The 288,358-nt window shown below is 41.8% G+C and overlaps 11 protein-coding genes and 2 long non-coding RNA genes across 29 annotated transcripts; 5 read left to right on the forward strand and 8 right to left on the reverse strand.

Annotated features, from left to right (window-relative positions):
- The first annotated feature begins 517 nt into the window (after positions 1–517).
- LOC133466985 (adhesion G-protein coupled receptor G2-like) lies at positions 518–20,620 on the forward strand. 2 transcript variants are annotated; one of them, XM_061751315.1, is made up of 31 exons: positions 518–612; positions 3,064–3,159; positions 3,818–3,876; positions 4,812–4,877; positions 6,223–6,293; positions 6,361–6,929; positions 7,039–7,060; positions 7,147–7,184; positions 7,305–7,429; positions 7,530–7,611; positions 7,730–7,761; positions 8,013–8,057; positions 8,154–8,221; positions 8,315–8,352; positions 8,428–8,467; positions 8,559–8,593; positions 8,671–8,798; positions 9,938–10,070; positions 10,148–10,528; positions 10,822–10,978; positions 11,588–11,752; positions 13,094–13,216; positions 13,472–13,517; positions 13,593–13,696; positions 14,408–14,532; positions 15,534–15,905; positions 16,626–16,909; positions 18,073–18,174; positions 18,305–18,427; positions 18,549–18,675; positions 19,231–20,620. In XM_061751315.1, coding segments are annotated over exons 1-31 (3,837 nt in total). In that variant the 5' UTR covers positions 518–532; the 3' UTR covers positions 19,232–20,620. The 2 variants fall into 2 exon arrangements, with proteins under 2 accessions (XP_061607299.1, XP_061607300.1); XM_061751316.1 differs by lacking the exons at positions 518–612; positions 3,064–3,159; positions 6,223–6,293.
- sms (spermine synthase) lies at positions 19,142–36,283 on the reverse strand. Of its 5 annotated transcripts, XR_009785103.1 has the most exons (13): positions 36,090–36,281; positions 33,393–33,492; positions 26,357–26,477; positions 26,102–26,189; positions 25,473–25,537; positions 25,213–25,388; positions 24,978–25,134; positions 24,071–24,158; positions 23,712–23,826; positions 23,556–23,635; positions 23,094–23,209; positions 22,725–22,851; positions 21,781–21,933 (listed from the first exon to the last, which is right to left on the reverse strand). XR_009785103.1 is itself a non-coding variant. In XM_061751317.1 (12 exons), exons 1-12 carry the CDS (start codon positions 36,156–36,158, stop codon positions 22,821–22,823), a joined length of 1,206 nt encoding a protein of 401 aa, XP_061607301.1. In that variant the 5' UTR covers positions 36,159–36,281; the 3' UTR covers positions 21,781–22,820. The 5 variants fall into 5 exon arrangements, 4 of the variants coding, with proteins under 4 accessions (XP_061607303.1, XP_061607301.1, XP_061607302.1 ...); XM_061751317.1 differs by having other exon boundaries at positions 21,781–22,851; XM_061751318.1 differs by lacking the exon at positions 33,393–33,492 and having other exon boundaries at positions 21,781–22,851; positions 36,090–36,274.
- Positions 36,284–39,037: 2,754 nt separating this feature from the next.
- Positions 39,038–45,274, reverse strand: LOC133467089 (uncharacterized). The gene is made up of 5 exons (XM_061751567.1): positions 45,076–45,274; positions 43,521–43,779; positions 42,352–42,385; positions 41,991–42,162; positions 39,038–40,727 (listed from the first exon to the last, which is right to left on the reverse strand). The coding sequence occupies exons 1-5, from the start codon at positions 45,116–45,118 to the stop codon at positions 40,381–40,383; spliced, it is 855 nt and encodes a 284-aa protein (XP_061607551.1). The 5' UTR covers positions 45,119–45,274; the 3' UTR covers positions 39,038–40,380.
- Positions 45,275–46,347: 1,073 nt separating this feature from the next.
- On the reverse strand, positions 46,348–97,737 carry LOC133467090 (ryanodine receptor 1-like). 2 transcript variants are annotated; one of them, XM_061751568.1, is made up of 106 exons: positions 97,578–97,737; positions 93,382–93,501; positions 93,179–93,277; positions 93,068–93,088; positions 92,905–92,979; positions 92,712–92,790; positions 92,001–92,113; positions 91,826–91,925; positions 91,651–91,747; positions 91,507–91,581; positions 91,262–91,418; positions 91,014–91,178; positions 90,806–90,927; positions 90,540–90,726; positions 90,325–90,460; positions 90,135–90,230; positions 89,860–89,978; positions 89,617–89,750; positions 89,285–89,526; positions 89,002–89,194; positions 88,700–88,916; positions 88,390–88,494; positions 88,196–88,299; positions 88,037–88,120; positions 87,777–87,936; positions 87,522–87,669; positions 87,184–87,389; positions 86,944–87,118; positions 85,859–86,067; positions 85,403–85,761; positions 85,192–85,321; positions 84,950–85,110; positions 84,713–84,875; positions 84,550–84,636; positions 84,237–84,463; positions 83,627–84,065; positions 82,976–83,554; positions 82,691–82,891; positions 81,318–81,429; positions 81,074–81,217; positions 80,597–80,870; positions 80,405–80,519; positions 80,200–80,332; positions 79,989–80,083; positions 79,789–79,924; positions 79,523–79,709; positions 79,335–79,446; positions 79,130–79,250; positions 78,699–78,868; positions 78,397–78,617; positions 78,228–78,318; positions 77,422–77,562; positions 77,193–77,356; positions 77,021–77,099; positions 76,650–76,739; positions 76,433–76,573; positions 76,280–76,357; positions 76,124–76,199; positions 75,900–76,023; positions 75,463–75,578; positions 75,301–75,368; positions 75,085–75,206; positions 74,890–74,939; positions 74,750–74,810; positions 74,539–74,665; positions 74,076–74,187; positions 73,910–73,991; positions 73,707–73,837; positions 73,287–73,607; positions 72,825–73,065; positions 72,340–72,427; positions 68,854–68,946; positions 65,145–65,315; positions 64,988–65,047; positions 64,767–64,901; positions 64,568–64,680; positions 63,292–63,388; positions 63,101–63,210; positions 62,972–63,023; positions 62,789–62,881; positions 60,648–60,747; positions 60,479–60,558; positions 60,326–60,402; positions 60,168–60,241; positions 58,780–58,797; positions 57,272–57,352; positions 57,096–57,184; positions 56,876–57,004; positions 56,677–56,781; positions 53,866–53,947; positions 52,474–53,792; positions 52,299–52,381; positions 51,820–51,979; positions 51,303–51,389; positions 50,814–51,083; positions 50,600–50,730; positions 50,431–50,473; positions 50,223–50,356; positions 50,080–50,140; positions 49,502–49,648; positions 48,978–49,112; positions 47,706–47,862; positions 47,442–47,506; positions 47,251–47,351; positions 47,015–47,066; positions 46,348–46,902 (listed from the first exon to the last, which is right to left on the reverse strand). In XM_061751568.1, exons 1-106 carry the CDS (start codon positions 97,623–97,625, stop codon positions 46,807–46,809), a joined length of 15,255 nt encoding a protein of 5,084 aa, XP_061607552.1. In that variant the 5' UTR covers positions 97,626–97,737; the 3' UTR covers positions 46,348–46,806. The 2 variants fall into 2 exon arrangements, with proteins under 2 accessions (XP_061607552.1, XP_061607553.1); XM_061751569.1 differs by lacking the exon at positions 58,780–58,797 and having other exon boundaries at positions 62,807–62,881.
- Positions 97,738–103,775: 6,038 nt separating this feature from the next.
- Positions 103,776–113,907, forward strand: nfrkb (nuclear factor related to kappaB binding protein). Its single transcript, XM_061752012.1, has 26 exons — positions 103,776–103,856; positions 104,169–104,317; positions 104,389–104,590; positions 104,672–104,799; positions 104,877–105,048; positions 105,231–105,335; positions 106,432–106,502; positions 106,584–106,665; positions 106,741–106,933; positions 107,007–107,118; positions 107,212–107,338; positions 107,502–107,579; positions 107,661–107,737; positions 107,819–107,865; positions 107,951–108,011; positions 108,101–108,275; positions 108,356–108,462; positions 108,556–108,679; positions 108,979–109,058; positions 109,163–109,359; positions 109,429–109,699; positions 110,477–110,656; positions 111,078–111,803; positions 112,787–112,893; positions 112,983–113,118; positions 113,523–113,907. The coding sequence occupies exons 2-26, from the start codon at positions 104,192–104,194 to the stop codon at positions 113,661–113,663; spliced, it is 3,825 nt and encodes a 1,274-aa protein (XP_061607996.1). The 5' UTR covers positions 103,776–103,856; positions 104,169–104,191; the 3' UTR covers positions 113,664–113,907.
- On the reverse strand, positions 113,904–121,617 carry tmem45b (transmembrane protein 45B). Of its 2 annotated transcripts, none has more exons than XM_061752019.1 (6): positions 121,467–121,617; positions 119,318–119,515; positions 119,035–119,247; positions 118,771–118,955; positions 115,773–115,915; positions 113,904–114,828 (listed from the first exon to the last, which is right to left on the reverse strand). In XM_061752019.1, exons 2-6 carry the CDS (start codon positions 119,505–119,507, stop codon positions 114,717–114,719), a joined length of 843 nt encoding a protein of 280 aa, XP_061608003.1. In that variant the 5' UTR covers positions 119,508–119,515; positions 121,467–121,617; the 3' UTR covers positions 113,904–114,716. The 2 variants fall into 2 exon arrangements, with proteins under 2 accessions (XP_061608003.1, XP_061608004.1); XM_061752020.1 differs by lacking the exon at positions 121,467–121,617 and adding an exon at positions 121,166–121,398.
- A 135-nt stretch (positions 121,618–121,752) lies between these two features.
- gng8 (guanine nucleotide binding protein (G protein), gamma 8) lies at positions 121,753–141,409 on the reverse strand. Of its 3 annotated transcripts, XM_061752028.1 has the most exons (6): positions 141,276–141,409; positions 139,220–139,446; positions 139,076–139,146; positions 137,074–137,206; positions 128,901–129,000; positions 121,753–122,580 (listed from the first exon to the last, which is right to left on the reverse strand). In XM_061752028.1, exons 4-6 carry the CDS (start codon positions 137,187–137,189, stop codon positions 122,452–122,454), a joined length of 345 nt encoding a protein of 114 aa, XP_061608012.1. In that variant the 5' UTR covers positions 137,190–137,206; positions 139,076–139,146; positions 139,220–139,446; positions 141,276–141,409; the 3' UTR covers positions 121,753–122,451. The 3 variants fall into 3 exon arrangements, with proteins under 3 accessions (XP_061608012.1, XP_061608013.1, XP_061608011.1); XM_061752029.1 differs by lacking the exons at positions 139,076–139,146; positions 139,220–139,446; positions 141,276–141,409 and adding an exon at positions 136,868–136,951 and having other exon boundaries at positions 137,074–137,202; XM_061752027.1 differs by lacking the exons at positions 137,074–137,206; positions 139,076–139,146; positions 139,220–139,446; positions 141,276–141,409 and adding an exon at positions 129,639–130,896.
- On the forward strand, positions 123,146–126,378 carry LOC133467309 (uncharacterized). Its single transcript, XR_009785188.1, has 2 exons — positions 123,146–124,929; positions 125,010–126,378. It is a non-coding gene; the product is annotated as an uncharacterized LOC133467309 (long non-coding RNA).
- On the forward strand, positions 137,411–154,200 carry LOC133467301 (bromodomain-containing protein 8-like). 2 transcript variants are annotated; one of them, XM_061752013.1, is made up of 16 exons: positions 137,411–137,533; positions 138,602–138,682; positions 138,837–138,901; positions 139,019–139,157; positions 139,259–139,441; positions 139,540–139,621; positions 141,287–141,421; positions 142,065–142,225; positions 143,213–143,630; positions 144,627–144,673; positions 144,771–145,057; positions 145,224–145,316; positions 150,612–150,680; positions 150,918–151,200; positions 151,492–151,536; positions 153,469–154,200. In XM_061752013.1, the coding sequence occupies exons 2-16, from the start codon at positions 138,665–138,667 to the stop codon at positions 153,526–153,528; spliced, it is 2,085 nt and encodes a 694-aa protein (XP_061607997.1). In that variant the 5' UTR covers positions 137,411–137,533; positions 138,602–138,664; the 3' UTR covers positions 153,529–154,200. The 2 variants fall into 2 exon arrangements, with proteins under 2 accessions (XP_061607997.1, XP_061607998.1); XM_061752014.1 differs by lacking the exons at positions 137,411–137,533; positions 138,837–138,901 and having other exon boundaries at positions 138,599–138,682; positions 139,015–139,157.
- A 1,765-nt stretch (positions 154,201–155,965) lies between these two features.
- Positions 155,966–169,520, reverse strand: dnajc18 (DnaJ (Hsp40) homolog, subfamily C, member 18). The gene is made up of 8 exons (XM_061752017.1): positions 169,034–169,520; positions 161,883–162,051; positions 161,653–161,798; positions 159,761–159,961; positions 159,535–159,647; positions 157,393–157,502; positions 157,151–157,323; positions 155,966–157,068 (listed from the first exon to the last, which is right to left on the reverse strand). Exons 1-8 carry the CDS (start codon positions 169,158–169,160, stop codon positions 156,944–156,946), a joined length of 1,164 nt encoding a protein of 387 aa, XP_061608001.1. The 5' UTR covers positions 169,161–169,520; the 3' UTR covers positions 155,966–156,943.
- A 1,682-nt stretch (positions 169,521–171,202) lies between these two features.
- On the reverse strand, positions 171,203–222,749 carry LOC133467303 (protein phosphatase 3 catalytic subunit alpha-like). Of its 2 annotated transcripts, XM_061752015.1 has the most exons (14): positions 222,372–222,747; positions 214,500–214,700; positions 204,433–204,557; positions 204,207–204,318; positions 203,817–203,962; positions 203,593–203,732; positions 184,636–184,713; positions 184,431–184,525; positions 182,085–182,210; positions 181,885–181,962; positions 179,985–180,069; positions 179,180–179,277; positions 176,424–176,474; positions 171,203–173,907 (listed from the first exon to the last, which is right to left on the reverse strand). In XM_061752015.1, exons 1-14 carry the CDS (start codon positions 222,424–222,426, stop codon positions 173,729–173,731), a joined length of 1,569 nt encoding a protein of 522 aa, XP_061607999.1. In that variant the 5' UTR covers positions 222,427–222,747; the 3' UTR covers positions 171,203–173,728. The 2 variants fall into 2 exon arrangements, with proteins under 2 accessions (XP_061607999.1, XP_061608000.1); XM_061752016.1 differs by lacking the exon at positions 176,424–176,474 and having other exon boundaries at positions 222,372–222,749.
- A 7,277-nt stretch (positions 222,750–230,026) lies between these two features.
- On the forward strand, positions 230,027–262,335 carry cxxc5a (CXXC finger protein 5a). Of its 6 annotated transcripts, none has more exons than XM_061752025.1 (3): positions 230,027–230,690; positions 236,983–237,981; positions 261,361–262,335. In XM_061752025.1, exons 2-3 carry the CDS (start codon positions 237,179–237,181, stop codon positions 261,365–261,367), a joined length of 810 nt encoding a protein of 269 aa, XP_061608009.1. In that variant the 5' UTR covers positions 230,027–230,690; positions 236,983–237,178; the 3' UTR covers positions 261,368–262,335. The 6 variants fall into 6 exon arrangements, with proteins under 6 accessions (XP_061608009.1, XP_061608005.1, XP_061608006.1 ...); XM_061752021.1 differs by lacking the exon at positions 261,361–262,335 and adding an exon at positions 243,215–247,287 and having other exon boundaries at positions 236,983–237,973; XM_061752022.1 differs by lacking the exon at positions 261,361–262,335 and adding an exon at positions 243,215–247,287 and having other exon boundaries at positions 230,027–230,473; positions 236,983–237,973.
- On the reverse strand, positions 238,208–248,671 carry LOC133467310 (uncharacterized). The gene is made up of 3 exons (XR_009785189.1): positions 248,247–248,671; positions 244,972–245,043; positions 238,208–239,089 (listed from the first exon to the last, which is right to left on the reverse strand). It is a non-coding gene; the product is annotated as an uncharacterized LOC133467310 (long non-coding RNA).
- Positions 262,336–288,358: the final 26,023 nt, after the last annotated feature.

A 288,358-nucleotide genomic window follows, 5' to 3' on the forward strand; every position in this document is an offset into this window, starting at 1 on the left:
CTCATGATGACAACTGAAAAAAAATGCCCATTTCCTGTATGTTTTTGAACACCAGAAACTTGTGGTTTTAGGCCGACACAAGACACAACGCATTCATCACCAAATCACTCCTGTAGCCGATAACATCAAACAATTCTCTTAAGAAAGGCTACGGATGGGGAATTGGGGAATAGCTTCCATCCATCCATTTACTGCCACTTAAGCAGGGACGCCTAGACCTCCCTCTCCCCAGCCACCTCTCACAGGGGTGGGACATGCCCGGAACACCTCACCGGGGAGGCGTCCGGGGGACATCCTAACCATGCAGATGCCCGAGCCATCAGGCTCCTCTCGATGAAGAGGGGCAGCGGATCGACTCTGACCGAACTTCTCGCCCGATCTCTAAGGGAGAGCCCGGACACCCTGCGGAGGAAACTAATTTGGGCTGCTTGTATTTGCAATCGTGTTCTTTCGGTCACGATCTTATGCAATAGCTTGCTTCTTTGAATTGTTTTCGTCATTGTAATTAATGCTCGCTGATTCACGTTCATTCATGTTGCTGCTGTCCCTGTTTTTTTTTTCGCTATATAAATCCCCCAGATCTGAAGCAATCAGTCAATCAACATCTCAAAGGTGGGTGACTTTAACTTTTTTTTTTTTTGGTAAAAGTAAAAACCGTTAAAAAAATAAACACTGATGTAAAGTGCAGATACATGAATCTACTTACGGGAACAAAGTACTGGTATGGGGAGATATATGTCTCAAAATTATTTGCACGTGTTTTTAGAATCATCTTTTATTGTCATGAACATGCATGCATGCACACGAAATTTGTTCTCTGCATTTAACCCATCACAGTGAACACATACACATGTTAGTGGAACACACTGGAGGGGGCAGCTGAAGCGCCCGGGGAGCATTTCGGGGTATCAGTGTCTTGCTCAAGGACACCACAGCCATGAGTCCGGGGGATGTTGGCGGATGGTCCAGTCGGGGTTTTGAACCTAGGTCCCCCACGGTGGCAGGCGATGATCTTAACCATTGGGCCACGGCTGCCCAAATGCACAAATATCTCCGCGATTTACTCGTATTTTTTTAAATGTTGTGTGTTCATTTATGATGACTTATCATTTGTAAATATTAAATTTTGCTTGTGAATTGTTGAAAGTGCATTTGTGGATCAGCGGGCACGCGCATTTAGCAGTTTCAAGTTGAAAAACAAAATCACACGTGTAGGAAGGCCCTCCCTCCCTCCGCTAGGCGGCAGTGTTGCTGTCTCCTTTGAATATAAATGTTTGAGAGCGAGCCACTGTTATTATTTATTATATTATTTATTTATTATACGTGTAAATCGCGGATATGTTTGTGGATTTGAAAAACACGTGCAAATAATTTTGAGACATATCTCTCCCCATAGTCGTAAACCGAGGACTCCCTTCAGCGTAACTGCGTTGTTGTTACATTGTTCATCCACTAGGTGGAACTAAAACCCTGCCTCCATGAAGTCACAATCACAACACACTTATTTGAGGTCTTTATCACAGGTGCCACCAAATGAAAGCATGAAACCTGTCAGACCACGAGTTGGTGGCGTTAGCATGTGTATTAGCGGTTGAATGATTTTAGTCATTCTCACGTGTTTCCTGCTCATTTGCTGTAGAGTTTCATAAATATAAACAGACAAATACGGGATAGAAAACAATTATATGAGTGATTAGATTTGGGGTAGGTGACTTTTTTTCTTTTTACTTTTTTTTTCTTAGCAAGTGGCTTGTAGTTTTGTAACACTAATAATACCCCAATCTTTTAAATTATAATGATGATGATTATTATTATTAATTTTACATACCGCTTATCCTCAGTAGGTCACGCATTATTATTATTATTACTATTATTATTATTATTATTTTGAAGCATTTGGATGAGCTGGATGTATTGAACACCTTTCAAAGTAAACCTTTACCTGCAATGATTTTTTTCTCCCCCCAAAAATATGGTTAGATAAAATGTATTTATTATTTTTTTAATGTATCATTATCATTAATTATGATTTAAATTAATTAATAATAATAATCTTATTGGTAAAGGCATCAGTCAAGGGAACACCACGCCCCCCCGATCCCCATTTTTGCACCATCTGAGTTTAAATTTGAATGAAGACATTTACACAAATTTTCCTGGAGATGTTTAATTTTTTATCACTGATTTTTGGGAAATGTTGAATTTTTGACGTCAAATTTCTTAAAACAGAATTATTATTATTTATTTTTTTGATGGTTTGTTTTTGATGCTAAAAGATAAATCACTGTTAGAAATTCAAATTCAAACTCAGATGGCACCGATATATACTCACATGACAATGGTTTAAAGTCCGAAGCTTTGTACGACTTTTTAAATGCATATTTTCCCCCAAAATTATAGGGAAATCCAAACTCAGGGGAATTCAACATTTAGAGGTTCGGCTGTTGCTTAAATAAGACACCTGGTTATTAAGTAGTTCAAACAAATCAACTTAAAATAAGTTATCAAATTAAGGATATAAAATAGTGTAGTTTTTTATTTTTTTTTAAAGATGGTAAAACTGTATGCTGGGTTAAGTTGCTAGAGGTATATGGAAGCAAAAGTGTTAAAAATCTTGATTAACAGGAGTCCAACTCCTACAAAAACAGGGACACAACATGGCTACATAACGATTCTGACGCCTCTATTTTACCTCTGTTTTGTTACCCTGGAAATAAGCATGTGTCACATTTTCCATTGTAAGTCTACTGGCAGGGCTACTTAGCAAGGACACACCCTGAAACTCAACACAATAGAAAATTATTCTTCCAAGGAAAGTATGTGGTGTAAAGTGTTGTTTTCCCCCCATATCTAAATCAAAATTGCATTAAACTTTCCTTCCTTGGGTGTGGAATAAAAACATTAGTGCTTCAGTGAGCTGCCATTTTTGTGAGGTCGACCTTTTCATGTTGATGTCTTTGGGGGTGTGCCACATTGTGACAGTGTGACAGACTGGATGTGAACCTGCTAACAACAAAGCACATGGATGTTAGAATCTAGTGACTTGGGTTTTTCCTTCCGCAGCTTAGGATATGACGTTGAGGGGGCTCTGCGAAATGTGGATCACATCATGAAATCCTCCGGAGGATCTGGGACAAACCTAGATATAAACACACAAAGGTAACACAATTTATCTTTTAGACTTACATGGCCACCATTAGTTTGTCTTCATAGTATGTGCCAGTGCTTGATTTCAGGTATACAGTTAAACATTTCTCATACAACCTGAGGAATTGTGGGTCTTATTTTAGCTAAATTTGTAGTGAGAGATACATGTCTACATAGTACATCGGAAATACCGGCACTTTACATGGTCTCACAAACTTGGTAGCCGGTCAATTTTAAGTGCGTGGCTGATTTTTCGTTCATGTTTGTTATAATATTTTGTTGATGTTGTGGCAATATATGTATTATTTTGGTAAGTTTGGGTCCCTGAAAGGAACCACATTTTAAATGTTGCTCTTAAGTTGAAAAGGTTTGGAAAACCCTGGTGTCAAGTGTATCTTTGTCATTTTACAATGTAGCCAAAGGTGTTCCGTGTGAAATTTGCACTTGAGAGTTTGACTTCTTTCTTCCTCCTATTGTGAATTGACTAAAACAATTGGAAGATAAAGAGATTACAGATATATTACATATTACACATATCATCCTTCAGCGTGTGATAAAAAGACTTCAATGCCTCCTCATATTATTTGTTTTTTATGCAGGCAAAAATTGCAAATGAGGGTGCAAATGTCATTGAATATGTATTCATATATTTTGTTACTTTATGTTCTAGAGTGAAAAAGCCATGTTTACAAATACCAAAGGTCCTTAACCTGCTCCTTCTACTCACAGGTAAAGTCACAGCCACACAAAATAATAACAAAAAATGCCTAATGAGAAGCGAGTTTAATCAAAATAATACAAATTATTATTAGAGCCACACTGATAAATACATTTTCCAAGAATAAGATTACAACTTTTTTTTTTTCCTGTAATACTGTTTTATGACTTGAGTCTCATCATTTTTATTTTATTTTTTTTGTCTTTGTGACCCAAATAATCCTTTGTATTAGGTTGACTGAACTTTTTGCAGTTCTATTTTTAAGCGACGGGCCTCATACTTGATTGGACGTCATCCATCACTTGTCATGTTATATACACATTAAAACATTCCACTCTATTTTTTTAGGAAACCCGTTGTTGCAGTCAGAATACCGTCTGTGTGCAATGATAATACGAAGTCCACAATACCGGAGATTCTTTGCAAACATGGAGAATCTGACTAAGAGGGGAAAAATTGACCTCAGACATCAGAACTTTTCAAGTAGTTTTTGATACATAAAAGTGCTGTTAGTTTTAGGGATTAAGATTACATTCTAAACATATGAGTAATCCCCTATATGGATCCATTATACTCAATATAATTATTAATTGTAGTTGTGTAGAACATTACTGTCTCATATTGATAGCTCTTTTGTTTTATTTATCATGTTTTATCTCTCGCTGAAGTATTTGGACAATGACCATTGAAAAGTAGCTTTCTAAGTCACCTCTTTGAGTCAGTTGAACAAATACTTTTAAGACCCTAAAAAGGAGGTACTCTGCATAAAGTGGCCATAATTACAGCAAAATGAGACAATATATTTTTGTGGAACCTCCTAAATTGAAGCCCAGATTTCAATCACATTTCGATCTGCCCTGTAACTCTGTCTATATTCAAAATCCCATTTTACATTGTTTAGTTAGTCCATACTACTAAATGATAACTGCTTCTGTTTCCTAATCAGGTCTTGCTTCCGGTAACGAGACCTCAACTGCGACACCGCCTCATGTGACAAGCGCTCCGACTTTAGGTAAGCTTGCACACTTGCATTCTGCAAGAGTGGTATAACCTGTAGTCAGGTGTCGATGGATGATGCCTCCAGGTGTATATGTGTATATATGAAGTGTCACTAATGGTGTAGTGGTACATTTGCCTGACCTTCATGTGGGCAGTGGGGGTTTAATTCCTGAACAGGATAAGCAGTTTTGAGAATGAATTAACAAATGTATAAGTGCTGGTCATTTATTTATTTTTGTAATGAATGAATGTCAAATATGCAAATTCACAGCACGTCATCCTTTTCCATGTAAGCCTATCTCCTGCATCCTCCTCTTGAACACCAACTGCCTTCATGTCTTCCCTCACGACATCCATCAACCTCTTTGGTCTTCCTCTCGCTCTCTTGCCTGGCAGCTCCATCCTCATCGTCCTTCTGCCAATATACTGACTCTCTCTTGTCTGGACGTGTCCAAACCATCGAAGTCTGCTCTCTCTAACTTTGTCTCCAAAACATAGAACCTTGGCTGTCCCTCTGATGAGCTCATTTCTAATTTTATCCAACCTGGTCACTCCGAGAGCGAACCTCAACATCTTCATTTCCGCCACCTCCAGCTCTGCTTCCTGTTGTCTCTTCACTGCCACGGTCTCTAATCCGTACATCATGGCTGGCCTCACCACTGTTTTATAAACTTCTAGCCTTACTGCCTTTCCACCTGGTCTCCTGGACACACAATATATCAACCTTTCTTCTAATCATCATGTCAACCAACTCCCGAGATTTTCGTGTCATAGTCCCAACATTCAAAGTCCCCACATTCAGTTCTAGGCTCTGTGTTTTCCTCTTCTCTTTCTGCCGAAGAACCTGCTTTCCACCTCTTCTTCGTCTTCGACCCACAGTAGCTGAATTTCCACCGGCGCCCTGCAGGTTGACGGCGCCGGTGGCGGACGTTGTTAACCCGGGCCCCGACCAATCCGATATGGAATTCTTTGGATGAACGCTCATATTTGTTTGGCAAAGTTTTAAGCCGGATGCCCTTCCTGACTCAACCCTTTGCATTTATCCGGGCTTGGGACCGGCCTACAGTTTGCACTGGCTTGTGCCCCCAATAGGGCTGCATTAAAAATTTCAAAAATGTATCAATAATAGGCAATAATAAATTCTTCTAGATAAAAATACAAGTAACGAGCGGAATGAAGCTCAACGGAATGAAGTAAAAGTAGCGTTTCTTCTCAGCTAAAACACTCAAGTAAAAGTAAAAAGTAAGTCGCATTAAAAATACTCTGACCAGTACTATTCATCCAAAAAGTTACTTGACTCAGTGTAGCGGCTTAAATGTAGCTCACCCACGACCACAACAGCCTTCTCTCCATTGCAGCATTCTACATTTTGGACATCGCTGTTGATGTGACTGGGCCTGTGAAGAATGAATCAGAAATTACTTCCTGGGTATGTTTGGAATCTGATTTCTCGCAAAAAAAACTATGACTATGAATTTTTACGTTCTGCTTCTCAGCTCCAGGAGGTGTTCCAAAACAGTCTGGGGAGCTGTGTTTCTTCGCAAACCGAAAACCCAACCGCTTTACCCGCTCAGTTGCAAACTGTATCTGCAAACACTTCAGTCGGGACAACAACTGCCGCAACGACAAACGGGACTCAAAGCAACGTCACGACCACAGCTATGTTACAAAGCAACAACACAACTGCAGCCACAACTACACTGCAAAACAGTACAACTACAGCCACAACTGCATTACAAAACAACACTGCTGCAGCTACAAGCACTTTACAAAACAATAATACTACTACAGTAACCACAACATTACAAAACAACAACACTACCATGACTACTACAACATTACAAATCTCAAATACAGCTACAGCAGTACAAACCTTTGGCACGACTGGAGCTATAAGAAATATGCAAATTTCAGACACAAATGCAGTTATTACCATTAAAGGTACACCCAATGATGCAGGCAGCAACAGAGCAAAGATCACAACCAACGACGCAGCCAAAACGGCAGAAAAAAAGATTCCTAGCTCGAACAATGCACGTTTCATTCGACAAGCCATCCTTAGCAGGTATCATTTCCTTTTATTTGTTGTTATTTTAATTTCTTCAACATTTGTCTTTCCGAGGAATCTCAGTAGTAACAATTTTGAAAATCTTATTGCTATTATTCTTTTTCAGCAAATCAAGTGACTTATTTCAGGTATGCAAGATTACACTCTGTAATATAGTCATTTGCCGGATCATATCAATGTGCATTGATTTATCACACTGATTGATTTATAACAGGGAATGGAAGTTTCCTGTGCGAAGAAGACTGAAATCAGGTTGGTGTGATTGAGCTGCAACTAAAATTAATTTTATTTTAAATCATTTTATTTATTTTAAAGCTATAAAAGTTTAGTTCTCTGTTTGCTATGAACAAGAAATGTATTCTTATTGATCAGAAAGACCAACTGCTTTGTGATCTTGGCGCTGAGGCAGAGTGTGGCGCCTTGTTGTATCCTGCAAACACTCTGCAATCAAAATTCCTCTGACATCCATACACGGGGGAAAAGAGCCAATCGTTTGAGTGAGTGCTATATATTCTTACAAAAAAAATTATATGCCAGTTTTTTGTTGTTGTTTTGTATGTTTGTTTTTTAATCATCTTTTTTTGTTCTCATAAATAGATCCCCTAAACAATAACTGCAGCAGTGATCATTTGGAGGAAAACATCTGTATTTATACACAAAATTCAACCAATTCAAAATGGTAAGCTGTTTATTTGCAGTGCTGGGATTTTCACTTAGTTCCTTTCATCATTTGTAAGAGCACTACGCATTTTCGGTCAAAGACATAAAATAGGAATTTTGTCAATTTCATTTGACAGTAAAGCGTTTGGGGCGCTTCCGTGTGGTGCAGGTGAGCATCAACACGTCGCCGATCATCATACAATAATGTAATAATTTGACAGTCCACTTTTCAAATAAATATTGAAAGTCTGCATTGTGAACTAAACACACAGCATAAAACATCAATATTGCTGTATATTTAATATCCTAAATTCAAGACTGGCACACTAAAAAAAAAAAAAATGTTAGCTACACTGTTATTAGTAAGGACCTTGAAAGTGTTCTCATCGTAGTCATGGCAACATGCTTTGATCTTTACAGGTAAAAATAAAAACTGCAGCTGCGGTGCTTACTGCAATGGGACTGGTATGTTTTAAATGTTATCGGCTAGCTACCAGATGACTATACAGTATTGGTGTTTTTTTTTTGTTTTCAACCCCACTCTGTTTTTGAACTTCTTAGATGCATATTACACTTTTGAAATTTCAATACAAGATCCTGAGATGAGCCACACCTACCCGCTGTCACTGGTAAGCTCACAAAGTATGTACGTGTGTTTACATGCAGTATATTCCTTTTGTAACTACTGTAATTGATTAGACTTTAAAATTCTATTCGAACAGATTCCCCAGCTGAACCAGAGCTGCTCTCCAACAACAAAGTAATTTGCACAAATGTACAAGAACTGCTGTTTTTGTCCACTTTGAGTCCAATCTTTGGATTTCTTTCTTTGTAGTGTCTCTTGTGCTTTGTCCTCCATTGCTTCTAAATACAAGGTAAACAACCACCAAATTACCAAATTAGAGCTTGGACTTGATTGAGTATTTTGATGTTCTGGAGTTAAACCGAGCTGTTGTTTCCACTCAGAATGCCGCCGCGGACTGTGCTCAAGCCGGAGCGATGTGAGTCTCATAAAATCATCACGTGACCTCTGCAAAAAGACAGACTGCCTTACACTTGTGACTTTTGATTCTTCTAGCGCTCAGATTTGCAGAGTGATTTTACAGTTGGCTGAAGAAGCTCCCATCTGTAACGTGTCCGCAGCCATAACGACCGTGTTTCGGTTGGAGAAGAACATAACGTTTGATGGGCGAATAACCAGAGCAGGTGTGCAATAGAACTACATAAACAATGTCAACATCAGTTTACCTTTTTCTATACATGCACTGCTCAACCTGGGCTTTAAAACATGAAAAAAAGTAATTAAATGAGGAATAAATACATTTATTTAAGCAAAATGATCTGACAATAGAACAGGAAAATTTGTCTTTGCACAATTTATTAAAACAAGTCAACATAGCAAGCCTAAAAAAACACAGATGTCTTAAAACTAGCACCTACACCTTTAGAATTATGCTATTTCTTGTTTTAAGACAAACTTTCTCATAACTAGTGTTAAAATGTCAATAATTGATTTTCAAGGAGGAAAAATGCTGTGAAGCAAGTGAAATCCTCCCACACAAAAACTGCCTAGTTAGAAGACATATCTTAGCAAACAAAGAACAAGCATATTTTACCTTGATTTGAAATATGTAATCTTGATTATATTTTGCATTGTGGCAGTGACGCCACAAAGCTTCTGACACAGCAGTTAGGCTTTTTTTTTTTTTTTTGCTCCTGCTAAAATGCAGCAATTTAAATAGTGTTAAGTAAAGCCTAAAATATGTCAATTTTATGCTAATTACAGTGCATAACTCTATGTATAAAATCATAAATACATATATACAGTGTAACCTCTGAGGTTATGTATTATATTTTAATGTACTTTACTTATATTTTGAAACTATTTATTAATGTATTAATTGTAGAGGCATGGTTTTAAAGTAACAGTTTAAAATTCTTTACTGTCATTCAAAAACAAGTTAATCACTGTTCATGGTAATACATCAAAACAATAAACCATTTATAATTTAACATTCTTAACTTAATGAATAACAAAGATTGCAAAGAATTCCCATTGCTCATGCATCCTTCTCTTCATACGTTTGTCTTCCCTCAAGTTCCGATGCGGTTAGTGGCACCAAAAAGGCAAAGATGCTCGCTGAAATCCTGTTAAATTTGAGCTTTTGACTTTTTGCAGGACATCATGCATTACATTGGAGGTTTTTGTGGAGGTCAATGTTTTATTTATTTATTCTTTTTTTTTTTTTTACCAAAGATTTTGACAGGGTCCTGTTATATTTGTGAACACAGGCTCAAGGACTTAGCTTTATATTAACCTGTCTTTCATTCTTTGAATCTCACAGCTATCTGTGGTCATCCAAATGTCAGTGGCAATTTGCTAGACTCTCAGTTCACATGGATTAACACCACCCTTGAGCATGCAGAGTTTTGCACAGTACAGGAAGGCTCTCCCCCTTTACTCTCCACCCAAACCTGGTCTGTAACTGGTCGATTGAGTTTCACAGAGCTGTCAAATGTTCACTAATCTTAAAGTGTCCATTTCCTGCTCTAAGTCAATCCGGGGAAAATGTGGTGGTGCAACTGAAGGAACAGTGTGTTCCAGCGATCTCACCCACGGCCAGCCCAAATGTGACAACCACACAACCGAACACCGCCTCCAGCAATACGACGTCATCCCCGGCGAACGCAACATCAGCATACCCGGACGTCACCACCGCCTCACCTAATGAAACAGAGATCCGAGCCAACGCTCTTCTTGAGCTGACCGCCAATGTGTCCAGACTAAACTCCAGTCTCGTGAACGAGCTTGTGTCTCACTTGGAGGATCTGTTGTCAGGCCCCAATATCAGCCTGGCTCTGGCTAATACGAGCATCCACATCGTCAGCAACCTGCTGGACGCTTCTGCCGAGACACTGGCCAGCTCCTCCAACAGGTGACTCTCATACTTTATACATCCTACACTCTGAGCTTTTTAACAGTAAAATTAATAACCCTTATAACTACTATATAACAACCATTATAACACACACACACATATATATATATATATATATATATATAATTTGCATTGAATCTTTTAAAAAACAAACTGTTTTTAAAAAGGTGAAATGCAAATTTGCACAAATTAAATTTATTTGTCAGACTATAGGCATGTTTGTTGAACTTTTACCTGTATTCTGTCATCCCAAATGTAAATTAAATGTTCTCCTTTTTCTCCTTCATCAGAATTATAAGGATTGTTGATACAGTGGGCCTTAAATTGATCCTTGAACAAGAAACAGAGACTCTCTTGTCGCCAGCTTTGGCTCTGTCTGTCAAAGCAGTGGATGGTAGTGATTTTCAACAAGTCCTCTTCTCCATCTCAGACCCCAGCAATGCACAGGTATAACATTGTAGCTTTAAGACGTGTTTTCAACTATAGGACACAAAAATGTGACCACATCATTAGTAATAACTGGACTGGTGACTAATTATACACTAATAGAGATAGATTATTGACTAATAGACATGAAGTTTCTGAGTTCTCCCAGTGACACATAAATATGTCTGCAGTTCACAAGGTCAGAGCAGCACGGACAGCATATTTTGCGCACATATTTGAACAAAAAACACTGTGACATGAGCGTGCAAGTTTGGCTGTATGCTTGCTACATATGTGGCGAGACTGTTTGTTCCACTTTTAGAAACATTTAGTGAGATGGAGTGGGTCAGGTAGTTGACTTGTGACTAGTCCAGGGTGTACACCGCCTCTCACCTGTTATCAGCAGGTAGGCTCCAGTTACCCTGGGCCAGAGATGGGTAGCAATGTGCTTCAGTTGTAGTGATATTTACTTGAGTAACCTTTTGGATAAATTGTACTTGTCAGAGTAGCGTTAATGTAACGTACATTTTACTTTTACTGGAGTATTTTTGTTAAGAAGAATCACTAATTTTCACTCTGTAACACTGCGCTAAATTTTGCTTGCTACTTTTACTTTGTGTGCATTTTAAGGTCCGAGGAGATCCCAGGTTCCGAAGGAATGTGAGGAACGACGACTCCATCCCTCAGGGCTCCATCACACTGCCCGCCTCCCTCACTCAAAACCTAACCTCTGAGGAGCAGCAGATGGCCTCCAGAGTCCATTTCAACTTTTACCAGAAGAGCACTTTATTTCAGGTCCAGATGCAAGTACTATATGCAGGTGCCTCTCAACAAAATTGGAATTTTGTGGAAAGTAGACAAACGGGACTCAAAGCATGATGATTATAGCTTACAGCCAAAGAAAACCCTAAATCCATTTTCTCAAGAAATTGGCAAATAATTAAGAAACAAAATTATTTGAATAAAAAAAATAGGTAGGAACCGGCCTTCTGAAAAATAATGTAATTAATCTATGTAATATTCACTTTGTGAATTGAACAACTGTCGTGGTTGTCAAACCTTTTACACCTAGTGCAGCCTAAAACAATACTTGGCTCCCCAAGTACCACCATAATGACCAACATTAAATTACAGTAGTGTCGTAGGCCCAAGTGTATATAAAAACAAGGCAGAGGTATTGTTCCTAAAAAGTATCTTTAATATTATTTTAAACCACTGTAACATTATGTACAAATTGAAGATTAACACTGCACTGAAATACTTTTCTAATTATGCAATTAAGATGTACTATTGCATAAAAGTGTATTGAAAACAAACAGTTCTAAAAGATTAAATGCAAATGTATTGTACTTAACCGTTATATATATCTGAATTGTACTTGACAAATGTACTGCAGTGGAATTTCAAAAAAGGTTTATGCCACTGCAACTACGCACAGTTTGAACATTTACTTCAGTCTTTCGTGAACCACAAGTGGAGTTCCCGCCACACTTTGAGAATCACTGAACTACTGCAATGAACAAACTTATCTACGATATTCCATTTTATTGAGACGCATCTATTGAACATCTGTTCTTGTATATTACAGACACAGAACAAACTGTTTTTGTGAGTAATTGAGAGATTCGATGAATAGACAGGGTGATTGAAAAAGTAACTCCCTATTTTGAATTACTTGTATTTTAAAATAGGGAGTTACTTTTAGGTTAATTGACAACTCTAAATTGCCCGTAGGTGTGAATGTGAGTGCGAATGGTTGTTTGTTTGTATGTGCCCTGCGATTGGCTGGCAACCAGTTCAGGGTGTACCCCACCTCCTGCCCGATGACAGCTGGGATAGGCTCCAGCACGCCCGCGACCCTAGTGAGGAGAAGCGGCTCAGAAAATGGATGGATGGATGGAGTTACTTTTCAATCACCCTGTACAATTTGATGAGGATGTTTTCAATAACTGTACAACTGGATAGAACGAAACATTTCATGAGTATTTCATTCAATTTTAAATTGATAGGGACAATATATGAGTGTTGTGAGGAAATTAATCAATTTGAATATTGTGCTATTCATACTGATTTATTTCTGCTCGGCATTCATGAAAGTGGACATGTTTTGAGGAAACGTGTCTTTTGTCCATGCAGGACAGATCCTTAGGAACACGTCGACTTAACAGCGGGATCATTGGAGCGAGTTTGGCAAATTTGACAACCACAGGACTGCAGGATGAAGTTATGATTCGACTCAGGAACCTGGAACCAGTTCCTGTGAGTGTCTTTTTTTTAATTACATTTTTTTTTTTTTGAAAGAAATGTCCTTTTTGTAGTTGCTATAGTATTTCTACATTCACTACTTTGAGGCAGCACAATTGGAAACCATGTCGAGCTGCTCCAAAATTGATACCATAGCTCTGGAAATCAAAGACAGATGATGAACCCAGACAAGTTCCGTTTATCACTCTCATAACTGTAGCTCTCACTGGAACTCACTTAAGTTTATGTTGTACCTTCGCTAAACTACAGGCTAATTATGTGGCTACATGCGTCTTCTGGGACTTCACATTAAATGGTGAGTTCTCCTTCATGATATCCATTAGTATAAATAGAATTTAATGTATGAATGGAATTATTCTTCCACTGGCAGACAGATCGGGTGGCTGGAACAAAAACGGCTGTTATGTTCAAAACAGCACAGACAACTTGACAGTTTGTGGCTGCAACCATCTGACCGCCTTTTCGATCCTGCTGGTAAGCTTTTGTTCTTCTTCTCGTGCTCTTTACTTGAACAATGTAATAATGTCAATTCATTTGAACCACAAAAAAGGCAGAACATCTTGACTTGCAATCTTCTATTCTCCAGCAATGACGAGAACTAACCTTAGCGCCTCCCCCAAGTACAGAGCTCTTCGAACAACAAAGATGTCACACTTCCTTGACATTGTTCAAGGGGTGCAAATTCACCATACAAAGGGCAAAGATTTACTGTAAATTTTGTGATGCCGATAGAAAACCATTTCACATAGCATTTTTGGGGGGCACTTTGCCGCCCTCCCAGAAATGCCGCACATATTGCACATAAATCACCACTGTGTGCATATAATGACGTTATTGGGGAACACTTGTATTAGCACAGCTCAATATAATAAAGTGCAATACTACAGTGTTTTTTTTTGCTGTTCAAAGTGGACCTCACACAACTCACTATGAGCCCCGTGTTACATGGAAACTTTTTTTGTGAGTGTCATAAAAGTAGATGAACTCAGTTTGAAAACATTTTATTTGTATTGTTTTTTATAATTATTTTAATTACTGCCATCTATTGGTTCAAATTAATTGGACCATGTCAATGAGAACTGCATTATTATTGTATAAGCCTTTATATATATATATATATATGTATATATATAACTGAATCTCATTTGAGTGTTTAGGTGTACCTAACATTGTCTCCTCATCCAGGACCTCGCCAGGGAGCCTCTAACCAGTCGAGTGCAAGCCACTATTTTGACCTTCATCACATATATTGGCTGCGGGATCTCTGCCATTTTCCTGGCATTGACACTCCTCACATACTTGGCCTTTGGGTGAGCACTGGGTGTCACAGCACATCACGTGGTGGGCCATCTGGTGACCTACAATTAGAACCTGAATTCTAATATTTGTTCCATGAAATTGTATTAATTGATCCTCAATGGTTAGATTTTTTCCCATCCAATCAGATTTCAGCCTTTATGTGCTGCCATGTCTATCTGTAATCTGCCCTGCAGGGCCTTCAGATCAGTTGTGTCGGCCCATGTAATTTAAACTATATTAGCAATGGAACTGTTACTTTAAGCCCATTTCTGCCATAAAAATAATAATAATAATAATAATAAAAAAATACAATGAATATATACATAAATAAATAATAAATGTTTGTTTTTACTTGGCAGGAAGCCAATTCCTGCAATATTGTTGTTGTTGTTGCTTGTACTCTTACATGGCAGAGCTTGTTTCCACCAGTGATTTTTTTTTTTTTTTTAACACTGTGCCTAGTGTTGTGCTTGACACAAGAGCTTCCAAAGGCAAGCACCGTTTGAAACGCTGACTCTAATAGTCAGCTTTCTGAAGGCTTGGTGTATTTCTATGAGAAAATGTAGTAAAATTACGTGACTTGGGTTTTTATAGCTGTGATAGCCGATCCACATGGTGGCATGCACCATGTGGGTGCCCTACCGGTCTCTGCATGATGCCACTACATACTGTAAGCTTTGTCTTGTCCCTTGGCGTTATTTTGGTGCAAGACAATGAAGAACATTGTCAGTATAATACTATTATTGTTATTATTATTATTATTTTTTTTTTACTTTTCCTGAATGTTCAGTTTCTGCCATGTAGTAAAAACAATACTGTTGGAAACTAGCTTCCTAAAACAAAACAAAAAAATGATATATGATAGATATATATAGATGTGTGTATGTATATATATATATATATATATATATTATTATTTTTTTTTTTACTGGCAGGAATGGGTTCTTGTGCTCAGCGACTAGTCAACCCCATGCATACTATTCATATTTTGTATTTTCTGAAACAATTGCAGCAAACTGCGCAAGGACAGCCCATCCAAAATCCTGATCCAGCTGTGTGTGGCTCTCCTGCTGCTCAACCTGATCTTCCTGGTGGACGCTTGGTTGGCTCTGTACCCGGACGCCGTGGGCCTCTGCATCTCCACCGCCTGGTTCCTCCACTACTTCCTGCTGGCCGCCTTCACCTGGATGGGCCTGGAGGCGGTGCACATGTACCTGGGCCTCATCAAGGTGTTCAACTCGTACGTCCCGTATTATATGCTCAGGTTCTCGCTGGCGGGCTGGGGCGTCCCCATGATTGTGGTCATCATTGTCATAGCCGTCGACAAAAACAACTATGGCCTGGTGTCCTACGGGAGGTTTTCCGATGGCACAACTGACGACTTGTGAGTCTTTTACCTGCGTACTGGAATATGGGTCATTTTTATATAATTTGATCAATAACAGTAAAGAGGTACCATAGTTCTGACACTTTCACAAATTCATACATATTCATTCATATCTCAGAAATAAAATTTATTTTGCTTTTGCTGCTATTGTGTAAATGCAAAATGGCTGCCTTATGCTGGCACTTCAGCTCACAGATCTCTCTGGTGAATTGCAACAACTTAACTAGTCTCCAGTGGCATTAACGATAAAGACAGCTTGAGTGACAAAGAAGGACTGTTTTAAAAAAAAAAAAAAAAAAAACTTTGAAGATACTAAGTTGCAGTTGTGTTACTTTTTATGGAAAAGGCATATAGTAAACAATCTGAGAAAAATCCTATACATTCAAAAATGGAATTAGCATATTCAGAAAACATGTTGCAAATCGTAAAACTTCATTTCAGACACCTAAACAAAAAGACATTTAGGCATTAAAAGTATATAGAAATATTATTTGAAATTATTTTTTTCCCTTAGAAATTTTTATGAACAAACAACTGCCAATAAGTCAAATACTCATATCAGTAAAATTTATTGATTTCCAAAAGGAAATTTAGTGGGCCACGTCTTTACTGTTATTGATCAAATTATAAGAAAATGACTTATATTACTCTACACGCACATGCTAATATCCCACAATGCATCACCAATTAAAACAAAACTCCAAACGTCTGCTCCAGCTGTTGGCTGAAAAACGACATTGCCTTCTTCGTGGCGGTGGTGGCCTACTTCTGCGTCATCTTCCTGTTCAACTTCATCATGTTCGTCGTGGTGCTGGTCCAGCTCCATAAGATCAAGCGGCAGAACCCGCACAACTCACAGCACCGCTCCACGGGACAGAATGTGCGCAGCGTCGTGGGCATTACAATCCTGCTCGGCCTCACCTGGGGCTTTGCCTTTTTTGCCTGGGGGCCCCTCAACCTGCCATTCATGTACCTCTTTGCCATCTGTAACGCCTTCCAAGGTGAGACTCGGATCGTCACCCCGATACTGAGAGCATTTCTATTTACCAAAATAAAAATATAAAATGACTGGTGTTTGGATAAGAGATAGACATTTCATTCAATTCGGACTGCAATATTTTTTATGTCTTGTATCTACCGTGGTGCCTTGAGATATGAGTTGAATTCATTCTGTGACCAGGCTCGTAACTCAAATCACTTGTATCTCTAATGAGCTTTCCCCATTGAAATTAATGGAAATGCCATTAACCTGTTTCAGCTCCAAAAACATTTTGTAATATGCTTTTTAAATTATTATAATTATTATTATTATATAAAGCACTTTTCCAGAAACTCAAAGATGCTTAACAGTACAGGGTTAAAAACAGTTCAACAAAATACAGATATTAAAAAAAAAACATGCACAAAATATAAAGTAGAATTTAAACAAAAGCCATTTGTGATTTGGTGAGAGGGTTGAACAGGGACAGATTAATGCAGTCACGGATGTGTTTTGGAGTGTGTTCCAGAGGGAGGGGGCAGCTCTGGAGAAAGCTCTGTCACCCCAGGTTTATGAGAAAAATAGCTCTCTAAAATATTGTATTTTACTTTATAAAAACATAATGACATAATTAAATAGAATTCAAAATAACTTTTTGTCACTGCATCAATTGAATGGGCATTGGGCTGATGTGCCCCTTTTGCCACCTAAGGGCAGTATAAGACAGACAGATGGAATTCCTGTCCATGAGAGTCTGTAGCCTTTCAGCTCCTCGCAGAGGAGAAAGAATATGACCGAGTACTGCTATATTGAATGTGTGTTGCTGTATCGTTCGTGTTCAAATATCAGTTGGGTTACATATGTGTTTTCCATTATGTGTTAGGATTAAGCTAACAGACTAAAGGCGGTTGTTTTAAATACACGTGTAATTCTTCAAGTTTTATGTTTGACAGTAAGCCAACTGGGAGTGGCATTAAATGGCTTGAAGTCTCCTCTTTGAAGAACTGGTCCCTATTTGCCAAAGTGCTGCTTATTTTGAAGGAGTTCACTGCCACCATATAGCGCTCGTATCTCAAATTTGTTTGTCTCAAGGTGCGACTGTCTTGGTGAAAGTAGCTTGTGTCAGTGAGGGGAAACTCAAACTGATATTATGCATCCACATTATTACACACCTCTTTGCTGCAGGTTTCTTCATATTCGTGTTCCACTGTGCGATGAAGGATGTGGTGAGGAGGCAGTGGCAGACATACCTCTGCTTTGGAAAAATTAGGCTGGCTGAGAACTCAGGTGATACATTTTCACTTTTCCCAAGTTGTTCACCTGGTTACTTTCAAATAATTTTAGAATAGTGAGAAGGCGCACAACAAAAACAAGATGCTCATTATGGTTCAGCTAACTGGGTTTGTCTTTTTTGCAGAATGGAGTAGCACGGCAATCCAGAAGAGAGCTACGTCCCTTTCCTCGTCGTCGTCACAGTCCAACAACTCGTCCAGTTCGTCGTCTTTCCTCAGTCACAACTTGTGCCTGACTCACGGCATAGGTCAGCTAATAGAGGTTGCCATAGTAACCAATAACATTCTCTCCCCCCATAGTGGTGCTGGATTTACTTGCTCAGCCCATCAATGGTTATTTTGTGTAATGACTGTGATGTTTTGTTTCAGGAAATCCATTAGAAGACAGAATCATCACCGGTGACGAAGAACCCAGCCTGGATGTCGTCCTCAACGACCTCAACAGGGAGCATAGAAACCATCAGACACCCTCACGCACACATCCACATTATACTTAGTAAGCAATAGCCATGTTGATTTTATAGCATTTTCAATGGGCACCTTAAAAATCTCCATTAATATAGCTTATTTTTGTATCCAATTTTCTACATTCATGCTTATCAGAATCCCTGCCGGACTCTTTGTTCCTTCTGTGTCTGAGATACAAATCGATAAATATATGTGATGCTTTATTCTCTAAATCCTCAAGAGTATTAACCAAACCACCGAGGCGTCATGAATGTTTGGATCAAACACTTGGACCTTTCAGCAGGCCGAATAATGAGATATCATAAATTCTATTTTGTTCATTCATGAAGAGAGGGTATTTGTTCAAGAGGGCTTAAAATAAGTTTCAATCTTATAAGCTAATGCAATGCAAAATTACCCTTGTCATTATCTTTATAATGGCATTTTATGGCCAGTGTATGATACAAATGTATTAATTTCTTTCAACAAAAAAAAAACACTTTGAGCCAAGTGAATCCAACAATGACTATTTAATCATTTGGCTTCAACTGTTTGAACTAACCAGTTTTAAAATTTGACTGAACCATGCTGGTATCTTTGTCAGACTTCCATCACAACCAGATGTAGCGGACATGCGCTCCGCAAATCGAGGTGCCACAGAGACTCGCAACCACTTGAGAACCCCACTTCTCCACGCTGCCCTGCTGTGAGACAGCGACTAGGACAGTGCCTGGTGTACGTCAAGTGGACCTTAACCTAATTAGCAGCTTCCCATCAAATCTTGATTCCAGTCTTCAAAAGACTGCCTCCCGGACCAAATGTTTGGGGGAGACCATGTGGTTAATATTCGAACCTGCTCATGAGGGGCCACCCGTGGACGCGCCTCTGTTTGTTAACAGCAGATAAAATGTCTTTTGATATCTTGCAAACTCTATAGAAACATTCCAAATGTATGCCTTGCTGTCTGTGTCACTATTCTCAGTTCGACAGGTCCTCTGCAAGATTTTGAAAGCTGTTCATGATTTGAAATCAAACAGTACGAAATGTTGTATTGAACAATAAACAACCCATCTGCCACGACCAAAGTTTAAACAATGATTCTATGCGTGAGAGTACAAAGTTGGGAGTGTTTTAGATTATGATTTTAAACCAATTTACTCCAATTTGTAGACAAGATTCAGGCTGATGGGTGTGGTCTTCTCCAAGTCGGCAATTCCTCTTCCTACACCCTGCCTCTGGGGTATTTAACTATGAATTCACACTTTCCTCCGTGAGTTGAGTCTAGTCTTGTTCCTCCTCTCCTCGTACCTTGCTGGCAGCTCGCCAGCTGGTTGGCCTCAGGCCAACTCCCTCCCCCTTCTTTTTTCTTCTTTGTCCTCGGGCGCCTCCGGGAGCCACCACGTGCGCGAACGCCCGCTGCAACCAAGCCGGCGGCGTTTTCGATCGAAGAAGCCGGCCATGCGGCTCAGATCGCTTTCCCTAGCGACGATCGGTGGGAGGGGCCTCAGCAAGCAACTACCGGCATCCCGTACGCCTCTGAGGGCCAGAGCTCGGCCCGCCACCAGTTCCACCAGCAGGAAAGTTATGAGCGGCGGTACCCCAAACGGGACAACAACTTTCCTTCCCCATTTCTTTTTATTTTGTGCATCTTGTTTTTCTTCAACCAAACCTGCTTCATTTCTGCCTGAGGGCCGGAGGAAGACCACCCCGAAAGACCAGCTGATCTGCGCTCGTGAGTCGACACTGCAATCTTTACTATGATGTACAACATCAGTGCCTAATAATTTTGGAGAAATTACTAGCTTCACACGAAATCCCAACTTTGTCTTCTCTCGCTCTGACTCAACGCAGTAAACGGTCACTTATTTTAGCCCAGCGACCACACACGATGTCCTCGTTTCCATTTCCGTACGCCTCATTTTCTTTCTTTTACCCTTAGTGTTATTTTCCTTTTTGTAGTTGTAGCTGTGTGTTTCATTAAATATAAAATTCAACTCTTGGTCGTATTTGGTGTGTGTTCTGAGTTTGCGTAAAACTCTGTAATCTAGGATTCAAAATGTCATAGAGTGTAGCAACCTTCAGAGTATGAGACTGATTAAAAAGGTTTGTCGTCATTTCTCCTAAAGTTTATACTTGTAAAAAGTGCCGTGGTGCCCTTTTCCGAGACATTATTTTGATTTTAACAATTTAATTTAAAATTACGATAAAGCAGAAGTAACGCAAGCGTCGCTCCCGGCTTATTACTGTCTACTAAATTAATTCAATTCTTATTTGACATCTATACACTACACAGATCGCAAAAGCCACTGGCGGCTTGTTTTTACTTTCTCAGATGTTACTTTTAAATCCTTGAGGCATTCATATTATGCAAGATTCACATGCTTTTTAGAATATAGAAAGGATTATTATTTTTTTTTTTTCCCCATTCTGTTTCACTAATGGCATTTGCACTGAGAAAAATAGTGCATCGGCGAAAGCCACTTTAATTTCTAAAGGTTACAAAGTAAATAGTATGGAACAATCTTATTTCAGGGAGAGAGAGAGAGAGAGAGAATAAATAAATGCCACCGAGTCCCACAGGGTCGCTTGAAAACGTGCTACGCAAGCTACATTCACTGTCTTTCACATCTGATATACACAGACTGGCCACAACATTACAACCACCTGTGTAATCGAATGAGATCCACTGCAAGATCTGTATCGACAAGTGTATCAATACGAAGATAATGCTCTTTGATTGAAACCATTAGTTATTAACTGAACAATGTGTTTATTATTGTGCTTAGGAGCGTAATACTGCGATCTTATAGTTTGGTTATGTCGTATACAAAATATTAAAAACATATTCCAGTATGATGCAGTGCAGTTCTACACTACAGCAAACTACAACCATCCATCTAGTCTTCAATGACCCTAACGTATGTTTTTGGAATGTGGGAGGAAGCCGGAGTACGTGAAGAAAACCCATGCAAGTAGTGGGAATATGCAAACTGCACTGAAGCAGACATACTCGCCGTGCTGCCTCAAAATACAAACATACTGTCTCAGTATGAAAACTGAACATTTCATTATTATCGTTGTAAAGGCAGACTTCTTGATACAACTCATATTGGCCTTTTTATATTGTGTAAGTGGTCAATAATGTTGTGGCTGGTCAGTGTTACACTTTATTATATCAGAAGAAACGAACATTGCTAATAAAACATGACATAAAATAGCACAAAGGTGGAATTAAAGTAGTGGATTTTTTCCGCCCACCCCCTTTCGACATTGGAATCGTTATCAGGCGTAATGCCAAGAAATCGACCTGGAGGGGAAAGCAAAAAAAACAAAAAACAAAAAAAAAAGAATCAAATGACCATGTAACAAAAAACAGCTTAAAAGTAATTCAGTTGATATCTTAACCCCATAAGGGGACAAACCAACAAACAATAAAACAAGCAACTGTGCAGCTGTTCTATCAGTAACATTGTCACATTGTCAGTGTATCAGCTCACAGTTTAAACCTCCAAAGAGAACGTTTAGAAGAGTGCATACTTATTAATATTAATGGGTCTTCCAAGGTTTATTCATTCATCTTCCGTTCCGCTTATCCTTACTAGAGTCGTGGGCCTACTGGAGTTTATTTTCGGCCGAGAGGCCGAACTGGTCGCCAGCCAATCGCAAGGTACATGTAAACAAACAACCATTCGCACTCACATTCACACCTACGGGCAATTTAGAGTCTTCAATTAACCTACCCCGGTCCTCAGAACTGCGAGGCCGATGTGCTAACCAGTCGTCCACCGTGCCGCCCCAAGTAAGGTTTATATAAAATCAAATAAAATTTATTAAAAAAAATAAAAATAAAAAAAAAGACTCATTGGCTTGCAGCAAACAATACTTAAAACCCAACTATAAAAGTAAAAGGAGAAATGTGTAAAGAAGGGGAAGTAAGCTGCATCAACAAACCACTGGTGTGTTTGAGCGGCATGATGCAACTGCAGTATAAACTGACTGAGCATAATCGCAATGTGCGTGTTGAAGATTTGGAACCATGATGACTTTTCATTGAGTGTTCCATAACAGTGAGAGTGTTCATGCTCAGTCCGAACATACCTAGAGAGCTATACAGCAGAGAAGAAAGCCTGTTCACATTCCAGCAGCTGAAGGGGAAAGGAGAAAAAGCGGAGAAAAAAATAAAAGAGAAAGTTGTCACTTCTTCCACACAGTGTAGAAAACCCAGCTGACACACACAGTTAAGGAAGGTACAGCATTTTACATGCTAAGATAATGTGACGGTTGAGCATTCACATTATGATTACAATAAAACGGCTCATAGGAAATTAGTAATTTGTATTCAATATTCGCGTCAGGGTTTGGGTTCACATGTCAAAGTTACTGCAGAAATCTCCTTAAGCTAGTTTTATCTCAAACACGCTTGCTGCTTTGGCTCATTAATACTTGCAAATTGTCATGGAAGGATACAGTTCCATGTAGGAGGGCACGCAAACCACTTTTTTGGAGAACTCCACAGGACAGGAGAGTCTTCCCAGCTGCTCCTCATACTGACTCAGAGCCTCTGTCAGATTTGCACTGTTGCCCTGATGACCGACAACACAGAGAGACAGATAAAACATGTCACAAAATATTAGAGTACAGTACTTGTTTTTTTTTTTTTTTACCTGAATTAGCTGAGTGAACAACGCACACGTATGGTATGCTACATGCTAAATATGCAGGTTATGGACATAACACAATGACAAACACGTATTGTTTTAAAAATTTCATTTTTTTCCAGCAACAACATCAAAGGTGAAATTATAGCCATCTGTATCCCTTCTGTGCGGGAACAGTTTTGCTGTGCAAAGGGCTGCTCACAACTTCTAAGGGTCAAATATAAATGGTATCTCAACATTTAAAATGGTTTTCTATCAATGCAATGCTCACCTGGGTGAAATATTTCCCCTTAGGATGCAGAATTTTTATCGACAGGTCCATAATGAGACGAAGGAACTCCCATGTTGAGTCTGCAACAATAACATCACTTTTCACGTTGGCTGAACAGTCATTTATGGACAATATTTATGATCCAAACTTGCAAACCTTCTTCTGGTTCTGTGGATATTGGGACTGCAGTGAGATCGTTAATGATGTAGTCAAACAGTCTTTCCTCTTGGACGTACTTCTTGAGCACAGGTACACAGTCTTCCACTAGAATCTGCCCCACATCACCCACTTTACCTTTATTCGAATGTTGACACTTCTGATAAGAGCAAGAGTCAAACTATACACGACAGTGGCATCCTTTGTGCACCATAGTGTTGACTACTATTTGTAACAAAGCTATGTTTTGAAAGAGTTTAGAGATGTGTTTGTGTGTATGTAAACAGTGACTGACCAGCTACTAAAAATGTAAACAACATGTCTTTGTGACAGTACTTTAATATTGTTTCAATACTCACTTGGTAACTGTCCCCCTTCAGGTTGTCCAGCACATTGCCACACGTCTTCCTCATGTACTTTTTGCACCCGTCAATCACCTTCTGATCAATGTACTGAAGCTTGTCAAGGAGCAAATGTCAATCACACACACACAAAAAAAACAATGTTGATTTGAAAATCTTTCGACCTATATTCAAATTGAATAGACTACAAAGAGAAGCTATTTAATGCTCAAATTGATGAATGTTATTGTTCCCCCCTGAATATTCTCTCATTTTGAATTTGAGGCCTGCAACATGTTCCAAAAAAGATGGGACAGGGGGAACAAAAATGAGAAATGCTTAAATAAATAAACACCTGTTTGGAACATTCCACAGGGGTACAGGTGAATTGGAAACAGGTGATTGTCATGATTGGGCATAAAAGAAGCCTCCCCAAAAGCCTCAGTTGTTCATAAGCAAGGATGGGGCGAGGTCGTGGCAGTAGCAGCTTGCTTACACAAGTGAATTTGCTTGTGTTTTACTTTTTCTTTTTTAACCATTTGTTCAATAAGTGATTGTGCACTGGTGGCTGTTGTGTAAGCCAATTGTGCTTTGTAATAAACACATTGGACTTTGTTATCCTCTTTTTAAGAGCGACATGATCCAACTTTGGACATCTTTTATGCACTCCTTCCTCCTGGCTCGCCACCACTGGGCCAACTTATTTTGACACCGAGTGGTGTGCGAGTAAAATAACACTAGTCCATGTGGAAAAATGATCAAATTATACCAGTTATTCGATGAATTGTTTCAGCCCTATTTGATAGAAATCTTGTATTGGATCCTACTGAATAGTGCAGATGGATCTAATGTTGTGGTGAGTCGGTGAATGCAGCGTCGAAAGTGTTTCCAATTTATTTCAGACACACTGGTTCAAGTTAAGGATATCTCCACCATGGTGATCATCTTTGGCTTTAGTTTGACAGCCTGAGCGAGGATTCCTCCGTCACCTCCTCCTAAAATCAGCACCTCCTTGTCAGCGTAGTCCTCCTTTCCGCTGCCCATAATAGCTTCCGTGTAGGGCAAGTCGCTCTCAGCCAGGTCTGCATGGTTAAGTCGTTTTCGAAAAATTACAATTCACACACAACATTCAATTCTGTCAGGGGACTATCCACACTTACTGATATCTCCGTTGAGGACCAGCATGTTCCCAAACTGCTGTGAGTGCAATATTTTAATATTTTGGTATGGCGAGTCTTCGTCGTACAACACGCAGTCTATGTCATACTCTGTCAGCCTTCCATCAGTGGTGGGCCAGTAGCGGTCCACTTTTGCCCCTCGGACGAGTGGCGGCAGTCTGGCAACAACAATAACACGGAATCATCACGTATGCAGCATGCAGCCTCAAGGTGATGCAACAAATTGGAGTCAATTGGCATACCTCTTAATGCGTGTTATCTTGCCACTTAAGAGTACCTTTAGTTTCTTCTCCAGTATATTTAAAAGCTGAAGAAATACAAGTTGTATAACATGAACAAGGTCTCTGGTCTGTTTTACTGAATCATGAAAAAAATGTGACCTACATTCTGTAAAATATATTTTTATTCTTTTAGAAAAATAGATATTTTTAAATGCACATGTATGAGTTTGAACACCATAAACCAGGATTCATTTCAGTTTTTACATGCTCAGAGGGCACTACTACATTTATGAAATGTTGTGATTCAATGTACATTTCTGGATAAAATTTTGTTTTTTTATAACAGTTCATCTGAGGTTTTATAAATGTTTTTTTTAGAATTTCATAGAAAGTCTGATAGTCTAACCAGCACAGCAGAACTTTACTTGATCAGTTTTTCTTGCAAAAGCTCTCCAAACATTATTATTTGTTCCCCCTAACATATGTTCTTTTTCAATTTGAATTAGTTCTCAAATGATGCATCATTTTGGTACATTAGATTATTTCTAATTGAACAAAATTGTGTTGACTTTCTAGCGACTAAGTAATACTGGCAAACAGATTTGTATGTAGTAGTATTTTTGCATGTGTATGTAGTTAAAGGCACCTACATTGTCTATTTGAGCAATGTTATCCCCTTCATAACACTGCAGGTCAATAGTGAGCAACCCATGGAAGTGCAACCGCAGAATAACAAGCCTGAGGAGTAAAGAGGTGAAAATAAATTGACATAAATCTATAAAGTGTCATTAGCTTTGCTAAATGGATCCTCCACAACAAGATCAATAAGCTACAATGTTTAATGTCACAGTCATTCAACTTTGTTTTATTAGATAAACAGTTATTGTTCATTCTTAAATATTGACCTGCCGTTCTTTCCAACAAATGTGGCGAGGTATCCACGGCCATCTGAGTCATGTACGGTCTCTGTCATTTCCTGCTCGTGGAATATGGACAGCAGGCCTGGGACCGTTGATGCAGAGTCAACTGAGAACAAGAGAGCGTACAGGGATGAAAAACTGTACTTTACACAGATTTTATCGGCCTTATCGGTATTGGCCGATAATTAGCATTTTATGCTGATCGGCTTGAATGTCACAATTCGTCGATCCAATCAATGATGTCATTGATCGGCTCCGCAAAATAAATTTAATCCGTGTCAATCCATCGTGCACAGTATATTTTAATCGAAAAGCTAGTTTATTTTTAGCCTTGTCGCATGTCTTTTGGCGTAGTCCTGTAAATATCTGACGGCCAATAAAGTTATTTAAAAAAAATAAAATAAAAAAAAAATTTTCGGCGGTGTGGAACAGACAACAAGTCTGAGACAGACAACATGTAACTACAAGACAAATTTGCTCTCTCACGATTGCACTATGTCAGACTACTGCAATAAAATCTTGTATTCCGAGACCACCGCATCCCATTCTTTCCAATCACTGGGCTTCATCGTGTCAACGCAAACGGATAAACTTGTTACCATGGCGACGACAACAATGTATCACGACGTGTGTTTGGAAGAACAAAATGGGGGAAAATGTGTGTTGGTGGTCACCGGTGCTCAGGAGAGGACGTTCGTTTAAGGCTTGCTTCAGGTATGTTCACGTACTTTTAATACGATACGGCTCGCAAACAGGCAACAAAAACTTTATGTTGCCTAGCAAGCTAGTGCTAGCACGAACGGTTGTACGTAAACATGTCGCCGTTCTGTCGAATCATGCTCTAAAGTTTCGGTGCGGGTGAAGATATTTAATTAAAAATAAAGTAACTTAATTTCAGTAAGTTAGCACCCATTATTTCTGTCATGTTGTAATGTTGGTTTGACCTGATTGATTAGAATACATGACCTGGCTAGAGCAGTGATGTCCAACCTTTATGGAGCCAAGGAACATATTTGACAATTGAAAAATCTCACAGCACACCAACAAACAAAAATGTCACAAAAAGTGGATACATTAATTACTGCATTTACTTCCTGCCATCTCATAAAAGACCATTCATTTGTGCTGTCTGTCACTATGCCTTACTGGCATAAATAGAGGAACAAAGATACATTAGTTATTGTAAATATAATTTTTGAGCAATTAAGTACACAACTATATACGGTAAATGAACAGGTCATTTAAATAGACACATTCCATCATGTTATCGGATCGGTGATCGTTTTTTTAAACTCGCTGATCGGCCCCAAAAATCCTGATCGTGTAAGTGTCACTTGTCAATTATAAAATACTCAGAATAAAGAACAAAAAGTCCCATAATTTACACAATTCTAATTTACGAAATACATTTTAAAAAGAGGTTGGTGTTGAAACACTCAATTTTACTTGACTAATGTACGTGTGGCAGTATTGTACACTAAGATTTTCTCCCTAGACATATGCCTATAGGATTTAATTGCTTGATGTGAGGTTACTCTCATTACACAACCCTTATGATTATGTTAACTCTCATTTGCACACAAATTATTTGCAGGGGCTGGGCTCTTGACTACTGTCCTGTCCCAAACAGTCTTATTTGCTACTCGTCACGTCGTCTCTTCCTCAGAGTGTAGCACTCGACCTTGTATTGATTATTTTTTTTTTTAAAATAATTTAAAAAACCTGGTGTAATGTTATTGCTGTCATTTAACGTTATTCTGTTAATGTTTTCTGTTCTTCAACATATTTTGGTGGTGTGTTGTAGGTTATGGGGGGTAATGGCGGGAGCACGTACTAGGGGAAGCCTGAGTACAATTCGGAGAAGCCTGAACTCCCCGAGATGATGATGATGGGCGGTGGCCTTGGCGATCCGATTCCCGGGAAGGTGCCCAAGCTGGTGTGTGAGGTTGAGAAGTTCAGACTAGATATAGTCGGGCTCGCCTCCACACACGGCTTGGGCTCTGGTACCAGTCCTCTTGAGAGGGGTTGGACTCTGTTCCACTCTGGAGTTGCCCACGGTGAGAGGCGCCGATCAGGTGTGGGTATACTTATTGCCCCCCGGCTCCGGGCCTGTACGTTGGGGTTCACCCCGGTGGACGAGAGGGTAGCTTCCCTCCACTTCGCGTTGGAGGCGGGGTCCTGAGTGTTATTTGTGCCTATGCACCAAACAGCAGTTTAGAGTACCCACCCTTTTTGGAGTCCTTAGAGGGGTGCTGGAGAGCGCTCCCGCTGGAGACTCCATCGTTCTGCTGGGGGACTTCAACGCTCACGTGGGCAACGACAGTAAGACCTGGAAGGGCGTGATTGGGAGGAATTTCACCCACGTCTTGGGGGAGGCGGGGGATATTGAGTCCGAGTGGACCATATTCCGCGCCTCTATTGCCGAGGCGGCTGAGGTAGTCTGTGCCTGTCGTGGCGGCAATCCCCGAACCCGTTGGTGGATACCAGCGGTGAGGGAATCCGTCAAGCTGAAGAAGAAGTCCTATCAGGCCTTTTTGGACTGTGGGACTCCTGAGGCAGCTGATGGGTACCGGCTGCCCAAGCGGAATGCGGCTTTGGTGGTCGCTGAGGCAAAAACCCGGGCGTGGGAGGAGTTCAGTGAGGCCATGGAGAACGACTTCTGTACGGCTTCGAGGAAATTCTGGTCCACCATATGGCGTCTCAGGTGGGGGAAGAAGTGCACCGTCAACAATGTGTATAGTGGGGATAGGGCGCTGCTGACCTTGACTTGGGACGTTGTGAATTGGTGGGGAGAATACTTCGAAGACCTCCTCAATTCCACCGACACGCCTTTCCATGAGGAAGCCTAGTCTGGGGTAACTGGGGCAGGCTCTCCTATCTCTGGAGATAGGAGAGCCCTCGGCAGTGTCCTCGCGGGTGCATGGTAGTTCGCCCAACCAGTCTACATGTGTTTTGTGGACTTGGAAAAGGCGTTCGACTTTGTCCCCCTATGGGGGGTGCTTCGGGAGTATGGTGTACCGAACCACCTGATACGGGCTGTTTGGTCCCTCTACGACACCGGGGTCTCCTCCCGGTGGGACATGCCCGGAACACCTCACCAGGGAGGCGCCCGGGAGGCATCCGAATCAGATGCCCCAGCCACCTCATCTGGCTCATCTCAATGCGGAGGAGCAGCGGCTCTAGTCTGAGATCCTCCCGGATGACCGAGCTTCTCACCCTATCTCTAAGGGAGAGCCCGGACACCCTGCGGAGAAAACTCATTTCGGCCGCTTGTATCCGGGATCTTGTTCTTTCGGTCACGACCCACAGCTCATGACCATAGGTGAGGGTAGGAACGAAGATTGACCGGTAAATTGAGAGCTTCGCCTTTCGGCTTAGCTCTTTCTTTACCACAACGGACCGATACAAAGTCCGCATCACTGCAGACGCTGCACCGATCCGCCTGTCGATCTCCCGTTCCATTCTTCCCTCACTCGTGAACAAGACCCCAAGATACTTGAATTCCTCCACTTGGGGCAGGATCTCATCCCCGACCTGGAGATGGCATGCCACCCTTTTCCGACTGAGGACCATGATCTCAGATTTGGAGGTGCTGATTCTCATTCCAGCCGCTTCACACTCGGCTGCAAACTACTCCAATGAGAGTTGGAGGTCACGGCTTGATGAAGCCAACAGAACCACATCATCTGCAAAAAGCAGAGATGCAATACTGACGCCACCAAACCGGACCCCCTCTACGCCTCGCCTGCGCCTAGAAATTCTGTCCATAAAAGTTATGAACAGAATCGGCGACAAAGGGCAGCCTTGGCGGAGTCCAACCCTCACCGGGAGCGAGTCCGACTTACTGCCGGATATGCGGACCAAACTCTGACTCCGGTCGTACAGGGACCGAACAGCTCGTATCAGGGGGTTTGGTACCCCATACTCCCGAAGCACTCTCCACAGGACTCCCCGAGGGACACGGTCGAACGCCTTCTCTAAGCCCACAAAACACATGTAGACTGGTTGGGCGAACTCCCATGCACCCTCGAGGACCCTGCCGAGGGTGTAGAGCTGGTCCACTGTTCCACGGCCAGGACGAAAACCACACTGCTCCTCCTGAATCTGAGATTCGACTTCCCGACGGACCCTCCTCTCCAGCACCCCTGAATAGACCTTACCAGGGAGGCTGAGCAGTGTGATCCCCCTGTAGTTGGAACACACCCTCCGGTCCCCCTTCTTAAAAAGGGGGACCACCACCCCAGTCTGCCAATCCAGAGGCACTGTCCCCGATGTCCACGCGATGTTGCAGAGGCGTGTCAACCAGGACAGTTCCACAACATCCAGAGCCTTTAGGAACTCCGGGCGAACCTCATCCACCCCCGGGGCCCTGCCACCGAGGAGCTTTTTAACTACCTCGGTGCCCTCAAACCCAGAGATAGGAAAGCCCGCCTCAGAGAACCCACACTCTGCTTCCCCATGGGAAGGCGTGTCGGTGGAATTGAGGAGGTCTTCGAAGTATTCTCCCCACCGACTCACAACGTCCCGAGTCGAGGTCAGCAGCGCCCCATCCCCACTATACACAGTGTTGGTGGTGCACTGCTTTCCTCTCCTGAGACGTCGGATGGTGGACCAGAATTTCCTCGAAGCCGTCCGGAAGTCTTTCTCCATGGCCTCACCGAACTCCTCCCATGCCCGGGTTTTTGCTTCAGCGACCACCAGAGCTGCATTCCGCTTGGCCAGCCGGTACCCATCAGCTGCCTCTGGAGTCCACAGGCCAAAAAGACCCGATAGGACTCCTTCAGCTTGACAGCATCCCTCACCGTTGGTGTCCACCAACGGGTTTGGGGATTGCCGCCACGACAGGCACCGAGCACCTTACGGCCACAGCTCCGGTCGGCCGCCTCAGCAATGGAGGCGCGGAACATGGTCCACTCGGACTCGATGTCCCCCGCCTCCCCTGGAACATGAGCAAAGTTCTGTCGGAGGTGGGAGTTGAAACTCCTTCTGACAGGGGATTCTGCCAGACGTTCCCAGCAGACCCTCACAATACATTTGGGCCTGCCACGTCGGACCGGCATCTTCCCCCACCATCGGAGCCAACTCACCACCAGGTGGTGATCAGTTGACAGCTCCGCCCCTCTCTTCACCCGAGTGTCCAAGACATGCGGCCGCAAGTCCGATGACACGACCACAAAGTCGATCATCGAACTGCGACCTAGGGTGTCCTGGTGCCAAGTGCACGTGTGGACACCCTGATGCTTGAACATGGTGTTCGTTATGGACAATCCGTGACGAGCATAGAAGTCCAATAACAGAACACCGCTCGGGTTCTGATCGGGGGGGTCGTTCCTCCCAATCGCGCCCTTCCAGATCTCACTGTCATTGCCCACGTGAGCATTGAAGTCCCCCAACAGAACAATGGAGTCCCCAGCGGGAGCGCTCTCCAGCACCCCCTCCAAGGACTCCAAAAAGGGTGGGTACTCTGAACTGCTGTTTGGTGCATAGGCAGAAACAGTCAGGACCCGTCCCCCCACCCGAAGGCGGAGGGAGGCTACCCCCTCATCCACCGGGGTGAACCCCAACATACAGGCGCCGAGCCGGGGGGCAATAAGTACACCCACACCTGCTCAGCGCCTCTCACCATGGGCAACTCCAGAGTGGAAAAGAGTCCAACCCCTCTCGAGAGGACTGGTACCAGAGCCCAAGGTGTGTGTGGAGGCGAGTCCGACTAGATCGAGTCGGAACTTCTCGACCTCACACACCAGCTCGGGCTCCTTCCCTGCCAGAGAGGTGACATTCCACGTCCCTAGAGCCAGCTTCTGTAGCCGGGGATCGGATCGCCAAGGTCCCCCCCTTCGGCCACCGCCCAGCTCACACTGCACCCGACCCCTATGGCCCCTCCTACAGGTGGTGAGCCCATGGGAAGGGGGACCCACGTTACCCTTTCGGGCTGTGCCCGGCCGGGCCCCATGGGTGCAGGCCCGGCCACCAGGCGCTCGCCTTCGAGCCCCACCACCAGGCCTGGCTGCAGTGGGGGGCCCCGGTGGCCCGCGTCCGGGCAAGGGAAAACGAAGTCCATTGTTTGTCGTCATCATTAGGGGTCTTTGAGCCGTGCTTTGTCTGGTCCCTCACCTCGGACCTGTTTGTCATGGGTGACCCTGCCAGGGGCATAAAGCCCCAGACAACTTAGCTCCTAGGATCACTGGGACACACAAACCCCTCCACCACGACAAGGTGACGGCTCAAGGAGGGGTGTCTCCAAAGTGTTCTGTACATTGACTGTCTGTTGTCGTACTAAAGCGGCTCCAACTACCGGAGACAAATTCCCTGTGTGTTTTTGGACACACTTTGCAAATAAAGATGATTCTGATTCTTATTCTGATGATGTGGTTCTGTTGGCTTCATCAGGCCGTGATCTCCAACTCTCACTGGAGCGGTTCGCAGCAGAGTGTGAAGCGGCTGGGATGAGAATCTCTAAATCTGAGACCATGGTCCTTAGTCAGAAAAGGGTGGAGTGCCCTCTCCAGGTCGGGGATGAGATCCTTCCCCAAGTGGAGGAGTTCAAATATCTTGGGGTTTTGTTCACAAGTGAGGGAAGAATGGAACGGGAGATCGACAGGCATCTGCAGTGATGCAGACTTTGTATCGGTCTGTTGTGGTGAAGAAGGAGCTAAGCCGAAAGGCGAAGCTCTCGATTTACCGGGCGATCTACATTCCTCCCCTGACCTATGGTCACGAGCTGTGGCCATAGCTCGTGACCGAAAGAACAAGATCCCGGATACAAGCGGCCGTAATGAGTTTCCTCCGCAGGGTGTCCTGGCTCTCCCTTAAAGATAAGGTGAGAAGCTCGGTCATCCGGGAGGGGCTCAGAGTAGAGCCGCTGCTCCTCCGCATTGAGAGGAGCCAGATGAGGTGGCTCGGGCATCTGTTTAGGATGCCTCTTGGACGTCTCCCTGGTGTGGTGTTCCGGGCACGTCCCACCGGGAGGAGACCCCGGGGACGACCCAGGATACGCTGGAGAGTACGTCTTTCGGCTTACCTGGGAACGCCTCGGGATCCCCTCGGAAGAGCTGCAGGAAGTGGCTGGGGAGAGGGAAGTCTGGGCTTCCCTGCTGAGGCTGCTGCCCCCGCGACCCGACCTCAGATAAGCGGAAGACAATGGATGGATGGATGGATAGGGTCTCGAAAGCATCAAATAATACTAGTAACAGCTCTTAGAATAATGCAGTGCAGTTTTACACATTGTGATATTATCACTAGCCCAGGGGTGCCCAAACTTTGTTTCCCCAAGATCTACTTTAAGCAGCCAACCTCCCGAGATCTACCTTTTTTTGGGGGGGTGCGTGGGGGCCGCGACCATATCCCCGGTTTGAGAGCGCAAAGCGCTACCAGTGAGCTACAATTCTGAGCCGCCTACACAGCTCAGCACCAATGTATGTTGATGTACCTTGCATCACCGCATGAGCCAATCTTGCCCAACACAACATAATTAACAATGTCAATTTTTTTTTCATTACCTGAGTTTACTCCGATGACTTGCACTGAAGTGAAGCAGCCAGGGATGCATAGTCAGTGTAGTATTTTTCATGCACAATCCTAAAATGCCACTCCACATTTCTGTTCTTTGGTAATGCGATGGCAGACTGGCACATGAGGCATACACATTTTGAAAATGTCATCATGAAAAAAATACTCCTCGTCCCATTTCGTATGAAAGTGCTAAGTTTTTGTCTTCTTACTTGGTCCAGGCCACCCACTCATTTTGGTACCCTTTCTTAAGTTTAAGAGAAAACACCGAGATAAAAATTGGAGGTAACTCACTGACTAGCTAGTTTTGACACACTTTGTGCCGTTGTTTGCGCATCTGCAGTTACCTTTTAGCAGCGTTGTTTGCGCATGTGCGTGACCTAAGTGTCAGAAAAATTCAGATATCATCGATTATATATGTATATCAATCAAGCAACGGGATGGATGATAGGCTGATGTCTTTTTTTTTAATGTCACGCGATGTCATGCGATCTACCAATACTACCTTCGCAGTCGACTGGTCGATCGCGATCGACGCATTGAGCACCCCTGCACTAGCAGAATAACAAAGCATTTGATTAATGTCTCAAAAAAGTGCATGATTATTTTTGACGAATAGCTTGTGGCAATCAATTTTATGATTATCTAGTTGCACATTACAGTCAACAAACCCCAGGAAAATCCATCCATCCATCCATTTTCTGAGCCGCTTCTCCTCACTAGGGTCGCGGACCTGCCGGAGCCTATCCCAGAATACTTAAAATATTTTTTTAATGTTTTTTTTTTTTTTTTAAGTAATGTTTAAAACATGTGCTGCAACTAATTATTATTTTAATAATCTTTCATTATAAATCTTTAATATATGTCGCTATATCCAATGATTTTGTTTTTATTTCTTTAAAAATTTCCATCCTTTTATAAAAAAACAAAAATAAAAAAAAAACACGACATTTTTTGAAATTGCCAGTGCAGAAAATGCACAAACATGCATTGATTATGATTCATTTACTGGTTTGATCCATGTCAGAAATTAGGTAAAAAATATTCATAATTGGTACCCCGCCTCTCGCCTGAAGATAGCTGGGATAGGCTCCAGCACGCCCGTGACCCTAGTGAGGATAAGCGGAATGAAAGATGAATGAATATTGATAATTGTTTACCAAAGTAAAAGCAGATTTGCAAATGTCTTATTTTGATTTAACACAAACATAATCACTGTATTTCATGGAGGATTACAGCAATTGGAGAATATTTAGTGCTAAGAGGCTGAAATTCCCAGGATTTGGACAATTATTAGTCGATCAAGTTTTCAGTCTAAACAATTAATGGATTATAATAATAAAAGTGAGATTAATTTGGTAATTGTTTCGTTGTCGATTAATCATTGCTCCATCTAGTTTGTCATCTTTGTCCACGATTCTCCCTGTTTGCTGCTTTATCCACTGACACTAGCATGAACATTAACCTACTTCATGGTACTTCATATAACCTTTTCGTCCAATTGATTTGTCCATTTTGTTGTTCTCCTACTGTTGCTTTGTTTGTTTGTGTTGGTCATAGTCTTGTTTATGTGTTATATCGTTAGCCTAATAGCATAATTGTCTCGTTATTTTTTTAACATTATCCGAAAACGAGAAACAGCAACAACAACAAAAACAAAGTCAACAAACAAGAATCAGTTGGCTTGAGTCAACCTTTGTAGTTTACCATGACCTGAATGACTGAGAATCGACAAAGACAAAGAATACACTTTTTTTTTTGCAAGCACATTGGTGTCTATTATTGATATTGTGACAGACACTTCTTGGGCATTTATGCGAAGATTAAAAGGGGACAATGTACGACAATGATTTATACCTACTTCCGGTAGCACTGCTGCCATGATTAGCAATGACAGAATGACAAAATATTCCATTGACATCGTTTAACAAAATTGACCAACAAATGACGCATAAATTAAAATGTGACTTTTAAAACCTTCTACTGTGCATTCACGTCCAACACTGAGCGTTGGAAAGATAAATGTCACGTCCACATGCATTTGTGTGGACGGCGTTGCAATCAAATCGCTAGAACATTTTGAAGGGCAGCGACATCGTAGCAGGTTAACGACGAGAAACTAGCCAGCTAGCTTAGCATGCAGCCCTCCACAACCACGAGCACGAGCACACTTCGGTGACCGGGACCGAGCCGCCGGCCGTCCTCTTACCTGCCGTCGAGAGGTTGAAGTCGAGAGTATAGTGTCGCAGTGCCATGTTTGGAGGCAGCCGTTATCCATTCCTGGCGTGCGAGTGCGTTTAAGTGCAGAGCCGAAGTGGGAGGGCCCTGCTGCTTGTTGCCCTGCCTCTCCAATACACTTCCACCGCTCCGACCATAGATATCGTCCGACCGGGGCAGCCGAACACAGCGTCAACGCGCCCAGAGCAGAGAGTGGTGAAATTAAGCAAGATTGTTATCCACCCTGTCTGAGGCGGTCAAACGCTCGTCGTTTGTACGCAGGACAATTGAAGTCTACTTTCAATAAACGATTTATGTCACCATAACCCGCATTTCACCCCGCCCCGCAAAAAATAAAAAGCTGAGCTTCTCCTTTGAACTTCATATTCATTGTAGTTATTTTATGCTATTAGAAATTCATATTGGTCAAACTTAAAAAACTATGATAGTGTGGACATTTTTGCCTAATGTTTGCATTTTATGAGCACATGGACCTCCACTTAGCAAGCTGACTGTGTACTGATCATATTAATATTTCACTATGACAGAGTGGACATGTTAAGCTTCACAACATCCAATTACACACAGGTAGACTTTGCAGTTTAATTATTATTATTATTAAATCATATATGTTAAAACTGTGTATGACATGACGGTAGAATATTATTAAAACGATCTTTTGAAAAATTATCCCTCTCTGACCCCATCTAAGGTTTCTAATTTAATTTGAAATATTATTTTAAAACTTGTCACAGTGTGACAAGATTAACCAATCAAAAACTGTAGAGACTGTGTCAACCATTTGCCATGCACTCAAGCTTCAGCACACAGCAACCTCTCACAAAAGAAGACTATTATGCTGTATTTCTTGGCTACATTATTTAACTCCGGTTAGCAACAAACGTTAAAAAGAAGGAATTGGATAGCTCTCAAGACAAAACAAGGGTAAACATATTCAACAGAGGTGTTCTATGCTGTCAGTGTCCAGCCACCCACCACTACTGTACCTTTACTTTAGCTTTAATATGATGAAAATTACAAAACAAGTCTAAATATTTACATTGTCACTAGCCTCTCTTTCAGCCTCCTTTGAAAGCAAACAAAATTCTGACGGCAATGTCATTGAAAACATCAGTGTTTCTTAGAGAGAGAGTTACCCATACATGAACAAACAGAGTAGTTTTAGCAAATAACTTACTGTGGACAATAAAACCATGATAAAAAAATCTGTATCATTTAACATACACTGTACTTAGCAGAGCAGTGTGTGGGACATGCCAAATTGGTCTTAAACAAAGGAAACACATTTTTAAAAGACTCATTGTACTTGGATATGTGGAAATGTATGACCACTTTTCATAAAACCTCAGAGTTTCATTATTTTGCTACATTTTCCATTTTCATGATGACTCAGTGATTCTGATGAAGACACAAAGCATGTTATTGTGATATTGGCCCTTCAGGCTCATGTGCGGTACTGCGTACAGTCTTTTGTCCTCACAAGTAAGACCATTTTGCACACTAGTAATTTTTTCCCACTACGAGTGCCACTTTTGGCCAACTAGTATGCAATTAAACCTCACTACTAAATTATTGTGCTGCAGTACTAACACTCCTAACCCCAACTAGTAGGGATGAGTCACGTACTAGTAGCCTCGGTGCACCAAAATGCCCACTTGTAGTTTTGCCTCACTAGTGACAGTTGTCCTAATAGTATGCCAGTTGTCCTACTAGTGCAATGTCATAAAGTTTTGGAAAAACATTACAAGTAAGATTCTGTAAGTAAGTAGTCACTGATGGTGTCGTGGTACATTCGGCTGACTTCAGTGCAGGCAGCACGGGTTCAGTTCCCACTTAGTGATGGTGTGAATGTGAGTATAAATGGTTGTCTGTGTCTAAATGTGACTGGTGACCAGCTCAGGATGTAGTCTGCCTTTTGCCTGAAGTCAGCTGGGATAGGCTCCACTACCCCATGACCCTGAACAGGATAAGCGGTGTTAGGAATTGATGGATTCTGTAAGTAGTATACTGCTAGTGCGCTGAATTATCTTCCCAGTGATAACAAAGAATGTACGAGTACATTAACCTTCAACTAGATATCACGGATAGTGAATAAATGCTGCTTTCCAGACATTTTTTGTATATGTGTTACATCCAGTGCCAGTATTGCCCAACCTATATTGAGGCAATTTAAAGCACATATTTTACATTAGAAAAATCTCACACCACCAAACAAAACTGTTACATCAAGTCTATGGACCTAATTGATGACGATCTTGTCAAAACTCAAGTCAATGTGAGCATGCTTGAGTTGTTCTCTTATATTAATGGTAACGTGGATACACGTTAATTGTACATTTTGCTATCGAGTGGAAGGGCATTTAATTGTTCTGCTAGTCACTCAACGTCGCTGGCGTAGCTAGCTGAACTTAGAAATTCTAGATAAAATTGATAATAAATAATTATTTTCAGCCCAATCTAGTGCAATTGGATAATTTTTCATGCCACACATGATGGTCTCTTGCGGCACAGTGGTTTGTGAGTCATTGCTGTAAACTGTAAACAGTAATTGCATCAAATCTGCCTTTACCAATATACTATACTAATGCTCACTTTGGATTGTCACTGTCTGTATTTGTTGTTGAAGTGGTGCAGAACTCAATTGCACTGTGTTGAAAGGAGTATGCACTGCTTCAATGCAGAAATCCCAAGATCTTAGAATATGGCACATTACTGCACAAAACAAGCACAATCATGAAGACATTGTTAAATTAATACCTCTCTGATTGTGTTAATATAAACTAAGACGAGTATCTTTGTAAAGGGAAACTTGTTAATGACACAGCTCTTGTAATGGATCTCAGTGAATTGTGCTACTGTACCTAAAAAAAAAAGTGTCTTTTGGTTATACAATGTATGAGGCCTTTTGCTTTCAACAAAAACTGGCAGCATGTTTCCTTTAATCAGTTTTATCCCTTTTAAAATTCACATAGATACACAAATATGATTTCTTTGAACTTAATGTACAAATTATATGAATACCACCAATGTACACATTTGGTCAAACAGTAGATGATGATAAGGTTTAGGTTGCAGTTCGGTGATAGCAATCCACGTGGGGATGGGCTCTACAAGTGTTGGAAGGAAATTACATTCACGATTATTTCTAATAACATTCACAATCACTGACAGTGCTGATGATGTTATTAAAAAAAAACAAGGTTTTGCACAAAACCCATTTTTTTGTATTGGTTGTCATGGTGACAGAAGTATGCATTTATCCTTGAAATCCAGCTTTAGGTCCATGTACACGTCTGCTCTTTGTCCTCGCTAGTAAGACGATTCAGGGCACTAGTATAATGACCATGTCTTACTGGTAACATTTTACTACTGATTCTACCTTCGACTACTGCACATTACTGCACCCAAGTAGAATGACTAGTGCGCACTAGTAGGACAACTACATGTTACGAGTGAGGCAGAACCGTGTAGTAGATGACAACTGCATGCTACGAGTACAACTAGTGACATTATAAATGTGCAAAAAGGTCAATTAGTGCAGTTTTTGCCTCATGAGTAACATGTACAGTAGTTGGTATACTAGTGCACCACAGTCATTCTACTAATGTGCTAAATTGTCTTTGTAGTAAGGACAAAGTGTGTACTAGTACATGGACCTCACGATGGATATTAAATAAATGGTTAGACAGCTTACCATACTATATGACATTTCTGCATACTAGTAACATGACTAGGGTGCACAACTGCTTGTTACTAGTGAGGCAATACTGTGGACCTCTATGTGCTACAGGTACCCCTAGTGAAGCGCTAGCTGTACTATTAGATTTTTGTGATGTCATTAGTAGTACTAGTAGCACAGTTATTAACTAGTGCACAGTTTTCCCTAACTAGTAACATGAAGTCAATGTTGTAATGTAACGGAGTACAAATACTTTGTGACTGTATTCAAGTAGTGTTTTCACATATCTGTAGTTTACTTTCTTATTTATATTTCTGGCAACTTTGACTTTTACTCCACTACATTTCCTCTGCAAAATGTATACTTTTACTCCGATATATATTCCCTAACTATGTTCGTTACTCGTTTTCTTCTAAATAAAATCTGAAGATAGTTGTGCAGCCTATAGGTAGTCTTCCACTAGCTCGCAAATACAATGACCTTAAGCTGATATGGGATAAATGCTCAAACGGCGTTCCATACAGGAGAGGAGGGGACTGTCATGGTCTTCTGTCAGCATCATCCAACAGCAAACGGCAGCATATCAAAAAGTAAAGCCGCCACAATCAAAAGCGTTAAAGTCGGCGTCTGCCATTTCAAAGTCAAAGTTGCTGAAGTGAGGGGAGGTGATGGCGGGGCTGTCTGTGTGGTACGCCCCTGCTGGACCCCCGATGTCTGAGAAGTCTGCGTTAAGAGGAAGGTCAGCTGCTTTGGCGTCCAGGCTGGAGGGCGAGCACGCGCCTAAGTAGCCCATAGCGGAGGAAGCGGCAGCCCCTCCCATCAGCAGGTACACGGCCCTCACTGCCTGAGCGTTGTTGATGGTGCCGTGACGCAGGCAGCCCGCTGAGTGGCCTCCTCCTTTGTAATATTTTGTACGTGGAGAACTCCTGCCTGTTTGACACAAGCGACATGATATGGGCATGTACTTTAAAGTCCCTGCAAAGTGAAAATAAACGTGTTGTAAATTTGACACAGTGTTGTTAACAATTCTGCCTTATTTGAATGATGAATGTGTTGAAACCAGACCCCACTCAACTATCAACTTCCATATAAGGATGCTCCTTCATCTAGCATCTTTCTTACACCTCCACATATTTACATGTTTGAGCCACATTAATATATTCGCTTAAAGTCTGCAGTGGATCGAATATATCTCACTAGGTCTTCTTGTGGCTTTTCTATGCCATGACAACAAGACACTCTAAAGCGGCCACACCAGCCCAAAGCCTGGCCGTCAAAACTTTTTTCTCGCCCTTCTCCTCGCTCTTCCGTCCTCCTCTGCGTGACGTGCAAGCACTCACAGTCGACAACGAGGCGCTCAAAGCCGGCCACACCGCTGGACTATCTGAAGGGAAGATGCATGTTAAGGGTGTAGGCATAGATAGGTGGCTAACTGCACATCGCAGTTGTGTCGGATAAACGCTGAAGAGAACGACGGCGGTCAAGTCTTACACAGTGGGGGAACAGAATAATACAAGATATTTTTTCTAGTCATGTTTACGTGGCCACTTGTTGTTCAGTTGAATTAGTGCCCCAAAGCTCAGACAAACACAATATAAGGAAACCATCGCAAACCATCTACACACATCATATCTAGGATTGAATCATCCATCCATCCATCCATCCATTTTCTGAGCCGCTTCTCCTCACGAGGGTCGCGGGCGTGCTGGAGCCTATCCCAGCTATCATCGGGCAGGAGGCGGGGTACACCCTGAACTGGATGCCAGCCAATCGCAGGGCACATACAAACAAACAACCATTCGCACTCACATTCACACCTACGGGCAATTTAGAGTTGTCAATTAACCTACCATGCATGTTTTTTTTTGGGATGTGGGAGGAAACCGGAGTGCCCGGAGAAAACCCACGCAGGCACGGGGAGAACATGCAAACTCCACACAGGCGGGGCCGGGGATTGAACCCCGCTCCTCAGAACTGTGAGGCAGACGCTCTAACCAGTGGTGCCACCGTGCCGCCAGGATTGAATCACTACACTTCAAATAAATGTGTAAAAAAAATAAATAAATAAATAAATAAATAAAATAGATGTTTCCACATATCTCCACATATCACCACTTGCTGGATCTGCTGAGGTACATTCTGCATTTTTTAAAGCTGTTCATTGGCAGATAAATACATCACAATGCATCTGACCTTTATCCTTTGGGGAACCAGTCAGAGGCCCTGGAGAAGTAGCCTCTCCATTGCTGATTGGCAGAATCGGTGTATCTTTGTCCTGGATTTGGTCCTGCACAAGGTCTTTTAGAGCGATGCAGAGCGGCGGCACTTGATGCCGCTTGCAAAGACCTAGGGGTGACGAGACACTCTATGGGAAAAGAAACAAGGTTTGGATTTCTGTCCATTGTACAGGTGTGCAAATGTGAATGTCCTCTGTCTATCCATCCATCCATTTTCTACACCGCTTGTCCTTGTTCGAGTTTCCAATAACTGAAGGCTATATATATATATATATTGTGGCTAGTAACTTAATTATTATTGTAAAGCTGTGACTCACCTGTTTCACCTTTTTCAGCACATTCAGCCATTGACTGCAAAACAAAGAAGCAATTATCTTCACACATCTCAAACATAAGTAATGGCAAGGTTCAAAATGGTAATAATGTGTAGTATAATGAGTACATTGCTAACATGATGCAGCATGACAGTACAATTTACATTCTTATTGTAAACGTTTGCCTCACAAACTTAAAACTGCAGTTCATGCACAAAGTATGTGCGAATGCTGAAAGACGTTACCAAGCTCAAATGCCACACAATGAGTCATAGAATTAAGAAATGTAAAGCAGTTTGGAACTGAGGTGGATTTTTTCGCCTGTGGTTCCGAGTCGGAGGTCACCCGGGAGAACTCCAGCTTCCGTTGGGCAGGAATGAATCAAGACTTCGAGACACTTGGCGTGTGGGCTAATTCGATTTATTGAACAAGCCTGAGTGTCATAGCAGCTGCGTACAAAGCCAGGACAACGAAAAAGCCCCCGAAAACTCCTGGATCTCAGTTTGTAAAGGTTTAATTCTCTGGGCGTGGAATTAGCTCCGCCCTGGGTGCCCCCGGGAGGTGGGCGCTCCCTCATGACCATATTTGGAGTGTTAAACTGGCCACATGGTGGCACTCTGTGTCCGTGAAATAACCACAGACTGGTTTATTTTATAAAATGCAAAACGGTCCTATTTGAAGACCGGGACGCCTGTTGTAAACCCAAGACAGGTTACTGTCTGGGAGGAGAAGGAAAACCCTAATAAATGTACAAATGGTTGAAGGAAGTCATTTGATGTAGAACTACAAAGAAAAGATGGTTGGCGTGAGTACTGATCTCAAAACACTTGGTCCTCTCAAAGGAATTCTGACTTCGGTACTATTTAAATATACTACAGAACATCAGAGTATATCAACGCAATAGCATTATTAGCATCGCTGAGTATTTAGAGTTAATACTCGTACTGTTATCGGTCTGCAAAAAAAGTGGTGTCAAACATCCCTTGCATCAATTAGTTGCAGATTTTCACCATTCGGGAATAGCGGGGCAACACTGTAATCGAATAATAATATTTAAAAGGACATTATTGTTTTTAACCCCCTATAGCGTTATTGCATATGCTGGTCACCAATCATTCACACAAGTACGGCTGACAGCAGCTTTAAGGAAACGGTGGTGGGGGCAATCAGACCTGCAGTCAGCAGGGGTGTCGGTCAGAAGGAGCAGGTATTTATTTTGGGTCAAGATGAGAGCGAAGCAGCAATCTCGGCTTCCACCGGCGGGCAGCTTTGGCAGGTCTAGGATCTCCTTGCCCTCCACAATGGCCTCACAACTGCTCTGCAGAAGGACCAGCTGGTCAGGTGCAGCTGAAGCATGGTGACACACAAGGAGGCTGCCTTCAGCTGTCAAGAGCAGGAACCTTTTCTTCCATTGCTTGAAAAGAAATCCACCTTAACAGGAGAAGTTTAAAAATACAGATCATTGTTTCCCCTCTTCAAAAGCACACTTATTGACTGTTTAAAGCCATGCTGCAGTAATTGGTGATCCCTGGCACATTAGTGTGCCGTGAGAAATTACCGAGTGTGCTGCAGAAAATGATCCAATTTCACTTAATTGGTCTGAAATTTTTTATTTACTTCAAATATAATGTATCTTTATTCATCTATCTATGCCAGCGACATATAGGGTCAGGGAGGACAATTCACTAGAAGGCAGAGGTTACAATAGAACTACTACTGTATGTACAGTATATACCTTTTTCCATACAACATAATAATAGCTTTGTGTTCAACTAAATGAGACAAGTTTTCCTACCGAGTCAGTCATTGTTTTACAGTAGATCATCATTATATGCAGTTTTTGCGACATTTTTGTTTGAGATATTTCTAATGTAAAATATGTGCCTTGGCTCAATAGAGCTTGGGAAACACTGGCATAGATGATGGGAACATGAGGAGGATTACAGCATGAACACGCTGTCAACAGATTAGAGGCAGTCAGATGTTTGGCGGATCAACGCACTGCACCAATCAGACCATAAAAATAAGCTCGTGCCTCTATCAAAATCACACCCTCACATCTGGATACACACTGCACATACAGGCAAAAACATATTGGGGAGTACTTAATGAAATAACAGAATTACAACAACCGGCTGATTAAAACATACAACTTGTACTTTTCACGCTCATCTATCTATGGTAAGACAGAACTGTGACATCTCAGTGCATTTTGTACTTCCATCCATTTTCTGTGCCGCTTATCCTCACAAGGATCGCAGGAGTGCTGGAGCCTATCCCAGCTATCTTCGGGCAGGAGGCGGGGTACACCCTGAACTGGTTGCCAGCCAATCGCAGGGCACACATAAACAAACAGCCATTCGCGCTCACATTCACACCTACGGGCAATTTAGAGTCTTCAATTAACCTAACATCCATGTTTTTGGGATGTGGGAGGAAACCGGAGTCCCCGGAGAAAACCCACGTAGGCACGGGGAGAACATGCAAACTCCACACAGGCGGGCCGGGGATTGAACCCCGCTCCTCAGAACTGTGAGGCAGAAGCTCTAACCAGTCGACCACCGCGCCGCCCACTTTGTACTTGTGCATAACAATGAAGCAACACTTTGTTGATAAGATGGGAAGAATTATGGAAGAAATATGAAAAAAAAAATCATCAAGGAGCTGCAAAACTGTCACAAATAATAGAACTGTCCCAACAATGTACAAATAAATGCTTGGACTCACCGTACATCCTGAGTGTTCCTTGTTGGATCCCGGAGACGCTCATGTTGACAAGCAGCCCTGCTCGACTGACTGACTCAAATGCAGCAAGCAGGATAGGATGGGTCGAAAGCACATGAGGCTCGATGTGAGTTTTAATGCTCTGCCTTAATCCTCGTTCAGCTGGGACGTTTCGCTTTCGCACCAGAAGAGGTTGTAATGGCACGCACAAACAGTCATATTGCGCAGGGATGTTGCCTTTAAAGACTCTTGTGATTATGGACTTACCCATTACGACAACAAATTTTAAACAATCAAACAACAGTCAATACAAGAGCTGTATCAGAAACATTTCAAATAGAGAATATGGACCAAGGGAAAAAGCACTCTTTTATGTCCCAGCATTACTCTGGCCCAATGCACAAAGCAAGGTCCATAAAGGCTCTCTTGGATTGGAGTTTGGTGTGGAAGAATCACAGACGCACTCCAATATCCTGTAGCAAGTCTTTCAAGGTGATATGAGTCCCAATATTTTTGTCACTCACTGAGAATTAATTGACCAAAACATTACAAACTACTCACACTATGATGCAGTGCGAACCAACTAAATACAACCACAAAAATAAACCTTGATCAAAGAATACCTCAAACTGAGCATTCTTGTCTTTGCAAAGGCAGATGTTTTTATTTTATCATTCATTTTGTTTCTCATTAGACATTCCAGTTATATTTAATGAAGTAGCCAGTGAGCGTGCGCTTACAGTGTAGTGATTATCCATCCATCCATCCATCCATCCATTTTCTGAGCCGCTTCTCCTCACTAGGGTCGCGGGCGTGCTGGAGCCTATCCCAGCTGTCATCGGGCAGGAGGCGGGGTACACCCTGAACTGGTTGCCAGCCAATCGCAGGGCACATCGAAACAAACAACCATTCGCACTCACAGTCATGCCTACGGGCAATTTAGAGTCTCCAATTAATGCATGTTTTTGGGATGTGGGAGGAAACCGGAGTGCCCGGAGAAAACCCACGCAGGCACGGGGAGAACATGCAAACTCCACACAGGCGGGGAGGGGGATTGAACCCCGCACCTCAGAACTGTGAGGCTGACGCTCTAACCAGTCGGCCACCGTGCCGCCTTGTAGTGATTATGTAAACACAATTCTGTTTTGGGCTAAAGCGGCTAAAATCTCTAAAGCCTCGTCAGCTCATTTCTCCTCCAAAGCTGCCTAGCAGCGAACAACCTGCTGACACATCGACTGTAACTATCAGCACGATCAGGTTGAAAACAAATACATGTAAAAAGTGCTATTTTTATTATGCTGTTACTGATTACTGTACCAGTGCAGATGAGTTGCTGATATGAAGCCACATTTGAGTACACAAAGCCAAAGGTGACAAGATCACATGACTACATTGATCACCATTTGAAAACATTAGATCAAAACAAAACTACAGAGAAAAAACATATTCAAACCAATAAATAATAGATGAACATGATGAATGGACTTGAAAAAAAATAACAATTTACCGACTGCAAATCTGATGTTCAAAATTTGGGTTCTTATTAAGGCATAATACAAATAAAATTGCTTAATTTCTTCCTTCATACACTGATGGCGGAAAAAAACATCAGGGGAGTGTCTCACATGACTGTTTTACTTGCTGTACTGTATGTTCGTCCAGTATGGCATTTCTCTGTCAAAATAATCCCAAATAATAAAAGCAGTTCTTAAAGTGTTGCATTGTTCTTCAAGACTAAGACAGCTGATCTTCATATTGTTTTCGGAAACAGTCTCCAGCGGGAAAGAAGTCCCAGCAACGCTCCTGGTACATCTTCCACACATATGACTCCTAACAGCAAATTAAAAAGAGGCAAAAAGAAGAATTACAGGAGAAAGTTGATGCCAGTCGCCAAAAAGGCTGAAAATAAAATAATACAATTTAGAAAAGGTCTAGTGCTCACCTGTCCAGTGTGCTCAGTCTCATCTTTGTTGATAAGATACATTAAGAAGAACCTGAAAGGGATTACACATTTTAAAGGTTTCCCAATTGTACATGTATGTAAATACTTGGGCCTGACCGATACAGATTTTCTTTTAGGTCGATGCTGATTCCGATATTTAGCAGAATAAAATTCTGATAACCGATTAATGGCCCAATTAATTACAAAATATACAGTATATATCTACGTATACTCACATGTAATTGGCCAGGTTGTGCTCATCCAGTGTGTGAGTCTCAAATCCATGTGGTGTTGTATCAAAGTAATCACTCCCAATGCCACATATGAAGCATTTTGTCTGTAGATAAACAACAACAAGGGTTAGTTAAGCCACATTGTACTGATAATTCGTGCTGAACTGCCAAGTCATAATAGTTCAGTAACATACTTCCATGTCTTCTTTAACCTGCTCTTGTTGATCTCTGAGCTCTCCAAATGCATCAATGATCAAACCTACAGCATATGGGCGCACAAACATTTTTCATGTAAAAAGATTACATTTTGATTGACACTGTCAAATATGAATTCACTTAATTTACCCTGCATGAATTCTGTCAAAGTGTAACTAATGTGTTTTTCTGGGAAATGTATGTGAGTTTTACAATTTATCTCCAAGCCGTTAGGGGGAGAAGTTGAACGGTGGTTTCTTTACCCTGGATGATGGCCAGCAGGATGACAATGACAAAGAAGAAGAAAGTTATGTCAAAGACCACTCGGTATAACTCATATTCGTCTCCGGCGGGATCCTCAATCTCATCCCCGATGCCTCCGCCAGCGCGCACGCCCACATACATGTGGAACAGATAGCACTGTGGAAAAATGGAAAAATGTACTTGTGACTCGGGAGCAGACGTGAGTACTGTTTATGGAGGTTAGTCCGGGCTCAACAACCAGTGATGCCATTTTGAGTAACGAGCGAAGTAACGTGTTACTTTTCCCAGGAAAGTAATTGGACTACAGTTACTTCTTCAAATCAACAAACATTACTTTTGCATAATCAATGTCTCTCACCTAACATTAATTTGTTGCTGATGTTTCGAACAAAGAGCAGTCCAGCCGTGCAGAAGCATTTAACCGAGACCTCGCTCTTTTTTCAACAAAAAGAAGAAAGCGATTGGGAAGTAATTGTTTATTACACAATGCACAGTGACGGAGCAGTACCATAAAAGTGCAAAGAAATGCACGATTTCACTGTCACCACACTATTTTCGTTATTTTCCTTAGTAAAAAGTGTATTTGATTGTTGTTACCTTTTTATTTACACATTAAGAATACAGTTTTACTGCCGTGTTAAACACGCAATGCATTGTGGGTTAATTATTCATATTCATTCATTTTTCATCATCGGTCACGGAGGTTAAGAACTGACTCACTGAAGGACTTAAAGTACTTAGCTTAAATCATATTGGCAATGAAAAGTGACAACTTTGTTTGGGAGCTGGTTTGACGCGCTGCACGGGCGACGTCACGTAGTAAAAAAAAAAAAAAAAAGGGCTTTCTTGCTCTTCGCATCAAAATTACTGTGGTGGGAGCAATAGTGTGTCACTCACTTTCACGTTTTACGCACGCACAAACGCACACACACGCACACGCATGTCAAGTCTGCACTAAGTTGCTGATTTAATGTGGCCTCAACTACACTAATATTGGTTCATGTTGATGACATCATTCTGTAACTTGTGGGGCGTACATTGCCAAGTAATGGGTACGGTTAAGCTAATGCTTTTTGTACTGTGGATAAGTGATATTACTGCCACTTGGCAGTTGCTGAAACTAACTCAAAACTTACTTTTTTCTAACTTTGTTACTTTTGAAATCAAGTAATCAGTAAAGTAACGAAGTTATTTTTAAGCTCAAGTAATCAGTAAAGTAACAAAGTTACTTTTTCAAGGTAACTGTGGCAACACTGTCAATAATGACTCACGGTCATCATGTCGTCACATTTCATATCAGGTTCATCCTCGTCTTCACTCTTGTTGTAAAACTTGCGGAAGAAGTTGAAGGCCACCACGGTGTATAAGTACACCACAACCGCCAGCAGGCCCACTGTCATCATCAACTAAAAGGACATGAGCACAGTTAGCATACCAGAGAAGAGTTGAAGTCATATTGGGACAAAGCTCTTAATAAATTAGTTGATTAACAATCAAGAGTAAAAACTTTAGTTCCCTTTTGAATCTTAATTGTAAATCTTACTGGATGGGGCAACCATCTATATTTTCCTCCATTTTCTCTTCTTGTAACTTTAATGGCCATGTGCCCTGAAACTTTTGTCCATATAATGCAAATGGAAGTTTTACAGAGCAAAGTTACAACCCACCGTTCTTAATCATGTTTTTATGGGCACGATTTTTGGACCCATTCTTGTATTGGATCATATTAGTGTGTGAAGTTGAACCTAATGATGTAGCTGACAGTTCGGAATGATGTTTTTTTTTCTTTACGTGCCTGTTTTCCATTGTGTGTCACTGAGGACAGAATGGTACGCAGGGTCTTGACACCCATGGCGATGTCCAGCAGGTGGCATGCGAAGAAGAAGTTGTTGTAGTGGCCGAGCAGGGACATAATCATGTACCAACATAGGTAAAGGAAGGTCTGAAAGACAGCCACAGTCAAAGATGAGCTTCGGGTTACGGAGACGGAAGTAATCTCTGGAATTTTAATGCACCGGCAGTTTCGCTAAAGGCAATGAAGATCCTAAAACTTGTTGAGATAGCTCAACTTGAAAACTTAATATTGAAAAAGCATGAGTATAACCCTCCAATAGCTACTTCACATATGTGTTTATCTTATTGCTCTGACTAATGGAAATAAAATCCGCGTAAAATCTTTATTGTTGTGATTGTGTGCAAGGTTTTTATACAACTTAAACTGAGCATTATTATATTTGTAAAGGCAGAACATTTAGTATTGCTTATTATGAGAGGTATTACAATACATGTTGTGGTAACTTGTAGAGCAAAAACATCATATCTACTCTGATAGCTTTTGTGGACTACAGTGAAGTACAAGTTCATTGCGCTTACGCCATCTGTGAATACAACTCCAAACTTCCATATCTGGTACTTGATGTCTATGGCAGTAGCCCTGAAAAGAGAAACACACATTTAGACCACATTTTATTACTATTTTAGCCCTCTGAAGTATCTTATTTATCTTATTTTTGTACCACGCAAATATTGCGTTGTCTGATTCCTCTTGTTTCTTTTCGTGCTGCTGACTCACATCCAAGGACGCCAAGTCGACACCCAGCAGTTCAGCGATTCTTTCTCGGCCATAAATGTCACCGTATTTATCTAAAACCTGCATGCAGATATTGGACCCGAGCAACAGGTTGAGACTTGCATTTTAACAACAAAAAAAGCAAATCAACTCACCTTCCGTTTGACAAATTTATCCCAGTAATTATTCGGGAAAGAGCTGTAGGAGGGAAAAAGGAACATGATTGATTGATTATTGATTGAAGTCATTTTAGATATACAGTACATGTGTATTCCCTCTGCATGTGTTTCTGCTGATAGACAACTGATGTGTTTTTCCACATACGGCGTATTTAGGACCAGTCGATCCCACTGGCCCTTGATGTCTTCATCTTCCGGCTGCTCTGTAATGTAGAGGCCGTCAAACTCCAGCTTTCTTGCAAGTTCTTTCTCCCGTTTGAAGATCACCAGTGGAATCTGATTTTGAAAAACAGGCAAATATTCTGATAAGGGACAGTTCCATTGCATCACATTGATGATAACAGTAAAGTTGTGCCTACTTTGAGGCAGTTGTAGCCAATGATGCAGATGAAGGAGATGACGGTGTGCAGAATGGCGATGAAGGACAGTGTGGGCTGCATGTAACCGGTGCTCTCCTCTAAATAGAAATACAGTGGCACATCTTCCTCATCCTCATCCCCGTCGCTCATTCCAGAACCGTCAGCCTCATCTCCAGAACCATCAAATAGACCGGACCCTTCAAAGAAACCGCTTCCCTCTGCCAGCCCGGAACCTTCCATGTCTTCACCCTCAGGCGGGCTGTCAGACACCTGCATCAAACAGATAATGTGAAGTATTATTATATTTCCAGTACATACACTCGCTAATCTTATTCACACAAAAATACTGCACTAGAAACACCTCTCATTATGTGGTGCAGATTTTTTGATACTACTCATCTTTTGGATGTTATTAGATTGGTTTAGCTGTGCCCAATAGTTTTAGAAAATACATAACATGAATGTTTAAATACAGTATAATCTCCACACCTTGTAGAAGAGTAGAATGAAGTTCAGTGCAAAAGCGAGGAAGAGAGCCAGAAATCGCAGGTTGTAGAAGTTTCTGGAAAGGTAGTTCTATAAATGAGAGAGAAAATATTAATTATCCATCCATCCTTTATCTACACTGTTTAGTGGGTGAGATGGAGCTAATCCCAGCTAATATTGGTCGAGAGCCGTGGTACACCCTGGACTGGTCACCAGTCAATCACAGGACACAGAGACAAATAACCACTTACAGTACATTAACACCTATGGACATGTTTTTGGGATGTGGGAGGAAAATGGAGTTACTGGAGAAAACCCATACAAGCACAGGGAAAACAATGCGAACGCGGCACAGGACGACCGGAGCCGAGAGTCAAACAAAGGACCTCAGAACTGTCAGGTAAACATGCTAACCACTCTGCACCGTGCTGCCAAATATTTATTAACATTACAATACAATAATGAATATATGTAAGATTGGAGTAATAGCAATGATGTGGGAAAATAAAAAATATTTCACCATGAATTTATTTCTCTGCGTTTCTAGCTCGGTCCAGATTTGGAATCCCCCTCCCTTCTTGGGCTTCTTTTCTTTCTTCACTGGAGATTTCTTCGGTCTATCAGCTTCCGGTTTTGCATGACTCTCAGATTCTTTTTCTGTTTTCTCTCCAGTTTCAACACTGAAAACACAAAAGGTTTGCTCTATTGCCATGCATGTTTTTATTGCTCTATTTCTGTTTGTTAATACTGTAGAGTATTTCTATATTTTGTCATTGTACAATGCATGAATATTAATGAACAAAAACACATTTTGTTTTATGTATGGGATGGGTATGCAAGATGGTGTCCAATTTGATGTTGGTCATTATAAGGATTATTTTCTTTTGGTCGAGGTTAGCAATCTATCAACAGTATTCCTTTAATATGATTTCTTTTTTTTTAGGTTAGGTTTTAAGATATGCCAAATGGACAAGGAGACAATCAAATATAACGTTGTACTCGGCCTTTTCTGGTTCCGGGGGAGTTTCTTCAGCAGGTGGTGGTTCTGGAGGCTTCTGCAAGCCATCTGCCTCTTCTGGCTGCTGTTATAGGAAAAAAAGACACAAAGTAGTCACAAACCTTTACAGTACTTACCATACATTTACAAGACTTCACCAAAAGGGAAGACAACTACCATTTTCCTCTTTGTTATAGGTGTCCCTTCAGGTGTTGGCGGCTCAACCGGGGCCTCGACCCCCATGTCACCAAGTCCACCAGGGGCATCGATACCAGGTACCCTTCCCCCTTCCTTCTCCTGGTTATCCTCCTCCTCCTCTTCCCCACTTCCAGTCTCTCCAGTGTCTGTAACCCCGCCTGTGTCTTGCTCCTCTCCCATCCCAGGTTCCCCTGGTCCATCGCCGTGCACGTCATCCTGCGTTGGATCCGGCATGCTTGCCAAAATCTCTGTTACGGTGATATTTTTAGCTCCCTCCACTAAGCCGCCTCCAAACAGGGCATGCCAGATTATCATAAAGAAGCCTTTGCACACATTGTAGAAGAAATGCAGGATGCTCATCAGAATGGTCCAGAAGAAGGTGGAGAGGGCAACAACAATCTCTTTCAAGGTCATCTTTCTCACTCGCCGATATTGCCGGCGGAGATTTCGGAAGGTGAAAATGCTGAAGAAGTTCAAAATGCTGTTTATGAAGTCTGCAAAGGCCGAGCTGGACTCGGGTGGCCCCTCCTCTCCATTAGTGTCCTCTTCCCCTGCTCCGATGGCTTCTCGTGGTCCTCCCTCAACTGCAGCTTCTTCCATCTCGTCATCCTCCTCGCCCTTTTCCTCTTCTTCCTGCTCGGAAATTTGTGAGGCAATATTCATCTCAAAGATGGTATCCTCACAGAAGTTGACAAACATCTCCATCTTCTCGGACTCGCCGCCCTCATTGACGACATCAAAGATGAACTGTCGCTTGGACTCTCGGACCTGAGGCATCTCCCACTGTCTGCGGTTGACCTCGCTGATCTCAAAGTAGATACGCTCAATCTTCCGACTGGCACCCATAATCTCAATACGGCCCAGGAAGGGGCGGAAGTAATTGAGCACGCTCTCAGCTTGTTCCAAGAAGTTCTTCAGTCGGGTGTCGTGAGGAACGTGCTCAGACAGGTTGGTGAGCAGCACGGCGATGTTGAAGCCGATGTCCTTGGCGGGTTCCTGGAAGCGACTGGCATACTCCTCGTAGTTGATCATATCGTTTTCATCGGCCTCCGAGCAAGACAAAAGGAACTGGATCTCCGAAGGGGTGTACTGCTTCTGGCTGTCCATGGCCTTCTGGAAGTCCTTCTTGGAGATAAGTCCTCGAGGGTCTGTGATGTAATCTTGGAAGGCATCGGATGACACAATGTCTTTCAGTTTGAGAAACATGTCAAAGAATTTTAGGATCATCTCCACATTGCTGGATGACTCCACTAACATGTCCACCATCTGACGGGCGATGGTGCCATTCACCACATTCCCTGAATGACACAACATAACAGTGTTACAAATACAAATTTGACAAGGCTGACTTTAAAAATCTGCACTGTTTACCCTCTAACAGCGAGAGCAACATGACCACCATGTCTTTCTGAAGGTCCAGAAGCTCCTTCAGCAGACCAATTTGACTTGAATCCTGCAACAATAAAAAGCAGGCCCGAGATTAGAAATAATGACTAAGTCACTTTGTAACGTATTAGGAGTTCAGAATTACTGAAAGAGATGCAGCCACTGGGAAGAGGGAAGTGGAAAACACAAGTATAAACTCTCAACAGTTATGATAGAAAATTATCTGACAATAAAAGTGCCCCATTGCTGAAGTAGACAAATATTTGCTGCATTCAAGTGGAGTTAATTTCAAAGAAGACACCACAATATCACAATCCAAATAAAGAGCATTTTCCATCAGGTTAATAATTAGTGAGGTGAAATTGCGACAGAATTGGTAAGCCTGTTAAATATTGAACACACGCAGAGCAAATGTCTCATTAAAATGTATATTCCAACACTAGAATATTAAAGTTCATTAAAATGTACACTGGAACAGTGGTGGTTAAAAGTCAGTCACTTTCTCAGGAAGTTTTGTAGTCACCTGCTTCTTTGTCCTAAATTGTCCAGTGTGAAAATCCATTAAGGTACTTTTTCTTTCAAATGCATCATGTATTATCTAATAATTGGCCTTATTCACATTGTTGTGTATCCATAGGAATCTTCTTACTTTTGTTCTTAGAACGTAAGAAAACTATATGCGGAGTTTCTGAGGAGTTTTTAAGCTGTACAAGGTCATTATAATTATAAAGATTTTTGTATTACCAATCTTGTAAAATTATATAATTGTAGTTTCACAGAAAATGCAACAAGCAATTATTTTGCTCAATCATGACAAATTTAAAACTGTGTTAAGAATTTCTGTGGGTTGTTCTTAAGAAAAGATACATACTATAGGTGAATGCTACATTATCTTGAAAAGTGCGTCACAGGGACTTTGTTCTTGTATTTTTTGCTCTTGAGAACATTTCAGCAATAAAAACCACGCCCTCATGACAATTTGCAGTGTGAAGACATGTCTGCCTTTAGGCATGTTCTTATCATTGTGTGAAAAAAGCTCAGTCCCATTAAAGGAGATTTATCATTTAAAAATAGTTTAAAAATTCCATAAGGAAGTGTATTGCTTTTTTTTTTTTAAAGCAGGTGTGTAAAAAACAGCCTGAGAGGTGAAACCAATGTTGAATAAATAACAAACACATGATTACATCCATAGATAAATAAAGTGGATACATACTTTACCCTGCATTGAACATGTGGAAGACAGTTTCAATAATCAATAAAAGACTTTCTTTAAACAATTAAAACATTCTTGTGCATGAACAAAAAAATTTGCCTGAAATATATTTTGAAAATATATGGTTTATAAAAACAATTGCATCAATTTACAGGTTAATTGCTAACATTATCGCTGTTATTTTAATTACTGATTCAATTTAAAGTTTGGAAAACATGTCTAAAATGCCCCCTGGTCACTGATGCAACACAGCACATCAAATACTACAATTGGAAAACACAGGAGTGCAAAGTCATCTTGTTAGGTGAGTCATGTAGATCAAATCCGGATAACATCGATAGTCTCAAAAAATATTGGGTCGGATTTAAATAGCTATATGCAATTTATCTGAAAATAAAAAGGGTGCCCCTCTTGTATTTATTTCAAATACTCAAGTTTTATTGCAATGCGGAGAGTAAAGAATTTACTTGTAATTTTTAGTGCAAATGTTTACATGTAGTCACTATCTAATTAACAGTTCAGAAAGACAGACATAGCAATAATGGAAAATGCTATTTTCAGTTTAAAGATAAAAATGTTAATATATATAAAATATTTTAGATTAAGATAACAGATAAAAAATGTTTAATATCAATCATGGCTGAGTTGTATTCAAGTGACCCATGACAGCCATGAGAGTGTGACCGTGAGCTGCATGCACAACAAGATGCTGACACTTAAACAGTTAAACGGAATCCAGCCATCATTGATTTTCTTAATTTTGCATGTGCATATACTGACTATTGATTTGAATGTTCAGTCATACAGTCATTATATCGAGCATAAGTTTGCAAGCATGTTTTCTATTTAGTCATGGCATGTCCAAAGTAATCTCTTCCCTATTAAACAACCATTAGCACACAGAAAACATGACAAATTCAGTAGGTACAAAGAGTCTACACACCCATGTTCAAATGCCAGGTTTTTGTGAGGTAAAAAAAAAAAAAAAAGACGAAGATAAAATCATTTCAAAATGTTTTCCACCATTGATTTGACCTATAACCTGTGCAACTCAACTGATTAACCAATTACATTCAAAGTCATGTTAAACGGGAGTCCGCACACACCTGCCATCATTTAAAGTGCCTCTGATTCACCTCTGATAAAGTTCCTCTCAAAATGAGAAAACATTATTCACAATAAAGTACTATTATTTACTGTACTATGACAGAGGCACTCGCAGACGCAACATTATGTACACCTGCTCAATCTAATAACATATATATAATATGAGAGCTGCATCAAAAACAATGGATTTACAATTATGAGACAATTTTGAAAGCATTAGAGACACCTCTCACCCCCCCCCCCCCCCCCACAAATAAATAAATAAATAAATATATAAATAAATAAATCATATATTAAAGGCAGAGTTTACCTCTTGTATTGGATGTCATTAGTACATGTGTACTAAAGGTTGTGGTGTGATGTGATGTGAAGGTCATAAAGACATTGTTGCTACCAAACTATAGGGCAAGTCATTCATAAAGATAACAAGGATCATTCATAATAGAGTTGATGAGACTTAAATGAGAGGCGCATACCTGAGCCAGCTTCATCATCATGTGAGCAAAGACGTGGAGAAAGCCCACAATAGCATCCCACAGCCTGCTGTGGGCCAGAGACTGCTGGTTACCCGTGCACGGGCCCTGAGGAGAGACTTACTTTACACACAGCAGGCGCAAAAGAGCAGAAAATGCAAATGTTGCTTTTTTTTTAATTTTTTTTTTTTAAGTGTTTTACCTGAATATATTCAGTCAGACTGTTAAAAATCTGTTTCGCGACTGTCATTGCTTTGGAGAAATTTTTTTTTCCTGGCTCATCGATTATATCTTTACCAGAGTAATACCAGTAGAAGTCACTGATTGATTCCTTCACAGAGAAAAGAAAGCATAATAATGACTTGTAGTGCAATATCCTGATTTTAAATACAAATCAAACTTGAACAGCTGTATTTTGAGACCTGCAGTCTGAGCAGGTAATCGACTGTACAGATGATGATGTTAATTGTTGTCGTGCTTCCTATCTGCGTCCTTAAGTAGTTCTGAAAGTCTGCAAACAGGACAGAGGTTATTTTAGAAACAACTTACAGTGCTGCAATGCACCTTTACTCTGTTAAGAAATATACTCCATGCTCACCGTTATTGTGACCCTCGCACAACAGCTGCAAGAAGCGGAAGAGGTCACAGGTGAACTCGTCATCTGCCATGACCTTCTCATCTAAATCAATGAAAAGTTTGAAAATGACACACTGACCTTAGGGCGACATGACACACCACATAGACATGAGCTGAATATCAAGTCAAGTTTATTTTAAATATCTTAAATATTCCAAGCTAGTGCACTTTTCTGGCCTACAGTCTACAGTTGAGTGTGGAGAAACATCCAAGTGGCAGCAGCATCACATGCACACAAATACATTCAGAGAAAACAGCTAAAGAACATACAGTACATATAAAGAGCATGTATACACAGAGAAGAAAATATTAACTCCTTCAGCGGTGAAGTGATCATTTGGAGCAGATTCATTAACCATGTTAAGATTATCACCCCCAAAAATGCATGGTAAATCTCAATACAGCATTTTTACTTGTATACTGGCCACTCACTGCAATACTGTACAGTATAAAGAAATGGCAAATAATACCAAATATGGTTGCTGAAAGAGGTACAGTACTCCCAGTGGTGGCTGTACTGATGTAATAAACATAATACACAGACAAACTCATAAGTACACGTAGATTTTGCTGTTAAAGGAGAGAATCACAGATAATTTTTAGGTTAGGGTGTATTGTTTTCTTTATTGGTATGTAAATCAAACTAAGAATGCTATTTGAACAAGAGAAGTGACTGAGAATGTATAAGTGAAGTTATTAGGGTCGTCAATGACATCACTACTCATGATGCAAAGAGTTCTCACAAGAACTTGGTAGGAAATTGTAGAAGAAGTTGAGTGAGAATGTTTATTTCAGGATTGCTTTCCAAATACGAGTGTCATAATTCCAATTTTTTGAAGCCCAACTGTGTTATTCACATCCCAGAAACACGGTAGACATACCATGGAAATGAAACAGAAAATAATTTTGCTACTGAATAGTATAAAATGTCAAAAATTTAACTGAACATTTTTAAGAGGTGAGGGTCAGGTCTTATGTGGCATTCAATAACAATGGCAAAGAGTAGAGTGCAGATATTGCATTATTCGTTGAAAGCATTCTTTAAAAATACCCTGTAGAAGTTTATTATTAAAAGAAAATCTTAGATCCGAAATCCAAATATACACCAGATAAAGGGTTGATTTGGTTCTATTCACTAATAAACAAATATTGACAAAAACATAGCTTCACTGACACTGACAAAAACCATGTGTATTTTCTACAATTTTTAAGATGCATTACATTTTGTACAAAATCCTACTAAATTGTCATGAGAACAAGTTCTAGGATGTAGTTAGGTGTCAGTCACAGAACAAATGCAGATTAATATCAACCTAAAAATGTATTTCCTGTTAGAATGAAAGAAGGGTGCAAACTGTAAACATGAGTGACATCCATTCAATCATCTCTGAGTAGGATGCACAGTGTTAGGGAGAGGAGAGGAAATAAAAGAGAGGAGACAGGAAGGCAAATGGACAGACGATGATTTACCCCGATCTGGGCTCAACTCTGAGGACCATGAAAGGATGGACAGGGGAGAGGTGGCAGTGATCGTGGGGATAGGGAAAGAGGATCAGTGTGTTGACAACAGTAGAGGACTGAGAGATGAGGAAGGGGAGATTAAACAACATTCCATGGCAAAGTTCACCCAGCAACAGTTTTTTTTTAAAATGAAGTCTAACAATTTGATGACAGAAGTCAATTGCAGGTGAGGACTAGTTGGGAAACTACTAGAATAAAAACCATACAGATCCAAAAATATTAAATTTATTAACACTTATCCAAGTATTAATGATATTTTCTTTTAGGTTAGGAAACAAAACATTCATTAATTAATTAGCAACATTAATACAAATTTGATGAACCGAATGCCACATAATGAACCTAATAAAGTTGTTCAAGCCTCATTTGGAATTCTATGAGTAAAGTACAACTAAATATGTGAAAAACTACTGTAAATATATGAATGCAAAATTAAATAAAAATAATGTCAATGGTATTTTTGGGCAAATAGGAATCATATTGACTAGTAAAAATAAAGCTTTATTTGTGTTTAAACAGTTTTTGTTTTATTTTGCTGCACAAACAGAATAATAAAATGTGTTTACTATATGAAAAAAGGATCAGTTAAAATAATCATGTTGTGATGTGCACGCCATCAATGTAAGATGATTATAGACTTAACCTACGGTGTAAATTTATGCGTCATATGGATTGAGTCTCAACTTAAGACGCTTGGTGGATGCTGTTTCATTTTATTTTTTTGGTGGCGCCAAGCATGTTATGTAAGTCATAATTCAGTCTCATTTGGAAACTATATGAATAAACTTCCACTCACTGTGGTGTTTGTGTGTACAGTACTTTGCTTTTTAAACACTTAAGTCATGCTTTGTTTTCAATTTCACATTCGAAGTTGTGCAGATAAAGACTTTCAGATGAATAAGTGTGGCATCCAATGATGAGCAAACACAGTATACACAGTCACTGGTCATACAATTAGGGACACGTACACCTTTCATTACTTTTGTACAAATAATGTTCAGTTTCTTTGGCAGTCACAATCAAAAGTGAACATTATTAGCTTTGTAAAGGCTTTTTGGGTAGTCTATATCAGATGTCATTAGACAGTCCAGTTTTACTTCATGTACGTATATACATAATACACTTGTGTTATTGCAACACATCTAGTAGTGCATATGTATTCATCCCTCCACTGATTGTGCACCCAAGACCATGGAGCCTACACATTATGCTTTTATAATTTTCAAAATAATATTATGATGAGACAGTATATTCAGAATGGTGATTTGCCTGCTGTACTTAATGGGGGGGGGGGGGGGGGGGGGGGGGGGGAGAATTAAGAAGAGAAACAGGCTTACTGGTGCCCTCCTCTGAGACCATGCCCAGCCCTTCTGCCTTGTTCTGCCTCTCAAAAGCATTCAGATCCAGGACACTGCGGACAATATGATCAATGTATACATACAATCTGCATACTGATGGAATGACCCCACTTGAAATTCATTAGTTTAAAACAGACCTGCATGTTTGCATCAAGGCTTGGACACTCAGAAAGAACCCAACATCCTTTTTATCCCTCAGATACTCCAGCATTTTCTGGTCAAAAGAGGGAATGAGTGACAAAAAGTGTCAATTTTTATCAATGCAAGTTTGAATGTAAGTAAGGGCTTACCCGTTGAACCTCACTATTTCCACCATTAAGAATGGAAATACCCAGTTTGAGGGTTGTAGACACCATAGGGCCTGTCTCGCCTGTAAAAAGAAAAATGGTGTGATAAAAAAATTATGAGGGAAGCCTTATTCCCTGTACGAGTGACATGAAATGGGCTGAGCAGGTCCACCTTTGCATGCGCTGATCATCTGGAGGACCATTTCTGCAGCTCCACGATTGTGAAGCCTGGACTGCTGGTAAAGGAGTCTTTGTTTCTCCATTTCTTTCTCCTGTGGCCGACAACATGATGAATATGTGCTACTTTGAAGACTTGTGATCTCAGAATGTAAATGGATAGAAGTGATACAGTAAGATACAGAATGTAACTGCATATTGTTCAGGGCAGGGCCTTCAATTACCCAAATGAATTACAGAGATAAAATATTCATTATATCCATTTATATTCTGGTTAAAACTTACATTCATACTCCTTTCACTGCAGTCCCTAATGCTTTACCTTATATATGCAACATAAACTTACCGGTTTAGCTCAAGCAGTCTTTAGACTTTATTCATGATTAAATGTGAAAATATTGGGTTAGGACTTTCTATTCAATGTATTCGTCTGACTCTTATGCACATTCTCTCACCTCACTTAGTTAGTGGTGGAGTCACAACACTACTTTGTCACGTTTGCTGGCTGGAGCAAGCGTTAGACTACAGGAAGGAGCAACGGCCCAACATTGCAGTCATGAAGCTTGCAGCTTTTGTCCAGACAGTGCGGACAAGAGCTGCAATCCCTCTGTGTCGGAGATATTTCTTTGGCATTTATCCATAATGTCCCTTTGCTGGTTTGGAATAATAAGGTCAGCTCAACTTTTTTTAAAAATAATTTAATTTCTACACTGTCAGAAATAGGGGTACAGTTGGAGTCTATTTGTGTATCTCAAGGTAGAATAAGCACCCATGGAGGCTTTTTTACATTTCCTGTGCCGAAATTGGTCACTTATACTTATTTTCTGACAGTGTAAAGTATAGCCAATTGGGACTAGAATGTCATTTATTAGTAGAAAATGGCCATTGAATTAATATCTCTGAATCAGAAGCGACATTCCTCTCTTCAGCCACATCACAAATAGGCGTGGAGCATCCCACATCCTAAAGCTCCCAACCTCCCGCACCACAACCACCCCAACCTCCCACCACCCACGTATGCCTAACCGAGCTTTTCCCTCTATGTGTCATGCTGGACACGCCTTTAGCCTCCATCATGTACCTGACTACACTCTGTGTGGTGCACGCTGATATCGCAGGTCTTGGCTATGTGCATGAATGTTTAGCTCTGTAAACGCTTCTGCACTGTAGTCTGTCAGTAGTCTATGTGAGTGGGGAAGGGGAAGACACTGATCAGCAGCATTCAGTTAAGAAAGATGGAGGTTAGAAAGGTGAGAGGGATTACATGAAGCCATGGAGAAAGACAAAAGCAAGAGAGAGAGAAGAATGGGACAGCAAAGATATTGCTAGGGAGTGTTAAATTACAATAACAATCTTTCTTAAAAAGCGCATATTTTTACCTGTGCTGATCTCGCTGCTCTGATATAAGCCTTAAAACTTGTAAATGTGTTATCATCGTTTTAAATGTCCATTACAGCTGCAAGAATAGAGTGTGGCTGAGTGTGGAAAAAAAATCTGGAAATTGGGAATGGTTGCTCAAAAGGCGATACAGTGGTATCCTTGAACAAGGTACCAAATGTACATGTATAAGGTAGTGATGGATTGGGCATTTCTGGCCCATATGTAACATGTTAAGTGAATTAGAGAACAAAAATTCTTTCTTCATAAGAGACAAGTCGGTCGAGTCTAAGATGTTTGTTCTAAGAGTAAATGGCTCCCTTGGATGGCCCTGATACTATGAAATTAAGATGAATAATTCTCATTAGTACGGTTAGACTGGTGTTCAATTTAAATAAATTTAGACTGTATCTGATTAGGCCCAAGCCAGATTTAATAGGTGCCTTAATGCAAGTGATACAATTAATGTATTTTTCTTGCTTTGCTGAGTTATTCTACAATTTCAAAAGAGAGACAAACTGATGTATAAAGTAGTCCTGCTGACACTGAGCAAACATCTGGATTGGGGCTTTGTCATTGTTTCCTAACAAAGCAAGACAAAATGAACGAGGCACAACAAACGAACAGGGACGGACAGAGACATAGCAAAGACAGAGAGATTGTGGTGGTGAAATGATGTTGTGATGATGAGACCACTCAATGCGTCGAGAGCTACCGCTCCATTGTGTTCCTGGTCCCCAGCCCCTCGCCGCCCATTACCAGTTCTGACTGTCGCACCTCAAAGGACATCTCATCCTCAGCCTCTTCCACCATTTCCTCTCCCCCTTCTTCTTCCTCGCCAATATGGCAACTCTAAAAGAACAGGAAATAATGTCCCTTTGGTCTGCCGCCATTTAAATCCTCAAACTGTCAAAATCACCAAACTCCTCAGTAAGGACTCACTTTAGCCATAATATCTGCATATGCCATATAAAGATGATCTGTGTCTAGTTTACTGAAATGAGAAGACAACATAGGACAACAAGTCTTGTATTGTTTTGATATGTTTTGATCACATTTCACAGCTGAAACCTCTTTTCTGTGAGAGCAGTGCGACTGAAATGCAGAATAAGCTGGTGGAGAGGATCCGGCTTTGATTCTTTCTCCTCCTCTTCGTCTCCTTCTTCTTGCTCCATTGCTTTCTGAAACACAAAAAGAGAAGACCGCTGAGTAAAACTACAGAAATGAAAAAAAAAGCTACATGAACATTAGTTGACACTAACAGACAAGTCATCTATCATTCTGTCTTCAAATGCATAACCCTCGGTGTGAAGCCAGTTGCGCTTGTATCCCTCAAGGAACATGTTGGAAGCTCTGTGCCTGCAATGACAAACACAAACTGTTTAATTTTAAATATTTGGGGGTGTGCTGTCTTTTTCTATCCTTTCATTATTCCTTTACCTTTTATATAAATGTTTGAAATGTGAAATGTGTGTAAAAAATAAAGTTATAAGAATACTGGACTCCAATATGAACAAATGAACCTCAATTGAAACTCAATTGAAACTAAGGGTCACAGACTTAAAAAAAAATAAAAAAAAGTCTAGACCAGGATACCTGTAACAACAAGTGACTCACAATATTACTTGAGAGAATGGGTGGTGATTCGAATTGGCAATCCAGTCCCCAAGTAAAAAAAAGAACGCCGAATAAGATTTGAGTACTACCCGTACTTAACTTTATTCTGACAAGAGCTGCAATTCTGCCACACTGTATTTATTAAAAATAATACAAATTTAAAAAATAAATCACAATTTGTTTATGACTGATGCCATTTGGACTTATTGTGCATAATTTCTACGCATATATGCCTTTGTACCCTGACTGTAGTTACAGCCCTCCACTGAGATCGCCACGTAAAGAGGTGTCCATTTGCCTAGCCCAGTGGAGCTGCATGGATATTCATGGCCACAACAGAAGCCGAAAAGAAGCCATCGCCGAGGTGGATGGCGACCGCAGCAGAATGAATGAGCCGAGCCCTACTATTAGTCATACTTATGATACCATTTTGGTAATACATTTTGACAGGATTAGCAACCAAATATGGTCAGTTCTATGCCACTATTAAATATATGCCCATTCAGGATTGACAAATCAGAGACAATGGGTTGTCCAAAGTTTCTGTATATTAAGCCTGCATTTTGCTCATTGTGCCTCAGTTTCTCTTGGGAGATACTCATGAATTTTTTCTTCTGCCTTTGAGAATAAATAATTTCTGAGCAGACCAGCTCGGACTCAGCCTCTTTTTTCTGTTGGACTTTGACATTTTTCCATCTCTGTAGAAAATATATTTTGTTATTTGAGTTACAGAGTTTGGATTAAGGTGTTGGACAGTGAGGACGGGACCCCCACTTCAAACTTCAACAATTGGAATGTTGTTGTTGTTGGCCGGTGCGGTTAGTAAATATGTTTTTTGTAATGAATCACATTAGATTGTGCAGGTGTATGTAATAATACTGTGGTGAGTGAGCATTAATCCTATTAAGCCATTATCTTTACCTCGGGATGTTGTATAGTGGTGTCATTCTGAAGCATGCAACAACAGCCCTGCGTCTCTGCTTAGACAACAATTTATGCCACACCATCTTCTTGGATTTAAATGGGTGCTCTGTCTATAGAAGAAACAAAGCGAAATAAACATGAACAAATGTTTTTCTCTCTTAAGTTAGTTTGTTAGGGCAAGAAAGAAATTGCTCACCACTTCAAGGTGGTAGAGGACGGCGGAAACCTCCTGCACTCTCTTGACAACTTTCTCTGGTGCATCAGCGTCCTCTGCCTTTCCCGCCATTTCCTTGTAGAGGGCCATCTGCCAGCGCATGGACGGATTGTCGACCTGTACATAGCACAGCAACACCAACATTTCGGAAACCTGACAGGACTTCACTAGCCTGATACATTGGAACGTGCATGGGATGAGACCTTTCCCTGCAGGTGGAGATTATTCTGCAGGAACTCTCTCACTTCTTCATCTGTATCTCTCTGTGTAAAAAAATAAAAATAAATAAAAAATAAAATAAATATACTGCATTTTTTTTAATTCAATGCTGGAAGGGTATTCTGTTGTCACATGAATTACCAAAGAGTATCGAATCTTGGCCAAGTTGATGAGCTCCTGGTCGGCAGGGGAGCACATGTTAAGGCCAATGGGGAGCATCTTCTTCAAAGCGGCCACAATGAGCGAAGTCTGCACTGAGTAGCGGTCTCCTCGTTTTTTCTTCTTGGTACGCTCCGCATCTGAGCCCCCACCCTGACACAAAGTACAAGCAAGTATTCAGAGTATCTCATAATGTGCCATAATTGACACTGCCAGGTATCAAACTTTAGAGTTGACCAACAACCCTAGTCATTATTGCGCCTACAAATTACCTTTCAAAGCGCAGCATACTGTTTATGTAATGACAGCAGAACCCTTGAAATAGCGAGAGAAACCCATGAAGGGATTAAATGTTACAATGTTGAGAAAAAAAGGATGCGTCTAAATTTGAATCAACAAGGAGAAAAAAACAAATTTCTCTGAGCTCAGAGTGCAGTAAGTAGAGGGTGTGGTGAAAGTGTGGGGGCAACGTGAGGGTCTCGCTGGCTTTGTGAAAGGGAGTGGGCATTAATGGAGTTTTAATCTGTAAAAATGGTTTGACAGACCATGCAATGAAATCTGAAAGGACAAACCATTCTTAAAATCATGAGCAAAATGACTCATGATGACACATGAAACAAAATGAGTTTAAGGTGAAGATATTATATGCTTCAGAACAAAACCCAATGAAATCAATGAATTAGTGGCAGACTGTTAATAGGACAGAGCTAGTCCCTGTGTTTACCTCCTGCACTCCTTTCCTGTTTTCATGTTCAGGCCTATTTATGAATGCTTTTCATTCATGTGAAAGGATAAAATACAAGAGTTTATTTGAGTTATGTATGTTAACTAGCAATAACAGTGTTTTTTTGTTTAGTTTTTTGCCATACAGTATACTGTAGCTAAATAACAATGGATAAGTCAAACTATCATACAGATTTGCCGACTACAATAATAAGCAGTAGCCGCAACAGAGTAAAGGAATCTTGCGAATTATATGTTTAGACCCTTAATGGTGCCCAATCATAAATGACTTTAAAAACTACAGAGCATTTGCCATTATCTTTATTTTTATGGTTGTATATACTGCATACTCTATTATGAGATTGCACAGAGGTGTTTCTAATACCTTGCCCCGCTCTTGTAGCTAATGAAGGTAATTGAACTATCTCTGAATGATGTAGTGCAGTTCTACAAAGTTCTGTACAGCCGTAATAATACATGTATTGATACCTTAATACCTCTCTGACAGTGTAAAAATAAACAAACCAATAGTGACTTTGTAAAGTCAGAATTTTTGACACAGTTATTCATGTTCATATGCATTTATGCATAACTAAGTCCTGTCCCGGTGTTACGTAAGAGTGCCTAGTATGCCTTCAGTTCTCTTTCTGGTGCAAAAGTGTTATGGGAACAGGCTGCAAAGCGTTCCAGGGAATAATTTAGACATTAAGTGTGAATTAATGTACTGGTTAAACTCATGGCCATTTGGAGCACATTCTAACATGGCAACTCCAAACCTGTATCTACTGATAGGCCTCAGTCATGTTAAGCCTCAGGTGTGTTAGTGGGTTTGCATACTTCGGGAGTTGAAAGGAAAGTAACCATGAGGCTCCATGGCATTTCCAGTGAGGAGAGAAGAAAGAGCACAGAGAAGTATGAGGGGCCATCAGGGACATAATTCAGCATTACCTCTGACACAATACTGAAATGCTCTCATACAGTAGATGCAACTGATTTTTTTTCACTCACATTAACTAGTGAAATTCTCTCACACACACTAGAGAGATCCTTTCACACATTATACTGAAACATGCTCATATAATACTTCAGTAGTGTGCATGAGAGCATTACAGTAGTGTGAGTGAGTGGTAATCCTTAATTTTGTCCCTGACGCCCCCTCATAGAGAAGGCTAACATCATCTTCTACTGACAGAAAGCTGCATTACACAAGCTATAGGTCAACCCACCCACTAGGAAAGGAAACAAGAGACATTCTACAAGACTCCAACTCGACTATAATCAACAGAGAACAAACTGACAGCATGATGGCACTGTGCTCTCACTGCCACCTTGGGCTTAGTGCAAAGTCCAGTGCCATGAGCCCAACTCTACATTTGAGTACTTTCATCAAGCGCCTCCAGACTCCCCCCCTGACACACTGGCAGGACCAGGCATGTCCCATACATGAGGGTCTGCCCTGATGTCCAGTGATCCTTCATGGCAGTAGTATTCCTGTCTTACTATCCGACAAAAAAATAGGATGGATTGTGTGTTTGTTTATTTTGACAGGATATAGATGGGGTGTAGTGGTACACTCGCCTGACTTTGGTGCGGGCAGCGTGGGTTCAGTTCCCACTCAGTGACGGTGTGAATGTGAGTGCGAATGGTTGTTCGTGTCTATATGTGCCCTGTGACTGACTGGCGACCCGTTCAGGGTGTAGTCCTCCTTTCGCCCGAAGTCAGCGCCCCGCGACCCTAACCAGGATAAGCAGTGTTGAAAATGGATGGATGGATATAGATGGTTTTAAATGAAACCAAACCTATCCTGCTCTGTGAGGGATTTTTTTTTTATCATCGTCTATTAATAAAAAATTTAAAAAGTCAGTATTTATAGCAATGACAAAATCTCAGCTGACAAAGTGCACACAGCTGTCTGTGCTGAAAAGATTTCACACCTTAAGACATGTCAGGCCATGCCCCATGGAATGTGCATGTCACTCTATATATGCATCTAAGTATACTTACACAGTATTTAGACAAAAGTATTGGAATGGGTTACTGGGCCCACAGGAAGTAAAAATGGTTGCCTCTCTGAAGTTAAAACAGCTTCCACTCTTCTAGCAAGACTTTTTACATGATGTTGGCTGGGGTCTGTGTGAATGTTATGTGCATTGTGGGCCTTTTTTTTTTAAGTCTATGGACACTGATGTTGGATCTGACTGAAGGCAAGGCTCGCCATCTCTGTTCCCAAAAGTGTTTGATGTGATTGAGATCAGGGCTCTCAATTTGTTACACACCAAACTAGTCCCACCAGGCCTTTTATGAACCTTTCTTTCACACTTTGGCAGAGTAATAGTCTAACAAAACTGGTGTAAACTAAGGGCTAAGACTAAACCCCTGAGAGATTAATTTAAAGTGTGTATCAATAGTTTTGTCGATATAGTAGAGATGTGCATGATAGTGCATATGCTATGACTCGCTGTGGATCAGATGTGCCAGTGTGCTGGGGAGGTTGATGAAAAGCTCCCCCAAGTGAGGTCCCATGCGGTCAGCACAGCGGTCGTGCAGGAACAAGGTCTAACCTCTGAGTCCCCGCCCTGGAAAACCCAGCCGCAACCCAACAGATGAGGACAAAAGGGACAGCCAAAGAGAGAACATTGTTAACATAACTGCTTTTGCTCGCAAATAGCTGTTTGAAATCAAACCTTTAGAGGTAAACAAAACAAAACAAACAAAAAAGACAGCAGGCAGCAGCAGGTTTAGCCATAGAAAATAATTATACTGTAAGAGTGATGAAACCTGGTATTTAGATGCTTCACTTGACTACAATGAAAATATAAAATTATCTGAACGTACTAAAACGCCTTCACAATGGGCTTAATTTCTTACTAACATGACTTTAACCCATGACAGATAAATAGGAGGAAAAGTTATTACACGCTTTACCAAAAATATTACACTGAACAAACTTTGCACTCCAACAACTCACCTTACTCATTTTGCTCTTGCTGTCAGCAGTGAGGAATGACATGTTATTGATCTCATTCATCACCACAAAGTTCTGCTCCTCCCGCTTGAAGTTCTGTAGTGGCATCAGAGAAACATAGATAACATATTTACATTATATAAACAGCTGGGCAGACGGGAGCATGCTGTGACAACGCCAGAGTGTGTGATTTCCGAAGACGAAAAACATGGCGGCGCCCCTTGCACAGTCTTGAAAAAAACAGCTACTACAAGATAAAATTTCCCTTTTCACAAGTCTCTTTCAACGGCAGATGATGGCTTCGTTCTTTTCTTTTTTCCTTCGGCAGCTTTGCTAGCAGCGGTAACTTACAAAGAGCCACTTGCTATCCGCACAGCTACATCAACACCAGCTCGTCTCGCCATGGAGGATCCGAGCAAACGCGTCGAGCTGCCGCTGAAGAGGAAAAAAGCTGATTCTTCCACCTCAACTGAAGATTTGCTTGATTCGACAGAGATACAGACGAGTGTCCTCTTTTCAATCAACAAGACATTGTCAATTGCACTTGATTTGCTTCGCCAGGAGATCACCGAACTCAGAAAGAGCTTTGAATTCACGCAACAACAAGTGAATGAGCTAAGATTAGATAATACTGCGCTTCGATCAAACATGATGTCAACATCAGCAGAAATACAAACTCTTAGACTGGAATATAAACTCATGAAAGAAAGTACGTTGGACATTCAGTCAAGAAGCATGCGTGACAACCTAATTTTCTCAGGCATTCCAGACAATGTTCCGGAAGACCCCGAGGTGCAGATTAAAAAGTTTATGATGTCCGCGCTCAATATACAGCAAGATACAGTCGACAAGAATACTTTTCACCGTGTCCACCGATTGGGAGGCCCTTGTCCAGGAAACCGACCACATCCCATCATTGCAAAGTTTGAACACTTTCAGAAAAAAGTGTTTGTAAAATCCAAAGGTCAGGAGCTTAGAGGGACTTCGTTTGGAATGAACGACCAGTTCTCCAAGGAGATTAATGAGAGGCGTAGAGTTTTGTACCCGTTGATGAAGGAGTTCCGCGACAAAGGCAAACGATCGTGGTTAGTTGTCAACAAGCTATATGTCGACGGCCAACTGTTTCGTAATGCCAACGTCACGCCCTGGCTCTTCTAGATAAGTACTTCTTTTGATCTGTTGTCGTTATGAATTTTCAAAAATGTATTGTATTTCGTTTCATTCTTTCCACTTTTGCTTAGATTAACAAAAACGGAATCACGCATGCCACCAGCATGAATCCTCACTCCTATCTCTCTGCTTTCCTGCTCTGCTTGCTTCCACATACACTAAACGCACAAGTCGCTCAAAACTCTTTTTGCGCAACACAAACCACCACCACACACCATATTATCCCCTTGTCACTGTTTGTTTCCTATGTTCAGTGTTTGCTCGTTACCCTTCTATGTACCCTGGCTTTGCAGTACTCAAATTTAGCATCTTTATCACCCTCTCTAAATAACATTCGTCAACACAATACCAAAAAATCTCCAGAAAACTGTCAAAAAAACAACAACAAAGAATGCATAGTACCAAATCTATTTAAAATTATGATACTGCCTCACAGTTCTGAGGACCTGGTTTGTATCCCCAGCCCCGCCTGTGTGGAGTTTGCATGTTCTCCCCGTACCTGCGTGGGTTTTCTCCGGGCACTCCGCTTTCCTCCCACATCCCAAAAACATGCATGGTAGGTTAATTGACAACTCTAAATTTCCCGTAGGTGTGAATGTGAGTGCGAATGGTTGTTTGTTTGTATGTGCCCTGCCATTGGCTGGCAACCAGTTCAGGGTGTACCCCGCCTCCTGCCCGATGATAGCTGGGATAGGCTCCAGCACTCCCGCGACCCTATTGAGGAGAAGCGGCTCAGAAAATGGATGGATAAAAATAGGTTTCAAATAAGCGTGGCAATTGCTTGACACAATACTATTGCAATATCTTTGTAAGGGCAGCTGTGGCCCAATGGTTAAGATCATCTTTTATGACTAGTCTCTGTACTAGTCATAAAAGACTATTTTTTACAACAAATAGTACAGTATCGGATCCAGAAGGCCGATATATAATTATACAGGCTACAATATTTAACAAGCTTTATACAATTGTCAATGTATACGCTCCAAATAAAGATGATCCAGCCTTTTTTCACATGCTTTTGTCACACTTGTTATACTTGTCAGCAACTTCTACAATTATTATGGGAGGTGATTTTAACCTTACGCTAAATCGCTCATATCTCAAAAATAGTAATCAGCCACAATGCTCCAATATACGAGAGCAGTATATGGATGACTTTGGTCTCGTTGACATATGGAGGCTGAAAAACCGTACAAAAAGAGAATACACATTTTTCTCGTCAGTCCACCGCTCTTTCTCAAAAATAGATTTCTTTCTTTCAAACAATTCGGCAGCTCAAAGAATTACTCCCAAAATACATCCAATCATCATCAGCGATCACGCACCAATTTCTCTCAATCTAAAAGTTGAATCAAATTTGGGACCCCACCAACATGGCGCTTCAACACGTCCCTATTGAAGGACCCAGATTTTGATTCTTTCGTGAGGGAGGAATGAGATGAGTTTCTGAAATTCAACGACTCCCCAACCATATCCCCATCTCTGTTGTGGGAAATCGGGAAAGCTGTTTTGAGAGGTCGAATCATATCATATTCTTCGTATAAGAAAAAACAAGAACAAAAATGTGAAAATGGATTTGAGGAAAAAATTAAACACTTCACAGAAGAATATGCAATTAATCCGATAGATACACTTAGAAACCAACTTCAAAAGGCAAAACATCAGTTAGACGTTATCTTATCAAAAAGAACAGATTTTCTACAACAACAGTTAAGATACATTAACTTTGAGTACAATAATAAATCGGGAAAATTCCTCGCGAAGCAACTTCAATGCAATAAAGAAAAGTCATTAATTACGTGGGAGTGCTGGAGCCTATCCCAGCTATCATCGGGCAGGAGGCGGGGTACACCCTGAACTGGTTGCCAGCCAATCGCAGGGCACATATAAACAGACAACCATTCGCACTCACATTCACACCTACGAGCAATTTAGAGTCGCCAATTAACCTACGACGCATGTTTTTGGGATGTGGGAGGAAACCGGAGTGCCCGGAGAAAACCCACGCAGGCACGGGGAGAACATGCAAACTCCACACAGGCCGAATTGAACCCCGGTCCTCAGAACTGTGAGGCAGACACTCTAACCAGCCGTCCACCATGCCGCCCGTCTGATTCTCAATAAACCTCAATTATAATACCACAGTGGAAGCTTAAAAACTCAACTGTGACACAGTAAAACTGTTCCGGCATAAAAGGGATACAGATTTTCCATTCTGCTTGACCTAACAGCCGAACAGGACAAAACAAATAAATAAATAAAATACATTATATAAACAGCTGGCGATGTCAAAAGGCCTAATTTGCGTACTGCACTCACATGAGATTTAGACCAGAATATGAAGACCTCTCCAACCATGCGGAAGAGCTCCTCAGCATCTGGGTCTGGACAGGTAAGCCACCTTGCTCTGTAACAAAGGAAGTGATTTGAAGCCTCCCCAAAGGTCATAAAGATGCTTGTCAATTTCCTTTTCTGAAAAAGACAGGGTGCAACTTAGCTCTTCACCTTCACAAACTAGTACTTTTTAAATTACTGCTTATTTTTTTAGCAGCCAATAAATGTCTTCACTCATTTCTGAAAACAAATTGGCTTTGGGTTTGGGCATGAGCCAAGACAATACCTCATAAAATTTGGCTCAGATCAGGATAGATGTAGATCCCTCGGTGAATTATGTATCTCAGTGACACTATATATACAAGGTACACTATATATGCAAGGGGTAGGTATCTACTGTATGAAGTTCCAAATTGGTATCTTTTTGCTGTGGTGGAAGTATGCACTTCACAGAGTTCCTGGGTGTGTACCTGTTGTTGTCCACATAGCGGATAAGTAGCGGGTACAGAGCATACAGGTCTCGGCAGAGGACGGCAAACTCATCCCGTATGGTTCCGTCTTCCTCGTCACCTTCTGATTTGCCCTCCATTCGCAGATGATCTTCCTCGGCCACCACCTTCGACGTACGCTTTTTCAGCTTCTCCATTGTCGGGATAAAATGGGATTTGAGCATCTCTGGTTTCGCCCTGCTCACAATGGGCTGTGAAAACACTGGGAAGGGAAGCGAGAGGGTGTCATCTCAAGGAAATATACACTCATGGGACACTTCAATTGGTACACTTATGCAACTGAAAGAAGCCAATACAGGAATGTTGTGTTTACTAAAATAATACTGCTTTTTTTATGATCATAAGTTTTGATACGGCTCATTGTGCAGTGTAAGTGGGTGAGTGTTCAATGTGGCACATCAATAGAGTTAAAAAGTGACTCACCAGCCAACCTTTTCATCCAGGAGGCCTCGTCTATTCCCAGGTTGTTGACTACAATTTTCATGATGCTGCCCAGCAACTGATTGAGGTGTTCTGATGTGACTGCAGTGCAGATCTGGCATTCCATCTCGGGGAAGTTCTCGAGTCCTCGTTCCCACCAGCGAGGCAGGTAGTTGCACAGCATGGGCAAAGTGATCTCAATCACATGAGGCATCTCTGTATAGCGAGCGCCTGACTCTGCCAAGCCCCCGATCTCCTTCAGAAGAGAATCTAGCTCTGGGATATCTGGACATAGCTCCTGAACTTCATTAGGGAGGCCCAGTACTTTTATATTCATGGGAGAAGGTGTGGGGAAAAAATACTTTCAAGTCAATTCTTTACTTTTGCTGTAAAAAAAATATGTGCACAGTTGAACAAACTCACTGGCTCTTTCTCTTGGGGTTTTTGTGGTATACACAGAGAACGCGTTAAATTCATTAAGATGAGGCTCCAAGTAGGCCACTGGCATAGCTGCTGCCAGGTGAGCCAAACACTCTCCAAGAGCTGGCCTCTGTCTGCAAATACAAACATCTAGTGTGAGAAAGGTCCTCCAAGGTCTCATTAAAAGCATGCAGTTCTGCCATTACCTCTCAACGTGTGGATTCTTGACGGTCCCGAGGGAGTAGATACTACACATGATGCGATAGCATGACATCTGCAGGTCATCCACTGTGTGCAAGAAAAAGATGCCAGTGATGTAAAATTAGAGAACCAAAGTAAAAAAAAAAAAAGCATTAATGTAAAATAACTCACACATAACATCATCTCCAAATAGATGCTGGGCAATGTGATCAAATAGGGAAGTGAGGACTGGAAGCAAGGCAATGGTGGTGTAATTAATGTTCTGGGACACGCCTTTGACTTGCTAAAACAGAAAAAGAAAATACATCATCATAGATTGAAGAGCGATAAATCTTATCTGTAAAAAAAAAAAAAAAACCTTTGCAACAGATTCAAAAACAACATACTATATGTACAAAAATATTCAGAAATATTGTCATTACACCTAGAGGAAGTTCAAATGGAAAAGTACAGGACTCATCCAACCATGACTTAATGGACCTTACTTTATGGACGAGTACAACCCCAAAGCGAGAATGACTTGGTGTGAAGAATTCGGAAATGAAGTGAACACCCAACCCACCCTCTGATTGATTAATTAATAAATTCAAACATGTGTCCTGATAGTTTTTTCATGAAATGTATTGCACAATACCTGATTGCCTTTAGAGACTTTGCCCAGTTTAAGGTTTTCCACCATCTTTTCAATATCATCAGCAGCACTCTCAAAAAATGAGCGCAACCCTGCTTTAACAATCTCTGGACCGGACTTCATAACAGTCCTAAAACAAAACAAAAAACAAAATGTAAACGAAAAGAACAACAAATAAAATCTATTGAAAGCATGCATATTATTTATACTAAACCTTGCATCCAATGACCGGGCCAGAATATGAAGGCAGTTAACAATGGCTGATGCGTCCGTACCTGCACGCAAGTACAATTCCACATTAATTGACTTTGGCATAATCACATCATGTTTTCTGGGGAAAAACAGCAAGCTTACCAAAGAGAGAAACTCTGTGTCTCACCAGAGCAGACATTTTACAGAAGATACTATGGAGGAGAAGGAAAGGAAGGAAGGAAACAAAATGAAAGGGGAGGAAAAGAAAGGACAATGCAAAAACAGGGAAAGCTGATGGAAGGTAAAAGTGTGTAGTAGTATATGAAAGAAAGGTGTCTGTTGTAGGAGAGACGTCACCTTGCAATCATCTCCTTCTCCTTATTGGATGAATGGCCACCACTACCCAGGACTTTTGCAGGCGTGGACAAAAAGTAGAGGCAGTGGTTTTTGAAATACTGGTTGATCAGAGGCATCAGGATCTGAAAGTGTGAATCTTTCACTTTTAGTAAAGCTATCAAAAAAAAGTAGGTCTTTAAATTTATGTTTACAGTTGATTATTAAGATTAATCACACCTTTGCAAAGAACTTGATTTCCTGTTCATGGGGAGACTTTTCCACTCGTCCACTGCTTACTACTGCCTCTGGAAATCACATTAAAAACATGATTAAAACATTTGTCTTATCCCCGCAGTGTGTATGTTACATAATGGTTTCTTAATTTTTATGCCCCAGTACCAAGATGAGCAATAAACTCTTGGGCAATTTCCATCCACTTCAACAGTTTCTGCAGGAAGCCATAAGCAAATCTTTTCTCAATGGAGGAAATGTCTGATTCCATATCTTTTAGGCCCCTGGAGAGAAATAAATTCAATTACATTTTCTCCACAACAGGATGTCCGGCACAGGCAAAAAAGCTTTGTTTTCATTGTTCTGTTGAAAATTATTAGATTAGTAGTTTGACCTTTTCAATCACTGTAATAAGGATTACATAAGCATGCATGCCTGTATTGCTCCCCATGTGACCAGCCTAAAGGTAATCTCCAGTGCTCTACTCATATTTGTGTTGTCTGAATAGGAATAGGTAGGTTATCTGAGGATATGTTCTGCAAGGGCAACACAAAATACTCTTTCATAATATAGATTGTATAAAATCTACATGCATGTTTTGTTACCTTGTGACAGCATATCCATTCAGCTGTAGGAACTTTAGTAATTCATGGGCTTTCTCTCGGTCTCGAGCCTTTTCTTTTGCTGTCAGGGTGTCGTATGGAACCAGAAGAGGATGCGTTCCACCTCCTGCCAAAAAAAAAAAAAAAAACAGAATCAACTGCCTTTTAAGAAAACCAAAAATACAGTAAGCACTCTCTCACACTCTGTTCAATGATAAACGTCTTACCTTTAGCTTGTAGTTCCATCTTTTTCTTTCTGCCCCAAGTGTTATGGTAATTCTCTGCCAGCTGCTCAGCCATAGACTGAAAAGAAGAAACTGCATTAATTAACCACCTGATTGGATTATACATTGATGTGAAGCTAAGATGATATTCGCTTATACCTGCAGGTCTCTTGAGAGAGCCATGTGAGTGATGTCAATGGGCTGTGGACTGTAACCATGACTTGGGTCGTAGGTTGCCTAGGAAGGGTATAATTGTACGTATGATCAATATAAAGCAAAAGTGCGACAATGTAGTATTCTCCTGCTGTGCACCTGAGCCGTCTGCGAAATCTTCCGTGACGCTGCCTTTTTCTTCTCTGACTCTTCCTCCTCTCTCGCTTTGTCTATTGTCCACTCCCAAGCTAGCATCGCTTTGACTGATTCTTTGATGGGCCAGCGGTAGATCTCCTTGTCCTGAAAGCCATGGAGCCTTTATTGTGAGAGGTAGAGACATGTAAAAGTTATGGAAATGCACATTTCACTCACTTACCTTTTCTGAGAACGTCTTGTACGGTCTAAGCATAGGATGAGTTTTTGCATTTTCATCCAGGACCTCACCATAGGACCAGTTATTCTGGATCTGGAACATAGAGAATAGACTTCACTCAAGTTCAACAATATTTTTGAATTGTCGAAAAGAACTGTTGGTTGAGAGGAGAGAAGGAAACCTTTAGTGTGAAAAATTCTGCCTTTACAAAGGTACAATTTGCCTTCTTTGGAAAAGTCTTCTTAAACAAATTATCCATCCACTCCATCCATCCCTCCACACAGAAGGGTTGGTTCCAGATTCAAACCCCAAACCTCTCCACTTTGCGAACCACTATAGTGCTGCCCTTAAGCAAATTATGATTAAAGCCTTACCTTTTCAAAGGCCCATTTATCATGTGTATATTCAGCATATTTGTTGATAAAGGCATCCAGTCTTTCAGGGATAATTGTGCTGTTTGAGACAGTCAATACATTGAGGTTTAGTTAAATTTTAGAGAGATTATTTTATAAGCCATTATGAAAAATACAACAACAACCAGCTCACTTTGTGGTCTCTACTGGTTTTGGATCAAAGTTTCCCTCCGCATCAACTGATGCCTTCTTTTCAGTCTTAGAAGAATAGCTGGCATCTACATAGTCCGGGGGAATGGCACCGGCAATGGCGCAGATGCATGGCATTGAGATTTTGAAAATCTCTGCATCAAATTTCTATAAATTACAATAAGATGTTGGTCCACTCAAACACATTGCAATTTGTTTGGTCACAGAAGTACCTTGTGTGCAAGGGATTCAAATATGCCCCAGAAAAGCTTGCGAGTCAGGTGCAGCTCTTCTTCTGATGCAACTCCAAAGTTGGCCCAGCCATTAGGGAGGCAGTAATACTTCCAGCAACGCTCGTAGTGGTTAGTTAACAGCTGCAGGACACACATAAAAACTAAATTACCCTTTACAAATTGCATGTGACTTCTGAGTGACACTAGAGACAAGCTGACATGTGTTAAAAAAAATAAATAAATAAATATATGACTTGAGGGCTTTTGCACTGGTTGATCACATCATATCATCAAAATCCTCAGATACCATGCAAATATTCTTACATAAAATATGCAAAAAAATTAACGACTTTTGATTTTTCTTAAGTCACTGATGGTGTAGTGGTACACTCGCCTGACTTTGGTGCAGGCAGCGTGGGTTCAGTTCCCATTCAGTGACGGTGTGAATGTGAGTGCGAATGGTTGTCCGTGTCTATATGTGCCCTGCGACTGACTGGCGACCAGTTCAGGGTGTAGTCCGCCTTTTGCCCGAAGTCAGCTGGGATAGGCTCCAGCGTCCCGCGACCCTAACCAGGATAAGCGGTGTTGAAAATGGATGGATGATTTTTCTTATAGAAGAAGCCACATTGGAATCAGGTTTGCGCTGAGAAAATAAATGATAATGTTCTAAAATGCCACCAAATTCTTTAGTTTTTAGGATTTTTGTGTAATTAATTCTCAGTATTTACAAAGAATCAAATGATGTCACTGTGTCAAGACTATGTGCTGAGGTTTTTTTTCCGAAAACACTTAAAAGGTACACTTACTTTGAGCGGCATTTTGGCAAACTCATTGAGAATGGGAACATCAAAAACCAGCCGTCGTAGCAGATGCTGAAGCATGGATGGACGAAGATGCCTGCAGCGAAGAACCAAAAGATATCATCAACCATCAAACAAAAAAATATAAAGCATTTTTCTGTGAGATACATCATACTTGCACAAAGCCATAAGGCATTCCTCAATGATGTCTCTTTGGGCCTTTGTGAAGGCTCGTCCGCGAGACAGCCGGTAGATTGTGTGCAACATGGAATCGATCATAATGGCTCGGTGATCACTGCCAGCAAAGAGTGGGGCGCACTTCGTGATGAGTGGTAGCACCGCAGAGCACAGGTAACGATTCAAAGCAAGGGCCATCTCGGTGGTACTGAAGGCTGCCTAGAGGACAGAAACTCTAACAGTAAATTACACGCAGTGCGCTCAACAAAGACCAAGAAGTACTGTGTCTTTAAACCTCACCGTGTCAAGAGAGGCAGCAGCCCTCATGTCAGGCAGGAAGCCCACCTCCAGCACATGGAGAAGGAAATCCTGATTATCAATACCATACACTCTGTCCAGGAACAGAACCATTGGAGCTTTGTGGTCTGGCACAAAACTAGCTGACATCTTTGGTTCTATGATGCTGTTGTCTAGATAGGAGATAAGACACATTACAAGGATGTAGTTGCCAAAAGCCACCAATGACCCTCTTATGAGTTATACATGCATTTTTAATTTAGGAAGTAGAAACTGCAATTCTCTCAAAAAATGCTAATGCTAAGAGGTGTCACTAGGCCAGAAAGCCAAATAAAGAAATAGAAAAGACTAAAAAACTGACTAATAAATTACTGCATATAACCACTTGCAAATACTGTATGTTGGCATGATGGTAGAAGAGAATATGGCTTTACCTTTTCCAAAAGAAGGAATTTGAACCGGAAGGCTGATGACTCCAACCAAATCCTCAAGAGGGACCAGAGACCTAAGGATGGCTCGAATCCTCAGAGCCTCACCCTTTCCAGCCTGGATCAGCTGCAGGACACAAAAGCTTCAGTAAAGTTTCTCTCTCCCCTTTGCCTTTCTTACCTTGTTTTATAGGTCAAGCAAACAGCTTACATGCATTTCTGGTGCACAACGTCCCAACAAGTCAATAAGTGCTGAGTAGAATGACATGACGGCGTTGCCCAGGTGCACCCTGTTCTCTTCATGCTGCTCCTCTCCTCCAAACCTACAATGATTTACACCGGAGATTATGTACATGTATTTTCTTTATTCAACATCCCTAGTGGAGAGTAGAATCTTACATGGGAAAGCGTCTGTCTTTCTTAACACTCGGACCATCCCTCGCAGGATCCTCTGATATTTTAATGGCCTCTTCAATAGCAGCCAGGAGACCATTACCACCTTCCCCTCTGAGGGCTGGACCAAAACATTCAGGCCTACGGATGAGGAGGCGCACCACTACGTTGGCATTCTCCTCCACGCTCTCTCCTGGAGAAACAAAATTGTTGGCAATTACTAAAAACTTACAGTACATACTGTAAATGAATACGCAAAATACAAAACAGACCATTAACAAATACAGCAAAACGAAGAAAATCAAGGTATTTCTCTCCACCACATGGATTCCAACCAATGTCAGGGTAGCCTTTGGAGAGCAGCATTGGACAGCTCTGTAGCCCACATCCAGCCAGATACTTCACCACCTAGAAAGACATAACTCTACTCAAGTTTTGCATCTTGTTTTTCTAAATATCGGCTGCCTTTTACCATTTCTAGGTCTTGTTCTTGCAGAGCCAATGCCAGCTCGTTGTTATCAATACAGGAGGCTGCCGCCACATCCAAGGGGGTGGAGCCCCGCATGCCTACAGAATAGCATATACGACCCAACTTCATAACAGAGGACACACACACAAACACACACTACCGTGTTAAGGCAAACTATCAAGAGACATTGTTGAATCACAGTAAATACAATCACCGAGGCCAATGCCGCTGTTCTGCAGCAGATAGCTGAGATGATCAAACATAGAGCGCTGGTTCTGACGGCTGATGCGACAGAAATAGCAAAGAAAGCGACAGCAGTTTGTCACCACTCGGGGAAATCTGATCTCCTGCGGACATGAAAAATGTTATGTGTATTTTTAATACGTGTGATTGATTTAAGTATATTTTTAAAAATGTACCTTAGAGTCTCCACCACCTAGAACATTAACCATGACCTCCATGACAGTTTCATGCATGCCCAGAGCTCTCATCAAGTTTGGGTGCTGATAGAAAACTTTGTTGCTCATAATATTCCTATGGAGGAAAGTACATGTGTGAACTATGAATTAAGGATTGGATATGGTAAAGCTTAAAAAAGAATAAAATTCCACCCAATGCTTTGAATCATGAGCCTCTCCTCTTCTGGACCCATCTGGACAATAAGCAGGGAGCGTATCTGTCCTAAGCATTCGAGCAGATCCATAGTGTCCTGAATAGAAACTGCATTGATGGTGTAGGCCTTAGGAAGGGCACGTACAAGCTCCCCCAGCCCGTCATATTGCCTGTGGAGGAGGCTGAACATCATACGAACAAGCTCCGGGTTCTGGATAAAGGACTCTTGGGCCCAATGTATCGTGGAATGGGAAATTAGTTCTTGCAATGTGCCTGGGAAGAAGTGAGACATGATAGAATCACACAATGTGGATGTGATATGTTGCTATTGTTTCACACGACTAAAAGATTGAGAAGTAAAAAATTTATATACTCTATGTAAAAGGTCTTTTGAGTATTAAGCGCTATACAATTTTGATTTATTATTATTATTATTGTTATTATTATTATTATGCGTGTAACGTGAGGAGGCTCACTTGGTTTCTTATCTTCCTCTGGCTCAGGCTCCTCCTCTACCTTCTTCTGGCGGATCTTTTTCACCCTTTCCAGTAAACGGAGCAGTCGTCCACGCACAGAATAATCCACTACTTCTTCTTCCTCCTCCTCCTCAATATGAACACCTGATATACAGTAAAAACAAAAAAACACCTGACCCCTGTAGTATTTCTTTAAATTGTTAAAAGAATGTACAGTAGGTGCGATTGATAGAACAGAACTGACCACAATGTCCCAGCAGTGTATTGTGAAACGCTTGCAGAGCCTCACGGACTTCATCTGGAACTGGGCAATCCTCATCTTCTGCACAGTTCTTGAAGTTCATGAGCATGTTGACCTACATTATGATGCAGTGCAAAGGTATATGCAACAATGGCTATAATTCATTTTCAAAGGTAAAGATTTGATTGCAGGATAATTTTGTGAAAATGTAAAGTAGGTCTTGAAGCAAAAAAAATACATATTTTTTTTGTAGCCAGGGCAGTATTATACAACTTTTAACCACAGCAATGATAATAAACATGTTAAATTAATACCTATGTAAAAGCCCAAACTCAAGTTTTTGATACTTGCATTAGATCCTATCAGATTGCGCACACATATCTAATGTTGAGGCCAATGAGTCTGTGTATAATCTCTAGATGGTAAACAGGGTTGGGAAAATGACTTTGGAAATGTATTTGCTTACAATTACAAGTTACCCTGTTGAAAATGTAAAGGTAAGGTAACTCTTTCAATTAGTTTCTCAAAGTAATATAACTAATTTCATTTGATTACATTTTGATTGTTTTTTGTTTTGTTTGTTTTGTTTTTGAACAAATGTATCAACAGGACCCTTGGATGTTTTCTCCCAAAAAAAAGTGGATTAAACCATAGAAACCTTGTCAAAATCTCAGACAAATAGATTACACCACAAGCTGGCACTTCAAGATCATATTTGGAAAAATATGTCATGTTCGGGACTATGGGAGAATGGCCCATGACCAGAGAGAGCCAATCACAAGCATTGGCTTTCGAAAGAGGATGTGATGTGAAAACAAAATCTGAGGTTTTGCGGCTATTTTTTTAAATGTAACTAAAATTGTAGTGCGGCACGGTGGCCAACTGGTTAGAGCGTCAGCCTCACAGTTCTGAGGAGCGGGATTCAATCCCCGGTCCCGCCTGTGTGGAGTTTGCATGTTCTCCCCGTGCCTGCGTGGGTTTTCTCCGGGCACTCCGGTTTCCTCCCACATCCCAAAAACATGCATAAATTGGAGACTCTAAATTGCCCGTAGGCGTGACTGTGAGTGCGAATGGTTGTTTGTTTGTATGTGCCCTGCGATTGGCTGGCAACCAGTTCAGGGTGTACCCCGCCTCCTGCCCGATGACAGCTGGGATAGGCTCCAGCACGCCCGCGACCGTAGTGAGGAGAAGCGGCTCAGAAAATGGATGGATGGATAAAATTGTAGTCATGGAACTTTCCAAAAACAAAAACAAATTTTTTTATTTAATTTGTATTTTAATTACATAATCTAAAACATAATGTAATATGTTACTCCCTAACACTGATGGTAAATGACATGACAGTTAAGTATTTTAGTACATTTATTTCCGAGTACCTGCTCTTGTGGTGGGGAGCGGAATTCACGGGTCTTGCGTGCAGTCTCTGCAGCACTCATGGTGAAGGCCAACATGAGTTCATTGTACCGCTGCCTCTGGTTGGATTGTATCTGGCTGACTAGCTTGTCTGAAAAGGCAATGATGGCTTCTACCCTGTGACGAAGTTCGCAATCACAGAAATATTGCAGTAGAGTGCACATCTGAAGAAGAAAAAAGTTGATAGTACTATTTCAATGTAGTTGGTTTACAGTAACTGCATTCATTTTTGAAGAAAAGATGAATACCTGTAATTTGACAGACTCAGGTAGTTTCATCTGGAACAGCCCTTGGTCTAAATATTCTTCTTTAGCCTCACCACTGGCCCCGCAAGATTTGATCTCTTTCTCTGTTTCTTCTGCTCCTTTCTCTCCATTTACTGGCTCAGGCTCATCAGACATATCTTGTTGTGGAATGATGGATTCTGCCACCTCCAATTCTTGTTCTTCTTCCTCCAACTCTTCCTCCTCCTCTTCTCCAAGGCCATCATCATCAAACTCCTCCTCTTCTTCTTCCAGCTCATTTTCCTGCTCCTCGTCATTCTCCACTTGAGGTGTCTGTGCTTTAGGTTCCTTCTCTTCCCTTACTTTAGCAACCTCCTCAACAGGCTCCTCTGGCTTCTTGCCACTGAAGACCGTCGGCTCAATCATCTTCAGGATGTGGGTGACATCTTCATCGTCAAACACGCCCATAATGAGGAGAGTACTGATGAGCTTCAGAATCGGAACAAAGTGGAACTCAACACTACCGCCTACAGGGTCTCTCATGGCTTGACCTCCGTCTTGGACAGCCTCAATGAGCATGGTTAGCGCTTTGGTCTTAAGCACCTAGAAATGAAGAACAATATTAATGCCATAAGAGTTGAGCTCCCAGTCTGTTGTCCCCATGTTTCATCTAACCTGTAAGGGGACTGATGGACTTAGTGTGTAGATGTCTGGATCTGTCCCAACAAATCCAGTGGATGAAAAATGGAGTTTGGGACGCAAGCATGTGGTAAGTCCAACGCCGGGTAACGCATGTGACTTGACAGAGTACAAGGTGATACCGCGTGTTTCATCTGACATCGGAACTATGAATTCCTTGTTGGTTCCCAGTCGGTTCCTCTTTGCAGACTCGAGGTGCATGCTGATGAGAAGGTCATAGAAGCCACTCCTCATTGGTCCAGGAAGGTAGGTGTTCTCTATAGCGTAGAAGAGCTGCGATTCATCCACATGGCTGCACAGAGAGTGAGCCACACGGTTGTTCCCCAGGGCGCACACTGAGCCGTACAACTTCAGAGTGTGATAGTGGAACTTCAGCAGATCCATTCGTTCTGAAAGCTCCAGAATGTCAATGCACCTAGGGGATTGGCAACAAAAAGGGTATACTGAAGGGTCATGGGATTAAGAGCTGCTATAGAAAATATCTTACTAAACAACAATCTTCAATTTAATATTTTTATTGGAACTCACTACTCGTGCAGGTGTAATGAAGTGTCCTGTACATGGAGTGTACTAGTGTGACACTGACCTGTTCTCGTCTGGAATATGGAGGGCCATCATGGTGAGTGGCTCCTGACACTGAACAAGCCAGCCCAGTCTCTCGCTAATGCGTCCTGTCTCTGGAGCCAGGAAGTGGTTGGGCATGCGGCTCCAGATAACAGGGGTTAACATTTGGACATCCAGTCTGGGAGGGCACTGGGGCACCGGGTTCTTGCGTTCACTCCGGAACATGGCGGCTGAGATGGGCATAATGTTCTGCCAAGAAAATAATAATAATAATGCATTACAGAAAAAAAAGGTTTCTAAGAAATTGAGGATGATGTTAAGACTTTGGAGCTGACCTTGAGTTTACAAAGATCAATTTGAATCATATTCTGACTAGAAGGAAGAACGAAGACTGCTGGGAATAGTTTTGTGTTGGGCTCCACCTGAAACACATGGCACTTTTAAACAAACATACATTTACACAGAAATGTATGTATAATAGACTGAATGTTGCTGAACCTGGTAGAATGTGTTGATCTCTTTTCCATTAGCAGTAAAGGTCATGAGTCCTGTGTCCAGATCAATAAGGCAGCCAATAATAAAGTCTTCCTGGCTCACTCGGGTCTGCTGCGAGCTGCTGAACTCACCTCCCCATACCATGTAACAGTTACTGCGTTTTATACTATGGTGACAAGTACAAAAAAATATGTTGAATGAAAGTATATCCATGAATGAAAAGAAATTGTGCTCACATACCTATCATGGATATTGCCTTTATCATCACCTACAGTGACTGTTACGTTCCTGACTTTGTTGAGGTCAAAATGAGGATCATACTGGTGATAGTCAGGGGTGATCCAACCCACCCACACGCAGCTTGGTTCCTGGCCCGCAAACACTCGCACGGAATAGTAGTACTGGTAAAGGAAGGAGTTCCATGTCAATTATTGGCACTCTCTTTTGAAAATTGGCCATGGATTCTAGAAATGATTTCATACTGTGGTGGTGTTCAGGATTATATCCATGTCATCCCTGTCATCTGGCACCACGTCTTCCACTAAGCGTGGCATAGTGGGAACAACAGGTGGTGGAGTTATTAAGGCAGCCTTCTTGGCCTTGAAAAGGAATCTGTAATACATAACTAGTGTAATTACTATTCATGACAAGTTGGAACCCCCCTCATATAACCTGACATGAGCCAACACAAACCCTTTTTTTTTGCTCTTCTCAGTTGAGGCGTCCTTCTCATTCTCTCCATTTTTGATGGCAGGTATCTCTTTAGGCACTGAAGGTTCTTTCTTCTCTTCCTCCTGCTCTTTGCGAGTGGCTGACTTCTTGAGTATTTCAAAGTCAGAATCCGGGTCCACTTCCACAACCTCATCTTCAGGGATGGTGAGGGTGCGAGTGAGGAGGGTGGTCCCCGCGGGGACTTTGAAAGTCTCATGGAATTCGACTGGCATGCTGAGCCTTAAGAACAGCAAATCTGTGTTGGCATTTTGGGATCCAAATGTCTTGTGGGTCACCTTGAGACAAGGAGCAGTTTCCACTGTCCCATCAACACGAGACACCTGGAATGTAGGGGGGTAGATATCGAGCGCAAATTAACCCTGCTACAAAGTATGAATAGGAATATTCAGACTAAAACTATACTATAATGCACAACACCTCTATGTGAGGATGATCAGTTGGTACAGCAATGTACTGAGGGAGGCTCTTGCTAAACCACATTGTGATGTCTCTTTTCATGTTGATAGCAAAAGGTTCGAATCCCTCCTGCAGCCCACATATGGTGAAGTAGCGGAGGCTGCTGACATTCTGACCCAAGTTGATCCGGCCCACCTGGGACAGGCCAAGACTGCATACAGGTATGAATCCTAGGGATGTTCAACATATAATGTATAAATTAAGTGTATTAAGTGCATATGAGTGTTACACAAACATACTCATACATCATATAGCTCAGGACCAGGGAACTCAAACGTTTTGGGACTTCTTACAAGGGAGAAACCTTTTCAAGGACGCCCTCATAATCGGCAACGGCAATTAAAAATAACTCCCATGTGTACCCCTATAGTAAATGCCATAGGTATTAATCATTTTTTAACGTTCTAACTTGAATAGTTACGATCTGTTTAATAGAAAAAAAAATTAATTAAATATAGATCCATCGTCACTAGCTGGAAATGCAGTGCGCATGCAGAGATGTCAGATATATGTCGCAATAATTTCAGAGCTTTTAATTGCCCCAAAGCTAAGGTAGGGGTTTCATATGTTTGTTTTATTGGTGTGCCATTCACCATATGTAGGCCTGCACTTATATATAACTGGTAGGACGTAATAAATGCAAATTATTTTGCGGACCCCTAAACTATGGCTCATGGACCCGGGGTCTAGGGACCCAAGTTTGAGAACTACTAAAATAAACAAAAGCCTAAAGAGACACCTTGTAAGTAATTAAATAACAAATCAAGTTTTGGACTGTACTTTTAGTTCTGCGCAAATGTTCATCCTTCACATAGCAAGACATTCTAGACCTTGAGGGAAGGTGCTTCTTAACAAAATCAGTCAGATATTTGTGGTGCAGAAAAAATAGAGCATCACATAGCCCTAACTATAAACCAATTAAACACCGCCAGAGATCTACTCGTTTTTTTAATTTTCACTTTCTGTATGTTAAATGGCCATTTTCCCCAATACTTATCTACATATGCTGTATACATGCCAATATCATCGCTCGTTTTTCTACTTACCTTCTCCTATATCAATGTCCTTAAAGGCCAATTCAGAGCCTGAGTCACTGATTAACATCTCTCCATTCAGTGTGAACATGATGTTCATCTCTGTGAGATCAATCATGCAACCCACCACGTCACCAGACTGCCACTGTCGACCAAATGACTCATTTCCCACATGCCATCGTTGAGCCTGAAAATAACAAGTTTATGTGGCTTTTCATTCTTCACTACTTTACAAAAGTGCTTTGCTCCCACCTTGAAGCCATTGAAGACGTAAGCCAACTCATCTGCACCAAGTTCTGTGTCGGCTCGAACGCTGGGTCGGGCCCAGCCCACCCTCATCTCGCCGACTGTCACAGCCTCAAATTCAAAGTACCACTTCCCCTGCATGACACCGTAAGACTTCTCTGCTCTGAACACTCTGATCTTATCTCCCCGAGTGCTGCCAGCTCCAGGTCCACCTATATGAGCACAAATAGAGCAGAGGTGAAAAGGAATGTTTCTACAAAACCTTTCTATGGTTTAATCCTAACATTGTTGACAGTAAATCTTGTATTTTATTATGTTCTCTTATAGACATTGTACAAACATACAGCTCTCCTGGTCAGGTGGTTCAATGTTGTAACCATAGCCAATTAGGGTTCGAACTGCTGCACAAACTGTATCTCGGTTCGTCTTTTTGGTCTTTTCATCCAGTAGGTTGTAAGGGACTAGACGAGGATTGCGCTTGTTCATAATATCCTGTTCAGGAAAACATACACAAATTGAAAAATCACATGTTGTTTTATGCTTATATGTTAAAATATTAGATATGCAAATCATTTAATGTCCTGGCTGCAGAAATGTACCTGCACAATACTATATGTCCAACCCTGGCGAACCCGGTCTCTGGCCCAGACATTGTGTCCATTTTCCGCCAGTCTCTCCACAAGAGTGTTCTGATTAGGAGTCAACTTGACATGATTGAGGTCCAGCGGAGCGGGCTTATATCCACTGCTCTGCATGTAACTGAGGAGCAGTGTTGTGTATCAAAGGTAGTCATTAGGAGCTTTTGTGGGCGAATTACAATAATCGTTTTAAAACAAAAACAAAAAAAAGAGTGACTTACGTTTTTGGAAGCTTGTTTTTTTTCAGATTCTCCTCTGCTTTCTCGTCTCCCATTCCTACATGACACCCTAGTGCCAACAGAGTCCTTTAAAAATGATTGTACATGGAGTTAGAGATGCAAATAGTTAAACATGTTTTTGTAAGGCATTTGGAAACTTACTTGAGAGTCTCTCCTGACATTGCTAAGTTATAGTTTTTCTCAGGTTCTGGCAGACTCTGGAAGTCAACCAGGCAAGGGTGCAGCTTCTTGTTGTCATCACGAAACTTGATTGATCCATTAAAATGGTAGTAGAAGGGGTATTTTAGGGAGTGTTTTATTGTATAAATAAGGTGACTTTAAGTACAGGCACTCACTGGTCCATAGGTCCACCCTTGCTCAATGCGGGTCACAGCCCATAACTCATGACTATTCTCTGCTAGCTTCTCACGAATACGCTCCAAATGGGGAGGAAGTACAATCTGGAAAGATGAAAAAATATCGAAATATGATCCAAACATCCCAATGAAGGGACAATGTCAAAATTTGCAATACAAATGAAAGTGAAAGTGTGATTTGATGCCACTTTTGGTTGCTCCATTGTGGATTTGGAAGTTTTCATGGCCCATCTGAACAATTAAAGAGTGTGAAAGGATGAAGATTGACAATGCTTTTGAAAGTCTTTACCTGTATAGTGTCCACAGGGCAAGGAGTGAAGGCTGTGTGCGACAGGGACTGTGTTGGACCCAACAGGTTACGGATACCATCAAAGTCATGCTTATACTCTTTAATGGGCTCGATCCGCAAACGATCCCTAGGCAGCACAGCCTCATAACACGGAGCGTAGCCCGGTGGTGGAAGGAACTTGAAATCACCATGACGCCCTCCAAGAAGAAATCGGAACCTTGCAATAAGGGAAGAAAATTGTTCATTTTGTCTCACATGAACAACAGTATATTTATCATATCAGAAATGACAGTGTCCAGTACTTCACGCCTGCGGAGAAGCTGACAACAGGGAAGAAGAGGCCATCTAGATTGAAGTTCTCAAACATGCCTTGGACAGGATGACCATTGATACGGAAGGAAATGCTTGGCACATTAAGGTCCAAACAGCAGCTGATAACATCATCTGCTGCCAGAATGTGCTGATTAGGTGTGGCAACATGACGTGGAACACGCCCTGCGAACGGAAGTGAGCATATGTAGAAAATAATATGCAGATTGTTTAGGAAAACAACATTGCCACAGCATCTAACAATATTTATGCTACCTGACCAGAGGTGAAGCCCATCAAAACCGTATGAGTAGAGGTCATCACCGACACCGTTGCACCCCCAGCCCTCCCCTCCACCAGGGTATGGACTGTATCCCTCAGTCAGAGCCCAGCCCACACGCAGGTGATATGGCTGAGCAGTGAGGAATGGCTCCACGTGATCCACCATGACCTCAAAATACCACTTTTTATACTGTGTGGAACCTTCGCATGTCCCTAGGAAAATGTTGGGTCTCATGCTGGAAGGAAGATCACAAAACAAGCAGCTTTTAGCCAATAGTGAATCTTCATATGAATTCTACTATGTCTGCTAACATAAAATAACCCACCTGGTGACATAATTAATAATGTTGGTTTGAAGTAAGAGGTCACGACCAGGAAGCAGGTTCTCTGTAATCAGGTTCTGGTTTGACCTTACGGCCACACCGTTGCACACACATAGAGAGCAGAGCACATCCAAGACCTAGAAAATGGAAAACCAAGAGGGATATTCAGGTGCTGCCTCACACCTTAATAACACATACAGTGTATGTATTTTCCAAGATGCTCAGCGTGCGTTACATGCTGCAGACCTTGTGATTGCGTCCATGTTTATCCAGTAAAGAGATGATGGATTTGATGTGATTCTCCTGGATGATGTTCAGCACCTCTGGGCTCTCAATAAGAACACAATACAACACCTCCAGGATACCTGTGATAAACAGATCAAAATATGACTTCCAAATCAAGAAAGTTTTAACGATTAAATAACAAAAATAAATATAATACACTCATTGTTTAGTGATTAACTTTTGTTTACTTTTCAAGATTACATAGCAAAATAACACAAACAGAGCTTCTCAAGTACCGGAAGATGCCTCCAAACGATCCAATTTACTGACCAGCCAGTCAAGGTTATCGCAGAACAGAGCACAGTTTGAACGATTACCTCGGATGAGAGAAGCTTTGGGAAGAAAAAACAGCAAATATTACGTTAACCTGCTATAAAGGTAAACAGAGGATACGTAAGTATAGGGCAAATCCATCAGTGGTCATACCTAGCAACTCGTACAGTAAATTTACTATCTCCTTCCACGACTCTGCAGCTTCTTCCCCAGCGTATTCTGAGAAGTGAGCAGCTGTGTTGTAGACATTCAATCGATCAACACAGTCCAGAACGAGGGTGATCATCCCCTGTCAAGAACAACAAAGACTAAGTGAGAACAGCTCTTAAATTAATAAGCGGTAAGGTCCCGCAGGAAGGTAGACAAACCTCCTCTTGAAAAAGGTTTTGTCTGTTCTTGAGGGAACGAAGCTTGAACTGTTTGTCCTCGTGCTCCAGCTCTTCCTCCGGTGGGCGGAAGTAAAAAATCAGGTCCTGAAGTGAGAGTACCACTGTGTCCATTGGCAGATTTGGTGGATTTGCAGATTTGTTTTTTCCATTCAGGGCATCTAGACCTCTGGGGACATATTTGGAACATTTTAAGATTATGCAGAACCAAAACATGGACACCTTAGAGAACGGTGTATGAATGCTACTTGATGAATTGGTTGAAGAGGCCTGTCGTGCTGTAAATCATTCTAGCCGCTTGAGACTCTTCAGTCTGAGAGCGTGCAACTGTAAGTGCATCATCCATGTGACCTTCTTTATGGAGAATGGCCTATGAATTTAACAAATGCAATCTTAGAATGAAATATGATAATACCCATTGATACATCCAGGGTTATTACGGTTAATCTGGAATACCTTTCTCTTCAGTGGACCTAAACGGGCAGATTTGGCATCCACAGCTGCATATGTGAGCCAGAGACCAGATGAGGCATGTTGCACAAAGCACATGGACTCTCCATACTTAATCTCTGGAATGCCCATTCCTTCAACATCCCGCTTCTGAGTGACTTCGATTTTTTCCTGGGGTTCACATAGAGTAATTCCCTCATGAAAGCTACAAGGAATCTAATCAACCACATTTTTTCCACACTTTTTTCACTTACCTTGGAAATTCTGAAGCAGAAGGCTGCCATTTTTGAATTGGCCTTCTCAGGGTCAACCAATAGAAGGCCCTTTTCCTCATCCAGGAGAAGGTACCTTCCTGTTGTGATGTGACGTATTCTGAATGACTGGCCCCATTTAATGTGACCGCCACTCCACCTAAATTTCCAAAAAGCACGTAGGAAAAGACCAAACTGTAAAGTCCCTCACAATATAAGTTTGGAACGGAGGTTTTCAGGAGACTCACGCGATGCGCAGTGGCTCAAGTCGCCACAAGGAGCGAGCATGACTGCATACAGCTCCTCCTTCATAGTGAGCAACTCTTAAAGACAGAAGAAAAACCATGTCAGGAATTTTATGCCCATATGGAAATTAAATTTGAGAGGTTCACCTGCGCTGGTCATCCCCTTGGTCAGCCGCTGGAATTGCCAAACACTCATCCATGTGACCGTGGAAAAGTCTGAGCACATACCCTCCTGTCAGAAAACCTGCAGAGGAAGAATCACAAGGTTGAGGAGAGCAAGCAGGTTCAAAGATAACAAATAAATATAAGGTGGTAAGCAGACCTTCAGCTAGTTCACAACCCGACATCACAGGGGTCATAGTCCACAACGTTTGCATGAAGGAAGCATCGACCATCAAGTCACCGCTGGCATAGGACAAATGCTGAGAAGTGGTGTAAATCAGGAATTAAATACTGCCGACAAATGAGTAGCGCAGGTTGATAAAATTTGCATTTACCAGATATCGCTCTGATGAAACACTGACAAGAATGAGGTCATCTCCCACTCTGACCTTCTCGCCTTCAGATCTTTGCTTGGAGGCTGGATGGATGGTCCACCAGCAGGCCTCTCCTGTGATATTCAAACAGACACCAAAACTAATGTTATGAAGTTATCCTGTTGGTACAACAAGTGTCTAGCTTGTCTTAAATACTATTTCACAAGTACTGACTAGAACTGGAATTCATGTTTTGTATTCATGTCCTCCCATTTAAAATGTAGATTACATTAATCCAATAAAACACATTTTAAAGAGTCAGGCTAAAATCTTATATTTCGGGCTTGTTAAGGCTCTAAATATAATAGAATTTAAATGACTGGGGTGGCAGAACTGCTTTACAGTTCTGAGAGTTAAGGTATGAGGCTCGGCTTCAGCATTTCTGTGTGGGGTTTGCATATTTGTCCAGTGACTATGAGGGTTGTTTGTCTATATCCCTCTCGCCCAAAGTCAGCTGGGATAGGCTTCAGCTCACCCGTGACTCTAAGGAGGACAATACATAAGATGGATAGATGTATAAAATTATGCTTTCATCAAAAAAGTGGACATGAAGCATAGAGATTACAATTATCTCTACAATATCAATTGTATGATTCAAATGAGGATAAGCGGCTGGATGGTTGATGGATGAACTAGGTTTGCAGTCCAATAAGTGGTGAAGTTTCCAGCCACCTGTGGAGTCCTCCTGCAAGCCCACATCAAACGCCAGCTTATCTGTGAGTGAGCGTGACGTCGTCAAACAGCTCAAGTACTTGGCAGAAGGAAGGAGAGGAAAAGAAAATTGGGAGAGTGACAAAGACAGAACGTGAGAAAAGACACCATACGTTGAGCTTTGAACAATATGCTTGAGTCTAGATGTCCTCACCATGCTCGAATGAGTGTGTTTCAAGAGGATTGCATGTCCGTATAGCAGAGTTCGATGACCCCCACCTTGTGACGACTAGAGCACAAGCAGGTAGAAGGGTGGTTAAATTGTGGCCACTTTGCCAAAAGCAGACAAGAGGAGAGAAAAATCTTACTCAACTTACCCATTTATCCAAATCAACAGCCTGTGAGTGGGAAAGACAAGAATTAATTTAAAACGTAAGAGCATGGAAAGATGCATCTATTATTAAGATTATATGGAGATGAATGGAGACCTCATCCACAGAAGTGTTGGACAGCATCTCCTGTAGCGCCCGTACAGATAAGGACTGCTCCAGTATGAAGCAGCAGATGGCCAGGTCGGGTGGGACATTCTGAAACACATAAAAATATTAAATATTATATTATATATAAATATTTTTTTCAACAGTAGAAACTATTTAAAAAATATGCAATAAGAAGCACTGATGCACACTACCTGAGCATTAGATGTAGTCTCCAGGAAACAGAGACGATTCCCAAATCCTTCGCATGAAAGGCAGAGTTTGATCTGCTCTTTCAGAATGGAGGCCGTGCACTGCAGAACCACGTGATCATCCTACAAAGACATGTTGAGTATGAAGTGAATAAAAATTTATTTGGAGTGGGTTTCAACTTGTGCAGTTTAAGGCAATAGGGGCATACTTCTAATTTATCTGGGGAGTTCTCTCAAATGTCTTTATTGCGTTATAGACTGTTAAAGACGTTATAGACGTTCCGTGGTTTCAAGATATTCTTTTGGCCCAATAAATTAACAAGGGTTATATATTGTATTAGTTTGTTATCGCTTATAACACATAAAATGTTACTGTTAGTCAAAGCCTTTATTGTTAGCGCATATTTTTGTTGCTGTCACTGGCCTTACATCTTTGGCTAAATGAACTTGGCCGCTCCCCCTATCATACTGTATAAGCCCTCTATTTCAAGCCTCTGCACCTGCTGTGCATGCGTCCTCTTTTGGAAAGCACTAGATATTTTAGATTTCACTGGAAAGAGTGTCCCACATAGCCCTGCTGCAAATAATCCAATTAGTTTGGCTTGTTTACATGACGGAATTTTCGCCCTGAATTTTTTTTCGCCAGGACGCACGCCATGGGGAAATGCTTTAAATATCATTTTGGTAACAAGACTCACAAAGACATACAGTACAGTGCCTGCTAGGTTAAATCATTATGTAAAATATTCCTTTTTTTTTATTTTTGAGTAAAGACAGACTCAAAGCTAAAAGCGATGATGGATTTTTATTTCCTATTGCCGAGTGAGTGTGTCAGTATTGTTTACTATATTTATCAATATGACTGACTGAGCAATGAGAGGTGTTTCTCAGCTGAATAATTAACTCACTTTGCATCATTCTCTATCTCATCCATCCTAATATTGGCATGTTAGACAAACTTGAAACATAAATCTAAATTCTATTTGAAGTCCAAACAGCCATCTATCATGCATCCATCCGAGTGTCCAGTATATTGTATTGCTCATGGGAAATGAGATCAGGTTTCTTAGTGTTGGGTACTCTGGCTTCCTCCCACATTCTATAAAAATGCATGTTCGTTGAAGACTAACACAGTAGCACTATTTGAATTACAAACTATCCTTGAAATGATTCACCATATTGACATAGTCGTACTGAAATAAGGTGGCACAAATGAATAAATTTACTCAGTGAATAAAGTAGACTACTTTAAGTACCATTAATATTAATGAGAAAGGCAACATTGTCTTCATGAAAGTTTAGCAAAAGGCTGATAATTCTTTAATTTACAATAACTATCAGTGTAACCAACGTGTCTACAGTTCTGGCACACCAATACACTAACAGTGCTTTTGTGCTGACATTGCAAATGCCAGATGTACGTGTTAGGTTTCTATGACGTATCTCTAAATTCATGTCTGTAAAGTTATGCTGCTGAAGGCTGACAGACAGACTGACCTACAGACATAAGGACAGCTGTTTATGCATATTATGACACTTCAGGACTGATAACTAGCTGCAAAACATAAAGTAAGCATGTTTATTTGCAACGTTTTGGAACCAGCGTGTGATATTGAACATGGCTCTAAAAACATCAGCAGCCCTATTCCCACAAGGACTGAAGTAAGCAGGTGTTGAAACGGGCCTGACTTTGAAGCTGCTAATCCTCACACAGTATATATAGACCCCAGGCAGCAACTGACGCACACTTTATGAAGCATTGTTAGCATACTTTACCTCAGTGCTGCATGACAATAGCAAATGGAACATTATTCTAATTCATCATTTTTAATTTAACAGGACTAAATATGAGATACTGCCGACAAAAGTAGACTCTTTTTGGCATGAGAGCCTGATCTGAAAAACAATCACCAAGACAATAATTGAGGTCTATAATAAATCATAGCTTTGATTAGGGATGTCCCGGACCAACTTGTTCACTTCCGATCCAATACCGACATTCCAGCCTTATGTTTTGGCCGATACCGAAATTGGTCCGATCCGATTTCAGCAATAATCGTACGTACTTTTCTTATTTTATAGTATTTAATGTTAGTAAAGGCTTAATCAAGTGATATTACTCAAACAGAGAACAATAATCAGCAACAGTAAGTAAGAGGAAAAACTGACCCATTTATTATTAACCAATGGATTACATAAAGTAACTGCTGTGCACGTCTTGACCTCTGAGGGGCAGTGTGATGCACGCAATGAGATACAATGCAGAAACAAAGAAAGTAAAAGAAGTCACAATCGAATATTGTTAATAAGAATATATGCCTGAGAGTATTATTATTGCCTGTTTGTGTGCGTTTATACAGCGTTTGTGTATCAATAATATATTTTGAGAGATATAAGTGCCGCGAAGTTTGATGCTAATCTTTGATAGCTCGTCAATGGTGTTTGTCATTCATTGTGTTAGCTTTGAGCAAGCGATTTTTGTGAACAAAAACGAAGAAAGAAATGAAGTCTCTGATGTATTTGAACATTTAATAGGTGTAATTCCTTTGTTATATGTATCTAGTTATACAGTGAACTTCAACTGAAGTGTCTATAAATGACTTAAAGCAAGCAAGATTCACTACTACTGCTTGCTACTATAGTAGCACCTTAGCAACGTGTTGTTGTGATCAACCAGTTCCAATAATGTTGGTATGTTGTGTAGAAAGTAAATTAAAACAATACAATTTGCTTTTCAAGGTGAACAGGTTAATATGAAACAGGTGAGAGTCATGATTGGGTATAAAAGGAGCATCCCAAAAGGCTCAGTTGTTCACAAGCAAGGATGAGGCAACGTTCACCACTTTGTGAAAAAGTGCGTTAGCAAAGAGTCCAACAGTTTAAGAGCAACATTTTTACATAATTGTAAAGAAAGTAGGGATTTCATCATCTACGGTCCATAATATCAACAAAAGATTCCGATAATCTGGGGAAATTTCTGCATATAAGCAGCAAGGCCGAAAACCAACATGTTTGTAACCTTCGATCCCTCAGATAGCACTGCATTAAAAACTGGCATCATTGTGTGAAGGATATTGTCAGGTGGACTCAGGAACAGTTCAAAAAGACATTGTCAGGTAACAGTTTGTCGCTACATCTACAAATGCAAGTTCAAACTCTACCATGGAAAGCAAAAGCCATACTGTCTTAACAACACCCAGACACGCCCCCAGATTCTCTGGGCCCAAGCTCATTGACAATAAGATGGACTGACACAAAGTGCAAAAGTGTGCTGTGGTCTGATGAGTCCACATTTCAAATTGTTTTTGGAAATCATGGATGTGTATGTGTTCACTGTGATGGGTTAAATCCAGAGAACAAATTTTGTGTGCATGCATGCATGTTCATGACATTAAAAGGTCTTTCTATTCTATGCCGTCCTCCGGAGACCAAAGAGGAAAAGGACTATCCGGATTGTTATCAGTGCAAAATTCAAATGCCAGTATCTGTGATCGTGTGGTGGTGTGTTAGTGCACATGGCATGGGTAACTTGCACATCTGTGAAGGCACCATTAATGCTGAAAGGTACATACAGATTTTGGAGCACCATATGCTGCCATCCAAGCAATGTATTTTTCAGGGACTTCCCTACTTATTTCAGCAAGACAATGCCGAGCCACATCAACAACATGTGTTACAACAGCATAGCTTTGCAGTAAAAGAGTGTCTGCCGCCAGTCCAGACCTGTCCCCCATTGAAAATGTGTGGCGTATTATGAAGCGCAAATTACGGAGATCCCGGATTGTTGAGCAACTGAAGTTGTGCATCAAGCAAAAATGGGAAAGAAATCCACCTACAAAGCTTCAACAGTTAGTGTCCTCAGTTCTCAAATGCTTCAGTGTTCTTAAAAGGAAAAGTGATGTAACACAGTGGTAAACATGCCTTTGGCCCAGCTTTTTTGGATCCATTTACTTTACACACACTATTTGTGTATTAATGGTTTCTTCTCATTTATAAACCAGAACAATATCAAGTATCCAAAGGGATATAAATAGATAACAATGCGGGTAAACAAAGGCAACTGTTCTTGTGTCAATCTGAGTGTCATCTATAGTACAAACACACCCAACCAAGTCAACGGAGGAGTATAATCTATAAATGGTTGTAGAAGATGTTTTTTTAAGTTATTAATCCAAGAAGAAGGAGACAGCATCACTTACTGTCCGCAAAAACTGAATCTCTTCCTCTCCATCGGCACCTTCCGCCATTCTGCTGAGGCATTAAGATCACCACCCTGACAGAGAATTGGGCTTCTCAGTTCTCCTGGTCACTTCCTAGGGAAATGTTGCTGAAGGGTTTCTGAAGGGCAAACACGGGTCCCGACCCCCTCTCTCTCGGACTATTTTATGACAGCCTAGGGGATTGACTGCTCATTCACTACTGCATCATGGAGAGGAGGAGCAACTGGCCAAGGCAGTGCTTTTAAAGTTGTTCCTTTATTTTAAAGTTTGTCTATTATTCTCATTGTTTTGAAGTACTTTGTGCAGATAAAGTGTTATAAAGGAGAGATATTGAACAATATTGTAAATGTGCTAGAATAAACAGTTGTACATTTGAATTCAGCCTGAAGAGGAGGGTATGTAACTTCATCCATCCATCCATTTTCTACACTGCTTGACCTCATTCGTGGCTGAGCTGGAGTGTATATAGCAGACTTTGGGCGAGGGGCGGCGTACACAGTGGACTCGTCCCCATTCAATCACAGGGCACAAAAAGGCAAACAACCATTCACATTCCCATATGGAAATGTTTGAGGCTTCAATTGACTTAACCGTGTTGCCGGAAAGTAACTTGTTTGTGTGAATTAGAGAAGTTATTCATTTGCATTATTATTAATTTGTGTAGTGGTACATTCGCCTGACTTTGGTGCGGGCAGCGTGGGTTCAGTCCCCACTCAGTGACGGTGTGAATGTGAGTGCTAATGGTTGTCCGTGTCTATATGTGCCCTGCGACTGACTGGCGACCAGTTCAGGGTGTAGTCCGCCTTTCGCCCGAAGTCAGCTGGGATGGGCTCCAGCGCCCCGTGACCCTAACCAGGATAAGTGGTGTTGAAAATGGATGGATGGATGGATATTATTAATTTGAAAATTATTATTATTCAGGCGGCACGGTGAACGACTGGTTAGCATGTCTGCCTCACAGTTCTGAGGACCGGGGTTCAAATCCCGGCCCCGCCTGTGTGGAGTTTGCATGTTCTCCCCGTGAGTGGGTGGGTTTTTTCCGGGTACTCCGGTTTCCTCCCACTTCCGAAAAACATGCATGGTAGGTTGATTGAAAACTCTAAATTGCCCGTAGGTGTGAATGTGAGTGCGAATGGTTGTGTGTTTATATGTGCCCTGCGATTGGCTGGCGACCAGTTCAGGGTGTACCCCGCCTCTCGCCAAACATAGCTGGGATAGGCCCGCGACCCTAGTGAGGATAAGCGGTAAAGAAAATGGATGGAATATTATTCATAAATTAATACTAAAAGGAACACCAGTCAACAGCATGTTGATTATTATTGCGAGAAATCAGTCTTCATACAAACGAATATCATTAATTATTAATTATATAATTACAGGTAATTTTAGCAAATTTGTTATTTCAGAAGTGTGTATAAACCTGGTAACTCTTTCTTCTTCTTTTGTTTTTTTTGTCTTGTTCGGCTATTAGGTCAAGCAGAATGGAAGATCTGTATCCCTTTTATGCCAGAACAGTTTTACAGTGTCACAGTGGAGTTTTTTTTTTTTTTTTTTTGGTATTATAATTGAAGTTTATTGAGAATCAGAGTCAATCAGTCGATCACAACAAAGTTTCTAGAGAGGAGAGAGAAACGAAGACAAAAGACAAAGCACTAATTGTAAACAGGATGAGAAAAGTAAGTCATTACATTATCTACAACAATGAAACATTAAATATGAGTGTTGCATGGGGCTGTAGTGCTACACCCTGTGATTGAAGGACAGGACAAGATAGAACAGGACAAGGACAGGAGAAGAAGCATGCAGGACAAGGGTCGTGAACCCAGCTGTACAACTGAAGTGTGGTGGCTATGTAAACTATAAACGTCTACGGGACGAGAATATAAATGCTTCTGAGAGCATCTTCACCACCTGTGCCTCGGTCACCCTAATTACCCCTTGCATTTAACCTCGTGTCTCATTCTTTCTTGTCGCCAGTTCGTTGTACCTTGTCGTCGCGTTCCAGCATTCCTTGTTTCCACGTCACAGACTCACAGTAAGACTAGACCCTGTTCCGATTATCGACCTCACGTTTTTGGATACTTTTGCCTTTTTTGGATTGCCTCTCTGTGTACCGAGCTCTGCCCGTATATTAAACCTCTCTTTTTGAAACTGTCCATTTTTGTTTTGGAGTCGTGGATTTTCGGGTCCTATCCTCTGTTCCGTTCATGACATTTGCATATACATGAGTTATTTGTCGCAATAAGTGAGTGGCCCCACACCCAGTGAAAGAGTCCCAGGGGTGTGTGTGTGCCTGCGGACACATGCAAGTGAATTGACACCGTTTTCCATGCACTAAGACTGACAGAAGAGTCCTGTAATTGTTGTGACGGCACCGTGGAGGCTGAGGACCCCACCCAATCATTCAAGAGGCAGGATTGGGCCCAGGGGTCCATGCAAGAGCAGCCCGGTGACGGGACACGTCCCACACCGAGGGACCCCCAGGGCGGTCCGCCGGCCCCATCAAGGTGCCGCGACAACTGGCCACCCGGCGGCTGCAGGGATCCAATGCAGGGATCCACCAGACCTGCAGCACCGACGCCGCCCCCCCCCCCCCCCCCCCCCCCCACACACACACATTCCCGCCAGCACCCACTACCCGCCCCCGAGTGTGGGAGGTGGACCCCACCCCAAACCAGGCAGGGACAAAAACCCCACAGCAGGTCCCACAGCCCGCAGGGGACCACCTGGCTCGACCATGGAAAGAGGCGACCGCAGCGGGACGCAAGGAATGGAGAGAAGAGGAGGAAGCAGACCCGAGGAGCGACAAGGGGGCACCACCGCCCCCACCAGCAGCCAGAGCAGGGGATCCAGGCGGGCGCTGTGGAGTATTAGCAATGTAAGTAATTAATATTATGAATTATTCTTTTAGTGGTGTTCTTCCTAAATAAGCATTTAATCAACTGAATAGTGAAATATGCTGGCCTCTTGGAAGCTACTTTTGGAAAGTAGGGAAGCCCAAAAGATACCACTCTGGTGGTCCTTACTCAGATAACAGCGGATGACATATGAGTAATGTAAAAGACAACTGGAAAGTTGAAATTGGCCCATGGTAGCCAGCCAGTCTACTGCATAGATTAAAACTGGGAAGACCTGCCAAAACTTGATAGTTTACGACTGTCAGCTGAACCACCAGAGAGACGCCCCGGGCCTAGCCAATGGACCAAGAGCGCCTCCAAGAGGGAGATAAATGCCATAACCACCTTGTAGTTCCAGATACCAATTAGAAACCAAGAAACTCTTAATAACTAGTTGTATTTTCTGTTAAAAGAACACCATACTATCCATCCATTTTCTAAGCCGCTTCTCCTCACTAGGGTCGCGGGCGTGCTGGAGCCTATCCCAGCTGTCATCGGGCAGGAGGCAGGGTACACCCTGAACTGGTTGCCAGCCAATCACAGGGCACATACAAACAAACAACCATTCGCACTCACAGTCACACCTACGGGCAATTTAGAGTCTCCAATTAATGCATGTTTTTGGGATGTGGGAGGAAACCGGAGTGCCCGGAGAAAACCCACGCAGGCACGGGGAGAACATGCAAACTCCACACAGACTGGGCCGGGGATTGAACCCGGGTCCTCAGAACTGTGAGGCTAACGCTCTAACCAGTCACCCACCGTGCCGCCTCAGATACTATTAAAAACTAAATATATATATGATTATATTGCATGACTGAATTATATTAAAAAATATCAATAAAGGTGGCGGCACGGTGGACGACTGGCTAGAGCGTCTGCTTCACAATTCTGAGGATCGGGGTTCAATCCCCGGCCCCGCCTGTGTGGAGTTTGCATGTTGTCCCCGTGCCTGCATGAGTTTTCTCCTGGCACTCCGGTTTCCTCCCACATCCCAAAAACATGCATGGTAGGTTAATTGACAACTCTAAATTGCCCGTAGGTGTGAATGTGAGTGAGAATGGTTGTTTGTTAGTGTGTGCCCAGCGATTGGCTGACAACCAGCTCAGGGTGTACCCCGCCTCCTGCCCGATGTTCGCTGGGGTAGGCTCCAGCACGCCTGCGATCCTTGTGAGGAGAAGCGGCTCAGAAAATGGATGGATGGATCAATAAAGGTGTTGAGACATGATAATAAACTAACAATTTGAGGTACCATGACATTGTATCTGTTGTGACACGATTAGAAACTATGCCATTTTAGGGAAACTTGGTTTGAGCCAATCAAGACCAAGGAGAGTTTTAGAATAAGGTGGGCGAGTACCAGATGGAGTGTATTTAAATGCGTGTCTTATTGGACTTGTTCAGTATTTTCGTCGTCCTCGCTAATTGCTCTGTTTGGTTGAGGCCTCGAATAAACATTCAGTGATCAGCTCAAGCTATTTGTCTTTTGGTTTCATTTCAAGTCTTAGTCTAAGTTTACTTCTTAAAACTTTGAGAGCTAAATTCAAATTCAAGTCCATTGCTTGGCCACCGTCTTCTGAGGAGAAGCAGCCTTGGGAGCAGAAGGAGAGCGGACGGAGGCCGGGGACAGCACCTCACCAGACGGGTGCCACCCTACAAAGGAAGCGACAATTCAAGACGGAATCAGAATCAGAATCAGAATCAGAATCAGAATCATCTTTATTTGCCAAGTATGTCCAAAACACACAAGGAATTTGTCTCCGGTAGTTGGAGCCGCTCTAGTACAACAGACAGTCAATTTACAGAACACTTTGGAGACATAAAGACATTGACAAAAAACAACAACAAACAACAATTGTGCAAAAAGATGCAGAGTCCTCAGTTCGAATGGCTAATAACGCAATAGTCCGGTGCAATGACCATTGTGCAAAGGGCACTGAGACTTCAAGGAGTGTATGCGGAACATGGGCGAGTCACCATCACACCACCAATACTCCCCGGGAGGTCACCCCAGTGGTTCCCCACCCCCACCCCCCACCCCAGAGATCGGGAAGGAGTGAAGAAAGTCCCGCCCCCACAGACGGGGAACCGCAAACACAGGGACAAGAGGAGAAGATCCCCACTCCATACATGTGTCCTCTCACCATGCAAACCGATCTAAAATGTGTGGGAAAATAAAAATAAATCAATAAATAGAATAATAATAAAACAAGCGGCACGGTGGCCGACTGGTTAGAGCGTCAGCCACACAGTTCTGAGGTGCGGGGTTCAATCCCCGTCCCCGCCTGTGTGGAGTTTGCATGTTCTCCCCGTGCCTGCGTGGGTTTTCTCCGGGCACTCCGGTTTCCTCCCACATCCCAAAATCATGCATTAATTGGAGACTCTAAATTGCCCGTAGGCATGACTGTGAGTGCAAATGGTTGTTAGTTTCTATGTGCCCTGCGATTGGCTGGCAACCAGTTCAGGGTGTACCCCGCCTCCTGCCCGATGACAGCTGGGATAGGCTCCAGCATGCCCGCGACCCTAGTGAGGAGAAGCGGCTCAGAAAATGGATGGATGGAATAATAAAACAACAACCTTGACAACATAGAATACAGAATTCCAAAGGCAACTAATGATTGTGCATGTTTATTAGGGAGGCCGATTATGCTTAAGTCGCCAAGTATGCACAATCTTGGGGAAAGTGGAATCCTGAAATTAAAAATGTAAAAGTTTTTGTGTAAATGAAGACCAAAAGCATTGAATTGGTGTGCATTCCCATATAGCATGAAAATAGGTGTCTGGGGTATTTTTGGTGCATTGTGCACATATATTAGATGGAGAGAAGCCCATTTTATGCAGTGTACTGAGTAAAGTGGGTTCTATCGAGCACTTTATATTGTATAAACTGTAGATTTGGTAGCTCTCAATCAGTACCCTAGAAGTTGCTTTTCAGAAAGAGCGGACCCATGACTTAGCATATACTGAAGGCTAATTAGAATGTGCTTTAACTAGGCAGACTTGTTAGTTATTAAGTAAGTAAGTAAATGAGTAATTAAGTAAGTAAGCTAGGCAATTAGTTGCATCCAGTATGAACGCAAACGCAGTTTCACATTGTTTAAAACTATTACGATAACTAAGTTGTATTTAAAAGCAATAACGAGACTAGGGTGGCGTCGTGACGCATCCCAACTGGCCGAGTTTCTACAATAACTTGTGAAATTTGTAGTACTCTACTGTAATTAGCCTCGCCGCCTCTCGAGGGGGGCAGCACATCGAGAGCTCCATTTGACGACGTTATTATTACAGCAGAAGAAGAAAACGGTACGTCATTAAAACAGTTCCCTCTGCAATATCAAAACATAGTGTGGGCTCAGGTAAGGTAAGTGCGAACTTTGTAGTGGTTTTTTTTTTGTTTTTTTTAATGTTTAGTCCAAAAAGAAAATATTGCAGCATACAGCGTAACGTAGAGTTATTGTGTACTTTGTGTTTGAAGGTTTGGTTAAATAAATTACGTCGTAACTCGGTATGCTAAGCTGTGTGCTAACAGTCATGCTACAAATAAGCACCCTTGTTTGGTGTCACGGAAAGAGCTAGTCTGTTAGGTAAGATTACAATAGCTAACCGTGCAATAGTGACGTGGTATTTATTCACGCATGGTATATTAAATCTTTTTGTGATATTTCAATAACAGTGGGGGGACAGCAGAGGGGGAGGATGGATGTCCTCACTCACATACTTACAGACCCTCTTGAGCCAAAAGAGGAGGATGATGGCCAGATCACAGAGGAGTGCATGCTGGGTAACTGCAGGGTCAGCCTCCCTGAGGAACTACTTGAAGATGTGAGCTGAACACTGCGTTGACATTGTATCGTTCAAATCTTTGATGACCTTGTTTACTGTTTTGTCATCAGCCTGAAATCTTCTTCTCTGTGGTGAGTGAAAGCACATGGACCGAAGTGCTGTCAGATTCTCAGCGGCAACACCTCAGTCAGTTTTTGCCGCAATTCCCTGACAATAACGAAGCCGAGCAGGGCAGCGCCATTGACGACCTGTTCAACAACAGAAATTTTCATTTTGGAAATCCTCTTCATCTTGCACAAAAACTATTCAGAGGTAATTTACACGCTCACTGATTAATCAACTCTCAAATTGTGACATTGCTCAGTGATGGTGTTGTTCCTGAACAAAACACAGATGGTTACTTCAACCCTGAAGTTGTCAAGTACAGACAGTTGTGTGCCAAGTCTCAGCAAAGGCGACAATTGTACTCTCTTCAGCAGTATTACCACAGGCTGCTGAAACAAATCCTCGTCTCCCGAAAGGTATATTCTGCAAGAAAAATGTTGGAAGTACAACAATTGCCAGAAATTGGTCTCAATAGTTCTTCTTGTTGTTTTAGGAGTTATTGGACTTTGCTGTTCACAATGGTCTGGACTTTCCACCAAAGAAAAAGTTACAGACAAGGAGTCACGCTGAAATACGAGAACAAAAGGTTAGAAGAAGACTGAGACGCATTTTAAAGGACGTTAAAACTGAATGTGGCGACAGTAATGCTTCATCAGATGATGATGGTCAGTGTTTTTCTTCATTTCTTACAATACTTTTTTTCCAGACATTTCCATTGTAAGATTTCCCAAACTGTCTTACGATGTTACTTAGGAAGCTTTAATAAAAAAAAAAAAAAAAAGAAGAGAAAAAAAAAGTGCCCTAAGAAAATTTACTTACCTGGATCTGTACTTTGTTATACATACAGATCTAATGTTGTGGACACCAACACCACAATCCCCCTCTTTGCCAACGTCCACTGTCTCTCTCAGAGTTGTGCCCAGTCTCTCTACCCAAGACATGAAGATCACTGGTGAGTAGTATTTTTTGTAATATGCATAATGCAGCGATCCCTGTTTATTAGGAGATGCATTACAGACCCACCCGCGATAGGTAAAAATCGGTGATATGGAGAAACCATACTGTGCATATACAGTATGTATGTGTGTGTGTGTGTATATATTACAATTTTATTTAAAAAAAACAATTATTTAATAATTTAACATTTAAAATACCCCACTTACTCACTTTAAACATGGTAAATGTATTACAACATGAAAACATTTTCAAGCATTATTTAGAAAGAACATTGACTCTCAAAGTATGGTACGCGGGCACTCTCTAATACTAAGCCAAAGTACAGTTTAGTTGTATTGCATTTAGTCTTTAACAATTGTTTGGTTTAAACAAAGGTACAATTTTTATTTAACTTTTATCTGCAATACATTTTTAACGGAAGCAATTTAGTAGTTTTTTTCCCCAGCATCTAAGTGCAGTGTTAATGTTCAAACTGTGTGTAATGTTACAATGGCTTACAGTTGTATTAAATGTACTTTTAGGAATAAAGCCTGTCCTATTTTTCGTGAACACGTGGGCTTACTACACTATTGTATTTTAATGTTGGTGAGGATGGTGGTTCGAGGAGAGCTAAGTATTATTTTAGTTGTTACCCGGTGTAAAGTTTGTGAGCCACTGATATAGAAAATACTCTATTGTATCGTTTAATGAGGTCGTTAATATCATCTTGCCTTAAGGCATCCCTTCCCATTCCAGCAACTTAGTCATCTTGACTGCCTTGTCTACTGCTTGTCTACTACTACACAACTACAAAGAACACTTTGTAGTTGTGTAGACACAACATTTGCCAAAAGGCATTTAAAGTTTCCTTCTTCAACTCCTTCACCACCTTGGCTATTGTATAATCACGGCAGTACACCTTCAGCGTGAAGTTTTTGTTAAAATCTATTCCTCACCAAGGTGGTGTGTGCCATTGCGCGTGTATAAAGCCTTGAACGCACATACGATATGAAAAATCCCCAATTGAGCGGGACCACGATAGGTGAACTGCGATATAGCAGGGGATTACTCTCCGTAGACATTATATTGAGACAAATTGTCATTTCTTTCAGAAAAAATCCAGCTTGGAGAGCAGGACTTGAAGGTCATGCTACAAAACCATCGGGAAAAGAGGAAACAACCAGTAAATGATGTTTCGATAGGATTAAAATGGATATTGTGTTAATTAATTGTATAGTACATCACTCATAATTTTCCTCCTCAGGATCATCCAGCCTTGATGACCTCTGATATCCACCTCAATGACATACTCTCCAGGGCAAATATCGGTCGCAGGTCAGCTTTACGTGAGTGAATCCGCTTCAGTGAGTAACACTAAACTGTCTCTTCTTTTACTAATACCATCTTTCTTTCTCTTCCAGCGCTTTTTGAGCTGTTGCTGCCCAAGAAAAAAATAAAAGAAGAGAGAAGGAAGAAAAAAATGAGGACAGTGAAACTAGAGTCTGAGGATCCCTGTGACACTCTTGCTTCAGATGCCCCGCCAGCCCCTGTGGCAAACATCATCAACTCCATGCCAGACACCCCGTTGACACCACTGGCCCACATCAAAGAGGAGTACGTTTGGTGCAACACTAAGAAAGCACATCTGGACACACCTTATCAATGTGCGTAACCTTGATCATGGCAGAATCCTGGAGGAGCCGCCGAGCAGCCCGGTCGTCATGGAAGAACTAGCCGTCAGCTTCTTCAGCTTGTTGGAGACCATTTTGAGGATGGAACACCTCGCCAGCACTTCACTGGTACTTCCATGTGGCCTCAAATCTGGCTTGTTAGTGTATGAGTAGAAACCCCCATGCTTTGATTGAGATGACTTCACGTTGATGTGCTCTCAGTTGGAGGAAAAAGTCCAAATGTGGCAGTTGTCTCCTGCGAGCTCACTCAACGCCTGGTTTTCTTCTGCCTCCTGCTGGTCTGACTTGGTCCTCCATGCCCTGCAGTTTCTCGCAGGAGAGAGTAAAGGTAAATAGGTGCTATAGACTACTTCTATAGCTACTAATGTATAGAAGTCCCAACCAGTACAGTTTGGTTCTGTTTTTGTCCAAATGTCAAGACCAGTATCAAAATGACTGTTTCGTACACATTTTTCCGATTCATGTTTTGTTTTTGTTTCAATGTTTTACAGAAGGTGTCATGGCGCTCCCCAGCGGCTTCCTGCCATTTGTGGAATTTGTCGATGAAATGCAGCAGTGGAAATGGATCGGTTAGAGGGATCAGTGATTGACAGTCCTAGTAGATGCCATGTTTCTTTCTAGTAATGAAAGTCAGTTTCCTTTTATTTTAGGCCCCACTCACGATGCAGAGAAGGACATAATCGCACTCTGTCAACTGTGGCTGGACTCCAAAGATTTTGCGGTTAAGGTATTACAAATCTACATGCAGACTGAGACAGATTGAAATACACGTCTGTATCGATTCCTCTAGTGTCTTTGTCACCCACAGACTGAAAGTGAAGAACTAACTGAGTTAACACCCCCCATGCCACGAGTGTAAGACGCAATCTTTACAAATCTAAAAGAAAAATGGTGTTTACTTATTGTTGTGAATTATTAAATGCTTAAATATCTTTAACAGTTCCACTGATTATGTGGTGAGACCCAGCACAGGAGATGAGAGACAACTCTTCCAAATTCAGGTTTATTTTCTTATTTGTTTTAGTGTTATTTTTGTGTTTGTTTATAAAATGCCCTCATAGCAATCATTTCCTTTTATTATGTTGACTAGGAGCAGCACAGATACAACCAACCCCACAAAGCCTTCACGTTCCGCATGCATGGCTTTGAATCGGTGGTGGGGCCCGTCAAGGGAGTGTTCGATAAGGAAATGTCCCTCAATAAAGCCCGGGAGCATACGCTGCTGCGCTCCAACCGCCCGCCATATGTCACCATCCTCTCTTTGGGTTTGAGCGTTTCCCCGTTGGTGCTTCACTTGTGTGTGCAAAGCAAACCGAAGCTTAGAGCTCCCTCTTCTTCCTATTAGTGCGGGACGCAGCAGCCAGGCTACCCAATGGAGAGGGAACTCGGGCAGAGATCTGTGAACTGCTGAAGGACTCACAGTTTCTTGCCCCCGACGTCACAAGTGCACAGGTTAAGAGGCACTTTCTCCCCTAAAAACTCTGACCACTTTTCTATTGATGACGTCTTTGTTAAAACGTAGGTTTGTACTTGTTCTTCATCTAGGTGAACACAGTCGTTAGCGGGGCTCTAGATAGACTGCACTACGAGAAGGACCCCTGTGTGAAGTATGACATCGGCCGCAAACTTTGGATTTACCTGCACCGCAGTCGCAGTCAAGAAGAGTTTGGTGAGTGACAATGTCGATGTGGAAGCTTATTTTTTTTTAATGCATTTTTGTCTAGTAGGACAAGTTTTGATTTTTGGGTTGTTGTTCTTGTCACACACACACACAAAGTATACTACATAATCTAATCAATGAGAGTCATAGAAAGACAGTAATTGGTGGGTCACGTCAGTTGTACATGCAAAATGTGAATAGTCTTAAAACAACCTGATTCAGTCACTTAATCAAAATAAAGCAATTAGACGTGCAGTGTGAATCCTGCCTTCGTTTTTGCTATAAATGTTTTTTACAATCCCATCCAGAGAGGATCCACCAGGCTCAAGCGGCTGCCGCAAAAGCAAGAAAAGCACTGCAGCAGAAGCCAAAACCTGCATCCAAACCTGTGAGACAACTATCTTGTCATATATTTTGTTACATTTGCAGTACTTTGTCATGATGCTGTGGAATTAGGACAAATGTCCTCAAATCTCTATTTTATTTCCTTAGAAATCTGGCTGCAAAGAAGGAGGCGGTAAAACAGCTGGCTTTTTGGAAGCAGGACAGGATATAGGTTCCAGTCCCATGTCACCAACACATTCTACACCTACCCCAAACACTCCTGGCACCCCAAAGTCACCCTTGCCTTGCACAGTTACTACACCAACTAAGACCACAGTGCCTGATGCAATCAAATCCAGCCCAGGGTGTGTTTCTTCTTCTTTTCACTGTTGTGTGACATACACTTCGCTTTAAGTCACCTGTTTCTCTTGCAGTGTTCTCCTGGTGTCTCCCCCATCCTTGCCCCAGCTAGGCTCCATCTTACCCCCCAATCAGGCCGGTCCAGCCACATCACAGCCCGTCACTTCCCAACACGCGGCCCGAATAGTCAGTCACCTGGCAGCAGGCTCCCTCCCTCAGGTGCGGGTTGTCTCCACCCAGCCCGGACTGGGTTCTCCATCAGGAAGTCAGCAAGCCACTTTGGTCCATCAAAACCCTCATCAAATCAGAATGCCGGTGTCTGTGGCAACCAAGAGTATCACACAGGTAAAAGGACAAATGATAGTGATGTTAAGTAGGGGTGTAACGATTCATTTTAACGATTCGATTCGTATCACAATTTGTGGTTGCCAATTCGTTTCAAGGATGATACTGGTTCATTTAGAATGAGCCGATCTGAAACGATTCATTGGTTTGAAATCGATTCAGTAACCTTTTAGCCTAAAATTCAACCAGTGTAACTGTGAAATAAATACCACTACAAGTGGTGCGTGGGCGGCTGGCGTTGGAACGGGTGGTGAGAAATGTGAAAATCCAATGGCGCCTAGGTACGTCGTTAGCGAAACAGCGAGCTACTCATTTAAAACATCTCCATCTTTGCAAAGGGTAAAGTGTTTCCACACACCATGGTGGCTTGATCATTTTTGGCTCAACGGCTTCTCATCTGCCACCATGCAGTTTTGTTGTCTGCGGGCACCGGCGAGGAGGTCACAGACAGGCAGACTTAGTTTAGTATTGTTTTACGTCTTTAAAAGTGCTAAAAACAACAACAACCTATGTATCCATCTTAAGTCTGCCGTGCTTACATCCAATGCGTTATTTCCTAGTATCAATAAATCGATTGATTACCTTTTAAAAAGATTTTAGATCAATTTATATAGTCCGAGAGGACAACTTGCCGAGCACAGACTGATACGGTTGGATTGTGGGAATATAAATTGATACATCAATGTAGTGAATGAATCGTTACACGACTAATGATAAGACTTCATGTATCTTAAAGAATGTCATTACCTCCATGTGGGTGTATTGTGTCTAAAACAGGCAGTGGTTTCTGTGCCTCTGAGGAGCCAGTCTGGTAGTCCAGTGCAGGTGCCGAACACTGTGTCGGTTTCCACGGTAACTATGACCAAACCTCAGACTGTGTCGCCTGGCAGCCCGGCCAGCATTCCGACATCATCGCCGGCTGTGCTGCAAGGAGTTGCCAACCAAAACATCAAACAGGTAAACCATGTGTCATCTTATTCTGATTGCCACATTATTTTACTGCCAAAACAGAGGACCAAACATTAATTTCAGCCCACCTACTGTTGAGAGAGATATATAATACAAGAGCTGTATCAACATTTCTGCCTTTACAAAAATAACAATGCTCAGTTTTGACTGGAATTGTCAGAGAGGTACTCTCTTGTTTGACTCACTGACTAAGGTTATTGAGAAGTATGGATCGATATATGTGCCACCAGAAACTGAATTTGAATCATGTATATATGAGTTTTAATTGCTAGATGCATAAAAAACTTTTTTTGGGGGGGGAGGCTAAATTAATGCAACAAATACGGGACTCTTGATATTTTAAATGCTTGGCAGGCCAGATTTAAAGCCCGAAGTGGACCGTAAGTTTTGTTGTATTTTCTCTGCAAAGGTGTCCATCACAGGCCAGTTAGGAGTAAAGACCCCTGGAGCAGCAGGAATTCCACTTACCGCCACAAACCTCCGTATCCAGGGTAAAGATGTCTTGCGTCTTCCATCCTCCTCCATCACCACAGACGCCAAAGGCCAGACCGTACTGCGGATCACGCCAGACATGATGGCCACGCTTACCAAATCTCCCGTGGCAACGGTCAAACTCAGTCCTGACTTTCTGGGCACAGCCAGCGCCGGTGGTAGCAAGAGCATATCGGCCACTCTCCACGTCACACCCCCTCACCCGTCTGTCTCCGCCGCTACGTCCTGCACAGGGGAGGTACCCGCCACCAAAACTGCGCCCATCACGTCCACCCTGCTGAAGGCTGCGGGAGACACGGCCATACGCCTGATGCCCACAATGGCTGTCACCGTGGCTGACCAGAAATCTCGGACCTTCTCTACCGTCAACTCCCCGGAGAAGAGCGGTACCACCATCCGTATCATGCCAGGCCTCGGGGTGATCCCGCAGAAGCAAGGTCAGACCATCACGATGACATCCACCGGCGGCAGCAAGCCCCAAGCGGTATCCACCTGTGCCAACGTCATGACCATGGCTGCCAGCATGGTGGCTGGTGCGAAGGGCATCACGGTAGCTTCCGGAGCCTCGGGTTCTCCTCTGAAGCTGGGAACAGCCACGGCAACAATGCGCCAGGTGCCTGCCCCTGTGGTCAACACACAGACGGTAAGATAATTATCTGCCATATTATATCGATCATAATATTTACAATATTTTTTTATCATCTGCCCACAAAGTTTGTAGCACAAGATAGTTGTTTATACTGTATTGGGTTATCCAATGGCTGGTAAACATGTTAAATCCTCAATGTAATCTGATGCTTTTACTGTATATGACTCAAGACTACAAATTTCTACCTTTTCTTTGTGTCTTGCCTTCGCCGAGGACTCGAGAGTCATAATATCTCGAGAAAGTAAAAGATTTAACAGTGTTACGCGTCGCATTAGACGGCATCTTGGAGCGAAAGATGCCCCTATTTAGTCAGTGGTTGCACAGCAGCAATTGTAGCATCAGCATCAAATCCATTTTGCATGAAATATGAAGTGGACACACTTAATTTGGTGTAGTGGGCCACAAAAAATTATGTGGCAGACTGAATCTGGCCCTGGGCCTTGAGTTTCACACCTTTGATCCATTGTATTGGTGGACCTAAGCAGACATCTGGCGCTAACATACCAGACTCAAAAACGAGAAATGTGTTTTTTAAGAGGTGATGTTATCCCAGACAGGTTCTGTCAGTATACCAGACTCAAAAACAAGAAATGTGTTTTTAAGATGCGATGTTATCCCAGACAGGTTCTGTCAGTATATGAGACTCGCACTTCTCGGCTTAACTGACTGCCTAACAAAAGCACCTTTACCACAGACCGTTTGTATTTACCACAGTGGATTTAAACGGTAGAGGAAGCCCTTGAGAAAAATATAACCAAAATCCTTGAAGCAATTATGGAGTGAAGCCCAAGGGCCCATTTATTAATACCTGCTTATAATTAAATTGTTTCCGGGAAGTAATTTGCTCCAGTTTCGTACAAGTTGTGAAACCTGAAACTAGCTGGTCTTAGATGTGTGTTTATTTTGATTTCTATCTAATATGTTGCCTAAACACACGGAGACAATAGCAACCATGCTCTCTTTTCCCCTTTTCATAGGCGAAGATACCTGCACGCATCACAGTTCCTCTTTCTGTCCTCAACCAACCACTGAAAGGTAAAAGTGTAGTGACCACACCAATTGTGAAGGGGAGTCTCAACACAAAGTAAGTCTCAACATATGCACTGTATCTAATATTGACCTGTTGGACTTTGAATGATGTTGTCTATTGCCCCACCTTCCTTTTGCATGTAGTATCAGCAGCCTGGGTAGGAACATCATCCTGACCACCATGCCTGCGGGCACCAAGCTGATTGCTGGGAACAAACCAGTTAGCTTTGTCACAGCACAACAGTTCCAGCAACTGCAGCAGCAAGGACAGGCCACACAGGTTTGTAGCAAGTTTCACCAGGAAGCAGACACTGTAAATATATCGTCATAGCAGCACCATGTCCAGTACATAAGGAAAGTATTCAGACACCTTTATTTTTTCCCACATTTTATGTTACAGCCTTATTCAAAATAGAATTAAATTATTACTATTTAATTTCCTCAGAATTCTACATACAACACACCATAATGACAAATTGAAAAATGTTTTCGGGGAGACTTTTGAAAAATTGAATTAAATTAAAAAAAGAACTGTGACATAAGTAGTAATAAAAAGTATTCACATCCTATCCTCAATACTTGATGTACATTGTTGGCAGCAATTACAGCCTGAAGTCATACACTGTACATCAATAGTAGCTCATTTCCTTATCCGGTGTTAACGCTCATCTTTGGCTCCTTTAGGTTCGCATCCAGACAGTTCAGGCACAGCAGCTCCAGCAGCACATGGCGGCAGCTTCTCCCAAATCGGTCTCCACGGTCGTCGTCACAACAGCGCTTTCGCCAAAATGTCCGCCCGATCTTCCACCTACACCTCCTCAGTGATCTGAGCTTGCCATCTGAAGTCCTCTGATAGTTGTTTCTGTAATATCGGCGTTTCAGTGCGTACTCTTTTCTGTGTAACTTGAAAGCACATTATTATTTAGTTATGTTTGACAATGTTAATGAAGTTTTTTAAATAACCTTCCTCAACTGCATTTCATGTGTTTCATTTTCCTTAAGAGTAAATATGTTAAATTATGCGTACAATACTGTGATATGACTCATTAAAGCTCACACCTTCACTTCATTTGCATTTACTCAATTTTAATTGGCAAGAAAAAAAAAAACTGTTAAACACCACAATGTCTTTTTTTTTTTTCACTTTCCAAAACATTCATGTTGGGTTCCTTGACGACTCTCAATCCGGGGGCAACCGACTTCCGCATTCTGCAAAACGGGTCTAAGCGCTTCCCACTGGTTTGTGTGAAAGGCAGAGGCGGCTGTGACACAGCAACCATTAGACATTTAAATGTCTACCATCTCTTTTTTCTAAGATGTCACCACAGCCACCAAAAATGACAATATTCGATTGTGTTTACATATATCATCTTGGTATAATTAATTGATATACATGTATTTAACTTTTGTCCAAAGCCACCAGTCATAAAGAAAACAACATTTCGGCAAGTTCGGCTTCAAACAATCATCATCAAACCGTATAGTCATACTTGTTAGCGTCACATACACAGGAAGTCACCTATCACGTTTTCCGGGTGTGGGCACGTGACGTTCTGCATATAGGTGAATGGTTGGTTGTCCATACGTGCAATTGACTGACGACCAGTCTAGGCTGTAACCCTGCCTCTTGTGCAAAGTCAGCTCACCCCACTCTAATAAGTACAAGTACTGTAGAAAATGGATGGAAAAGCAAATTATTCATTAATACCTTTTATTTAGGGGTGTTTTTTTTTAGCAACAGCAGCATACCCACTATCTGCATTGTGGACCAGAATAATTTTTTTTTTTTTTTTAAAAAGGTGTCAAGCTTGTGTAGTTATACAGTGCAAATATTGTATTCATTTTCAACAAAACATAAAATTTAATATTTCAAAGCCACTACTCCTCTTCTGACTCTTCGAGCAAAGCTTTCTCAGAGTTCTCAGTGGAGACTTTATTTCGCATCACCATCTCGATGTCTCGTGCTCTTCTGGAGAATCTCCTTAATGTGCTTTTGGAACAAACAAGGCAAAAAGCAGGTTACACATCCACAAGCACCCGTTATAAAGCGTGAACAGATAATACTACAGCGGAACCCTGCATACCTTTTTTTTTTCTTTTCCATTTTTTCCCCCCAATATTTTAAAATGTATCTTTTCTTTGTTCTTTTTGTTTTTTTGGGTGAATCAACCCCCCAAAAATACTTATTAGTGGTCTATCTCCACTTAACAATTTTGGCAGACTGTGACCTTTTTTTTTCCAGGTGGCAGCTGGCTCCTGCGTTGGGCCCTGTTGGTGGCTGGGGTCCCCGTGCTTTCCAGGGGTGGTGGGGGTATTGGAGGGGGGGGAGGTTTCCGGTACCTGCCCCCCTCCCTTTTGGACTATATTTATATATATATACAACCTTTATTAGTCCCACAGTTGTGAAATTTGCATCGTTTAAACAGCAATAGTGGATACAGAATATACAAAAACAGTATACAAGTACATTGAAGCCATAATTTATTAACAATCATGATTATAGAGTAATGATTATGCTGTGCTATTGAGCACTATGCAGAATTATTTTCATCCTATTACATAATATTCTGCAATAACTGTCACAGCGGTAATGTTCTTCACATACTTTTAGAAATATGGAAATTCAGAGAAATTGCTCTGGAAGTGAATTTCTATAGGTTGGCAGATTTGCAGTCATAGCCATGAATGCAATTTTACTTAAAATTGGCATAATTTATTTTGGTGTTTCAGTTTTGGTGTCCTCATTTTCAGTTTTCGGTTTCGGCCAAGAATTATTATTTTGGTGCATCGCTACTATACAGCACTTGTATTGGAATGAATTATAGTGGTCATAATGTTGCTACTGGTTGGTGCATTTATACAATTTTCTTGACCTAAGAGAAAGAATGACTTTCCTAACCAAGTTTAATTGTAAGCTTGTAAAAAGATACTCACATCCAAACAGCAGCCGAGGTGCAGGTGACGACAAAGAAAGCCACCGCCAAGTGCCAGCAGAAGCACATGGTGACAAACATGATGTTGTTATGCAAAGTCAAATCCCACTTCGGGCCGCTCGGTGGGTAAAGCACGAAACCGATCTGGAATGAGGTTCAAACACTGCTATAAACAACAACAATTTAAGGAAAGGTGTTGATAAATAACTACTGCGTATCTCCATACCCCAAAAAAATTGTAGTTCATCATTTTCTAGAAAATATGCCTAACAAGTTGAAGGAAACTTACAACCACAATTCCAATGAAGTTGGGACGTTGTGTTAATCATAAATAAAAACAGAATACAATGATTTGCAAATCATGTTCAACCTATATTTAATTGAATACACTACAAAGACAAGATTTTAGTGTTCAAACTGATAAACTTTATTATTTTTAGCAAATAATCATTAACTTAGAATTTTATTCCAAAAAAGCTGGGAAAGGTGGCAAAAAAGACTGAGAAAGTTGAGGAATGCTCAATGGCATGGGTAACTTACACATCTGTGAAGGCACCATTAATGCTGAAAGGTACATACAGGTTTTGGAGAAATATATGCTGCCATCCAAGCAACGTCTTTTTCATGGACGGCCCTACTTATTTCAGCAAGACAATGCCAAACCACATTCTGCATGTGTTACAACAGCGTGGCTTCGTAGTAAAAGAGTGCGTGTACTAGACTGGCCTGCCTGCAGTCCAGACCTGTCTCCCACTGAAAATGTGTGGCGCATTATGAAGCGTAAAATACGACAACGGAGACCCCGGATTGTTGAACAGCTGAAGCTGTACATCAAGCAAGAATGGGAAAGAATTCCACCTACAAACTTCAACAATTAGTGTCCTCAGTTCCCAAACGTTTATTGAATGTTGCTAAAAGAAAAGGTGATGTAACACAGTGCTAAACATGACCCTGTCCCAGCTTTTTTTGGAACGTGTTGCAGCCATAAAATTCTAAGTTACTGATTATTTGCTAAAAACAATAACATTTATCAGTTTGACCATTAAATAGCTTGTCTTTGTAGTGTACTCAATTAAATATAGGTTGAACATGATTTGTGAATCATTTTCTCCGAGCACTCCGGTTTCCTCCCACATCCCAAAAACATGCATGGTAGGTTAATTGAAGACTCTAGATTCCCCGTAGTTGTGAATGTGAGTGCGGATGGTTGTTTGTTTGTATGTGCCCTGCGATTGGCTGGCAACCAGTTCAGGGTGTACCCCGCCTCCTGCCCGGTGATAGCTGGGATAGGCTCCAGCACTCCCGCGACCCTTGTGAGGATAACCGGCTCAGAAAATGGATGGACAGATGTATTCTGTTATTGTTTATGTTTAGCACAACGTCCCAACTTCATTGGAATTGGGGTTGTAGAATTCAAACCAATATGTCATTTAAAACATCACATACAGTTAATTTTTTTTTTATAATGCAGACACTTTGAGCCTGGAACAAAGTCACTTGACTATTATTATTTCACATAGGAAAAATCGCTTAAAGCAACTTCAACCAGCGTCATGGAACGGATCACTTTCGACTTCCACTGTTTCACGATACAGTGTTCCCTCACCACTTCGCGCTTCACGTTTTGCGGCTTCAGTGCTTCGTGGGTTTTTCCAAAATATTCATAAAAAAATTAAAATTAAAAAAAATACAGCCATATTGCGGAAAGACACGTTGTTTCATGTTGATGCGCGCGAGAGTCGGTTTCCCTGCATTCCAAACAAAGAGATGAGTTGACTCAGAGGCTTTGTACATGCCTGTACTGTACGGGAACGCATACAAGGCGCGTGATTGGTTCCCGGCGCGACATCGACCAATGAGAGCATGAGTGGATTTATCCCGTGAGTTGATTGGCTGCGCATCATCGCAGCCTCACCCAGCATCTTCCCTTGTTGTGTCTCGCCAGTCTCATCCACGCTGTTGTGTTCACAATAACTTTTTTGGTTTAAGCGATAATTTTTTTGATTAGTTAAGCAAGCCCTTACAATGCCGCCGAAGCGCTGTGCCCCTGCGAAAGCATCCTCCGGGGCACCCAAGAGGAAGAAGATGATGATGACCATCAGCGAAAAAGTGAAACATTTAGATTAGAAGTTATGCATCTGTGGCACGCCACTGTGGCGTGAATGAATCTACAGTGCGGTACATAAAGAAAGAGGAAGCAAACATTTGCAAAACTGGTTCAATAACCTTCAATAAGGAAGCGAAACGTGTGGTAACTAAGTAATAAGAGAATTGTGAAAATGGAAGCTGCATTGACATTGTGGATTGCTGGTTGCAGGGAAAAGACAGTGAGTTTGGACACTAATATTATCAGGACAAAGGCCAAAGCTCTCTACGACCAAATCTTGCCCGATGACGACAATGAAGAGGCTGAAGAAGGTGCTGATGAACATCAAGCCAGTACTAGCGCTGCCAGGAGTGATTCGACTCCTCGAGGACGAGGCTTTTCAGCCAGCAAAGGCTGGTTCAAAAATTTTTTAAAAAGATACGGCCTCAGAAGCGTGCCTCTGTAGGGTGAGGCTTCCTCTGCTGACAACGATGCTGCTCATCGTTACGTGGAGGAAGAGTTTCCTAACCTCTCCTCCGCCACCAACACAAGCCTCTCTCAGAAGGCAATGTTGATGAATGTTAATTACTGTATAATAAATATTAATTGTATAAGGTTTTATAATTAAAGACTTAAGTAAATACGTGTGCTGTTGTAATCTTTGTCTCAAATATGTAAAGTATAAATATTGTTAACATATTTTAAACATTCTGCTACCCACATACACATCCACGAAAATTCCTAGGTAGGGGCGTGGGGGTCAAATCCTACTTCGCGGTTTTTCACCTTTCGCGGGGGGTTCTGGTCCCCATTAACCGCGAAAAACGAGGGAACACTACTTTTCAATCGAAACTGAGCATGATCAAGTTTTAATACAGTTCTTGTACTGAATCTCAGCACTTGTAAGTATTACCTGGAAGAACCACGAGCCTTGCAGTATAAACAAGCAGCCTTTCACCATCTCCAGGATAATGTGGTCTCTTATGAACACCTCCATCATGGTGCTGGCTGACCCGCTGAACACAGCCACGACGAGCAGGGAGTGGATGTGAGCGTCTAGCGGGGGGCGACTGAGCACATGGAAGTAGAACAGAAAGCCTGGGCCACATAATGTCAAAATATAACTCACTAAGAGCAAGCCAGTTGAACATAAAACATCTATCTATTCTCATCTTACCTTCCACGAAAAGCGCCAATGAGAGGGCAAGGCGGTCGACGCCAACTGGCACCAGTTTGGACACAGTGCTCACCACCAACGCTATTCCCGAGATGCCAAAAAACAGGTACATGGTGGTGTGCTGCCAGTTCATCAGCTTGACCCACGAATTGTTTTGCACGTCGTAGAGGCGAGCGTGTGGCCCGTCCACCACAAACTGCTCCACCATGATGCCTGAGACAGAACCACATCGATTAAAGTGGGTTTGCAGCGTTTCAATGATGCTTCAAGAGGAAGGACTGACCGACAAATGAAGCAAAGATTTGCAACCCTCCCTCGATGTAGTCCATTCGTTTAAAGAAAGGAGGCAAAACGGCTTTGCCTTTGGGCTGTTTTTTCCTCCAGTAGTGCTGGAGAGTATGTTTGACCGTCAGCCATAACCCAAAGAGCAAGAAGAACGAGCCAGGAATGGCGTGGCCTCCAAAGTTGGCCATGCTTAGGCCTAAAAACAGATAGAAACAGGAAACAATCACGTTGGTCGTCACTTTATGCTCTTTTCTCATTTGAGTACAGATTAAAGTGCATGCTTGATAACCTTTCATTTAATGATATTCTGATGGCTCTTCAAGATGACAAATGTCTCGAAACAAATATGGATGAGAAGCATAAACAAACACGTGTGTGTGACACGTGTGAACATGAGAGACGGTGCCAAAGAAATCAAATACAGGTGCATCTCAATACATTTAGAATGTCGTTGAAATCTTAATGTTCAATTCAAAAAGTGAAACTCATATCGATTCACTACTTCATGATTACATTTTTTTATAAATCAGAGTATTATAGTTCATAGCTAACGAAAACCCCAAATAAGAAACAATGATGGTTTAATGAAACTTTGTTATATATGAGTTTTATTTTTTGAATTGAACTACTGAAATGAATGAACTTTTCTTTCATTTGGTTTTACGTTTACATTTCTTGAAAATACAGTGCTTTTTATCTTGGAAACATACTTTTTTTTCAAAAATACAAATTAATTCAAAATATAGCAGCTTTTTCTAAGAAACAAAATACTAAGTTATAAAAACTTGAACTTTACAACTTTTTTTTTTTTTTTTAAAAGCATGATTTTTTTTAACAATATCAACTCTTTTCAAAACAAGCTTTTTTTCCCTAAAAAAAAAAAAACTTCTTTCTTGATGCTATACAACTTTATATGGAATACTAGCATATACTGTACAACACATTGACAACCATTCACCAAGTGTGAACGGTTGTGGTGGGCTACAGTCAATCCGAGCTGACTTTGGGTGAGAAGTAGTCCACCCTGGACTGGTTTGCTCAATACAAATACAGTAGAGAACAACCATTTCCACTCACATGCACAACTATGGGCAATTTAGTCTTGAATGAAAGCAACATGCATGTTTTTAGAATGTGGGAGCCAGAGTACCTGGAGAACATGCAAACTCCCCACACGAAGGCCATAGCCTGGCTTCGAACCCCAAACTCCAAACTGTCAGACAGATGTGCCAACTTCTAGATGCCTGTACGTGTGTTGCGAATGACAATAAAGATTCTGATTCCAATATTATGTTGTTGTTTTTTTAATATCACAAATACCTGCTTTTATTAGAAGCTAGGATGGAATATTTTGGAGCCGATAGTGTTTTCACATGATATACTGCGATAATCATGTACAGTATTCTTTGAGAAACGGAGATGCTGTAGCATCTATAAGGAAACGTTTAACATTTGACATTGCGTGTTGAGCAATATTAAGTGTCTGACTCTCTCAGCATTCATCTCGCAAGAAAATTGCACACAGATAAATATAAAATTAATTAAATTCGAAAATAAAAAAAACTAACAGGAAAAGTCATCAGCAAAACATTTACATTAATAGGATGAAGTAGACTAAAATAAAAAAAATTATCATGGTGAAATTTTTTATCTGTTGAGGTTCAAATAATTGATACAGATGTGCTGATTTGTAATATATATATATATATATATATATATATATATATATATATATATATATATATATATATATATATATAAACGCAACCGATTTCAGTATTTAGCAAAGGCAGACCTAAATTATGTCTCAAACATTCAGTAGATATAAAACAAATATTCTTCTCACCTCAGCGAGTCAAGGATATCCTGTTTAAGAGTCACTTATATAAAGCAGCTTCCATTCACTCACTACACTTTCAAAACTTCCACAAAAGAATACGCACGTTTCTGAAATTGTCCTTTAGTTGCTTGATTGCATGTAGTAACTACTTGGTAGAACTGTTTTTGTTAACACCTGTCTGCGTTTATGGACTGCGCGATTGTTTCGAGCGAATCCGACGAGTTTTTCCTCGCCGAATCTGCCAAACGTCACACAACACATTACAACTACATTTCTTATTACAGGACGCAAAAAGTCGCGACCATACCTTCAACTTCCGCCTGCAACCGACAAAGAAAAGTCCGTTGTTTGCTTGGAAATGTGCGAGCGTTGCCACCTGTCACCCGATGTGAAAAAGAGTGAGTGCTTGACCGTGGCCCCACCCAACCTTTGCTTTAGTTTTTTTCCCTTGTACACTTCCTCCTGCAGAGAGACGCACACCAGGGACAACTTGCCCAAATGTTGTTTTCCCAACATATTCATCTTTGCATCTCCAACTCGAATAAAAGAAAACATTTTAAAAGCAAATGAACATGAATACAATGAGTAAGAAAAAGAAAGTATGATGCCTCACAAGTGAGCACGACGTCAGGGCAAAAGCAATGATTCAACGCTTAGTGAATAATCCTCCAACAACAAAAAACACAGTCACGTTCTCTGATTTAGAATTACTTTAAAGATACTGAGATGTGCCCTGATAAAACAAATGTCTGTAATAAGCAGAAGAATAAAGAAAAATATTGTGCAGTAAAAAAATAAGGAAAGCCGCTGCCAAGATTCTAACCCAGAACCTCTGAACTGTGAGGCACCTCCCGAAACTAATGTACAATATATCGGATCAATTCCCAACACCAAGCAAATGGCAGTGAGTTATAGTACCTTGTTGCACTATACAAACAGTGGCTTGCGTGTAAGATAAGAAAATCTGGGTTATTCGCGTGCACATGCTGGAAAAAAATACAGGCAAGATGAGAAAAAGCACAGAGAAGAAGCATGGATTTAATGTACAAGCTGAAGGAGAAGTAAAAGGAAAGACAGGTACATGCATGCTTACTTAAGTGAACTTTGCACTCATTTTTGCAGTCTTTATTGCCATCATTATCATCTTCAAACATATAAAATTCTTTGGCGTCCTACACAGCAACAAAACAGACATCTAAGGCAGTTGAAAATGAAGACATTCATATTAAATGGCAATCATATGAAAAGAAATCTAAAAATACACTGCCGCTCCATAAATGTCTACACCGGGTTTACAGTATCTCACAGAATATTTTCTTCTCTCTAAAGGGGTTCTCTGAGGAAGGCACAGGGGTCACCAGGGGGTCATCTTTGGCATGAGTTTCACAATAGGCCATCAGATCTGCTGCTGCTCTGGATACCTGGGTAAAAATAAACATAAAATTAGCTGTCATAAAACTAATGTACTAATAAGGAGTTAGAAGCCGCAATGAGGAAGCCACTGGAATAAAAAAGAAAATAACAATATGGAGGGTTTTTTTAATAGTACTTTTTAGTATCTACTGTAATCACAAGTCAGGTTGAGTTTGACATTTCTCACAGTGGCCCATCTTAAAATGTCATTTCAAAATGTCTTTCTAATCATATAATATCATCAGATGTGGTTGCCTTTTTAAGACTTACAGTTAAGGTCAATAGGCCATGAAGGGAATATAGAATACTATATTCTAATATGTAATTCTAACTAGTTTGGAAGAGAATGTGTATTGGAGTATAGGGGTATTTGGCCCCATCGGGGGGTATTTGGAGACAGATGTCAAGGAAGAAAGGAACTGCGAGGAGCCACTATAAACATTGAATGCAGGAGACATCGGCAGGCGACACCTGGAGGCGGCGTCTGGAGCCAGATCAGATGGTCCGCAGAACAACGATGACGTCAGATTACGGACCAATCAGACGACAGCGATACCATACTGGCCTGTTTGAAACATTGTATAAAGTCTGGGGTAGAGTCAGATAGTTTTGGTTCGACTACTTTATCTGCTAAGGATAAGATAGGGATAGTTACGAACCCAGAGCTCTGCAAATGTATAGACTCCTCTGTCAGGAATAAATTGGTTGGTTTTTATACATTGTTGTGAACGAAGTTCTTTCACGAAAACGAACACGCTTGGAACCACGGGAGTTAGGAGATTTTAAAACACAGGTTCCTTTAAATGGTGACCCCGACATGATCCTGAAAGGACATTAGATAAAAAGACAGAGGAGCGGACAGGAATTCAGTTGAACTGCAAATCTCCCCGGTGCACCGAAATAAAAAAGGTGAGCAGAAGCCTGTTTGATAATATCACGAATTCTGCACATTGGAAATTTCGAAATTTGGGAGACTTGTGGTACAGTTGTTTTGTTGTCAATAGTTAATAAGACGTTGTGTAGTTAAAATTGCATAATTAAAAGTCAGGGTAACGGAGGACCTGACGTCAGGGTAACAAGGTACCTGACAAAACCAGGATAACAGAAAATCCTGGGATAAAGTAGGGTAACAAGGTACCTACTTGTCTCGTCGTAGACTGACTTGAAATCGGACGTGGTTTCAAATTGTAACGTTTCGGTAGACGTTGGGGATTTTGGGACCCCCAAAAACCGATTTAGAATAAGATGAGTGTGCCACCAAAACTCGGGGTTGTGAATTGGACAGTCGAGGTAATGAATGTGATATGTGTCGGATTTGTGGATTGAAAGAGAAAGGCAGAAAAAGAAACAAACAGGATTAAGAAGTGTGTGGGCAAAATGGAAAAGAAAAAGGAATGTAAGTTGTTTCACGTAACAGAGAGGTTATTCTGAAAGGAAAAGAAATGAAGGAGAAGTTGGTCACTGCAGGGTGGATGGAGAAAATGAATTTGAATAAAAAAATAGAAGAGAATGAAGAATGGAGGAGAAAAATTCATGAGATTTGTGTGGTGTCAACGGCAATGGCAGCAGTTCGGGGCGAAAAAGCGCATCAAATTGCCCCACTAAATTCGATTAGGGACCATTTAGCGGCCCCCCTGTAACTTCCCTCTATCCGGTTTTGCCGGTAGAGCGAGCCGCTAAGATAACACACCAAGACAATGGGGAAGTAAAGCTCCCATTGACACCCCCAGCCTATACTACTCTTAACCAATCTGACAAACGGCAACCTAAGCACCCACTACAAGCACCCGTATACCAAATAGTGGGTGAAGTGAATCTGTTGGGAACATCAGCAATACCTGAATTGACCCAACAGCAGCGTACTACCATGGAAGAAATAGTGACTGCTAACTGACAAGGTACAGTAGAATATCAAAATTCTAACTGCCAAACCTTGAGACAGGAGGAACCATCCCCGAGAGGAGACGAGCCTGCAGACAAAGGAGCGGGCAACATCGCCACACCAGGGGGTTCCGCCCGAATAACCGACAGACAGGTTTGGCAAACCACGTTGCAGGAAGAGTTGACTTCTAGTATTAATAAGAGAGGTTCCTGCTTGAGGGAACCGAGACATAGTGACGAGTCTGACTCTGAATTTGATGAGGATGTGGAGGGGGAGCTTCCCCCACCGCCCCCTCCGACAGACAAAGACTTGACAGCAGAAGACCAAAGAAGGCAACAAGCTAAGCTAATGACTTCTGGGGAAGCACGTAAATGGATGGAAAAGGCTTATCAGCCCCCATGCCGGGACCGAGTCAAGACGAGGTCCCAGACTGGAACCAGAATTAAGAGTCCGACGAGATATACCCCGACTCCCGGTAATTATCCTATGATCCCCAGTCAACAAGGTGGGTTAATATAGCAAGAATTGTCTTTAAAAGATCTCGAGTTTTTACAGAAACGACTGCCCGGACTGGCAGCTGGCGGTGAAATGTGGATTCAAGCGCTGAAGAGGTTGACGGACGGCATGAGCCTGGCATGTGGTGACATAGTGAGATTGATACGCGCCTGTTGCATTTCGGTTCACCAATCGGATGATATTTTGACACGGTCGGGTCTGAATAATGTCGAACCTGAAATTTTATTTGCCCCTTTTGCTCCTATAGTATTTGCTGTGTGATATTTTTATATGGGTAACTCCGAATAAAAATGTTGATTTCATAAATTACCATCATGACCAAATTCAAAGATTGGTGAATTTCACCTCCCAACTAGCGGAGGGCATCCATGAGCAACTATCGGCTACATCTCTCATGGCATTCCAAAATAGGTTGGTCCTTGATAGTATGTTAGCGGAAGAAGGGAGTGCCTGCTCTCGAATTAAAGGACATTGTTGTACAATTATCCCCAATAATACGGCGCCGAACGGAAAGATCACCAGAGCCATGAAAGGTTTGCAAGCCATGTCTGTTAAACTTAAATCAATGTCTGGAGTGGAGGACGACCCATTCTATAGCCTGCTTAATAGGATGTTTGGGAAATGGAGAGGTTTCATACTGACTTTGGCAACTACCATCATAATTGTCATGGCTGTGCTTGCTATTTGTGGATGTTGTATTATCCCTTGTCTCAGGAACCTGGTTCTCAGAATTGTCCTCAAGGCCTTTGTGGGTAAGGACCCCTACGGCCAATATCAGCTGCTGTCCCTGGATGAGGACAGGGTGGCCATGGAATCGCTCGCTCCATTGAACGATACCGGTGTATCCTGTCTTTAAATTTTTAAATTTACATTTTTTGTTTTGCTGTGCTTAGATTAGGTTAATTGAATATTGTAGTGAAAAAGGTAGTAGGTATAGGGGTTGTTGATCTTCTGATTATCAGAAGATCAACTTGGGGGATTGAAGGGAATATAGAATACTATATTCTAATATGTAATTCTAACTAGTTTGGAAGAGAATGTGTATTGGAGTATAGGGGTATTTGGCCCCATCGGGGGGTATTTGGAGACAGATGTCAAGGAAGAAAGGAACTGCGGGGAGCCACTATAAACATTGAATGCAGGAGACATCGGCAGGTGACACCTGGAGGCGACGTCTGGAGCCAGATCAGATGGTCCGCAGAACAACGATGACGTCAGATTACGGACTAATCAGACGACAGCGATTCCATACTGGCCTGTTTGAAACATTGTATAAAGTCTGAGGTAGCGTCAGATAGTTTTGGTTCGACTACTTTATCTGCTAAGGATAAGATAGGGATAGTTACGAACCCAGAGCTCTGCAAATGTATAGACTCCTCTGTCAGGAATAAATTGGTTGGTTTTTATACATTGTTGTGAACGAAGTTCTTTCACGAAAACGAACACGCTTGGAACCACGGGAGTTAGGAGATTTTAAAACACAGGTTCCTTTAGCCAACACCCTCACGAAAAAAAAAAAAGATTCATTTGAAAATTCTGGCACAAGTTAAGCTCTACAAAATTCTGTCATTTAGACCAGAGCATTCCATCTGATGGGGTTGCTGTTAATAACCGCCAAGCCCCTTTTCAAACATGTGACTGACTTAAAATTTCTCACACCAATGTAGGCACTCCAAATTACTTTTAACCATATACAGTATTTTGTCAGACAGGGGTACAGTTATTAAAATTGGTTTAATAACCTCAAGCCCCTCACCAAATAAATCAGATTGACTTGAAATTTCCCAGACAAGTCGAGCTCAAGGTGCTTGACAAAAAAATTAATATTGATCATTAAATACAATAGGTGGGAGTGCTGTTATTAAGCCCCAAATTTATAGTTAAAAGTTGGCCAAGCCCCTCATCAAACATACGTGAGTGACTTGAAATTTCTCACATTACTCCATCTTAATGTGCTCTTAAAAAGTCATCGGAACCTCATAATTTAGTTTTATTTTTACACTTAAGAGTCTAGTGTACTAGTTCCTCACCAAACAAGACTGACACATTTCTCACACAAAAGCACATGTTTAACTCATTCCGCACCATTTCATACATTGGCAGCTGACATATAATGTACAACCCCAATTCCAATGAAGTTGGGACGTTGTGTTAAACATAAATTAAAAAAGAATATAATGATTTGCAAATCATGTTCAACCTATATTTAATTGAATACACTACAAAGGCAAGATATTTAATGTTCAAACTGATTAACTTTATTGTTTTTAGCAAATAATCATTAACTTAGAATTTTATGGCTGCAACACGTTCCAAAAAAGCTGGGACAGGTGAAAAAAAGACTGAGAAAGTTGAGGAATGTTCATCAAATACCTGTTTGGAACATCCCACAACAAGTGGGTGCCATGATTGGGTATAAAAGGAGATTCCCTGAATTGCTCAGTCATTCACAAGCAAAGATGGGGCGAGGTTCACCTCTTTGTGAACAAGTGCGTGAGAAAATAGTCGAACAGTTCAAGGACAATGTTCCTCACCGTACAATTGCAAGGAATTTAGGGACTTCATCATCCACAGTCAATAATATCATCAAAAGGTTCAGAGAATCTGCAGAAATCACTGCATGTAAGCGGCAAGGCCGAAAACCAACATTGAATGCCCGTGACCGTTGATCCCTCAGGCGGCACATCAAAAACCAACATCAATTTGTAAAGAATATCACCACATGGGCTCAGGAACACTTCAGAAAATCAATGTCAGTAAATACAGTTCGGCGCTACATCCGTAAGTGCAACTTGAAACTCTACTATGCACAGCAAAAGCAAATTATAAAAAACACCCAGAAACGCCGCCAGCTTCTCTGGGCCCGAGCTCATCGAAGATGGACTGATGCAAAGTGGAAAAGTGTTCTGTGGTCCGACGAGTCCACATTTCAAATTTTTGGGGGAAATTGTGGACGTTGTGTCCTCCGGGCCAAAGAGGAAAAGAACCATCCGGACTGTTATGGACGCAAAGTTCAAAAGCCAGCATCTGTGATGGTATGTTAGTGCCCATCGTATGGGTAACTTACACATCTGTGAAGGCACCATTAATGCTGAAAGGTACATACGGGTTTTGGAGAAACATATGCTGCCATTCAAGCAACGTCTTTTTCATGGTCGCCCCTGCTTATTTCAGCAAGACAATGCCAAATCACATTCTGGACGTGTTACAACAGCGTGGCTTCGTAGTAAAAGAGTGCGGGTACTAGACTGGCCTGCCTGCAGTCCTGACCTCCCTCCCATTGAAAATGTGTGGCGCGTTATGAAGCATAAAATACGACAACAGAGACCCCGGACTGTTGAACAGCTGAACCTGTACATCAAGCAAGAATGGGAAAGAATTCCACCTACAAAGCTTCAACAATTAGTGTCCTCAGTTCCCAACGTTTATTGAATGTTGCTAAAAGAAAAGGTGATGTAACACTGTGGTAAAGATGACCCCGTCCCATCTTTTTTGGAACGTGTTGCAGCCATAAACTAAAAAACAATAAAGTAGATCAGTTTGAACATTAAATATCTTGTCTTTGTAGTGTATTCAATTAAATATAGGTTAAACATGATTTGCAAATCATTGTGTTCTGTTTTTATTTATGTTTAATACAACGTCCCAACTTCATTGGAATTGGGGTTGTACTTGCTCTTTACACGTATTCAAGACTGGTGGAAAACCATGGGCAGCATTGATCAAAGTGTCTTATCAGGACACTGCTCATTGCCAAATTGCCATAACTCTTTCCTCATTTGTCCAAGTCAGTGAGGATATTGTTATAACAAATTAGCACACCCAAAATACTGAAACCAAAGTATTTGTAGTAGGCCCATTTAAAATGTCACTACAAATGCTCTCTTTTCTACTGTCATTTTGCATAGTATCAACATAAACTACACATACCATCATCCTCTCTATGTTGACCTCGAGCTTTAATTGCTCAACCGTCTTTCGGGCATCCGCAATCTTGGCCATGTTGTTGGACATCCCGTTGCTTCTTTGCCTGCAGTAAACATGCATGAAGTGTGGCGATTTAAGACAGTGAAAATGACAACGTGTGTGTGTGTTTCAGGGACTGAGAATTGAAGGCAACTGGACCGTGAGTATTGAGACTGTTTCAATTTGCTCATTAATTCTTCGCCCTGGGTCTCAGCTGCACGTGTCGCAGTGAGAGTCTCAGAGGAGCAGGACAAGGGAGGGCAGAGCTGCTCCCCTGATGGCTGCGAGCTGAGACTGTAAATAAATCTACCATTAACATGTTTATGTTACAGAAAACTTAGCAGCTGTTTATCAATTTTATATATATATATATATATATATATATATATATATATATATATTTTTTTTTTCAAATAACACATTGTTCAGTAGACAGACATACATTGGATTTATGATCTTCCCCCCAAGTTAGACTATAACAACAATATTCTATATTTGTTAGTTTGTAAAAGCAACATTAAATTAAAATGTGTTGAATATTAATTACCTATACTTCAGTCATACTTCAGTAAATATTAGACCTCTACCCTAATATGCAGAGGTGTTGCATTTCTTTAAGCTGTTTTAAATACACTAAACTCCAGTACAAAAGGGGTCAAATTCTTCTTAGCCATAATTAAATTCATCACAAACATCACTCACCGCGACACTCCTTTGCTGAGAAGTGCTTGAGTCCTGCAACTTGCAGCATCAAATGAAGTGTGATTAATGGCAAAGCTGAGGAGGGAAACCTCAACAGGTTCCCTCCTTCCATTAATTAGCGCTGGTTGTTCCCCCAGCGTGGGCAAGGCAACATGCAGCGCTGAACCTACTGACATATGACACTGGCTGAACTAAATCTGATATTCTACCGCATTTTGTGCCTGACGTTGAGATTGTAAAAAAACCCACAAGCTTGTTTTCTTTCCCATGTTGATTAAATGTTTACATTTATACAAAAATTATTGGATTCTGAATGTAAATATCCATCCATTTTCTATAACTGCTTATCGTATTCAGAGTCATGGGGAGCTGGACCTTATCCCAGCTGGCTTCTAGCAAAAGACAGACTACACACTGGAAAAAAAAAAGTACTTTATTTCCGGTTGCACATGATTAAAATGTGGTAAACTGACGTAATTTCCCCCTCTTTTCCTCGAAAATAGTAAAATGATATATGTTAGTTTAACACATTTTAATCATGTGCAACCAATGTACATGTTTGAATTAAGTAAATTCAAAGGATTTTTTTGCAGTGTCCTTTATCAGTCAGAGCACAGATATAATGACAGATAACCATTCACAGCCACACCGTCGCTAGGTGGGAACTGAAACTACACTGCCTGATCGGAAGTCAAGTCTCCTACCAAGTACAGTGTATGCATTATTTATTAAATTGCCACATAATGGCTTTTAGCTACACTCACCGGCCACATTAGGGATACCTACACAAGTTGATGAAATATAATATAATATAATATAATATATAAATTATTTGGCTACAATATCTGTAGCAGTTTTTCCCTAAAGTTAGTTGTCAGTTATTACACAAAGCACCAGGGGGCAATGGTGTGGTATTAAATGTCAGGTGCCTCATTACCATTTGTTTCCCACTCATCATTGGACTGTCTCTGTGGAAGAGCTAAGACAGAACTGTTTCACTGGTGTCTTTCTGTGTCAAGATGAGGGCCCCAAATTATAGTTTAACATCTCCACGGTGTATTCATTTTAAGTTGACATATTTGGGATAATAGTGCCCTTCCAAATAAAGTCCTACCTAATATTCATCGGGCATCATGGTGGACGAGCATGGTCCTCGGTTTGAATCTCGGGTCTCATAGTTTGCATGTTCCCCCCATGCTTACATGAGTTTTCTCCGGGTACTGTGGCTTCGTCACGCATTCCAAAAACATGCATGTTAGGTTAGTTGAAAACTCAGAACTGTCGATAGGTGAGAACATGAGTGTGAATGGATGTAGGTTTATACTGTAGGCCCATGTGCACTGTGAGTGACTGCTGACCACTCCAGGGTATGTACTGCTTCACACCCGAAGTCTCAACTCCACACAGCAGAGGCTGAGTTGCGATACCAACACGGGACCTCTCGAATGTGAAGCAAATGTGCTAACCACTGGCCCTCCGTGCTACCATTAGTGAAAACAAGATTGCACAAATAATGTTTGAGTTAGTCAGCAAGAAATTATATTATTACAATCAGACATTGCATGTGATCAGTCATTAAAATACTAGTCACATCCCGACAAAATATGCCCCCAAGTGGCGGTTAGCGGCAGAGCAATGACATCTGAGCAATCTGATTGGATGCCTAGTAAAAGTGCTGATTTATTGGGAGATCGTCTTGTGTTTGGAGAAAACAAAATTGTACCAATAATATTGATAGATGGATATTGCCTCAATATCCCTCTGTGCCAACACTTTACTGACAAAAGATAGCAAAAAAAATGACAAAGTAGCAAACATCTAAAATTAGCACTTCAACTCATTGGGCTCTATTTTTGTAGAAAGCGCATCTGCGGCGGCGTGAAATTTGATTGGGCCACAGGCAGACAGATACTGAGTTCCGCGGAGAGATAGAAGATGCCGGTGGTAATAAGCATCTCATTCAGTATTTAATAGTATAATTATATAAAATATTTTAATAATATAATTTATTTTTTCGACACTCAAGACTGTCATTGTGCCACATTTAAAGGGATGTCGTCAGCTGTAAACACTCCCACAATGGCGCAGCCCGTCCTCTCTCAGATCTGCCAGCCTGTACTTGTCTACAAAATTCCCAGCACCGGTCTAAAATGCCCCTGGCGCAGAGCTGCTCTGCCCACTGGGCAAGATTTACGCCGTTCATAAAAATAGAGCCCATAATGTTGGGATACACTGCATAAAATCGCTCCATAATCCCATAGTCCCCAAAAGTATTCCTTGTGAAGGAAAACGGTACTGCCACCACCCTTACATTACACTTCCACAAGGCCACAGCTTTCAAGTGAGGACCAGAGTACAGTTTGTCTCTTCGACTGATATAAATAGCTAACTTGGCTTCATCCATCCATCCATGCAATTTCTGAAATGGTTATCTTCACTAAGGTCGCGGGTGTGCTGGCGCCTATCTCAGCTGACTTTCAAGTGAGAGGCGGGGTACACCCTGAACTGGTCGCCAGCCAAACGCAGGGCATATATAGATAAAAGAACCATCCACACTCACTTTCACGTTTACGGATAATTTAGAGTCTTCAATTGACCGTGCATATTTTCTGGAATGTGGCAGGAAAGCCGAGTACCCGGAGAAAACCCACACAGACTCCCAGACAAGGGAAGAACATGCAAACACCACAGGCGATGCTGGATTTCAACCCTGGTCCTCAGTAATGTGAGGCAGATGTGCTAACCAGTTGACCACCGTGTCACCCCAACTTGGTTTCCCCAATTTAAACAAATATAAGAGCTGGAACTTAAAAAGGGCAAGCCAGTGAAGGTTTTTTTTTTTTTTTTTTTTTTAATTTATTTATTTATTATTATTATTTTTTTTTTTATGAATTCTTGAAGTGGCACTGAGGACCTGGGTTCAATTCCCGGCCCCGCCTGTGTGGAGTTTGCATGTTCTCCCCGTGCCTGCGTGGGTTTTCTCCGGGCACTCCGGTTTCCTCCCAAATTGGAAAAACATGCATGCTAGGTTAATTGACAACTCTAAATTGCCCGTAGGTGTGAATGTGCGTGCGAATGGTTGTTTGTTTGTATGTGCCCTGCGATTGGCTGGCAACCAGTTCAGGGTGTACCCCGCCTCCTGCCCGATGATAGCTGGGATAGGCTCCAGCACGCCCGTGACCCTAGTGAGGAGAAGCGGCTCAGAAAATGGATGGATGGATGGATGAATTCTTGAGTCTTTTGGTGTTTATTAAGTGGTCAATATGTATTCCCATTCAGAGGTTATGTAAAGTGGCACAACCAGGTTTGGGGAGTAACGGAATACATGTACCTGCGTTAGGTATTAAGGATACAACTGCGTTAGGTATTAAGGATACAAAGAAAACAATAATTCAGTACAGTTACAGAAAAAAACAATCAGATTACAGGTACATTCATTCAAAATTACAATTATTTTTGCAGCGGCACGGTGGAGAGTGGTTAGCATATCTGCCTCACAGTTCTGAGGACCCGGGTTAAAATCCGGCCTCGCCTGTGTGGAGTTTGCATGCTCTCCCCGTGCCTGCGTGGTTTTCTCCGGGTACTCCGGTTTCCTCCCACATCCCAAAAAATGCGTGGTAGGTTAATTGAAGACTCTAAATTGCCCGTAGGTGTGAATGTGAGTGTGAATGGTTGTTTGTTTTATATGTGCCCGGCGATTGGCTGGCGACCAGTTCAGGGTGTACCCCGGCTCTCGCCCGCAGATAGCTGGGATGGGCTCCAGCAAGCCTGGGATCCTGGTGAGGAGAAGTGGTTCGGAAAATGAATGGATGGATGAATTATTTTTGGAAGATTACAATTTGAATGTGGGAAGAGAGAGGTTGGTTGTTCATTTGAGCACGCACACGCTTTTAAACTAGTGGTCTGAGCAACCTTTTCAGGAGTTAAGCAGAGCAACAAGTGGGATATATGTTCACAATGGACCTTAATGGAACGCAGTTATAGGTTTTTTTGGGCCAACAGACAAATGACACAGGCAACTGAATCTACAGTACATGTTGGGTGTTGGCTTCCCAAAAGCGGGAAGTTTAAAGCAAATTGAAGAGAATGAACGTGACTCTTTTGATTGTATATTCTCGGGAGGATTTATTCATTTTGGATAACATTTACAAAGTAAACTGGGCTCTGTCAAAGCCATCCCGACAGCTGGTGAGGCTGTGGAGGAGCTGGCATAGCCCTATGGCCACACCTTGTAAGTCAATATTTCACTATCCCATCACAGATCACCCACTGCTTTACTTATTTAAACACTGTAATGTATAACCAATATCAGCTGCTTAAATTGTCACCGGGAACAGTGTTTCGGCGGTCATTATGTCGTCATTTCAAAATTAATAGTGTGGGTACGTGCAAGTGTGTGTGTAAAGCTTGATCTTTTATTTCCATTTCACTCTTTATAACAAACGCCTAGTCATGCATGTGGAAAGGTTTTAAAACGTTGTTATGAAGCTAGTGAATCTAATTTCCATTACAGGAGGAATAAAGTATCCAACCACCATCCATCAATACGCAGCACTGTGGCCTGACAGTTCTGAGGTTTTGGATTGGAATCCCAGGTTATCTGGCTCCCTCCAGCATTCCAAAACCATGCATATTAAACAATTATTTTCATAAATGTTTTAAATTTATTATGACTTTTGTCAGATTCAAGTTATTTCTGCGACCACTGTGGGGTTTTCTTTCATTACGGGGTACCAGGAATTTTATTTTATTTTTCTTTGGTCTTTTTTGGGGCATATTCGGTATTGGAGTAATACAAAAGTAATTAAAAGTAATCACGTTTCGTTACTTAATATTATGGTACGAGGATTAGGTTACTAATTACATTTTTTAAAATAGTAACCAGTAACTATCTGGGATTTGTTTAAAAGTAACCCTCCCAACCCTGGGCAGCACATAATACGTATTTAGTTACTTTGTCGTAAGGGTTGTGGCAGTACAATATTTGTCAAGTAGCCATCAAGAAAAGGGTCGTTTTAATGGAGCTTTTAAAGTGAGTTAGCATAGCAGCCAGCTGTGTATTGTATGTATGCGCGCGCGCCACCATCATTTAGTGAGTGACCGCGGTGGTGGTGGGCGTGCACACGGCACATAGCATGTAGCTAGCTACTTTTAAATGATAAATGACGACGGTGGCTCGTACGAACATTTCGCTCAATTTCCTCCTCGTCTGACGGCTTTGTCTCTAACGTGGACCAATCGTGGTTGGAATCAACCCGGGACGGCTCGGGGACTGAAGCAAATGCAAATGCAGCATTCTGACGGAGCGAGTTGATATTGAAGTTAACGCTAGCTAAGACGCACAATACGAGGATGGGGCGCGTGAGCTAACGTCAACGGAGAAAAGCTCGGGGAGTGTTAACATGTTTTTTTAAGGTAACCCGCACGCTTGTGTTTTGTTTACGTGTTCACGTGTCACCTCGTGATAATACGAGTGGTATTAACTGGCGGGGTTTGCGTCTGGCAGGATGTGCGGCGTGTGGGGATGACAGGACGATGGCAAACGGCGTTGGAAGTGAGTAATGTCGGCGCACGGGAGATGTTGCTGTCACTTGCTGTGTGCTAGTCGAATGAGTGAGTGGCTTCGTCTTTTTTGTTTTTGTTTTGCTACCAAGTTCGGCTGCACCGACGCGCCACCTGCACGTCTCTCCAGCTGACATCTCTCACTTCAGATGGACACGCTCTGTGTGTGCGCGTGCGTGTGCGTGTGTGTTTGTGTGTGTGTGTGTGTGGGGGGGGGGGGGGGGGGGGGGGTGTTACTCAGCAGTACAAAGGGTTTGGATTGCAGATTGAGTTAGCAAGCAGGCCGGAGAATGGCAACACTTTCCTCTTTTTAATATGAATATTCAGGTTTATCATGAGCTGAGACGACTTTCCTCTTTTTTTCTTTGGTCATCTGCAGAACACAAGCTGCTTGTGATTGGCCCAACAGAAGCATGGTCAGTGAGGGAGAAGCTGTGTTTGGCCACATCGGTCATGAAGAGTGGAGACCAGAACTGGTACTTTACTGTCATTCTATGCACTTTAACCAACAGGTGTCAACCTCAAAACTAAAAATAACAATAACCAAATGCAGGAGCAACTATGTAATATGATGGGACAATTGTTAGGGGTCCCACACGGAAAATATTAGGTAACGGACAAGAAGTGTAACTGCCTCACCCTCAAGCCTCATCAAAATCAACACTGCAGCTCAGCTTCTGGCTAAATATATATATATATATATATATATATATATATATATATATATATATATATATATATAACTCATGCACTACAAATACATCTTCCAGAGATTCCCTGACTCTTCAGATGGAGCCATATATAACTCATGCACTACAAATACATCTTCCAGAGATTCCCTGACTCTTCAGATGGAGCCAAAGCAATAACAAATGCCATTATTTATTTTTATAGAATAATGATTCACACTGTTCAAACCTGTCTAAAAAGAAGACAAGCTATTAATGTTGCACTTTCCTAAAAAGAACAGATTTGAACTGTTGAATTTTCATTTTAAATGTAATTAAATCTGTTCCTCTTTATAATTACAGTATGTGGTTTCAACGTTATAACCGGGCCCCTTAAGTATGTGGTTACAGTGTTATAACCGGGCCCCTTAAGAGCAACTGTAACTACGATGTGGCTCGTGATGAAAACAAATTTCACACCCTTGCTTTTACCCCATGACTGTGCCCTCCATTGTGGTCAATATTAGACTTCAATAGTCAATACCAATAGTTAATGAATTACTGATAATGACGAAGCATCTCAAGGGTATGCATACAGCTGGCGAACATATTATATCTACAGTTAAGTGCACTGGAACAGTGCATGTTATGCAGATCAGTACACGCTGGCATGTACAAGTACAAAGGAGTATTAGGACAATTGAAAAAAACAAAAACATTAAAACAAAAATAAAAAATACAGTTGTAATTTACATGTGGTTTTAAATTTACCACAAATAAATTTCTATCAACATGAAGTCCTTTTTTAAAGAAAATAATGAAAAAAAAGTAATTTAAAATTTTTTTCAAGGGTAAAAGTTAGATATAAAGATAATAATAAATGTTGGTGTTTTCCAAGAAATAGTCACATTACAGATATGTATTTGTAGTGTTTTATGTACAACTCAATCCCTGTAAATTTACCTTATTTTTGTAACAGCACAAGTTTATTCTCCTTACCTCACGTCTATCTACCGCCTCGCCCCCAGCCACTCCACCACAAGAGATTTCTGATGTGACGTTGCATTGTAAAGCATTGAAAGCCTTACACAAAAATGCACAAAATGAAATGTTACTTGGACAAATAAAATGTGTGCTGTGCATTATGGTGCGTTTCTGTAATTATATACGATGTAGAAAGTTCTGAAAAGGTGTCTGAATCTGACCTTGGAAGAATCACATGATTGATCTTTAACTTTGCAGGGTCTCTGTCAGTCGAGCCATCAAACCATTTGCAGAACCCGGGCGACCACCTGACTGGTTCTCTCAAAAGGCAGGACATGTCCTCAATGTCCTCAACTACAGAAAAGAAAATATATACTTTTACGTACTATTCAAAATTTACTTCACTCTTCTCGTGTTTACAGCATTGCGCCTCTAAGTATTCCGAGCTACTGGAGAACACTGAAGCCCCCAAGTAAGTGTTTTAAACCAAGCATGCATTCCAGGCAAAAACAATATATGACAGCTGAACAAGGTTCCAATGTCATTGTGTGTTTGCAGGAGAAAGCGAGGCGAGAAGGGGGAGGTGGTGGAAACGGTGGGGGATGTGATAGTGCGCAGGCTGACGGCTCAGAGGATTGATGAATTAAAAGAGTTGATCAAGCAAACCCAAGAGGAGCACAGGTATAAAAATACATATTTCAACAGTATAGATATATAATAGTAGTGTAATTATACAGAACTGTACGGTCTCAGGCCACCACTGACTTGTCCTTTTAATGGTAATTTTTCTAAGCAGTCAATTTGATATAGTCCGTCGCTCCATTCTCCAGACCGCTTATCCTGTTCAGGGTCGCTGGGTGCTGAAGCCTATCCCAGCTGACTTCGGGCGAAAGGCGGACTACACCCTGAAATTGGGCCCCAGCCAGTCGCAGGGCACACATAAAGCCAGACAACCATTCAAACTGACATTCACACCGTCACTGAGTGGGAACTGAACTCACAGTGTCCGCACCGAAGTCAGGCGAATGTACCGCAGGACAGCGTAGAAAATACAGTATAGCAGGATTATGGGAAAAAAATGTAATCATTTTGACAACATTTTATAGAGGGATGGGGCATCGTCAAAGGAAGAAACTAGTGTTGAAAAATTAATGGCATTTTCAAGTTTGGAAACTTACCATAGGAGTTTACAAGAATTAATGTAGTTGAAAAGATGGTATGATGTGACTGTCTGTAACAATACATTTCTCGTTGATGCAGCTTTTGTACTGGATCCCATTAGATTGTGTGGGAATATCTAATGTTGCGTATTCACAATGGACAATGCATGCAAGTACTGTACTGAAGGGTGGGGACAAGTGCCAAAGAAGAGAACATTGAAACTGTAAACTAAACTTGAGAAATAATACGAGTAATTTAGAATTTTCTTACCATACAGAAATTTAAGGTTATGAATGAAACTTAAATGTACTCCTTGGTAATCCTAGAAGAATCCATTGCATTTTGGTGAGAATCTGGATAAAGGTGCATATATAGGTTTTTATAAAATTTTAGCATTTAAGTCTCTATGGCATCAATGGAACCATCCATTCCCCAGAATCTGAATGGTAACACCCATCTGTTCATCATTCTCCATGAACCAGGAAGTAGGTCTCAATTAAGTGATCTTAGTTGTATATGTAAATACATTGCTAAAACAACAATGGTGCCAATGACTGTATATATTTATAACGTGTTTCCAACCTGCAGGACACTGAAGAGAGAGTCGGAACTCATTCAAGCTGGTCATTTAGATTCCAAACTAGAAGAATTATGGAAGGAAATTCAGAGGTAAGATGCAACAAATTCTCCATTCACCCAGTGATACGACCATGTCTATTTTTGCCTTCATAAAGAGGATGCTCAGTTTCAAATCATGAATATATTCAAAACACTCTTGCACACATCCATTGTTAAGGGCATATAAATGTATTGTGTCGGGTAGGAAACAGAAACTGGAAGAGGAAGAAGCCGAGTTGAAAAGAAAGTGCACAGACGCTGCCTATCAGGGTATCGTCTTTACTTCAAATTATCTGTCTGTGTAACTATCTGTATAGCTATCTATTATCTGTGATTCTGCCACTGATAGAAACAAATCTTAACGCTGTTCCTCTCTCTTTCAGCCAGACAGGTAGCAAAGAACACAGCTCGGCGTGTGGCAGGTGCCACCATGCATTCACCCACGAGTTGCAACTCCACCAGCCTGGAGTTTCCATCAGGTGATCCTCTTCTGTGCTTGAATCACGATTTTTCATCTACAAAAGATGTAAGTCCAAAGAGTCTGTTGACATAACTGAAAACATTGTGGTTTGTATCACTTCATCCTACCTGATGTTTCTGACTCTTTCTCTGTCTGTCTGTCTTTAGGTTTCAGGATCTGTCAGATTAATGTCATTTGCCGACTCTTCTGGCTCTGGTAATGAGAACCCGTCACTTGTTGATGACCCCACCCAAAAGAAGCTCCTGGCCCAGAGAGGTACACCGCCCCCATCTCCACTCCTCTCTGAGCTACTGAAGAAAGGCAACATCTTGGCCACAACATCCAGATTGGTATGCTGAAATAACATATTCAAATTAAAAATGTTTAAAAATATTTGATCATTTGTACTGGAAGCAAAAAAAATGTAATGTATGTGGTTGTGTGTCAGACTGGAGAGCGTGACGTGTCCGCTGGTAATATGACTGCAGCACATGACTTGCAGCTGGCTCTGCCCTTCTCTCCAGTATCAGGTAAAATATACTTACTGGACATTTGAGTAGCACATGCACAATCTACTGTTTACTGCAGGGATGGGCAAAATTGTGTGCTCAAGGGCCACATTGGATTTTTAGAAACAGACACATGGGCCAGGTTTTTGTAAAAAAAGAGAAATTCATCCATCCATCCATTTTTTGAGCTGCTTCTCCTCACTAGGGTCGCAGGCATGCTGGAGCCTATCCCAGCTGTCATCGGGCAGGAGGCAGGGTACACCCTGAACTGGTTGCCAGCCAATCGCAGGGCACATACAAACAAACAACCATTCGCACTCACATTCATACCTACGGGCAATTTAGAGTCTCCAATTAATGCATGTTTTTGGGATGTGGGAGGAAACCGGAGTGCCCGGAGAAAACCCAGGCAGGCACGGGGTGAACATGCAAACTCCACACAGGCGGGACCTGGGATTGAACCTGGGTCCTCAGAACTGTGAGGCTGACGCTCTAACCAGTCGTCCACCGTGCCGCCAAAAAGAGAAATTGTTTATTTTAATAATAAAATAAAATTTTTAAATGTTATCTATCATCAATGTAATTATGATTAATTAACCAATTTTCTAAATTAATGATGTAAAATGATTTATTTTAACTAATATTTTTCATTGTATTGTTTATATTCATTCATTCATTCATCTTCCGTTCCGCTTATCCCCACTAGAGTTGCGGGCGTGCTGGAGCCTATCCCAGCCATCTCCGGGCGAGAGGCGGGTTACACCCTGAACTGGTCGCCAGTCAATCACAGTTATTGTTTACAATAAATCAATAATATAACACGTATACAATGAAATTATTTTAAAATAAAATGTGATTAACCAATTTTAGGAAGTAAAAACAGCTAAATTAATGCAACAAATATTACAGGACTCCTGATAATGCAAATGCTCGGTGGGCTGGATTAAATTACAGAGCAGTCCATATGTAGCCCGTAGGGCATAGTTTGCCAAACCCTGGTATACACAAGCTGTATTTTTAATAATGTTCTGCCCCACAATGTACTTCTATACCACAATACTAAAACACATTGTAAATGAATACCTCTGAGATTATGAAGGGGGTGGGTTTCATGTACAATTTGTTTTTATTATTGTGGTTTAGAAGTGCAATCATCCATCCATTTTCTGAGCTGCTTCTCCTCACTAGGGTCGCGGGCGTGCTGGAGCCTATCCCAGCTGTCATCGGGCAGGAGGCAGGGTACACCCTGAACTGGTTGCCAGCCAATCGCAGGGCACATACAAACAAACAACCATTCGCACTCACATTCACACCTACGGGCAATTTAGAGTCTCCAATTAATGCATGTTTTTTGGGATGTGGGGAAGTGCAATCAAGTATTAATAAAAATTAAGCATTCTTATCTTTTTGCTACATATGTTACTTTTGATATAGGTCTTATATTAAATCCCGAATGACAATGAACTTTGATTATTTCACCATAGTCTACTTATTATTTATATACCATTTTCAGCTTGGAGAAATTTCTTTTCACAACAAAACAATAACTGTTTTGATGCATAAAATAATTTTCTGTTTTTAAAAGCCTGTTGTTCATTTTTAGTTGTATAGTAGAAATTCTTAGAAAAAGTCCAAACTAAAGTCACTTCCACTTTTGTGTTGGTGATGCTGGTACCTCCATGACAGGTGCTCCAATGTTGTCTCGACTCCTGGAGGCGGGTCCCACCCAGTTCTCTGCCCAGTTAGGCTTTATGGTCAGCACAGACTCCCCCTCCGGCACCACGCCTGCTCCAGTGAAATCTGCCACCTCAGCATATTCAGGTCTCAAACACACACTTACACAATTTGTCATCACGTAAAATCATGAACAATGCCTTATTTATTTAGGTCTGTTCCTCCAAAATTCTTACATTTTAGTAAGTCTTTTCCTGCAAAGTTATCAAAGATGTTGTTTTAATTACATACAGTACATGTTTGTGACTGTAGTGGTCCAATTTGAAATTCTGAGATTAGGTGGGAATTTTCAGTGTGGTAATTAGTGGCAAAGACATGGATTTGTCTTTTTCTACAAGAATACGCTTTGAACACACACAAATTAATTTTCATTAAAGTAGCAGTATTAAAGGAACAACGAATGTTGCCAGATTATAAATATACTTTAAGTACTTTTTCTAGTCTGTTTATCCACTCGTTGGTCACAAATTTGTGTTCACGTCCCTGCTGCATCAAAGAGCTATAAAAGATAACCAAAATGTTAGAAACACCTGAGAGCAAACTTGCAACCACAGTAATAAGCATGTTGAATAAATATATCTAAATGGTATTCTATATATTAGACACAACTTTGTATTGGCTCTTAATAGATTCTATACCTTCATCTATCATTTTTTGTTTAAATGGGTTTCATTGCAATTCTTTAATGCGTCTCCCCCCCCCCGAACTGTGATGTGTCATTCATTTGCAGAGGTGGATGTGATTGCACCATCTGCGTCATTTGGGTGCCAGCCTCCCCCTGCAGGTGTGAAAGTTTCTGAGCTGAGTGAAGAGGATGTGACAGTTTCCTACATGGCAGATGAACTGGATCTGAAGACAGTGGGGGACATCATTGCCATCATAGAGGACAAGGTGATGATTGGGGACAACTTGTGTAGTAATCACCCATTGGACACTTGGTACACTTGCTAAGTCTAATTAGATTCACTGTATTTAAAATCATGCTTTTGGCATGCATTAGTGCAGTGTACCTATTGAAGTGTCCGATAAATGTATTTTCGTCGAGGACATTAGCGGACAAAAAGAAACCACCACAGTAAAATTAGGTTATTTTTAGAGATGTTACGATTAATCGATAACTAATCGTGCATCAAATTATTCTACAACTATTTTGATAATTGATTAATCATTTAGAGCCATTTTTTAACTTAAAATGGTCCAAATACTCTGATTTCAGCCTCTCAACAGTAAATATGTGAATTCTGTAGTCCTTCATGAAATCAGAATGATTGTATTTTGTGTTTAATCAAAATAAGACATTTGCAAACATTTGCTTTTACTTTGGAAAACATTAATCAACATTTTCTCCTATTTTTCCATGTTACAGAACAAACCAGTAACGAAATCATAATGAATTCATGGAAAAAATATTAACTTTAAGCTATTACAAAAATAGGTTTATTTGCAGCCGTAATATGAATAAGATATAATTGACATGTAGTTGAACCGGAAGCAGCCTCAACTAGTAGCCATTCGCATGAATCAGTACCCAAGAAGCAGCTCTGTTTCAAAAAACGGTAAGTAAATCACTCCCTCTTGTGTGATTTGGCTTCGTTGTTGTTTATTTGGTTTATAATCAATAAGCAATACGAAACAAACAATAATTAGTGAATAAAGTAATTGGGGGGGATTATTTTGCAATAAACTTTAATGCAAAATAAATCTTTTCGATTTGATTAATCAATAGAGTAATTGATAGAATAATAAATTCTAAAAATATGTAATCTTGACAGCCCCAGTTATTTTGCAATTTAGGTAATTTGCTACTAAACATAGGAAAGATTTCGAAGGAGAACTGTTGTGTATGATTTACAGTCAATTCTGTACCTTTTTCTACAGGCAGCAGATGCTTTGGATGCGGCTGCAGTCGAGGCTGCTCTCTTCCTGTGCGAAGAGAACGGCCACACACTTCCCGGTGCCTGGCAGGCTGAACCATTCCACACCCAAGACCCCGCGGGGGTTCCTCAGCCCTCATCTCTCCGCTGTAGCCCAACAAGGAATCAGTCAGACGAGTTGGACATTCAGGGCAAAACCTCAGCGTGCAGCAGTCAAGATAAGTGTGATGCGGCAACCACAGTGGGACTGAGTGGCCTTCCACCAACCTCCTCATGCAACTTCAGGAGTTTTGTGCACTGCCACACTGGAGCACCTGCACAGCCCGAGGCCATGACAGACACAGGAGCCGTGGGGCACCATAAAAGCCACATGTCTTTGGAAGAGAGATGGGCACAGCAAAGACCTGAAAACGCCAGTGAAGGTATGCACACGCATGTAAATGTATAATGTGTGTTTACCTGCTTCATAACGGGCAGCTACATTTTATATCAGAGCACCTGCACAATCTAATCAGATCTAATAGGTGTATCAAAAATGTAGCCTTCACAAAGATATTGCTCAGTTTTGATTGAGGCATCCATCCATTTTATTTATTATTTATTTTTATTTTATTATTGCTTTTCTAATAACTGTTGTCCTCGTTATGGTCGCGAGTTAACTGGTTGCTATCCCAGCTGACTGTGCAAGAAGCGGGGTACACCCAGGACTGGTCGGCAGTCAATTTCACATATAAACAAACAAACATTCACACTCACACCTATGGGCAATTTAGGCTTTTAAACGAACTTAAAGCTTTCACTCACACTAAAAATACTTTTCCGGGTTTTAAGCGAACGAGGGACAGAATGGCCACCACGCCACCCCAAGCCATATAAATAGAGTATATAAAGCATAAAATACTGTGTTTTACAACAATACTTAACTATTTTTATATCTAATGTGCCTGTGGATGAAAAAGCGACGCTTGTGACCAAAATGTATGCGCATGGTACGTACATCGCTGTGTACGTTAAAATGCTGAGCCTATTTTATCGCCTCTCTTCTCTTTATTCTCATCCACATTCACTCTTTAGCATCGTGTTTCTTCTTTAACTATTAATCTATCTTTTTCTTGTTTAATAAATGTGATAAAATACAATACACTGATGAATTGCATTCACTTCCACCATACAGTGCTCATATCTCAAGTTAGTGCTCATAAATCAAAGCAAAAAAAATCGTCTGACGGCACGTATCTCAAAAACTTGCAAGTCAGGTCAGTTCTGTCTCGTGGCACCACTGTATAATGTTAAATTAATACTCTAACAGTGTCAGTCAAAAATGAACATTATCTTCATAAAGGGTTTGATAAAGTGCTTTGATCTGATCTCATTAGATTGTGCAGGTGAAACTAATGAAGCGTATTTCTTCTTTGCAGAATCAGCATTAGAAGTTTTCCAAATGACAGAAAGACATGTGAAGGAGGTACACAACCGCATCAAACTTGTCATAGTACCTCCACTGTGTAATTGTACTGGAAGCAATCTTTTTGCATTCTCTCCTGCATTCTCCATTTTTGCAGGAGATAAAGGAGGAGAATGGACTAAGTGTTGATCGCAATAAAAATGCCTTAGGGACAAATATGGACAATGAGGTCAACGGGCCAGAAGAAGATGAAGAAGAAGAAGACGAGGACGAGGAAGAAGAAGATGGTGCCGAGGGGTTCTCGTCAGAGCCTGAAGGAGAGATGGAGATGGAGCGTGCAGCCAGCGAGAGCGAGGATGCGTGCAGCCTCCGCACTGCTTCGTCATCCTTTCAGCTCCACACCACGGCCGACTCCATCCCCAGCAGCCCTGCATCGTCACAGTTGTGAGTGGAAACATTTCCAGCACTCAAATGGTGGTTCTTTTTTCATTTCTGTCTTGTTACAAGTTGCACTGTGGCATGTAGAAGGTTCTGCTGGCTGGCACCTAGATGATATTGCCCTTTGAGTCATGTTTTTCATTACTTGTTCTAACATAACTTTCTTGTGTAGCTCTTTGTGCAGTGAGGACCTGGAGGCACTACAGGCTCACAAGATCTGGAAGAAGGCCATTATGTTGGTTTGGCGTGCTGCTGCCAATCACAGGTAAGACTATAGCGGGTTCATCAGAATATTTACATTACAACATGTCGTGTTGTCACGATACCAAAATTCTGACTTCGAGACATGCCTAAAATACCTCGATACTGGTACTGAAATAATACAATGGGAAAAATCTAAAACATCAGTAAAAGCAGTTGAATGGAAAAAATATATATATATACAGTGGGTACGGAAAGTATTCAGACCCCCTTAAATTTTCACTCTTTGTTATATTGCAGATATTATACTCTTTTTTTTTTTATATAGTATCCATCCATCCATTTTCTGAGCCGCTTCTCCTCACGAGGGTCGCGGGCGTGCTAGAGCCTATCCCAGCTGTCATCGGGCAGGAGGCGGGGTACACCCTGAACCGGTTGCCAGCCAATCGCAGGGCTTTTATATAGTAGCCATTTGCTAAAGTCATTTAAGTTAATTTCTTTCCACATGAATGTGCACACTGCACCACATATTGACAGAAAAAAAAAACGGAATTGTTGAAATGTTTGCATATTTATTAAAAAAGAAAAACTGAAATATCACACAGCCATAAGCATTCAGACCCTTTGCTCAGTATTTAGTAGAAGCACCCTTTTGAGCTAATATAGCCATGAGTCTTTTTGGAAATGATGCAACAAGTTTTTCACATGTGGATTTGGGGATCATCTGCCATTCCTCCTTGCAGATCCTCTCCAGTTCTGTCAGGTTGGATGTTGAACGTTGGGGGGCAGCCATTTTCAGGTCTTTCCAGAGATGCTCAATTGGGTTTAAGTCAGAGCTCTGGCTGGGCCATTCAAAAACAGTCACAGAGTTGTGCTGAAGCCACTCCTTTGGTATTTTAGCTGTGTGCTTAGGGTCATTGTCTTTTTTAAAGGTGAACCTTCGGCCCAGTCTGAGGTTCTGAGCACTCTGGAGAAGGTTTTCGTCCAGGATATCCCTGTACTTGGCCGAATTAATCTTTTCTTCGATTGCAACCAGTCTCCCTGTCCCTGCAGCTGAAAAACACACCCACAGCATGACGCTGCCACCACCATGCTTCACTGTTGGGACTGTATTGGACAGGTGATGAGCAGTGCCTGGTTTTCTCCACACATGCCACTTAGAATTAAGGCCAACAATTTTTATATTGGTCTCATCAGACCAGAGTATCTTATTTCTCACCATCTTTGAGTCCTTCAGGTGTTTTTAGCAAACTCCATGCAGGCTTTCATGTGTCTTGCACTGAGGAGAGGCTTCCGTCGGGCCACTCTGCCATAAAGCCCCGACTGGTGGAGGGCTGCAGTGATGGTTGACTTTCTAGAACTTTCTCCCATCTCCCGACTGCATCTCTGGAGCTCATCCACAGTGATCTTTGGGTTCTTCTTTACCTCTCTCACAAAGGCTCTTCACCCCCAATTGCTCAGTTTGGCCGGAAGGCCAGCTCTAGGAAGGGTTCTGATCGTCCCAAACGTGTTCCATTTCAGGATTATGGAGGCTGTGCTCTTAGGAACCTTAAGTGCAGCAGATTCTGTCTGTGAACACTTCAGGCAGTTCATTTGACCTCATGATTCTCATTTGCTCTGACATGCACTGTGAGCTGTAAGGTCTTATATAGACAGGTGCGTGGCTTTCCTAATCAAGTCCAATCAGTATAATCAAACACAGCTGGACTCCAGTGACGGTGTTTAAGGATGATCAGACGAAATGGCCAGCACCCTAGTTAAATATATGAGTGTCACTGCAAAGGGTCTGAATACTTATGGCTGTGTGATATTTCAGTTTTTCTTTTTTAATAAATAAGCAAAAATTTCAACAATCACGTTTTTTCCCCCCTGTCAATATGGGGTGCTGTGTGTACATTAATGAGGAAAAAAATGAACTTAAAGGATTTTAATAAATGGCTGCAATATAACAAAGAGTGAAAATTTCAAGGGGTCTGAAAACTTTCTGTACCCACTGTATATATACATATATGTACACGTATGAGCTAAACAGTCATGAAAAAAAGTTATTAGCTTACCCTTGTTTCTTCAATTTCTTATTCATTAAATTTCTTATTCATTTTATTGCCTGCATGGTAAAACTAAAGGTATATTACCAAGGGTTGGTTATCGAGAATCGAGAACCGTTTGGAACCGGAACTAACATTCTGGCTCTCCCAGAATCGTTCTCAGTTTCAATGCCTACAGTCCGCCAACCCCGAAGAAGTGGCAAAAACCAACAAAGAAGAACGCGCACGAAGACGTGCTTGTGCCCAACGGCAGCGGCGAACAAAAGTGTGTCTTAATTATGTCAAACAAAGTGACCAGTCACCTCAGTGCAACACTTGCATTAAGATTATATTGTGCAAAGGAGGCTTTCACGATGTGGAGAAGTCTGCCGTGCTCCCTCCCGAGCCTCAGCCTACACCGCGCGGAACTTCAGTCTGGTCAATTGGGTGAGTGAAATAATAAAATATGTCTATGCCAACATTGAGGCAGCTAACAAGTTAAACGGTGGGTTGCACTCTTGCACTGATGGTTGACGTGATAAAACAGTCACAAATCACTATTTTAACAATGCTATATTTAACTTTTAGCTGAAACAGTAATTAATGAATATTAAGTCAATTGGGTTAGTTCCACACACTGCTTTTCAGTTCATAGGTTTGATATTGATACTGGTTATAAAGAACCCCAAGTCAAATGTTCAGTTTAGTTTATGCTGCAGGCTCCTAAGAAAATGGATGTTCATAATTTGGACACCCTTTATTTAAACCATGCAAAAATTTTTTGACCCAGCCCCCTAAAAGAATTGGAATCGAGAATCGTTTAGAACCGGAATCGAAATGAGGAACCAAAATCAGGACCGGAATCGCTCAAATTCAAATGATACCCAACCCTGAATATTATTGTATTATTAAATATGATTTTGGTTATTATCAAGAAAACTATGGACAATGGCTAGATGTCAGCTCTTAAACTCTTATGAGCTATTTGCCGTGTCATCATTATATTTGTCCAAACAAATGCACCTTGAGTGTACCAGGCATTAAAAATGAATAAGAAACTGAAGAAAAAGGGTGGTCTTCCCCCATGACTATATTAATTTATTCATATTTACATATACCGTATTTTCACAACCATAAGGCGCACCGTATTAAATGGCGCAGTCTCAGTTACGGGTCCATTTCTGTATTTAACACATACATAAGGCACACCGTATTATTGGGCGCAGGCATGGTAAAACATACGCTAGCTTAAAACATACGGTAGCATGCATGCACGCCAAAACAATGTTTTTAAAAAGGCAGCGGGAGCAAAACTGAGTTCGGTTGTACTTTATTGAAGTATTTAACAATGTACTTACGTTATTTGTTGATCAATCCTCATCCACAAATCCATCAAAGTCCTCATCTGTATCCGAAATCTGGGCAAGTTCTCCATCAAACACGCCAGGTTCCCTCTTGTCATTGTCTGAGTCAGTCTCGTTGCCATGCGGCTCCTCAGAAATGATGCCGGCTTTTCCGAAAGCTCGAACAACAGTGCAAGCAGACACGTTAGCCCAAGCATCCACAATCCATTCACAAATTGTGGCGTAACTCGCCCGGCGCTGCCTCCTAGTCTTAGTAAAGCTGTGTTCGCCATCTGTCATCCATCGCTCCCACGCCGCTCGCAGCTTCACTTTGAACGCCCTGTTTACATCTATGTCCAGCGGTTGGAGTTCCTTCGTCAAGCCTCCCGGAATGATGGCAAGCTCCGAGTTATTGCACTCAGTCGAATGGTGACTGTAGAGACGCTTCTCCCGCTGTTCTTTGCTCATTAATCCATTGCTTGAGTTGGTCTTCCAACTCGGGCCACCTCGCCTTGTTTCCGCGGAAACTCAGCTTCGTCTTCTTGACTTGGCGAAGCTCGTTTTCCTGCTTCCTCCACTTGCGAACCATGATTCGTTGAGCTTGAATTCTCTCGCGGCTACTCGATTCCCATGTTCCTCCGTGTAACTGATAGCTTACAGTTTAAACTGTGCTTCGTAAGCGTGTCTCTTCATAGGTGCCATTTTCGGGGGTCCTTAGCCAAACTGATGTTGTTTTTCACAATGCACACCCCCCCCGGCACTATATACCTACTGGGCGCGTGCCTTTAGCGTCCTTTTTCATGCGCACCCTTCCCCCTTTAACGTCCGCATGCTGTCCTCAGTGCCCTCTGCCTTTCCTCTATATAAGCAGTGTGTCGGCAGGAAATGCTCCCAGTCAGTCAAGCGGAGCGCTCATCGAAGTCACAACATTTGCAGATTTTGGAACTTGGTGCACACATAAGGCGTGCCCCGTCCATTTAGGAGAAAATGTAAGACTTTTAAGTGCGCCTTATGGTTGTGAAAATACGGTACTTTGCATTACTTCTACATGAAATAAGCTTTTAGTATGTAGTATTCTCAGGGCCGCCCCTCCCTAAACACAGAACACACACTGTGCTTAGGGCCTCATCCTCCATGAGGGACCACATTTTTCTATGTCCACAATGGATGCGCATATATGCAACTGTGAGCCCGGTGGCATAGAGCACAAATTTAGCATGATGAAGGAGAGAGCCACTCATTGCTACAATTACAGCACTCAACATCTGACCAATCAAGAGGGGTACACCATGCAACTGCACCGCTGCACAGCCGGCACTTGCAGACCAACCAATATAGTTTGTTAATTGGTCTTCCCAGCTCGCACGCACACACAACGCACAAGCACAGATGCCTCCCTCCACACTTAAAAGGCATTTCTAATTTGTTGGAAGACAGGCAGTCATTGGCTGACCCATAGGCTTTTTGCGTACTGGCCTTTAAGAGACAATTGGAACGCTGTCTCGTTAAAAAAATAATAAGAATAAATAGAAAAATATATATATCAGTACTATAAAAAACGGTACCATGCCATGTCAAAATACCTCCATTTGGTATCGATACTTGGTGCAACACTATGTCCACATGTACCAGGATATTTTTAAATACTCATTCACCTAGCTTTGGGGTAAAACAAAAAGATCTATGTACAAACACAACAGAGTTGAAAAAAAAAATCTTGTCCACGTAAAAACATTTGTTGGCTCTCAAGCACATTTTAGCCAATCAGAATGCTGGCAAAGCAGCATCAGCAGACCTACATTCTGATGCCTCCATCCATAGATGCACATTATGATTTGAATCAGCTCCAGAGACAGCATGAATTAAAGTTTAAATACATAGGATCATGTCGCACATTTCAAATGACAAGGAAAAAAAATCTGTTTTTACTGATATTCTGATATTCCACACTTCACATTTCTTTCATCTCTTTTATGGGACTATTTGTAGGTATGCAAATGTCTTTCTCCAGCCAGTGACAGATGAAATTGCACCAGGATATCATAGCATTGTGCACAGGTAAGAGCGACCTCTTCATAGCACTGGAATAGTACAGTTCAACTCAGCTCACCATTGATCTGGCTTGTATTTCTACTTCGGGGTGTGTACTCTGGATTGATACATTGGCTATGTAAAAAGTTTGTACTGTTCACTCCATAATCAAGAAACTAAATATTACTGACCTGAACTGATTTGTTGAGATGGGGTTTATGTTGGTAAAATCTGTTGCTCAGCTCACATTCATTAATTCTGCAGGCCCATGGACCTGGCCACCATTAAGAAGAACATAGAGAGCGGTTTAATGCGAACCACAGCCGAGTTCCAGCGGGACATCATGCTGATGTTTCAGAATGCCGTCATGTACAACAGCCTGGATCACGACGTGTACCACATGGCTGTGGAGATGCAGCGTGACGTCCTTGAACAGATCCAGCAGTTTCTAGCGACCCAGCTCATCATGGAGACGTCCGAGTCTGGTATCAGCGCCAAGGGCCTGAGGGGCCGCGAGGGTCTACGACGGCAGGACTCCACAGACAAGGTGCAGCGCTAGAATTTGGAGAGAACAGACAAACATGGAGGTTAAAGGGATTGATTAATAACTTTTCACACTTGACCAAAATGGGATTCCATCAGCTCAAGTCAGTGGTGTGTGCATGGGCAGAAGCTGCCAAAACACTGGCATTGTCCTCAAAGATAAATTAAATTAGCCTTGCTAAACCAGCAATGTTGAAAATGGCCAATACAGCAAATGTTTTAATGTAGTTCTTCCAGTATTTGCATCATTGCTTGTCTTTTGAATCTGAATCTGATATACTTTTACTTCTCACAGGACGCGTTCTCCATGTCCTCTCCTGCTTTTCTACTGTCTCTTTTTGTAAGTACACACCTGAAAACATAAAAATACACAAAGATCCAGTTATTGAGGTCGCTGATAGCGTTGTGGTACACAGCTGACTTTCATGTAGCCAGCTTGGGATGTTTCTGCTTTGTAGCATGTGATCAACTGGCGATCAATCCAGGATGTAGTGTGACTTTCGGCCACAGCAAGGAGGACAGGCTCCAGTTTTGTGGTGACAGTGAACAGGACAAGCTTTGGAGCACACATACAACCCCAATTCCAATGAAGTTGGGACGTTGTGTTAAACATAAATAAAAACAGAATACAATGATTTGCAAATCATGTTCAACCTATATTTAATTGAATGCACTACAAAGACAAGATATTTAATGTTCAAATGTTTCTTGTTTTTAGTAAATAATCATTAACTTAGAATTTTATGGCTGCAACACGTTCCCAAAAAGCTGGGACAGGGTCATGTTTACCACTGTGTTAAATCACCTTTTCTTTTAACAACATTCAATAAACGTTTGGGAACTGAGGACACTAATTGTTGAAGCTTTGTAGGTGGAATTCTTTCCCATTCTTGCTTGATGTACAGCTTCAGCTGTTCGACAGTCTGGGGTCTCTGTTGTCGTATTTTATGCTTCATAATGCGCCACACATTTTCAATGGGAGACAGGTCTGCACTGGAGACAGGCCAGTTTAGTACCCGCACTCTTTTACTACGAAGACACACTGTTGTAACGTGCAGAATGTGGTTTGGCATTGTCTTGCTGAAATAAGCAGGGGCGTCCATGAAAAGACGTTGCTTAGATGGCAGCATATGTTTCTGCAAAACCTGTATGTACCTTTCAGCATTAATGGTGCCTTCACAGATATGTAAGTTACCCATGCCATGACAGATGCCGGCTTTTGAACTTTGTGTTCATAACAGTCCGGATGGTTCTTTTCCTCTTTGACCCAGAGCACACGACATCCACAATTTCCATAAACAATTTGAAATGTGGACTCGTCGGACCACAGAACACTTTTCCACTTTGCATCAGTCCATCTTAGATGACCTCGGGCCCAGAGAAGCCGGCGGCGTTTCTGGGTGTTGTTGATAAATGGCTTTTGCTTTGCATAGGGGAGTTTCAAGTTGCACTTACGGATGTAGCGCCGAACTGTATTTACTGACATTGGTTTTCTGAAGTGTTCCCGAGCCCATGTGGTGATATCCTTTACACATTGATGTCGGTTTTTGATACAGTGAGGGATCGAAGGTCACGGGCATTCAATGTTGGTTTTCGGCCTTGCCGCTTTTATGCAGTGATTGCTCCAGATTCTCTGAACCTTTTGATGATATTATGGACCGTAGATGATGAAATCCCTAAATTCCTTGCAATTGTACGTTGAGGAACATTGTCCTTAAACTGTCAACTATATTCTCACGTACTTGTTCACAAAGAGGCCCCATCTTTGCTTGTGAATGATTGAGCAATTCAGGGAAGCTCCTTTTATACCCAATCATGGCACTCACCTGTTCCCAATCAGCCTGTTCACCTGTGGGATGTTCCAAACAGGTGTTTGATGAGCATTCCTCAACTTTCTCAGTCTTTTTTGGAACGTGTTGCAGCCATAAAATTCCAAGTTAATGATTATTTGCTAGAAACAATAAAGTTTATCAGTTTGAACATTAAATATCTTGTCTTTGTAGTGTATTCAATTAAATATAGGTTGAACATGATTTGCAAATCATTGTATTCTGTTTTTATTTATGTTTAACACAACGTCCCAACTTCATTGGAATTGGGGTTGTAGATGGATGAATTTGGTTACTGGAAAAAGACACTTACTTGAGCTGAATCAAACATTTTGCTTTTACAAAGATAATGCCCAATTTCAGTTCAAAGGAGTCAGTCTATTAAATGGAAGTTGCTGTCGTGAAGCCATTAAATCATACAAATCCATAATTTCTGTGTACAGGATGGAGGCACCAGAGGGCGCCGCTGTGCCATCGAAGCTGACCTCAAGATGAAAAAGTGAACAAAAACAGGCGAATAATTCGAGTCTGACACTGTCATTAAGTGAAAAGTGTTAATACTTCCAAGTTTTAATTTATGAAGACACCCGCCCCTCCCCGGCTGCATGTGCAGTGTAATCCCCAACTCGCTCGCCGTATTTCAACGATCTGTAGACTGTGAGTGGGGAAGCTCCTATTTTGCAGAAATGGATTACATGTAATCCCAGATTATAAAAGGGGATTCCGAAAGAGTGGGTCAAAGCTTGTGATAGCTGCACATCACTCATAGCCTGCTCACAGGGAAGAACATCAGGTTGTATAAATGTGTCTCCCAGCCTCAAAATCAACTAATCCTACAGGCAGGCTGTGTTTGGTCCACATAAATGTGGTGGACTGGGATAAATGCACTACTACAATATACAAAAACACGTGTGAAACCAGAGGCCAAAGACTCTGATTTGCTTGACTTTTTGGTGGTGTTACCTTATGAAAAGCATTAGGGATAAAATAAACCTTTTTATTTTTTCCTCATTTCAACAAACTTTAAATGATTTTAAATGTATATTTTGTGGTTGTTTTGAACATAGCTACCTATATTTTAAGTGAAACAGTATTGTTGTAATCTCACTGTGTTTTGTGGATGTGATAATAATGGAAACTATACTTTTAAACAATAAACTCATGTTTGGCTTGTATACTACTTGTGAATTGCTTTATTGTCTGGTCTTTGCTATTTGAAGTGAAAGTGGAAATATGGCACCGATTTGTTAAAATATCTGACAATTCTTTGCCTTACTTATAATCAATTTACAAACCCCAGTTCCAATGAAGTTGGGCCAAAAACCTGAATACAATGACTTGCAACTTTTTCAACCAATATTCAATTTTATACACTACATAGACAATATATTTCATATCCGAATTAATAAACTGTTTTTTGCCAATATTCACTCATTTTAAATTTAATGCCTGCAACATGTACAATTGTGTACCACTGTGGTACATCGCCTTTCCCGTTTAACTAAACACAGTAGGTGTTTGGGAGCTGAGGACAGTAATTGTTGAAACTGTCGGTGGAATTCTTGCTAGACGTACAACTGCAGTTGCTCAACAGTCCGGGGTCTCCGTTGTCATATTTTGCACTTCATAATGTGCCAAATATTTTCAATGGGAGACAGGTCTGGACTGCTGGCAGACAAGCCTAGTACTCACACTCTTTAACTACAAAGCCATGCTGTTGAAACACATGCAGGATGTGGTTTAGCATAGTCTTGCTGAAATAAGATGGGACGTCCCTGAAAATGAGATTGCTTGGATGGCAGCATATGTTACTCCAAAATCTGTATGTACCTTTCAGCATTTATGGTGCCTTCACAGATGTGTAAATTACCCCTGCCATGTGCACTAACATAACCCCATACCATCATTGATGCTGGCTTTTGAACTTTGCACAGATAACAATTCGGATGGTCCGGAGGACACGACATCCATGATTTCCAAATACAATATTGAAATGTGTACTCATCAGACCACAGCACACTTTAGCACATTGCATCAGTCCAGCTCAGATCAGCTCAGGCCCTGTGAAGCTGGCAGTGTTTCTGGGTGTTGTTGATATAGCATTTGGTTTGCATGGTAGTTTTAACTTGCATTTGTAGACAAACTGTATTAACTGACAATGGTTTTCTGATGTGTTCCTGAGCCCAGTTTTTAACATATTGCTGCAGGAGGGATCGAAGGTCACAGGCATTCAATGTTGTTTTATGTCCAGAGATTTCTCTAGATTCTCTGCATCTTTTTATATTATGGACTGTAGATGATAAAATCCCTACATTCCTTGCAATTGTGCATTGAGAAACATTCTTAAACTGTTGGACTATTGCTCCCGTGATTGTTCACAAAGTGGTGAACCTCACCCTATCCTAACTTGTGGACAACTAAGCCTTTCACGGATGCTGTTTTTACACCCAATCATGACATTCACCTGTTTCCAATTGCCCTGTTTACCTGTGGAATGTTCCAAACAGGTTTTCTTTTTTTTTTAAGCATTCCTAGACTTTCCCAGTCTTTTGTTGCCCTTTCCAGCTTTTTTGGAATGTGTTGTGGGCATCAAATTCAAAATGAGAAATTATTTGCAAAGAAAAAAAACTATTAACGTTCATCAGTTTGAACATTGTCTTGTCTTTGTAGTGTATTCAATTGAATATAGGTTGAGAAGGATTTGCAAACCATTGTACTGTTTTTAATTTACATAACATTCCAACTGATTGGCTGGCGTCCAGTTCAGCGTGCACCCCGCCTCTCACCCGAAGATAGCTGGGATAAGCTCCAGCACGCCCGCGACTCTTGTGAGGATAAAGCGGTACAGAAAATGGATGGATAACATTCCAACTTCATTGAAATTGGGGTTTGTATAATGCATTAAGAATCAAAACCACAGAAACACAAATGAGACAGGAGTCACAAAACAATCCACTTTTAATTTTCTGGTAATTTTGTTTGAAAAATGGCTAAACCCAACTACGGCTTCACTGTATTTATGATTGTTTGTCCATAATACTGAATTGATCAATGTGGTCAGTCAATATTGACTGAAAATGTATTGCTAAAACAGTAACAAAACAATGTAACGAAATAATCCTTTACCTAGGGTGCATGCAAGACAATAGAACACTGTTAAATAATAAAAGTGCTTGAGATGAACCTGAACATGTCACAGGAAACGAAGGCGACATGGCAACGTAAATCCTGTATGTAGTGTCATGTCCACATTTTTTCCATTTTGGTTTAGAAAAGGACACCACTTCAGCCCGAGGTAATGGAACAGCTTTTGAAATACATAACAGCAATCATCTGTTGCTTTTAAACATCCATTATGATGGATCCATTATGGAAACAGTGAAGGGGGAGATATAAATTATCTGATAAAGCACAGTGTAAAAAAATTTCAGTTCCTTCTTACTGTCTGATTTGTTTTGATTTTATCTAAATAAGTAATAAATAAATAGTCCATGACTTCACAGTACAACAGTGTTGAGATTTGTCCAAAGTACGGTTATTCAAGTCATTGTAGCAAATATGTTGATGAATTAAATACACTTGGATTTTTGGCAAAGACACTGAACAATCGGGAAAATAAATAAATCAAAGTGCATGGACATAAACATAGCTTAATAAAATGACCTCAGACAGAGACCATTTCTCGAATAAAAAAGTTGAAAAGGGGCGGAGCCTCAGTGCTGCGGCCACCAAAGCAGCTGACAAGCAAACTCGTATTTACTACCAACCCGGAGGAGAGAAGGCACATTTTTTTCCAACTCTGCTGCATGATTCTTTCCAGCATGGCTCGAGTGTATATAATGTCAATAATGTCGAGTGTCAATAATCATACAAATAATAATGTACCAGAGTGGCACGCCACATTAAACAAACCGTCCTTCATTTGCTTCTCTGACGTCCGACCAGTCTGTGCAGCTTATCACAGTTGTCCAACCTCATGGACTCTGCCTTCTGCTTCAGACGATCATCTCGGTACAGCTGCCCGAGGTTCATCAAGTCTGACTCTGAGCGGGACAGAGTTTCACACATTAAGCAAGTACTTGTGGCAGAAAAACAGATCACCACCAGACAATGCTGTTGCCTTACTTTGCTGTTTCTCCTTCCAACAGCTGCTCTGCAAGTGTTCGATGTAGTCACTCTCTATAGTCTTCTCCAGCTCGTCCAGGGCATCGCCATGGTATTCCTTCTCAAAACTTTTATCCACGTAGTACGGAACACCCATGTGCTGCGTTTCCCGGGAAACCACCAGGCCCATGCTCCTGCAAACACACAGCCTGCGTGTAGTCGACGTCCACTGTGAACTGTAAATGTCTCTCCTACACACTCACGGCTTATAGAAGAGACTGTAAGGTGGGTTGGTGGCCATCATCTGAGTGAATACCGAGATGAGGATCAGCACCAGAATGGGGAGGAGCTGCAGCAGAGCTGTAAAGGTGTTCTGTGTGCACATCACATCTGTGAACAACACTGTGAGTAGGTGTTTCAACTAAATCAAATGGGGTGTTTGTTAGGATTGGGAGACATTTCATTTTTCAACACCCTAAAAATTGGTTCCAAATATTGAACTTTTCCAGCAAGCTGTTCTAAGGTGACGACATGCCCAGAAAAGTAATATTATGACATTATTTACACTGCTCACAATCTGATTGTGAATCAGATGTATATATTTCTTCTGTCACATCCTCGCTAACTTTAGGTTTTAAAAGTAACATGCTCATTTTTAAAATGTAAGGACTAGAAAGTATAGATACTTGTGTTAAAAAGAAAAAAAAAACTTTGCCACCTCTACTTTCGGCCTACGACGTATCTTGTCTCCTCTCCCTCTGTCCGTTTAGTGTCACACTTCTTCTTAGCTAACCTCCTTCTTTGTATGCTTTCCTGTACTTTGAGGTTCGACCACCAAGTCTCCTCCCCTTTTCCACCAGAAGACACACCAAGTACTCTCCTGCTTGTCTCTCTGATCACCTTGGCTGTAGTGGTCCAGTCTTCTTGAGGCTCCTCATGTCCACCAAGAGCCTGTCTCACCTCTTCTCGAAAAGCCGCACAACACTTCTTTTCTCAGCTTCCACCACATGGTTCTCTGCTCTGCCTTTGTCTTCTTAATATTCTTCACCACCACCAGTCATACACACCACCATCCTATGCTGTCTCGCTACTGTACAATCTCCCTTACCTCTACTTTACAATCAGTAAACTACTTCAGATTATATCGTCTGCGCAAGATGTAATCCACCAACATCCTTCTACCTCTGCTCTTGTAGGTCACCCTATGTTCCTGCCTCATCTAGAAGAAAGAGTTTGCTACAGCCATCTCCATCCTTTTGGCAAAGTCCACCAGCTTTTGTCCCTCCAAGTTCCTTTCCTGGATGCCAAACTTACCCATCACTTCTTCATCACCCCTGTTACCTTTACCAACATGTCCATTAAAATCTGCACCAATCATGACTCACTCTCTGTCTGGGATGCTCAGAACTACTTCGTCTAGCTCCTTCCAAGATTTTTCTTTTACCTCTAGTTCAGATCCTACCTGTGGCGCATAACCACTAATTACATTAAACATAAAACCCACAATTTAATTTCAAGTTTCAGCCTCATCACTCGATCTGGCACACTTTTCACCTCCAGGACAATCTTAACTAACTCCTCCTTTAAAATAACACGACTCAATTTCTGTTCCCATTTACACCATGGTAAAATAATTTGAACCCTGCCCCCAAGCTTCAAGCCTTGCTGCCTTTCCACCTGCTCTCCTGGACACAAAATATATGTAACTTTCTCCTAATCATCTTGTCAACCAACTCCCGAGCTTTTCCTGTCTTAGTCCCAACATTCAAAGTCCCCACTTTCAGTTGTAGGCTCTGTGCTTTCCTCTTCTCTTCCTGCCTAAGAACCCATTTTCCACCTCTCCGGTTTCAACCCACATTAGCTGAATTTCCACCGGAGAGCTTCAGGTCAACAGCGCCGGTGGCGGACCTTGTTAACCCAGGCCAGGAATGGAATCATGCATGGAATTCTTTGGATTAATGCTCATACTTGTTTGGCAAAGGTTTGAGCCGAATAACCTTCCTGACGCAACCCTCTGCATTTATCCGAGTAAAAGTATTATTAGGCATATTAGACAAATGCAGCTCAAAATTGCTGAGCTCTTTTTCCTACGCCACGTAAAGTGGGCACAACATTTTGTCAAAGTTTCAATATTTTGAGAATTTGCCAGGAAGAACGGGGTGCGAAGACTCGTTCCTAGCTTCTTGCAGCTTTAATTATTATTGTAGTTTACACTGGTCATCATACTGAGTTGCCCCTACGCGAAAACAACAGAAACAATCTGTTGCAGTGCAGTTGTACACTTGTATTGTGGACTGTGCAGGTGTGACTAATATGTCTGGCTCATGTTTTATTCTTTTAATGCACATTACAGTGAGATCACAACAAATATGTGGTATCAAAAAGCAGGTGTGAAAGTCACTGACTTGACTCGGGTTGTCCTCCGCCACATCCTCACGTCTCTCATAAGCTCGTCGTCGACGAGGCTGGTAGAACTGAGAGTAGGAGGCTCCCTGGTTGGTGTACACGTGAATGTTTCCTGAGGAAGACAATGGAACACATCTAAAACAGCCACACTCTAACCTTAGAGACAAAGATGAGAATAACAGTAATACTGTTTGTGAGGACAGTCACTATCATCGACACGCCCACCTGTGGGGAAACGTCCTCCAAAGAAAATATTGAAGAGTTCCTCGGGGGAAATGTCAGCCTCAAAGTCTCGGTGGAAGTTTCGGTAGTGGCGATGGTGAGTGGTGTGTTGGGGTGCACTCTCCGCTGCCGATTGATCGCCATACTGATCATACTGCTGCCTCTTCTCCGGATTGCTCAGCACTGCGTACGCGTTGCCTATTGCTGGGAGAACCAAAGAATGACTTCTTGTACTGTGTCTTCCTACGTGGACTCAAAGGTTAAAGCATTCTGCTTCTGAAACGAACTACACTTGTCACATTTGACTACTGTATTATCATAGGACAGTGTTGTGAAGCAACTTTTTTGGGGGGGGGATTGGTGACCGCAAACAAGAGCACTAAAAGAGCACAAAGTTGCACCAAGGCTTAAAAATGGATCACCTTTAAAATTAATTATTCACCTACAAGCTAGGATCTTTACTTGTAAGACCTTTATGTGTAAAACTGAATTTGAAAAATAAATATATTTTACACCAACTATATCTGTACATACGTCTGAACACACCGTAGTATACCACTAACCTACACTAAAACACAGTCATATTTTTATATTTGAATGAAAAAAAAACACTTCGAGGACTAAAATAAAATGCATGAAAAACATCAAGTACAGCAGTAACTGAGGGTGCCTTCTTGTGCCATGTGAAATTAGTTCATTGCGTGTTGTTGCTAACTTCAAATTGTAGTATGTCGGTAACCGAGCACCCACCCCCCAGACCCATTTAATTTTTATTGCAATAAATACTGTATGTATAATAGCATCTTGTCAGATTACATGAGATCGATTGTTTTTTCCAGTCAGTGTTGAAATGTTTAGCAGCTTTTGAGTCAAAAGAAATGCCAAACTGCAGCACTGTCCCTTTAAATTCCACCATAAAATGTCAACTTTACAGTTGCCACGTCTGCTCTGTCCATTAGTGTATGAATGTGTGCGTGTATGAGTGAATGTGAGGCTTTGCAAAGCACTTTGGACACTGTCATGGTGTACATAAAGCACGATATAAGTGCAGTCCATTTACCACAGTACAGTTGTCTACCACAACACATGGTGGTATCAGTCACAGCAATGGTAACTACAGCCACCTCATGGCACCACCGGTTTGCTTTTCTTGAGAGGGCGGGGGGGGGAGACCCTGCATAGCAAGGCAATCAAAACAGATATAATTTGCCCTTCTACATTTTCTAAATTATTTTGACCACAATGTAAAGACAACATAACATGTTGCTATACAAAAGTAATGATAATTGCTTGCTTCCTACTGAGGCTTAACGATATTTAATGGGCAAATGAGGCCACAGTGGTGCTTTGAAATAGGCGTGTACCCGACTTACGTTTTTTCGAGATAAGAGTCATCATTTGGTCAATTTTTGCTTTGACTTGCCTGCAAAATTCAAGATCTGAGCAATGTATGGGCAGTGAACTCAACTCCACAAAAAGCAGTAGTTTGGAAGATAGTGAACAATTCTGTTTATCACCACTCCCGGTTTTAGTTTACCGTTGCACTCACTGTTTTTCAGTGGATTGTTATATAAAAGTGTTTTTTCAGACAAATATTTACTTTAATTATGACTTTACTGATGCCTTAGTGATAGACTACAGCTTGATCAGATTCACACAAAAATTCGTGTTACGTCCCTGTCGTAGGAATGGAACATCTACGTCGTAAACTGAGGAACCCTGAAATTGAGGAATATGGCATTATTGTGTGCTTTGGTGATCAGGCAGTGTTTTATAATTATTATTATTTTTTTTTCAATGGCCAAGGAGCAGATGATATAAAACTGTGTACACATGGTTGTCCACATAACAAAACTATTCACATTTGCTAAAGCTACTCACTTCAAATTATCTACCTTTAAATGCATCTGTGGCTCCAGGAGCAAAGTTTTTGTCAGGGTGGAACTTGAGGGCCAGCTTTCTGTACGCCTTCTTCAGATCTTCATCGCTGGAATTCTTGGGAACACCAAGAATCTCATAGAAGTCTCTGCAATTCTTAATCCTGCAGTGGCATTGTGGATGTTCAAATACAAGCTATCAATATGGAGACATTTGTCTTTTTTTTTTGGTCAGAATCGCCATGTACCTGTGAACACCCTGGCGCTGCTCTTCTGTGTAGCTCTTCCTGCCATCGCTGCTCACGTGACTTTTCTCTGCGCTTCCAAAGTCCTCATCTCTCCAGCCTCTAGGCGGGGGCACATGGTTCGCTTCCTGAGCAGCGTTGCTTCCATTTTTAACTATGGCATCAATCAGCACTATAGAGACCAGTGTTCAGAGGAGGGAGAAAATGTAAACTGATGGCAGTGTAGCTTCTCAGTCATCCAGATCAAGCTAATCTGTAAAAGTTTAATTATGGCAACTGAAGTGTTCTTGGTTGACAGCAACAAAAATAATTGTGGGAAAGAATTTGTTTGGGTCGTATTCTTCAAGTTTTAACAGTCTACACCAGTGATGAAACTAAAAACCTGTACAATTACAGGCCTCTTCATTTGGTACACCAGCGCTATCAAATCCAGTGTTTCTCAATCTTCATCGAGCCATGCCATAAATTTTTTCATATTAAAAAAATCTCATGGCACACCACCAAACAAAAACATCACAAAAAGTATATGAAATGAAATAATGATCTCATCCCAATACTCAGTCTGTGTGTGAAATCTAGGCCTGTTTAGTTGAACACAAAGTAGTGATGCACCGAAATTTCAGCCACCAAAATATTTCAGACGAAATTAACCCAAAAGTGCATTTTCGGAACTACCAAAGTATGCATAACACGTCACATGTTGAACACTGACGGCCGGCGCACGTGAGTTGTGTACACCTCAGAGTAAAGAATAATTTACTATTAAAAAGTGAAGGAACCTTGTTTTTTATAATCACCTATTACTCTCGAGGTTCCATGCGTATTCGTTTTCGTGGAAGAACTACAATTATAACGACGTGTTAAAAGTCAACCAATTTATTCCTGACAGAGGAGTCTATACACTTTACAGAGCTCTGGGTCAGCAGCTACGCTTATCCTAGCCTCAGCAAAGACAGCACAGACTGAACAAAGCTCTCTGTTCTTGCCCCCGACTAACACAATGTTTCAAAGATGAAGTATGGAATCGCTGTCGTCTGATTGGTCCATTGTCCCATCTGACGTCATCGTTCCTCTGCAGAATGATGACCATTTGCCGCTGGCTCCAGATGCCGTCTCCAGACGCCGTCCCACAGTCTTGCATCTAATGTTTATAGTGGCTCCCCGCAGTCATTGTCTTCCTTGACATCTGGTCAATGCTGGTTCACCCTGCTGGGAGCTTTCAGGCATCACACCCCCACACCCTTATCTGATTTACATTATGCTATACTGCAATAAACATCCTTGTCTACCCTCCAAACCAGTTACACCATGAAATTCTATATTACCTTCAAAAGCAATGCCCTATAGAGCATTGCTGAATATCTAGTTGAAATGACTTATTACACACACCCTCCACTCAGGGTTTGATAATGACATAGTGCCATAAAGCAACCATAAATGTGAAATAAGCATAAATGTTAAATAACATATTCAATGAACTACTGGTAATATAAACACTAATAACAAAGATAAACATATTTTTTACAGTAATAATTAAATCGGCAGCTGCAGATCTTGGCCGTGGGGGCCCTTCCCTTCAAAGGCCTTGAGAGCAAACCTAAGGACAAGACTCCTGAGAAAATTAATAAAACACCCCCTACACCAGTCATGCTCCCAGGTGAAATCCGCTATATGGTTGATCTCCTGCTGAGAGAGAGGCTTGATCACAGTGGGGGTTATCATAGAAACCAATGCACAAGTGCCTGTCCATCCACTCCGTAGCAAGTCCCACAACAGACCATCCACCACAAATCAGACCTTTTCTTACTCAATCGGGCCGCAGCATAATAGTCAATAAAGAGTGTGAATTTACAAAACTGTGGATCCGGGTGGCTAATTGATCGGGAAAGTTTGTGATTGGGGCCTAAAGTTACCTTACCCTTATTTTGAAAGATGCAAGTCAGGGACACGGGACCATGTTGACACCATAGAGGGGAGCGCCTTTTACCTTAGTTAGAGGATACACGCGGTCCCAGCGCATGTTAAATGACCAATTTAACACCATAACACAGTATCCACACACAACACCATAAACAATCAAGCAGGTCGTCTTCCCCGTCGCAGAGGCCCCTGACAAGACCTGCAAACAAACCCTTATATAAATATATATATATTTATCAATATATATAAATCACAACTCTGCAAAAGATACTCCTGCCAAAGGAGTGGACTACATAATTCCTGTATACATACTCCAGAGAAGGGACAAGTCGACAATTGTCACCCAACATTCATATGATTCCCCAACCAATTGTTAACTTGTCTCACAAAAGTGTTAATAACATAAAAATCAGTGTTAACTCAGCACACCAACATCCTGCAATATAACAACACTATCAAGCTGCATCCTCCTGAGCGTCCTGTAAAATAATGTTATTTCAACAAATCAGTCATTCAACAGTCTGTAGACCGTATTCTCTTGTCAGTCACACTGTCCTTGGTAACTAAAGGTCTATAGTCTCTTGCACGTGATCACATCCTTCATTACTTCTGTCAGCCAGCTCAATAGTGCTCCATTTCTGCTTTTAATTAAGACGACACAAACATTAAACCCAAAACATAAACAATTAACATGACAAGTGAGACTTCACAGACAATAATATTAACCTGGACCTAGGAGTAAATGTCCTCTCACATACACCACACAGACAAAACTGAACACAGCACACTTATTGGTTGAACCATAACACCTAACCATCCCATTTTGAAGCATTAGCGTTCTTACCCAGTTTGCGGATCCACATCCATAATTGGAGAGAAACTTGTACAGCCACCTGAGGCTTCTTTAACGCAATTAATATCCGACTTCCCTTGTTCCTGTTTGGGAAAACAGTTAACTCATCTCCTGCAACCACGCAGCTTGTATTTGAAGGTTGATAGGTTTGAAATAAATATTACCACCACTACACTAGGTCTTCCTCCTCAGTAATGCGATATTTCTGCTCGAGTGAGGATTTAAAAATAGCTCAGGCTAATAATAATTCATCTTTATCACTATCCAGGTGTATAAGAAGTGGCTTGGCGAGATGTCTCTCCAACAACCACACGTTAATTCTCCCCAGGTACCTTTACAAGTCTACAGGTGTCCTTCATTGCTTTCGCTAATATACCGTAACGAACTGTTAGCCTAAATCCCCTAATTCCCAATATTGCCAAATTCTCAAATCAAGTCACCCTCTACCACGACAGACCAGGCTTCTATCCATTGCATTAATTAAACGATTCTATTGTAAATCTCCCTGGCCTTTGCAATACCATAAACTCGTAAAACTCACACACGCCCTGTCGTAAAGCTGGGACGCCTGTGTCCTGTCATAAACCATTTGGTGCCCATTCCCTGCGAATTTAGAGCTCTGGGTCTCAGAAGGACATCCCAGATTATTCTGTCTGCTATTTCCTCAATAAGCCTCAATTTGTATTTATTAATCTATATATGGTGCTTCACTATTACCCTTTTGCTCAAAAAGTAGCTCTCCGCTTGTCCACAAATTGTTGTAATCAACCTGACTTAGGAGACAGAATGCAAATAAATAAACCTCCCCAAAATTTACTTGACAGAGAGATGGAAAAATCCTCTTTGTCTTCCCTGCTCTAGTGCTGAATCTGGGGAGACAATCAAACAGATTAATCCTCATACCATATTAGCCATTCTCAAAAACATGTACTCCACACATTTCCCATGTACAGTCTCATGACGTATGTAGCATAAGTAGCAACTCAACTTGACACCTCTGGAATATCCTTCACTTTTGTGAACGAAAAGAATTGCATTCGCCACGCTGTATCAACAGTCACCACACTGTATCAACTAAATATTGTAAGGATCTCTTTAGTTGACTGGTGTACCTCGCATAATTTTCTTAATCCGGTTTGCCACAAACAGGAACTTCTATGTATATCTACTTACAAAAATTACAGACTCTCTTTATATTCGCAATTACAGTCTTCCAGCCGCTTACTTGTGTGCCACTCTGTAAAAAAACTCCAAAAATGACTCCCTCTGACACACAAGTTAACACAGCTTTCATTACTTTGCAACCTATGTCAAAGCTCCTCTTCTCGCCACAAACAAGACTAAAGTCATCGTATGTGCTAAAGTGCTTCTCACAATCCTCTATCACTTCAAGTGCTCTCTAAGCATCCATCCATTTTCTGAGCCGCTTCTCCTCACTAGCGTCACGGGCGTGCTGGAGCCTATTCCAGCTGTCATCGGGCAGGAGGCGGGGTATACCCTGAACTGGTTGCCAGCCAATCGCAGGGCACGTAGAAACAAACAACCATTCGCACTCACATTCCCACCTACGGGCAATTTAGAGTTGTCAAGTAACCTACCATGCATGTTCTTGGGATGTGGGAGGAAACCGGAGTGCCCGGAGAAAACCCACGCAGGCACAGGGAGAACATGCAAACTCCATACAGGCGGGGCCGGGGTTTGAACCCCAGTCCTCAGACCTGTGAGGCTGACGCTCTAACCAGTCGTACACCGTGCCGCCACTCTCTAAGCAATATATACCAAATCCCATTCACCATCTCAGATAGCAACTTCCACGCCATTTTTTCAAACTCCGAAGCGTTTTCTGACACCAAAAACCTCCCGGTACTGTTTTCAGGCTTTTATCCCAGGCACGTAGAGCCGCTCTGGTCCGCTCTGCTGACCCGGAAGTAGACCATCACGACGCCACTCTGCCTTGATCATATCCGCCGGGCACACGCCTTAATTTATCTATTATTTAATTTATCTTCCAGAATATCATATGCATACGTATGTATACATACAATACGTATACCTTATTTATTTAGTTAATAAATATAATTGGTACCCTTTAAAGCGCTTTATAACTATTTACATATATAGTCATGTAATTTTATTCATCAAAGTTCTAAGGTTTACTTTATAGTGTGTACACAATTTATAAAACGTATCACACAGAATATTTATACCATTCACACTTAGTCCACGTTTTTTTACAATAGAGGCCTGCGCAGGACGTTTTGTGAACCACTTGTCCGATCTGATTACTTGTGGAAACCCATGCGTCGGGATATAATGGTTAACCAGCGCTTTGACGACAGACGGCGCGTTTTCTTTTGCACAAGGATAGCCTTTGGGCCATCCAGAAAAAGTGTTGACAATCATTAATGAGTACCTTATGCCTTGGACTGGGACCACCATTGTCGGTTCAGTCCATTACCACCACATCATTCAGTGTGTTGCAATTCCCTCTTCGTTGTAGGGCCGACACTGAAATCTTGACATATATCACAAAAAACAAAACCTTACACAGAAGATCAGGGTGCCACCAAAAGCGCAGCTTGTACAGCATTGGAACATAACTCTTATGTGCCTCACAGTTCTGAGGACCTGGGTTCAAATCCGGCCTCCCCTGTGTGGAGTTTGCATGTTCTGACTGTGCCTGTGTGGGTTTTCTTCAGGTACTCCCACATTCCAGAAACATGCCTGGTAGGCTGATGATTGAAGACTCTAAATTGTCCATAAGTGTGAATGGTTATTTGTCTATGTGTGCCCTGGGATTGGCTGGCGACCAGTTCAGGGTGTACCCCGCCTCTCGCGCAGAGTTGGATGGGATAGGCTCCAGCACACCCGCAAGCCTCGTGAGGATAAGCGATACAGAAAATGGATGGATGGATGAGTTCCTTCAGTGTTTTGACTTTTGGTTTTGGGCCTTGAGTTCCTCAGTTTTGTTTTTCAGTCAAGAATTTTCATTTCGGTGCATCACTAACACAAAGCTATTATTCTATTCTATGAATGGAAACGTAGCTACACAGGTTAATTGAACTTTCTGCTGTCTAATGGAAGAGCATTTCATTCTTATGCCTATCACTATAAGTCGCTAGCAAAGATAGAGGAACAAAGACTTTATTTATCGTGAATAAAATATGTTCTGACAAATTTTATTTCTCTCGACAAACCTGATGATTTCTCATGGCACAGTGGTTGCAAAACCTATCTAATACTGTCTTTACAATGGTAATGTTTCTTTGCGACTGACACTTTCAGAAAGTCTGCAATTGAACATGTTTGTCTGAAGTGGTTTAGAACTGTAATGAAACATACCAGGTGCATCTATTCTCTTACCTTCAGAGGTGGGCAGTAGCAAAATACATTTACTCGTTACAGTTCCTTAAGCAAATTTTTGGATAAATTGTACCAGTCAGACTTTACTTTTACTAGAGTAATTTTGTTCAGAAGAAACGCTACTTTTATTTGGTTACAGTGAGCTACATTTCGCTCTATTTGATCAAGTTTGTCAGAGACACTTTTGCCTCAGGCGCTGTCAACAGCACCACACAGTAGCAAAGTTTTCAAAGTGACCCATTTGCATGAAGCCTGGAAGAAACAATGGAGGAAATAAAGGCATGAGACTCACAGTCAGAGAAGGTAAAAGAAACACCCTGGCCTCACATTCAATGCATGTTTATCTTAGACTGTGAAGAAGAACACCGATGATGTCATGCTCAGGCTCTGTATCTGCCTAAAAATGTCAACATTTCAGCCGACAAGAACTTCACTTAGAACTTCTACTGTTTCACAAGTGTAAACAAAGAAAGTTACTTTAACTCAATTCAAGACCTTTTCGAGTGGCTGAATTTGCCTTGTTATTTTATCAAGATTTATTTTATCATTGGGCAATACCTGAATTTGCCTTTCCTACCCTATATCTTTGTCTATGCACTGATTATAAAAAATAAATCAGAAGTTACTCATCAGTAACATAGTAACTGAGTACTTGTTTCCCCCCACTGAATTCTTAATTATTTGAAAGACTAATTTTACTTTGATTTGAATCATATATTTCTTAAGTAATAGTACTGATAACTGAGTATGATTTTTGGCTACCTTCATGTATCTAAATGTGAACGGTAAAATGCACGAGTCTATGCTCAATATTTGTAATGTAATACAAACAGCAGAGTGGGGTCTACACAGCACTCAAGTTCCACAGCTTAGCCACGTCTGCTAGGAAATAAAGCAGTTGCAGCTAAAGATGCACGTTAGCCCAAAATAAAACATTATCATTAGGTAACATAACAGGAGTATATTGGTCCAACATGAGCCTTGACTAGTAAGTAACAAGCGCGGCTGCTAATGTTACCTCTGGCCCGTGTGCTGGGGTAGATATTCTGAGCTTCATAGAGCAGCTGCAGCGCTCGGTCCTTCCGTCCTGACCGTAATAAAAGCTTCGCCTTCTCTATCAGCCGGTCCGCTTCGTCTTTGTCCATTTTTTCGGTAGCTTCTTATGTGCTAGAAGCGTCGCTCGCCGTCGGTGGTGCAGCCTCACCGAGCCGGTGGCACCGTACCTTGATAGCCACTTAGCCTCACCGACTGACAGCTGCGTAACGTTAGCTCGCAGGCTAACTCGCGAGCTAACTAGTTAGCTTCAAACTGGCACCGACTTGACGCTAACTGACCGGCTGGCAGCGGCGGTCGTCAACAGCCTGCGAAATCGCAAGGACGCGTGTCATGTTTTGTTGTTGTTTTTAAAATAATGGGGCGCACTTTGACAAACGCCCGAAGAAGCACTTTAATGACACTTCGCACCTGCTAAGCTTGGAGTGACAGTGGGTGAAAGGCAAGACCTTCGTGACGTCACTGTGATAGATAGATAATTTTCAAGCTCTTAAAATTATAACTTATTTTATGTACAGGTACAGTATAATTTATATATATATATATATATATATATATATATATATATATATATATATATATATATATAGTATAAAATAATCAAAAAGTATATGCTTATTTTGTCTTGTAAAATATATGGGGTGTTTTCCCACCAACCTTTTTTCTTGAATATACCTCATTCTCCCGCGACCCTGGTGAGGATAAGCGGTACGGAAAATTAATGAATATTTTATTCTCGTCTTGCTTTCGGACAGGTCTTTTCTGTACGAGATCCTAAATTGTGACACTCCCTGCCTGCAGATCTCAGGCAAGCAAATTAATATTTTAAATCTTTTGGCTTTTCGTAACTGTTATGTTAACTCTTTGTTGTATTCCTGCCCATGTTGATTGTATTTTATTGTTAAGCACATTTTTTTCCATTTTTTTTTTCAAATATATACAAGTAAATTCTTAAAAATATAGCACTTTTTTCTTGAATACTTTCAAAAATACAGAAAACAATTCAAAACATACCACCCTTTTCTAAAAAATACACTCTATTGCCAAAAGTATGCATTCACCTGTCTTGACTCAGATATGAATTTAAGTGACATCCCATTCTTAATCCATAGAGTTTAATATGACATCAGTCCACCCTCTGCAGTTATAACATCTTAAACTCTTCTGGGAAGGATTTCCACAAGGTTTAGGAGTGTGTTTATGGGAATTCATGACCATTTTTCCAGAAGCAAATTTGTGAGGTTACACACTGATGTTGGAAGAGAACGCCAGGCTCTCAGTCTCCACTCTAATTCATCCAAAGGTGTTCGATAGCATTGAGGTCAGGATTGTGCAGGCCAGTCAAATTCATCCACATCAAACTCTCTCATCTTTGTCTTTATGAACCTTGATTTGTGCACTGATGCACATTCATGCTGGAACAGGTAGGTGCCATCTCCAAACTGTTCCCACAAAGTTGGAAATGTCCAAAATATTAGCCCCTGAGCTCCAGTGAAAGAAACTCTGAATGCTTCAACAAACCAAGAGATTTTGGACAGTCAAACAGTTCAGGGATTCCCCCTTCCTATTCCAACATGTCTGTACACCAGTGCACAAAGCAAGGTGCACAAAGACATGGATGAGAGAATTTGGTATGGATGAACTTGACTGGCTTGCACAGCATCCTGCCCTCATCCCGATAGAAGACCGTTGGGTTGATTTTGAGTGGACAGTGAGCCAGGCCTTTTCATCCAGCATCAGGGTGTGACCTCACAAATATGCTCCTGGAAGAATGGGCAAAAATGTCAATAAACTCACTCCTAAACCTTGTTGAAAGAGTTGAAGCTGTAATAGCTGCAAAGGGTAGACCAACATCATATTGAACCATTTGGATTTAGAATGGGATATCTCAAAATCATTTTTGAATCAAGGCAGGTGAGCGAATACTTCTGGCAATATAGTGTATGTATAGAATTTTTACTATTTTATATAATAAAATTGCTATAGAAATCACTATATAAATAAAATTGTATGTGTGTGTAGAATTTTTGTTCAAAGTCCAAACCTGTACTTTGTTTTCATTAAATGTTTGTTCCAAGCTAGATGTAAAATCATGTCGAACGGTTACAATTTTGTAAATGAGAAGCTAAATGACTTGATTTTGTTCATGCATATTTTATTCAAGAGTAAAAAATAAAAATAAAAAAAAAGATTTGTCCCATAGGGCATGCTTACAATGTGTGTATCATTGAGGAAGTCAAATGCCAAAACATATCTCTCGAGATATATTTAAAAAAAAAAAAATGTTGCCAGATAAAATCAATTATATTTGTTTGTCAAAATATGCATGTAGACCATACAAGAACCAGAATAGGAGAAAGGAAAAGAACCATAAGTTTAAATTGTAACAATAATAGTAATATCAGCAGTAAATAGAACCAGTACAGTTTCACGTTTCAAGTGTGACACGTGATTTTCTTGGTGTCCAATTAATTTACATCTGAAAACCATGCTATCATGCTTTGGCAGCCTGAAAGTAGCTTTTCACTGAGATTATATTCATTCACACTATTAAACATGTTCTGTATATCGTACAACAGAAGAGTAAACAAGGCTTCACACCTGTGAAGGGTATCTCTGCATACAATGTCTCAATATAAAATTAAAAGCAGTGGTAATAACATAAATGAAAAAAATTGACAAAAAAAAGAAAGAAGCCTATTTATAAAATTTATAAAACAAGACAAATGAAACAACAGATTCAATTTAATCAAAATAATTCAAATTCACTATTTGAAACACGACTACAGTATCACAATTATTTCACATTACAATTAGGAACTTAACTGCATGCATTGATGCGTTCCGTACCATAGATGCTGTGTTTAAAATCACTGTTTTGTCCATCCTTGAGTCACATACAGTACCTTTACCATTAAAATAATGGAGTAGAAAATAAAAAAAAACATAAAATTAAATTCCAGACATGTGTCTGATAGCGTTTCTTAACGTTTGGACTTCCTACTTTAGTGACTTTACAAATTGTCTTTTATAACGCCATTGGATTGCGGGGGGGGTGGGGGGGGGGGGGGGGGGGGGGGGGGGGGGGGGGTTATTTAATTACAAGTGAAGTTCCACTGTCAGATTCGTCATCAAAAATAAATTAGGCCCCCCCCCCCATATAATTTAACATAAAACATTTTCTTCTGTAAATTGTAGAATTCTCATGTTGATAAAGTAGTGTGTGTAGATATTAATGCACACCTGAGTGAAAGCACACATCTCGGGCAGTTCTGGACAAGCAGGATATATAATAAAATACCAAAACCTCTTCTCTTTTTCACCTCTGTTAACCGGTCCTATAGCAACGCAGGTGTGATTGCTGAAACTTCTTCAGTGGAGGAGGATGCTCGAGTGATTTTTTTTTTTCTTCCAGAAAGTGAGGATGTGCGAGGTAATGCCATGCTTTTCCGACATGAGCACAAATAATGGTGATGTGTCTGTGAGAACGGCCTTAGTAAAAATAATTCAACCCATTTCACATTCTTAATAGATACTGTAAATACCAAGATTCGTCTCCCATCCCCCCTCTTTTCTGCCCTCAACTCCTCCGAGTTGCTAGGAGATGACTGGCGGCGAGTCATGAGGAGGTTTAATCTCACACTGCAGTGACTTTTTACCGTTTGTCTTTCAAGAAAATATCAATACAAGGTAAATAAATAAAATAATCCACTTTAACACTTGCCAGATTAGCCATTTGATTACTTGGGAATTAATTTTTTAACCCTATTGTTGGAGGACTATTATTTTTTACATTTGCAACTTTTCAAAAACGATTATACTTTATTTTATTGTTTTAGGAATACAATTTATTGTGTTGGCTTCAGACTCTGACATCGCTTCAAATAGCGCAGGTTGAATTTCGTCCAAGTAACCAAATATGGTTTGTTGCCAATAGTGTACAACCACACTGCATGATTTATAAAATGTCATTATTATGATTAGTTTTCTTAGCTGAGTAGTTGGCAAAATTCCCTGTCTCAGACTGACAGGGGTCCATTTTAAAGTAGCCAAATATGGTTTGTTGCCAGACAGTGCTAAGTGTACTGAAAACACTTTTTTTGCTTTCTTTTTTTTTTCTCAAGGTATTCTGTTTTTATACTTTCTGAACAAGATAAATATCTGCAAGCTGTGAATCTGAGTGGCTTGATATAAACATTTTGTTAAAAAAAAAATTTTTTTTTAACTCATTTGCATGGCATGAATACTGAAATTATGCCTTTTGTCAGTCATGTGTGTCACCAACACAATGTCTGATTTACAGTAGTTCAGTTTGTAAATTATGCCTTGTGTCAGTCATGTGTGTCACCAACACAATGTCTGATTTACAGTAGTTCAGTCTGTAATTGAGCAGAGGGAGGGAACAATAGGCAGACATCTTTTACCCACAATGCAGCCCCCTTGACCCCCCACCCCCAACCTTCACATTCTGTCACCAAATAAATGACCTTGTTGCTCATTTTACATTTGCTGTAGATCACCTTCTGTCTGTCTGTCTGCTGTGGTCCCGTTTGTGTTTCTGTGTTCTGAGGCCTGAATTTCGATTTGGCAATGTCTCACTGCTCGGGGGAAAATCTGCAAGGTCGCACCCCCCCCTATCACCACCACAACCAACACAGGCTCACTGGATGTTGCTGTTGTCATCCGTGCCGTTTTCCTCGGACATATTCATCTTGCCCATGGAGTGACCCACGTGGTTGACACCATCCCTGCGAGGGGGCATGCGCTCATTGATGCGGTCCAGGCCCTTGGCTTCTTCGAAACTGGTGATCTTGTGCTGGGGGGAAAAGCCACGGATGGCTGAGGAGGAGAGGAACATGACAACATAGCGGATCAGAATCACATTTGTGTATTCTGATACATCTATCATGATACATTTATTGATGTTATTTGTTGATACCCATCTATATTTAACGCTTGTGAGGCTGGATTTACACTGCAGGCCCAAATGCCCAATACCAATTTAATGCCTATTTACGTGGCCATTTCAGATGACACATCACATGAAACAACCCAAATCACAGGTACAGTAATTGCTCTTTTTTCAGGGAGGTTACTTTTCGAGAGCATAGATGGACGATATACGATTGATAGGCAATAAACGAAAATCCACAAAGTAGTGACCATATATTTTATCACTTGATATTTTAAAGCTCTATATGAAATACCAATAGAAAAAATGCATACTCAATGTAAGCTGTAGCCACCGACAGCTCGTGAATTAATGTGTTTATTGCGTGTTTGTTTTCTTACCATTTGTTCAATAAAGCGATTGAACGTGCACCAGCAGCTGTGTCTATCATTGACCACCTCTTGAGGGACTACAATTCATTCTAACTAGCGGTGGTAGGCTATATTAAATTAGTTAACGATGTTTACTTTACTTTAGACGTGCATTTGCGTAATCCAGTTCTGCTTTGCAGTAGAAATATTGTGCTCTCTCTTCTTCATTTAAGTGTGAAATGATCCCAAACTTTGGACATTGTCTTTTTCCCACTCTTTCGTCTTGGCTCACGCTTACTGCTTCATGTGTCTACAGTAACGGTCCATGTGGAAAAATGATCACCACAAAATCCTGCGATATGGTGAAAAATAGGCAATATAAAATTAGATATGTACAACTTACAAATCCGGGACACAGTGAAAGAATAAAAAGTGAAACGAGATATGACAAGGGATTACTGTACAGTAATTACCCGCATACCTGCAGTTCACTATTCATAAATTCACCTATTTGTAATTTTTCTGCTCTTTCTGAAATGCCCTAAAACGCCACAAGCTGCTACCAAAGCCTGGTCTAAATAGAAAGGTTGTACAGTAATTGGTCCACGGAAGTATGTTGACGTGATACATCTCAATTGAGGGACAAGTTTTGTATCTCAGGGACGAGCTAAATTTATCCTGCGTTGTTAGTGGAACTTACGGAGAGTCTTTGTTGCATGTGAATATACTGTACACATGCACTTCCAGTGCAAGTTTTTATTTTAAATCAAATCATCTGTAAGCCATTATCTTTAAGGGTAATATGGTAAAATGAGTAAAATTATAGTTTTGGGATGATAATTGGTTTATTTAGGGTTTAAATTATTAATATAGGCAATTATTAACATTTTTATGGGGTCAATTGCGGTTTTACGCTATTCACAGCAGGGCTCTGTCCCTATTCCCCACGATTATTTTAAAGTGTTAGAACAAAATTATCAGATTAAGAAATAAATAATACAAATATTGAATATTACATACTGTTTAGTTTAGCTGGCTTGGATCATTGATTTCAATGTAACCAACTGTAGCTGTAATTTAGATTTACAGTGCGTTTGCCGTTTGGTCAGACGCAGGTGTGTTTACGTCCTCAATTGGCTCATTTTGATGACATCAGGCACACTATGACAGCGTATAGCTGATCTGACCATTTATGCTGCACTTGCATTGGCAGATATCCAATTCATATCAGATGTTTATCCACATTCGGAAGTCGCCTGATTCAGATCACGAGATATCTGAGTTCATGTGGTGGGGCTTTCTATTCACGCTGTCAATAGTGCCACTTGGGAGAAAAAAATAAAATAAAAATACAAAATACAAAAAAAAAATCTGAATTGTGTCACTTGAACCATGCCGTGTAAAATCCAGCTCTTAGTCTGCACTCATTTACCATAACATTAGATACATCTGCACAATATAATTAGATCTTATACTAGTTAGCTCATGTATTGTGGAAAAATACAAAAAAACAAATGAAGGATTGCCTGTGCAATACAATGTGGTCGTCTGACTCTATGCATTTTTAATTATAAAGGCCGCTTTATTAGATTGCACAGGTGTACCTTTGAGTGTATATCTAAAGTATAACTGTTCTGAATGGTCTTCCATGAGACATACTGTACATACTCACACTATTTTATTCCCTATTTGCAAAGATGACGCTATCCATTTCAAACACCTTTTACAGTTAACGTAATAATAGAGATACATTTTCTACTGATGTATTTTCGTGAACAATATAGCAATATTGGACAGTCCTGGATCAGGTTGCCATGGAAACAGTCTTGTATATTTCTAAACCCTCCATGTTTTGAGTCTTTTAACTTAAACTGTTGTTACATTGAACATGTCCAAATGTTGCCTCCCAAATATGTTTTCTCATTTTCCATACAAGCACCCAATAAAAGGCAAAGTTTTAATCAAGAATGTGTGTGAAATGCTGCTTGTGTTGGTGAGAGGTGGACCAGGAAGATGAAGAGAGGAAAACCATATGCTGGGAGGAGGGAGGAAGGGAAGGAGGTTGGAGGGGGGTGGGGCTCACACAGGTTTACCTTCTCTGTCCTCATCATTCGTCTCGATGGCTTCAATGGCTTCAATGGTGGCTGGGGGAGGAGGAGGAGGGGAGCAGGTTACTCCGGATAAAGCCATGCAAATGTCAGAAAGGCAGCCCCGCTCAAAAAGGCAGCCCAATGTTAGGTCGGATGCAATTCACATGTTCAGTAGCAATGGAGCCTTGGTGGGACGCCATGCATTGACGTGGATTGGAGAGAATCAGTGTCAACTACAGGTCAAATAATTAAAATGTGGAGAGTAGCAAACAAAAAAGAGAGCATGGCAGGGACCGATCAACGTGGAAAAATAATGACCTAAATATTTCCAATCATTTTAAGTTTCAAGTTCCATTATAATCAAATCATAGCTTCACAACTCACAGATTTTAGATTCAATGTAGAAAGTCAAAAAAAGGCAATTCACTGTGAGATTTGTCGACTGTTGTATAACTTGCGGCATTCTTAAGAAACAGTCATATTTCTTTTTATTCACTTGTTTTTTGTAGTAAACACAGAGGTTACAAGGCATCCATTCATACTTGTTTAGTTCCACCATTTACATCCATCAAAGAGCCATTTGGATGGTCTCCCACAGGAAAAAACAAAATAAAATAAAAAACAAACTGAACCACAAAACCCATTTGTCATCTGAAGTGAGGATAACACTGCATATATTGTTTTTGAACCTGTATGTTGTGTATGTTTGTTGCATTTATGAAATCAATGAAGGGTACAGAGTACACAAAATGTTATTTTAGCAAGTAACAAAAAAACGTTCTTATTGCTACTGTTTTGTAAGACGCTTCTCGATGATGTTTGTTTATACTGTACATACTGTTCTGTACTGTTTTTTTCTCAATATAATTTTAATTACTGGATTTTTAAAGTCTCTAACGTGAGACTCTCAAGCATCTTCGCATAGTCTGTAAACTTTGTCGGTTGTCTGTTGGTTTAAATATTTCTGCTATAAAGGATTGCGAGCAATATACTGTATCTCCTTTCATAAAGGTTTGTCAGGAGTAACTTTTGCCAAAGGTGGGTTAAAGGTTACGTCGAGGCACCTCCTCCGAAGAATTCGAACGACCTATCCTCCTCTCACTCAGATTGGAAAGGAAAGGAAAAATCCTAGGCAAAAAGGAGAATCTGAAGAGGCCCTTTACATTCTTCTCTGCCATTTCTTCTTTATCTCTTAGCGATGTACTCCCTTGACGTAGTGCCCCCTAGTGTTCGGACTGAGACACCATCTAAATGAAATGCCTTTTGTTACAGGCTACATTTAACTGTAAGAGAAATATGTGGACTAAGACAAACATGAAAAACGTGGAGTTGGACAATAAAATGTCAGTAATGAACAGTCATTGTGAAACTTTTGCCATTTTCAAGAAAAGTGAACAATGCTTATCAAGGTGTTTCTGAACAATATTTGGTGAGAATAAAGCATATTCATCATAATTGCAAGACGTACCGTAATTTCTCGTGTATAATGCGCATTCCCTCCGCCCCCCAAATAAATTGTCAAAAGTCAATAGTGTGCATTATACATAGGTAGAGGGGCAAATGGAAAAAACTTTCACATTTTATAAATGTATCCCGCCATCTAGTGGTTATGAAAAACCTGTACACTTTCATTCCGAAATGCCACCACCACCTAGTGGTTATAAAAAATTTGTAGCCTACACTTTCATTCCAATATGACGGGTACGTATGACTGCATATATGTACAGTTGTGCTCATAAGTTTACAATACGGTGGCAGAATTTGTGAAATATTGTTTTTTTAAAATATGACTGACTGAACAACAACCATCATTAATTTCTTTATGGTTATGTTTTGTTTAATGATAATGCTTTTCTGAAATGCTTTACCGTTTAATTTGAATCCCATTAAAATAAAATGTGTTTCGCCTGGTTTAAATAATTGTACCCATCTTACAAATTCTGCCTGCGTAATCAAACATATGAGGACAACTGTGGTGTTCTAATTTACTAAATAAAAGTAGGGCTGTTAATTTCAAAATAAGAGCAAGTACATTTTAAAAAAGGATTACGTGTTCAAATAAAGTGCAAAACTTCAGAATAATTCTTTGAAAAAAACCTAACAAAATACAGATACTTTATGTTTTGATCATGTGGGTAGAAGCAAAATCATGCATTGTAAAAATGCATTATACATTGGTAGAAGGGTTTTCCAGAATTTTAAGGTCAACTTTGGGTGTGCGTATTATACATGGGTGCGCATTATACAGGAGAAATTACGGTAATAGCATTATAAACATGTAATCCCACTTGGTATATAAATTTTTTTAAAAAGTGGTATCGGTATATCCCTAATAAATACAGAAATGTTTTTTTTGTTTTGTTTTTTTGCAATTTGATACCTGTGGGCAATCCTTCCAAACGTATTCATCCATTATCGATGGAGCTTTCCTCGTTAGTGTCACGGGTAACTGGACCCTATCCAAGATGACTTTCGGCAAAGGGGCGAAGTACACCCTGAACTGGTCATCAGTCACTCGTAAGGCACATATAGACAAAAATCATTGACACTCACACCTATGGTAACGTCTGTCTTCATTTGGCCTAAGAAGCATGTTGTTGGGATGTGGGAGGAAACTGCAGTGCCAGTATAACACCCACGCAACACGTGGAGAGATTTTAGACCCTTTCAGAGGGTAATATTGAGTTGAAATAACCAGCAAAGAAGAAAAGCTGTAGAAAAAGTACAAAAAGGAGTCTTATCTCGCGGCTTGTACTTACCACTCTGCAACGTCTGTTTGCCCCCAGAGAGAACCCCGCTCGGCAGCATGCCGGTGGGCGTCAGGCCCTTGAGCGTCAACACATTTTCACTTTCCTCTCTGCAGGTATCACAGATCAGACAGATCAGATGATCTCAACTACTTTGAAATAGGTGAAAATATTGTCCTTCCTGAGACTGTTAACACAAACCACTTACTGGCCTCTTCATTACGTACACTTGCACAATCGAATAAGAAACACGGGGTAGAGCTGTAGGAAAATAATGCCTTCATAAATATAATAATGCTAAATTTTGATTGACCAGTGAGTGAAAATTGCAATAATTAACAACCATCCATCCATTTTCTCTGCCTTTTATCATCATTAGTGTTGCAGATGAGCTGGTGCCTATCCCTTCTTCACTGACTTCGGGGCAGAGACTGAGTGTCACTCTGGATTGATCTACCAGTCACATGTACAGTCGGCAAACAAGCATTCACACTCACATTCACACCCATAGAAAATTCTTCCACTGAACTACCGTGCATGTTTTGGGAAAATGGAAGTAAGCCGGAGTTACCAGGGAACACACAATAATCAACATATTTAATTAATTAAAACCTCTCTGACAGTATCAATCAAAACTGAGTGTCATTATCATTGTAAACACAATACTTGAAACAGCTCTTGTACTGGATCGCACTTGTGTAGGTGTGCCTAATGAAGGGGCTGGCAAATGTAGTGAGGGTCACAGGCACAGTTTCCCACTTTGAAATGATGACTATAATAAATTAAGGCAGAACTATATGCTGCACACCGGGATTACCTGAGGACCGAGAACATTTTGGCCATTTTTCCAATAGCACGAATCTTGTTTCGGATCACCTCCTTGCGTGCTGCAGCTGCGTTGGCTGTAAAGAAATATGTGTGAGTGCATTTTGAAGGATAATATGTTTTTTATTCATTATTTGACACTATAAACGCACTCTGACCACCTCGATCTTATATTTTGATGAAGACCCTTCCAAGTGAATTCAGAGATTTGTTCTTAAATACATTATAAATGTTTGAAGATAATTGCTCAAAAAGCGCAAAGACTCAGAATTACGTAGTACTGAAATGTAGAGATACAGCATTAAACTATTTTGCACCATTTCAGTTTTCATGAATTTTTTTGGGGCATGGCTAAAATGGGGCCCAGTGACACACTTGGGGTACGACATGTACCCATGTATGACATGTCAGTGGTTATCCATCACAATTGCGATGTGCAGTTAGCTAGCTAGCTTTGCCAACACCCTGAAAATGCATCTTCCCTTCGGATAGTCTGCTAGCGTGGCTGCTTTAAAGTGCCCTGTCTGCTGCCGTGAGTGTGCGCACATTAGGGAGAGAAAGGTGGAAGAGCAAAGGGGTAAAAAAGGCTGTCATGACAGCTAGGATGTGGACCAGGGCCTTGCGTTTGCGTGAGCGCTTGAGATCACCTTGTCGTCGGCTGTGAGTGCCTATATGTCACAGTAAGAAAGGCAAAAGAGAGAGGAGGGGGTAAAAAAACAAACAAAAACAAAAAACTGACGTGGACCAGGACTTTCCGCTGGCAAGGCCGCTTTAGAGCGCCTCATTGTCGTTGTGTTAAAAAAACAGACTCAGTGTGATATATTCCAGCCACCGGAGGCCTTATGCGGATATATTTGTAGGCATAATAAAGTTGCTTGACAAAGTAGCATACATTTTTCATCAGGCCGTGGTTACACGCATTCAGTGGGCATGCCGAAAACATTTGAGACCGGGCAACAAGGCTTGATTTTTCAATTTTGAAGCCTCATTTTATATTTACTCGTTTTTTTGGCAGTGTTGTTAACACTTTTTTTTGTGGTGTGTCAAATTTAGAAGACATTTATTTTCACTTTATTAGGACATTAACATTCAGATTTAAACTTCCATCCATCCATTTTCTGAGCCGCTTCTCCTCACCAGGGTCGCGGGCGTGCTGGAGCCTATCCCAGCTGTCATCGGGCAGGAGGCGGGGTACACCTTGAACTGGTTGCCAGCCAATCGCAGGGCACATACAAACAAACAACCATTCGCACTCACAGTCAAACCTATGGGCAATTTAGAGTCTCCAATTAATGCATGTTTTTGGGATGTGGGAGGAAACCGGAGTGCCCGGAGAAAACCCATGCAGGCACGGGGAGAACATGCAAACTCCACACAGGCGGGGCCGGGGATTGAACCCGGGTCCTCAGAACTGTGAGGCTGATGCTCTAAGCAGTCGTCCACCATGCCGCCAGATTTAAACTTTAGATTTATAATCAAAATTAGTATTTAATATTTTGATTTATATCTAAATTTAACATTTAAGTTTATATTTAACATTTATGATGAACATTTAGTTGTAACATTTAGATTTAGGTTCATCATTTAGATTTAATATTTAGGTGTAATATTTAATATTTGGATTTAACAATTTACTATATCTCCAAGTTGACAATATTGTTGTAAATGTGAAAAAAAGTGACTCAAAAAGTTACACCAGTTTTTTAAACATTGTTTGAAGCCAAATGTGGCAAAATGTTGCTGTTATTTCCAGTGTGAGCAGCTTTACAAACGGCACCCCATAAAGATTTGCTGTCTTCCTGCCATAGCTAATGTCATTTCAGCATTTGCATCACAGTGCATTGCAAAACATGGCATGTTATATTTCCAACAATGCTAAATTTGATAGTTACCGTCAAATATCTCATCTTCATCATTCATTAGCTCGTCATCGGAGCATATACTCAGCACATTCACCAGCATCTCTGTGACTAAGGGAGAAGGAAACAGAGTGTAGGTAAGAGCTTTGGTAATCGAGCAATGATCCATGGAGGTAGCAGATCATTACATAAGCACAAGTAAAAGGAGGCGGAAGTACCCATACACTCCATACCTTTCTCTCCAACAAACGGCAGCGACCAGGTAAAGACGTCCATGAAGTTGGGCAGCCAGTAAGGATGAGGCGAGCAGTTGAACTGTCGGATGTTCATGACATTGTTTTCATATTTGAGTACAGCAGCTGGGAGAAAAGCAGCAGCATGTTAAAAATTGCGACTGTGCTGCTGCGTTGAGTGTGCGCGACTTGTTCACCTGGAGGGTATTATCATACAGTGGAACCTCGATAGAACGGATTAATAGGGGTGGGGGTTCGTCTGATACAGGCGACTGTCCGCTACATTGGAGCCCTTTTTGTTTCGAGGCCATATGCATCCATATTACTGTACAGTACAAAATTATTGTTCCCTCTATTTGTGGACCTATTGCTTAGGGTTATAACACAGCGACACCGGCGTAGGGGGCAGTGGTCCGGTGCCTGTGCCTCCTCCCTTTGGGACTGGTCGGGGGGTGGGGGCTTCGGCCGGGCTCGGGAACTCCCTGGGTCCTGGGGGGTCGGTGGCGTCCCCCTGGTTGGGTCCCCTGCTGGACGGGCTCGCTGACTCGGCCCCCCTCTTGTGGGTGGGTGGGCTCACCCTTCCTCGATGTGCTGGCTCAGCAACTCCGTACACCAGTTGACTAACATGCATGTGATATGGTGTTCACTCACTAATAAGTATGATATACACACTATAGACTTTAATTACTTGAATCACTTATAAAAACACAGGTTATACTAACATATCAACTCACAGGTTCTTGCAGGTGTTTAGACTAAAAAAAAAAAAAAAAAAGAATCCCACCGCACCACTCGTCAATAGCACTGCCTTGCTCATTTTCCCCACATCCTGTCCTGCCCTTTTCTGTCCTCTCTTATCTTGTTCTCTTGGTTAGTTATTGCATGTCCTCAACGGGTGTCTCACTATTGTTCTGCTGTGGTTCTCACCCCTAGTCCACTCTATCCTTCTGTCTGTCCCCTAAACCCCTTTCATGTCTGGCTGCATTTTCAATAAACATCAGAATAATAATAAAAAATAAAATGAAAATAAGCAGGAGGAGTATTTCAAAGTTTCCTGTTATACAGCACAAAGGCATACAGAGCCACTATTCTGCAAGGCCATGCAGCTGAACAGGACATGTTTAAAAAAAACTAAACAAAAACTCATAAATAGGATATTTCAAGGGACCACTGTATACTGAATTAATGAGGATCTTGTCTCAATTGACCCACACATCGACCTGCTTAATTGAACACAAACCTTTTCTGTTGTATGAATGGCAACAGGTGGCTACTGTGCACGCGTTAATTATACCTTCTGCCGCTTGACAATTTCCAGTGGTTGGGAATGACTTCTATAACCCATAAGGAATATAAACCATTAATAAATATATCTGATTACATGACCTTGAATATCGTGGTTGTAAATTGCAATTTGTCAGTCATTACTCTCTAGACTACGATGTTAAAGCAAACCTCTCCTGTAGACAAGCAGGAAACAAGTCAACCACCAGATGGCATAACTGAGGCCAGGCACTGCTGACACTGATACATCAAGAGGCAGAAAGCCACATGGAGATAGCCAGCTAGCCTACAGTCCCTCCCACGCACTGCATATCCCACAGCCAATGGCAAGCAAGACAAGATCTGGGGGGGCTTCCTGATGTATTCCTCTGTCTTGTTCACAAGCTGTAAACCACTATAGTCCTGCATATGCTCAAAGGCCACATCATTAGGTACACCACCACAATCTAATGAGATCCAAAACAAGCGCTGCATCCGACAAATAAACAATTGAACACAAAGAGTATAAACACATTCGGTCAGGAGGCAAATGGATCCATCCATCCATTCATTTTCTGAGCCGCTTCTCCTCACTAGGGTCGCGGGCATGCTGGAGCCTATCCCAGCTGTCATCGGGCAGGAGGCGGGGTACACCCTGAACTGGTTGCCAGCCAATTGCAGGGCACATACAAACAAACAACCATTCGCACTCACAGTCATGCCTACGGGCAATTTAGAGTCTCCAATTAATGCATATTTTTGGGATGTGGGAGGAAACTGGAGTGCCCGGAGAAAACCCACGCAGGCACGGGGAGAACATGCAAACTCCACACAGGCGGGGCCGGGGATTGAACCCGTGTCCTCAGAACTGTAAGGCCGACGCTCTAACCAGTCGCCCACCGTGCCACAAATGGATCCACTAATTGAAATGCACAGAAACATCCATCCATCCATCCATTTTCTGAGCCGCTTCTCCTCACTAGGGTCGCGGGCGTGCTGGAGCCTATCCCAGCTGTCATTGGGCAGGAGGCGGGGTACACCCTGAACTGGTTGTGCACAGAAACAATCCACAGATTTCCCCACCTTTGTTGTTGTAAACATCCAAGTAGTTTGGTGCAGAGAAGATGGTGATGAGGGATGGGAATCCTGTGGTCTGACTTTTACGATACATCCGGTAACTGGCAAAAACCACAACAAAAACAATAAATACATTTTTGATTTTTTTTTTTAAATAGACAATTTGGTCTTTTAAAGTGCATGCATATATTGTATCACTGTGAGAACTTACCCTGCATCTTGTGCCTCATGTGCTCGGATAATTGATAAGAGGTTATTGCTCTGTAGGAACTCACACACAGCTGGATAACTGAAAGAAAAAAAAAGTAATGTTAAAAAAAGTAAAAGTGAACTAATAAATAATTGTCTGTTTTTTGGAATAAACCAGAATTTAAATACTGTGCATCCGGCAATTATTCACAGTGCATTTTGTTGTGTTACAGCCTTATTCCAGAACAAATTATTATTTTTTCCCCCCATCAAAATTCTATTTCCGTCTTTTACATTTGGGATTGTTTTTTACTTCAGTTTTTATTTTTAGTTTACTTGCTAAAAAAAAAAAAAAAAAAAAAAAAGCAAAAGTTGCACATTGTCATTATGGGATATGTATAAACTTTCTAGGGAAATTGTTGTTGTTTTTTTTAGTTAATTTTGGTTGGCTGTAATATAAAAAATGGAAAAAAGTGAAGCGCTCTGAATGCTTTCTTGGAAATTTAGTTTAGCAGTTTTGAAGTCAACCAGATCAAGGAATGAGACTCCCAGCCAATCTTGTTGTTTATTAATACACCCAGGACTTTGTTTATATACACTCTCTCCATGTTTACCCTTTCTACCGTTTTCATTTCTTGTACTGCACCCTATTTGGTTTACAGTTTCCAAATACAATGAATTTAGTTTTATTTTGATTTAATATTGTTGTTAAATCCTTTTAAAAATGTTATTAATTTCTGAAGTGGTTGATGAAAAAAGTAAATTTTTATTTGTGTCATTAGCATAAAATATAGATTTCAACACTTCACATAATTTGCAAATGTCATTTATGTACAAGTTAAAACGGATTGGCCCCTGTGAGACACCACGTGTTATATCCAAATCCTTTGACTTGTACTCCCCCAACCAATTCACTACTCCCCCCCAAATCCCATATTGTTCCATAACAAATGAATGAGGCACACAATGTTACCCTCAAATGACATGAAAATGTTTTGTTTTCCTCTATCACACAACATAATGTCAGGTTAGTGATTATACATCCATTCACCAGTGGCTGAAACAAGATTTATAACTCATAAATATATTAATTTGGTCTATAAAATCACTAAATGTGAAATTAATGAAATGAAATGCTAATGGAATATAAACCCAGTAGGGCTCTGAGATCTACAGACTCAGGTCAAATAGTGGAGCACAGAGTTCAAAGCAAACATGGTGAAGCAGCATTTTGCCGTTACGCCGCACACAAATGGAATAAGTTGCCAACAGAAGTTATGTCATCCCCAAGTGTGAATGTTTTTAAGTCCAAGTTAAAAACTCTTCTTTTTTCTCATGCTTTTTAGCGCGTTTCAACTTCAATGCTCGGTCTTGCACTGTACGCTGTTTTAATTGTATTTATTTTCCCTCTTTGTTTTAAATGTTTATCAGCTGTTTTTTGTCTTTGTTTTTAAATGCTTTTAATCATGTAAAGCACATTGTTTTTAAATGCTTTTAATCATGTTACCTTGTGTATAAAATGCGCCATATAAATAAATTTGCTTTGCTTTGCTAATGAAAAATTTGTCACGGATGATGCAAGCATATACAATAATCCAATAGCTACTCAAACAAAAAAAAATAGCATTGCAAGCAGCAGTCACAGCTTTCTGCCCTCAAGCTTTAACCTGAGAGAAAATGAACTCTAATCACACATAGCATAAAAAAGACTGTATAGTTCATACAATACTTACAATATATTCATCTTGAAGTCTAGATTGACAGTGAGGGATTACGTGAAAAAGTTTGTTTTGTTTTTTAAAACATGGTATTCTTACAGAATTTAGGACTAGGACTTGTAGAGTGCGGATTCCAACAGAAGAAGGGTCTGATAATTGAGATAGTTCCATGCTGCATTATGAATATAAATCCACTATGTAGAAGCTCTCAACACAGCTGTTATATAACACTGTGAAAGATGTTATGTCATTTGGAAACATCTTCAAGCCCTAGTGTTTGGGAAAAAAACAAAAAAAAAGATTAGATATTGATGGGTAAAGGCTTTTGTTTTCATCTTGTTGTCCTTTTAGTTGTATTATACAACCAAATTTAAAAAAGATAACTAATCACACTTAATTGCTGTTCTTATTTGTTGCTTGAATACCATCCCTATGAGGAATTATTTCAGTTGGTGTCGTATAATGTCCTCCAGTATCAGATAACATGTAGATAACCAAGCTAACATTGTATAAAAATCTTCCTGAAGGCATCAGCCAAACGAGGGAAGGAGGGAATATGACACTCCGTGACTCCACAGAGCTTTTGTTGCTTGGCACACTAGTGTGTTACATTTTGTGGTGTGACTGCTATACACTTCGTTAAAAGTAGTCAGGTTTTTTTTTCACTTCATAGATAATGGAAACAGAAATATGGCCTGGCATGAAGCATGTTGGCATATCTACCTACATAACAATTACAGTGCAGTTGAACCTCAAAAGTCACTAAGGACTGCCTCCATAAGTGTGTTTTGCTTTTGTGGGGGCTAATTATAACCATAAAATCAGAAATTGGACATAGTGCAAAACAAAACAGTCTGGCTGTTAATACAATATGAGCAATAATAAAATAATAAAATTACATTCCAAATTCATTTTACCAAACAGATGCTAACGTATATAACCATTTAGCTATTTTTGATTACACAACCAACAATGCTGAGTATCAATTTCTTACAAAGTCCAGATCGATGAAGCGACCACAAAACTCAAAATGGGCTCGTATGCTGCCTGCCAACAGTCATACAACAGGGCTTCATTAATTTCAGTAATACATACTAGACTTTACACCGATTTCATCGGGCTGATCGGTATCGGCCAATGTTTAGCATTTTATGCTGATCGGCATTAACGTCATAATTTGCCGATCCGATCAATGATGTCATTAATCGGCTCCTCAAAAGACATTATCTCCGCGTCGCCGTGTGCACAGTATATTTGAATTCAAAAGCTAGTTTATTTTTAGCCTTGTCGCGTGTCTTTTGATGTAGTACTGTAAATATCTGAACGGCCAAAGAAGTTATTTAAAAAAAAATGTAAAAAATCATCAGCGGTGTGGGACAGACAACACGTCGGCGACAGGCAACACGTACTGCCCGGATCAGGCTACAAGACAAATTTGCTCTTTCACAATTGCACTGTCAGACTACTGCAATAAAATCTTGCATTCCGATACCACAGCATCCCATTTTTTACGATCATTGGGCTTTAGCTTGTCAACTCAAAGGTGACCGGATACACTCGTTACCATGGCAACGGCAACAATATTGGTCAATATGAGTCGCTGACCTGGTTTAAGTTTGACAGCTCTTTGTCTGTTGAATGCACAAGGCAATAAATGACATAAGACTTGCAAAATAACTAGATCAGATTTCGGCATTGTTGTGATGTTGTGTTGCCAATTAATATTCAAGTAACTGTCCTCTTCGTGGTTGCTACACCCCCACTCATCTCAGGAAAACTGGCTGAGCTTTAATGCTGCATCTTGTGCAAAGCTGAAACTTTGCATCACATGCCAACCTCACGGCAGTTGAAGAATAAATGGCTTGAATTTATTTTTGAAGAAATTCCAAAGCATTCCAGAATTGTGCTGTGTTTGCACATTCTGTGGTTACCTAGATGGGCAGCTGCCGCCAAGCCATTCAAATACACTATATGAAGCATACATGTGTTGTGTTTAATAATACTTAACTACGATATTTATAATTTATAATGTAACTGTGAATGAAATAGTAAACTTGCATTTATTATCTCCAGCAATGAACATTGCACGCAGGTTCAATTCAAGTGAATGAAAGTGGATGATGCGATTAAACCCTAAATATCACTCTCTCATAATTTTATCCACGTCCCCTTTCAGCTCACATTCCCTATTAGTGGGCCAACAATCCAATGCTCAGTGACTTGTGCTATACAATGATTGTAAGACCCCACATCGACGGATACAAAGGCGACCTTGCTATGATAACTTGGCGGCCACAAGAAGCCATGATATCGCCAAGGGCCAACCAGAGAAAAGCTGTTTTCCATATTTAAATTAAGAAGAACAGTAATCCAATTCGCGCAAAATTTATTAAATATCAAATAATGAAAAATCCGTCCGTCTCAACTGGCAGGCGTGAAAGACCAACAAGAAGAGTTTGAAAAAGGGCAACCTGGGCATTTCCAACCCAAATTATCTTGCAAACCCGATAAAAGGACTTCAAAGATTATTGAAAAAAAATAAAAACTGTTGTTTTGACAGTGACAGTTTCAGATGGAACAAATTATTTCATTTAATAGGATTTGGTATATGCATTTGAAATTAGAATAACTTTGAAGTTTTGTGTTCAAGTTTGGTGGTATTACCAGTATTGATTGTTTGAAAGGGCTGGATTGGATGAATGGTTCTTTCTAAATGACTCAAGTGACTAATTGACTTTACACTGATCATCATCAATTGTTAAAGTCCAGTCACTTCCTAATTTAACGCAGCATGTTGCACATGCCTCCCATCATCTTCCTCTCCTCGAGCACTTCACCACTTCCCATCCACAGCGCCATCAAACTTTCACAAGTGTTTGAAATATTTAAACGTCCAAGGTTTGTGCTGGGAGGAAGACAAGGAGGCCACTGTACCCCGAGCACCTGGCGAAACTGTGCCGTTTCTTTTATCTGGGTCACATGGCGAACGTTTCCAAGGTGGCCCATATATAAATTACGGAAATAGCTGCGCTCACCCTCACATGGATACGCTTTCTGCGCCACAATGGCTGACAGTGAGCACTGACAAGACTGCTAAATGCTGTACTCAAAAAGTGGTTAAAAAAAAAAAATGCATCTCCAAGTTACAAATACGCGCAATTTTTGCATGGCATTTATTTAAGATCATGTTTGTCTTTTTGTCTTGAATAAAGGATGCCTATTAAAGCAGGAAATCAAAATCCCAAAGTACATGGACAAGAATATATTCTGTTCACTCCAACGGTTTCTATTGATTAGTCAGAGAAAACATACACACACACACACACACAAACACACACACATGCACACACACACTGCCTGCCCGCGGCTCACATTTCTTCTCTCCTTTGTGAAATTATGTGTCGGTTCTGCCTGCGAGTGAGAGAGCGCAAGTGAGAAATCTGACAAGTGAGAATGAGCGAGAGAGACAGAGATGGAAGTTATGCGTTGCAAACACCCTTATAAGATTGATCTGTCAGAGCGCTGGTCATTGACTTCGTTTGTCTTGATCAACAAAATTCAATGACTTAACTTGATCCCTCATTGTAGAATTTTGTTTTAGCATTTTCTTGTAAACGTCAATGCAGTATTTTGATGACAACATTTTTAAAGTCAATGTGTGTGTGCGTGTGTGTGTGTGTCCTTGAAAAGGAGATAAGTGTGTAGCTGAGGGGTTTGCACATGCTATGATGCTCAAGTAGCTTTGTCTAGTATGAACATAATTAAATTATCTACTAAATTTGACACACGACAGAATCACTTCCTGAGAAAAATAAATTACTTTGGAGTTTTAATTTTCCAAGATTGCTCCACTGACAAAAATAAGTAATAAGTAGGACGTTTAATGTGATGCAGTCAGTATAACAGTCAGGCTTAGATTTGCCTGCGTAAAGTGAGATGTTTTTTCCCCCTACTGAACCTAAAGATGATGATATTTCTTGCCTTAAAATTCATTATATATATGTACATATACATATATATATATATATATATATATATATATATATATATATATATATACATATATATATATACATATACATATATATATATATATATATATATATATATATACATATATATATATACACATACATACATACACACGCGCGCGCACGCAATGGATCTAGTAAGATCCATTGCAAAAGCGGTCTCAAATACCCCATCATTGCAACAATAATAATGCTTAGTTTTCATTGTCACAGTCAGTTTATGATTGTGATTGTAGTTTGCTTCATTCTGAAGTGTTTCAAATTGTGTATTTTTGCCCTCTTGCATAGCTAAAGTAGGTAGACCATTGTCAAATTATCATAACATATTATTCAGTTTCTTTCTTCTTTTCTTAAAGAATAATAAAGCTGGATTAATTATTTGAGACAAAATAATATACTCCATTAGAAGAGCATGTCAAAAAGGAAACCCTTTTTTAAAATTCACACTAACATTGAAGGCCAAATCAGACCCATGTGACAGTTACAAATTAGAGTGGTTATGTGTTATGGCCATTTCTTTTTTTTTTTCTTTTCTTTTTTTTGTCCTGTTTGGCTGTTAGGTCAAGCAGAATGGAAAATCTGTATCCCTTTTATGCCGGGACAGTTTTACTGTGTCACAGTGGCGTTTTTAAGCTTCCGCTGTGGTATTATAATTGAGGTTTATTGCGAACCAGACTTGATGAGTCTAACAGAACAAAGTTTCTAGAAGGGAGAGAGTAACAAAGACAAAAGACAAAGAACTAATTGCAAAGGATGAGAGAAGCAAATCATTACATTATCTACAACAATGAAACATTAAATTTGAGTGTTGCATGGGGCTGTAGTGCTACACCCTGTGAGGTAAGATCAGGACAAGATAGAACAGGACAAGAACAGGAGAAGAAGCATGCAGGACAAGGGTCGTGAACCCGGCTGTACAACTGAAGTGTGGTGGCATAAATTATGTAAATTATAAATGTCTACAGGACGAGAGTCTAAGTGAGGGGATACACAAGCGATTTGTATATTCATGAGTTATTTGTTGCACTAAGTGCGTGACCCCGCACCCAGAGTCCTAGGGGGGTGTGCCTGCGGATACATGCAAGTAAATTTATACCGTTTTAGATGCACAAAGACTGACAGAAGTGTCCTGTAATTGCTGTGGCCGCACCGCGGCGGCTGAGGACCCCGCCCAATCAATTGAGGGCCGGGATCAGGCCCAGGGGTCCACCCGAGAGCAGCCCGGGGAACGGGACACGTCCCACACTGAGGGACCCAGGGCAGTTCGCCGGCCCCACCGAGGCACCCCGACAACCCAGCGGGGCCACCAGAGACCGAATGCCACCCACCTAGCCAACCACCCCACCCCACCCACCGCCCCACACGCCCCGCCACCCCACCCCCAGGGGAGCCAGATGCCCCCCCAACACATAGGGCCTTCGTTGCAGCCATGCCCGCCCAGCCCGAGGGCGGGAGAGTGTCCCTTGTTTGTTGGACAGGAGGGCGGATAGGGGCACCCGACAAGGGAACAATAGGCAACCCAGGGAGCAGCCACGGGCCATGAGAGGTCAGCCCCAACACCAAGCAGTCATGCAGCCCGGGGGGCCGGCCTTGGGAGCACCGCCATGCAAGTAAGTGAGACCCACCTCCCCCATGTTACTATGACTGCCAGGTCCCCGACTGGCAGTCATTGGCCCTACCCAGTGTATCAGTGCCCCCCGAGTGTTGTGGTGCATTCAAATCTGGATAGGTCAGTGAGCCGAGGGCGTGGGGGCAGGGCTGCCAGGCACTACTGCCTAACAGCAGAGTGTGTGTGATGCATTTAAAATCCAGGGGGGCAGGCAGGGCGGAGGGGCAGGGCGCACGGTCACCAGCTCTTCCAGCTCCTTCCCTCAGGTAGACGCTACCGATCAATGCAAACTAGAACTAGTAGACATTCCAACAGCTTCTTCCCTCTTGCGATCAACTTCTTAAACACCTAACCTATAATTCCATTACAACAAGCTGGCAATTTTTTGACTTGAGTTCGTTGTCACATTTCTGTGGGGCCAATTATGTATTACACGTGCACTCACTGTAGTTGTCTCGCCATGCTGCACTATTTGCATATACTGGCCACTCATGCCAGAGTAGCATCTGCTCCATTTGCACACTGATTGAGGAGTATCTGTAACATTTGCACAACCAACATTGTCCCAGATTATCGCACAACTCGTCACTTTAAACCGCATACACTCCTTGAAGTCTCAGCGCCCCTTGCACAATGGTCATTGCACCGAACTATTGCAATATTAGTCATTCGAACTGCTCTAAGTGCTAGAGGACTCTGCATCTTTTTGCACAATTGTTTTTTGTCAATGTCTTTGTCTCCAAAGTGTTCTGTAAATTGACTGTCTGTTGTACTAGAGCGGCTCCAACTACCGGAGACAAATTCCTTGTGTGTTTTGGACATACTTGGCAAATAAAGATGATTCTGATTCTGATATACAGTGAATGGTGTGAGTGTGTGCTCAGTGAGCGATTAAGAGGCATGGCTCCGCAGGTCGGGCCCATTAGGCCGGACAACCACTGATCAAGAGGGCCATTCCACCCAGACGTGCAGCACCAACCCCGGGCCCCACCCACCCCACACCCCCGCCAGCACCCACTATCCACCCATGAGCGTGGCAGTGACCCCCCCCCAAACCAGGCAGGGAAAAGAACCCCACAGCAGGCCCCACAGCCCGCAGGGGAACGCCCGTCCCCCCACGGGAAGAGGAAAAGGCGACCGCAGCGGGACGCAAGGAACGGAGAGAAGAGGAGGAAGCAGGCCGGAGAGCGACAGGGGGCCCCACCACCCCCACCAGCACGGGTGCCAGCCTGCACCGCCCCAGCACCCACGGAACATGGGTGAGTCACCATCACACCACCATTACTCCCCAGGAGGTCACCCCAGTGGTTCCCCCCTACCCCCGAGATCAGAAAGTAGTGAAAAAAAGTCCCTCCCCCACAGACTCCGGAACAGCAAACACAGGGACAAGAGGAGACGATCCCCACAGCATGCATGTGTCTTTTCACCATGCAAATCGATCTAAAATATGTGAAAATAAAAATAAATAAATAGAATAATAAAACAACGTCGACAACAAACAATATAGAATTCCATTGTTTACTTTCCCACTTATGAAAATAGTCTTCCTATTGTCAAATGTCAGATGGCACCCAACTCAGGCAAAGGAATCTAGAGTCTAGATTTAGCATGTTGAGGAAAAGGTGACCAGCTATCTTCGTATATGTGTAATTGATTTGTTCGTTCTGCTGATATTTTTTCTAACGCAATATATTCTATGATGAGATTTAGCCACTGATTGATGTTAATAGCTTGCTTGTTTTTCCAGTTTAATAGAATTGTTTTCTTAGCGGTAGCTAACGCGACAAGTAATCGTTGTGAATATTTATTAGGGAGGCCTGCGTGGGTTTTCTCCGGGCACTACGGTTTCCTCCCACATCCCAAAAACATGCATGAATTGGAGACTCTAAATTGCCCATAGGTGTGACTGTGAGTGCGAATGGTTATTTGTTTGTATGTGCCCTGCGATTGGCTGGCAACCAGTTCAGGGTGTACCCCGCTTCCTGCCCGATGATAGCTGGGATAAGCTCCAGCACGCCCGCGACCCTAGTGAGGAGAAGCGGCTCAAAAAATGGATGGATGGATATTTTTGGTGCATTGCACGCATATATTAGATGGAGAGAAGCCCATTTTATGCATAGTGTACTGAATAAAGTGTGTTCTATGGAGCACTTTATATTGTATAAGCTGTAGATTTGTGTTTTTTGTCATTCTAAACATATTGTTACAAATCTGTATCCAGTAGCTGCGGTCAGCAGACATGGAGAGGTCTTGTTCCCATTTGGTGATTGGTAAGTGCATTCATTGATTTAGTACATGAAATTAATTTATAAACTTTTGAGAGATTGATTTTACTTTGCGGGAGAAGCTTCATTATTTGCTTGACCAACTCCGGCAGTTCGAGGGTGCTCTGGAGTTTTGGTATTCTTTTTTTAATTGCTGCTTTTAATTTATTGTATTGAAGAAGGTTTCCGGCTGTTATTTGGAATTCTTGGAACAGTTCATCACATGTCCTAAAAACATTATTGTTAAATAGTTGTTGTAGGTGATTAATTCCATGTTGTTCCCAGGTACTAAAATGAAGGGGTATATTATTAATTTCGAAATCTGAATTATGACAGATTGGGGAGAGCTTACTTGGAGCTAATTGATCTGCAGGAGTACATGAGTTTGCTGTTATTTGTCCAGTTAATGGAGTACCGTATTTTCACGACCATAGGGCGCACCGTATAAAAAGCCGCAATCTCAGTTACGTGGTCTATTTCTGTATTTAACACATACATAAGGTGCACCGTATTATTGGCGCAGGCATGGTAAAACATACGCTATCTTAAAACATACGGTGCGCTAAAACAATGTTTTTAAAAAGGCAGCGGGAGCAAAACTGAGTTCGGTTGTACTTTATTGAACTATTTAACAATGTACTCATGTTATTTTTTTATCAATCCTCATCCACAAATCCATCAAAGTCCTCATCCTCTGTATCCGAAATGAACACCTGGGCAAGTACTCAATCAAACACGCTAAGTTCCCTCTCGTCATTGTCGGAGTCAGTCTTGTTGCCGTGCGGCTCCCCAGAAAAGATGCTGGCTTTTACGAAAGCTCGAACGACAGGGCAAGCAGACACGTTAGCCCAAGCATCCACAATCCATTCACAAATTGTGGCGTAACTCGCCCGGCGCCGCCTCCTAGTCTTAGGAAAACTGTGTTCACCATCTGTCATCCATCGCTTCCATGTCGGTCGCAACTTCACTTTGAACGCCCTGTGTTACACTGATGTCCAGCGGTTGGAGTTCCTTAGTCAAGCCTCCCGGAATGATGACAAGCTTCCTCACTTGCTGCACATGGCAGAGTTATTGCACTCAGTCGAATGGTGACTTGAGATGCTTCTCCCGGCTCATTAATCCATTGCTCGAGTTGGTCTTCCAACTCGGGCCACCTCGCCTTGTTTCCGCATTTTGTTTTTCTTTTTTTTCCTGCGGAAACTCAGCTTCGTCTTCTTGACTTGGCGAAGCTCGTTTTCCTGCTTCCTACACTTACGAACCATGGATTCGTTGATCTTGAATTCTCTCCCGGCTGCTCGATTCCCGTGTTCCTCCGCGCAACTAATAGCTTGCAGTTTAAACTGTGCTTCGTAAGTGTGTCTCTTCGTAGGTGCCATTTTCGGGGGTCCTTAGTCCAACTTGGGCCACCTCGCCTTGTTTCCGCGTTTTTTTTTTTTTTTTTTTTCGCGGAAACTCATCTTCGTCTTTTGGACTTGGCGAAGCTCGTTTTCCTGCTTCCTACACTTGCGAACCATCGATTCGTTGATCTTGAATTCTCTTACGGCTGCTTGATTCCCTTGTTCCTCCGCGTAACTGATAGCTTGCAGTTTAAACTGTGCTTCGTACGCGTGTCTCTTCGTAGGTGCCATTTTCGGGGGTCTTTAGCTAGACTGATGTTGTTTAGCACAATGCACACCCCAGCGCTATATACCTACTGGGGGCGTGGCTTTAGCATCCTCCTTCACGCACCATTCCCCCTTTACGTCCGCATGCTGTCCTCAGCCACGTCCGCTTTTCCTCTGTATAAGCAGCGTGCCGGCAGGAAATGCTCCCAGTCAGTCAAGCGGTCAAAAAAAAGGTCAAGCGGAGCACTCATCACACAACAACATTATTGATGTTGGAACTCGGTGCGCACATAAGGCACGCCGCATTATAAGGCGCCCCATCCATTTTGGAGAAAATTTAAGACTTTTAAGTGCGCCTTATGGTCGTGAAAATACGGTAGTCTGATATTTGTGAAAATGTTTTAATGAGATTGAAAACTGCCTGAATAGAATACTTGGGTTCCTCTAAGTAAAGAAGAATATCATCAGCCTATAGATTTATTTTGTGTTCTGTCACTAGTGAGCAGATACCTTTAATATTAGCATTCAGACGTATAGCGGCAGCAAGAGGTTCGATAAATATTGCAAATAGCATTGGTGATAGTGGACATCCTAGTCTGGTTCCTCTTTGTAATGTAAAACTTTGTGAAGTGATCCTATTTGTGGTGACTGTCGCTTTCGGCGCATTGTATAATGTTGCTATCCAATGTATAAATGAATCTCCAAAGTACTGTAAACAGGAAAGCCCAGTTAACTTTATCGAAAGCTTTCTCTGCATCAAGTGACATGATGATTGCGTTTAGATTTTTACGCGGTGATATGCTTATTAAATTCAACAGACATCTGACATTATTTGTGGAACTTCTACCTTTAATGAACCTTGTCTGGTCATAGTGGATTATTGACGGAAGTAACTTTTCAAGTCTCACTGCGAGGGCTTTCGGGATAATCTTGATATCTAAATTAATCACCGATCAGGGCCGATAATTCGCCGGGAGAGTGGGGTCTTTACCTGGCTTTAGTAATAACTTAATTGAAGCTGTGTTCATATGGCTACTAATTCTACCTTTATCCTTTATCTCATTGACTGTTCTGAAAAATAGAGGGGCTAGTATTGGCCAAAAATGTTTAATGAATTCAACAGGGATTCCGTCCGGGCCAGGCGGCTGTCCCGGTTGCATATTTTTTAATGTCTTATGTAATTCTGTGATGGTTAAAGGAACATCAAGGCTGTCTTTAATTTGTGTATTTAATTGAGGGATGTTTAGATCCTTAATAAAAGTTTCAATTTCTTTTTTATCTCGGTTGTTTGAAGATGCGTATAAGCTACTATAAAATTTTTAAAAATGTAATTTATTTCTAACGGTGACTGTGTACAGTTGCCGTTTGAATCTTGAATGGCTGTAATTAATGATTTTTCTTTATTGCGCTGAAGTTGGTTCGCAAGGAATTTTCCCGATTTATTATTGTACTCAAAGTTAATGTATCTTAACTGTTGTTGTAGAAAATCTTTTCTTTTTGATAAGATAACGTCTAACTGATGTTTTGCCTTTTGAAGTTTGTTTCTAAGCGTATCTATCGGATTAATTACATAATCTTCTGTGAGGTGTTTAATTTTTTTCCTCAATTCCATTTTCCAATTTTTGTTCTTGTTTTTTTCTTATACAAAGAATATGATATGATTCGACCTCTCAAAAGAGCTTTCCCGATTTCCCACAACAGAGATGGGGATGTAGTTGGGGAGTCGTTGAATTTCAGACACTCATCTCATTCCTCCCTCACGAAAGAATCAAAATCTGGGTCCTTCAATAGGGACGTGTTGAAGTGCCATGTTGGTGGGGGTCCCAAATTTGATTCAACTTTTAGATTGAGAGAAATCAGGTGCGTGATCGCTGATGATGATTGGATGTATTTTGGGAGTAATTCTTTGAGCTGCCGAATTGTTTGAAAGAAATAAATCTATTCTTGAGAAAGAGCGGTCAACTGACGAGAAAAATGTGTATTCTTTTTTTGTGGGGTTTTTCAGCCTCCACATGTCAACGAGACCAAAGTCATCCATATACTGCTCTAGTATATTAGAGCATTGTGGCTGATTACTATTTTTGAGATTTGAGCGATCTATTAGGAGATTTAGCGTAAGGTTAAAATCACCTCCCATAATAATTGTAGAAGTGGCTGACAAGTTTAACAAGTGTGAAAAAAGCATGTGAAAAAAGGCTGGATTATCCTTATTTGGCGCGTATACATTGACAATTGTATAAACCTTCGTAGACTAATTATATATCGGCCTTCTGGATCTGCTACTGTACTATTTATTGTAAAAAGTAGTCTTTTATGGACTAGTATTGAGACTCCTTTGTCTCCAGTTATAAAAGGGTGAGATAATCTGAGTGAAATTAGAGTCAATGAGGCATTTTTCTTCTGACTTAGTAAGGTGCGTTTCTTGTAGTAGGAGGAGGTCTGTATAAGTTTAGTGGTATAATTCATAATCTTAATTCTCTTTGCCTGTGATCGAATGCCATTGACATTCCAAGACACGAATGTTAAGTGTGACATATAATGGGTGTGTGTATCATAATTTTAAATAGATTTGGTACTATGCATTCTTTGTTGTTGTTTTTTTGACAGTTTTCGTGAGATTATTTGGTATTGTGTTGATGAATGTTATTTAGAGAGGGTGATAGAGATGCTATATTTGAGTACTGCAAAGCCAGGGTACATAGAAGGGTAACGAGCAAACACTAAACATAGGAAACAAACAGTGACAAGGGGATAATATGGTGTGTGGTGGTGTTTTGTGGTGCGCAAAAAGAGTTTTGAGCGACTTGTGCGTTTAGTGTGTGTGGAAGCAAGAAGAGCAGGAAAGCAGAGAGATAGGAGTGAGGATTCATGCTGGTGGCATGCGTGATTCCGTTTTTGTTTATCTAAGCAAAAGTGGCAAGAATGAAACAAAATACAATACATTATTGACAATTTCTAACGACAACAGATCAAAAGTGGTACTTATTTAGAAGAGCCAGGGCGTGACGTTGGCATCACGAAACAGTTCACCGTCGACATATAGCTTGTCAACAACTAACCACACTCGTTTGCCTTTGTCGCAGAACTCCTTCATCAATGGGTACAAAACTCTACGCCTCTCATTAATCTCCTTGGAGAACTGGTTGTTCATTCCAAACGAAGTCCCTCTAAGCTCCTGACCTTTGGATTTTACAAACACTTTTTTCTGAAAGTGTTCAAACTTTGCAATGATGGGACGTGGTCGGTTTCCTGGACGAGGGCTTCCCAATCGGTGGACACGGTGAAAAGTAATCTTCTCGACTGTATCTTGCTATATGTTGAGCGCGGACATTATAAACTTTTTAATCTGCACCTCGGGGTCTTCCGGAGCATTGTCTGGAATGCCTGAGAAAATTAGGTTGTCACGCATGCTTCTTGACTGAATGTCCAACGTAGTTTCTTTCATGAGTTTATATTCCAGTCTAAGAGTTTGTAGTTCTGCTGACGTTGACATCATGTTTGATCGAAGCAAATTATTATCTAATCTTAGCTCATTCACTTGTTGTTGTGTGAATTCCAAGCTCTTTCTGAGTTCGGTGAGCTCCTGGGGAAGCTAATCAAGTCCAATTGACAATTTCTTGTTGATTGAAAAGAGGACACTCGTCTGTATCTCTGTCGAATCAAGCAAATCCTCAGTTGAGGTGGAAGAATCAGCTTTTTTCCTCTTCAACGGCAGCTCGACGCGTTGACTCGGATCCTCCATGGCGAGACGAGCTGGTTTTGACGTAGCTGCGCGGATAGCAAGTGGTTCTCAGGAAGTTACCACTGCTAGCAAACCTGGCGAACGAAAAAAGGAAAGAACGAAGCGACCATCCACCGTTGAAAAATACTTGTGAAAAGAGAAATTTTATCTTGTAGTAGCTGTTTTTTTCAAGACTGTGCAAGGGGCGCCGCCATGTTTTGGAAACCACGCAATCTCTCGCGTTGTCACAGTATGCTCCCGTCCGCCTTAGCTGCTCCCGCTCCCCATATTTTCTGTTCGCTCCAACAGTTTCTATTGATTAGTCAGAGAAAACACACACATACTGCCTGCCTGCGGCTCACATTTCTTCTCTCCTTTGTGAAATTATTTGTCGGTTTTGCCTGCAAGTGAGAGAGCGCAAGTGAGAAATCTGACAAGTGAGAATGAGCAAGAGAGACAGAGATGGAAGTTATGCATTGCAAACACCCTCATAAAATTGATCTGTCAGGCCGCTGGTCATTGCCTTCGTTTGTCTTGATCAACAAAATTCCTAACTTGATCTAACTTGACCTAACTTGAACCCTCATTGTAGAATTTTGTTTTACCATTTTCTTGTAAATTTCAATTCAGTTTTCAACATTTTTAAAGTCAGTGTGTGTGTGAGTGTATGTGTGAGTCCTTGAAAAGGAGATAAGTGTGTAGCTGAGGGGTTTGCACATGCTGTGATGCTCAAGTAGCTTTGTCTAGTATGAACATAATAACATTTTCTACTAAATTCTACCCACTACAGAATCAATTCCTGAGAAAAATAAATTACTTTGGAGTTTTAATTTTTCAAGATTGCTCCACTGACAAAAACAAGTAATAAGTAGGACGTTTAATGTGATGCAGTCAGTATAACAGTCAGGCTTAGATTTGCCTGCATAAAGTGAGGTATTTTTTCCCCCCCATTGAACCTAAAGATGATGATATTTCTTGCATTAAAATTCATTATATATATATATACACACACGTGCGCAAAAGCCATCTCAAATACCCCATCATTGCAACGATAATAATGCTTAGTTTTCATTGTCACAGTCAGTTTATTATTGTGATTGTAGTTTGCTTCATTCCAAAGTGTTTCAAATTGTGTATTTCTGAGACAAAATAATATACTCCATTAGAAGAATGTGTCAAAAAGGAAGCCTTTTTAAAAATTCATACTAATATTGAAGGCCAAATCTGACCCATGTGACATTTACAAATGTAGAGTGGCTTTGTGTTATGGCCATTTCAAATCGATATTATGTGCATTGATTTTTAGAAGTCGTATAATACTGCAAGCAGTGCTTGTTTAAGTGTCATGTTCATGTACTGTATACCCACTACGTGAACTTGCTTGGCTTAGGTGAGATCAATATTTTATAACTATATAGTAGGTATTATAATTGATTGACTTTTCATGTAGCTCTCCCTCCACTCATTAAGGGCTTCTTGTATTTAAGAAAGTGATAATATTGCATTGGCCATGGATCCCAGGGGACAGTGTTTCCTCTCTCCTAAAGGTGGCGAGATAAGTTTGAGAGTAAAGGTAGTAAAAGGTCACAGGGGGCTAAATGACAATGATATTGCAGCCTCCTCCACACTAAACAGAATAATTTTCACAACGGTCCCATCACTGAGACAATATCGTATTATATATTTTTTATATTCTTTGCCAGCTACTCTCCAAGGATGAAGATGGATAAACATTTTGTAGCTCAATATATATTTAATCAGATGTCATCCTTGGTTCTGCTTGTTCATAACTACATAGCGTATATATGAAAATAATGGTAAGCGTTTTAACGACTCTCATAAGAGCCAAAAGCTTTTTGTTCTGAGGATTTAATAAGATTTTGTACATTACAGAAAACAGACAGTGGAACGTAAACGAATTTGACAAGCCTTTTTGCTAAGAATATGCTTCTAAGGTTGGACAAATGAAATACCTTTTCACAAATTAAAACAATTGCCATATTTTCACCATAACACCTCAAGGATCAAGAAAGACACCACATTTTACACCAGACTTGCTAAAATTAATCTGTTTTGAGGGGCTGTGCCATCATGAAAATGAGCCACTGTGCACTGTACCCCCCTCTATTGCATTGCGAGGTGTAGTACGGCTTTTATTACCATGACGACTGGGCAAGCTGTTCCTACTAGGCCATATTTTGAAGAAAAAGTGAGCTCCCGCTGATCAAAGATACATTTTATTCTGCCAGGTACTACATCTGCATGCAGTGCATGCAGCAGAAATATAACCCAAGTCATGGAGAAACTTGGTGTGGTGCCAATTTGTGACATCACAATTCAGAATTCAAAATTTAGAATAGCACTGACACATATTTGGTTGTTTAGTTTCACGTGATGGGTGGGCAAGCATGCCAGAGATCCAACTATCCATCCATCCATTTTCTGAGCCGCTTCTCCTCACTAGTGTCGCGGGCGTGCTGGAGCCTATCCCAGCTATCATCGGGCAGGAGGCGGGGTACACCCTGAACTGGTTGCCAGCCAATCGCAGGGCACATAGAAACAAACAACCATTTGCACTCACAGTCATGCCTACGGGCAATTTAGAGTCTCCAATTAATGCATGTTTTGGGGATGTGGGAGGAAACCGGAGTGCCCACGCAGGCACGGGGAGAACATGCAAACTCCACACAGGCGGGGCCGGGGATTGAACCCGGGTCCTCATACTGTGAGACTGACGCTCTTACCAGTCGGCCACCGTGCCGCCGAGATCCAACTATTTACATGTAATTTTCATTAATTTGTCCTCTTAAAAGTCCCTTTCCATCAAAATGTATTTTTTCCTACCTTTTTATGCATAATATACAGTATGTCAAAATTAGTCTGTAACATGGTTTAAGTTTGACATCTATGCGGTTTGTCGATTGAATGCAAACGGCAATAAACTGCATAACGCCTTTTTGAAATCGCTGACATTGTGACGTAGTTTTGTCAATTAATATTCAAGTACCTGCCCAGCTCGTGGTTGGTACCCACCCACTCAACTCAGCTGAAAAGCAAAATTTTAAATTTCAATTTCAATCAAATTTCAATTTTCACCCATGTCCCCTCACAGATCACATTCCCATTAATGGGGGAACGATCCAACACTTGGTGAATTGGGCTTCACAATAATAGTAAGACATCGAAGGATGCAAAGTCGCTATGATTGCTTGGCTGCCCCAACCTTCGAGACGGTTGTAGACACCGTGATATGGATCAATGGAATGCTAAAACGTGAGATGCATGAGGCAGAACTGGGACATGAATCACCTTTGCATTACACCTTTGTCATTAAAGACAATACAGACTGAGTGTTGTGTTTTATTGGTTTTATGTCTTAATATTAACAGTGGTTTACATGTTTTCACTACTGTATTATAGTTACGAATGCAGAATGCCTAGACAGTCATTGTAGGTTTTATGTCGCAACCCTTTGACTGTGGAACAAAGTGTACTGTAGATCATGTTGGGTAATAGTCAAGTTTTAATGTATATATGTAGCTTTTTGGTCGATTTTCTACTAAATTCTCAAGAGACGTTGACATCAACTGCTCTGAGCCTTCATTAAACAAGTTTCACCCCCACTGGCACCTAATCTCTGCTCCTCATCAGCACCCACTTCCATGGCTCTCTCACATTTTACAATAGAGGATCAGTTCTCGCACTTCCACTTTAACATGCTCTGCTTAATAGCTTCATAATCAACTCATGTACCATGTTTTTTTCCATCGTTTTCATGTTCATTTATGTTCATCTTTTAATTGAAAAGAAATAAAGTTGGCTCACTAAGAGTAGATCCTCATCATAGACAAGATGGAAACGCTTAATAGAAACTTTTCACAGATGTATGAAGGGTTTTTTTTGGTCCATGGAAAGATACCCTGGAGTCCATAAAATTAGCTGTATGGAGTACATTAGTATGGATTGTGTTCTGAGGGACAGAAATGAACTCCGGCTGAACCCTGATTTCTGACAACGTAGGGGTGAGCCCACCTGTAAAAGTAGGAGCAGCCTCGCACTGTGTTGTGGCTGAAATATTCCTGGGTTTTCTCATTGCCGAAGTCCTCCAGAGGATCCGACCACAGCAGGTCACACATGGGGCCAAAAGCCGGCGGCTCCTTAAACCGATCCAACTTAAAACGACCGGCAGAAAGAGACACACAATTCATGAGGCAAAATCTATCCACCATTGTGTAACTCCCCCGAAGCAATCTTACCTTTTTAATATCATCTAATGTGTGAATTTCAGGTGAGAGTCCGCCATGGACACACAGAAACTGCTGGTTCATGAGGGCAGCCAGAGGAAGGCAGTCAAACGCGTCCATGCATGAGTCATACACCTGCTCCGAATATTTGATTTTACCTGCCAAACCATGGTAGGACAATTAGCTGTATATGTGATCTCTCCGATACACTACAGTATGGACAAAAGTCCTTGAAGTGAACATGGAAAACAGAAGAACATGGAAGAATGCACATCCAATTTCATTTTAATCCATTAAATCCCTATCATTTGTGCTGCCAAAGCAGAACTACTGGTCCAGAAGTGCCCCTGAAAACATTTGAGATTAGTATGACAAAACAACTGAACACCGAGGTGTACTCACATTCTTGTTTGAAGGTGAAATATTCTGTCAAATGTCTACATTCATGATTTCCACGCAGTAAAAATAGTGTCTTTGGATAGAGGATTTTCAGTGACCAAAGATATAAAACACACTGTCGAGACAAAAATTCAAAGAAAGTATTTTATAAGTATGATGTTCAATAAGTTACAAACACAAGCTTATACAGTATGTGCCATTTCCCAATGTAATACTGTGATAGCTTCACCTCAATGCTGAAGTAGCCACGGTCGACATAGTCCCCCAGGAAAAGGTAACGCGTTGTGGCCGGTGAGCCTCCCACTTCGAAAAGCTTCATCAGGTCAAAGAACTGCCCATGGATGTCTCCACAAACTGGAAAACACAAGGGGGAAAAAGAACTTTAAAAATTATTTGATAGGTTTGGCACTTGCACCCTGGTGGCTGACTGGGTAGCACACCCACCTCACATTTCAGAGGTCATTGGTTCAAATCTGGAGCCTAAAAATATTTTGCTTTACTACGAATAATTTTTTGGTGTGTGAAAACATGCTCACTAGAAGAAAATAGCAGCGCTGGACACTATTTTAAAGTGAATGTTAGTTTTGTAATTTACACTGGAAGCTGCTTAGTCACCATTTGCCAGTGCACTATTTTGTTTTCATAATTCAGCTTGCTTTCTCATCCCTTCCATAAATTATAGTACTCCACTGTTATGTGGAATATTATCATTTTTAAGAAATCATCCGAGCAGTTTACATTTTTCCTTTGATGGGTTAAACGCAGTTGTGTTTCAGGATGATAAAAGAGTCACTCTCTTTAATGGGTAAGTGAAAATGGTGTAGATGCGTGCTGTCTTCAGGGTCACAAGAAGCAGTGTTTATGGTCTTTAGCTGAAAGGCTATTGCCCACCAAATAGAAGCAAGACACCTTTAGTGAGAGAGATGCATGCTTGTTTTTTCATTGGACATTGTACGACTCCGCATTGCAAACCAACATCTAATTGCCTTGCGACCTTCAATTTTTCATCATCATCTCTTCCACCCCCCCACCCCCACCCCCATCTCCTCTCTCTTTTCCTGTCTACCCTATCAGCGCCACAGTGGCCTTTGCCCACTCAAAGCTTGGAGCGATGTGAGTGGGAGACTGCTTGTGTGACTAAAGCAATCACACACGCGCATGAACATACAAGCACGTACACGCATGCATGTACACAAAAATCCACCCAGCATGTCCATGCAAGTTAAGATTTTGTGAGTGCACAAATGTCTCATCATAATTAGATGCCTGCACGCAAAATCACATAGACAATAGGGGTTGTACCCATTATTTGTTAAAACTGTCGTCATGAAATGACAGTGTAGTACATGAGTAAAATGATTCTCTCTGGCCCATCCTGTGCCTCTGATTGAATTTGCAAAAAAAATCCATGCCCAAAGAAAAACAACCAATCAGAGACGGAAGGTGTGACTGACAAGGTGTCAATTTCTCTTGCATAAGTGGACGCACTCATAGCGGGAATACCCCTGCGGAGTCATGCTGACAGCTTTGCTGAAACTATATTGGACTAAAATCTAAATAAAAAAGGTAATATCACCTCTTTTATTATTTTGAATTGATTGTATATTCCACAAAGTAAAACTTCAAACCGATAACTCTATTACAAATAAGTCATGCTACCAATGAGCCAACGTCAGCTTGTTTACAGTGCTAATGCAAGCTCGACATGTTCTCTGTTACTATTGATCACGACTATTCACTTTCATAATCGCATGCCATTATGAATGGCCACGTTTGAGAATCACGCTCATACACATTTGTGGGGGGCAGTTTCTTTGGTCAGAGCCTCGAAGGAGGGTGGGATGAGTGAAAGTGAAATGAGGCTGCATTAAAATCTTACAAGCTAACATTGGAAACCAACTACCCCTTTAACTACGCTGCATAGACGTTTAACACTTGAAGTCGAACAATCACTAATCACATATTTTTGGCATGTTGTCTTCCAATTGGCCAATTTACAGAGGACCTTCGACTCTGCTGCTGTCAATGAACTGTAGCACTCTGTTGAGCAGCGAACTGTCCGGCCACAAGGCATCTTGGCGTGTCAGAGAGAACAAAAATAATTTGGTGGTGGAGGAAAATAGCAGTAAGCCAGCTAGCTAGCTTTAGCTATTCCGATTGCTGCTAGTCATAAAAGAGTCATACCAGTGGTATCTTGGGAAGAAAAAAAACATGAACAGGACTAATTACAGTACAACTCCGATTAGCATAATGGTGAGTTGTATTTTCAATCAATTGTTTTTATTTGTTCCAATGCCTGTCCATCAAAATATATCTTTATGTAAAAGTGGTCCATGGTGCAAAACAGTTGGGGGACCGCAGTACTGTGCTGAAAAAATAAAGAAGACATCGATTAATTAACTTTCATCACATTATAATTGACTACAAAACGTTTTTTTTTTTTTTTTTTTAAATCTTTCATTCAACCACTAACAGACACCCAATCACAACTCACGCTTAGTGAGACAGGCCTTCACAATCGTCTATGCGACACTCGGTCCATCATCTATATTTCATACTCAATACATAAATCTACCCAAACTTGTGTCATCCGTTTCAATTAAACAACAAATATGATGGGTTTAATCCTGATATTCAAACTGTATCCATCCATCCATTTTCTGAGTCGCTTCTCCTCACTACGGTCGCGGGTGTGCTGGAGCCTATCCCAGCTGTCATCGGGCAGGAGGCGGGGTACACCCTGAACTGGTTGCCAGCCAATCGCAGGGCACATACAAACAAACAACCATTCGTACTCACAGTCACACCTACGGGCAATTTAGAGTCTCCAATGAATGCATGTTTTGGGATGTGGGATGAAACCGGAGTGCCTGGAGAAAACCCACACAGGCACGGGGAGAACATGCAAACTCCACACAGGCGAGGCCGGGGATTGAACCCGGGTCCTCAGAACTGTGAGGCTGACGCTCTAACCAGTCGTCCACCATGCCGCCTATTCAAACTGTAGTTAAACTCAATTATTGTTTTAGGTAATTGAGCAAATTCCTGTAGGTTCCTGTTTCATTCATGTTAGAGATGGACAAATTATTAAGTCGGATGTAAACTTTCACTCAATTTTACTTGCAGTCCCAAAGCACTGACACTTGATACTATCCTTCCCTTGTAAAATTATTTGTTTCCCTGTTATCGACATAGTGAGCGGCTAAATATATATACAGGTAGTATTTGTCAGACTTTGAAGCTGCAATAAAGTCTCAGTTTGAGGAAATAAATCCCTTGATGACTGTAGACCCGGAATAAAAATGACTTTCTGGCATGTTCGGCAGGGCATAAAACTAGGCCACAATTTAGTCTCAGACTCTGCCAGCGTTTGGAGATGTTGCAATTTTAGCAAATAACTTCCGGGTAGTTGCAACAGACACACAGTAAAAATGTCACATTTTCTGCAACTTAACAGACCAGGATGTAGCTGACTTAGCACAATTGCATTTATTATAAGGTTTGTACAACTAATATCTCGGATACATTTTCACTCAAAATGAACAACTTCCTGCATCAGGACTTTCAATTCTTTTGTAATTAGTATGTCATATGGGAGGCACACCGGGATGGTCACCAGCTAATTGCTCGGCACATATATGCAAACAACCATTCACACTTACGGACAATTTAAGACCTTAAAGGTGCCATATTTTTCTAGTATTTGGGATGTAATAGTGGCTCTATGTTGCCTCAGTAAACACGTGACATATGAATTAAAATCGTCCACGCATTCATGAGTTCTAGATGTTTTCCTGCCAAGAGGCCTGAAATCAGGTAATTCAAATTTCTCGAGTTTATCTACGTCACTAGCGAAGATCTCCGCCTACCTCTCCGCTCCTAAGCCAGCGCTGTCAACATAACGTGGTCTCACAAGTGGGTCTTCTCCACAGAGGCAACCAATCAGAGGAAAGGAGGGGCGGGATACGAAACTGGGTCAAACAGAAGTAGCTGTCAGAGGGGCCTTTTCTGGACACTCGTAAGGTGTTTTTTGAAATTAAATTGACATTTTTATACCGAGTCCATGTTAGAAAGTCACTCTATGGCGGTCTAACTGGCCAAAAATATGGGACCTTTAAATTAACTCTGCAACCCTGAATGACTGAGTAACAAAATATTATTCAACTCCATGATGGCGATACAGATCCAATATACGCTCATTTGTTTTTTGACACACTTGCTGTTATTTGTGAATATTTGTCATTGTTTGTGTGTGTGTTTTCTCTCTTCCTGTTTTACTGTTTATATTATTGGTGTCTTGTCACTTTTCTCATCCAATCAACAACATCATTTCCACTTCTGTCTTGTGAAATCTTTGTGGTTCTGGTCCTTTTTGTGTCGCTTATTTCTAGACTTTACACATTTACAGGATTTTGGGGCCGATCACCGATAAGCAAGTTTAAAAAAAAAACGATAACCGATTACAAGATGGAGGAATGCGTCTATTTACATGACTTGTTCATTTATTGTATATACTAGTGTACTGTATACTGTATCCATCCATCCATCCATTTTCTGTACAGCTTATCCTCACAAGGTTTGCAGGTGTGCTGGAGCCGTAATTATTCTCTAGCATTTTAGACAAAAGTTAAAACATCAATGACCTCTAGGGGGCATTCAAGGATTGGCCACTGACATAAATTTAGGTCAAATCAACATTACAACATGACAGAAATAATGGGTGCTAACTTAGTGTAATTAAATTACTTTATTGCAATTAAATTACTTTAACCAATACTGTTAATGACATGCTTACGCTGACTTTTTTAGTTTGTCCGTTTGACTTTTTTTTTTTTCCCCCCACGCTGCGTTGCTTGAACGCGGCATGCTCCTCGTCTACATTCTTCAGGTGCTTGATCAAATTTGTTGTGTTTTGAAGCATTTAGATGACGTTCCCCATGACTGCACGACTTCAATTGTGCACAGACTGCAAATAACTTACGTGTTGTTTGTCTGACAGACCGCAAAATAGTCCCACACCGACGACATGTTTTTTCACCGACAAGATTGAAAAAACTTTATTGGCTGTGAGATAGTTACAGTACTGCGCAACAAGACAAGGCTAAAAATGAACTAGCTTTTGGATTCATACGAGACAAAGACGCAGAGTTAAATGTCGTGCGCAGGTGATCGATGACGTCATTGATCGGATCGGCGAATGTTGACATGAAAGCCGATCAGCATAAAATGATAATTATCGGCCGATACTCAGATCGGCGTAAAGTCTGCTTATTTCTGACAGCACTTTGAGTGATTTTCATTAAATCTTTCCTGTTCCATTGTGGCCTGTTTTTATGCATATTGTCCAGTTAAATTCTGCGGATGATGCAATCAACATAGGACTGCAATTCATCCTAGAACACCCCTGTTTGTGGACTGCTCTGTGTTCAACGCAATCACCGCCGAACTCCTCTCCTCCAAGCTTCTCCAGCTCAGCATCTCGCCTGCCATCTCCCAGTGAATTTACAGCTTCCTGACAGGCAGGACACAGCAGGTGAGGCTGGGGGACACCACCTCATCTGCACGCACCACCAGCACCGGAGCGCCCCAAGGATGTGTCCTCTCTCCACTGCTCTTCTCGCTCTACACGAATGACTGCACCTCAACGCACCCGGCTGTCAAACTCCTGAAGTTTGCAGGTGACACCACAGTCATCGGCCTCATCAAAGACGGTGACGAGTCTGCGTATCGACAGGAAGTGGAGCTGTGGTGCAGCCGACACAACCTGGAGCTGAACACGCTCAAAACTGGAGAGATGATCGTGGACTTCAGGAGGCATCCTCCGCCACAGCTTCCCCTCATGCTGTCCAACTGCACTGTGTCAACTGTCAAGACCTTCAAGTTCCTGGGAATTACAGTCTCAGACCTGAAGTGGAAGACCAACATCAACCCCATCCTCAAAAAGGCCCAGCAGAGGATATACTTCTTGCGGCTTCTGAGGAAGCACGGCCTGCCACAGGAGCTCTTGAGGCAGTTCGACACAGCATTCAACGAATCAGTCCTGTGTTCTTCCATCACAGTCTGGTTTGGTGCTGCCACAAAAAAGGACAAGCTCCGACTCCAACGGACAATCAAAACTGCTGCAAAAATATTCTGTACCCCCCTATCCATCCTTGAGGACTTGCACGCTGCAAGAACCAAGACAAGAGCATGCAAAATCCTCTTGGACCCTCCACATCCTGGTCACCACCTCTTCCAGCTCCTTCCCTCAGGTAGGTGCTCTCGAACAATGCAAACTAGAACTAGGAGGCATTCCAACAGCTTTTTTCCTCTTCTTAAACAGTTAATTCCATTGTAACATGCTGCCAAATTTGTTTTGAGATTGTAGTCACATCTCTGTCGGGCCAATTATACATTATTTTTGCACTCACTGTAGTAGTCTCGCCACTCTGCACTACTTTCCTATCTTATTGACCAATACTCCCCACTCGTGCTTGAGAAGTATCTGCACCATTTGCACAATTGACATTGTTCCAGATCGCACGACTAGTCACTTTATCCATCCATCCATCCATTTTCTGCGGGGGCAGTAGCTTTAGCAGGGACGCCCAGACTTCCCTCTCCTCAGCCACTTCATCCAGCTCTTCCGGGGGGATCCCGAGGCGTTCCCAGGCCAGCCGAAGGACGTAGTCTCTCCAGCGTGTCCTGGGTCGTCCCCGGGGTCTCCTCCCCGTGGGATGTGCCCGGAACACCTCACCGGGGAGGCGTCCGGGAGGCATCCGAATCAGATGCCCCAGCCACCTCATCTGGCTCCTCTCGATGTGAAGGAGCAACAGCTCTACTCTGAGATCCTCCCGGATGACCGAGCTTCTCACCCTATCTCTAAGGGAGAGCCCGGACACCCTGCGGAGGAAACTCATTTCAGCCGCTTGTATCCTGGATCTTGTTCTATCGGTCACAACCCACAACTCGTGAACATAGGTGAGGGTAGGAACGTAGATCGACTGGTAAATCGAAAGCTTCGCCTTTCGGCTTAGCTCCTTCTTTACCACAACGGATCGATACAAAGTCCGCATCACTGCAGACGCTGCACCGATCTGCCTGTCAATCTCCCGTTCCATTCTTCCCTCACTCGTGAACAAGACCCCAAGATACTTGAACTCCTCCACTTGGGGCAGGTTCTCATCCCCGACCTGGAGAGGGCACATCACCCTTTTACGATTGAGGACCATGGTCTCAGATTTGGAGGTGCTGATTCTCATCCCAGCCGCTCCACACTCGGCTGCGAACTGCTCCAGTGAGAGTTGGAGGTCACGGCTTGATGAAGCCAACAGAACCACATCATCAGGAAAAAGCAGAGATGCAATACTGAGGCCACCAAACCGGACCCCATCTACGCCTCGGCTGCGCCTAGAAATTCTGCCCATAAAAGTTATGAACAGAATCGGTGACAAAGAGTAGCCTTTGTCAGTCCAACCCTCACCGGAAACGAGTCCGATTTATTGCCGGATATGCGGCCCAAACTCTGACTCCGGTCGTACAGGGACCAAACAGCCCGTATCAGGGGGTTCGGTACCCCATACTCCCAAACCACCCCCCACAGGACTCCCCGAGGGACACGGTCAAACGCCTTCTCCAAGTCCACAAAACACATGGAGACTGGTTGGGCGAACTCCCATGCACCCTCGAGGACCCTGCCAAGGGTGTAGAGCTGGTCCACTGTTCCACGGCCAGGACGAAAACCACACTGCTCCTCCTGAATCTGAGATTCAACTTCCCGACGGACCCTCCTCTCCAGCACCCCTGAATAGACCTTACCAGAGAGGCTGAGGAGTGTGATCCCCTTCAGTTGGAACACACCCTCCGGTCCCCTTTCTTAAAAAGGGGGACCACCACCTCAGTCTGCCAATCCAGAGGAACTGTCCCCGATGTCCACGCAATGTTGCAGAGGCGTGTCAACCAGGACAGCCCTACAACATCCAGAGCCTTGAGGAACTCCGGGCGAATCTCATCCACCCCCGGGGCCTTGCCACCGTGGAGATTTTTAACCACCTCGGTGACCTCAACCCCAGAGATAGGAGAGCCCACCTCAGAGAACCCAGAGTCTGCTCCCTCATGGGAAGGCGTGTCGGTGGAATTGAGGAGGTCTTCAAAGTATTCTCCCCACCGGCTCACAACGTCCCGAGTCGAGGTCAGCAGCACCCCATCCCCACTATACACAGTGTTGATGGTGCACTGCTTCCCCCTCCTGAGACGCCGGATGGTGGACCAGAATTTCCTCGAAGCCCTCCGGAAGTCTTTCTCCATGGCCTCACTGAACTCCTCCCATGCCCGAGTTTTTGCTTCAGCGACCACTAAAGCTGCATTCCGCTTGGCCAGCCGGTACCCATCAGGTGCCTCGGGAGTCCCACATGCCAAAAAGGCTCGATAGGACTCCTTCTTCAGCTTTACGGAATCCCTCACCATTGGTGTCCACCAACGGGTTCGGGGATTGCCGCCACGACAGGCACCGACCACCTTACGGCCACAGCTCCGGCCGGCCGCCTCAGCAATGGAGGCGCGGAACATGGTCCACTCGGACTCGATGTCCCCCGCCTCCCCCGGAACATAAGGAAAGTTCTGTCGGAGGTGGGAGTTGAAACTCCTTCTGACAGGGGATTCTGCTAGACGTTCCCAGCAGACCCTCACAATACGTTTGGGCCTGCCACGTCGGACCGGCATCTTCCCCCACCATTGGAGCCAACTCACCACCAGGTGGTGATCAGTTGACAGCTCCGCCCCTCTCTTTACCCAAGTGTCCAAGACATGCGGCCGCAAGAAGATGACACGCCCACAAAGTCGATCATCGAACTGCGACCGAGGGTGTCCTGGTGCCAAGTGCATGTGTGGACACCCTGATGCTTCAACATGGTGTTCGTTATGGACAATCCGTGACGAGCACAGAAGTCCAATAACAGAACACCGCTCGGGTTCTGATCGGGGGGGCCATTCCTCCCAATCACGCTCTTCCAGGTCTCACTGTCATTGCCCACGTGAGCATTGAAGTCCCCCAGCAGAACGATGGAGTCCCCAGTGGGAGCACTCTCCAGCACCCCCTCAAAGGACTCCAAAAAGGGTGGGTACTCTGAACTGCTGTTTGGTGCATAGGCACAAACAACAGTCAGGACCCCTCCCCCCAACCGAAGGCGGCGGGAGGCTACCCTCTCATCCACCGGGGTGAACCCCAATGTATAGGTGCCGAGCCGGGGAGCAATAAGTATACCCACACCTGCTCGCCGCCTCTCACCGTGGGCAACTCCAGAGTGGAAGAGAGTCCAACCCCTCTCGAGAGGACTGGTACCAGAGCCCAAGCTGTGTGTGGAGCCGAGTCCGGCTATATCTAGTCGGAACTTCTCGACCTCACACACCAGCTCAGGCTCCTTCCCTGCCAGAGAGGTGACATTCCACGTACCTAGAGCCAGCTTCTGTAGCCGGGGATCGGATCGCCAAGGTCCCCACCTTCGGCCACCGCCCACCGCCATCGCACTGCACCCGACCCCTATGGCCCCTCCCACAGGTGGTGAGCCCATGGGAAGGGGGACCCACGTTACCCTTTCGGGCTGTGCCCGGCCGGGCTCCATGGGTGCAGGCCCGGCCACCAGGCGCTCGCCTTCGAGCCCCACCTCCGGGCCTGGCTCCAGAGGGGGGCCCCGGTGACCCGCGTCCGGGCAAGGGAAACCCGAATCCATTTATTGTACTTGTCATAGGGGTTTTTGGAGCCGTGCTTTGTCTGGTCCCTCACCTAGGACCTGTTTGCCATGGGTGACCCTGCCAGGGGCATAAAGCCCCAGACAACTTAGCTCCTAGGATCATTGGGACACACAAACCCCTCCACAACGATAAGGTGACGGCTCAAGGAGGGGTAGTCACTTTAAACTGCATAAATTTCTGGAGGTCTCTGAACCATTTGCACAATGGTCATTGCACCAGACTATTGTTCTATTACTCATTTCAAACTGCTCTAAATTCCTAGAGGACTCGGCATCATTTGCACAATTGTCAAAAAAATAAAAAATAAATACAAATAAAAAAGTATCTGCATTACCACATTACTGGTCACCTTTTATTGTTCAGTGACTGTGTTTTTATATTTTTATTGTCTCAAAAGTATTCACTGTCAATTGAGTGTCTGTTGTCGTACAAGAGCGGCTCCAGCTACTGGAAACAAATTCCTTGTGTGTTTTTGACATACTTGCCAAATGAATATGATTCTGATTACATCCTAGCAGTGCAGTTATTTTTAATTCATTTTAGTTTTTTTTTTAATGTCAAAACTACCTGTGACTGGTGCCTCAATGTCCAGTATAGTTTTCTCTTGGCGCAGGATTGTCGCCCCTTCGTTGATGATTCGCAATGCCACGGCTTCTTCCACGCGGCCCTCCTTGGTAAGATGGGCCTTTAGGAGGTCCACGCGAGGCTTCCCTTCGCAGTCGAACACTTCTTTCATGGTAAGGCGGTGACTTAGGGGAAAGGGGACAGCTGGGGACAGAGACATGGGACATCAAATTAATGGGGACACGATTTGAATGCGATCAGAAAAGTGGGACTCATTGCAAACTCCACTCAAGAACGACAAATGACCATGAGAAAACCTCATGCACATTTTGCCAAAGGCGTAACAAAGCCGCTGCATATATTGTACACAGTATGTGCAATCTGTTCTAAAAATATTACTTATTTAATATGCACAAGGACAATAAATCCATTTGCTGGCTCAAACAGTAAATTATTCAAAACTATAGCTGACACAATTATTCTTTGAGAATATATATAGGTAAAGATTTGTTTTTAAAATGGTGACAGACATAACATACACTGTCAAATACTTCCTTAGGTATGCATACACCACCTGATAAGATCCTGTACAAGAGCTCTTCTGGTTGAAGTTTTAAAACAGCATTGCAACATACTAACATACTCATTCTAATATCTTGGTTTCTTTACTTAATCAAGATGGGCAAAATATTTCAAACACTTCCCAGTATGGTGCAGCTGACATCAATGCAAACTACAACCAAAACAATAAATGTATTATTAAATTCATACTGTATGTGTCTCTCAATGAAAAATGAGCATTATGCACAATAATGAATTTATATTAAATATATATACAAAAAACACACCAAGAAAGAAAAGGTTTCTCTATATTATGAATTTTTGGCACTCAGGAAAAACTTCATGCCCATGTCCTAGATTCATCCAACACACTCCCTGGATTGCGGAAGCCTGTGCCCATTAAAATGCACCAGTCACCTAGCCAACAAACTAAATGCGAAACTGTGCAAAAGAGATAATTATTTCTGTGTCAAGAAAGGTTATTTAATAGATGTGGAGCTGATTGATGTCTGGTGTGATGACAAGCTTTCAGGCTCTGTGTATTGACGTTAATCTATAGATCATCAGGTTTAACAGAGACTTTCTACATGAGGCCGCCGTAGATAATTTAGATTAACAGAAAAGTAAGACAGATGATCGTAAAGTTGCAAATACTTCCACTGATAACATGCATGCACATGCCACTGCACATTTACCATGTCAGCAGTAGTACGCCTGCCAGATTTTAGCCCTGCATAGGCAAGCACAGGCCCTCGGCAGTGCCAAGTGAAGGGAAGAAAAAGGAACGTGTCTCAAAGCTTAAAGTGAACATGATCAACATGCGCTTTAATAATGAATGCTTGGCTAGAGAACTCTCAAAGTCGCTGCTCCCGGGATAATGAGGCAAGCGCCAGCAAGTGTTTTTAATTGGAGGAGGGAAACAAAAATGTTCACAGTGTGCAGTGTGTATCTGTGATGGCGACGTGCGCTTGACACATTAGCGGCACACATTCTGCACTGTCAACACACACACACGCACGCACACACGTGTTGGAAGTTTGACTTGAGTTGATATCATAGAATTTGGAGTCTGGATAACGGCTTAGCATTTGCCCCTTGTCACAAAATGACAAATGCATACATGCTTAATCTCACAAATAACCATAAAGCAGAAAAACAGATACATATGGTGCTCAATACACACAAACACACATACATCCTGATGTACAGTGGAGAGATGAAAGAAGCTGACTCCGGCTCAGCGTCCAAGCAGCAGAGTCAAACTATGAAATATTGTATGTTGCCGGGCAACAGCAGCAGCTGACTGTTGGCGTCAAGCCAGTGCCGACGCAAAAAAACTACATTTGGCATTCACATAATCGCTGCTGAAAAAAAGCACAATTATCTGAGGCTATACAGAGGAGTTTCAACGGACTCCACTGTGACTCTCTCAAGTGACACGTTTTCAAAATGTGCAAGTTAAAGGCAGTGTGGCGTTACTAATGAGTAACCTTGGGTTTTGTCAGGAAATGTTGATTGGCTCGTCATCTACGTTTAACAAGACAGTAAGCATTTTCAAGAGATGCAATTAACGTAGGCAGACATGAGCGACTTGATATCATCGCCCCACGTGATGTGTGTGGGAGGAAGCAAATGTGTATTGCCAATACAAATGCAAATGTGTATTGATGGATCATCACCATTGATGGGCCCAGTGGCGATTTCTGGCACATGCATTATGTGCGGCTGCACGGGGGGTGGGTGGTGGGTGGTGGTGGGGTTGTCATGAGTCAAAGCACCCCAAAACTTAAAAATATCGCAACGTGAAAAGAAAAAAAAGATTGTGTAATTGTGCGTACAAATCCCAACGACTGACATGTCAGTCGTTGGCATTTGTATTGGGAATTTGCACCCCCTTGTGGAGTTGCCCTCTGTAGAGGAGAGGCCATTTGAAAGATGAAGTAAACAAAAGCCTACTTGAGGTCAGTCCTGTCCCGAAGGGGGATGGTCTCACACAGGGTGCTATTCAAGCTAGGACTGCTACTAAATGGGTCCTTAAATATGGATGGCACCATATTGTTTAAAGACACTACGCACATTTAATTCAAGCGAGATATGTTCTTTATTCTTCTTCACACTAATTTCTATTTTTTTACAATACTTTCATATTGTTTCATAATGACCTACTTGGCCTGTTTTTATTAAAATACTTATTTTACACACAGTATGTTATTAAGACCTCCCGCAGTAACTGCCCTGAATATGCCTCTCCATTCCCTGCAACACAGTGATGATAGTCCCCTTACAAAACAGAGTGCACAGACCAGGACATAATGCATTCAGATTTTGTTTCTTCTGTCACATTACGATATGGAATAGAAATAAGAGATGCTATGAACTTGTAGCAGTTTCACTTGTGGGGATAAAAATAACTCGCTTGTCATCAGTAGTTAGCTACACGGGCCACATACAACGACTGTCTCATCCAATCAAAATTATCTGCTTTTATCACTTAAGTGACACAATGGTGCTTTTTTTTTTTTATCCCCCTTTAGCTTTTGTAGAATGAAGTAGTCATGAAGTACCTTTTTGAAATGAAACTGAGAGGACAGATTGAAAAGGTAAAAAGCATTATAGTTGAGTACAATTCTATTTTGTTAGAATTGGTAGGAAGAAAATAACTAATTCAGTCAGTACAATTGAAGCCAGATATTTACATACACTATCTAACAATACATGCTTTTTTCCCCTCACTGACATAGATGAAACTTTTCCTGTATTAGGTCAATTATGATTACCAAAATTTGCTCAATGCCAGAGTCACGGGCAATTTTTCATTACTTTCACCAAAGTCAGAAGTTTACATACAGTAAGATTACTATGCTTTGAAACTATTTATAATATTTGGGAAAACCCAGATGATGATGTCATTTCTTTGGAAGATTCTGTTTATTGACAACATTTGAGTTAATTGGAGACACAGCTGTGGATGTACGTATTTGAACTAGGCACACCTGAAACACCCTTCTTCTTTGTGTAACATCAGGGGAAAGGCAAAGAAATCAGCCAAGACATTAGGAAGAGAATTGTGGACTTTCACAAGTCTGTTTCATCCTCAGGTGCAATTTCCAAATGCCTGAAGGTGCCACGTTCATCTGTTAAAACAAGTATACGCATATACACTATAAACACTATGGGAATGTCCAGCCATCATACTGCTCAGGAAGTAGACAGGTTGTGTGTCTCAGAGATTAACATACTTTGGTTCGAAATGTGCATATCAACACCAGAACAAAAGCACACGACCTTGTCAAGGTGCAGACTAAAGCTGGTAAGAGTGTGTCATTATCCACAGTGAAACAAGTACTGCACTGACATGGGCTGAAAGGCCAGTCTGTCAGAAAGAAGCCAATGCTCCAAAAGAAATTATTTTTTAAAAGCCAGATTACAGTTTTTCAAATGCACACAGGGACAAAGACCTTAGTTTTTGGAGACAGTCATTATGTTTAGAGGATAGCTGGCTGGATGACTGGTTAGAGCGTCTGCCTCCCAATTCTGGGGACCTGGGTTCAAATCCCGGCCCCTCCTGCGTGAAGTTTGCATGTTCTCCCTGTGCCTGTGTGGGTTTTCTCCGGGTACTCCGGTTTCCTCCCACTTCCCAAAAACATGCATGGTAGGTTAATTGATGACTCTAATTTTGCCCGTAGGTGTGAATGTGCGTGCGAATGGTTGTTTGTTTATGTGTGCCCTGCGATTGGCTGACAACCAGTTCAGGGTGTACCCTGCCTCCTGCCCGAAGATAGCTGGGATAGCTTGTGAGGATAAGCGGCTCAGAAAATGGATGGATGGATGTTTAGAGGAAAAAGAGGGAAGCTTGCAAGCCTGAGAACACTATCCCAACTGTGAAATACAAGCGTGGCAGCATCAAGTTGTGTAGTTGTTTTGCTACAGTCCTGAAAATGTACAGGCAGATCTGAAAACGTGTGTGCGAGCAAGGTGGCCTACAAACGTGGTTCAGTTACACCAGTTCTGTCAGGAGGAATGGGCCAAAATTCCAGTCAATTATTGTGAGAAGCTTGTCGAAGGCTATCCAAAAATTTTACCCAAATTTTACAGTTTAAAGGCTAAGGTATAAAATACGAATGAAATGGGTGGAAACTTTTGACTTTGAAGAAAGTAATGAAAAATTGTCTTTTAAAAAAAAAAAAAATAATAAATAAAAATCCTCCTCTCATCCTTCTGGCATTTAGGACAATAAATAATTTTGGTAATCCGAATTGACCTAAATGTTTAGGCTGATTTAATGTCAAACTGTGAGGAAAAAAAGTGTGTGTCTTTTTATACAGTGCATGTTAATATCTGGTATATCGTTAGCCTAATAGCATAACATGGCACTGCCCAAGTCTTTTTTTTTTTTACTTCACATTACCATATTAATTAAAATACCAATGTGCTTGTTAAGAAATGTGTTTTCTCTTGTTTTGTGTCAATTCAAATATGACTTGGGCAACTATGCCATTAGGTTAATATTATAAACGAACCTTCATTAGGTATCGCAGCAAAATCTAATAAAATACAATATTGAAAAATGTGCCGTTACAAAAATAATAATGAGGGAGATAGATTTATTTATTTAGCAACTGGAAAGGCATAAAATATGAATATAAATAGCTCTCATTATTATGTAAGGCAATTACTGTACATAAAACTAAACCACTCCAACCACAGTAATAAACATTTTTAAATGAATACTTCTCTGACAGTGTCAATCAAACATGAACATTATTATCAATGTAAAGCCACAATTTTTCACAGAGCTTTTCAACCGGAACCCATTATGGGCTCAACAGGCTAAACAGATTGTAAGTTTGATCCAATAGAAGATGTAATAAGACATGCTTCTGTAAAACATCAAATTGAGAGGATTTTACACAGCTGAACCATGAGCCTCGAGAGCAAATATAACAATGCAGCAGCTGTGTGACGAAGTGTACAAGTTAGAATGTAGGTTTGCCCATTTTATGGTACAGTAATAACAGACAGTGGTATTCGGTGATTTATCCACAACAAAAATTTGTGTGTAAAAAAAAAAAAAAAAAAAAAAGAAAAATGCGGCGACTGGTTAGAGCGTCAGCCTCACAGTTCTGAGGACCCGGGTTCAATCCCCGGCCCCGCCTGTGTGGAGTTTGCATGTTCTCCCCGTGCCTGCGTGGGTTTTCTCCGGGCACTCCGGTTTCCTCCCACATCCCAAAAACATGCATTAATTGGAGACTCTAAATTGCCCGTAGGCATGACTGTGAGTGTGAATGATTGTTTGTTTTTATGTGCGCTGCGATTGGCTGCCAACCAGTTCAGGGTGTACCCCGCCTCCTGCCCGATGACAGCTGGGATAGGCTCCAGCACGACCGCGACCCTAGTGAGGAGAAGTGGCTCAGAAAATGGATGGATGGATGGATAATTAATGCATGATGTAGTATATGCCACTGCAGACTACAATAAACATTTGGCTGAACGTTCAAAGTCAAACACTTATGTGACGCTGATTGAATTCCATGCTTTGTGTGCTCTGGCCAGTGAGCAGCGATTGTGCCCTTTTATTAGAATATATTGATGATGATAATAACAGCGGCATGGTGGGTGACTGGTTAGCACATCTGCCCCAGTTCTGAGGACCTGGGTTCAAATCCGGCCTCGCCTGTGTGGAGTTTATATGTTCTCCCCGTGCCTGCGTGGGTTTTCTCCGTGTACTCCGGTTTCCTCCCACATCTCAAAAACATGCACGGTTGATTAATTGAAGACTAAATTCCCCGTAGGCGTGAGTGGTTGTTTGTTTATATGTGCCCTGTGATTGGCTGGCAACCAGTTCAGGGTGTACCCCGCCTCTCGCCCGAAGATAGCTGGGATAGGCTCCAGAACGCCCGTGACCCCAGTCAGGATAAGCGATATGGAAAATGAATAAATGTATAATAATTATTATAAAAATAATCATCATCAGATTGATTACTTGTAGCAGTGGTGGGATGAATATCACAGCTCTTTTTAGTTAGAACAGTGATTCTCAAAGTTTGGTATGAGTACCATTAGTAATACACTTTCTAGCAGTATGCGTAAGAATTACTGAATTAAAAAAATGAAATTTACTGTATTTAAATAATGCAATTAATCAAACAATGAAACATGTAGCTACTGCATGCATACAGCCGGTTGAAACTACTATTTATGGACAGTATTTTTTTTTACTTTAAGTACAGTACATCCAGTCCGGTTGGATTGAACTTTTATAATTTTAAGAACGGTTTTTTACACATTTATTTTTGTATAACTTAATTGAAATACATTTGAAGTGAATTTTTTGCTTTTCTGATATTTAACCACAGTAATGAAGAAATAGTGCGTAATATTCCAGTGGCTTACAATAATAAATTCTAAATCACATATAATACATACTTTATGGGAATAAAACCTGCTTGTTTTTTTACACTTAGGCCTGACCGTTTTTTAATATTGGTCATTATGGTGGTACTTGGAGGGCTAGGTATTTATTTTAGGTGGTACTTGGTGTAAAAAAAAAAAAAAAAAACATTTAAAAAACGAGAACCACTGACTTGTGTCATTTACAGTGTTGTCATCTACAATTCAGCTCAGTCTTTGTACAAGACCCTGTCGCCTCAAGTGCAAAAGTTGTTGATGCTGACTGAACTGCACACCCATCGCTCTAATAATGCTGGTGAATACATTGGTGCACACTGAGCTGGTCCATAGACAAAATGAGCCTGGGCTAAATGAGTTATGGCACAACTGTGAGCGCTTCATCATCCTCCATTGATCATACTTTGCATCCACAGTGACGCCGTGATCCATCACCCACTCATGCATCTTTTGGGAGTCCTTATATTAGCATACAAGTAAGATATATAAGACAGTTAATGTTAATTTATAGTTCCATGCCCTCTTCTTGCTCCTCCCTGTCAAAATCCTGCTGCATCACTGCCCCATCTTCGAGCAGGAGCTAAGCATAATGGTGACAGCTGAGAACAAACATAAAAAATACATTACGTTTTTAAAATGTATACCCCCATATCTCACTGTGCTGCCGTGCTTGTTGGAGTTCGTGCAGGCTGCCTAGGAAATAGGATTGTTTGTCAACATTAAAAAACAAAAACAAAAAACTTGACGGCCGCCAATGCACCACGGATGCACGACGTGGATGGGGAGGACAAAATAGAGGCCACGTTCACGCCACGGCACAAGAAGCGAAAAGGCAAGACGTTATGTAATATCGCGAGGCAAAATGTAGGATTTATTGGTGGTGGGGGGGGGGGGGGTGTTACTCACATTTCACCATCCGATCGGCGGCGTTGTGGACGATGTCAGCGTTGGACATCTTCATGGGCAGTTTGCGGCTGTCTTCGAGTATGGAAACGCTTCCTCTCTTCCTCTCACCCGCTAAAATACAAGATCAACTCTCAGCGCTCTTGCTCCGAATGCAGTTGATGCTGTGGCATCACTCGGATGGTGAGGATGCCCCCCCGCCCCCCCCGCCTCCTCCTCCTCCTCTTCCTCTATTCGCTTATCTTCCTCCTCCGTGGGTCGGAGTGGTGGCGCCCGGGTAGGACTTGATGCTGCTTCCTTCCCAGCCTCGGGTGGATGCTGGAGGAAGCTGGATGCGGTGTTAAGCTGCTGCTGCTGCTGCTGCTGCTGTGGGGGAGGATGCACGGGAGAGGGAGGGAGAGACAGATAGCGAGTGAGAAAGAGGGAGGGGGCTTTGAAGGGAACTCCCACGCAAATGTTTCCACCAGACCGCTTGCCTGATGCTGGCTTCTGAAGGGGCTGCCCCCACGCTCACGCACGCACGGCACACCGTGTCCCGCTATTCTGGAAATTCTTGGCAAGCATGAAAATAAGAACACAACACATTCCGGTGAAATATTCAGAGGCTGACATCTATACGTCCAAAGTGCGAATTATATTTTGTAAAAATTCTAACTGTTCGCGATAAAGCACGAGACGTTCACGAGAAGTGAGTATGACTTGACTTTGTTTATTTAAAAAAATAAAAATAATAAATAAATAAAACAATCACACTACCCAAGTCTTAAACATATTGAAAATGAAATGTATGCAATTTCAAGATGTCACCACTCGAGGCTCCTCTCCAAACGAATTGATATGTTATGATGATATAAAATGATCCTGTCCCAATGTACAGGAGCCACCCACTCGAGCTATACTCGAATAGTCCAATACCATTTTATCATATGATCAACACTAAACCAAAATCAGTGAAAATGTATACAAATGGCTATTCATTGTAAACGAGAGTATTCATATGTTCGTGTTTGTATTTTTGGAACAAGGACTGGCTGTCGTTATGATGCAGAGCAGTTCCATCCCACAACAAACCACACCCACATCTATCCATCAATTTTCTATGCAGTATTTTTCTTGTCCTCATTAGGGTCTCAGGTGAACTGGAGCCTACGGTATCCCAACTGACTTTGGCAAGAAGGTGAGGAATACCATGGATTGATCACCAGCAAATCACAGGGCGCACAAACAACCATTCACACTCTCATTCACACCTATGGACAGTTTAGTCTATTTAACTTAACATGCATGGTTTTGTAAAGTAGGAGGAAGCCTATACACAAAGAAAACTGACAAAAGCACGGGGAGAACATGCAAACTCCACAAAGCAAACTCCACAAAGCAAAGATCCAAAACCAGGGCCTCAGAACTGTGAACAGACCGCTAACCACTCCACGTACGACCCCCACAACAACATAAAATAGTTAAATCAATAACTCTCTGACAGGTGCAATGTAAAACACACCATTAATGGATTTTGATACAACTCTAGAATCGTATTACATTGTGCAGGTGGTATCTAAAGCAGAGCAAAGACTTATTACATTGTGCAGGTGGTATCTAAAGCAGAGCAAAGACAAGGTGCATACCAACAATCGGGCAAAAGTTTTGCATTTTTCCTCGCTTGCAATCAACGTCAGTCAGATGTTTCTTAAAGATTATCCTGAGCAATTATTTTGTGTTGTGAGGTGTTTTAGAGGTACAGTATGAAGTTTTCAAACTGCTAGAAGGATTTGAATGTAGCCTCACTCACTCCCACCCCCTGCCCCCTCGTGTCTTCGCCCAAACAAACCCCCTCAGCTCAGTAACCGCGTGCCAAACACGAAACATAACCGGTTTGATATTGTATTTTTGGAAAGTACAATTGATTGAATATGTAAAAGAGTTGATAAATGTACCCGACGACTCAGAGAACGGTGACGTCAGTTCGTTTCTATGTCAACACCGGTGCCGGTGGTTTTCCAAGCCCAGCGATATGCAGCCCTCCGCATGTAGGACACCGTCTTTATATATGTTTACCCTTAATCTGAAGTAGAGAGCTGTCCAATTCCTTCTTTTTAACCTTTGTTGCGAACCGGAGTTAAATAACCCAGCCAAGAAACTATAACAGTCATTGCTCATGGCCATGACGGTGCGCATAAACAAAAGATTGACAGACTATTCACCCAGGTCTCCAGTCTCTAGAGTCTCTGACGGTCTAGTTCTCCTCATTCTGATTTCCATTTTAAAATAATAATTAATAAACAGTTTTATTAAGATCATTTTAATAATATTGTACTGTCAGGTCATACAGACAGGTTTAACATATGACAAAAAGTGTTTTAAAAACTGCAAACGCTCCCTGAATGTGTGATTTTTCCTGCCCGATCTACTCGAAAAACAGTTGGGGCCGACAATCAATGTTAAACCTGTTCAGGATTTCCATGTCATAATTCCTCGTGTGTTTTCTGTATGGTCAACAACGAGTTCGGCCGATCCATGGACTCTGAGATCGTGACGTGAAACGGAAGGAACCTGAAGCTTGCACTGTTTGATCAGTGCTTTCTACAGCGGTACTTTGACTTGTGAATTTAATTTGTTCCGTGAACAAGCTCGCAACTCAATTTATTCATCTAGCAAATACATTTTCTTCATTGAAATTAATCAAAATACCACACTGTCATTTTTTGTTTTTTTAACAAAGAAAAATAGAATTGTATTGTATAAAATAAGAGAATGGTTTTATATAGTGTAATTAGTACATACTATAATATTTGTGTTGGATGTGTGCCTTTAAGGAGCATGCAGTTGAGGAGAATAAGAAAATGAAGATGTGGATGAAAACACTGGAAGAAAAACAAAATAAGTAGTTCCTTCGCATCTGCGCTCCAGGAAACTGAGGTGAAAAGGTCAGCAGATTTATTTAAACGCTAGCTGTCTCTATGGAAGTTTTAGAGACAAGAGACACACAAAAAAAAGTAAGAATATTATGAAAGAATTCTTTATACTCTTGCAGTCTAGGAAGTTCAGGGCCACTCAACAGTGATCCCAAAGTGGCTGTTCTCAGAGTTTGCCGCGAGATGGCGCCATCGCTCTTTTTGTCCCCCTGTGAACACATTAACGCCTAATCTATTGCCTTCTCAAATAACAGACAGCGTTGCTACTTTGTGTTCATCATTACACACCACAATTACCCTTCTTATTAACAGTGCATGCTTCAGACCTGTTGATGCCATCTCATCATACTTGTGGGCCCTCCTCCTGTCTAGTCCCACAATGGGACAGACAACTTGAGTGAGGAGGCTGTACATGAGATGAGCTCGAGGATGAGTAATAAATCCCTAGAAACGGAGGCATAGTTGCTAATCAGACAGACGGCCTCCGCATTTTGGAGCTCAGCGATGCACCCAAGGTTTTACAAGGGAGAAAAAAAAAACCAAGTCACACAATCCATGCTGTCGCTTAGGGGACTTGGCTGATAGCAGAATGTCCAATATTGCATCCTGGGTGCATGTGGTGCGTCATCTAAGGTGCCAATATAACCATGGGCTGATAAACCTGAAGGTAGTGGTGAAAGCAGGGTGGGAGCAAGATGATTGACCTCATCCTTTAGTCCAAGTCAGCGACTGCATGCATCATACTGTGCTTTAGAACCAAAACTGGTCACTTTATGAGCAACTGGCAAGTGTGATACCTAGAATGACTCTAATAAGGTGTTAAATAAATAAATTAAATTAAATCATGAACGAATGGCAGTTACATTTGTTGACGCTGTTATTACAGGCATGGCCATGTGTGTTGGCAAAGTGGTAGCAGCTAATGGTGCACTGAGATGGCTACTTCCAATATTATATGATGAAGGCCTCCAAGCTGTATGTTGCCGTATGAGTAACTCACGTCATATAATTGAACCTTGAGCATGTTGCACGCACAAATTGATATTCTAGGTTTATAAAATGCAAGATCGTTACTTTAGCTTTACTGTATTGTATCTCATTTTAACATATTTTTCTCTGGGGTCAATTGTGAGATTATTGCTAAGTTTTTGTTGCAGGCAGAAATTGCCTATAATATGTCCATAAATGAGCAAAGTCCCAACTTTCTAGTGTTAGCCTTTGAATTACCACAAAATATTAGCGGTCTTTTTTTGTGAACAAGATCAAGAGGGTTTGTTTCTTGTTTGTTGCCAGTATATATACCCACCCAAACTGTGTTGTTTTGGATGTTTTTGGACTGGTTAGAGCGTCAGCCTCACAGTTCTGAGGACCGGGGTTCGATCCCCGGCCCCACCTGTGTGGAGTTTGCATTTTCTCCCCGTGCCTGTGTGGGTTTTCTCCGGGCACTCCGGTTTCCTCCCACATCCCAAAAACATGCATGAATTGGAGACACTAAATTGCCCGTAGATGTGAGTGCGAATGGTTGTTTGTTTATATGTGCCCTGCGATTGGCTGGCAACTAGTTCGGGGTGTACCCCGCCTCCTGCCCGATGATAGCTGGGATAGGCTGCAGCACGCCCGCGACCCTAGTGAGGAGAAGTGGCTCAGAAAATGGATGCATGGATGGATGGATAAAAATAGGTTTCAAATAAGCGTGGCAATTGCTTGACACAATACTATTGCAATATCTTTGCAAGGGCAGCTGTGGCCCAATGGTTAAGATCATCGCCTGCCACCGTGGGGGACCTAGTTTCAAGACCCCGACTGGACCATCCTCCAACATCCCCCGGAATCACGGGTGTGGTGTCCTTGAGCAAGACACTGATACCCCGAAATGCTCCCCAGGCGCTTCAGCTGGCCCCAGCTCCAGTGTGTTCCACTAACATGTGTATGTGTATGTGTTCACTGTGATGGGTAAAATGCAGAGAACAAATTTCGTGTGCATGTTCATTACAATAAAGGTGATTCTTCTTCAATGACACTGATAGTATATCATAATACAGTACAGCGATTGAGCAATAATTTAAATATTAGAAGGAAATGTCAAGTGACAAAGCGAAAACAGTCTCTCATATCCACACACTAAATGGGAACCTGAAGTATGATTTAAAGGGCCTGAGGGTCAAAGGCAAAGGAATGTTGGCAGGTCAGAGGTTATGAATGTTAGAGGGTAGAGGTTAAGAAATGAAGGGAGCAAGTTTGCATCGCAACAATGGAAAGCTAAGAGATGTTGCAGAATCAAACGACAACACAAGAAGCTATAGGTGCACCGAAATGTATACATACAGTTCGCACTGTCTACAACATTCTTCGCTCCCTTCGTCCCTTATAGACCTCCTTTTGGGCCGCAGTCAGGGGCTTTCCTACGGCGTCGGTCATGTGTGCAGCTGGTGATGGAGGCCACGCAACAGTGATCTTGCTTCCCCGGCTCAGGAAAGTACCGTGCCTCGCTGCGCACAACCAAAACAACAAAGAGCCGAGTGTGGCTGCAGCCTGCGGGGTTCACTGCACCCACCACAACACGTCCAAGAGTCACAGCTAGCTGCTCGTAGCCGTCCACGCATGACTTGCCTTCTTTTTGCCTTAACAATGTTATATCCCTCTTTTCCATAGCTGGGATAGAGGACTTGGGAAAGTCAAAATGAAGGACACGTACTACAAATTGCATGTCGATGCTGCAAGGTGCTGATACTGAGTTAAAATAAGGAGAGAGAGAAATCAATTTAAAACTATAACTCCAATTAATCTTGCATATCGCGCAGTACAGCATCTCCCGATCCTCATTTCTTTCTGAAAAACTAGAAATTTTCAACTATTAAATTTTTCAGCTTTAAAAATGGAGCAATCCTGGGATACCATGTAAATGTGCCCCCTAGTGGCTGTGAGCAGAATAGGTAATGAATTCCGAGCAATCTGATTGGCTGTTTAGTTCACTAATGTCGCATTTGATGTTTTTGCAGAAGAATTAACACTTTTCTAATACGTGTTTGGGATTATAAAAAAAAAAATAGCCAACCTATATTGAACGAGTCAGACATTTCGGTTGGTGATTTCATATGTTGCAAAGTGGCATAACTATTATATTATGTGACACACGCAAACAAAACTATCACTCAAGTTTGGTCACAATGGCTGTAATGTTTCTGTCATTCCAGTGAATTAATTGTACAATAAAATGATATAGCAGAGAATAAAACTTGATCAATGAAGTCGATTTATCCTCCACTTGGAGTGCTATTAAATGTTTACAAATTCACTTTGGCTTGTTGTGACACTAAATGTGAATTTGTGTTGATTGACTTTTACAGTGATTGGAGCCTTATGCCAGGTGAATATGTTTCAAAAGTGACCACATCACACAACATAATTTGCAAACAAACAGGCTTTAATCTTAACAGATACAAGTCCATGTGAAGGTTCCATATTTGTTTTCATATTTCTACCAGTATCACCATGGAATCACTAGACACTCCATTAGGTACACCATACACCTGCACAATCGATTGAGATTCAATAGCTGCATCAAAAATAAATAAATAAATACAAAAAATCTAATACAATAACTCAGTTTCAATAGTGTCAGAGGTAATACTGTATAACAATATTGTATTTAGTGGACTAAAACAGCACTGTACAATATCATCAGCATCATGTTCAGTTAGATAATAGACTATAACATAATTTCCATTAGAAGAAAAAAAACAAATAAAATCACGGCACACCAGACAAAAATGTCCCCCCCCAAAAAAGGATACACAGGTATACTGTATTACTGTATGTACCTTCTGCCATCTAGTGGAAGACCATTTTATTGTTCTGCCTTTCACTATACGTCCTGGCATAGATCGATGAATAGATATAGTAAATAAAACGTATTTTTAGACCACTTAAGTAAAATGGGATAATTCCCCGATGATCTCTCAATGCACCCTAACGTGCAGCGGCATTGGTTGGGAATCAAATTTGCAGAAGTTTAGAATTACTTAACATTCATTCTTGTTAGATTTGCACTTGTGTACCAAATGTGATCATATTTATTCACTGGTAATGCACTTATTTCATGTGAAATAAAGTTACATATGAAAATAGTGAAAGAGCTCTTTTGTATCAAAATGGAACTGAGAATTTACATGAATTATTTTAATCACTTACAGTCATTAACACGTTGAATAAGTGACTCAGTGAGACTGCACTTATTGTGTGTGCCTTTGGAAAGAGACGCCTGCGCGTAATTACGCACTCGGTGGCCTTTGACTTTAGTATTTGCCAAGTGAGTGTCATGTTTACGAGCCACAGAGAATATTTGTTTGCAGGGAAGGTGGTTGGCCACTGTCACGGTTGGTACACCCCCCCACCCACCTCCTCCCCTCCTCTCACACGTCCACTCTCCCTCAGCTGCTATGTTCCAGCACTGGAGCCTCCATCGCGCGGCTCGATCGATTCTCATTGATTGTCCCTGACGAGCTGCTCCACTTTCTAGCCAATGTCAGCCAGTCTGCGATCGGGAAGGAGAGAAACCAAGGAAAATCTCTGCCGCCCTGGCGGTGTCATGTCCACACACTTGGGCTGAACGCCTGCCAAGCATCAAGGACAGTCCGAAGAGGCGGACTGGCGTCTCGAGCGAGAGGCCGGACGAGATGGAGGGAAGATCCGGGGTGGGGGTGGGGTGGGGGGGGGGGGGGGGGGGTAGTAGATTTCTGCATCGCATTGATAGCTGAAGTGAGTTCACTCGTTTACGTTTTTTTATGGAAACGATGTGGAAACGAGTAAAAAAAATATCTATTGGAGAGGCAACTATGTCTCATGCAATATGTATACTTATGTACTGTCTGATCATGTGAACCTATTTGTGTAAGAAATCTATCAAACTAGTGGTGACGCCCGTTTGTTCCCTTAAACAAATATTTTTATTTGAGTGGACATTTTTTCAAAGCTGCTGCAATGACAGCCAGTCGATGTCCTGTGTCGCGCCGCGTCAAAATCCACTTCGGGATTTCCCGCAAGCTCCAAAAATCTATGAAACGTGTTTGCATGTTCCTCTCGGCGAGTGGGGTTGGAGAGGTGGGATCGCGAGGACGGGAGAAGGCTGGCTGGCTGGGGGGAACCCACGCGTCCGAGCCCCACGGAAAGTCCGCCTATGCCGAACAACTGACGGTGAATGTTGTTTTCTTTCTCTCGTCGTTTGTTCCGAGCACAAGGACACGCCGCTGTAGGCTACTTGTGGAAGGAGGAGGAGGGGGGGGGGATAAGCTTGTCTTTCCTTCCCGCTTTGGGGTGTTTTTTTTGTCACCATTGCGCACGACAAGGCGGAGAGACGGAACGCTCGGACTGTGGGAGCCCCCTCACCCCTCCTCTGCTCGGATCTGCTCTGGTAGGTGCCAATCATACGGGTTTTTGTTTACAAATAACATTGAATGGGAAGTGAGACTGAGGTGGGATGGATTATTCGGAGGCGTAGGGCTGGACTATATACTTTGTTAAAGTCCAAAAAGTTGGCTGTCATCTCCACAGAGCCCCCCAAAAATGTTGGACCAGGCTTGCACTGGGGGAGCCGGTTCCCCAGATGGGCTTCCGCGCTTCAGACAAAAGCGGCGCTCATTTCCCAACGACTACCGGTGCGTTGTCAAGGCGCCACTGACGAGCTGCTGCCACTTTGTCACGAACAATCTCGCCTTTATTTCCATGTGGCGGCCGCAGGGATGCGCGCGGCGTGATGTGGACCATCTGAAAACTTGTACGATTCTCTGTGTGTGACCGTTATCGAAACGTTGAGGCCCCCCCCCCCCCCCCTCGCCAAATGCAAACAAGCAGCATTAATGGTGCGTAAAAACAGCCAGGAAGTGAGCCTTTTCGCATTCCAGATGGCACCTTCTCTCTTAGCTACGGCTCAGTGTGCATTAGTCCGAGCATGAGCAAGTTCTCAGGTGTCCCTCAACGCACCACCAGCTTTCAGCGACACGAGGTGCAGTATTTTTTCAGCCTTTAGGTTGTTGGTCTCCAACTTTGTGTGCGTAAATGCAGGAGGGGGCGCAGCACCGGATGGAGGCTGCGCGTATAATAGTCAAATCGTTGTCACCCTGCTTTTTAACTTCCTCTGTGTGTGTGTTTGTGTGTACGTGTGTTTGTTTGTGCAGTAGGTGTGAGGAATTGAAAATGTGACGCTCGTCGTCGATAGCGCGTCTGCAAGGGGGGGGGGGGGCGTAGGCGGGGGGTGGGTCGCATTATGTGCACGGCCCGTACTCATGCATAAAGTATTCCCGCGTCTCCACAAGTTGAATCACTTGCACAAGAGTTCGAGACGGACTAAACCAGTATCGAGGAGCGTGGGGGGGTGGGGGTGGGGGGCTGCTTGTTTTTAAATGCTGACTGCGACAACTCGCCACCTGCGCCCGCAGTGACGTCAGTTCCTCCATTTATTGCTTAATGTTCGAGAGGAGGTTGATTCTCTAGTTGGGTGAATACTGAGTAAGGCAGTAAAAACTGCACATTAGTTTGGACACTAATGCAGTTGTGCAGTTTTTTTTTTTTTTTTTTTTTTTTTTTTTTTTTTTTAAATCAGTGCCCCTTCACTCCATATTTTGGTAGCCCGGCTTGTCTAAGCTATTATTTCCAGTATTGGTTATACTATTGGTCTTACTTATACAAGAAGCTCAAAAGGGTCATCATGGACAGATGTTTGATTACTCTGACGTCATCCTTATCGTGCTACTCATAGCCACAAGGGGGCCCATTTTCATAGTACTGTATGGGATTGTTATGATATGCTGAGATGTAATAACAACAACAATATAGTATTTCATTAGAAATCAATGATGTCATAGTGTTGCTGGAAGTAACCCTCTCGAAGCATCTAGTTAAAATGTTAAAGGTTGGAATGGTTGCCTCTCAACCCGAAGGATGTGGGTTTGATCCCCAGCTCTGTTTGAAAATGTTAGTTTGACACAAGTGTTGGTAGTTGTGTCATAATCATCCCAAATAATCGATACCCCTGAACCAAATTGGGATTATTAAAAGGTTGTTTAGTTGTTGGTTAGCAGCAACACAAGCTAATTTAAGTTTTATCCTGAGTAAAGTGCTCAACCATCACCCCCTGCTAAAACCAAGTATAAACACAAGCAAACCCTAAAATCCTTAATCACCCATTGATCAGTCAACCACGTCATCAACTAAACCCCACCGCAGCTGCGTTGTCATTATGGGGAAGAGTGGAAGGACATGTACATAGTATGATGTCAGATTGAGGAAGAAAGTCTTCAAAAGGTATCACGTTTTTATGAAACAAATCATTGAGGTCGTGAGCACGTCAAGAGTTGCAGGTGAATGTCGAATTTGATGTGAAGGTAGCCTAATTTTGACAATCTTCTCTGATAGTTCAATCAGTGGCACATACTGTTTCAACAGTATCACCCTTGAACGTTTTTTGTAGAAATTTTCCACTACCGGTCATTTTCACGACAAATCAAACAGAAGTCTTGATGGCCTTTAAACGTATTCACAGTATTTTAACATTAATTCGTCTTGCGTATATATACTGTACCGTATTGCAATCATACTATTTGTGCGAAAACTACTCAGATGTGGCAAGTATGATGCCATTGCCAGGAGCTGGCATTAAATTCACAAAGGGTTATGTATCTTAGTATTTCTTGGCCCAGCAGTAACTTTCTGGAGCCTTCACCGGTTGCCTGGCAACTGAAATGGTTTGGCACGAAAACGTGGTAAACAACAAATTGACGTTTTACTCCTGCAGTATGGAATAATTGAGTCGTGAGTTGTTAATTAGGGTGCTTGTGGGTGGAGTCACTACTCCCGGATTAGTTGTTTGCAGACTCAATGCTAACTTGGGTAACAAGCTCATAAAAATACATCTAAGAGGGACATAACAATTTGGGAGAAATTAGATAAGTATCCCGAAAGGAAAATAAATGTTAAAATTTGTGATTGATACTGAGGTGTAAAATTATTAATTTTCAATCATTCAGGCAGCTGTATTCTGTAGCATATGAACAGAAGATCTCCTAATTTATAAATCTGGTTGATATCTGTTAATGCAACCTTTTAACTGTACCAACTCCTTCATTCAGTCATAAGATATTGGTGGTTAATCAAACTTCAGTTGGAAATAAGGCATAGTGTTTGTAAACACACTACAAATCCGCTGGCAAAAGTGTCACCAAATTGACTACAATTGAACTCAAGTTCGGTTATAAGAATAATTGAAGTTGATCTACTTAATCTGATTACATTTTGTCTACAGTAATGACCAAAACTAACACTTATACACTGTGGTGTTGCTGAATTGCCACTTGGGTATGAGTGGCACATGCAGTGATGCTTTGTTTGCAGGGTCACTTCATACGTTTAAGGCCACACCCATCTGCACATTTGTGGAGTCACAGGGTTAGTCATTGACCCATATTGACCATTTGGACCGTTTATGTCTAGGTCTGTATGCCTTTTTGCTAATCCTGTACTGACACTCTCTGCAGTTAGAGACAATGAATATTGAGAAAAATGTCCTACACAGCGGATATTCATTTGTTTTATGCTGAGGCAGCACGCAAGTGTTTGAGGGGTTTATATGTAACTACTAATTACAGGACTGTCAATTTGCAGCGACCAGAGGTGTAAAGCTTTAAACATGAACCACAGTATCAAGTCTGTACACAGGAAATTGAGTAAAAGTGCCTCAAGTACAAAACGACACTAAATTATCTAGTTTCATTTGGCACTCAGAAGCGGAGAAGTGACGGTTGTGGTTTAGGAGACAGTTCACATTAGGATGGCATCGCCTTCAGTAAGTGATGGGTTTCTAGGTTGTTTAGCCCGAAACTGCGTACCATGTTCAAGGTTAATGGGGCCGAGACGGTGACTGATACAATCCTGTGATTCAAGCCATACCGTAGAGAAGGTCTTGCTTTTCATAATTTTAAATGAAAATCTTGGCACATATTGTATTGTCATAACTTCATATTGACTCAGAGACCAAGTTTGCGTACTGCTCAAGTTTTTATTTGTAATTTGAGATCACAACTTTATGGACAAACAATGATAATGCTGTAGTAAGCCAGCCAGGCCAGTAGTCGGCAGTGGAAGTAATTATAACCCAGATAATTTTGTTGTCTGGACAGACACGATGGAGGAAGTTGTTGTCATAGTTCACTGTGGACTATTTATCATCAAAATGTCTCTAAAGTATTGATAATCAGCCCCTCAAACATAAGAATAACCTTTGAACTATTCAAATAGCACCTTTTAGTTGACCCAAGGATGCTTAACATAGCTTGATAGTACTAATCAACAAAAAAAATAGTGCCATTTATTAGCATTTTTAGGCCCCCAAAATGCAGTCGCATCGAAACAAATGCCCATTGTGTATCCTAAAAGTTACCTTTGCCATGGCAACTGACAGGTCAGGTAGGGCTAAGCTACCAAGCTCAGGAAAATCACACCTCAAAGATGACCTTCCTTACTATCTACTGTAAAGTGAATGAGACAATTTACAGTAAGAGCCTGCTTCTGTATTGAAAACGACTTGAGAGTACTTTAGGTCATAAACTCTGAGATAATTAGAATGTGGTAATAAATATCTGGTCATTAAAAATAATGAATATGTGAGGCACGTGAAATCTGCATCACTATTTAGACCAGTAAGGGTAGTCAACTAGGTTTACGCAGCTTATACAAAAAAAAAAAAAAAAAAGATGATCTTTGAAGGAAACCATCCAATGTGTTGCTGTGTCGTCAGTGGAAAGGTGTTTGGACTGTCGCAGAGCAAGTCAGCAGTATCTAAAGTGCTGCGTCACTTCCACACTATCAATTAATGCTCTGAAACAACCGCAGTGACAATCCATGTCATTTTAAGACAAAGTAAGGTGTTATCACTTGGTCGAGTTTTGAAGAATAGACGGCCAGTTGGCCAGTTTACCAGCGGAATTAAACCATTACAGTAGATCAGAGATTTTTTGGAAAGTGTTTTCATGGGTCCTCACTGCCAGTTTTGTCACTTTGTAGATGACGAGAACTAATTTATTCTAGTGATTGATTATATGCCAATTTATTAATATTGTGGAACACTCCAGGCTTTTAACACATTTACTGTATTTAGAACATTGATGAAGCGGCTGGATTTGAGCTGGATATTCTCCCAGGCTTTGATTAATCAAGAAATAGTGCTGGGCAAGTGCCCAAGCTCGCCCGATTTACTTCTAGAGATGCACAGCTGCCAGAGTGCAACTCAGAGTGTGTGAAATTCAAATGTCTATCAATAACCACTTAGCTGCTTTTAACTACATGAAAGTATTCAGAAATGACCACTAAACGTGTAATTTTTCTTCTCTCTTTTCTTGTTATATAAACCCCACACGTATCATTCTGTGATGACTCGCAGCGCTTTTATGCTTTCACCCGCAACTGCGCAGAGATGCAATTAGTGTTGAGATGCTTAGGGGAAACCGGACCCTGGTCAGTGCCGTAGTGGGAGAAACTGAAACTATGGGGCCGAGGGGCTGTGGAGCTGGCTCTGGTTCGCTGGCGCCACATCCCCCTGAGCTGGTGAGAATGTGGGGGCTGTGCTCTTGCCTTTGAAGCTTTACCTCCCACTAATTCTGGCCTTCCAATTTCCACACACTGCACAGACACCCCCCGCCCGCCGTACTCTTCCCCTCCTTTTCCCTTTGTTTCCCTTATAAGGAATGGCCCGGCCATTTCCTCAGCTTTTCTGTGGGAGGTAGTGTGCTTGTTTGTGAACACGGACAGGTCAGGAGAATACGAGCATAGTTTGCCTTTTCATAGATGAGCAGCCACAGGAATTTCAAGCCAAGTGGATGAATGCATTTGTGTCCAGTGGGGAGTCTCACACTACCTGCCTGACGAATTGTCCTCTCCCTCACGATTGTTTGAGCCAACTACCACCAAATTATATTCTATTTTACAGGATGGGAAATGATTTCCAGACTTGTAAATTAAAAGGGGGGAGGAAAAAAAAATAAAAATAAAATAAATAAATAAATCATAGATTTTAGGTATTGTTGAATATATTCTACAGTAGCTAGTCAGGTAATGATTGTTGACGCATATAAAACAATTAAATGAAGTCTTAATTCCTTAATACTTCTACCATTATGCAAGTCTTTTCTCAAATACTGTAGTCCAAGTGTTGGTAGTGACATGCCACAACAATATGACCACTTGCACATTATTATATCTTATACCAGAGCTATATCAAATAATCTGCCATTACAAAGGCAACAATGATCGGTTTTGAGGTATTAAATTGACTAATATTAGTTTGCAGTGGTGCAGAACTGTACTGCATCATAATAAAAACTAATATTTTAAAATTTTAGTTAGAGTCAAAAATATGACTGGAACAATGGACATCTTGGTAAATGAATACTTTCCTGACTGTCAATAAAAACAGAGCATTATTTTATTTGTAAAGGCAGAATGTTTGATGCAGCTCTTGTATTAGATATCATTGTATTGTGCAGGTGGTTATAATGTTGTGGCTAATCTGTGTATATTGGGCATCTCAATAAGGATGTAGTCATGGTACCTTGAATGAAAGCATTTAAGAACATGTTGCATTTGTTGAAATTTGACAAAAACTGAACTGGATTTTGATTAATTAGCACACTGTTCTCTTCCCTCCATGTGTTAAGGTTCCAGATGGCCCATGGAAGAACGTGGATGAGGGCTTAGTTGTAGCCTGTCTGTTGTCGGTTAGCCGATTAGTCCATCAAAGAGTGGCACCACTTTCGCCAGGGCACAGAACGGACCAACAAAAGTTTCTCCTCACTCATCCCTGCCCCCTTTCCACCCACGCCCCCAACCCAGGCGGCACATACGCTCTGGACCATGTCTAGCAGGCTGTCCCAGGGTGGCCGGACTGAGGACCTGGAGCGGAGTAGCTGCAAACAGGACTCTCCTGTTCTAGAACGTAGGAACCGCAGTGGCATCATCAGCGCACCCTTAAACAGGAGCCTTAAGAACTCTCGCACACTCTCGCAGTACACAGCGGTCTCGTCTGCTACCACCAATGGACACAAAGACAATCGTGAGACAAAGAGCCACACGGCCAAGCCTCAACCACCTCCACTGCCCCAGCCCACTGTCTCTGCACTGGCAGCGGCCAAGTTGGACCGGACCTTAGAACAGGTTCTGGAGGGACAGAATGGCTTGCTGCACTTTGCCCAAGCAGCCGCATTATTAAAGCGGGCCGGTATGGAGCACATGCTTCTGCCTGGGGGCATGGGAGTGGGAGTTGGCGGAGCAGATGCAGGCTCGGGGGCTAGCGACTTGGAGGGTACGTCTGTCACGGACGCCGTAGGTGGTCCTGTTGACTTCCCATATGGAGTAGGGGGTGGCTTCCCGTTCAACCCAGGCCTTTTCATCATGACGCCGGCTGGAGTGTTTTTAGCGGACAGCGCGCTGCACATGGCCGGCCTGACCGAGTACCCGGCACAGAACGAGCTGGCCTCTGCCATCAACTCCGGTAAAAAGAAGCGAAAACGTTGTGGCATGTGCCCACCTTGTCGGCGACGGATTAACTGTGAGCAGTGTAGCAGCTGCCGGAATCGCAAGACGGGGCATCAGATCTGCAAGTTTCGAAAATGTGAGGAACTGAAGAAGAAGCCCTCTGCTGCTTTGGAGGTAAGAAGGTGTGGTCCCTTCATATGTAATTGCTTTGATCACAGGAGAAAAAAAATACAAATAAATAAAAAAAATAGTACTAAAATCCAAAAATGCTTGCAAAGTACGCCAACTACAAAACTTTTTGATTCTGTTAATCTACATTCCAAAAATAGGGAAATATTTGAAAAGCGAATAGAGTGATTTTGAAAAGTTTCACATACAGTATAAAACATTGTGAAAACAATCCCCATTAATATGGATGTGCAAAATGAGTGAAAACGCCTATATTGGACAGGATTTGAAAAGATACAAAAATGTGCACCAACTGCTTGTCTTCCTGGACAGAACTGAATACGTGAATGAACATTGAGGTCATGTGACGCCATCGGATGCAGTAACGATGAAATGTAAATGTTTCCTATTGGAGAACAGTTAAAAGCACAAATACTACTACAGTGTCTCCGTTCCAACCCCACTGTTTTGACTGACTTGTCTTACATTGAGACAGTAATGCTGTCATTTAAACAAACTTTCACTTTGAGTTTGAGATGCGTTTTCAAAGGCATATTGTTACTCAAAAATGCTGTCATGTAAACAAACCAAAAAGACAGCACCTTTTCCTCAATTTTCAGTTAAAACAGACTTGTGTAAGCAAGAAGCACCTAAAACGATGACTGGCCGTTTAATTCATGGATTAATGATGGAGGGTGGTGGTTTAGGTGAGTGGCATCTTTGGGTGGAGCAAGGAGTTGAGAAAGGTGGTGTGCGGTTTGTATACCATAATCATAATCATTCACCACTGAGTTGGTTCATTCACTGGTTGAAAAACTGCTACCTTCATTTGGGCATTGTCAGTTTGGTCACGTAGTGCTTACACATGCATGTTAATATTTTGGCTAAAATGTGCAGGGAAAAAAAATTAGCGTTAGTTGGCAAAGTGAAGGTAATTGTGTACAGTATGCGTTTGTGTGCAAGTATACATGTGTGCATAAGTACGTGCGTGTGCATGTAATATGGTCCATCTGGCCTTGGCGCTGTCATCTGGAGCACCAGGTGTCAGCGTGGCACACGTGCCCCCTCCCCCTCTTTTGCTGCCGTCCTTCTCTCCGGTGACCCTCCCGCTCATCTAAATGGCTGCGGAAAAAAAGTACTGCCCTTTACCTCTCTCGCTCTCTGTGGCTTAACCAAGCACGGCTGCGGTGACAGAATGACCGATCATGAAATTAATTTTGGCAGATGTTCCAATCTAAAAAAGAAAATGAATGTTCCTTATTAGTTGATGAGAGAATCACTTACCTTGTTATTCCGCGAAGACTCATATTTTTCCCTGTGTGAGCCAAGTACTGTTTGGGGTATCCAATTAGTCTAAATATGTATTATGTTGTCAAATGAATTGGGACACCTGGCTGTGATACTTGCAGTACAGGAACTGAACATGGAAGAGTTGGTCTCTCATGAAGCTGTAACATCTTAGTAGCAATTCGTCCCAAAAATGTTTTTTGGGGTTGAGCTCTAGGCTTTCACATTCTTCTAAAACAAACACATCCAACTATGAATTTATGGACCTTGCTTTGTGCACTGAGGCACAGAAAGTGATCTAAAAACTGTTCCTACTACACCGGAAAGCATAGAATTGTTCAGATCAAGAATTAACATTCAGAGAGGACAACTGTTACTTTAGTTCAACCCCTGATTGATCAATTAACAAATGTGTCCCAAGCTATTTGTTTTAATAGCATGTAATGAGTCATGTCTTTATGGTGGGTGCCCTTAAAAAGTTGCTGGCCAGTGATTTGCCATTGAAAGACATCACCTCAGCTGCAAACTGACTGATTATTTCCATACTTTACAACTATGTTACTGGATTTGCAAGTGATGGGGTCGTGGTAATTAACCTGATGTTCACATCGGTGATGCCACACCAACAAAAGTGCTTGAATATTCATGAATGCTGATGTTGATATGGGTCATCACCAAGCTCACAACGTCACAGTCGAACGGCGCTGCAATTATATGAAATAGACTTTAATGATATCATAAACCTGCAGAGTATGATAGCACTCTAACTGGCAGACATATGGGTGCTTATTCATTAATTACAGAAATTTATATTCATTTAAATGCCTTTTGTCATCACATTCAAGTATACCCGTGAAGCATATGTTCCTCTTTATGTTGGATTTCAATTTAATTAGACAAATTTGGCATAACAATACTTTAATGAATGTTATTAAAGGATTAGGCTGTGGTATAATCCTCTAGTAATGTCAGTGGGAAAAAAAACACTGTTGCGTTTCAGGGCTGCACTTCTCTCGCATCAGTCTTATTGTAAAACAATGTACCTGTTGTTAAGTAATTGAGCATTTGGTTAGACTAAACAGACACCGGCGTCACGTCACCCAAGATGAAAAAGGATGAGGGTCAAGGGGGGGTACTAGATTGTCGCGAGAAAAAAAAAAAAGAAACAAAAGCGAAACGATTACATCAGATCTGCACACACAGAAACCACCTGATAACCTACAGAAGCTGCAAAGTTCCATCCTTTTTTCGGAGCCTGAAAAATTCCCTGGGATTCAGACACTTGGCTAGAATATTCCAAACAGTTTTCTCATACAAGCCAATGATAAAGAAGTCGGAGTGAAACCATATTCATGATGTGGCGGACCACAAAAATTCGTTCAACACCCTTGTATACACAATTGATCAGTGTCCTTGATTCATGATTATTTTGTTTTTGTGAAAGGAAAACAGGGAATTAGCTGTTTGAATGTTAGCATTAAAAATTATGCATTAACCAACTAGTACAAAGAACTTGTCCGCTTGTTTTCATCAAGGGCCGACTTGTTGTACAGCATTGTTTGAAGGGGAGTGATGTGTGAATCTGAAGAGATATTGTGTATATATATGAATCTATAAGGAACACCTCAGTATCTCTGTATAGTTCATTAGTGACTGACACGTGAATGACTATTAAGCTAAATCTGTTCTCATATTGTTTAAAAAATATTAGTTCAAGATATACCGAATAGAAGCTGTTCCACAGTAGTGTAATTTGTCAGTGTTTCATGGTTTGTATTTGTCTGTGTATGCATCCCGTTGGCAAAACTAGATATTGTCTTAACAGGCTTTGTGATTAAGTCAACAGCTCTTTTCCTGCAGGTGTTTAGATCACAGAACACAGCCTGGTCTGCACAGCCGGCCATAGAGAAGTCATCAGCACACGCCAAATGTCAAATGACGAGATGCATGACTGGTTGCTGCATTAGAGGCGAACAGTCTATTTTTATTGCCGCTTCCTCTTTACGTGTTTAATGTTAATTCAGGGTAAATTGATAGTATATGATAGCAAATCCATGTCTGCCTGGCTGATATAAAGGTTAAGGGTTTTCAGGTTTTACCTGACTTTTTCCCCACTCAAGGCTCAAATTAGAAATTTACTTACTGTATACTTATATCATGTATGGCCATACCATCAACATGTACTACACAAAGTAATGATAAAGTACACAGAAGACATGCACTTACTTAGTACAACAAACACAAATAAAGAAGCCCTTTGCCTAGGAATTGTGTGCTTGCTTGACAAATGATAAAAAAGCTTATACAGTACTTAGTGACTCAGACAATTGCCTGCAACATGAAAACTGACCTGTGATCCATTTTGGATCTAGACATTAAATTAAGGAAACCCTGGTTAAAAATACTGGGACCCACGTCCTTTACAACCACAGGAAGTGAAATACGAACAGCTTCCATTCTTCTGGGAAGACTTCCTTCAAGATTTCTCAGTGTAGTGCAGTGATTCTCAAAGTGTGGTATGGGTACCACTAGTGGTACGCGGGCTCACTCCAGTGGTATGCAAGAATCACTGAATTAAATGTTCAAAGTGCATGTTACGTGGCATAAACCTTTTTTTATTCCAAGACATACATTTGTTAAGTACTGTTCAGTTGTATTTAATTTAAGTACAATAATTTGCATTTAATCTTTTAGAATTGCTTCTTTATGAACACATTGTTGTGCAAAACATTGAATTTGAAGTACAGTTTCTGATTTTCATATATTTAAACAGTGTTAATATTTGAACTGTATAAAGTTGTTTACAATATTAATATGAAATATACATTTTAGTCATAAAACCTCTGCCTTCTTTTAATTGTAGTCATTATGGTGGTACTTGGAGAGCTAAGTACTCATTGGTACTTGGTGTAAAGAGTTTGAGACCACCAGTGTCGGGGATCTGCGCATGTGGCACATGCAGATAAATGAACGGCAAACATAAGTACCTGCTCGCCCTGTACCACATCGACAACTACACAGAAATTCAATATTCAGAATGCTAATCTGGGTATCCAACATTATTTAGGTTTTGAAGGAGTGGGGCGGTATTGGAATTGAGCCAAACTGCCCCATCACAAAATTCATAGTTCGCTTACAGACAAATTTGTCAGAAATAGGCAGCTAACAAAAGATTTACTTGGTTGTGTAATTTCACGCTTGTTGAATGGGCAGGTACTTCAGAGTTCCAACTGTTTGCATACAAGCAATTAAAAGCCAAATTTCTTTAATGTGTCCTTATAGGATTCAGGCCATCCCATAACTGATACATTTAGTTAATAAAAAAGTTTGTCCCAAGACTTTTTTTTTCTCTCCATTTGTCTGTGAGCTATATTAAGACCACCGGGCTCTGCGATTATAAGGACTTGGCCACCAACCTAAATATATCACTGTCAGAAATAAGTCGTTTTTCATAAAGTGAACCTTGTGTTGAGTTTTGTTTTGACTTTTGAAATTGTTTACATGCAGTAACATTCAAGAAACATTTCGTTTTACTGCATTTGCATTGAAAGGTTGCTGTGCGTGCCTCCAAGACCCCAATCGGCATACGCGCCGATACGCAAGCTCCGTCCAGTGAGCAGGGTGCTTAATTTAAGGGTGTTGACGGCGGCTCAAAGAAGAGCGTAAAATCAGCAAGTGAGGGGGAGTATGCATGCAGAGGCGTTTGCCATATCGCCGCTCGCTGGCGCAGAACGTCTGGATTTATTCTGAGAATGCAACTTTTGATAGAGACTTGTGGGAAGGCAGAGCAGTTCTGCTATGTTGTATGTGTGAAAACCCTCCATTTGTGTCAATGTCTACAGTGCTCTTCAACTATTAAACATATTGGAACTTTTCATTATAAAATTAAACTGTGGTAGTTAATATAACATCTTAGCTAATATAACATCTTGGCTGTATATATAATTTGAATGTTTGCAGATACATCATGAGACTAGTGTTGTTCTGTTGGGCACACCTTCTAAATGAATGGTTATAGCCTGAACTTTCCTGCCCCCAAAACCTTGGACAGCAGAGGCTCATGGAAAGTGACAGGCATGCCGACTGGCACCAAGACACATATGGGACATGTGGACTTGTTGCTAAGCAGACTGTGGGACAAGTTACATCAGGAAGACAAGGGGAAAGATGGCTACGACGAAGAACATAATTTATTAAAGGCAACGGATTACAAATATTTATCCAACGACAAACATTGATTGATAAACCTCCTCCCCATTCAATAGACAAAGACAAATTCCTTGTGCGTCTTGTAACATACTTGGCCAATAAAGCTGATTCTAAATAGGCCTACTACATTGCAACCTTAATTGCATGCTTGAAGTGCTTCACCTGCTTCAGCGCTGCCTGAGAGAGAGAGAGAGAGAGAGCGAGAGCGAGAGAGAGAGAGAGAGAGAGAGAGAGAGAGAGAGAGAGAGAGAGAGAGAGAGAGAGAGAGAGAGAGATCCGGCCTCCCAACAGCGGCGAGAAAGTTTACTGACAGGAGAGGGAAAGCTGCAGCTTGTCTGAATGTTGATGACGTACGTAAGCAACCACGCATGCAAATGATTTAGCGACAGTGGCCACGGCAATCTTCTTCCTTGACAATCACACCATGTTGTTTGTGGTTTAATTAAAAAAATAAAAAACATTAAAAAAATATATATCTATATCTATATATGTACGTATGTGTTTCATACTGGTATACTGTATGTGCATGGGTCTGTCATATGGTGCGCGGGTGTGAGTCACGGATTGTAAATTTTCCGTGATTATCCAGTTCAATTGCATTCGGTTCCGTCGCTCGGTGGGCCTGTGAATGTGAGGCCGCTCCACAACAAAAATTGCAGATTGCCCTATTATCACACTCTTCTCTTAACATCGTTTTGTTTTTGTCAAAATCTCCCAAAACCCTTTTCCATATTATTATGAGGTGTTGTGAACAGAATTTTAGGGTAAAATTTAATCCATTTCGGAATGAGGCTCTAACATAACATCTAGAAAATGTGAATTGCTATTATTACCTTCCAAATGCTCTGTATACTCACCATATGGGTCGCAACATTATGTACACTCAACCTAATAAGAGTCATCATAACTTGTATTAGTTTAACAATATATTTATGATTGTCATGTGCAGTAAGGTAGAATAGAATGCCTTCTTACTGGCAGGTGTTTACGTTGTTTGATTACCATTGCGAGCGCCAGTTGCCAAGCTGCAACTGTAAATCACAATAGTAGTAAACATTTTTCAAACCAGAGACAGAACAATCTCTTTGGAAAAGAAGAATTTTGATACAGCACTTATATCACTGAGTTAACTTTGCTCTTCAAACGTACCTAATGTGGTCGGTGAGTTAATATCCTGCTTAAAAATAACCTGTGATGAGTGCAAACGCCTTGTGTCAGGAAACAGAGAAAACCAAATTTGTCATGCCAATCAATGATGATGCTGTTGATGTTTGGGAAGACACCCGGTGGTCAATTTGTGTTTTTGTTGATTCGTTTTGGAATGTACATTTTCTTCTCATTGTGAATCCCAGGCAATGTAAAAAGAAATCTGTTTTTTTTTTCTTTTTCTATTTGCTGCCATTTCACATTGATTGCACATGGTTAATGAGGAAATGCAGCAGTTAAAGTTCATCTGATGAATGTGTTTTTCTCGCCACGTATTACGACACACTAAATCCAGACCTTACCGGCTTTTTGACATCTGTGGCGGCGCCAGATGTTGCGGCTGTCTTCCTGGCTGTCTCACCGGCTAAGTGCTTCTGTAGAAGGGTCGTCACAGAGACACATGAGGGGTTAATAACACAGACCATAAAATGACTAGCAATATGCTGCCTGTGAGCCTTACCTTATGGTTCATATTTATCATCACTTAAGCAAGAATTCATCTATGTATTGTTGTTATAACACTAAGATTTAAAAAGTAAAATGAGTTGCCCTAAAAAATGTGCCGTGTTAAATAGGCTTTACACGATCAGGATTTTTGGGGCCGATCACAGAGTTTAAAAAAACGATAACCGATCCGATCACAAGATGGAAGAATGTGTCTATTTAAATGACCTGTTCATTTACTGTATATACTTTATTGTTCAAAATGTTTTTATTTATAATAAATAATGTATCTTTGTTCCTCTATTTATGCCAGTGAGGCATAGTGACAGACAGAACAAATGAATGGTCTTCTATTATATGGCAGGAAGCAAATACAGTAATTAATGTATCCACTTTTTGTGACGTTTTTTGTTCGTTGGTGTGCCGTGAGATTTTTCAATTGTAAAATATGTTTCTTGGTTCCATAAAGGTTGGAAATCACTGCTCTAGTCAGATCGTGCATTCTAATCTGTCAGGTCAAGCCAACATTACATGACAGAAATAATAGGTGCCAACTTACTGGAGTTAAATTAATTTATTTTTAATTAAATTACTTCACCCACACCGAAACTTTAGAGCATGATTCGACAGAACGGCAGCATGTTTACGTCCAACCGTTCGTGGTACCGCTAGCTTGATAGGTTACATAACATTTTATTGCCTGCTTGTGAGCCGTATCGTATATAAAAGGTACGTGAACATACCTCAAGCAAGCCTTAAACGAACGTCCTCTCCTATCCTGAGCACCGGTGACCACCAACACACGTTTTTCTCCATTTTGTCCTTATAATACAAAGTCGACGCTCTCCACTCGTTGTCGTCGCCACGGTAACGAGTGTATCAGGTCGCATTTGAGTTGACAAGATAAAGCCCAATGATCGTAAAAAAACGGGATGCGGTGGTATCGGAGTACAAGATTTTATTGCAGTAGTCTGAGTGCAATCGTGAAAAAGCAAATTTGTCTTGTAGTCTGATTACGTGTTGCCTGACTCTGACGTGTCGTCTGTCCCACACCGTCGCCATGTTTTTTTTTTGTTTTTTTTTTAAATAACTTCATTGGCCGTCAGAGATTTACAGTACTACGTCAAAAGACTAAAAATAATAAGACAAGGCTAAAAATAAACAAGCTTTTGGATTCAAATATACTGTGGACGCGGCGACGTGGAGTAAATGTCTTTTGCGGAGCCGGCGAATTATGACATTAAAGCCGATCAGCCGATCAGCATAAAATGCTAAATATCGGCCGATAGCGATCAGCCCTATAAAATCCGTGTAAAGTCTAGTGTTAAAGCATGAGCAGGCGGTACGTTCTTCAATTAAAATTTTTAGTAACTTCTCTCATTTTACTGGATATGTTCATGTATCACCCATTGGATTGCATCAAGGTAAACGCCAACATTTTCCCATCACGTAACTTGCCAAAGTGATCCTTATTTAAAATCCTTATTTAGAAGCAAATATTTCAGCCAAGTAATATGAATACATTAAGTCTTGTTTGAGATACATTAAGTTTGCCAAAGCTCAGGAAAGGCTGGTTAAAATGTGATGTAACACAAGGTAACTACCAATATGCCATTGACAAGAATCACAATGAATAGACAGATTTTATTTATTTATATATTTTAGTGGCTTCCATAGTTCAAAGTGCATCCCTGCTGATGTGCACTGCTTCCACTATAGCAACATGTCTGTGAACAGAGAGTAGCTAGTTTACAAAAGCTCAGTCACTCTTGCTAATTTAGCAATTTGTTCACATTAGCAACTTTCCCGACTCCTTTAACAACAATTTTTTTCAAACAGTTAAATTCTTGCTAAGAAACACCCAAATTAAATTTTCACTTTTAACTCTATTCCCGATGACAAGAAACACAGTGGAAGGCAATCACTGACTCAAATGCACTGAATATTGCCTAAGACTTAGTGCCCATTACGTTACAAAAACAGTTATTTATATATGTGTACATGTAAAACATATACAGTATGTGTTTACGTACAGCATATGCGTTTTGAGAAAATTATGTATGAAGAAAAAATATATATTACTATTATCTGTTGATACAAGTTAACAAAGAAAAAAAATGGTATTATATCAGGAGAAATAAGCAAATATAGAAGGGGGGGACTAAAAGTTTAATATTCAAATGTAATTGTAACTCGCATTTGCTATAAATTGGGGTGGGGGGTTGATTAGAATCAGATTTTTGTGAAATAGCTAAGATTTTACTTTAAGGTGTTAACAGCCCTGGATCAATCAAAACAATTATATATTTTTGTCTCAGTTTTGATCATCCATTTAACTTTGATTCATAAACATTTTAAGCACGCATGCCCTGTCATGAATATTTCGCGAACTGTTCTCACCTACTAACTAACATGTCCTACTTTGGCAAAAAAATAAAAAATAAAATGTTTGGAAAACGAATGAATGAATAAATAATAATAAAATAAAGGGACCAGATATTTGAAATGCACAACCTTTTTCTGGCCACATGAAGTGTTTTATTACAGAAATAATTTCATTTTGGCTGTAGCAGTTATTTTTACGTACTGTACAAAGTTAAAAGAACTGCTGGGATTTGCAGTTGTTTTCAGGCAACACCTTTAGGTGCACTCAACTGAAGGACGCAATACAATAGACATCAGAAATTGTATAAGGTATTAGTTTTCACAATATATTTATTATTGTAGTACTGTATGCAGTGATGTAAAGCGTAATGTAATGTGCATCTTACTGAGAAGAGACTGTGATGTACCACTAGCTAACTAGCAATCTGCCAGTGAATAGAATGAAAAAGTACTAGCCAGATAGCATGCAACATCGATATGAAGAGTAGATCAGAATCAGAATCATCTGACAGAAAGACATTGACAAAAACAGTCACTGGGCAATAAAGGGTTGCTAGTTATAAGTCAGTTGTGTAATGTCTCCAAAGACGAACGAAAAACACAAAAACAAAACTAGAGAGCGCGTAACCGAGGCGACCACACGTATATACACCTGTGTGCTGTAGCAGCCTGGCTAACCGACGTGCCTAAGTTTTGGCCATGTAGTGGAGGTTGACAAACGCGATGCAAGTCAAAAAAATATTTTTACCTGTGAAAGGTTATCCCTTTATCCCTTGTGATTGTACAGCATTGTTTGCAACAATGTGCTGGCATCCTTGTTCATTTGGTTTTCTTGCCGTCCACAAACAGAATACGATGACAACTTTGACCTCTTTTGCTTAGCGTCGCCATTGGCATGCAGCTCAAACAAGGAGTAAACAAGGAGTGTCATATTCATATATGTGTCACACAATGCTAATACTAGGCTAGCTTCTTTTTTCTCATCAAACATTATCTGTAATGGCTGTATATTTCATTCTTGTTGACCATTTAAAATCTAATTCACAAACATTTTAGGTAGTGCAAATGTGTTATTTCTGCTCATCGTTGCCCCAATTGTTCTCACATGCTAGCACATTCTTAGTTGGACAAAGGACCCTAGTAGAAGGGGAAGGCTGCCTTTGTAAGTGCCTGAGTTGAAATAATTTTAACACCTTTTTCCGGCCAGATGAAGTGTTTAAGTTTAAATCCAACGGTTAGTACAGAAATCAGTACATCTTGGTGTACCACTTATATTTATAATAATAAAAGGACTGCTGGGATTTTTAGTTGTAGTGCAAAGGCAACACAACAGCAAATCACATTTATTTTCCACAAAACACAGTGATGTTAAGCTACTCAGCCTTAAGAAACGTGATTTTTTAACATCGGCAGTATTTTTTTAGAGTTAATATTTTGCTGCATTGGTTAGCATGTGCCGGCACGGTGGTCGACTGGTTAGCACATCTGCCTCACAGTTCTGGGGACCGGGGTTCATATCCCGGCCCCGCCTGTGTGGAGTTTGCATGTTCTCCCTGTGCCTGGCTGGGTTTTCTCCGGGCACTCCGGTTTCCTCCCACATCCCAAAAACATGTGTGGTAGGTTGATTGAAGACTCTAAATTACCGGTAGATGTGAATGTGAGTGTGAATGGTTGTTTGTTTCTTTGTGCCTTGCGATGGGCTGGCGACCGGTTTAGGGTGTACCCCGCCTCCCGCCTGAAGATAGTTGGGATAGGCTCCAGTAGCCCTCGTGAGTATAAGCGGTAAAGAAAATGGGTGAATGGATGGATGGATGGATGGATGGTTAGCATGTCTGCCTCACAGTTCTGAGGTTCTGTGTTCGAATCTTGGCTCTCGCTGTCCTTGTCTGAAGTTTGGATGTTCTCCCCGTGCTCGCGTGGGTTTCCTCCCACATTTCCAAAAAAATGCATGTTAGGTTCGTTGAAGACCTAAATTGCCCATATGTGTGAATGTAAGTGTAGTTATCCTGCGATTGGCTGGCAACCAGTCCAGGGTGTACCCTGCATCTCCTTCTATCCTATCGATCAATTACCTAAACCGCTTATCCTCATTATGATCGCGGATGAGCTGGAGCCTGTCCCAGCGGACTTTGGACGAGAGGCGGTGGACACCCTTAACTGGTCGCCAGCCAATTGCAGGGCACATATAGACAAAGCGTCATTCACACACATGGAGAATTTAGTCTTCAGTGAACCTAAACCTCTAAATTGAAGCCAAAGCACCCGGAGAACACCCACGTAAGTGTAGCGAACATGCACGGCGCAACTTTGAGGCGCCACAGAGACTCGCGACCACCTGAGAACCCCCCACTCCTCTGCCCTGCTGTGAGACGGCGACTAGGACAGGGCCTGGTGTACGCCAAGTGGATCTCAACCTAATTAGCAGCTTCCCGTCCAATCTTGATTCCTGTCTTCAAAAGACCCCTTCCCGGAACAAATGGTTGGGGAAGACAATGTGGTTAATATTCACCCATGCGCGTGAGGCGCCACTCACTGGCGTTGAGAGGAACTGCAAGGAGAACTTGTGGACATGCCTTTGATGTTTGTTAACGGAAGATAAAATGTCCGTTTGTATATCTTGCAAACTCTGTAGAAATATTCCAAATGTATGCATTGGTGTCTGTGTCCCCATTCTCACTTTGACAGGTCCTCTGCAAGATTTCTAAAGCTGTTCATGATTTGAAATCAAACAGTACGAAATGTTGTATTGAACAATAAGCAACCCATCTGCCACGACCTAAGTTTACACAATGATTCTATGCATGAGAGTACAAAGTTGGAAGTGTTTGAGATTAATATTATTTTAAAAACCCATTTACTCAAATTTTCAGACAAGATTCAGGCTGGTGGGCGTGGTCTTCTCCAAGTTGGCACTCCCTCTTTGTATGCCCCGCCCCTGGGGTTTTTAACTCTAAACTCACACCTTTTAAAGTAGAGTTGAGCTGAGTTGAGGCTTCTTTTCCTTCTGCGCTGGTAGCTTGCCAGCTGGTAGCTTGCCAGCTGGGTGGCCACCCCTCCCCCTTCTTTTGTTCCCTTTTTCTCCTCGGGCGCCTCCGGGTGCCACCACGTGCGCGAACGCCCGCCGCAACCAAGCCGGCGGCGTTTTCGATCGAAGAAGTCGACCTTGCGGCTCCGATAGCTTTCCCTAGCCACGATCGGTCGGCGGGGCCTCAACAAGCAACTGCTGGCATCCCTGACGGATCCCGCAAGGCTCTGAAGGGCAGAGCTCGGCTCGCCACCAGGTCAACCGGCAGGGAAGTTATGAGCGCATCCCAAATGGGATAACTTTTCATTTTCATACTTCTTTTTATATTTGTGCATCTGTTTTTTTCTTCAGGCGGCACGGTGGCCGACTGGTTAGAGCGTCTGCCTCACAATTCTGAGGAGCGGGGTTCAATCCCCGGCCCCCCCTGTGTGGAGTTTGCATGTTCTTTCGGCTTAGCTCCTTCTTTACCACAACGGATCGATACAAAGTCCGCATCACTGTAGACGCTGCACCGATCCGCCTGTTGATCTCTCGTTCCATTATTCCCTCACTCGTGAACAAGACCCCAAGATAATTGAACTCCTCCACTTGGGGCAGGATCTCATCCCCGACCTGGAGAGGGCACGCTACCCTTTTCCGACTGAGGACCATGGTCTCAGATTTGGAGGTGCTGCTTCTCATCCCAGCCGCTTCACACTCGGCGGCGAACTGCTCCAATGAGAGTTGGAGGTCACGGCTTGATGAAGCCAACAGAACCACATCATCTGCAAAAAGCAGAGCTGCAATACTGAGGCCACCAAACCGGACCCCCTCTACGCCTCGGCTGCGCCTAGAAATTCTGTCCATAAAAGTTATGAACAGAATCGGTGACAAAGGGCAGCCTTGGCGGAGTCCAACCATCACCGGAAACGAGTCCGACTTACTGCCGGATATGCGGACCAAACTCTGACTCCGGTCGTACAGGGGACCAAACAGGGGGTTCGGTACCCCATACTCCCAAAGCACCCCCCACAGGACCACCCGAGGGACACGGTCGAACGCCTTCTGCAAGTCCACAAAGCACATGTAGACTGGTTGGGCGAACTCCCATGCACCCCCGAGGACCCTGCTAAGGGTGTAGAGCTGGTCCACTGTTCCACGGCCAGGACGAAAACCACACTGCTCCTCCTGAATCTGGGATTCAACTTCCCGACGGACCCTCCTCTCCAGCACCCCTGAATAGACCTTACCAGGGAGGCTGAGGAGTGTGATCCCCCTGTAGTTGGAACACACCCTTCTTAAAAAGGGGGACCACCACCCCAGTCTGCCAATCCAGAGGCACTGTCCCCGATGTCCACGCGATGTTGCAGAGGCTTGTCAACCAGGACAGCCCTACAACATCCAGAGCCTTGAGGAACTCCGAGCGAATCTCATCCACCCCCGGGGCCCTGCCACCGAGGAGCTTTTTAACCACCTCGGTGACCTCAACCCCAGAGATAGGAGAGCCCGCCTCAGAGAACCAAGACTCTGCTCCCTCATGGGAAGGCGTGTCGGTGGAATTGAGGAGGTCTTCGAAGTATTCTCCCCACCGGCTCACAACGTCCCGAGTCGAGGTCAGCAGCGCCCCATCCCCACTATACACAGTGTTGATGGTGCACTGCTTTCCCCTCCTGAGACGTCGGATGGTGGACCAGAATTTCCTCGAAGCCGTCCGGAAGAAGCGACCACCAAAGCTGCATTCCGCTTGGCCAGCCGGTACCCATCAGCTGCCTCAGGAGTCCCACAGGCCAAAAAGGCCCGATAGGACTCCTTCTTCAGCTTGACGGCATCCCTCACCATTGGCATCCCATATTACTTTATCCTAAATTAATTACAATTCTTATTTCATACATAATCGCTACATATTGATGCAACCCGCGTGAGGGGATTTCAAGTTTTGAATTCAGAACACAAAAAAATCCAAGATATTTTCAGTAAAATCGACACATCGCCGCCATCATGACGTAACCTCTGACCTCCCCCCCTCTCGAAGTTAGCCACCTACCCGCTAGCAAGCTACTGACAATCACCTACAAAGACGCCCGACCAATCGATGATTGTTACGTTGGGAACAATAATCTTAGCTTGTGTCTGTCGCATTACATTATGCTTCTCTGCTGTTTTGCGAGTGCTTTTAACCACCCTACGCGCCGCGAGCCACCGCACTGTCCCACAGCCTAGGGTTCCTCGTAACCTAGCAACCGCTAGCCCGCTAACTAGCCTCTAAGCTACCACATACGCCGAACGCCGCGATTCCTTTTATTAATTTAAAAGCTTCCGTTTGCGATCGCTTTTAAAACGCCGAGAACCGCGATTGCTTTCATTAGTTTCAAACTTTTTTTTTCTCTCGTTCGCAATACGGCTAAAGCCATTCAATCCAACTGCGCAACGATCACGATTGTGATGAATTTAAACGTTCCCGTTGTCGCTCGTTTGCTTAGACACAACCGCTACAATTGTACGATTGAATCTTTGTGCCTTTTTATTTTTAACCAATTTTGAGATTTACAACGTGAGCGTATGACAAGCTTTAGCAACGAAGGCCCTGCATCACACAAGCGATAAACTCCATCTTCCGTTCACGTACGTGCACTACACATTACAGTAACCACATTTACTTACTCTTTTACAAAGTGGTATAAATAAATTAGTTTCAAATTTAGGTGACAAGGTGATTCTTCTCACTCCACCAATATGCCTAAGCAATTGTTTCAAATCAAACATTAAATTGCTAAACCTCGCGCAGCAATGTTTATTTGATCGAGTTAATTTGTACACAAAATTCGACAATTTTGTTCTATTCTATAAAGTTACTGCACACGCAACGCAATTATGGCAGAACTTGTAAAAAGTCCCAGCCATTACGACAGTCTCAACTCGTTAAAACAGCTTGTAAGTAAACTTACTAAAGACCTTGTCCCAGGCTATGCAGAATCTGTCAAAGATGCTAGCCTTGAAGCCCTCAATAGCAACATGGCACAACTTATGACTGACACTGAGCATAAAACCTTAACAGATAAAAATCCTGTGCGGACGCTCAGTTGCAAAGTTGTAAACTTAGTGTCACAGCTAAAATGGTGCAATGCGGAAGAGAAGGGAATTAGACTCAAACTAGAAACTGAACAGCAGCAACAAATCAACTTAAGGGCACAAAAAGTCCAACACTCGTTTAAACCTTGCACAAGCCCGCCTCGTTGATGTTGAAACGCAGCTTGAGATGCTCAAAGAGGAACGCGCTCAACGCGTCAAGTACTCATGTGAACTCATGTCACAATTGACAGTACTAGAATCTGACTTGTGCTGTCTTCAAAAGCTAAGGCTAGAACAGGAAGTTCAAATAACACTTGTTCGACAGGTATTGCAGACAGCACGCAAATTAATTGCCAATTGGGAACACGTCTTCCTCGACCAAACACTGTCTAATGACGTCGATGAGCGCACACCTGTCAGTCCGCCTCCTAGGAGTGACAAAGCAGCGCTTGGTTCTGACCTCCCTGGGATACGGTCAACAGCCCCTGCCACTTTGCAACACCCCTCTCCGACCCTGGCACTGCCAAGTTGGGAGCTCGCTACGCAAACCACAGCCCGCCTCAATGCCGCCCTTGCGTTTGTCTCTTATCCTGGCGTCACTACAGGTATGAGCTTAAAAGACTTAGACAGAATTGTGCGCAACATTCTGAGATTCGAACCTAAATCTGATGGTTCACACGACACAGCCGTGTACCTGAGAGACATTGACTTTTACCTTAAACGATTTCCTTCCGCTACTACAGACAATCGATTGTACCTTATTAGAGTTACATTTAACCAGGAAGTAAGTAGCTTAATCGAACGACAACCGCCACATATTTTGTCAAACTATTAAGCCCACTGTCAGGCTTTGTCTCAAGAATTTGATGATTCCACAGGCCCCATCCAGCTTCCTGGCAGCTTTTACTGTTAAACAGGAGAGCCTCGAAACGCCACAAGCTTATTATTGTCATTTACGTAAAGCATACTTCGGAAATTTAAACAAACCCAACATGGAGGAAGACATACATTTTAAAACTCTTTTTGTTGGAAACATGCATCTGTATGTAAGGCAACATTTGGGGGTAGCAGCATGCCCCCGCTCGCTGTCCAGCTCACAACTGCGCGACCTAGCCGCTAAAAGCTTCACTAGTCATAAAAAGACCAACACAAAGCTGTTGGCTCACAATATTTCTGGTTTGAGCTACCAAAATAATGACACGCGCTAAAACTTTGAACATTTGCTGGAAAAAACTGACGCCTGGTCCGGTTCACTCAAACGCGACAAGCCCAAAAGTCAGGTATCCTCCTTCGCAACCCCACAAGGGGTTGCTAACAAAGAATTGGGTACTAGTGCACATGCTATCCTTCAGATCATCTGCAGCTTGGCGAATAATGTGAAGCAAGACCCACGGCAGCCTGAGCCCCTGCTTGGAGGGCATGCCCCAGAGCTCGGCCAGCCCGCCATGATGGTCTGTTCTGACTCCGTCTGTGCATTCGACTGATTCTCCAATTAGCGATGACAAGCGTCCCGTCCAACAGACCGTGGGCAAGCACATAACCGACCACTGTGATGACCAAGTAACACCCGTTTCTAAAATAAAAATTCACGGACCAAAACCCAATTGGACAATCAGAGCTCGACAGTCTCCCCCCATGCCCTGTGACTCACTGAATGACTTCCGCTACCTGTCAAACAAAAAAGACAAGAAGCAATTTCTGCATCTTCTAGGTAAACTCACCGTTAATGACACATCAGGGAAATGTTACTTGACAACCACACTTGAACGTATATTCCAATATGACGGACTCGTGAATCCTGGAGCAGACATCACTGTCATGTCCGAGGACGTGGTTGACCTACTGCGTGACAAAGTACAGCAAGACAACCGTACACTCAACATTCAACACTGCGAAATGACAATTTGCCCCCTTGCCTTGGTGAACACCCACTTAAGCTCGCTAGTGTGGTTACATTGGACAATAGGGCCACATTCCATAATTCATCCTGTGTTCGTGTCACCTGTCAAGTCAGTACCTTTGCTCATTGGACAAGATCTGCTAGGTCGTTTCATGCCATTAATTGACTATACTAAATGCGAGAGATATGCACAGGTGCGCCGGCCCCTGAAGCGGCCCGAACACAATAGAGAATCCTCCCGATGCTACGCTCTGAGCCTCCTGGATGCGCCGCCTCTGCCAAACTTGCAGCCAGATGACAGCTTGACGAATGGGGGACTGAGCTTCCTTGATGCGTCGCCGCTACCAAAATCGCAGCCAGATGACAGCTTGACGAAAGGGGTGTTGAGCCTCCTGGATGCGTCGCCGCTACCAAACCGCAGCCAGATGACAGCTTGACGAAAGGGATGTGCACACCAGAAACGCTGAAGATGTCCACCAGTGGGTGCTCTTGCAATGTTTCTTCCAAGCTTTCGCGACCACAAGACCCCTCTGTGAGATGGAAAACTGCACCCTATGAGTCGCATATTACGGGCCCCGGCCCTCATCATTGGTCCATCCATTCAGCTATCACTCTACCCTTGATTGTGTCTTTTTTGATTAGCTGGCGGTCACTCTCAGTGGCCGCTAAGTCGTTGTACTTCTTTTGTGGTTTTCACAGACGCATGGCTTCAACAGCACAAGACATGGGCATCGTCTCTTATCAGAGACCTCAGACTTCCTTTGCACTTGTTCTGTACACCTTGCAAAGCGCACCTCAGTGTGATCTTTTTCCCACCCTGCCCACCCTTTCGTTTCCAAGGCAACCACTGGAACACGACTCTTCTGGTGCACCTGCAACGACCACTTGGGATTTGCAATTCATTCTGTGCTGGTTCCCAGCCGTCATCCTCTGCTCTACGTGGTTCGAGTTGTCGAAGTTGCCTGCTTTTTATTTAATCTTTCTATGGCTCGCCTTGGCGGCCACCTTCTAAATTCTTTCTTCCTGCGCGCTGCGCAAGCTACACTCTGGTTTCTCCTTGGCTTTGCACCTGCTCATTTGCATTATCGTGGACTTTCGTTACTGCGCCTCCGTGAAGATCACTTCTCAGTGACTGCTCGTTACTCCACGCAGCGAAGAGGGGGGTCACACAAGACTCCGCCCACAATGCATCATGCACGAAACAAAGGATGGTCAACACGGTGAGACTGGACCGGGCAAGCAAGCCCAGCCTCTGTGACAGCATCCTTGCTACACCAAGTCTGCCAACGCAGATGCTCAACCAAGACACAGGTGAAACCAAACGCGCTGCTCCGCCGCAAACCGCTAACATAACGACCAAAATAAAACACATCCACATCGTCCCCACCGGGGACATCTGTAGCCTTACTACTATCGAGAGACAACTTCGGGAATTGTAGTCCAAAATCCAAATCACCCGACAACGCATGGCTAACAAAGTAGTCAATTCCTGGTTGCTAAGCAATCTGCTAAAAGTAGCCATTTTAGTTCCCAACATTTGCTGTGTAATTTTAAACCAAAATAGGAAGGCCTTAACCTCGCTGTCCTGTGCGCTCCAAACGGTTTATGCACACAGATTGCTGACATGTTGATAAACGACAGGCTATGCGAAATTGCGCCCTTTCTAGACAACTTGGCAAAAGATAGAATTCTCCCGCATTTGGGACCCCTCAGCTCTACTAAAATCACTCGGTCTATGGCCCTGACAGGCCCCACCTCAGGTCTTTCCTTACAAGCTCCACAGCTCTGCACGTCAATCCTGAGGTCCAAAGAAAAAAACGTTCTTGTTGCTGGCGCAATCAAAGATGCCCTCAAAGATGCCACGTTGCATAGTGAGGGTGCCACTTGGTACCACCTACCATCCAGCAGTTACAACAGCCAAATTGTGATTTCTAAGTTTCTCAAACAGCGCAAATTTTAATTTGGCCCTGAAATGCTGGAACAAATTACAACTCAGGTGTTTGACATCACCAACACTAAGGTATTAAACCCCTGTTTGCACATTCCGGCTGTGCTACAGACCTTAACTTAGTGCCCCTAACCATCCTCGACCACTACATGATTTTCAGCCTAGCCTCCCTGCTCTACCGAAAGACCCAGGAGCGTCGGCGCTGCTCAGAACAGCACTTCAATGCTTGCCTGAGGTCTTCCAGTAGAAAGGAATGGCTGAGCCCGAAAATGTCCCAGCTCAAACGTGGAGGTCCTCCCCCTCTGACCGAACGTTCCCGGACCTCCTTGCTTCCTCTTTGACTTAGGCTAAGTTTCCTTTCCTTTGTACAGACTAGAACACCTGCCTTTCACCTCTTCTTTTTGGTTACTATTTGACTGGTTCACACCTTATAGTAGACTTTTTGTTTTTCCCCTTTTCTTGTTTTTGGAGACTCCCTCTGTTTGCCAGGAGAGAGCTGGCCTGAAGGACTTTTTTTCTTTCTTTTTCCCTTCTCGTCTCCTCTTTCTCATATTTTTGAAGAGCCTTACAAAGACTCTTCATCAACGTTCGTGGTAGTCTTTTCCCCTGTCTCTCTCAACAAAATCTCTTGACCTCACCACATAGAAACAACATTGACATCTATATTCACATATAGACAGACACATTGAGTAAGAGGCTGTCATGGACACCTGTTACAGCTGAAAAGGGGGGGGGGGGTATGCACTTATGTTGTACTCTGGTAACTGCATTGCTGTGTGTACCTGCAAACCTGTGCCGCCTTCCAAGGAGACGTCGCCGAAACCGCCATCGAGCCGAACCTTCGCTGACGAAGGGGGCATATGTAGCGGACATGCGTGCCGCAACTTTGAGGCGCCACAGAGACTCGCGACCACCTGAGAACCCCCACTCCTCCACGCTGCCATGCTGTGAGACGGCGACTAGGACAGGGCCTGGTGTACGCCAAGTGGACCTCAACCTAATTAGCAGCTTCCGTCAAATATTGATTCCTGTCTTCAAAAGACCCCTTCCCGGACCAAATGGTTGGGGAAGATTATGTGGTTAATATTCACCCATGCGTGTGAGACGCCACCCACTGGCGTTGAGAGAAACTGCAAGCAGAACTTGTGGAAGTGCCTTTGATGTTTGTTAACTGAAGATAAAATGTCAGTTTTTATATCTTGCAAACGCTGTAGAAATATTCCAAATCTATGCCTTGGTGTCTGTGTCTGCAAGATTTTGAAAGCTGTTCATGATTTGAAATTGAACAGTACAAAATGTTGTATTGAACAAGAAGCAACCCATCTGCCACGGCCAAAGTTTAAACAATGATTCTATGCGTGAGAGTACAAAGTTGGGAGGTTTTGAGATTAATATTGTTTTAAAAACCCATTTACTCAAATTTGCAGACAATATTCAGGCTGGTGGGCGTGGTCTTCTCTAATTCAGCACTCCCTCTTCCTCCCCTGGGGTATTTAATTCTAAACTCACACCTTTTGAAGTACAGTTGAGCTGAGTTGAGTTGAGGCTTCTTTTTCCTTCTGGTAGCTCGCTAGCTGGGTGACCTCTGGCCATCCCTCCCCCTTATTTTGTTCCCGTTTTGTACTCGAGTGCCTCCGGGTGCCACCACGTGCACGAACGCCCGCCGTAACTGATCGACGTAGTCGACCATGCGGCTCCGATCGCTTTCCCTCGCCACGATTGGTCGGCGGGGCCTCAACGAGCGACTGCCGGCATCCCTGACGGATCTCATAAGCCTCTGAGGGCCAGAGCTCGGCTCGCCACCAGGTCAACCGGCAGGGAAGTTATGAGCGCATCCCAAATGGGACAACAACTTTCCTTTCCTACTTCTTTTTATTTTTGTGCATCTGTTTTTTTTTCAACCGAACCTGCTTTCCCGCTTGAGGTCCGGAGGAAGACCACCCCAAAAACCAGCTGATCAGCGTTCGTGAGTCGACACTGCAATCCTTACTATGATGTACAACATCAGTGCGTAATAATTGTGGGGAAATTACTAGCTTCATACAGAATCCCAACTTTACCTTCTCTCGCTCTGACTCAACGCATTAAACGCTCACACGCTCATTTAGTTTAGCCCAGCGACCACACACAATGTCCTAATTTCCATTTTCGTACGCCTTATTTTCTTTCTTTTGTTTACTCTTAGTATTATTTTCTTGTTGTAGTTTTTAGTTGTAGTTGTGTTTTTCATTAAATATACCATAAAATTCCACTTGTGGTTGTATTTTGTGTGTGTTCTGAATTTGAGTAAACATCTGTAACCTAGGACTCAAAATGTCGTAGAGTGTAGCAACCTATAGATCATGAGACTTATTTAAAAAGGTTTGTCGTCATTTCGCCTAAAGTTAAACTTGAAAAATTTGACGTGGTGCCCTTTTCGAGACATTAGTTTGATTTTAACAATCAAATAAAAAAATTTGATTAACCGGAAGTAACGCAAACGTCGCTTCCGGCTTATTACTTTATCCTAAATTAATTACAATTCTTATTTCATACATAATCGCTACATAAGCATCGGAAGAACAGATTTGAAGCTCCAATCACAGAACTGGGAGGCGAACCTGCTAATCACTATTACACTGTGCCGCCCATACTGAAACAATAGAAGTTAATTCATTTGATTTGAGCTACAAATGAAAGGATGCAATGATATATACTATTTGGTGCTACTAAATACTTTCAAGTAAATAAAGAACGTTTGAATTTTTTTACATTCGAAATCTCATGGAAATGTGAATCTGTGAATGGGAACCATGTGTCACATCTTTCACTTAGTTTTTGTTAAACAGGTGTGATTGAATGCATGGCTGCACATTATTTTATTTGCATGTCCGACTCCTTAGACGGTCCGCTGTCTATTGCGATACAAACGTGAAGCTGAATGTATCACACATGAGAATTTCAGTTAATACACTCTACAGTGTGACTTCAGGAGTGTATTATCATGCCAGCGCGTGTGGAGGTGTGTGATTGTACTTGAGTACATTTTGGCTTTGGTGTGAGAGCTTGTGTGGGTGCACGAGTTCTTCCTGCCTCGTTCCAGGCTCAGCCGGTGACTTGGACTTTGGAGGACGCTCGCCACGCTGATAGTGTCTTTGTCCGTCCTAATTGGCGGACCTCTGCACAGTCTTGCAGCAGCGTGCATATGTGCCACTCCTGTCATGCAGATAGCCACAGTGAGGGATTGTGTAGTTTGCGGTGCTGGTGGAGAGTGGCATCGTCATTAATGATGGCGTGGGAGAGCGACGCGTGTGGTGGCTAAATAATAAATGTGGCCTATCGGTTTTTGTGTGAAGCCTTTTCCTGCGTCTAATGGCTCATACACATTTCACCACTCACTCTGAGAGTGGCATGTCATTTATGAACCAAAATAGGAAACAAGCAAAGCTTTCACTCTCTAAATTTGGAAGTATGAGTGCAGATGTCTGCACTTACAATAATAAAAACAACAACATTACATTACAGTAATTCAGGATGTAAAAAAAAAAAAAAATGTGTTGCTTTAAATCATCATAGTTGTGAATATAAACCCAGATAGTTTTAAATATTTATTTTTTTACACTTGAAGATTCGGATAAACACAACTCATTTACTGTATACAGTGAAAAGACCAAGTTAGTACACACTAAAAAAGTCTTAATATATCCAGTGGGAATAAAACATCTACACACCCTTGTTCGAATGCCAGGTTTTTGTGATGAAGAAAATCCCTCAATAAATATGGGCTGCAATTGTGTATTTTATTCAAGTTATACTATTTTTTTAACTCAAGATATCTGCAGTACACTGTGTACTCTATAAAGTGCAGTGCTTTTCATGAGTAATTTCAATCTTCTCTTTCTTCTTCTCTCTCTCCCCACCCACCGCCACCCCCCACCCCCTTCTCTTCTGTTTTTTCCAAGAAGGTGATGCTTCCTACAGGAGCGGCGTTCCGGTGGTTCCAGTAGAACTTCTCCTTCAATCCCCTACCCAAAGCTCTGCCATCAAGTGCAATGCCAACTCTTGGGTTGTCTCTGGAAAACAGACACTGGCTAATAAGAAAAACTACAACAAACAAACAAAAAATATTATAGAAAAGAACAAAAACAAAGCAGAAAAAAACATCTGTGGAGTAATGGATGCGCCTACTTATTCCTTGAACCAAAAATGAAGCGTGAAGAAAAGCATCTATGGAAACTTTAATTCCCTTTTCTATGTTTCCATTTTGGTACCTTTTGTCCTTTTTCCAGCAGCTTTTTTTCCATGTCACCTGAACACGGAAATGTTTATTGCCAGAAGCAGAAATGATGGGCCCCAGTGTGGACAATCAACTAATTTCTGTGTTTGGTGTTAATGTTGTTCATGTGTGGAAAGATACAGTACTTGTGTAGAGAATGTACTTTTACAGCTATATATTTTAAAACTAGCGGCAAATGGCAAACATTCTTGTAATTCACCTTTATGTTGTTGAAACAATGGTCTAGTTTGACCATTGACAAACAACAAAATGGTTTTTCAACCGATTTTCACATTCGGATGCTGTAAAATTCCACATCCAAACAGGAAACAGAAGCTGAGACTCCGCTGTAATGTCGTCCGTCATCATCAGCCCTCGTCTGCATTTCCAAACTACTTACTTTGGCCCCTACTGAGCATGCCCCATAGCATGCTATCTGGCCAATAGCACTAAGAGACAGCACTTGCTCTGAGTCTACCCTACTGAACGCACTGATGAGAAGTTTTTTTTTTTTTTTTTTTTGTATTTGTTTGTTAATTTGTTCTATTTTCATGATTTTTTTTGTTATGTTCTTGGGTAGCTGCAGCTCTTAAGAATAACCAATCTTTGTATTTGTTTAGAAAATTGGACTGGTTTTTGTGAATAAAGAGGAATGCATGTATTTGTGTCGAATCTACAATTATGTTTGTCAAGTTTTCATGTTTTTTAAAGACCAACTCAATTAATTAAAAATCTAGTACATTACTTTCTAGTGCAGTAGCACCTCTAAAGTCCAGCCAGTCAAAACGCACACAATCACAGGGAGAACATGTAACCTCCACACAGGAAGCCTGGAGCTGAGATTCGAACCCTGAACCACAGAGCTGTGAGGCAAACATCATAACCACTCGTTCACCGTGCCGTTCACATTCTGTCGTTAGGTCACCATTGTTAACTTTAATGACAAATGTGGAAGCTACTATGAGTTGTCACTGATGCGCCTCACTCATCTTAAATACTGACATTTTCAGAACTGAGCTCTCTGGAAGTATTTTGGAGTGTGACACCATGCAAGATGGCGGTCCAAACTCCCGATCATCCATGCATCCATTTTCTATAGCATTTATCTTCATTAGGGTCGCAGGTTAGTTGGAGACTATACAAGCTGGCTTTGGACCACAGGCGGGGTAGATCCTGGAGTGGTCGCCAGCCAATTCCAGGGCACATACAAACAAGCGTTCACCCTCACATTCACATGAATTTAGAGTCTTCAATGAACCTAACATGAATGTTTTTGGAATGTACAAAGGAGCCAGAATACCTGGAAAAAACAACGCAAGTACAGGGAGAACATGCAAATTCCACACAGGAAGGCCAGAGCCAAGATTTGAACCCCAAATTAAGTTAATCCTTTTCATGCTCGCTGAACTCGGGTCTTGGGAGGTATGCTGAGGTCTTGCTGAGCGTGTCTGGGACTCCAAAATTATGACCAACTTTACTTTTTAACCTGATTCATGAATTGTATGATCTTAGAGAGAAGACTGTATTTTATTAAGGCGACGGTAAAAAGAAGCCTAAATAGAGCGTTGTCTGTTTAGTTCGACACATGTTGCATTAACGGAGTCAAAGAAGTAAAGTTGGGCTAAGGACAAGTGAAAAGCTCCAACATGTGGCCAATCTCACATGGGTCTTGGTGTAATTACTAATTCTAATGACTCAGGTCTGTGACGCCGCAGTGAATTTCCATTTCCTGCTAAGTGATGATTCTAGCTGATGTTTTTCCTTTGTTTTTTGTTTCACAGCTTCGTAGTCTCTCTCGCTTTCTCGCTCTCTCTCACTCGCTCACGTCCTGGTAGTGATGCAGAGCGCTGCTGCAGCCGTGGCGCTGAGTGTTTTTAATTAGCGCACATCCACGGTGGAAGGCCCAGTAGGGCGTACGAGCTCGTGATCAGCTTGGCGAGCGGAGTTGGAGAGAGTGGCTATATCCCCCTCCTCGCCCCCACCTCCACTGATGACAGTGCTGGGCTACTGCCATCGCCATGGCGATGGGGGGAGTGGATGCGTGAGTGCGTGTGTTTGTGTGTGTGTGTATCTAAGGGGGTGGCTGAGGCCTTTCATTATTAATGTGCACCGCGGCGTCCTTACCTCCTCTGAGCCCGCACAACTCACTGCCTGACCTGCCATCCAAGGGAGATGGGAGTGGGGGAGGTAGGCTTGTGGGGCAGGGGGCTGAGATAAAGAACGAGAGAGAAAGAAGTAGTGTGGAAGGTGTAAAAGCGTCCAACTTTAAAGAAGAAATTAGTTTTACTTTAACAGCACAGACTGAAAGACAGGAGATGCAAATGAGATTAATAATTAAAGTCTGAGGAGGATTTTAGGTGTGGCTGCACCTGCCTGCTGAGGTGTAGCGTGGGTTTTGAGTGTGTGAATGTGTGTGTGTGTGTGTGTGTGTGTGTGGGTGTTGGCCGTTGTGGGGGGTATAAGTGGCTAGGTCAGGCGGGGGTGGCTGCCTCCATGCAAAGAGGGCGTTCGGCTCGGTGAGCAAGCCTGTCACACCGGGAAAATCCTGGAATCTTATCAGCGCCTCGCAGACACTGAGCCGCGCTGATCTACTCACCCTCACTGCCAGCAGACGTGCCCTTCCCCCCACCCAAAGGCCCCCACTGCGCGGGCCAGCCCCAGCTCGTCGCATTCACCAGCCCGGTCGCACGGGGAGATAGCAAGAACCGATGCGGTCCAATTGTTGTTGGAAGGAGGAATGTGGCAAAGGAAACGTTCAAGCTTTCAAAGTTAGTTGAGAAGGGAACTTGAACCTTTGGAAGAATGGTGGGGGCCCCTTGTTTGACTCCATGGTCATTACGTTAGTGTCGAGAGATACATACTGTTGTATTAAGTGAAGCAAATTGTATTATTACTCACACTTATAGAACCCCAATTCCAATGAAGTTGGGACGTTGTGTTAAACATAAATAAAAACAATACAATGATTTGCAAATCATGTTCAACCTATATTTCATTGAATACACTACAAAGACAAGATATTTAATGTTCAAACTGATAAACTATATTGTTTTTAGCAAATAATCATTAACTTGGAATTTTATGGCTGCAACACGTTCCAAAAAGCTGGTAAAGGTGGCAAAAAAGACTGAGAAAGTTGAGGAATGCTCATCAAACACCTGTTTGGAACATACCACAGGAGAACAGGGTAATTGGGAACAGGTGAGTGCCATGATTCGGTATAAAAGGAGCTTCCCTGAATTGCTCAGTCATTCACAAGCAAAGATGGGGCGAGGTTCTCCTCTTTGTGAACAAGTGCGTGAGAAAATAGTCGAACAGTTAAAGGACAATCTCCCTCAACGTACAATTGCAAGGAATTTAGGGATTTCATCATCTACGGTCCATAATATCATCAAAAGGTTCAGAGAATCTGGAGAAATCACTGCATGTAACCGGCAAGGCCGAAAACCAAGATTGAATGCCCGTGACCTTCGATCCCTCAGGCGCCACTGTATCAAAAACCGACATCAATGTGTAAAGGATATCACCACATGGGCTCAGGAACACTTCAGAAAACCAATGTCAGTAAATACAGTTCGGCGCTACATCCGTAAGTGCAACTTGAAACTCTACTATGCAAAGCAAAAGCCATTTATCAAGAACATCCAGGAATGCTGCCGGCTTCTGTGGGCCCGAGCCCTTTTTTGATGGACTAATGAAAAGTGGAAAAGTGTTCTGTGGTCCGACGAGTCCACATTTCAAATTGTTTTTGGAAATTGTGGACGTCGCGTCCTCCGGGCCAAAGAGGAAAAGAACCATCCGGACTATTATGGATGCAAAGTTCAAAAGCCAGCATCTGTGATGGTATGGGGCTGTGTTAGCGCCAATGGCATGGGTAACTTACACATCTGTGAAGGCACAATTAATGCTGAAAGGTACATACAGGTTTTGGAGAAACATATGATGCCATCCAAGCAACGTCTTTTTCATGGACGCCCTGCTTATTTCAGCAAGACAATGCCAAACCACATTCTGCACGTGTTACAACAGCGTAGTAAAAGAGTGCGGGTACTAGACTGGCCTTTCCCCCATTGAAAATGTGTGGCGCATTATGAAGCGTAAAATACGACAACGGAGACCCCGGACTGTTGAACAGCTGAAGCTGTACATCAAGCAAGAATGGGAAAGAATTCCACCTAAAAAGCTTCAACAATTAGTGTCCTCAGTTCCCAAACGTTTATTGAATGTTAAAAGAAAAGGTGATGTAACACAGTGGTAAACATGACCCTGTCCCAGCTTTTTTGGAACGTGTTATATATCAATATAGACAATATCTTGTCTTTGTAGTGTATTCAATTAAATATAGGTTGAACATGATTTGCAAATAATTGTATTATGTTTTTATTTATGTTTAACACAATGTTCCAACTTCATTGGAATTGGGGTTGTAGAAAACCACAACAAATAGATTAAGTACAAATTGTAGAAAATCAAATGCAGGTAGTGGCCTCTGCTCATATAGACTCCTCAATTAATTGCCTGGTGCATCATTCATGTAAACAAGAGGCCCTCCCTTTAAATCCACTTGGTTGTTCCTCTCAAACAGAGCTCTCCTTCAAATAAATGCCATATTTTTGTTGCATGTCTCTGGAGGGAAACAGAGATACTCGAAGTGTAAAACAAACACAAACAAAACTTACTTTGGATAAGAATGATGAAAGCAAACATTACAGGTACACACACATGCACATGCACATGCACATGCACACACACACACACACACACACACACACTCACACACACACACGCACAAGGTATTAGTGCTGGCTCGAATGGCCCCCTGTGCGGCCCCCTAGATGGCGGCTGTCCCACAGGTCTCTCGTCGAACGGGGCGGTGAGGCGGAAGGGTGGGGAACATTTTGTCATTGTCTGATCCAAAAATAACGGTCAAAAACCTTTCATCAATGGGGGCAGGGGGCCGTGCGGCCCCTCTGAGATTGCCGCCCTGATCAACTGCCCTTGTCGCCCTCAAAAACCGCCACTGCACACACACACACCCACGCACGCACACACGCACACACACGCACACACACACACACACAATAAATGCCAATTAACTTTGGGCACGAGGCAGTTTACACCCTGCACTGGTCATCAGTTAATTACAGGGCATGCATAGATTCCATTCACATTTGCAGTCACACCTATGGACAATTCACTATGTCCATTTAACACAAAATGGATTTAGAAACATTTTGACAGCAATGAAAGTCAGAAATGATAACAACATGCACTGCCCACAATATAAAATAATATTCAGTATTGTATAATAAAATAATAATACAAAGAAATAATACATGAGCTATACTGATGGTACCATGTAAGGTATTACATTTGTACGCTTTTGTGTGGTTTTGTGCCTCTTTTACTGCTTTTATAGCTGGAAAAGGTACAAATAGAAGTCCAATAATTACCAGTATTACAATAATCTACACATTTTTTTTCTGCTTCCTTTGTGTATCTTGGATATCGTGGAGTAAATTCTTCAAGTCAATCCGATGATCCATCCATCCAGCCCGCCAGCCAGCGATCTATTCATGCGTTGTCTCAAGCCTAATCCTCTTTAGGGTCACAGGTGAGCTGGAGCCTATCCCAGCTGACTTTGTGCATCAACCAACTAGTAGAGCACATATAGACAAACAACCAGAGGTGGCAAAAGTACTCCACACTCTGACTTAGCACAAGCACAGATACTGAAAGGTAATGATTCATCTCCTGCCTGAAGAAGATAAAACATGTAACTTGTTGTTTTTAGCGAGCTTGCATTGGCTGCTATTAAAACAATATGTTAATATAGCTTTGCTCATGTTGTGAAATGACTAACAAAAAATACAAAATGACCTAATGGTAACGACCGAAAACTAAATCTTACCAGTGTGGGTTTTTTCCTCTTTTTTTTTTTTTTTTTTTTAAAGAAGAAACAGAAATTTTGAGCACCAGAAGATGTTGTGGTTTTTACCACGAGCCATTATTGCAGCCGACAGTATCTTAAATAAAGCCATGGATGAGGAATATCTTACTTCTCCAAATCTTACGTTGCCGTTATTGTCAAGGCTTCCTTGTTCATGTTCCTCCATATCACTGCTGTCCCTTTTTTTCCATCTTATAAAACCCCAAAATCTCAATCAATCAAGATGTCATCCCACGGATGACGTTACCTTTCGCTCTTTTTTATGTCGTGTTGTTGTCCGTGCAGGTTGAAATAAGTAATGGGCCTATTTCAACTCAGCAAAGAGTAGAAGTACAGTTTTCAAATCTGTTTTCAAATGTAGGGGAAAAAAAGCAGAAAGTCATTATAAAAATAAGTACTCATGTACGGATACCTGAAAAATTTACTTAAGTAGGTCTACAGTAACATAATATTTGTACTGTTATTTCTCACTACTGCAAACAACCACATGTGGACATTTTAGTCTTCAATTAACATAGTAGGAATGTTTTAGGGATGGGGAGGAAGCCAGGGTACCTGAAGAAAACCCATGCAAGCATGAGAGGGCATGCACACTCAACACAGGAGGGCCTGAACCAAGATGCGAAAACCCAAACCATGCGACAGACATGCTGACCTTAAGTCAATTATGTCAAAATATTATAATAATAATAGAATGTCATCTTTATACATATTTAGTCATAGATATTCATGAATTAGTAATGTAATGAATGACCCAATAAGGATAACATTCTCAGTTCTTGTTTTCCCCCAACTTACAAAACATGTTGTCAAAACAGTGAAAGGGTACACATAACACATGCAGGAGGACACGCAGGAAGAGATTAAGTCCAAATCAATCGCTGTGGCTGGACGCGAAGTGAGATTTCACCCAGGGTTCTCGTTAAGGTCTGACACATGCGGCAAATGCTTGAGGGAGTGTTATTACCGGGGTGATGCTTGATAAGACGCTCGTTTTCTCCACGGCACGTCCCGCGGGAAAATGCATCGCACAGCCATGGAAACCATAAGGGTAGGTGTTGTGCTATAATTGGGCCAGCGTTTTTCACGGTGCTGCCCCGCTGCCAGGTACGCCACCGTCTTCACGTGACGCTAGAGTGAAGCCACAGTGGAGAAAAAAGACACTTTCGAGGACAGCCAGTTACTCTTTGAATCTGAAACAGACATGGCAGATTTCACGCTCCCGTCATTTGTGTTACTAAATGGTCTGTTTATATGTGCGCACCTGAGTCAGATATATATACATGTATAATATGGTGGCAGGAAAAAACGGAGAAGGACGGAGGAGTGAGAAGAGTAGCCAATCCCTGCTCAGTCTCTGTAACTTGGATGATTACATCAATTTCTCGGGTATCAATGGCTTCCCTGGCCCTGAGCTACACTCCCTTCTCCACTTTGCATGCTGCGTGCTTTGTATACCAGCACATGACTCACACTCAACCACGCCTTTTCCCAATCATTGCTTCTCCAACATTTTAAGAAATACACCCATCTGGGAAAAAGGCTTCTGGTAATCAATTCATTTATCACGCCAGGGCTGGTCTAGATTGCTTATTTTGAAGCACAATCTTAATTCTTGATTTTACCAAGAGATTCTTAACAATTACATAATTCCAACTTTGTGGGAAACATTTGGGGAATGCCGATGTCGGTTCTGAGGTCACAAGGCAAGGCATGCTTGCATAAAATTGGTGTGGAAGAAACCCATATGAAACAGTGATTGTGAGTCATGTCCTTTCATTGAACATTAGTGACATTTGACCTCACAAATGTTCTTCTGGATCAATGGAAAAGATTGCCACAGTCACAATCCAACATCTTGTAGAAAGCCCCCACAGAAAAGTGGAAGCTGGTTTTGCTACGGAGTGGACCAATACCATATTTTGTTCTTTTTTTAATTAAATTTTATTTTTTACTTACTATAGGTGTAGATGGCATTAGAGAGGAGGATGCAGGCTTATGTGGAAAAGGATGATGCGCTGTGGTGACCCCCTAACAAACACAAAGGAAAAGAAGGAAATAGGTATAACGGGGCAGTACAATGTAGTAGTCGTTCCTGTATTACCAAAAAAAAAAAAAAAAAAACATCCATGTTAGGTTAAGGTTAAAGACTTTAAACTATCTATAGGTGTGAATTTTAATATGAATGGTTGTTTGTCTATATGTGTCCTGCGATCTACTGTTATTTGAGGGTGTACCCTGCTTCTCGCCCAAAATCAGCTAGGAAAGGCTCCAATTACTCGCAACCCTAATGAGGACACGCTATACAAAATGGATAGATAGTTCAAAGCATACAGGTAGCACGCCACTCCATGATGTCATTGTTAAACTATCATCTGTAGATATTAAAAATCATGTTTCTGTTAACAGTGAACCAACTAGCTCATCTGTAATCATAATGAGAGAACAGATGGATGGAAGGTATAATGGCCATGCGTCCCAATACTTTTGTCTACGTGGATTATAAAAGCTTAGATGAATTCTAAGAAAATAGTCCCTCTAAAAATCTGCATTGATCTATTGGTGATTGTAGAGAAGCAGATTTAAAAAGGCTGGTGATGTGGTTACTCCGGCAACAAGAAGGGGTTGGAGTTTGGGCTTGAGTGAGGGCTGGAACGAATTAAGGTGGAGATGATGAGATGGAGTTTGCTCTCGATGCCCAAAGTCTGCGTGTTTGTTCTGGGGAGATCGGAAACTGGCCTGTGGCATGTGTGCATCTCCGCTTGCTTTATCTCTGCACTGTTGGCACGCTCCATCTGAATTAATTGCCTCTCTGTGAGGAAGAGAGCAGGGTGGGCAGGAAGCGTCACAGAGGTTCCATCCTTCTATTCGGACCGACTTTCTATAAGGAGACTGAGTTCAAATGCTAGCTCCTGGCAACCCCTAAAAATGACCCCCACAAACTCTGTTTGGGAGCTAATTGGCTGTGGCTGCATCTGTCAAACTCCTGAAGTTTGCAGATGACACCACTGTCATCGGCCTCATCAAGGACGATGATGAGTCTGCACATCGACAGGAAGTGGAGCGGCTGGAGCTGTGGTGCGGCCGACACAACTTGGAGCTGAATTCGCTCAAGACTGTAGAGATGATCGTGGACTTCAGCAGGCATCCTTCGCCACAGCTGCCCCTCACGTTGTCCAGCTGCCTTGTGTCAACCGTCGAGACCTTCAAGTTCCTGGGAATTACAGTCTCTCAGGACCTGAAGTGGGTAACCAACATCAACTCCGTCCTCAAAGAGGCCCAGCAGAGGATATACTTCCTGCGGCTTCTGAGGAAGCATGGCCTGCCACAGGAGCTGCTGAGGCAGTTCTACACAGCGGTCATCAAATCAGTCCTGCGTTCTTCCATCACAGTCTGGTTTGGTGCTGCTACAAAAAAGGACAAACTCCGACTGCAACGGACAATCAAAACTGCTGAAAGGATTGTCGGTACCCCCCTACCCACCCTTGAGGACTTGCACGCTGCCAGAACTAAGACAAGAGCGTGCAAAATCCTCTCAGACCCTCCACATCCCGGTCACCAGCTCTTCCAGCTCCTTCCCTCAGGTAGGCGCTACCGATCAATGCAAACTAGAACTAGCAGACATTCCAACAGCTTCTTCCCTCTTGCAATCAACTTCTTAAACACCTAACCTACAATTCCATTACAACATGCTGGCAATTTTTTTAATTGCGTTTGTTGTCACATTTCTGTGGGGCCAATTATACATTACTCGTTCACTCACTGTAGTAGTCTCGCCACGCTGCACTATTATCATATCTGTTGTTGACCAATACTGCCCACTCATGCCAGAGTAGCATCTGCTTCATTTGCACACTGATTGAGGAGTATCTGCAACATTTGCACAATCAAAATTGTCCCAGATTATCGGACTACTCGCTTGAAGTCTCGGCGCCCTTTGCACAATGGTCATTGCACCGGACTATTGCAATATCAGTCTTTCGAACTGCTCTAAGTGATAGAGGACTCTGCATCTTTTCGCACAATTGTCAAAAAAAAACATAATGTACCGGCAATACCAGATAACTAGCAACCCTTTATTGCTCAGTGACTGTTTTTGTCAATGTCTTTATGTATTAAAAGTGTTCTCTGTCAATTGACTGTCTGTTGTCGTACAAAAGCGGCTCCAACTACCGGAGACAAATTCCTTGTGTGTTTTTTGGACATACACACACATTCGATGTCACGGTGAAAAAGGTTGAAACCTTTGGTAGTTTTCATAAATACTGTAATACTTGTTTTCCTCTCGCCTTCTCCTCTTTTCCGGTCCACTTGGATAACTCCGCTTGATTTTCCTTATAACGTGCCAACTTTGCTTTCCTGAATAACGTCTGCACATGTGCAGTAAGAAGGTGGAATAGTCCATTGCATGAGAAGGAAAAGGGTGAGTTGAAACAAAGCCTTTTGATGTGTCTTTAAACCTGTGAATTAAGACTAAAACCAAAATGATTGCTTTAAATCAAGAAACTCTTGAATAATCAGTTTTTATTAGATGTTTTAGGGCTGCTGGAAGTCTTGGGGCATCAGAAAATGTCCTATGCTTGCCTAATTATAAGTCCAACCCTGCCTAACATGGATGTTTTTGGAAAGTGGGAGGAAGCCAGAGTACCTGGAGAAAACCCCCGCAAGCACATGGAGAAGATACAAATTCCACACAGGAAGGTCGGAGCAGAGTTGAACCATGACCCTTAGAACTGTGATAGAGACGTGAAACCATAACCATTGCGCCACTGTGTTGCCAGTTAACAGACAGAAGAACATAAGAAGAATCTGATAACTGCACTTAATCATAACCTCCAGTGTAAATTCAGCTTGACAGAAACAGGTAAACACAGTAAACAAAGGCCACCGATGGGGGACATAAAGCATCTTCCTCAAGCTTTGTGGAGGTTTATTCTTTCATTTTGATTGTCTTTGTACGTACATGTAGAAGTGACCATTCTGTATCATCCAATCAACAGCAGTGTATCTGGCTTTAGGTACTATAACACTGTCGTTGGTGTACTGTTTAAAAAAAGAGAAAATAAGCTTATGTTGGTACTGTTCACAACTTCAAACAATGGAAATGTAACATTGGAAATGTAACAATATGCTGCACTTAAGAGGTCTAGTTTGGGGTACTTTGACCGTTTCTGTGCAAGAGAAGCTCCAAGGCCCTCTCAGGCTGTTCAGGCTGTTACTGGCGCTACAGTGAAGCCATGATAGGAAATGGCCTCGATGAGATAAAACCCGCTTTCTGCGTGCTTCTCTACAGGGGTCTCTCTCTCTCGCACACACACGCGTGCACTCACGCAACATACACGTGCACTCACGCATATACACACAGGTCCATGTGCCATGTGAGGTGGGGGTAGAGCACTGTCGGCTGGAGGACAGCGATGGCCCACAAGGTCAGCGTATAAGGTTGTTTTTCTACATTCTTTTTTCTTTCCCTCCCAGCCGCGGAGCTGTGTGCTGCTTGCCCGGGTCTCTCCTCTATCTGGTCAATACGGCCACGCAGCTTCTAGCGATCAATGGAGGGTCAATACCTCTCAGACGCCTGCCTCTTTGTGCGCACACTGATTTAGCTCCCACCTACCCAGACCAGCCTTTTCTTTTTCACTTTTTCTTTCTCGCTTGCTGTTTTTTATGACCCAAGCTCTCACTTAAATACACCAACCTGCTGAAATTAGAGACACAGCGGTAAATCAGAAGGGCAGAGTGCACCTTTTATGCCGAAGGGCATAAACTAAAGCACCTCATTGGGAATGCATTTGAAGTTTTTTGCTGATATGTTGACTTTTGTCCTTGCCACATACAGTATGTTCAATAGTTTAATGAGCTAGAATGACAGTCAGTGCAACACTGAACAGTGCAAGGCTGAACAACCCTAAATTGGCCCAAGTTCATTCATTAATACCCATCTCCTGCATTAGTCTAAATTATCGCATTAGGATTCATGCATTTCTCGAAAATGTAAGCAATTTTAATTGTTGTAACGCCCCCCCACCACCAAAAAAAAACAACCTTTATCCAGGTCTGCACCAAAATTAGGCCTGACCCCTCTACACAATGTCTTTTGTAGAATCCTACAAACAAACAAAAAGAGTAAAGACAGCCTCTGTTGGAGATAAAGAAGTACCCCCAAAGCCACAGGTGAATACACAATTCCCCTGTAGATGGGGCTAGATTAAGTCTAAAAAGTCCAACTGGTGAAAGAACAGTGCCTGCACTACTTCACATAGGACACTCTCAGTCATGCATGCTATCAGGTGACCTGCATGAGCATGCAAATGACAACCAGGCCGATAACAGACCTGCAGCCTGAAGCCGTAGCGAGCATCCTCTTATTGATTCTGTCTTTAATGTACAAAGATGCTGTCATCTTAACGTGTCGTTGGAACAGTGCTGTTCCAAACTGACTCAGCTCAGCAAGAATAAATGCATGCATATTAAGTGGTATTTTAAAAGTAATTTATTTCAAAACAACAGTCTATATGGGCATATAATGTGCAGTTATGGGACGTAATGAAATACAAATACTTACTGATGGCTTTTTTTCTTTTGCCCCCTACATTTGAAAATAGATACTTGTACTTTCTACTACTTACTCTGTGAACATAGGCTTGTTTCTTTCTTTTTTTTTATCCTCCATGGATGACGACACGTAAAAACAAGAGATAGGTAAGGTCAACCAAGGTTGAGATCTTGATTGACTGATTTATTGATTGAGTTCTTGCGGGGCGGCACGGTGGGCGACTGGTTAGAGCGTCAGCCTCACAGTTCTGAGGACCGGGGTTCAATCCCCGGCCCTGCCTGTGTGGAGTTTGCATGTTCTCCCTGTGCCTGCGTGGGTTTTCTCAGGGCACTCCGGTTTCCTCCCACATCCCAAAAACATCCATGAATTGGAGACTCTAATTTGCCCGTAGGTGTGAATGTGAGTGTGAATGGTTGTTTGTTTGTATGTGCCCTGCGATTGGCTGGCAACCAGTTCAGGGTGTACCCCGCCTCCTGCCCGATGATAGCTAGGATAGGCTCCAGCACACCCGCGACCCTAGTGAGGAGAAGCGCCTCAGAAAATGGATGGATGGATGGGACAGCAGTGACATGGAGGGAGCATTAACAACGTTGATGCAATAGATTCGGAGAAGCAAGATATTCCCCATTCAGGGCCTTATTTAAGAGAATTGTTTGATGTTGTCAGGTACTATTTGTTGTGAATGTGCCACCCTATAAAGCCATCAGCTTCTGGCATTGAACAATTCTCCGTCTAATAGATAAATACATATATAGGCAAGTTATTTTTGTATTTATTTTGTTGTTGTTGTTGTAATTTTCACTACACAGTTCAAATAACACAATTACAAGGAATGCATTCTAATTTTTTTAATTATTTTTTTTGCCACGTGGCACAATTCGGCTATGAGTTAGGTAAAGAGAAAAAACTAAAAACGTGAAATCCTGTGATCGGAATCAAGCCTCCTCCAAATGTGGATGAAAATAATGTTGTGAATCATTTATCTGCCAATGTGACTGCACCGTAAATGGACAGATTGGATACACCAGGTCAAAGAGAGCCTGGCGATCGGTGATATATTGACATACGTGTCTGCAAAACAAAAGCAAATAATGTACGTACACATGGCGGGAAAAACAACTGTGGTAAATCAAAGCTATTGTAAAATGATAGAGAGGGAATTAAATATGATGTAATACATCCGAGGTGCAGAGTTCATTAAATAAGGAAATCTCTTGCTGATGGTGGTCGCTGAAGTAATGCCAAGATTTGCTACACTTTAACCAATAGTCAGTTCAGACCAACAAAACCCTATTTAAGATTTACTATATGTATTATTTTGTCATTAGCATATATAGACCATTAAAAATGGGGTGAATATAATCTGAGGTGTGTCAAAAAGGTTCCAGGACTGGTGTCACAAAACCTATATTTCAAATTCCACTTTGTATTTCCACTTCAAAGTAATTCCCCCACAGTTTAACACACTTGCCCACACTTCTCTGCCACACCTTCATGCACTCCTGGAAGGATTCTTCCAGGATCCTCCACAGCTCCGTCGTCATGGCCATCTTGATGTCATCCATGTCTTCAAAACGGGTCCCTTTGTTGACCCCTTTGTCGAGTTTGGGAAAGAAGAAAATGATCACACATAGCCAGGTCGGGGGAGGTTACTCCAGTACATTCAGATGTTCTTTTCGACCAGGAACTGTCAGATGCTCAGGGCATTGTGAGCAGGTGAAGCAGCCACCAGTTTCCCGCCACGACCCTCTCTCCTCCTCTTCTGGCACACTGAACGCAGCAAACGACATAGGATCTCTTTATAGATGTTCTGGTTGATTATCAGGCCCATATTGAAGGGGAAAACTCATAGTTTGTAGCTCAGTACAGAAAATGGACATTTGGTGTGACACACTAGGTAAAGGAAAGATTTTGATACAGCTCTCATTAGGGTACAGGTGATCTGAATGTGTAGTTTAGTCTTCATCTAAGTAGATATGTTGCACACCAAAGATTAGTCTTAAACATCAAGCAGACCATGGCAGACCATTTTCACCATGTCCGACAACTACTTTTGACGAAGAAAGACAAGAAACTGCGTAAATGAGTGCACACACAAAGCGCACTGCTATCTTGAATGTGACAGAAAGAAAAGGGCAAATTTGTTGTTACGCCCTTTGAACCAACGACAACGGTTAACTAACATTTTGCGTCTAGATGCGATGGATGATTTGACGGCCCCCATGGAGTCCGCCAACATTATGGTAATTGTCATTACTAGGGTTGGAGTGCGTGCGTGACTGACGCCATTAGGGAAAGTGCAATTACAGTAGGCTTTGGTGACCTTGCTGACTAGTGGAGGTCAGGGCTTCTCATTAGAGCGTGGTGGAAGGCAGCCCAGTGTCTCCACTGTGCCAATCAATAAGAGCGGAGCGTGGTCGGCGCTAATCAGAGCTTTGACGCAGCCTCACGCCCCGCTACACCCCCCATCCCCCGCGTTCCCATCGCCACACATCTCTGCCGCGCTTCCTCTGTTCCACCTTTTAGCTCTCTTATTACCACGGCGAAAGAATCGTTTTGCTCCAGCATGGCGGCAAAGCTAAAGGGTGCCTAGAACAAAATGTTACAAATCAGAGGAGGTGGCAAAACCCATGCATCTTAATTTTTGGTGCATTTTGAACCATTTCATACAGAGTATTAACACTATAAACTGTTATGTTGGTGGTTAATGAAACGCAATCAGTGTGCAGATTTAATAATGTTCAATTTTTCTTCCTTAAAAACATAACCCAAATGTTTTTTTTTTTTTTTGGGGTGGGGGCTGCAACAGATTAATGGCATTTCCATTCATTTCAAGAGGAAACATTTATTTGGTATATGAGAAAATTGAGTTGTGAGCTTGGTCACAGAAGGAATTAAGGTACCACTGTAATATACAATCCCCCTGGAAGAGATGGATGAAGTGCCTGGGGAAAGGGAAGTCTGGGCGTCCCTGCTAAAGCTACTGCCCCCGCGACCCGACCTCGGATAAGCGGTAGAAGATGGATGGATGGATGGATGGAACCAGAGATCTGCATTATTGGCAAATTGTATAAAGGTGTTGTATTGAATCTCATTGAAGGTGGCGGTGTACCTAAAGAGATGGGCAGTGAATGTATGAATTCCACCATATTAACTCCAAGATACGGTGAGTTCAGGGGCTCTTCAGTTTATGGACCGAGTTCCACTCCTACGACGGCGATGTGACCCAAATTTGTACGTTAAGTTGGAACATGGCATGCTGTAGTGTATCACTAACCTACACTAAGGCAGTAGTAAAGTCAAAATTTATGTAAATATTTGTATGAGGAACACTTCTAGGCCACAAACATAAAGTCTACTCATTTTCAGACCGGTAGGACATAGTATTTATATGATCAATTTATATTATAGATTTTTCCTTTAATGGTTTTAAAGTTCAATAAAATAAAGACTATTAAATGTATAACAGTGATAATTGTATACTTGAAACTGAGTGATGACGTATTCCACTATTCTTATACTAGACGTTGAACCGATTATTCGACTAGTCTACTAGTCAATTTGCTACTTGAAGTTGACTAATTCCTAATCATGTGTTTTTGGCGTCTAATCTTCCAATCGGCCAATTTTAAGAGGACTTTCAACATGCCTGTCCGTCAGCTGCAGTCACTAGACGCTCTGTGGAGCAGCAAGACGTCCGGTCAACAAGGTGACACATACATTTGTCATACATTCTTCATACATTTGTGTGGGTCCAAAAGTACAAAAATAAGCTGCTTGTGGATAAGAATAGTGATTCGCCGCGCTAGTTTCTACTATTCCGATCGCCCCTAGTCTTACAATAGTCATACCAGTGTTACCACAGTTACTGGCAGAGACGAATGAGGGAAGCGGTGCAAAGTAAAGCACAGTCTTCATCGGCAAAATGCTACGTTCAATAATGCACGGGAACAACTGTTTGATAACGAGAACTTTATTCATATCATAATACTCACCAGCCAATATCATGAGATTTGAGTCGCTTTATGACACAGTGTCATAACACTTGTCGTAGTACGGCAAGTGACCGTACTATGCTTCAATGGTCTATTGTATGCTACAATAAAAGCACAAGCGAAATAGAACAGTGAAACAGAGACATGCTCTCTTGGGGAATGGTTATGATGTCCCGTCAAACATTTTATGCTATGTAAAACAAGATGAGACCAGCTCGTGGCGCAGGGGCTCCCGTTTGTAATTACGCTACATAAATTACATTCAGCAAAATGGTGACTTGTATTTTTAATCATTTTGTTTTATTTGTTTCTACGTCGGTCCATCAAAGTATGGCTTTATCCCATCTGTGGTGCAAAAATAGGTTGGGGACCGTGCTGTATTGTGATGAATACATTTCAATGACATCATCAATTAATCAACTTCGACTCGACTTTCATCCCATTAAGTTGACTACAAAAAAAAAATCATTCAACCCCTAATTCTTATGCCACTGCGCAGACTAGTGAATTGCGTACCGTTCGCAACCTCGAAAGGTCACAATTACAGTAAATATTTGTATGCAAAACACTTCTAGGACAGGAATATATATCGATCAAATGAACTGTTCGTGACCTCTAAATGCCGGATGTCAGGGCCGTCATAAACTGAGGACCCCCTGTATAGGGTTAATTGGATGACAAAGTGCTAACAAGGTGCAGCATATTTTCAAATTTAACAACTGGCAGTTTTTCTGAGTAACAAATATATGACAATTATCATTTAACGTATTCTATTCTTATATCTAATGTTGCCAGCGGAGTATTAAAACCAAGAAACTTGCTAGTCAAAGGCCTTTTAATCCTTTTTGACCAAACTATGTTTTTGCCCCTGAGTAATAGCAGAGGTATTAATTGATTTCAGGAAATTTCATTTCTATTCTACACATCTGCATGATGTCCACTATCTCTACCATCACCCTATGAAGTAATATAAAGTGCTTGGTATTATTCATTCGGGTAGCATGGAAAAGTGAATGTAAAAGGAAATAATGTTGGATTTTTTTTCACCTTCGTTTGCTTGGAGAGTCGGTGTAATAAGGAGAAAAATAAATAAAACAAAGGCTCACTGAGTGCATTTTATGTAAAAGGTGATAAATACGTGCCATGTTGAAGCAGTGCACACTTTGATGAGCCACAAAGCTGCAGCTACGTTTCATGAAGCAGCCTGACGACACACGCGAACGCCTGCTGCGTACTCAGCATCCGTCCATTGGCTGCCTGTGGTCGCTCGTAATGGATTGTAAAGCTCAGTGCAGTTGCCCCCCTCGCCAACATGCCATCAACACAGACGCACGAGCGCACGCACATGCACACGCGGGCACACGCACACACACACACACACACACACACGCACACACACACACACCTCCAGGCAATGCTGCATTCAGCTTGCACTCCACGCTCTGCTGTCCTCTCTCAGCTACGCTAAATCCAACTTCTCTGGTCATTGCCCTCATTACCAACACCTCCCAAGCTGGCGAAATGTCCTACAGACTCAGCGTTGGTCTCGACCAGACTTTGGATAGAAAAACTCACAACATCATGAATATAGGACTGGGCAAAAGGGAGTGTCACTATTTAGCAATGTTATAATGTCACTCAGTTGAGAGCAGACCTCAGCGAAGGCTGAGGTTTTGACAAAAGTGAAGAAAAAAAACATCTTTTATTGATACATTTGTGCTCTGTTTGTTAGTTCGCTGGCCACTACCCGGTTTACAGAGGATGATAAACAATTGGTGCCATTACAATTCTAGGTTCTGGACTATTTCATTGATTCCATACTGACTCAAAACGGAGCATGCTATCACTACTGTTTGTTTCTAATCTGACTACCATGCCATGCCTTGTAGTCAGTGTATTTTTTTCAACTCATTCGAGCAACCATGTTCAAATCCAGTTTGACTCTTCAGAATTTTGTGACAAATGGTGTCAGACATGGGATGGTTACCCACAAAGCCATCTGTGGCATGTCCAGCTGGAATATCTCTTGGGACAGGTGACCCGTGTGCAATAGACTCTGATGATGGGTAAGGCACTTGGGTATTGGAATTGGGGGCCTGACCTGAGCTGATACTACAGTATCTTGCTTCCATGCAAAAGAGACTGAATCTTAAATGTTGTGGACAGTGCACAGGTTTTCCAAATCCTTAGACCAGGTTTAAATCTGCATTGAGGGTACTCCACGGGGTCCTTTGACAAATGATGTTAAAAGTTGGATGGTTTGTTCAGAAGCTATTCATCACTTGGAATTTGGAAGGACTCTTAAGACAGGTGACAGGAGATGGGTAAGCCACAAGGATGCCTTCTGCTTCCTGAAGGATAGTAAGTTCCAAAGTTGAACAGCATTTGACAGCACACCAAAAGAGGTATTAACTTTTCGTCATGCGTACAAAACAAAAAAAGACAGAAATACAAAAACAGCATATTTCATCACTGTTGTATCATAGAATGGAACAAAGCCACCCATCAACATGGATATCATCAGGCATGTATTTAGGAAAGAACATAAAAAATAATCCCCCAAGCAAGCCAAAAGTCAGCTCAACAAGGCAGTAGAGTCTGCTTGCCAACACTGACTCACTCATACAGGAAAAAAGATTCAAGGGTTCTCCCTTGTTTGCTCCTGCCAACACCATCAACCACTTTTATTGTCTTATACAGCAAAGCCCCCCACCACCACCACTTTGTAAGTAGCACTGTATCACAACATAATTTGTCATTGGCGGACACTTTGGGGAATATGACGAATCTTATCATGCAGAGTGGCCTTGTTCCAGCAACTTTTGCAATCAAAAGCTATGGCCAAGTGTTGACAAAAATACTGACAACATGAGACACTAAGATAGACTCACAAGTATGGTTGAAGAGGAACTTCTGCAGGAACGCTATGGGCCTAAATTATTAAGATCCCAAATACTGGGCAATAAAGTGCGTGTTCACTCTACCAGACTTGTGGCCATGTTGCGCTTGACTTGTAAAAAATTGCCATCTTTTACTATGATCCCAAATAGCAGGAGCTAAATTGTGTGTTTGCTCACACTAACAGATTGCGTGCTATGTTGGCAACAGGTGTAAAAGTGGTGGAAAAAAGAGGAGTTTGTGCTTTAGGTAGTGCTGATTATTTTCACCATGGAACATTTGGGAGAGCACTGCAACTGCAAAATGACATTAGAAGTGATGGAATTGGAAGTGTTAGTGGAAGAAAATAAACATTACTGAGTTAGAGACAAGGAATCTATTGCTCTGATAAATTTGGTTGAAGTCAGCAACCACATAAAACCACATAAAAGGTTTTGTTTGATTTAACTCAGTCTGAGGGCTCATCCTGCGTAACATGGCATTTAAAACTAGAGACAGCATGCCCGAAAAGTATTCTGGAATAGGCTAGCACCACAGTGCTCTGAAATGACCCAGATGCAAGGAAATGTTGAACGGAGTTTTGATATGGCACGATTCCTTTTTGTGATTGGCTTCAAGTCAACCCATAGATCATTCAGAACTCCAAAATTGCATTGCTAAACAGAGCATACAGTATGTCGCGATGATTTAAAAACAAATTTACAGGAACGAAAAAGATCCTTTCAGTCGAGTTTTAAAGACGCAAAATCAGCCATCATGATTCATCTCAGGTTTTGTAAATCACATTGCGTGTGCTAAATAAATCTGTTTTCATATACCAGAATATGCATAATAAATTGCATGGCAATTCAGCACGTTTAGCAGACTCAATCTTGGGTGAGCCTGGTTGCAGATCAGCTTCCACATTGAAGTTTGCGCAAGCAATCAAGTTTGCACATTTTTTGTACACCCAAACCTTCGGTAGATCAGGCCCTATATGTGTACATTTCAACTTTTGTCACTGTCCATAATAAGAACATCTCAAGTTTTTTTTTTTTTTCATTTTAGCAGAAACACTAAGTCTTGGGGAAAAAAACACAACATTTCGTGAAAGATTTTTGCGCGATAAGGTGTTTGTAAAAAACAGAAACCCAACGGCGTGTCATCCATAGATTCATCCATTTATTTCCTATCGCTTATCGGGATCAGGGATGAACGAGAGCCTCTCGCAGCTGACTTTGGGCGAGAGCCAGGGTACATCCTGGACTGGTTGTCAGCCAATCGCTGGGTGCGTATAGACACACAACCATTCATGCTAGCATTTACAGTACTACAGTACAGCTATGGATAATTTAAGATTTTAGAGACTACAATGAACCGAACAAGCATGTTGATGGAATGTGGAAGAAAGAGGATAAAATTCACGCAAGCATGGGGAGAACATGCAAACTCCACACAGAAAGGTCTGAACAGAATATCGAACACAGATCCCTTGATTGTGAGAGAAACATCCTAGTTACATGCTTGCCATACCCAAATGTTGTACCTGGTCAGAAAACTTTAGCTCCAGTTTGACAAATTTCAACCTGCCTACCTTATAATGAATGAGAAACCAAGAGGTATGCTATGGATCTGACAGATTATGTCTTCTGGCCTTTTTAATGTGTCAGCAGTCCTTTGCAGGTTGCAATAGGACTGCCTGTCCAGCACCTGGCAACTGAGAGACCTTTTTCAGACCAGGAGTGGAGTTTGCAAGTCTATTCTTTAGAATGGCTGACTCTTGACCTCAGATAAATCATGAAATGAGGAAATAATGATCTGTTTACAATATTGTCAAAATGTTGAACTCCTGATGAAAAATCGCCAACTTCAACAAAACACTGTAAATGTACAAATGCTGAGAATTGAGCCTTCACATATAAACTTGATTTAACATGTGTGGAGAGGAGAATGCTGCTTTTCTCAGCCCAAATACTTGCAAAATATTGGCCAGAGAGTAAAGTAATAATGTGGGACTGATGTCATGGCACTGCTCAAAACACATAGGGCGCATTCCAGCAAAGTGGGAAGTCTGAGATTTTAGACCTCATCAGACTTCATAAAGTCCAATGGGAGACAGTGGAAGTTGGGGATACAAATCGATCTACCCTGACGACCAAGGTAATACTACAACAATGGCAGCACCCACATAGATGCCCCAAAAGCCATTGAATACATCATACAGCTATATCGCTATACTGTCAGTGCATTAAATAATTCTGCCAATTCCAGCGATACATACAGTTTTTTTTTCTCTAATGCTTGTCCTGTTCAGGGTCGCAAGGGAGCCTGAGTCTATCCCGGTTGACATCGAGTGAAAGGTGGACTGCACCCTGGACTGGTTGTAAGTCACTCACAGAGGAGCAGCACTCTGAAAAATGATTGTTGTCAGGACTGTTAATGGTCAGATTGTCTCTTCAAAAATGCAAATACTGTACTTGCTTATTTCAGGCGTCAGCCTTTTTTTGTTTTTGTTTACACTTGCCATGAATGTTTTGCGGACCCTGGTCGCCTCAAGCATCATGTGTCCTACTTCCCAGCAGTCTCAAATGCATCGTCCAATCAGATTGATGTCATCCTTCCTGTTTACTACTCTTAGGAGTCATATTTGCACCGTGTCTGGGGATTGCTATGATTTGCCGTCCAACATAATATTCAAGTGATCCCCTTCGTTGTTTGCGCCCTCGCTATATCGCAGATTTCTTTCGGGGAACGTATCTATCTGTCTGTTGCGGAAATCCCTGTCATATAGCAGAAATCAGTGGTTTTTAGCAGTTGTTTTGAGTGAGCTTTTACAGTATACTGTACTTACTGCTAACTTTAGTGTTTTTTTAATCTATTTTAATTTTTATTCATTTGGATTTAATTTTATTGATTTTTGTGTTATTTGTGTTGTGTGTTATTCTCTATAACTGTAAAATGTTGATGATTCTGTATTTTATATATCGTTGGCCTATTAGCACACAGTAGTTACCCAAGTCTTACTTGAACGTGCTCAGAAAACAATAAAGAAAAAAATATATATACAACAAATTCAACAAACAACACGAGTTCAGTTGCCTCTATTCAACGATTGCGGATTACCATGACTGAGAATTTACACAGACAAAAATGAAAAAAAACAATGATGAGAAAACATCAATATTTAGCTAGCACATTGGTATGTTTTAATTGATATTGTGACAGTATGTTTAAAATGACTTGGGCAATTATGCTATTAGGCTAACAATATATAAGACTGTATTTTAACTATGTGAAGCATTTTGTGAGTCCTCAGTGAAATATACTATATAAATAAAACTGACTGACTGTCTGACTGACAGACTAATAAACGCCACCCCACCAGACCCCGCCTCTTAAAGGCACACAGGCACTACAGTGTGTACAGTATTTTCTACATATATATTTTTTTTAAGTTTGCATTTTTTGTGTGTTCAAATACTAGCACTATACACCAAAGTTAGGATTTGATTCATATCTCGATTTCTGACCCACAGTTTAATACACGATTCCATTTTTTATGAATCACAATTAACTTAGCAATATAATATATTTAAAATATCCATCCATCCATTTTCTGAGCCGCTTCTCCTCACTAGGGTCGCGGGCGTGCTGGAGCCTATCCCAGCTGTCATCGGGCAGGAGGCGGGGTACACCCTGAACTGGTTGCCAGCCAATCGCAGGGCACATAGGAACAAACAACCATTCGCACTCACAGTCATGCCTACGGGCAATTTAGCGTCTCCAATTCATGCATGTTTTTGGGATGTGGGAGGAAACCGGAGTGCCCGGAGAAAACCCACGCAGGCACGGGGAGAACATGCAAACTCCACACAGGCGGGGCCGGGGATTGAACCCGGGTCCTCAGAACTGTGAGGCTGACGCTCTAACCAGTCACCCACCGTGCCGCATATTTAAAATATGTGTAATTTATTAATATAATAAATACATTTGTCAGAGTAGACTGTGCCTGTGTTTTCTTCCATGCCCCACTTAAATTAATTTAGTCTTTGAAGGTGCATTAACATGTTTTATGTTACTTGGGGATGTTTTTGAAGCGCTGGAGTCTTGTCGACTACGCAATTTCCGCCTCTGTTCTCAACTGGGTAGCTGAAATGTTCCCATACTGCTGAGCTAAATAAGCTTGAGGTTTCCACAATTTCAGGGTTATTGGTCATACTAGCCATGTTTCCTGCTCTACTCATGTAGTTGAACTAGTTTGAGCATTAGTGCTGGCCACAGTTTTGCTCACTCCGGTCACATGACATGGAGTTGGTGCCAGCTTGCTGAAGAGGTTTATCTAAAATCTAGGCTTACATTTTTTAAACTTACCACAAAAAATGTCAATAATACTATTTGTTATTAAATTAGTAATGATTGATTATTATATCTGGTAGCACTGTGAGCACATATGGCTATATCGGGATTGGAGGCGCAAACTCTGGGAGTTTGAAGGGGCATATCACAGTTCCGCCATTTTAAAGGCGACACGTTTTTCATGTCTTTGAGTTTTGGGGTTTCATGCTACAGTATATCAATACAGGCTTATCAAATATGTTTACAATGTGTTTAAAAACGGTTTTAATAAGTTAAAATGTGTTTACAGTGTGCTATAAAAGATTTCTATGGTGTCTCTATATCTCATTTTCACCAAAAGCAAGTGGTTCTAGAATGTATTCCCCACAATGAATGGGGTTCACTGCAATATGTAGGTAAACACACATGAATATTTGATAACATTTGATCATGAAAATGTACCAGTCTTCTACTATTGGTACTATTCATGCACAGTTTTTCTGTTTTGCCCCCAATGTGTTGTGCTTCCTCGCTGCCGCCGCCACATCTATAATCCCTTTTATTGAAATCCGTGTCACCTGCCGCCTGCGCAGTCCAGCACCCTGAAGCGCTCCACGTCTGGCATCGTGACGGGCACTGCAGCGAAAGGGAGCCAAGCGGAGAACACAGTATCACTTCTAATGGCGGCTTTTTAGCATCTATTCATATCTCTGCTTGGTTTTACAGTGTCAATTCAAAATGCAGCCTTCTACTGTGTCGAAATGAGAGCGCTTTAACGACGACGGGGTCAAATTTCGCCACAAGCGTGATGTCCTCCTGCTGTTACTGCATGGCGCTGTCACCAGGCCTGCCAACACCGGTAGCCATGAAGATAGAGGCATGCGGGAATCAAGGCTGAGTGTGCATTGTAGCATTTCACTTCCCTAAAAGCACACAACGGCAGAATGCGTTGGGGAAAGCTTGAGATGGAGAAGTAGCCTACACCACTGGGGAGGTGATGATGATGATGCTGATGATGTTAGTCGTGGTGGTGGCGGTGAGAGGGGAGATGAAGAGGAAAGCCAGAGGGAGAGAGGAAGAGGGAACGTGAGGCAATTTTGCAAACCTGTGACACATAAATTATTAACAAACTCTGGCTAAATGCGTAAACTGTCCCTCCTTGCTCACGCCCTCTTCTTCATTCTTCACACTTACCCTCCTGTGCAAAACACTCATGCGCACAAACACGCACGCACGCTGTCGAGGTGGCATGTGATTGCTCGTAACATGAATTGGAGCATGTCAGAGGCAAGACGTCCCGCAACGAGGCGGCGAGGGAGAGCCGACGTGAGTAGTGGGGTGCAATAAAAAGTGCGACAAAGACAAAGATATAAACAGCAGCACGGTGAAAGACGGGCACGGGGCCTGTACATATGTTGCATCTTGGAGCAGATGTACAAGGCAAACGAGGCGGCGAACAAATATGGACAGCAGGAACATGTGGTGTGACTCTGAATAAGGCCGTTTGATTCCAATTTAAAAATGTTTAGTGTTAACGTTTACTGCTCTCTGGCTCTTTGTTTGGAGAGCGGTGCAGCTTTGCCACTAATCACGAGGCGTCCAGTTCATTTGGTATTCTCTAATCAATTGGCAATGTGTGTGTGTGTGTGCGTGTGAGGCGCTGCTCGAACGGTCACTCTGCCCCTCAGGCGATGGTGTGTGTTTGGGACGGAATGGATCCTCCCCCAGGAGTGCAGAGGAGACGTCTGTTTGTGTGTGTGTGTGTGTGTGTGCGCCCGTGTCGCCACGATACTTTTGCCGCAGTCTGTCCACTCCTACAGAACTTTGGCAACTCCTCTTCATAAGCACAGCATCCAAACAGAGGCCTCCACATGAGCAACGCGCTTTACAACATAAAAGCCAGGGATTATTATTTTGTCGCCAATGAGGAAATGTAGCAATTTCCAATTAAAAAAAAAAAGTTTTAGCTATCGCAAGCGAGAAATGTACAGAAACTACAATGATGGCAAATAAAGAAATTAAGGTCTACAGACTGGAAATATTTTAAGAACTGTGTAAACAACGTCGTCATGAGAGACCTTGGCGAACAAGCTCAGTTTAGCAAGCGTCAAGGTATTAGCTATGTGTGTGTCTTGCTTTTTCTTTGGCTTTCTGGTGATTTTGTCAAATAGAGGTCAGTTTACCATGTCCCGACATACGACATTTCGTGTTTAGGAACAGCAAGCAATTAACTATTTTGCACACCAGCATAAGGTTACGTCGTGATAAGATACAAGAGGGCACGCTCAGTTACCACCCTACTTCAGGCCTGATTGGCTAACATTCCAAATAGCAAGGGTTAAATTGTGTGTTCGTACAAACAGATTGCCTGCGCAGTTGGTGGAAATGTTGTGCGTGATTTACTAAGGCTGGATTCTTTTACTAAGATCCCAAATATATGGCATTGAATTAGTTTTCACTCTGAGAAATTGCATGCACTCTTGGGAAAAGGTGTAAAAATGGTGGAGACCGTGTTTTGCTCTTTAGTTAGCTATGATGGTTCTCACCGTGGAAAATTTGGGGAAAGCGCATCAAGTCCAAAATGAAGTTTGAAGTGATGGAATTAGTGTTAGTGGAAGAGGCAAACAAACAAATTATTGAGTTACAGAAAGTAAATCAATCGCGGCCATATTTATGGAAAAGCCAGCAGCCTCATAAAAGCCAAGGTTTTGTTTGATTTAACTCACGATGTTGCAATTCTCATATGTAACGTTGCATTTAAAACCGGGAAAATTGCTCTGGGAGGGACCAGCACCATTTGTCACAGTGCGCTGAAAAGACCCAGACACAAGGAAATGCAGAGTTCAAAAGGATCTTTGTCGTAGTTGATATAGCATGACTCCTTCTTGTGACTGGCTTCAAGTCAGCCCTGAGATCGTTCAGAAGCTCCAAATTTGCATTACTGAATAGACTATTGTGTATGTCGTGATAA

This window comes from Phyllopteryx taeniolatus, chromosome 17, assembly GCF_024500385.1.
Source record: "Phyllopteryx taeniolatus isolate TA_2022b chromosome 17, UOR_Ptae_1.2, whole genome shotgun sequence".
NCBI lineage: Eukaryota > Metazoa > Chordata > Actinopteri > Syngnathiformes > Syngnathidae > Phyllopteryx > Phyllopteryx taeniolatus.

What these genes read in the sequence shown, in the direction of transcription:
- LOC133466985 (XM_061751315.1), top strand. Translation starts at nt 533, where the DNA reads ATGTTGCTGCTGTCCCTGTTTTTTTTTTCGCTATATAAATCCCCCAGA. An exon ending in AGTCAATCAACATCTCAAAG is followed by an intron (nt 613 to 3,063) that starts GTGGGTGACTTT and finishes TTCCTTCCGCAG; the next exon opens with CTTAGGATATGACGTTGAGG. An exon ending in CCTGCTCCTTCTACTCACAG is followed by an intron (nt 3,877 to 4,811) that starts GTAAAGTCACAG and finishes TTTCCTAATCAG; the next exon opens with GTCTTGCTTCCGGTAACGAG.
- sms (XM_061751317.1), bottom strand. Translation starts at nt 36,158, where the DNA reads ATGGATAACGGCTGCCTCCAAACATGGCACTGCGACACTATACTCTCG. An exon ending in CTTCAACCTCTCGACGGCAG is followed by an intron (nt 33,493 to 36,089) that starts GTAAGAGGACGG and finishes CGCTTATCTGAG; the next exon opens with GTCGGGTCGCGGGGGCAGCA. An exon ending in ATCCACAGAACCAGAAGAAG is followed by an intron (nt 23,636 to 23,711) that starts GTTTGCAAGTTT and finishes TTATTGTTGCAG; the next exon opens with ACTCAACATGGGAGTTCCTT.
- LOC133467089 (XM_061751567.1), bottom strand. Translation starts at nt 45,118, where the DNA reads ATGAGCGTCTCCGGGATCCAACAAGGAACACTCAGGATGTACG. An exon ending in AGGAACACTCAGGATGTACG is followed by an intron (nt 43,780 to 45,075) that starts GTGAGTCCAAGC and finishes TCTCCTGTTAAG; the next exon opens with GTGGATTTCTTTTCAAGCAA. An exon ending in GACACCCCTGCTGACTGCAG is followed by an intron (nt 42,386 to 43,520) that starts GTCTGATTGCCC and finishes TTTGTTTTGCAG; the next exon opens with TCAATGGCTGAATGTGCTGA.
- LOC133467090 (XM_061751568.1), bottom strand. Translation starts at nt 97,625, where the DNA reads ATGGCGGAAGGTGCCGATGGAGAGGAAGAGATTCAGTTTTTGCGGACA. An exon ending in CAAGGGGATGACCAGCGCAG is followed by an intron (nt 91,582 to 91,650) that starts GTGAACCTCTCA and finishes TCTGTCTTTAAG; the next exon opens with AGTTGCTCACTATGAAGGAG. An exon ending in TCCTCTACCACCTTGAAGTG is followed by an intron (nt 64,681 to 64,766) that starts GTGAGCAATTTC and finishes TTTCTTCTATAG; the next exon opens with ACAGAGCACCCATTTAAATC.
- nfrkb (XM_061752012.1), top strand. Translation starts at nt 104,192, where the DNA reads ATGGATGTCCTCACTCACATACTTACAGACCCTCTTGAGCCAAAAGAG. An exon ending in TGCACAAAAACTATTCAGAG is followed by an intron (nt 104,591 to 104,671) that starts GTAATTTACACG and finishes AACAAAACACAG; the next exon opens with ATGGTTACTTCAACCCTGAA. An exon ending in CTGTGGTCAACACACAGACG is followed by an intron (nt 111,804 to 112,786) that starts GTAAGATAATTA and finishes CCCTTTTCATAG; the next exon opens with GCGAAGATACCTGCACGCAT.
- tmem45b (XM_061752019.1), bottom strand. Translation starts at nt 119,507, where the DNA reads ATGGCCAACTTTGGAGGCCACGCCATTCCTGGCTCGTTCTTCTTGCTC. An exon ending in AATCTTTGCTTCATTTGTCG is followed by an intron (nt 119,248 to 119,317) that starts GTCAGTCCTTCC and finishes GTTCTGTCTCAG; the next exon opens with GCATCATGGTGGAGCAGTTT. An exon ending in ACCTCGGCTGCTGTTTGGAT is followed by an intron (nt 114,829 to 115,772) that starts GTGAGTATCTTT and finishes TTGTTCCAAAAG; the next exon opens with CACATTAAGGAGATTCTCCA.
- gng8 (XM_061752027.1), bottom strand. Translation starts at nt 129,814, where the DNA reads ATGTCAGTAGGTTCAGCGCTGCATGTTGCCTTGCCCACGCTGGGGGAA. An exon ending in CTCAGCAAAGGAGTGTCGCG is followed by an intron (nt 129,001 to 129,638) that starts GTGAGTGATGTT and finishes TGTTTACTGCAG; the next exon opens with GCAAAGAAGCAACGGGATGT. An exon ending in TCAACATAGAGAGGATGATG is followed by an intron (nt 122,581 to 128,900) that starts GTATGTGTAGTT and finishes ATTTTTACCCAG; the next exon opens with GTATCCAGAGCAGCAGCAGA.
- LOC133467301 (XM_061752013.1), top strand. An exon ending in CAGAAAGACATGTGAAGGAG is followed by an intron (nt 144,674 to 144,770) that starts GTACACAACCGC and finishes CCATTTTTGCAG; the next exon opens with GAGATAAAGGAGGAGAATGG. An exon ending in GGCAGGACTCCACAGACAAG is followed by an intron (nt 151,201 to 151,491) that starts GTGCAGCGCTAG and finishes TACTTCTCACAG; the next exon opens with GACGCGTTCTCCATGTCCTC.
- dnajc18 (XM_061752017.1), bottom strand. Translation starts at nt 169,160, where the DNA reads ATGGACAAAGACGAAGCGGACCGGCTGATAGAGAAGGCGAAGCTTTTA. An exon ending in CCCCAGCACACGGGCCAGAG is followed by an intron (nt 162,052 to 169,033) that starts GTAACATTAGCA and finishes TGGTCTCTATAG; the next exon opens with TGCTGATTGATGCCATAGTT. An exon ending in CAGCGCCAGGGTGTTCACAG is followed by an intron (nt 161,799 to 161,882) that starts GTACATGGCGAT and finishes ATGCCACTGCAG; the next exon opens with GATTAAGAATTGCAGAGACT.
- LOC133467303 (XM_061752015.1), bottom strand. Translation starts at nt 222,426, where the DNA reads ATGAAGATGTCCAACGCTGACATCGTCCACAACGCCGCCGATCGGATG. An exon ending in GCCGTTTGTTGGAGAGAAAG is followed by an intron (nt 181,963 to 182,084) that starts GTATGGAGTGTA and finishes CTTCTCCCTTAG; the next exon opens with TCACAGAGATGCTGGTGAAT. An exon ending in GAATGATGAGGACAGAGAAG is followed by an intron (nt 173,908 to 176,423) that starts GTAAACCTGTGT and finishes TCTCCTCCTCAG; the next exon opens with CCATCCGTGGCTTTTCCCCC.
- cxxc5a (XM_061752021.1), top strand. Translation starts at nt 237,179, where the DNA reads ATGTCTAGCAGGCTGTCCCAGGGTGGCCGGACTGAGGACCTGGAGCGG. An exon ending in AGCCCTCTGCTGCTTTGGAG is followed by an intron (nt 237,974 to 243,214) that starts GTAAGAAGGTGT and finishes GAATGTTTGCAG; the next exon opens with ATACATCATGAGACTAGTGT.